Source organism: Heterodontus francisci, chromosome 4 (genome assembly GCF_036365525.1).
Source record: "Heterodontus francisci isolate sHetFra1 chromosome 4, sHetFra1.hap1, whole genome shotgun sequence".
Taxonomy (NCBI): domain Eukaryota; kingdom Metazoa; phylum Chordata; class Chondrichthyes; order Heterodontiformes; family Heterodontidae; genus Heterodontus; species Heterodontus francisci.
Window position 1 is genome coordinate 175,518,551 of NC_090374.1, and position 239,477 is coordinate 175,758,027.

General features: G+C 43.9%; 2 protein-coding genes across 7 annotated transcripts; one reads left to right on the forward strand and one right to left on the reverse strand.

Moving 5' to 3' along the window:
• The first annotated feature begins 466 nt into the window (after window positions 1-466).
• On the forward strand, window positions 467-40,383 carry gda (guanine deaminase). 4 transcript variants are annotated; one of them, XM_068030598.1, is made up of 14 exons: window positions 468-682; window positions 7,958-8,046; window positions 9,202-9,376; window positions 13,778-13,865; window positions 22,372-22,477; window positions 25,101-25,128; window positions 27,137-27,244; window positions 28,356-28,463; window positions 29,449-29,546; window positions 31,668-31,735; window positions 33,487-33,633; window positions 36,976-37,094; window positions 37,199-37,226; window positions 39,034-40,383. In XM_068030598.1, exons 1-14 carry the CDS (start codon window positions 551-553, stop codon window positions 39,099-39,101), a joined length of 1,362 nt encoding a protein of 453 aa, XP_067886699.1. In that variant the 5' UTR covers window positions 468-550; the 3' UTR covers window positions 39,102-40,383. The 4 variants fall into 4 exon arrangements, with proteins under 4 accessions (XP_067886700.1, XP_067886699.1, XP_067886702.1 ...); XM_068030599.1 differs by lacking the exon at window positions 33,487-33,633 and having other exon boundaries at window positions 467-682; XM_068030600.1 differs by lacking the exon at window positions 7,958-8,046 and having other exon boundaries at window positions 582-682.
• Window positions 40,384-54,638: 14,255 nt separating this feature from the next.
• On the reverse strand, window positions 54,639-231,541 carry LOC137369417 (coronin-2A-like). 3 transcript variants are annotated; one of them, XM_068030602.1, is made up of 13 exons: window positions 231,105-231,541; window positions 214,744-214,813; window positions 88,235-88,435; window positions 83,571-83,687; window positions 77,875-78,024; window positions 75,535-75,714; window positions 73,063-73,179; window positions 70,561-70,665; window positions 68,847-68,943; window positions 66,652-66,764; window positions 65,806-65,896; window positions 56,316-56,551; window positions 54,639-54,807 (listed from the first exon to the last, which is right to left on the reverse strand). In XM_068030602.1, the coding sequence occupies exons 2-13, from the start codon at window positions 214,747-214,749 to the stop codon at window positions 54,676-54,678; spliced, it is 1,545 nt and encodes a 514-aa protein (XP_067886703.1). In that variant the 5' UTR covers window positions 214,750-214,813; window positions 231,105-231,541; the 3' UTR covers window positions 54,639-54,675. The 3 variants fall into 3 exon arrangements, with proteins under 3 accessions (XP_067886703.1, XP_067886704.1, XP_067886705.1); XM_068030603.1 differs by lacking the exon at window positions 214,744-214,813; XM_068030604.1 differs by lacking the exons at window positions 214,744-214,813; window positions 231,105-231,541 and adding an exon at window positions 101,052-101,234.
• Window positions 231,542-239,477: the final 7,936 nt, after the last annotated feature.

Below are 239,477 nucleotides of genomic sequence, written 5' to 3' on the forward strand. Positions count from 1 at the left end.
GGAAAAAAGACAGAAGTGTACGGAGAGAGCCAACTGTGTAACAGCCCCGACAACCAATTTTATCTGCAGTACCTGTGGAAGAGTCTGTCACTCTAGAATTAGTCTTTATAGCCACTCCAGGCGCTGCTTCACAAACCATTGACCACCTCCAGGCGCTTACCCATTGTCTCTCGAGACAAGGAGGCCAAAGAAGAAGTCTAGAGTGTGTTGATTGCTCATTATTCTACTATTAACACTCTCTCTGGAGTGTGTGATGAACACTAGCAACAAATTTCTTATTAAAATTTCTAAATTTATTTTGTTTATTTGTAATGGTTTAGTTCTGTATTAGTTGTGTCTTCTAAAAACGGGGGCACTTTTTGTTTGATGATTCCAGGGCAAACCCAATGTACCCTTATTGGTTTATTTTAGAGAAGAAATACGCCTCTGCTAGATTAATACGCCCTAAACTAAACGTTCTCAGTTTAGGAGAGGAAGCAAAAGTGGTACGGTTCAGTATCTTCACGCCCCCTCTCGGAATCTAGCACCAGTTCGCCTTTCAGTTCGAACCATGGCTGCCAAAGCTCGGTGTTCGCAAAACGACCGTCTCCAAGTTTTCAAGGGGACTTTTATCCACTCCACTGACAGTTTCCCATTGGAAATTCTGGACCCTTCTCTCCTGGGAGTAAATGAGAAGGGAAAGGTGAGGATTTTGTTTCAAATTTCTTGTAAAAAAAAGTTTTTTGTGGGGAGGGGTGCGCAATTGGATGTTAAAAGGGATTTTTAAGAGGTGTCCAATGGTGCTACAATTATATATTTGTTAATAAAACCTCTGCGGGATATTTGTGCAAATAACACATTTCCAGTCACAGGTCCAAATGTCAACGCCAGTTGATCACTCGATAAGTATCCTGTCGTTTGCAAAAGGACCAACACTAGAGTTGTGTTGTATGCAGATCTGCGTTACATTAACAATTATCAGAGCAATGTAGGACAGGTGTCTAACTTAACGAAGCAAGATAATCAACCTGCGTGCAAACTGTAGCTTGGGGAATTATCTTTAGTGCATTCTCTTATCATTGTAATGAAACCCGTCTCTGTACAGATTTACAGTATGTCCCAGTTCTTTTTTCAGAAGAAACCAGGGTCCATAGTTCAGGGCATAACTTGATTTGCTTTCTTTCAGATCTTATTCCCATCCTGTTCTGTTTCAAAGAAGTAAGAATTGGGATCAATATCCTGGCAAGGAACAAGGCAAATTTTCAAACTTCTTGCCACAATTCCTCATTAAGCACAAGCTTAGGTCTAGCAGAGAATTGTAGAATGCTACTCTGCTTCCCTTTCCACAGATGCTGCCAGACCTCCTGAGTGGTTCCAGCATTTCTTGTTTTTAATTGTTGAATGATACAGCCCATCATATCTATGCCAGCTCTTTGGTAGAGCTGTCCAATTTATCCCACTCCCCTGCCCTTTTCCCACAGCCCTGCAAATTTTTTCCAATTTCCTTCTGCAAGTTACGACTGAATCTGCTTCCACCCACCCCACCCTTTCAAGCAATGCATTCCAAATCGCAACAACGCACTACATAAATTTTCTTCATGGCACTTCTGGTACTTTTGTCAATTATTTTAAATCCGTGTTCTCTGGTTACCAACCTTCCTACCACTGGAAACAGTTTCTCCTTATTTACCCTCCCAAAACTCCTCATGATTTTGAACACCTCTCTTAAATCTTCTGATAACCTGTTGTACTTGAAAGAGAATATGAGTTTGGCTCACAGATTGTCTTATGTCCCCCAATTTGGATTGAATATGAGTTTATCTTTCCAAATCAACAAGATAACCACAGCCTACATTGTAAATTACATTTACAAGATGGCTCCTGGGCTGTAAATTCCCTAGGAAGCTCCCTTGCTGTTCAACTCTATCCTTGGCCATCTGCTCCCATTCTTAGTGTTTTCTCCCCCAATCTACCCTCTTAAACTGTTTAAACTCCCCTGGCTCTTTAAATCAGTTCATTTTAGCCCTAACTAAAAGCGAACAGATAGTTCATGTTACCTGGGCCCACTGCCCTCCCCCAGCCACACCTGCTCTTTGTTTTCTCAACAAAATTGATCCGGACGAAACTGCAAAGTGCAGCTGGTGATACTTTGATCTCCAATCCTGCTGTCTTCACCGTCCAGAGTGTCCGCGGCCACGGCGTGTGATAAGTCCATTGAAGAGAAGCAGCAGCAGCGGGACCCTAGGGAAGCCTTGCGAAAAGGTGCCCCGAACACCCAAAAATCCACGAATGGCTCCTCGGCCGCAACTTCAAAGCGTCCGCGGGAGATGGCTCGGAGAGCATCTGCACCACACTGTCGGCAATGCTGGTACCGGCGCACGAGGATGTCGCTCACCTCCCGAAGGACGCGGACGAGATTTCCAGGCGTCAATGGTGGGAACTGAGGAAATGGCTTATTACCTGCACCCGCTTTCCCCCCCCTTCCCCTCCCCTCCCCCCCTTCCCCTTCCTTCCCCTCCCCCCCTTCCCCTTCCCTGCTCCACTCTCTCAGCTCCCCCCCTTCCCCGTCCCAGCTCCCCCTCGCACCCCCTCCTCCCACTGGCATCATCCTACACCTGTGTAGGGGCCCTAACAACCCCACTGCCTTGTGGACGTCTCGGGAGAGACCAAGGCTAAGGGAGTAAACCCTAACAGAAAATCCGGAGCGGAACCCCGTAGGCGGTCATGTCACCTTTGGCATGTTTCCGGCAGTTCCTGCAGCCATACCGGTGCCAAACGTCGTGCTCTGCACTCCTTTGGACCCCAGCAGAAAGGCCGAGAGGGGGGTTTTGACGATTGGGCAACTCTCAACCTCCATAAATTCGCCCAGGCATGCGCCATGGAGAGGTCACTCCATAGTTGCCTCACAGCGACCAAAACAACACGGAAGGCACCAGTTACGGGTTATAAGTCCAGCTAAATTGGCGTAGAAACTGGGCGCCACGGGTTGCCTTTGTCGGTGGGAGAGGTCATCGCACCTCACTGGACAGCTACCGCCCGCCTCAAACCGGGCAGCCCCCGGTCAATAAGGTTCTGTCCCGCCACAGTCTACCTGCTTCAATGGGTGCTTGGTGCTCAGGGTCATTGCCCGAAAGGTGGACTGAAACACCGCACGAAACAACACGAAAAAAGGAAAGAAGGTACCAGCCCTTCGCTTTGCAAGCTGGAACATCAGAACTATGTGTCCTGGCCTATCGGAAGACCTTACACAAATCAACGATTCTCGGAAGACCGCCATCATCAACAAATAGCTCAGTAGACTCAATTGTAGACATTGCAGCACTTCAGGAGACACGCCTCCCCATGAGTGGATCTCTAGCAGAGCAAGACTACACCTTCTTCTGGCAGGGCAGGGATCCTGAAGAACCAAGACAGCATGGAGTGGGCTTTGCCATCAGAAACTCCTTGCTCAGCATGATAGAGCCTCCCTCAAATGGCTCGGAACGCATACTGTCCATCCGACTGCTCACCACCTCTGGTCCAGTACACCTACTCAGCATCTATGCTCCAACACTCTGCTCCCCACCTGAAGCTAAAGATCAGTTCTATGAGGAACTCCATAACATCATTAGCAGCATCCCCAACACCGAACACCTATTCCTGCTGAGGGACTTTAATGCCAGGGTTGGGGCCGACCATGACTCATGGCCCTCCTGCCTTGGGCGCTATGGCGTTGGAAGGATGAATGAGAACGGGCAGAGACTGCTTGAGTTGTGTACCTATCATAACCTCTGCATCACCAACTCGTTCTTTCACACTAAACCCTGTCACCAGGTTTCATGGAGGCACCCAAGATCGCGTCATTGGCACCAGCTAGACCTCATCGTCACAAGGCGAGCCTCCTTAAACAGTGTTCAAATCACACGCAGCTTCCACAGTGCGGACTGCGACACTGACCACTCCCTGGTGTGCAGCAAGGTTAGACTCAGACCAAAGAAGTTGCATCATTCCAAGCAGAAGGGCCACCCGCGCATCAACACAAGCAGAATTTCTCATCCACAGCTGTTACAAAAATTTCTAAATTCACTTGTAACAGCCCTTCAAAACACTCCCACAGGGGATGCTGAGACCAAGTGGGCCCACATCAGAGATGCCATCTATGAGTCAGCTATGACCACCTATGGCAAAAGTGCGAAGAGAAATGCAGACTGGTTTCAATCTCAGAATGAAGAGCTGGAACCTGTCATAGCCGCGAAGCGCATTGCACTGTTGAACTACAAAAAAGCCCCCAGCGAGTTAACATCTGTAGCACTTAAAGCAGCCAGAAGCACTGCACAAAGAACAGCCAGGCACTGCGCAAACGACTACTGGCAACACCTATGCAGTCATATTCAGCTGGCCTCAGACACTGGAAACATCAGAGGAATGTATGATGGCATTAAGAGAGCTTTTGGGCCAACCATCAAGAAGATCGCCCCCCTCAAATCTAAATCAGAGGACACAATCACTGACCAACGCAAACAAATGGACCGCTGGGTTGAGCACTACCTAGAACTGTACTCCAGGGAAAATGTTGTCACTGAGACCGCTCTCAATGCAGCCCAGTCTCTGCCAGTCATGGATGAGCTGGACATACAGCCAACAAAATCGGAACTCAGTGATGCCATTGATTCTCTAGCCAGCGGAAAAGCCCCTGGGAAGGACAGCATTACCCCTGAAATAATCAAGAGTGCCAAGCCTGCTATACTCTCAGCACTACATGAACTGCTATGCCTGTGCTGGGACAAGGGAGCAGTACCTCAGGACATGCGTGATGCCAATATCATCACCCTCTATAAAAACAAAGGTGACAGCTGTGACTGCAACAACTACTGTAGAATCTCCCTGCTCAGCATAGTGGGGAAAGTCTTTGCTCGAGTCACTCTAAACAGTCTCCAGAAGCTGGCCGAGCGTGTCTACCCTGAGACACAGTGTGGCTTTCGTGCAGAGAGATCGACCGTTGACATGCTGTTCTCCCTTTGTCAGATACAGGAGAAATGCCGCGACCAACAGACGCCCCTCTACATTGCTTTCATTGATCTCACCAAAGCCTTTGACCTCGTCAGCAGACGTGGTCTCTTCAGACTACTAGAAAAGAAAAGATTGGATGTCCACCAAAGCTACTAAGTATCATCACCTCATTCCATGACAATATGAAAGGCACAATTCAACATGGTGGCTCCTCATCAGACCCCTTTCCTATCCTGAGTGGCGTGAAACAGGGCTGTGTTCTCGCACCCACACTTTTTGGGATTTTCTTCTCCCTGCTGCTTTCACATGCGTTCAAGTCTTCTGAAGAAGGAATTTTCCTCCACACAAGGTCAGGGGGCAGGTTGTTCAACCTTGCCCGTCTAAGAGCGAAGTCCAAAGTATGGAAAGTCCTCATCAGGGAACTCCTCTTTGCTGACGATGCTGCTTTAACATTTCACACTGAAGAGTGCATGCAGAGTCTCATCGACAGGTTTGCGGCTGCCTGCAACGAATTTGGCCTAACCATCAGCTCAAGAAAACGAACATCATGGGGCAGGACGTCAGAAATGCTCCATCCATCAATATTGGCGACCACGCTCTGGAAGTGGTTCAAGAGTTCACCTACCTAGGATCAACTATCACCAGTAACCTGTCTCTAGATGCAGAAATCAACAAGCGCATGGGAAAGGCTTCCATTGCTATGTCCAGACTGGCCAAGAGAGTGTGGGAAAATGGCACACTGACACGGAACACAAAAGTCCGAGTGTATCAAGCCTGTGTCCTCAGTACCTTGCTCTATGGCAGCGAGGCCTGGACAACGTATGTCAGCCAAGAGCGACGTCTCAATTCATTCCATCTTTGCTGCCTCCGGAGAATACTTGGCATCAGGTGGCAGGACCGTACCTCCAACACAGAAGTCCTCGAGGCGGCCAACATCCCCAGCTTATACACACTACTGAGTCAGCGGCGCTTGAGATGGCTTGGCCACGTGAGCCACATGGAAGATGGCAGGATCCCCAAAGACACATTGTACAGCGAGCTCGCCACTGGTATCATACCCACCGGCCGTCCATGTCTCCGCTTTAAAGACGTCTGCAAACGCGACATGATGTCCTGTGACATTGATCACAAGTCGTGGGAGTCAGTTGCCAGCGTTCGCCAGAGCTGGCGGGCAGCCATAAAGGCGGGGCTAAAGTGTGGCGAGTCGAAGAGACTTAGCAGTTGGCATGAATAAAGACAGAGACGCAAGGGAAGAGCCAACTGTGTAACAGCCCCGACAAACAAATTTTTCTGCAGCACCTGTGGAAGAGCCTGTCACTCTAGAATTGGTCTTTATAGCCACTCCAGGCGCTGCTCCACACACCACTGACCACCTCCAGGCGCTTACCCATTGTCTCTCGAGATAAGGAGGCCAAAGAAGAAACTGAGTGAACCCTTCTTTCCAAATTATCGATGTAAATGTTAACTACATTCAAGTGGTTGTTTGCAGCACTTTACATGAGTGGGCACATGAAACATGCCATATTTCAAATAATGTCTTTAATTTTTAGAACATATTCTAAATGCTAACAGGTGCTGCCTCCTTTTATTTGTTTAGGTACTGACAACTCGAAAGCAATGATTGCTGATATGAACAATTAGATAGCAACCTGTGAAAGGATTGCATTGAGGTTAACATTGGGGTGGAATTTTTAATACAATCTATGAATTTAAAAAGTTTTCAGAGATATAGAGTCATTTACAGCACAGAAGGAGGTCATTTCAGCCCATCAAGTTTATTCTGGCTCTCCACTAAGCGTTCCATATGAGCAAAAGAAGGAAATATCTGAATAAAGTAGAGATTGTTATATATTTTTTAGCCTGAATTGTAAAAAGCTACAACATTGATAGTTGGACTTGACAAACTGGACACCAATGAATTTGCACCCAGGGAAGTTTCAATTGTTAAGGTGACATGCAGTAATATCCAAATATCAGAATGCAAATGATAGTGGATGTGATGGTATCGACTTATAACATGCACTACATTAGATGGGAAGATTTTTTTATTCTTTCATGGGATATACGTATCGCTGGCTAGGCCAGCATTTGTTGCCCATCCTTAATTGCCCTTGAGAAGGTAGTGGTGAGCTGCCTTCTTGAAGCGCTGCAGTCCATCTGGTTTAGCTACACCCACCTTGCTGTTAGGGAGCGAGTTCCAGGTTTTGACCCAGCGACTGTGTTTTGGGATAAGTGGATGTGGGATGTGATTTTTTTTTAAATCAGAAGGTCATAGGTTCAACTCCCACTGCAGAAACCTGAACACCTAATCCAGCCTAATGCACCAGCACAGCACTCGGGGAACGCTGTCTGAGGTGCTGTCTTTCAGATGAGATATCAAGCCGAGGCCTCGTCTGCCCTCTCGGGTTCAGGTTTAAAAAAAAAATTCCTATGGCACTGTGTTCTCCCCAGTGTCCTGGTCATTCTTTATCCATCAACCAACATCACTGCAAAAAAAAAGATTATCTGGTCATTTATCACATTGCCGTTTGTGGGATCTTGCTGTGCACAAATAGTCTTCCACAATTCCTTATCTAATCCTCCTATCTAATGACTGCACTTCAAAAGCACTTAATTGGCTGTAAAGAACATTGGGACATCATGAGGTCATGAAGGGCGCCACAGACATGCCAGCCTTTCTATCTATCTATCTATTGTTTTTCTAAAGAAGCTCCCTAGAATACCACTAGTTTTGCTGTCAAACACAACTCATTCACCTGATGCCAATGAAGTGGACCTTTAAAATACATGCAGGTTTGGGCACTAGGTTGTGTGGATGAATCTTTCTGCATTCCCAGCTTCCAATCACAAAGATATCTTGGGGGAGAAAATATCAGCATTTATCTCATGGTGCCGTTTTTGCCTCTCCAGCCAGTGGAAACTCAGTATTCCTAGGAGGGAGAGGTTTTTAATCCAAATGAAGTAAGCCAAATTTCTTATTTCCTTGTAGATTGTTTTCATTGAAGCTGCTGGTAAAGAAGAGGAGTTATCCCAAACGTGGCATTTCAAGAAAGAGAACATCAGAGTGCTTCGTCCAAAGTTAGTGAGCATTGTATGTTATCAAGCAAGGTCCTCAGTCATTGGCCATGTAATGCAGGAAGTCATGGAGTGTGGGGAGTGAAAATCTTGGGAAATGCTCTTGAGATTGTCCAATAACCAATGATGTAACAATGCATTTGTAAGATCAGTTCCTCAATATTCCTATGTTAATGTGTTTCTGGTTTGCGACTCCAGTTTCCTAATATTGTACCATATTCGTATTGTGCCATTTTCTTGTTCACTGCTGAACCTGTGCACATCTGCTCGCAGGGCTTTCCTGTTTTGCTTTTCAGTTCAGTATAATGCTTTCCTCAGACATGACTGAGGATGGTGAGCAGGTAGAAAAGGCTCTAATGTTGGAAGGAGCCCTCTGAGAGATGCTCAATGTCCTATGGCAACAGCCACTTTATAAGGCTTTGTGAAGTAATTATGTTGAAACAGAATGCTTTCCAAGTGGAATGTAGTGGCAAGCTTCTTGATCACAAGTGAAACATGTTTTTGGGTAAGTGCCATGATACCACCTTGATCCCTCCATGGCCTCACTCTTCCCTATCTCTGTAACTACCTTCAGCCCCACAACCCTCTGAGATCTCTGTGCTCCTCTGATTCTGGCCTCTTGAGCATCCCTGATTGTCATCATTAATAAATCCAATTGGGAATTCAGGATAAATCTCTTGACACAGAGAGTGCTGAGAATAGGGAACTCACTATCACAGGGAGTGGTTGAGGTGAACAGTATAGATGCATTTAAGGGGAAGCTACATAAACACATAAAGGTGAAAGGAATAGAAGGATATGTTGATGGGGTGTGATGAAGAGGAGAGGGAGGAGGCTCATAGGGAGCCTAAATGCCAGCAAGAATCAGTTGGACCAAATAGCCTGTTACTGTGCTGTAAAATTCACTATAATCCTATCTAATCCCAGTGAACCTTGAAATCATCAGAAATTTGTGGCACAGTTGTTGACTTTTGTCCTGCCTGAACCAAGGAATTTTGGGGCCTGTGATTCTTTGTTAATTTGATGGCCCCTTATTTTACTTTTCTATTGTTGATTGCTCATTCGTTGTTGGTTTAAAACCAATCATTTCTGTTGTCTGCAAGTTTCTGATAAAGGATAGAGACTCAGTATTAACTATCTGTATTCTTTTCAATTCAGGGAAGAATTCTTTATTCCAGGACTGATTGACACGCATATCCATGCATCTCAATATCCCAACATGGGATCTTGCCTGGACCTACCACTTCTTCAATGGTTAGTCAAATATACATTCCCTGTTGAAGCCAAATTCAAAGACCTGAAGTTTGCAGAGGATACCTACACCAAAGTAGTGGTATGTACAACATGATAAAGTACTTCAATTACTTCATTACCCTATTTCTTTCACAAATATGGTAGGAGGTGCTTGTGGATTAAAACCCTATCCTACCTCCCAGGCAACAAGTGCTGTTTGGAAACAATTGTTTGTGTTGTGACTTGCTGTGCCCTCTTACAGATATTTTTGCAGGAATTCTAAAAATAATTAATGCTGTGCTCTTCAGGTCAGCAAACCCAGCTTCAGATTGGATCGGTACTTCAACCTTTGATTCTCCAGCAATAATTCAATTCACTCAACTGAGCTTAGTTGGCTTACAATCTTCTTGCAAGGCATCAAAGATTTATCTAATCTTACTGCTACCATCAAATATTGTGGGCCATTCATATCTCGGATCTCTCTTTGGCCTCCTTATCTCGAGAGACAATGGATACGCGCCTGGAGGTGGTCAGTGGTTTGCGAAGCAGCGCCTGGAGTGGCTATAAAGACCAATTCTAGAGTGACAGACTCTTCCACAGGTGCTGCAGAAAAATTTGTTTGTCGGGGCTGTTACACAGTTGGCTCTCCCCTTGCGCCTCTGTCTTTTTTCCTGCCAACTACTAAGTCTCTTCGACTCGCCACACTTTAACCCCGCCTTTATGGCTGCCCGCCAGCTCTGGCGAACGCTGGCAACTGACTCCCACGACTTGTGATCAATGTCACAGGATTTCATGTCGCGTTTGCAGACGTCTTTAAAGCGGAGACATGGACGGCCGGTGGGTCTGATACCAGTGGCGAGCTCGCTGTACAATGTGTCTTTGGGGATCCTGCCATCTTCCATGCGGCTCACGTGGCCAAGCCATCTCAAGCACCGCTGACTCAGTAGTGTGTATAAGCTGGGGATGTTGGCCTCCTCGAGGACTTCTGTGTTGGAGATACGGTCCTGCCACCTGATGCCAAGTATTCTCCGGCAGCGAAGATGGAATGAATTGAGACGTCGCTCTTGGCTGACATACGTTGTCCAGGCCTCGCTGCCATAGCGCAAGGTACTGAGGACACAGGCCTGATACACTCGGACTTTTGTGTTCCGTGTCAGTGCGCCATTTTCCCACACTCTCTTGGCCAGTCTGGACATAGCAGTGGAAGCCTTTCCCATGCGCTTGTTGATTTCTGCATCTAGAGACAGGTTACTGGTGATAGTTGAGCCTAGGTAGGTGAACTCTTGAACCACTTCCAGAGTGTGGTCGCCAATATTGATGGATGGAGAATTTCTGACGTCCTGCCCCATGATGTTCGTTTTCTTGAGGCTGATGGTTAGGCCAAATTCATTGCAGGCAGCCGCAAACCTGTCGATGAGACTGTGCAGGCACTCTTCAGTGTGAGATGTTAAAGCAGCATCGTAAGCAAAGAGGAGTTCCCTGATGAGGGCTTTCCGTACTTTGGTCTTCGCTCTTAGACGGGCAAGGTTGAACAACCTGCCCCCTGATCTTGTGTGGAGGAAAATTCCTTCTTCCGAGGACTTGAACGCATGTGAAAGCAGCTGGGAGAAGAAAATCCCCAAAAGTGTGGGTGCGAGAACACAGCCCCGTTTCACGCCACTCAGGATAGGAAAGGTAACAGAGCACTGCAAGTGATATCCCAATATTTATCAAGGAACTAGATGAACCGTTATCCCCTTCACCTTATCTCCCTGTCAAGGAACCTTCTAGGGTTTACTGCCTACACCTAGGAGTAAATGATGCCCATGTTTCCCTCAGCAAATTATCTCATATCACCTAATACTGATCGAATTTCACATTTATCTTACCTGTTCTGATGAAAGGTCACAGACCTGGAATGTTAACTCTGCTTCTCTCTCCACAGATGCTGCCAGACCTTCTGAGTATTTCCAGCACTTTGTTTTTATTTTATCTTACCAAACTTCAGTCAGGGCACCGATGAACTGCTGAATTAATACATTTAAAAATCTTTCATTACTTTCGATGGAATGGATAAACATTTGAAGCTAAGGAAGGTATAAGGTTAAAAGGAAAAGAGCAAAACAATGGGACAGTTTTGGATTTCATTAGCAAGGAGCCAGCAGCGACAAAATAGGGCCAAATATCTCCTCGATGCTGGAATCTTATTTGGTTCTATGCAAGAAAGAAGGTGCATTGATATGGCACCTTTCACAACCTGAGGATGTTGCAAGGTATCTTGCAGCCAATGAAGTACTTTTGAAAAGTCGTCACTGTGGTAATGTAGGAAACACAGCAGCCAGCTTGCACACAGCAAGATCCCACAGACAGCAATCTGATAATGACCAGACAATCTGTCTTTAATAATATTGGCCAGAACAACAAGGAGACCACCCCTGCTCCTCTTTGAAATAATGCAAAGAGATCATTTGCATCCACCTGAGAGGTGGGCAGAGCTTTGATTTAAAATTCTAAAAGACTTCACTCCAACAACACAGCACTGGGGTGTCAGTCTTGATTCTAAGCTTAAGTCTCTGGAGTGAGACTTGAACCCAAGTCCTTCTAACTCAGAGACACAAGCTTTATCCACTAAGCTGCAGCTGACACTTTAAGAATGGGACTGTTGGAAACAGCTCATGGGGTTTATTTGATGGTGATTTTTACTTGCAGAAGATTGACTCACCGAAACCTTGATGTATTTGTCACTTTGCAAATCTATTTATTTTTTATTTTATTTTATTCAGAGATACAGCACTGAAACAGGCCCTTCGGCCCACCGAGTCTGTGCCAACCATCAGCCACCCATTTATACTAATCCTACACTAATCCCATATCCCTACCACATCCCCACCTTCCCTATATTTCCCTCCCACCTACCTATACTAGGGGCAATTTATAATGGCCAATTTACCTATCAACCTGCAAGTCTTTGACTGTGGGAGGAAACCGGAGCACCCGGAGAAAACCCACGCGGTCACAGGGAGAATTTGCAAACTCCGCACAGGCAGTACCCAGAATTGAACCCAGGTCGCTAGAGCTGTGAGGCTGCAGTGCTAACCACTGCGATACTGTACCAAAATCATTTGGTAATCTTATGGAAATTGGTCCTGCATATCAAAGGGTGCCATGATTTGCTTGTAAAATTGTAGGCAGTCACTTTCAGTACTGTTGTCCACCCACCACTGGTTAGTTTTCAAAGCAGCATCTGTGAGAATGATAGGGAAATAAGTTTAAATTTGATATAGATGCAAAGGGGATCTTGAGGTACAGATTCACAAATCACTAAAAGTAACAACAAATGTTAACACAGTAAGAAAAAAATGTGCCAACAAAGGACTAGGATACATTTCTAGAGGAATAGAATTGAAAAGCAGAGAAGTTATGTTAAACTTGTATTGAACACTGGTTACACCAAATTTGAAGTACTGTGGATAGTTCTGGTCTCCATATTATAAAAAAGGATGTCGAGGCACTGGTGATGGTGCCAAGAAAAGATTATACTGGATCTGAGAGGTTATAACTATTAGAAAAGATTGAACAGACTGGGGCTCCTTTCTCTTTAAGAAGAGAAGACTGAGGAGTGACCAGATAGAAGTCTTTAAAATAATAAAGTGGATGGATAGGGTCAATGTAGAGAAATACCACTTTAGGGAAAGTCTAAAACTTGGGGCTATAAATGTAAGATAGTCACTAATAAAGCCAATAGGGAATAGAGGAGAAACTTCTTCACCCAGAGAGTGGTGAGAATGTGGAACACACTACCACAGGGAGTAGTTGAGGTGAATAGTATAGATACATTTAAGGAGAAGCTAGATAATCACATGAGGGACAAAGGAATAGAAGGATACGCTGATAGACTTGACTATTCCAAAGCACTGCTGTTTGGTCTCCCACTTTCTACCCTCCACAAACTTGAGGTCATGCAAAACTCAGCTACCATGTCTTAACTCTCACCAAGTCCCATTCACCTATCACCCCTGTGCTCACTGACCTACATTGACTCCTAGAGAAGCAACATCTTGATTTTAAAATTTGCATCCTTTTTTTTCGAATCCCTCATCTAATTCTGGCTTCTTGTGCATTCCTGAATTTATTCCCTCCACCATTCATGGCCTTGCCTTCCACAGCCTGGGCCCTCTCTACACCTCTCCACTTTTCTATCTCACTCTCCTCCTTTAAGGCACTCCTTAAACCTACATCATTGACCAAGCTTTTGGTCATCTGACCTCATATCTTTGTGAGGCTCAGTGTCGAATTTTGTAAAGCTCCTGTGAAGAGCCTTGGGATGTTTTGTTACATTAAAGGCACTACATAAATATAAGTTGTGATTGTAAATTCTTTGTAAAAACAGGTTCTCTACCTTCTTAATGATGCGTTGTTACATGGAGCAGGGAAATCTTAAAGAGAAAAAGGAATAAATGCTTTTTTTAAAAAAAGAAAAGAATGGGACTTTCTCAATACTGATGGCTTCATTATTTGACAGAAAAGAACACTGAGAAATGGCACCACCACTGCGTGTTATTTTGCAACCATTCACACGGAATCAACTTTAAAGCTTTGTGACATCATAGGTAAGAAGTTTAGCCAAATTTAGTTGTTAATGTCAGAGAAAGAAGCCACTTCAACACAGTGGATCTCTATGCAAGTGAATGGTTGAGAGGGGTGGGGTGGTTTCTGTTTGCCCAACACCCTGTTTATTCTGGTAGGCAAATAAAATGAAACATCCTGCGCATTGGCTGCCCAGCATCTGCCCCAACTCAATTTTCAAAGGCTGCATATAGTGCTGCCACAAGTCCCAGCCAGAATGGAGATGATTGGGTAATTCCCCCTCCTGATCACTGCTATAAGTGACTGGGATTGATTTTATAATTTATAATTGATAATTTGTATTATGTAACTATCTTCCACTTTTACTGGAGTAATAATCAATTTGGATTAGCTAACTGTCCTCCACTGACTGCATTTTACTGGAGAAATAAATCTGCTTTTATCAGGAAACTGTGCTGTAGTACATAGAGGCTCTGTTTAAATAGATTCAGTTTGCCATTTGCTCTTTAACTCGCCTCTGTCTAAGTAGAAACTGTTTGCTGTGAGTCCTGCTCCAAGTCTAACCCGCCTCCAACTCATTGGCTGAACGGAGTGTCAATACTCACTCTCTGATATTTGAATGGGTCTCAAAATAAGTCACCAGTACTCCCAACTGAAAGAGGCAGGAATCCTATTTTAATAATTGACCGTAGCAGTTAGATACAATAAGTGGCTTGCTAGGCCATTTCAGAGGGCATGTAAGAGTCAACCACATTGCTGTGGGTCTGGAGTCACATGTAGGCCAGACCAGGGAAGGACAGCAGATTTCCTTCCCTAAAGGACATTAGTGTCCTTCCCTAAAGGACATTTTATTAATTGAACTCAAATTCCACCTTCTACCATGGTGGGATTCAAACCCATATCCCTAGAGAAATACACTGGATTTCTAGTCCAGTGACAATACCACTACACCACCCCTGACTACTTGCAAACTAAATATCGTAAGTAGCATGTGATAGAGCTAAGCGATCCCATAACCAACAGATCAGATCTAAGCTCTGCAGTCCTGCCACATACTGAATGGTGGTGGATAATTAAACAACTAACTGGAGGAGGTGACTCCACAAATATCCCCATCCTCAATGATGGGGAAAGATAAGGCTGAAGCATTTGCAGCAGTCTTCAGCCAGAAGTGCTGAGTTGATGATCCATCACGGCCTCCTGCCAAAGCCCCAGCATCACAGATGCCAGTCTTCAGCTCATTCGATTCACCCTACGTGATATCAAGAAATGACTGAAGGCACTGGATACTGCAAAGGCTATGGGCCCTGACAACTTTCCGGCAATAGTACTGAAGACCTGTGCTCCCAAACTTGTCGCGCCCCTAGCCAAGCTGTTCCAGTACAACTACAAAACTGGCATCTACCCGGCAATGTGGAAAATTGCCCAGGTATGTCCTGTACACAAAAAGCAGGACAAGTCCAACCCAGCCAATTACCACCCCATCAGTCTACTCTCAATCGTCAGTAAAGTGATGGAAGGTGTCGCCGACAGTGCTATCAAGCAGCACTTGCTTAGCAATAACCTGCTCACTGACGCCCAGTTTGGGTTCCGCCAGGGCCACTCAGCTCCTGACCTCATTGCAGCCTTGGCTCAAACATGGACAAAAGACCTGAACTCAAGAGGTGAGGTGAGAGTGACTGCCCTTGACATCAAGGCAGTATTTGACCGAGTATGGCATCAAGGAGCCCTAGCAAAACTGAAGGCAATGGGAATCGATGAAAACTCTCCGCTGGTTGGAATCATAGCTAGCGCAAAGGAAGATGGTTGTGGTTGTTGGAGGTCAATCATCTCAGCTCCAGGACATCACTGCAGGAGTTCCTCAGGGTAGTGTCCTCGGCCCAACCATCTTCAGCTGTTTCATCAATCACCTTCCTTCAATCATAAGGTCAGAAGTGGGGATGTTCATTGATGATTGCACAATGTTCAGCACCATTCATGACTCCTCAGATACTGAAGTAGTCCATGTAGAAATGCAGCAAGACCGGACAATTTCCAGGTTTGGGCTGAAAAGTGGCAAGTAACATATGTGCCACACAAGTGCCAGGCAATGACCATCTCAAACAAGAGAAAATCTCACCATCTTCCCTTGACAGTCAATGGCATTACCATCACTGAATCCCCCACTATCAACATCCTGGGGTTACCATTGACCAGAAACTGAACTGGAGTAGCCCTATAAATATTGTGGCTACAAGAGCAGGTCAGAGGCTAGGAATCCTGCGGCGAGTAACTCACCTCCTGACTCCCCAAAGCCTGTCCACCATCTACAAGGCACAAGTCAGGAGTGTGATGGAATACTCTCCATTTGCCTGGATGGGTGCAGCTCCAACAACACTCAAGAAGCTCGACATCATCCAGGACAAAGCAGCCCACTTGATTGGAACTCCATCCACAAACATTCAGTCCCTTCACCACCGACGCACAGTGGCAGCAGTGTGTACCATCTACAAGTTGCACTGCAGCAATGCACCAAGGCTCCTTAGACAGCACCTTCCAAACTTGTGACCTCTACCACCTCGAAGGACAAGGGCAGCAGCTGCATGGGAACACCAAGTTCCCCTCCAAGTCACACACCATCCTGACTTGGAACTATATTGCCATTCCTTCACTGTCGCTGGCTCAAAATCCTGGAACTTCCTTCCTAACAGCACTATAGGTGTACCTACTCCACATGGACTGCAGCGGTTCAAGAAGGCAGCTCACCACCACCTTCTCAAGGGCAATTAGGGATGGGCAATAAATGCTGGCCTGGCCAGCGACGCCCACATCCCAGGAACGAATAAAAAAGAAAACTAAATCAGAGTCCTACACTTATTATTGAACCTGGCATGATTTCCATGGGCCAGTAGCTGAGGGACTACTGCAGGCTTTTCCAAGAGCAGGAGTAATCCCTCTGCACATCTCATGCCCCCACTGAGGCTGTTGGTTGGTGTGGGAAGCAGCCAATTTTCCACTCTCTGCATCCAGCAAGCTGCCTCTGAGCTTGCAGCTTGCCAGCTACCTGCTAATGCGGCCCTGCCACGAAGATGTTTTGGGGTTTTTTGGTGTGGCAGTCAAGCGGGAAGCATACTCACAATAATTACTAGCCCTCCTGATTAATGCATCAGATAAAGCATTACCCTTAGGCACAACTCCTCAGCAAAACCGACGCTGAGTGAAGTGCTCTCTGGGTGCATTTTACAAATAGTGTCCCTAGCGGAAACTCCAGGCCTTGATTTTTTTTTTAAAACCATGACGAGGTAATTTTTATCAATAGAACATAGAACATATAGCACAGTACAGGCCCTTCGACCCACGATGTTGTGCCGAACCTCTAACCTACTCTAGGATCAAGCTCTTCATACCCTTCATACTACTATCATCCATGTACCTATCCAAGAGTCGCTTAAATGTCCATAATGTATCTGCTTCTACGACCACCGCTGGCAGTGCATTCCACGCACCCACCACTCTCTGTGTAAAGAACCTACCTCTGACATCTCCCCAAAACCTTCCTCCAATCACCTTAAAATTATGCCCCCTGGTGATAGCCCTTTCCACCCTGGGAAAAAGTCTCTGGCTATCCACTCTATCTGTGCCTCTCATCATCTTGTACCCCTCTATCAAGTCACCTCTCATCCTTCTATGCTCCAATGAGAAAAGCCCTAGCTCCCTCAACCTTTCTTCGTAAGACCAGTCCAGGCAGCATCCTGGTAAATCTCCTCTGCACCCTCTCTAAAGCTTCCACATCCTTCCTATAATGAGGCGACCAGAACTGAACACAATATTCCAAGTGTGGTCTAACCAGGGCTTTATAGAGCTGCAGCATAACCTCGCGGCTTTTAAACTCAATCCCCCTGCTAATGAAAGCCAACACACCATACGCCTTCTTAACAACCCTATCAACTTGGGTGGCAACTTTGAGCGATCTATGGACATGGACCCCAAGATCCCTCTGTTCCTCCACACTACCAAGAATCCTGTCTTTAAGCCTGTATTCTGCATTCAAATTCGACCTTCCAAAATGAATCACTTCACACTTTTCCAGGTTGAACTCCATCTGCCACTTCTCAGCCCAGCTCTGCATCCTGTCAATGTCCCGTTGCAACCTACAACAGCCTTCCACACTATCCACAACTCCAGCAACCTTCGTGTCATCGGCAAACTTGCTAACCCAGCCTTCCACTTCCTCATCCAAGTCATTTATAAAAATCACAAAGAGCAGAGGTCCCAGAACAGATCCCTGCGGAACACCACTGGTCACCAAGCTCCAGGCTGAATACTTTCCATCTACTACCACCCTCTTCTATGGGCCAGCCAATTCTGTATCCAGACAGCCAACTTTCCCTGTATCCCATGCCTCCTTACTTTCTGAATGAGCCTACCATGGGGAACCTTATCAAACGCCTTGCTAAAATCCATATACACCACATCCACTGCTCTTCCTTCATCAACATGTTTTGTCACATCTTCAAACAATTCAATAAGGCTTGTGAGGCATGACCTGCCCCTCACAAAGCCATGCTGACTGTCTCTAATCAAACTACGCTTTTCCAAATAATCATAAATCCTGTCTCTCAGAATCCTCTCCAATAATTTGCCCACTACTGACGTAAGACTGACTGGTCTATAATTCCCAGGGTTATCCCTATTCCCTTTCTTGAACAAGGGAACAACATTTGCCACCCTCCAATCATCTGGTACTACTCCAGTGGACAGTGAGGACGCAAAGATCATCGCCAAAGGCGCAGCAATCTCTTCCCTCGTTTCCCATAATATCCTTGGGTATATCCCGTCTGGCCCCGGGGACTTATCTGTCCTCATGTCTTTCAAAATTTCCAGCACATCCTCCCTCTTAACATCAACCTGTTCGAGCATATCAGTCTTTTTCACGCTGTCCTCACAAACGACCAGGTCCCTCTCACTAGTGAATACTGAAGCAAAGTATTCATTTAGGACCTCCCCTACCTCCTCCGACTCCAGGCACATGTTCCCTCCACTATCCCTGATCGGCCCTACCCTCACTCTGGCCATCCTCTTGTTCCTCACATAAGTGTAGAACGCCTTGGGATTTTCCTCAATCCTACCCGCTAAGACTTTTTCATGTCCCCCTTTTAGCTCTCCTAAGTCCATTCTTCAGTTCCTTCCTGGCTACCTTGTAACCCTCTAGAGCCCTGTCTGATCCTTGCTTCCTCAACCTTAAGTAAGCTTCCTTCTTCCTCTTGACTAGCTGTTCCACATCTCTTGTCATCCACGGTTCCTTCACCCTACCATCCCTTCCTTGCCTCATCGGGACACACCTATCCAGCAGTCGCAGCAAGTGCTCCCTAAACAACCTCCACATTTCTGTCGTGCATTTCCCTGAGAACATCTGTTCCCAATTTATGCTCCCCAGTTCCTGCCTAATAGCATTGTAATTTCCCCTCCCCCAATTAAATATTTTCCCATCCCGTCTGCTCCTGTCCCTCTCCATGACTATAGTAAAGGTCAGGGAGTTGTGATCACTATCACCGAAATGCTGTTCCACCGAGAGATCTGCCACCTGGCGTGGTTCGTTGCCAAGCACCAAATCCAACATAGCCTCCCCTCTAGTCGGCCTATCTACATATTGAGTCAGGAAACCATCCTGGACACATCTGACAAAAACTGCTCCATCCAAACTATTTGCACTAAGGAGGTTCCAATCAATATTAGGGAAGTTGAAGTCACCCATGACAACAACCCTGTTATTTCTGCACCTTTCCAAAATCTGCCTCCCAATCTGTTCCTCCATGTCTCTGTTGCTATTGGGGGGTCTATAGAAAACTCCCAATAAAGTGACTGCTCCTTTCCTGTTTCTGACTTCCACCCATAATGACTCAGTAGACAAACCCTCCTCGACGACCTCCCTTTCTGCCGCTGTGATACTATCCCTGATTAGCAATGCCACTCCCCCACCTCTTTTACCTCCCTCCCTATTCCTTTTGAAACATCTAAACCCCGGAACATCCAACATCCATTCCTGCCCCTGTTGATTAAGACTAATCAATCTCTCCAAGGTACTATTCATGAATAAGACTTAAAATAAAACCTATACCTCTCTTTTCCTATAAGTAATTCACTACTTGTCTCACACTCCCCCATTATTTCCCTCTCTCTCTTTGTTGTTTATTCTTTCTGTCCAATTTATCTCTTATCTCTGGCTCCTAAACTCTTCCATTGTTGTGCTTGCATCTGTGTCTCACTCATTTCCTTTTCCTCTCTCTCCTTTGGTCTGTATATATCTCAGATTTTCTTTCTGTCCAGGTTGCTGTATGGTTTTTTTCTCCCTTTTTGATTGTCTCCTACTCTGTATTGAAAACTATCCAATTCCCTCTCTCTCTAGTTTTCTTTTGCTGTCTTACCCCTTTTTTTCCTTTCGCTTCCTATAGTAATCTGGAGGTAGACCTGAGTTTCTGATTGCTGCAGAAACAATCTCATTGTTATCTCAAAGTGAGTGTTGATACCACTGTGTTACCCAAAAAGTTGGGAGTGAAGTGGGATTCGCAGAAAACAGAGTAGATTTTACAGAAAACTGGGTCTGTTTTACAGGACAAAAAAAGGCTATTTACTCAGCAAACAGAATCTATTTAAAAAGAGTCTTTACAAACTACAGCAAACAGAACTCGTGATTGAAACTACAGCAAAGTGTCCTGATCAAAACAGAATTATTTCTCCAAAGGCAGTGTGTGGAGGATAGTTACATAATACAAATTATGTGTGTACAATTAATTCCAGTCACTTACTGCAGTACAGTCTCCCGGTGTGACTGACGGGGTAAATTGCCCCATTAGCGCCCCATTCTGGCCAAGACTTATGCTGTCACCATACACAGCCAATGCATATAAAGTTCTTTTCTGATACAAGAACAATCTTCAAACTCTCTTCAGCAACAAACACAGAAACAATTCAGTTAAATTATGGATTATGAGATTGCTTCCATCACTATCCCAGTGGCAATTCCACCTCCCATACTGGATGAGAGAGAAGTTAGATGTGGAGAAAGCAGATCCTTCTGAGAGTCCCATCAAGATACTGAGAATCCTCTGGATACTGAATTCCTTCATGAAGCTTTAACCAAAGATTTCAAACAAGTTACCTTAAATTGAGAAAAATTAATTAGTGTGAATAAAGATATAATTAACATTCAAAGTACTTGCTCTGCTTCAAAATAAAGACATTTCCAAACTCCTTAGGCTGAATTTTCGGGCCTCACCAAGGTGGGGAACCGAGGCGGACGGGCCCCAAAAATACTGACGCCGGCTGGTTTCCTGATCCTGTTCCCAGTGTCAACCATTCTTGCTGAGGTGGGGTCGGGGCCAGCAGTGCTACCCACCTCCATGAGTCAGGTAACCAATTAGGCTCATTAAGAGCTTTGTTAAGGGCACTGAAAGGAGGCCGACTGGGATTTTCCAGTCAACCTCTCATTTCCCATTGCGATGGTGGGACTGCTTAGCAGAGGGATTCCCCTCCACTCCCACCACCCCCACCCCCACCCCCCCCACTCCCCCGCCACCAACTGTGGTGTCCTGACTGATCTTTCTGTTTTTTTACATTAAATTTAAAAAGGATAGTGAGAGGGGCCCTCCATCTTGAAGCACCCTCTCAGTTGCTTAACCTTTACTGCAGTCTGTTGCTGCTCTCAAGCTGGTAGGCCTCTGATTTGCCCTCCAGCTTTGAGGGCCAGCCTGCTGCCCTAAATTGGTGATTTTGATTTTTTATTGCGACTATTTGATGTTGCCAATATCAGAAGTAATAAGAAAGAATGACCTACATTTATATAGTGCCTTTCACGGTGTCCCAGAATGCTCTAAAGCCAATGAAGTACTTTTGAAGTGCAATCACTGTTTTAGTTTATGAAACACCAATGTGTACATAGCAAGCTCCCTCAAGCAGCAATGTGATAATGACCAGATAATTTGTTTTGGTGATGCAAGTTGAGGGATGAATGTTGGCCAGGACGCCAGGGAAAACTCCCCTGCTCTTCTTCAAAATAATGCCATGGGATTTTTTTTAATGTCCACCCAAGAAGGCAGACAGGGCCTCAGTTTAACACCTCGTCCAAAAGATGGCGCATCTGACAACAACACTGGGAGGGTCAATCTAGATTTTGTGCTCGAGTCTTGGAGTGGGGCTTGAATTCTAAACCTCCTGACTCAGAGATCAGAGTGCTATCCACTGAGTCATCATTGGCAGTAGTCATAATTATGAAACTAATAATTTAGCTGAAAATTAATATATATAAACAATTCAACTGATAAATTAATTGAAATACATGTATTTATATAATTGAATCAATCTGTTTAAAAGTTAACCACCTTTCTCTGCCTTCATGCACAGAAGCCCACAATGGTTTATTCAACAGAATCTTTTTACTGTTAACCAGAGCGAAACACAAATGACTGCATTAAGCTGCAACAAAATGACAGACATTTCTGCTCAATACAAAGCTTTGAATTACAGTTGTGTATTTCTTGTTCTTTTGTGCAGATAAATTGGGTCAGCGTGCTTTTGTAGGTAAAGTTTGTATGGACTTGAATGACCTATTTCCTACGTATAAAGAAACATTGTCCGAAGCTGTGAGTGAGACAGAAAGGTAAAGCTCTCTCTAGGAATCGTTCTGTGTTGTCGAGTTCTGCAAGTTTCAAACAGGCAGTCATTTGTTTTTGCTTCCATTGACTAAATTGCCTACCATAGTAACCACTCCAATGACGGTTCCAAACTGTACTTGCTTGGCTACATCATAATGGCCCAATTCTTGCTGGAGTGGGGCATCAGGCAACATACATCATTAGTTAGATTCCTTCCCACACCCTTCAGCTCGAAAATTCTCAGAGCTATAACTTGCTGTGAGTGTGAGCGCGGTGAGGGCAATGGGGCATCTGGGACCTCAGTGAATGATGGGACCAACAGTCTATCTCCTTAACCAATGAGAATTAAATATTGAGAAAGAAACAGAGGAACAACAGAGAAAGAAATCGGGTGAATTAGAGTCAAATCAGTTACAGAAAAAGAAATAGGGAGAGGGAAAGAAAGATTGGATGACGAGAGAGAAAGAACAGAGACAGAATGAAAAAGTAAGGGAATAGTTTTAAAAATTAAAAGTTGGTACTTTTTAAATCTCTAACAACAATTTACTACATTCAGGAATTAGATTGGACAGTCTAAATTGTCCTGTTTCTGGGCCAGAGAGGTTGGTTGGCATTGCAGTAACAATTATCACATTTTTGAAACAAAAAGAAATACTTGCATTTATATAGCACCTTTGATGACCACAGGACATCCCAAAGTGCTTTACAGCCAATGAGGTACTTCTGAAGTGTGGTCACTGTTGTAATGTAGGACATGATGCTGTTCGTGTGAAGCAATCGATGGAGTGGAGTATATCAACCAGCAAGTTCTGGAGATTCACAATTCTTCATCCCCTGAACTCACTGGGCGATTTGTTCATTAATAATTGCCTGCGTCATTAACACAACTGTTATGCTGTGGCAAGGCACTGGATAATAGATAATAAGTAATTGGATAATAAGACCTTCAATATAACTAAGAGATTTGTAGAGGCATTGCTTACTGTTAAGATGTCTGAAAACCATGATATTGAAAGTCAGGTCCGGATTATTAGAATTACCACTGCATCCTTCATTTTTGTCTTCTGTAACACTCTGGGTATTAGAGGACTTGTAGAGACTGTTACGACCAAGGCGGAAGCAATGCACTGTCAATTCAGTCCTGTCACTCCACAGGTCTCAGCATATTATTAATGTTTTCCCAACCAGCGGAAAACAGCCAAATTAAACACTCTACTAACTCCCAGAATAAAACAGACCAAACGAAGTATCATTAGACAACAACAAATTAACTATTTGTTAAAAACTAAATCTTAAATACTATTAAGATAAAGCTATGTCTACCTCTAACTCTCCCATTCACACACATACACTCAAAAATGAACGTTTAACTGGTTTTAAAAAAAAATGATGTTTTAAAAGATTAGCTGTTTCTTGATAGTAAATAAATAACTGGGTTATAAGTCTTTGTGGGTTACGTTCCTGATGGGTGAGGTATCCTAGGGTAAAAATAACCAAATGCCACTCAAAGTCTCCATGTGGATTTGATGAAACAATCCTTCAGTAGATAGGCAATCAAAACACTTCGGCTGCAGCAGTCATCAAACAGTTCTTTAAACAAGGAGTACAGCAATGGGTCCACTTGGTTTTTAAACCGGCAGTCTCTCAGTCTCAAAACTTTACTCCAGCAATACGAATGTTCTCTTCAAAAGGAATTTTTTTTCTCCTTGAGCAATTAACTCAGCCTGTGGCTCATTGTAGAATTTCTCCTGAGAGAATTCTCTTCTTTCAAGGCAAGCACGCTTTGCTGATGTCTCTCAATACTGGTTTTAGCTGTTTTTTACACACAGTTAAATTGAAACATTATACCATGTGACCTCTCACTTTCCTGCTGTTGCCTAGAAATTAGGTGTAGCTGGCACACTGTGCCTCTTAGATTTTAAAGGCACACTTTTTTAAACAGAGTCTTAAAGGCACACTGTTTTTAATCTGAGGAGAAAATAAACGCAGTTCCGTGACAAGACAAACATACATGAATTCAGAACATCTAGCTACTTGTTCCAGATTCCTGAGCAACACACTGGAGTTGCCGATTGTTAATATAAGTAATCTCCAGGTAATGCAACAACAACAACAGCCATTTATATAGCGCCTTTGACATAGTGAAACATCCCAAGGAGTGTTATCAAACAAAAACTTGACACTGAGCCACATAATGAGATATTAGGACACATGACCAAAAGTTGAGGTAGGTTTTTAGGAATGATGCAAATGAGGAAAGAGAGGCAAAGAGGTTTAGGGAGGGAATTCTGGCGATTAGGGCATCGGCAGATCATAAATCATCCATTTGTATGGGTGTATTTCTGACACATTCATTCGTAGCATAAACACTAAGCTCATGGGTAAGCTATTCAATACTGATATTGCCCCATTCACAGCACACTTATTCCAATGGAGGAGGGGTCTGGAATTTATTGCTGACCATTATTCATCTGCTAAGTTCAGTAATCAATGGCTCCCTATTGGATATCCTCTTGTGCCTTGGGAAACATTTCACATGTTGTAATTGGTACAGGATGCCCAAAGTATATCTTACATAAGACACAGCGACACAAGGTACTGGCGTTGAATTGTTGTTACTGTCCACAGATTTGTTGCTGAACTGACCAAGCGGAAGGTAAGACAGACACTTTTAGACTAAGCTATTTAAAATATCTGGGTAATAAGAAATGTTAACATACATTTTTAAGTTGATGTATATACCATAGAGTCAAAGCAGAATATTGTGGATGCTGGAAATCTGAAAAAGAAACAGATAATGCTGGAAATGCGGGTCAGACAGCATCTGTGGAGAGAGAAACAGAGTTAATGGGTGAAATCTTACCATGAATACTTTGAAATGTTTCTGCCCTCGGGACCAAAAGCCGGTCCCGAGGCCACTGGTGTCAGGTGGCCGCATGGCATCGCGATCTTACTCGAGATGGAAAAGTAAGGATGGCAGGTTCCTGAAGCAGGAGGCCTAGTCAGAGTGCCTGCAGCTCTAGACAGCGGACAGCCCCACGGGGAGAGGTGGGCACTGCTATGCCATGTAGAGGAGTGTGAGGGCGCAACAAAATGGAGGCGCTCTCTGAAGCCTTCAGAAAACTTTAAACTGAAGTATGGCCACAGCTGGCTGGCCGTCATTGTGGAGGTGAATCCCCTCTACAGGATTGCTTGTGGTCGCAGCTGTGGTCTTCTAATCCCAGAAACCCCATGATGGGGGTAGGGGGGATTTAGAGATGTCAATGTCCCCCCGGCCCACTGTCAGGAGGCCACCTTCAGGTACCTGCCCAGACTCGGACTCGTGGGGGTGGGGGGGGGGTGGTGAGGTGGGGGTGGTTTGGGAGCTGTCCCATGTTGGGAAGATCCCAGCGGCAGCAGGAATTTGCCACCAATTGGTTGCTTAATTGGGCTAATTGGCTAGCCCCTGCTGCTTGGCAGGTAGCCACTGCTGCAATGACCCTGCCTCTGGCAAGATCGATCAGAGACAGAAATGATTGGGGAGCTGAGACAAGCTATTTTCAAATTTTGCTCCCAGTCCCCATTTTTCAGACAGCAGGTGCTGTGAATGGTTCTGCTGCTGCCATTTACACCTCCTCTAGCCCCATCGTTTGTTCCTTTACTTATCCCATTAACATCTCCTTTTGCCTCACACCATCATCCCTTTTGTCATTTTGTCTTTCCTGCCTTCCTTCCTATCAGAGACATTCCCTTTTGTTCTATCCAAATTATTGTTCGCACATAGCACGTTTATTCAGCGTTTCAAAATCTTATCTTCAACAGAGATTATACTCACATGCCCACGTCAGCTAGGTTACTTAGGTTCATCCAAGAGTCGGAACGGAGCAGATGATCAGTCCTCCTCTTCCGATTCTCCAAGTAGTTGATCAGACTACTTAGACCTGAATTAGCTAGCCAGCACATCAGAGCACGCTTTCTTATACCCTGTTCCGTGCATGCTGCCTGCATGATCAGCTCGAGATGGGCTGGACCTGACTACCCGATGTACAGTGATTGGTCAGTAAGTTGTTGCCAACGCCGCAGGTGCACTACGTCAACCACAGTCAGTCAGCCTTTCACCGATTTTGACATCTTTTTGGTAGCTTCATCCCTCAAGTTTCGACCACATTGCATAGCTAGTTCTCTGTTCTCCAGCCCTTGTTTGATAACAAGGCATTACTTCACTTCACCGACCCCCAGACTCCAAGCAACCAGCCCACATGGCACGTCTGTTACAACTTGGCAATAGCTTTAGACATGTCTTAATGACCACCTTGCAGGTTTCACCACAGTCACTTCCCCTTTAGCACTTCCGTTACACCACATTGCTGTCTCATCACATCCCTACTTCCCTGCTGTGGATTTGTTTACCACTTTTAGCCGCACACGTTACTTTCCCCACTTACCAGGTCACGTACAGTTTGCGGGTTGGTTGGTGGTCGCCTACAATGAAGAGTCATCGACCTGAAACGTCAACTCTGTTTCCCTTGCCACAGATGCTGCCTGACCTGCTGAGTGTTTCCAGCCTTTTCTGTTTTGATTATAATAGAGAATGTATTTCAAATGTATAGGAGATGATACACTGTTTCAATGTGTTAGCAGTGTAGAAATGGTTACATTTACTGATTTTTATTTTCTGTTTCCAGTACCCTCTGGTGAAACCCATTGTGACTCCTCGTTTTGTGCCTAGCTGCTCCTCTGAATTACTGCAACAGTTGGGGTCATTTGCGAACAGTAACAACTTGCATATTCAGGTAGTGCACGTGTTAATTTTAGGGAGAATTTAAAGTCCTCTGGAATGCTGTTGGTGTCTTTTTTTTTGACAACAAATATGAATAGTTTCAACAACCAATTTGAGTATCTGCACGATTGAAGTACACGTTCCTGATTTTCAGGTTTACACAACAGTTTGTAGCTGATTCGTGTTTAAATGTAAAGTGTTAAAAACATTCAGTATTAATAGCTATGATATTATACAGACCCTTCCACGTAAAATGTCCACATTTGAAATGGGCAGTTTATACAATGATAGAATCATTGAATAATACAGCATAGAAGGAGGCCATTTGGCCCATCATGTTTGTGCCAGCTCTTTTGAAAAGCAATCCAGTTAGTCCCACTCTCCTGCTCTTTCCCCACATACCTGCAACTTTTTCCTGTTTCATATATTTATCCAATTCCATTTTGAAGGCTACTATTGAATGTGTCCACGGCCCTATTAGGCAGTGCATTCCAGTTCCTAACCATTCATTGCGTTGGAATGTTTATTCTCATGCCTTCAATCTGTGCCATCTGGTTATTGACTGTTCAGCCACTGGAAATAGAATAACTAAAGAGAAACTATCTAAACCCTTCATGATTTTAAATATGATTTTGTACTGGCCCAAACACAATGATCGTCAGTCATGTCAATTTGCATTCATGTCAATTTCAAAGTTGCTGGTTACAGCATGCTAAATTCTCTGTTAATTTCAGTCAGAAACAGCCAGTGAGTTGTAGGGACTTTGTTCTATATCTCTGCAAACTAAGTAGTTATGTTTAGCATCAAACATGTAGGAGCAACAAATATTGCTAATAGGTGAAGAGATTGCTTACTTCCACCTCCATAATATTGCCTGTCTCTGCCCCGCCTCATCTCATCATCTGCTGAAATCCTTATCTATGCTTTTGTTACCTTGTTATCTCTGCTGTCCGACCTCCTGCTTGTTACCTTCCATAACCTTGAGCTCATCCAAAACTCTTGCCCATATCCTAACTCTCACCAAGTCCCATCATCCCTGTGCTCGCTGACCTACATTGGCTTTTGGTCCAGCAACACCTCAATTTGTTGTCAAGAGACAAATAGGCTTTTTTTCATATAAACAGAGTCACATTAGTGAGTCTCACGCTGAGCTGGACGTTGTGAAGGAAATATTTCCGAAATGCAAGGATTATTCTGACGTTTACGACAAACATGGCCTCCTGACTGATAAGGTTAGTGCTCGATGCACAGTTTTTTCTTATGAAATATTATTTTTAAAAAGCGATTTCTGAAAATCTGTTTTCCTTCCTTCGTGTGATTCTTGATTCTTGATAAGCAAGGGGGTGGAAGGTTATCTGAGGTGGAAATGTAGAGTAATCAGTTCAGCCATGAACTTATTGAATGGCGGAGCAGGCTCGAAGGGCCGAGTGGCCTACTCATGCTCCTAATTCGTATGTTCGTATGTGTGCAATCCCAGCCTGCACATCTGATGGGACTCTGGCAATAGGCCCGACAATTAGGCCAGAAAACAGACATGGCCGTTTCCAGCCATTTCTGCTGCTTGGGTAAAATAAAAGCAAAATACTACAGATGCTGGAATCTGTAATAAAAACAGAAAGTGCTGGAAATACTCAGCAGTTCAGGCAGCATCTGTGGAGAGAGAAGCAGGGTTAGAGTTTCAGGTCTGTGATCTTTCATCAGAGGTCATTATGATATTGGTGTTTATGGGAGCTTGCTGTGCACAATTTGGCTGCTGCATTTCCTACATAACAGCTGTGACTATAGTTCAAAAGTACTTCATTGGCTGTAAAGTGCTTGGGGACATCCTGAGGTTGTGAAAGGTGCCATAGAAATGCAAGTCTTTATTTTTTCTTTCATTTGGGCACTGGCCTCGAGTGGCGAAGAGGGGACTCGCTGTGGGTCCGCCCGCAGGGTAGGTGAGCTGTTGGCTGGGTGTATTACACAGCCACCCCTCAAACTGCAGGAAATCTTGATGAGCAGAAAAAAAGGCCTTGTCAGAAGCTACCCCAGAATGCAGTGTTGAAACAGAGAAATTGTGTCCTAATCCTTTTCATCACTCTCTCTTCTCTCTCTCTCTCTGTGAGTCTCTCTGTTCTTTTATTTACTCTTTCATCTGGATATCTCCCACTGCCTCTGAAGGCATTTTAAATGAGCCTTTCATCATGAACATTTTGTATCAAATAATATTTTTTACAGACAATCATGGCACATGGAGTATACCTCTCTGATGAGGAGCTGAAACTCTTCCACAAAAAAGGAGCAGCCATCTCCCACTGTCCAAATTCAAATATCTCGTAAGTATGCGATGACTGAAAGAAACATATGCCGGCCAAAAATCTGCTCTTCATTCCCACTGTAAGTCTTGGCTCAGTGGTCCCACTCCAGAGGCTTGAGCACAAAATCCAGGTCAACACTTCCAGTGCAGTACTGAGGGAGTGCTGCACTGCCAGAGGTGCCGTCATTCAAATGAGACACAAATCAAGGCACCTTCTGCCCTCTCAGGTGGATATAAATGATCCCATGGCCACTATTCAAAGAAGAGCAGGGGGTTCGTCCCGGTGTCCTGGTCAATATTTATCCCTCGACTAACATCACTAAAACAGATTATCTAGTCATTATCACATTCTGTTTGTGGGATCTTGCAGTGTACAAATTTCATGCCGCATTTCCTACATTACAGCAGTAATTGCACTTCTAAAGTACTTCATTGGTTGTAAAGTACTTTGGGATGTCCTGAGCTTGTGAAAAGTGATATATAAACACAAGATCTTTCTTTTAGTGGCAGAGAAGCTAAGAATTGGACTTGAATAGGCCGGGTCCCAGCATTCCCTGTTTGTTTCCATGGGCCTTTGTTTGAAGTGGAACCTCTACATAGTGGCTGGAGTCAGGGGTACTTGGCTGGTGTAGGGGTCTCTGGGACCAGGAATTTCCATCGTCCCCTGTCTGGGACTGTACCTGCCTGACCCCACCCACACCTCCTGATAGGGATGGAGGCCTGGATCCTCGAAGGTTTTAAAACTTTTTGGCAACTTTTTGATTCCTTCTTCCATAGAATTACATAGAAGTTTTCATCACAGAAACAGGCCATTTGGCCCAAGTCTATGCCGGTAGTTATTGTCCACACGAGCCTTTTCCCACCCTACTTCATCTCACCCTATCAGCATATCCTTCTATTCCTTTCTCCCAAATGTGGTAGCGAGTTTCATTTTCTCACCACTCACTGGGTAAAGAGATTTCTCCTGAATTCCCTATTAGGTTTATTGGTGACTCTCTAGCATTGCGATTAAATATACTTTAACCTTTGGACAGACCATAGTGATGCCTGTTTGCACAGGTGGAATTCTGGATCCAGAGTAAAAGTGGGACATATGTGAAATTGCTGAACAGAGGCATTTGCCCAAACTGAGTGTCTAAAGATGATTTAGTACAGTCCAGGGATAGTGAGGGAATGTTGTGAAGTGCAGTTTTTGATCATGATGAAATGTGTACACTTTAAAACTGTGGCTCCAACTTTCGCTGGACATGGGAATTTGGTGCAGCCTCCAGCAGCTGGTGAGTTTCCAAGGTAGGTGAGTGCAACTTTCCATTACTTCAGCTTGAATTATTAACTAATTGACTAATTAAAAAATGAGGTTGTACAGAGATGGCAGGGCCGGTGGTGCTGCAATTGCAGCATGTGGGAATCCGTGGAATGCACTGCAATCCTGGACAACAATGTCTACAGTAAGTGTCTACAGCTTGCAAAACTTCAGCTCAGAATTGTTGACTGGAGACTGAGTTGCAGGCATTGTGGAACATCAGGGAGGGGGAGAGTTATCTGGACACTTTGTTCCTATGATGAGGGGCTGGTAAATTGGGCCTATATTCTCTGGAGTTTAGAAGAATGAGAGATGATCTAATTGAGACATACAAGATTCTGAAAGGGCTTGATAGGGTAGAAGCTGAGAGATTGTTCCTGCTGGTCAGGGAATCTAGAACATGGGGACACAGTCTCAGGATAAGGGGTCAATCATTCAGGACTGAGATGAGGAGTTACTTCACTCAAAGGGTTGTGAATCTTTGGAATTCTCTACCCCAGAGGGTTGTGGGTGCTCCATTGTTGAACACATTTAAGGCTGGGATAGATAGATTTTTGGTCTCTCAGGGAATCGAGAGATATGGGGAGCAGGCAAGAAAGTGGAATTGAAGCCCAAGATCAGCCATGATTGCATTGTATGTTGGAGCAGACTCGATAGGCCATATGGTCTACTTCTGCTTCTATTTCTTGTGTTCTTGTGATTAGCGCTGACTAGCAGAAGCCCCTGGTGCTGATGTGAAGCTTGCAGTCAAGTTCCATGTGTCATAAGAACCAGTGCAAAAGCCGAACTTATTCATCAGGGACATGGAGACATCATTTCTCTTTTTTTATGTTTTAGACTTTGCAGTGGCTTATTTGACATCCGAAATGCTTTGAATCATAAAGTAAACGTAGGACTAGGAACTGGTAGGTAAAAACTCTTGTGTCTTTGTCTGATTCTTGCTTCTTCATAAAGTCGGCTGGGATTCTACTTCTTCATTTTCTGCCTTCTATTTTTTCTTGCCTGCTCTTGCCCATTAGCAGCCTTGGGGCTTCAAGTATTCACCACACATTGGCCCAGAATTTAACCGGAGCCCTCCTAGTACACAGTAGCTTTACTGTAAGTGCCCCCCTGAAAATAAGCCCCAGCTGTCTGAAAGACAGAATCTGAAGCTTGCTCTAGTCCATTCCCCAGGAGCTCCTGGGCAGCAGTCTGTGTACCTGGTGAGAAACAGGACCCAATTTGTCTTTGGACCCTGTACCATAGCCAGTTCTTGTATCATCGCCCTCCCACTATCTCCCGTGGATGATTATCTCTGGGCTAGTGTGTGGGATAGGGAAGCCGGGCGGTGAAGGGGATGACATTGAGGGAGAGTGAAGGGGTGCTGATGGTACACAGAGCATGAATAGTTACTCTCATTGATGAGGACAGAGTGATGGACATGAGCTTCAGAAGTATACCTCCCAGGTGTAAGCGAACAGCTGATACTACATCAACAAGTTACAATTTTACAGCGTCTTTAACATTGAAAAACATCCTAAGGTGCTTCACAGGAGCAGCTATCAAACAAAGTTTCTCACTGAGCCACATAAGGAGATATCAGGACAGATGACCAAAAGCTTGGTCAAAGAGGTTGGTTTTTCAGGACGTTTTAAAAGAGGAGAGAGAGAGAGACAGAGAGGTTTAGGGAGGGAGTTTCAGAATTTAGTGCCCAGTCAGCTCAAGGCATGGCCACCAGCGATGCTGTGATGAAAATTGGAGATGGGGAAGAGGCCATAATTCAAGGAGCACAGCGATCTTGGAGGATTGTATGGGCTGGAGAAGATTCCATTGGCAAGAAAATTGGATATTCCTCTCAAGAGAAACCACATCACTGGCCTGCTGCGCTTACAAGAATCCCCTGCCATATGAAAAGCTGCTGCAGCCCTTTAAAGCTGTGCTCCTGGCCCACCAATCAACATGGTAATGAGCTCACCCCATGAACTTCAGGAGGGTCAACAGTGGAAACCCCGATGTCTTGCAGCATGAATAGTCCTATGGATTTTCAACACTGTTACTGTTATCTTTTAATGTCCAGCTACAACCGGATAAAGAAACTTGCCAAATCTAACTGCAAGAAAATGCATGGGTGCCTGTCCCTTTAATCGCCTATTGTTGAAGTTACATTATATGTATTACAATGATTACAGAAAGGAGAGTTTACTTTCTTAGATGGGATTTGATAGTGTCCAACAAGATTTCCATTTAAAAGTTCTGTTGGAAGGTTTTCCCATGCAATAAAATTTAAAGGAGAACTTTTTCCATCTGTTCTTAATATTCTTGGGTTTCCTTAGGGCTGGAATTTGTCACACCAGTGGGGCTTCCGGCGCTGGGCTGGAAAGGCGAGGGGAACCCCGCCTTGGCCTTTCGAAGCCCCCCTCCAGCACAATCTCAAGTGCCCGCGCCCAGATCCCCGTCCCTTTAATGACGGGATCTCACCTCCCACGAGAGCTATCAGCCAATCAGAGGGCCAGCAGCTGAATAGCATCGGCTTACTTTCATACCCATTTTACCTCTCTCGCCCACCCAGGTCATGCCAGTTTGATCTGTGTTGCTTTTAGTCGAAATATTAAAGGTATTCCCCCCAGAGTCGATCAGCAATTCTTTCAGGTGTATGATAGCCGAGTATCTGTTTTAGATGTTTCAGGTGGCTACTCTCCTTCTGTGCTTAATGCTGTGCGAGCAGCAATGGACGTAACCAAAATACTGAGCTTAAAAGCTTCAGATAATGAAAGCCTTTCATACGAGGAGATATTTAGAGTTGCAACCCTTGGTGGCAGTCAAGGTAGGAAACCATTCATAAGCATCATAAACTCTTTCTGTAATTTACCACAGTATACTAAAATTATAATAGAATTACATTGTATTTACAGCACAGAAAAGGCCATTCGGCCCAACTGATCTATACTGGTTTATACAGTACTCAAGCCTTCTCCCACCTTACTTCACCTCACCCTATCAACATCCTTTCTCCCTTGTGTTTTTCTAGCTTCCCCTTAAATGTATCTTCTCTATTCACCTCAGCTACTCCCTGTGGTAGTGAGTTCCACGTTCTCACCACTCTCTGAGTAAAGAGGTTTCTCCTGAATTCCCTATTGGATTTATTAGTAACTATCTTATATTGATGGTCCCTAGTGTTAGACTCCCCCACAAGTGGACACATCTTCTCTACCCTATCAAAACCCTTCAACACTTTAAAGACCTCTATCAGATCGTCCTCAGCCTTTTTCCAAGAGATAAAAGGTAACATTTCTCTTCTTTGGTTTACACATGAAAGTTAATGAATGATGAAATATTGAGTGCAGAGCCATAAAGGCGGGGCTAAAGTGTGGCGAGTCGAAGAGACTTAGCAGTTGGCAGGAAAAAAGACAAAAGCGCAAGGAGAGAGCCAACTGTGTAACAGCCCCAACAAACAAATTTTTCTGCAGCACCTGTAGAAGAGCCTGTCAAACTAGAATTGGCCTTTATAGCCACTCCAGGCGCTGCTCTACACACCACTGACCACCTCCAGGCGCTTACCCATTGTCTCTCGAGATAAGGAGGCCAAAGAAGAAAGTTGGATATCAGGGTTAGTCATTGTATGGTCTTTATTGCCACTATGCTGATTCCTTGACCTTTGATCTCCAAGTTTGAGTGACAGGGTGTGGCAGCCAGCACTCATCGAGCAAAACAAATATGACAAAGAGCAATAACTGCACGTCACACATATAGAGCCCAACAACACAATCAGATATCCTGTGTGCCCTTGCACATTATTGCTGCGTTCTCCCATAATAACGTTGCCCTCCCCCTATGATAAGAGCCAAACTCCAGCATCCACCCACTCCTCCCCAGTGTGCTCCTCTAATCAGCCTGATAATGTCCTCGCACCTCCCAGTTTGAGAACCTTTGGTCTAGTCTCAAATACAACCTGGGAATACTCACCTTTCGTGCTTCATCTTGTTCAAGGAGCAGTCAGTGTTTCCTATATTCTGAGCATTGCATCTTTTGATTCTAGAATCATAGAATAGTCTTAAATGAATATTTCTCATCCGTATTTACCGTGGAGAAGATCATGGAAGATAATGAGTTCAAGGGAGGGAACACCGATATCCTGGAGCATATAAACATTACAAAGGGGGCAGTGTTGGAGGTTTTGAAGCTTATTAAGGTGGATAAATCCCCAGAGCCAGACCAGGTGTATCCTAGGATGCTATGGGGAGCAAGGGAGGAGATTGCTGGGGCCCTGGAAGAGATTTTTGTATCATTGTTAGCCATGGGTGAGGTACTGGAAGACTGGAGGATAGCTAATGTTGTGCCTTTATTTAAGAAGGGCAGCAGGGATAAGCCAGGGAACTACAGGCCGATGAGCCTTACATCAGTGGTGGGAAAGTTATTGGAAGGGATTCTGAGAGTCAGGATTTATATACATCTGGAAAGGCAAGGTCTGATTAGGGATAGTCAGCATGGCTTTGTGTGTGGGAAATCATGTCTCACGAATTTGATTGAGTTTTTCAAGGAGGTGACCAAGAGGATTGACGAGGGCAGGGCGATGGACGTTGTCTATGTGGACTTTAGTAAGGCCTTTGACAAGGTCCCTCATGATAGGCTGGTCCAGAAGGTTAAAACACATGGGATCCAGGGTGAGCTAGCCAATTGGATACAAAATTGGCTTGGTGATAGGAGGCAGAGGGTGGTAGTGGAGGGTTGTTTTTCAGATTGGAGGCCGGTGACCAGTGGTGTGCCAGAGGGATCGGTGCTGGGCCCTCTGTTGTTTGTCATATATATTAATGACTTGGATGTGAATGTAAGGGGCATGATTAGTAAGTTTGCAGATGACACCAAAATTGGTGGTATAGTGGACAGTGAAGAAGGTTGTCTAAGGTTACAACAGGATATAGATCAACTGGGAAAGTGGGCAAGGGATTGGCAAATGGAATTTAACGCAGACAAGTGTGAATTGATGCATTTTGGGAAGTTAAACCAGGGCAGAACATATACAGTGAATGGCAGGGCCCTGGGAAGTGTTGTTGAGCAGAGAGACCTTGGGGTGCAAGTACATAGTTCCCTGAAAGTGGCAACACAGGTAGACAGGGTGGTGAAGAAGGCATATGGCATGCTTGCCTTCATCGCCCGAGGCATTGAGTACAAGAGTTGGGACGTCATGTTACAGTTGTACATAACGTTGGTTAGGCCGCATTTGGAGTACTGTGTGCAGTTCTGGTCGCCACACTACAGGAAAGATGTGATTAAACTAGAGAGGGTGCAGAAAAGATTCACAAGGATGTTACCTGGTTTGAAGGGCTTGAGTTATAAAGAGAGATTGGATAGGCTGGGTCTGTTTTCCCTGGAGCGAAGGAGGCTGAGAGGGGACATGATAGAGGTATATAAAATTATGAGAGGCATAGATAGGGTAGATAGCCAGAGTCTGTTTCCCATGGTAGGGGTGACTAAAACTAGAGGGCACAGATTTAAGTGAGAGGGAGGAGGTTTAAAGGGGATCAAAGGGGTAAATGTTTCACACAAAGAATAGTGGGTATCTGGAATGAGCTGCCTGAGGAGGTGGTGGAGGCAGGAACAGTAGCGACATTTAAGAGGCATCTGGACAGGTACTTGAATGAGCAAGGCATAGAGGGATATGGAATTAATGCAGGCAGGTGGGATTAGTATAGATAGGCATTATGGTCGGCATGGACGCGGTGGGCCGAAGGGCCTGTTTCTATGCTGTACCACTCTATGACTCTAATACTACAGCACAGAAGGAGGACTTTTGGCCCATGAAGCCTGCAAGCCAGTTCGTCCCTGTTCTTTCCTCCTATCCCTGCAACTTTTTTTCTTTCAAGTATTTTGAAGGCTACTATTGAATCTGTATCCACAACCCTATCAGGCAGTGTATTCCAAATCCTAACCACTCATTACATTTCTCATCTCCCAACTGGTTCTTTTGTCAATCACCTTAAATCTGTGTCCTCTGACTACTGACCATTCAGCTATTGGAAACAGTTCATCCTTATTTACTCCACCTAAACCCTTCATGATTTTAAGCACCTCTAACAAATCTCCTCTTAGCTTTCTCTGTGCCTAGGAGAACAATCCCAGCTTTTCCAGTCTATCCGTACTTTATAAAGAATTATTTTACCTTCTGCAGCTTTGGGCCTTGACAAACTGACAGGAAACTTTGAGGTGGGGAAGGACTTTGACGCTGTTCTTGTCAACACCAATGTCCCAAATAATCCTTTTGAAGTGTTCCCGAATGACACTCTACAGGTAATTATTCTCTGCACTGGTTTCCAAACAGAAATTGGAAAGCATGCTTTCAGTTTCTTCTTTGTTCCTAAAAGTCACTGAAATTCTCCCTTCTCATTTTCCAGGATATTTTCCAGAAGTTCCTGTTCTTAGGTGAGTTCAAAATTGTATTCAACTCTCACAAAAATCCTCAGCAGCTTCAAAATATTGGCCACATGTTGATGTTCTGATATGCTACACTATGGAGCAACTCCCATATGGAGAGTTCCTACTCTCAGTTGTTTGATCAGAGATGACCATTGAGGATAGGTGTTGATTAGGAAGGACCAAACTGATACCGTTGAACTCCATGAATTGTAGAAGTGACATGTTGATCATTTTAGTTTTCAGTTATTAGTGAGTGCATTCACTTGAATTGCTAATGGTAACTTTAGTGTTTTTTACTGTCAGTTTGTGATTTTGGGTATGTGTTTAGCACAGCAGTAAATGCAGAATTCTAGAGAACTACAAATACCAGAAACTTCAAACTCCAACTTGGCCAGTTATTAGGAGGCAGCTCTAATTTTCTGGTATTTTAAACAGATGTTAAACTGAGTCCCCATCTGCTCTCTCAACTAGACAAAAAAGATCCCATGAAATTTTTTTAAAGAGCAGGGTAGGTAATTCTCGGTGCCCTGGCCCAATATCTTTCCCTCAACCGACAACACTAAACAGATTATCGGGTCATTATCACGTTGCTGTTTGTGGGAGCTTGCTGTGTGCTAATTGGCTGCTGCATTTCCTATATTACAACAGTGACAACACTTTTAAAGTACTTCATTGGCTGTGAAGCGTTTTGGGACATCCTGAGGTTGTGAAAGGCGCTATAGAAATGCGGGGCAGGATTTTCTTCTGCCCTTGGAGATGGGAACGGAGGCAGGGGTTTCACACAAAATGGCATGGGGTAATGTTAGGAGTCATACCCGATGTTGTCCTGGTCCCATGCCAATTTGTCCGGGGCGGAGAAGGCCGACGACAGCCTTTCCCCCAGGCCAATTGAGGCCATTTAAGGGCAGCTTCCCACTTCTGCTCCAATTTTTTTGAAGTCGAAGGGGCTTGCTACCACTGTCCTCTGTCAACTGAGTGAGAGGCACTGTTAACCAGGTGATCTCAGTGTTCATCGCCATGTCCTGTATCAGATGCATGTTCTGCAGGTTTTTCTCAAAAGTTTTCGGTAAATTCTCTATCTGAAAATGCAACAACACAGCAATAGCTTGCATTTATGTAGCACCTTCAATGTAGTAAAACATCTTCACAAGAGTGATAATCAAACAAAATTTGACACCCAGCCACATCATGAGATATTAGGACATGTGACCAAAAACTTGATCAAAGTGTTCGGCTTTAGGGAGCATTTTACAAGAGGCAAGAGAAGTAGAGAGGGGAAGATGTTTAAGGAGGAAATTCCAGAGCTTAGGGCCCAGGCAGCTAAAGGCACGGCTACCAAAGGTGGAGCAATTAAAATTGGGAATGCTCAAGAGGTCAGAATTGGAGGAGCGCAGGGAGGTTTTAGGGCTGCTGGTGGTTAAAGAAATAGGGAGGGGCAAGGCCACGGAGGAATTTGAAACAAAGATGAGAATTTTAGAAATTGAGGTGTTGCTTGACTGGGAGCCAATGTAAGTCAGCGAGAACAGGGATGCTGGGTGAAAGGGTCTTGGTGTGAGTTAAGATGTGGGCAACAGAGCCTTACATGAGCTTAGGTTCATGGAGGGTGGAAGATGGTGGCACTCTAAATAAATCCCCTTAGGTGCTTCAAGAAACTAGAAAAGAGATCTCTTAAGCACTTGACAATCAATAAGTGGGTATCGATGAAAACTGGGCAGGTGCTACAGATTGGAAATGGGCTTAAAGAGAGAGGATTTCTTTTTAATATAGCAGAACACAAATTTATTTTATTCCTTTAACATTGATGTTGTTTCAGGAGATGACCGGAACATGGTAGAGGTATATGTGGCTGGCAAGCAAGTGATACCTTTCCCAAAATCCTAGAACAACAATGGCACCTAAATCTGGTGCACCAAGACACAGTTAATACCTAATATTTTCAATGATAGGAAACATCTGTTATAAAAGCATTTCTGCTTGCTGGCTCTGTTATAGCTATTCTACTGCTGCTTCTGCTGCTTTTTTTTTGCTATAAGGGTAAGGCTTTATATGGTAAATCCTATGAATTAATGATGTCCACACAGAGCTCTATACAATGATTGTACACACCCACAATTTGAGTTTGGAGGTCACCGAGCTCAATAATGTTGTCCATAAATCTATCCTCCTGTTTCTCCCAAGTTATTTTTCTCTCTTTTTCTACTCCAATTTGGTCTCCCTGATTGTGCCGTACCTACAGGGGATCCTCCCAGGCACCTGCCAGCATTGTTTTTCGAAACTAGCTATTAGACGGCATTTGAGAGACAACACTCCTGAGCCAATCCTGCTCCAAAACCATGCACACTCCAGTCAAGGTTGACAGATGGTGATCGGGAGTAAGAGGAGTCTGACATTCCCTAATCTAGGGCTGATGGACCCCATCATAGTGCCCTTACCACTGGCCTGGGTAAGATGAGCTGATTCAGAACAGATGGTGATAGCTCAGCCACTCACAGAATCATAGAATGATACAGCACAGAATGAGGCCATTTGGCCCATCGTGCCTGCCCTGGCTCTTTGATAGAGCTATCCAATTAAACCCACTCCACTGCCATTTCCCTATAGCCCAGCAATTTTTCCTCTTCAAATATTTATCCAATTCTCTTTTGAAAGTTACTATTGAATCTGCTTCCACCTCCCTTTCAGGGAGCACATTCCAGATCACAACAATTCATTGTGTGAACAAAAATCTCCGCATTACCTTCCCATTTCCCCCACAGTGGCAACGCCTCTACCAATCAGAATCTATTTGCCAACCAATCCGCACTCTCTTCTCAAACAGTATAAATTTGTTGTTTTGCCTTACAATGGTATTCTTGATGAGTGCAAGACAAAAAGCTTCAATAAAATGTCTCTTTTCAGTATGGGTCAGTTAACTACTTTGAATTACACTAAGTCTGTAATGTTTGATTGTGAAAGTGTTCTATGTTATATATATTACAGTTCTTTAGATGCTTTGTATGCTGTTCTGTTTCAAATAAGTGTCAATAGTTTAATAGCCAATTACTGGTTTCAACTGCTGGCTAAATAAATATTATTGTTACTATTCTTTATATACAATAAATTACAATAGATTGCAAAATAGTTGACCCAATCGATGGTGCAGCCTCAAGAATAAATATGTTTTCAGTCAGATTATCTTTTTATAGTTATGGTTTTCTGTACACATCTAATATAATGAATAAGACTTACATGTCCTTCACCAGAACTCACTTTACGTTATTTAGCCAGGTGACCTGATAGACGCCTTTAAAATTACAAAGGGGATGGACAGGTTAGACGTGGAGAAGAAGACCTAAACTAGGGGTCATCAATATAAGACATGCAGTCACTAAAAAGTCCAAAAAGGAATTCAGGAGAAACTTCTTTATCTAGAGAATAGTGAGAATATGGAACCCACTGCAACATAGAGTAGTTGAGGTGAATAGTACAGATACAATTAAGGGGAAGCTGGATAAGAACATGACGGAGAAAGGTATAGAAGGATATGTTGATCGGGTGAGAGAAGACGCATGTGGATCATTCGAACCAGCATGGGCCAATATGAGTGTGGGTGTCTGTCTGAATGACTTAAATTGACTGACCCAGACATTGTGGGGCTGCCAAGGCTTTTTGGGCCCCAAGATTCTAATTTTCAAATGTTGATCCCAATGCCAGTCAGGCAGTGTCATTTTTATTAATGGTGCTGACGCACATTTCTTGCTTTGGTTCCTGACAGGAATTTTCAGCAAATGAAGATCAATGCACAGGCACAACGGAATCGGATCTTTGTGTTCAAAATATTTTAAAACCCTATAATGTTTGAAGTACAAGCTTTACTATAGAAAGTTAGTTCTTCATTTTCAGAGTAGGAAATAGCTGAACAAGCTAAATCTTTAACAAGGAGTCACACTGGGGTTTTTTTCCATTCAGAGAGCTTTCAATTTATTTTAATGAGGTCTACAAAATCCATTTAAACATCTTTGGAATCTTTGCAATTCTCTACCCCAGAGGGCTGTGGAAGCTCAGGCATTGAGTCATTGACAGATTTCTAAATACAAATTATATAACGGGATATGAGGATAGTGTGGGAAAAAGTCTTTGGAGTGGATGATCAGCCATGTCGTATTGAATGGCAGGGAAGGCTCGATGGGCTGAATGACCTCCTCCAGCTTCTTTGTTCCTATGTTCCTATATTAATGCTTCTATCGCACAGTGATAGAAATTGTCTATCACACATTAAGGGGTCGCATATATGATGTGCCATAGCCCAAAAATGCCTGCTTATCCCAAAGAAAGACTGCTGTTTACATAGTGTCTTTCATGACACTGCAAAGTGCTTTACCACTAACAAAGTACTTTTGAAGTGTTCTAATTTGGGAAATGCAGCATCCAATTTGGACACAGCAAGCTCCCACAAACAGCAATGTGATAATAACCAGATAATCTGTTGATTGAGGGATAAATATTGGCCAGGACACCAGGGAGACCTCCCCTGGTCTTCTACGAAACAGAGCCATGAGATCTTTTAATCCAACTGAAAATATACAGTGCATCGGTTTAGCATTTCATCTGAAAGACAACACCTCCGACACTGCAGCACCTCCCTCAGTACTGCACTGGAGCATCAGCCTGGATTTTTGTGTTCAATTCTCTAGCATGGAATTGATACCCACAGCCCTCTGACTCAGAGGTGAGAATGCTCCCCACTGAGCCATAGTTGACAAATATTAACAGCTTCATGATAAAGCAACAAAATAAATTCAATGATGCGAATTATCTCAAATATGATGAAATAGTTAGAACTAATGAACAACAGGCAACTATCACAAAACCAAGCGATTAAATCTTCCAAGAACAACTTGCATTTATGTAGCGCCTGTACCATAGTAACATGTACTAAGGTGCTTCACAGAGGTATAATCATCTAACAATATATGAGAAGCCAAAGAAGATGTTAGGAAGGGTTTGGTCAAAGAGGTGTGTGTTAATGAGGATCTGAAAGGAGCAAAGGAAGGTGGAGCAGGGGAGAGGTTTAGGGAGGTACCAGAAGCACGAGATGGCTGAAGGTATGAACGCCAATGGTGAAGCAAAGGTCCAGACTCAGAGGAACACAGAGTTCTTCGGGAGGTTGTAGCTGGTTAGACCTTTATCACTTGCCTACTATAGTTCAACGGTGGATAACCGGATTGACTTAAGTCCAAGGGCCATATTTGTTACAGTGATTTTCGCATAAATTTAAACACATTACAAAATATTTTATCTTCCTTTATGGGGAGAAAGTCTGGCAATAACATTACTTATCACTCTTTTCATCATGATATGTGACTGAATGTGATTGGATGTGATTACACTGGAGAGGGTGCAGAGGAGATTCACAAGGATGTTGCCTGGGCTGGAGCATTTCAGCTATGAAGAGAGACTGGATAAGCTGGGGTTGTTTTCCTTAGAGCAGAGAAGGCTGAGGGGGGATATGATTGAAGTGTACAAAATTATGAGGGTCATAGATTGGGTAGATAGGAAGAAACTTTTTCCCTTAGCGGACGTGTCAATAACCAGGGGACATAGATTTAAGGTAAGGAGCAGGAAGTTTAGAGGGGATTTGAGGAAAATTCTTTTCACCCAGAGGGTGGTTGGAATCTGGAATACACTGCCTGAAGCGTTGGTAGAGGCAGGAACCTTCACAACATTTATGAAGTATTTAGATGAGCACTTGAAACATCATAGCATACAAGGCTATGGGTAAAGTGCTGGAAAATGGGATTAGAATAGATAGGCTTGATGGCCGGCATGGACAGGGTGGGCCGAAGGGCCTGTTTCTGTGCTGTATAACTCTATGACTCTAATGAACACTCACGTCCAGTATAAATTAAGCAATTACATTCCTTGGAAATATATTGTCGTTCCTTCATCATCGCTGGGTCAAAATCCTGGAACTCCCTCTCTAACAGCACTGTGGGTGTACCTACACTGCACAGCTGGCAGCAGTTCAAGAAGGCAACTCACCACCACCATCTCAAGGGAAAATTAGGGATGCGCAATAAATGTTGGCCTTGCCAGTGATGCTTACATCCTGGCAAGAACGAATATAAAAAATTCCTACATGTAGAACACTAGCTGTTGTGGGATTTTGGGGGAAGCAGTGTGGGATCTAGTGATGTTCTTAAAGGCAAGCAGAATTAATTTGAAATATGTGCCACAACTTTCTCTGCATTCATTCCAAGTAACAAAGGCGTTATAAAAACACACAAACAACCTATTAGGTTTCACAATTAACTCCATGTTTTTCTTTACCAAACACACAGAAAATACCTAAAGTTTATTTATGGTTCTGTGGTATACAGGTCTGAAAGGGTTAATGTTGAGAGAGTGTAAAGATACCTCCAACCATGGTGATGTAAGAGATCACATGTGAGAGAGACTTGAAGATAGATGCAGCATGGCTTTGGAGACTCACACAGACAGGTGTGAATCTGTACATCGTTATAATGTTCCAATTACTCCAGACTAAGGACTCTCTCTAAACTAGACTAACTAAGCATATTAAGGTGGCAGCATATCAAACAAACATAATACATGATGATCAGCATCAACAATGGTGGTTCTTACCAAACTACAGAAGAAGAATTTGAAGAAATTTGGAAGAAGGCTGACCTGGAAAAAATACCAGAACTGCAAAACTTGAGAAGAGGCTGTGGAAAAGCTTCAGATATGGAGAATTGGGGAATTGGCTGGTAGAAATCCAGTCCAGCGATCGCAGGCTTCGCATTGGAGAACCGAGCAACAATCAAGGACCTACTGAGCAACCCTGACGGCACGAGGCAGGCAGCAGCGGGAAAGTCCTCAGCGAGGGCTGATCCGAGGTCAGTGGTGATCAGAGCGAAGAGAGAATAAAAATAAACAACAAGGCTGCACTATTCAATTCTCTATGAGCAGGGAGTTAAAGTAGGAAAGCAGTAACGCTATAAAATTGAGTTTAATACAAGGAGCAAATTAATCCTACGTCTAGCAGCAAAATTTCAAAGGCAGGAATGTTGGCCATAGAGTCAGTGCGGGGTTGAGAAAACGTGAGAAACTTCTGATACTGGAGGGAAAAACCCAAAAGTAAAACAAAATTGAAGCTGTGGAGCTTAAATTCACAATACCAGAGAGGTTTGGACGCACAGTGGTGCAGTGGTTAACACCGCATCCTCACAGCTCCAGTGACCCGGGTTCAAATCCGGGTACTGCCTGTGTGGAGTTTGCAAGTTCTCCCTGTGTCTGTGTAGGTTTCCCAAGGATGCTCTGGTTTCCTCCCACATGCCAAAGACCTGCAGGTTGATAGGTAAATTGGCCATTAGCAATTGCCCCTAGTATAGGTAGGTGGTAGGGAAATATAGGGACAGGTGGGGATGTGGTAGGAATATGGAATTAGTGTAGCATTAGTATAAATGGGTGGTTGATGGTTGGCACAGACTCGGTGTGCCGAAGGGCCTGTTTCAGTGCTGTATCTCTAAATCAAACCAGAGTGACATCTGCCAAATTCAGTGAAGTTTTCAAAGCTTTTTATTCCTTTTTCAACTTGTGGAGCAATAAGATTTTAGAAAAAGCAAGATACAACAGAAGGGTCCAAAAACCAAGTGAAACAGTTGATGTTTTTATCAATGACCTTTACAGACCATCTGAGGGATGTGAATATGGAGATCTTAAAGCAGAATTAATAACAGACTGCACTGCAGTCGGTATTGCTGATGAATCCCTATCAGATTTATTGCAGTGTAAAGAAGAGCTCACCCTGGACAAAGCTATTCAGCTGGTGAGACAAGCAGAGAGCCGGAAGAACAACAGGGCAATCCTGAGAGGTGAAGAAAGACCTTGGTTCAGGAAACCTCCAGGAACCGTACAGTTCCTTAACCAGAGGCTGTAAAAGAAGTACCAGAAAAGAAGGTACACTGGGGGGAAAGCGAAAGATGCCATTAATCCCTGCCAGTGATGTCACACCAAAAGCATCCACAGGCGCGAACAGTGTCCTGCAAATGAAGCAGAATGTTTCCACTGTAAGAAGATAGGACATTTTGGTAAAATGTGCCAAAGTAAAATCTTGACTCCCACAAATTCAAAAGAAAAAGCATTCAAGCATAGAGTGGTTAACAAAGTTAAACAACCTCCTTCAGGAGAGCAACCAAAACTTTCTTGTTGCGATCAACGATCCTAATCAGGCATTTTGATCTGCAGATATAGTTGTTAAGAAACATATCACTAATTTTAAACTGAATACCGCAGCAGGTGTATCAACCTTATTAGACAAAGAGCTGTGGTTATCAACACATTACCTGCAACCAACAGAAACTCAGTTACATGACTCAGGAGGGGTTGACTCGAAGTCAAGAGAAAGTTACAGGTAACATTCCAGTACAAGGGAAAGCAAATATTAGAAACATTGTATGTTCTAAGGAATTAGGAATTCTCTCTCTTAAGTAGAAGAGCTTGTATTGACCTTCATCTTATAAAGAAAGTGGAAGAAGTTAAGCAACAAGAATCCAGGTGTCAGTTCCAAGAGGAATTCCCGAAATTGTTTACTGGTCTAGGGACACTGAAGACCACATATAAGTATTACTTTGTGAAAAGATGCTTAACCAGTTTGTCTTTTCACGCCTAGGAAGAATCCACACCCACTAATGGAGCAAGTCCAACATCAGTTAGAAGACATGACCAGGATGGGAGTCATTTCTCCTGTTACTGAACCTACAGAGCGGTGTTCGGGAATGGTTTCAGTTCCTAAACCTAAAGGTGATCTTAGCATTTGTGTAAACTTAATAAAGTTGTGGCACAGGAAGTTCATCTGACATCCTCAGTGGATGAAAGTTTGGCAAAGTTATCCAAAAGTATCGGCCTGACGAAACTTGATGCAAATACTGGCTTTTGGAAAAATCAGTTGGATAAAAAGTCAAGGACAACCTCCATTAATCAATTTGGAAGATTTTTGTTTTAACCGTCTACCATTTGGTATCACACCAGCACCGGAAATATTCCAAAGAATTATGTGGAATATTCTACAGGGCCTTGAAGGTTTAATATTCCATATGGATGACATCTTTGTTCACAGTGAGTCCAATAAAGAACATAACATGAGGGTTAGAGCAGTTTTGAATCATCTGCAGGATGAAGGCCTAACACTTAATGAGAAGTTTGAGTTTTCAAAAACATCCATTCATTTTTTAGGACACATTGTCAGCTGTAGTGGCATAATGACAGCCCCGCAAAAGACGAGAGCCATTAGCAAATTTCCACTTCCTATTTCAGAGCAACAAATTCGTCATGTGCAGATGCAATATGAAGAATGCATCTTTATCCTCCAATATTGCAGGCAAGGGTGGCCACAACAGAGTCCCAAGGGTAAGAGGATGAAAATCTTCTTCAAACAGAAGACACCTTACCATAGTGGATGATGTGCTGATATATGGTGAGAAACTGGTGATTCCAGAATCACTCTGGGTAGAGATCTTGGAGAAAATACACCAGGGTCATATGGGCATAACTAAATGTAGAGCAGAGGCTCAGGCATCCGTGTGGTGGTCAAGAATATCGAAAGATATAGAAGAAATGATTCCAAATTGCCACATATGTGCAGTTCACAGACAAGATCAGAGAGAACCTCTTATCTCGACCCAATTCCCATCTGGCGATGGATCTTTTCATCTTTGATGGAAAATCCTATCTGATTGTATTTGATTACTTTTCAAGGTGGATTGCGGTTAAATGTATGTCCACAACAACAACTGAAGCAGTCATTAGAGTGTTACAAGAAATCTTCACAACACATGGTTTACCTGATCAGATAGTATCTGATAATGGACCACAATTTGCAAACGATTACTTCATGCACTTTGCAGAAAACTGTGAATTTGTACATCTAACAAGTTCCCCAGGTATCCACAATCTAATGCAGAAGCTGAGCGAGAAGTCAGAACTATTAAAGCACTGTTAAAGAAAAATCAAAATTTTCAAACAGCACTTCTGATCTACAGAATTACTCCATTGTTATGCAGATCAGCACCATCCAAACTGTTAATGGGAAGGAAACTTAGAACGCAACTTCCAATCTTACCCAAGAAATTACTTCCAGGGATACAAATTCAGGATTATCACAGAGTTCAAGAAAGAGAAATGTCTTACTGAAAGCAACAAGACCATAATTATAACCTTTTCTGAGTCCCGAACTCACCCCCAGGGGAAACACTCACTGGGCTAGAGTTTCACGTGGGGTGGGGGGAAGGGGGCACCCCTTAATTGGCCTGAAGACAGGTTTAGTGGCCAATTAGCAGCTGCATGGGTGGGAATGGAGTTGGGACTTTTCATATGTGGGCCCGATTTATACTGCCCATCACAGCAGTTACCGTGGCTGCTGTTTCACTGCTGTACCTTCTCTTTGCAAAATCATAGATTCAGAGAAATTCGAAATGTCTCAGGAGAGCCAGAGGCCTGGAACCTGGTGCAGGGCAGCCCCTTGATTCACTGATTCAGACAGGGAGTTCCTCCTGGCAGCTGTAAAGGAGAGGAGAAAGGTCCTCTTACCTCTTACGGAGGGTGGCAGGAGAATGCCAGCCACTCAGACTAAACAGCCCTAGAAGGAGATAGCTGACACAGTCAGCAGAAGGAGTCTGGTGCACAGACACTGGATTCAGTGTAGGAAGAGGTTTAACGGCCTAATACACTCTGGCAAGGTGAGTGCTACCCCGACCTTCAGGACAGGCCTCTGGGTATTCACCCTCCAGCAGACACAGTAGCTGAAGAGCTTCAGGGTCCATGCTGCCCCTGAACAGGGGAGGGGTGTGTGTTCAGAGCACTTACTGACCCCTCAGAATGACTCAGAGCCATCATGCTGCTGAGGACTTGCCAGCACTGAGACATGCAGCTTCTAATGAATAGGAGCAGCTTGCATTGGCCATTGAGGACAGCTGTGTCTTATATCACTCTTTTTTCCTTGCAGGAGAAAGAGGCTCATAATACCTGTGAGAGGGCCCAGACGGGAGGAGGGATTCCCTACCCTTCATCTTATTACCGTCATGGAGGAGGGAGCCACAGATATCGCAGTGTTGCGGACCAGGAGGAAGTCGGGCCCCTCGTCTCTCTCCTCTATACTCCTGATACCCAGAGCTCTGCCCTTCTTGCGGAGGGCGTTTCTCTTCATTGCCACTGGACCCAAGATCTGAGAGTCGTGCTCCCACTGCCAGCTGCTGCCTTCCTTGTGCTCAGGTGATTTCCCCCCCCCCCCCCCCCACCCCACCAGTTGTGTTTGGCAGCCTTGCCTCCTCCTCATATGCCCCCACAATGCTAGGAGGGTGGCAATTCCTGCACTGCCCGAGTGCTTACTGCGCACTCTCCCCACAACCTGCGCTGACCCGATAGCACCTGTTTCCAATGGGTGAGTCCCGCTCTGTGCCATTCACCCTTTCTTGGGGCCCATCTAATTCCCTGGGGCAGCCATGACAGGCTCCTCGCTCTTTGTGTGCCTTCATTCAGCTGGTCTGCCCGAGACACCACATGCAGCCCATTTGCCCCCGTCAAAATCAGAACATAATCCTTAATGAGCTCTTTAACAATTTTAGTTGGCTTTGGTAATGGATCGGGTGAGATCTCGGAGCCTCCCTATCCCCACCCTGGTGAAACTAGCTGGCGCCGAGAAACCGGCAAGTGTCCGACGTTGCTATTTTCCGTCCTTGCCCACCGCTGTTCCCGCCCCCAGTGGGACCTGAAAATTCAGCCCAATATCTCAAAATCCTAAATTTATTGTCTTAGGGTAGTATTTTTCTTGAAGCAGTTCTTAAATTAAGATCTACATAAAAGGAAAAGGGAAAAAAAGCAAAATAAACCCTAATTAACAATCTTCATGTTCTGAACTTGAGAAGACAAATGGTTTTGTAGTTAAGTCCATACAGTATTATTCCTGATACAAGCTTGCAAAAAAGCAAGGAAATATCATCAGGAGGAAATAAGACCCTTTTTATTAACAATTTCTCAGAATACCAAAATAAAGCAAAGTTTGAACAGAATATACATCTGCAATATATAATTACAATGTACAGGGGCTTGATATTAAATATTATGTGCAGCTAACCCAATGATATGACAGTACATAGGATTACAGTAGATGAAGAACTAGTATTGGCATGGACCAAATGGCCTCCTGCTCTGTAAATTTTTAGGATTACCTACCAACACAGCACCAACCAGCTACCTGAAGAGCTAAGGAGTTACCCAACAGGTACCCAGTCAAATTCTGTCACATTTGCCAATACTTCACTTTCAACTCTGACCAACAGTTGAGATTTTAAAAAGCACTCTTATGGGATGAACAGTCTTCATTGTAAGGAAACAACATATCTGTCTTTGACATCAAAAACTTGCCCTAGCAAAATAAATTTATATTGCTGAAAATAGAGACATGTTATTGAAGCTTTTCATATAAAATTGTTGTTTTTCCCTTACATTGGTATTCTTGCAGATTGACCTGATGAGTACAAGATGGAAAAGCTTCGACAATATGTCTCTGTTTTCAGCAATACTCAAGTTTTTTTACTACCGAACGACTATTTATATATGTATATCAAGCCAGTGGGACTAACAGAGTACTCGGTATATTTTGCTATTGGGAAGAGCCTGTAGGTTGGAAATGCTGTACAGAGGTGGAATTGATGTCAGACATTAACGTTACTGTACTAGAGTAAGATTGCCCCAAAAGACTGCAAAACTACCTTTATAAGGACACCAAACTAAAGTGGAATGTGTTTTTAAAATACACCTTTTTGGGCTGTATTTGCCCCTGGGCCCAGATTTTCCTGGTGCCTTGCACTATTGTAAGGGCACATCAAAGTCTTAGGGCCCAATCTACAGCACAATAATCCCAGGAAATTATGATGTAAGTGACTTAGGCCATTGCTTACGCCATTCCACAATTTCCCATGAGTTTCAGGCTCCTCGCCACCCAAAGAAAGTGAACAGTTAATTATAGTAGTTCTACCCCACCGCCCCACGTTGAAATTAATGGCTGTCGCAATGTTGCTGAATGAACGCTGCTTTCATGGGCGTCATCACTTAAGATCATCAAAGAATGGCACTACTTACTGCTCTGCTCTGTGACAGTTTGTTTACAATGTATTGGGAGTTGTTGTATTACTATGGAACTCTTTCTGCACACTAGTTCCAAGGCTAGGTGAAAGATGGCGTTGGAACATTTCCCCTGTTTGATTTGAAGAATCAGACAGCATAGAAGGAGGCCATTCTGCCCATTGTGCCTGTGCTGGTTCTTTGAAAGAGCTAGCCAATTAGCTCCACTCACCTGCCCTTTCCCCCATTGCCCTGCCAATTCTTCCCCTTCAAGTACTTTTCCAACCACAGGAAACAGTTTCACTTTATTTACTCTATCAAAACCCTTTCATAATTTTGAAATTAAATCTCCCCTTAACCTTCTCATGTTCTAAGGGTTTTAGATGGCAACTTCTGATCCTACAATTCACTTACAGTTCATCAATAATAAAAGTAATATTTCCAACAGAATCAGCTTAATTACTCTTTGTAAAATATTCAGTGATTTGTCAGTTGCATTAATTTATATTGCTACACTAAACTTATTGTAAATGAAGTGACAGAGACAACCAGTATATATTGATGAAATGTCCAAACACTGAGACATTCATTGAGTGTGGCACTGCATATTTTATCAGGAACCATGTTTTATTAAATCCTAAATAGATTACTAGATACAGAATGGATCAGTTCTAACTGTTACACAGAGATAGTTTCCTTTTAGGATGCTGGTTCGGGAGAGAATACTGAAACTTCCAGAGGCTAGCCCTTTCCCTTTGCTGCAGAGATCTCCATTGGTTGTGCTGCTTTCGGTTGATCACTGTGCCCTGCTGTGGGATATTCTAATTAGACAGGCAGGAAAATACAGAGCAGGTTAACAGTGGTGAGATCAGCGCCCAAAATGGCAGAATTTACCTTGTATATATAGATTGCCAATCTCACCGTTGCAGGAAAATCAGGGTCAATACATATGATCAATAGCAGTGACGGTAATGGGCTTCCTTATTAAAACAGAGACGGACAAACCTGCTTGCTGCATTTAAAAAGGGGACTGTCTGCATGAACATGTGTTTGTAAAATGGACTGGTTGAGGCGAATAGCAGAGATGCATTTAAGCGGAAGCTAGGTAAACACGAGGGAGAAAGGACTTAAGGATATGCTGATAGGGTGAGATGAAGCAGGGTGGAAGGAGGCTTGTGTGGAGCAAAAACTCTGGCTGGCATGGCCCAGAATGTCCTGTTTCTGTGTTGTAAATTCTGTGTAAAATCCTTTCTTGTCTAGTTTGTGGAAGCAAGACTTGGCAGCGTCACCTGATATCTGTACAGTGAAAGCAAGTGGCAGAATGATGGATTGCAATCTGAATTATACCATCCCATTACACCATGGAGCAACTTTTTAACTCTGCAAAAGTCAAGGTCAAAAATATAACCCCTTGTGTTTGTGAAACAAGAACATTTGGCAAAGATTTTTTCAAAATGGCATTGTCCTTTTAAAGGTACTTCAAAATGGATGATCCCCGGAAAAACAAACAAAATAAGCTAATGAAAATCAATCGAGAGAATTGACACACCATTTACCAGAAAAAAGTTTTTGCATGGTTTGATAATATAAACAGATGACTATCTTTAGCAGCAGTTGATAACTTTGTTCCATGTTACCGACCATGTTACCTTGATCTTAAAATTTCCATCCTTATTTTCAAATCCCTGCATGACCCCACCCCCCTATCTCTGTGACCTCCTGCAGCCCCACAACCCTCTGAGATCTCTGCACTCATCTAATCCTGGTCACTTGAGCAACCCCAGTTTTAATCACTCCACCACTGGTGTCCATTCCTTCATCTGCCTGGGCCCTAAGTCCTGGAATTCCCTCCCTAAATCCCTCCGCCTCGCTACCTCTCTTCTTTCTTTTAAGATGCTCCTTAAAACCTACCTCTTTGACCAAGTTATTGGCCATTTGTCCTAATATTGCCTTTATGTGGCTCGGTGTCTAATTTTGCTTTATAACGTTCCTGTGAAGCACCATGGGATGTTTTATTGTGTTAAAGGTGCTATATTAATTTAAGTTCTTGTTGTTCTCTGAGTTGACTTTGAACACAAAACATTTGCAGAAATACTTTTATAAAGCAGTTCCATTAATCAAGGTCCTGCTTTTTGGTAAGGGATAATATTAAAGGCCACTAAACACCAAGTTGCTTTGAATCAACTGATTTTAATGTAGGAAAATTTGCCATAGTTTTGTTGATTTTGCTGTTTAATTCATTAAATGATATGATGGCAGTGTGTTTAATCTATTTACATCAAAGCATAAAACTCCAATCCACCAGTCATTAAAATGTGCTGACGGAAAGAGATATGAGTACTTCTCATTCCATTGAGGTGGATAAATCTTTTTAAAAAAAGCTACTTGATAAACTAAAATCAACAAGCATGGTTTACATTAATAGGCTTTTATCTTCTATGCGTGTATCAAAATGTGAAAAATTCAAAAAACTTACAGCGAGACAAAAACTGGTCAGCAAACAAGAGGCAATTATAGCAGTTTGTTTGAATATATGAGCAACATCAACCCTGTTCAGAAACAGATTCATAACAGTTTCATTTACACAACTTCACAGCAAATGATTCAGAAAACCTTGTTCAAATTATATTCAAAGATCATCCTCTTTTGAACAATTCATGCTACAAGCCTATAAAATCAAAAGGCACAAAATGGGACAATTTCAATTGCACCCAAGGATTTTTTTGAACAAGATTTTTTTTTTAAATGATAGTAATCGATGAAAAAGATACAAAGGTAATTCTGTGGGGATCTCTTGATTCGAAACGTTTAACTTGTTCACTCTCTCCACAGATGCTGCCTGACCTGCTGAGTGTCTTCCAGCATTTTCAGTTTTTTATTTCAAGATTTCCAGCATCCGCGGTATTTTGCTGCTGTTGGAAGGTGATTCTGGATGGGTGCTGCTGGAACTGTTGGCTGATTAAGGAGGTGATTAAAAAGTGTGACCAGGACACTGGTTAACAGCCAAATAAACCTCGACCATTGATCAAGTGCAACACACAGAGAACCAGGATGGTATGTGCCAGCTCTTTTTTCCCCTGCAATCAAGTGGCAGCTGCACCATTAAATGCTGCTCTCTTCTTCTGAGATTGAGAAACTGCTCATCTAATTTTAAAATTGTTTTATTGACAGCGAGTAGCTGAAACCGATGCATGTTATTTCACAATGCATTACAAGAGATGGAAAAGCAACAATGCATGTGTTCCACATGGGATGATGAGTCAATTGGAAATTATCAGATTTTTTTTTTTTAATTTAAAAACTAAAAGGTTCCATGTCTCAGCTATTTCAGAAATCTAGAGCTAGTTGGTATTCCTGAGGCAGCATTACAAACTCGCTGTAAAGCCTTTTTTTCCCAATTAGGTATGAAATCCCTTGTAGCTTTCCCCGAAAGCCTTTCTAGAGGGTGAAAAGGGAGTTTAAAAACTTGTTTTTCTTAAAAAAGCTTGCTTTATTGATATTTCCTTTAATTATAACCAAGTAATCTTGAACATGATAAAAAGGCTGAGGCATGTTCACATAATGCTCACTATTTCCAGCTGTCAGGTTCATTTAAAATATGCCTTTCAAAATGCTACATGTCTCTGGCAACCATATGCACATCTCATCAACAGTGCGAAAGAACAGGTTCTAAAGAACCTCTCCCATGCAACTCTGGTGATACAAGCAAAAGCAAAATTAGTTCAAATTATTAATAAATGTTTTCACCTGAGGACAGACGATGTGCAAAATATTTCAGACTGAAAGCTGCCAAGTTAATCTTCCAGTTAATATAACTCCTGATTTCCTTTTTAAAAATAAAAGCAAATCAATTCATTTTTATATCTAAAAAGGCTGACTGATTTCCATGGAAGCAATTTGTTTGTTTAATCCAACTCAACCATTTGACCATCCTGGCTCCTTGTCATTTCCCCTCCCTTCATGGCAGCCCCAACAGATGTGTGAATCAGCATCTGGATGGTGACCATTAAAGTTTAAAAGGGCGCTTAGATTTTGGCCACACATAAAATCTACAGTGACCACCGGAGTAAAGGAGACACAATGAGATTATAAAGCTCTGAACTGCAGATTATATAAAGCCACTGTATGGTTAAAAAAAATTATACATCATATAAAGAGATAAATAAAAAAACAAAAACTGTGCACTCTGTACAACACGTACAGTTTTACAAATTAAACTTTTTTTCTCAATAAAAAATATAATTATATTCAAGTAGGTTGCAGTTCTCAGGGTAGCCTTGCTCTAACAGCGAGCTGCATTTCCATAGTCTTTCTCTCTTTCCCCACCCACGCCCCCCCACCCCACATTTCCTCTTCAGTAACGAATGGAACTGAAACGTATATTTTTAATTTCCAGCTCCAGCTGTTTCACTCGGATTTCCTTCTGCATCACCTGCTCCCGTAGCCTCCGAATCTCCTCTTGTTGTCGGTAAAACATCTGTAGAAGCTGGTTGGAGGAAATCAGAAATCATTTTTACAAGATGTCTAAAGGGAAAAGCTTTTTGTTTTGATTAAATGTTTGAAGTATTACCCCAAACAGCCTGTATTGGTTGAACCAAGTTATAACTATTTGCAAAATTGAAGCCCGTTGAATTAAAGGGGCAGTGGCAGTGTGGATACGGAATTGTCTAAAGGACAGAAAGTGAGGGTAGTAGTGAATGGTTGTTTTTCAGACTGAAGGGAAATATACAGTGGGTGTTCCCAGGGCTCAGTATTAAGACTGTTATTCTTTTCATATATATTAATGATATGGACTTGGGGATAACAAGGCATAATTTGAAAGTTGGCAGATGACAGATAATGGAATTGTAGTAAACATTGAGGAGGATAGTAACAGACCAGGAGATCATAGACTGGTGAAATGGGCAGACACATGGCAGATGAAGTTTAATGCAGAGAAGTGTAAAATGATGCATTTTGGAAGGCAGACTGAGTGAGGAGAGGTAATTTGAGCTAAATAATACAATTTTAAAAGGATGCAGGAACAGAGATGCCTGGGATGGTTCAGATACATAATTCCATGAAGCTGGCAGGATCTTGGGCTTTATCAATAGAGGCATAGAGTACAAAAGCAAATAAGTCATGCTAAACCTTCATAAAACACTGATTAGGGCTCAGTTGGAGTACTGTGGCCAGTTCTGGGGATCACACTTTGGTAAGAATGTCAATATAGAGGGTGCAGAGGAGGTTTATTGGAATGGTACTAGTGATGAAGGACTTCAGTTACATGGAAAAACTGGAGAAATAGAAAAGGGTAAACAGAGATTTAATAGAGGTGTGCAAAATGTGAGTGGTTTTGATAGAGTAAACAAGGAGAAACTATTTCCAGTGGAAGGCGGGTCTGTAACCACAGGATGCAAATTTAAAGTAATTGGCAGAAGGACCAGAGGGGGAGATGAGGAAAAAAAAATTAGACAGTGGGTTACGATGATCTGGAATACTGTGCCTGAAAGGGCAATGGAAGCAGATTCAATAGTAACTTTAAAAAGATAATTGTCTAAATTGGAAAACATTTGCAAGGCCATGGGGGAAAAGGGGTGGGTGGGTGAGACTAATTGGATAGCTCTTTCAAAGAGCCAGTACAGGTATGATGGATTAAATGGCATCCTCCTGTGCTGTTTCATTCTATGATTAAAAAAACTGATCTGCAGCCTCCTCAGTGGGCCAGATCAGGTATCGTGGTGGTTGTGAGGGAGGGGCAGGGTCAGAGGGAAGAGTAGGGTATAGGTAGTCAATGGGGCTGGAATAGTCCAACCTGATCAGGAGGAGAAAGAGACAAGGACACTCTCACAAACTAGGGAAAGGATTGTAAATGTCTGAAGGCACAGTCCAGCATGGCTGAGAAAAAGAATGTTTTATGTAGGCTGATTCAGGGATAATGTAGCATGTGTGGTAGCATAGGGATTAATAGTCCAGTGTTAACAATCAGGAAAAATGGCTGCTATTGCATCATACCTCATTCTCTGTTTTGGGAACTGGACACTCTGATAAATCATAACCATTTGTTATGAGGCTCTTTTTCTGCTCTTGTACTTTCTCTGTGATCCTTTGTTCCTGTGTTTCCAAAAATGCATTCACCTCCACTTGTTCTTTCTTAGCGTGACCAGGTGGGTCCTGTAGCTCATTCCTCTTTCTCAGTGGGGACGTCTGCAGGGCATTACAACCAGGCTTTAAGGAGATGAATATGGGATCTGAAACAGTAAAAGAGGAAAAATGTGACTGAAACCAAAGGAAATCCCATTAATAAGTTAGCATGACGAATTATGAGCAAAGCTGCTGAGATGAAGAAAACTGCTGTGTGTGTGTGTGTGTGTGTGTGTGTGTGTGTGTGTGTGTGTGGTATCAACTATTGCTCAGAGGGTACCACTTGTGCCTCGGAATTAGAAAGTCATAAGCTCAAGTTCCATTTGAGGGACTTGAGCCCAAAATCTAGACTGAGACTCCCAGTGCCAACACTGAGGAAGTGCAGTGCTGTCTTTCAGATTAAATGTTAAGCCGCGGCCCTGTAACAGACCCCGCCGCGGCCCTGTAACAGACCCCGCCGCGGCCCTGTAACAGACCCCGCCGCGGCCCTGTAACAGACCCCGCCGAGGCCCTGTAACAGACCCCGCCGCGGCCCTGTAACAGACCCCGCCGCGGCCCTGTAACAGACCCCGCCGCGGCCCTGTAACAGACCCTGGCGCTATTCTGAAGAAGAGCAAAGGAGTTCTCCCTGGTGTCCTAGGCTAATATTCATCCTTCAAGCAACATTACTAAAAATTTGTGGGATCTTGCTGTGTGCAAATTGGCTGCTGTGCTTCCTACAACAGTGGCTACACTTCAAAAGTGCTTTCCTTTTGTTTCCCTCTTTATTTTATTTTCACCCTGATATCCGATTCTTGCTCTACCTAATTTTGTAAACCACATTCATACATTGAAGCAGATGGCACAATTTACAAATTTTGTTCTGGGTATCTCACAGTAACTCATTATTTCGCCTGTATTGAGTGATTTTCACTGGTGTTGAGATATGGCAGTACACTGACTGACATAAAAAAGGAGGCAAAACCAACCCAAACCAATTCTACTGACAACACTTGTTAGTCATTCAATGCCTCGCTCCGGATTAGTTCACACTCTGCTTCAGACCGCCCAAGATATCCACCAAAGAAAAAGACTTGCATTTATATAGCGCCTTTCACAACTGCAGGACATCCCAAAGCACTTTACCGCCAATCAAGTACTTTGTGAAGTGTAACCACTGTTATAATGTAGGAAACACTGCAGCCAATTTTTGTGCACAGCAACCTCCCACAAACAGCAATGTGATAATGACCAGATTATCTGTTTTTTGTGATGTTGATTGAGGAATAAATATTGGCTCAAGACACTGGAGAAAACTCCCCTGCTCTTCTTTCAATAGCGGCATGGGTTCTTACGCATCCACTTGAGACTGCAGATGGGGCCTCGGTTTGACATCTCATCTGAGAGGCGGCACCCCTGACAGTGCAGCATTCCTTCAGTACTGCACTGGAGTGTCAGCCTGGAGTGGAACTTGAACCCACAACCTTCTGACTCCAAAGGTGTAAACACGGTCAAACATTCACTAGGGATCGTCAGGAATTGGGAACTCTGCCATTCTCTTATGTGAGGGAGACGAGGATGCCAAGCGCCCCCTATTAACCACAGCAGCTGGACTAAGCTGTGAGAGGCTGGCCGACACACCTGTAACAATGCATTAGCAGCACAATCATCAACTGAGACTGGGGTCAGTTTGACAACACCCAGTAGGCTAACCAGACTAGCAGCTGACTGAGATTAGTATGTTCGGTAGAGTGAGGGTCGACAGCAGTGTCACTAGCTGCAATCAACAAGACCAATCTTTGGCCTATTACAAACATAGCCAGAATGTTGTGTCTTAGCCAGCTCATCACACTTAGTGTGAAGGCTGCAGACAACGGGCTGGAATTTACCAGACTCCCGACGTTGGGCTCTGTGGCCGTGATTGTTCCGACAGTGGCCCGCCATGGAGTCCGACGCCAGGAGAGCTGGGCCCAATCTTCCTGACAGCGGTGAGGCTCTGTGGTGCCCCCGCACCCCCAGCGCCGCTGGGTGACAGGACCCGGCTTTGCATATTGAAATGAGCACTATGAATACATTTAAATAAACATAACACCCATCTTATGGCCCATCGCGATCTTCAGTGCGGTGGCCAGCATTCCTGCGCCATCACTTCCCGGCTGGGGAAATCAGGCCTGACACTGGTTTGGGGTCGGGGGGCTGGGGGGGGACGGGGTCAAATAATGGTCATGAGTGTAGGGGATGGTGGGAATGGGTGAACTGTGAACTTCGTACAGTTTGTTGGGGCAAGGTCATATTTGTAAGATAGGCATTTTGGGCCAGGAAGGGCAGACACTCAATTTTATTGTTATTGGGGGGGGGGGGGGGGGTGGGAAAGGGGCAATAGAATTTTGTTTGCAACAGTAGATGGGTGGGGGGGGGGGGGGGGTGACTCTTTTAAGATTTATATCTACCAGCAAAGCTGGTTGCCCTTTAAAAACGGTGCCAGCACCAGTGCACAGGCAGCTGACACCATTGCCGGCGTCGGACAGCCCGCCACTCCCACATGATTGGCGGGGGGGGGGGGGGGGGGGGGTGCAGCGGGCCGACCTGTGTATTTAAATGAGCCAAGAGTAGCGGGTGACTCTTAAAATCCTGCCCCACATCTGAGTGAAGCTTGTAAACGAGTTGTTGAGGTAAATAGGATAGACACATTTAAGCGGAAGCTAGATAAGCACATGAGGGAGAAAAGAATAGAAGGATTTTTTAAAAAATCGTTCATGGGATGTGGGCGACGCTGGCCTGGCCAGCACTTATTGCCCTTGAGAAGGTGGTGGTGAGCTGCCTTCTTGAACCGCTGCAGTCCATGTGGGGTAGGTATACCCACAGTGCTATTAGGAAGGGAGTTCCAGGATTTTGACCCAGCAACAGTGAAGGAATGGCAATATAGTTCCAAGTCAGGATGGTGTGAGACTTGTGGGGGAACCCACACATGGTGGTGTTCTGCATCTGCTGCCCTTGTCCCTCTAGGCGGTAGAGGTCTCAGGTTTGGAAGGTGCTGTCGAAGGAGCCTTGGTGAGTTGCTGCAGTGCACCTTGTAGATGGTACACACTGTTGCCACTGTGTGTCGGTGGTGGATGGAGTGAATGTTTGTAGATGGGGTGCCAATCAAGTGGGCTGCTTTGTCCTGGATGGTTTCGAGCTTCTTGAGTGTTGTTGGAGCTGCACCCATCCAGGCAAGTGGAGAGTATTCCATCACACTCCTGACTTATGCCTTGTAGATAGTGGACAGGCTTTGGGGAGTTAGGAGGTGAGTTACTCACCGCAGGATTCCTAGCCTCTGACCTATGCTTGGAGACACAGCATTTATGTGGCAGGTCCAGTTTAGTTTCTGCACAATGGTAACCCCCTAGGATGTTGATAGTGGGGGATTCAGCAATGGTAATGCCATTGAATGTCAAGGAGAGATGGTTAGATTCTCTCTTGTTTGAGATGGTCATTGCCTGGCATTTGTGTGGCACAAATGTTATTTGCCACTTATTGGCCCAAGCCTGGATATTGTCCAGGTCTTGCTGCATTTCGACAAGGGCTGCTTCAGTATCTGTGGAGTTGTGAATGGTGCTGAACATTGTGCAATCATCAGCGAACATCCCTACCTCTGACCTCATGATGGAGGGAAAATCATTGATGCAGCAGCTGAAGATGGTTGGGCCTAGGACACTACCCTGAGGAACTCCTGCAGTGATGTCCTGGGACTGAGATGATTGACCTCCAACAACCACAACCATCTTCCTTTGTGCTAGGTATGACTCCAACCAGCGGAGAGGTTTCCCCCTGATTCCCATTGACTCCAGTTTTGCTGGGGTACTTGATGCTATACTTGGTCAAATACTGTCTTGATGTCAAGGGCAGTCACTCTCACCTCACCTCTGGAGTTCAGCTCTTTTGCCCATGTTTGGATCAAGCTTGTAATGAGGTCTGTGTTGTGTTATCACTTTAAAAGTGATGTCCCTTTAAGGACTCAGTATGCTAATGAGTAAGTACCAGGATGTAGTCATGTGACTAGAAGCCACAGTCACTCTGCACTTTAACACCCTGGACAAAGGTTCTGTATATAGTTTGCTCTGCATTGTACATACTAGTTTAGCTGGTTGGTAGAGATCTTAAAGGAATTGGAATCCACGCACCTCATTGTGCTTGAGATAACACAAAGAACCTAACACAAAGAATCGCTCTACACCTCCATCCCCCACCAGGATGGTTTGAGGGCTCTCCGCTTCTTCCTGGGACAGAGGCCCAACCACTCCCCATTCACCACCACCCTCCTCCGCCTGGCTGAACTTGTTCTCACAATGAACAACTTCTCCTTCAACTCCACGCACTTTCTTCAAGTAAAAGGTGTCGCTATGGCTACCCGCATGGGTCCTAGTTATGCCTGTCTTTTTGTGGGATATGTCGAGCATTCTTTGTTCCAGTCCTACTCAGGCCTCCTCCCCCAACTCTTTTTCCGGTACATTGATGACTGTATCGGTGCAGTTTCCTGCTCCCGCCCCGAACTGGAAAACTTCATCAACTTTGCTTCCAATTTCCACCCTTCTCTCACCTTTACATGGTCCATCTCTGACACTTCCCTTCCCTTCCTCGACTTCTCTGTCTCCATCTCTGGGGATAGGTTGTCTACTAATATCCATTATAAGCCCACCGACTCCCACAGCTACCTCAACTACACTTCTTCACACCTTACCTCCTGTAAGGACTCCATTCCATTCTCCCAGTTTCTCCGTCTCCGACACATCTGCTCTGATGATGCTACCTTCCATGACGGTGCTTCTGATATGACCTCCTTTTTCCTCAACCGAGGATTTCCCCCACTGTGGTTGACAGGGCCCTCAACCGTGTCCGGCCCATTCCCCGCACCTTTACCCTCACCCCTTCCCCTCCCTCCTAAAACCGTGACAGGGTTCCCCTTGTCCTCACTTTCCACCCCATCAGCCTCCATATCCAAAGGATCATTCTCCGCCATTTCCACCACCTCCAGCGTGATGCCACTAACAGTCGCATCTTCCCCTCCCTTCCCCTGTCAGCATTCCGAAGGGATTGTTCCCTCTGCGACACCCTGGTCCATTCCTCCATTACCCCAACCACCTCGTCCCCGTCCCATGGCACCTTCCCCTGCAATCGCAGGAGGTGTAATACCTGCCCATTTACCTCCTCTCTCCTCACAATCCCAGGCTCCAAACGCTCCTTTCAGGTGAAGCAGCAATTTACTTGTACTTCTTTCAATGTAGTATACTGTATTCGCTGCTCACAGTGTGGTCTCCTCTACATTGGGGAGACCAAGCGCAGACTGGGTGACCGCTTTGCGGAACATCTCCGCTCAGTCCGCAAGCAGGACCCTGAGCTTCCGGTTGCTTGCCATTTCAACACTCCCCCCTGCTCTCATGCTCACATCTCTGTCCTGGGATTGCTGCAGTGGTCCAGTGAACATCAACGCAAGCTCGAGGAACAGCATCTCATCTACCAATTAGGCACACTACAGCCTGCCGGACTGAACATTGAGTTCAATAATTTCAGAGCATGACAGCCCCCTATTTTACTTTCATTTTTAGTTATTTTTTCTTCTTTTTTTTTTACATTCTTTTTTACATTTTTTACAATCTTTTTTTTGCATTTATTTCATTTCATCTTAGTTTGTTCAGTTTGCTTACCCACTGTTTTTTCTTCAGGTTTGGACTTGCTGCTGTTCAATATTCAGTGCATTAACACCTAATCTGTACTAATGCTTTGTCTTTCAACACACCATTAACATATTGTTTGCCTTTGCTCCATGACCTTTTGGTCAGCTATGTGGCTTGGTCCAATCTACACCTCCTTTGTTATCTCTTGCCCCACCCCCACCTCACTTGCTTATAACCTGTGACTTTTCTATTATTTGTCAGTTCCGAAGAAGGGTCACTGACCCGAAACGTTAACTCTGCTTCTCTTTTCACAGATGCTGCCAGACCTGCTGAGTGGTTCCAGCATTTCTTGTTTTTATAACAAAGAACCTCATGACAGTCAGGTGCTGAGTGGCCCTGGCGGAACCCAAACTGAGCATCAGTGAGCAGGTTATTGCTGAGCAAGTGCTGCTTGATAGCACTGTCAACGACCCCTTCCATCACTTTGCTGATGATCGAGAGTAGACCAATATGGCGGTAATTGGTTGGGTTGGATTTGTCCTGCTTTTTGTGTACAGGACATACTTGGACAATTTTCCACATTGCCAGGTAGATGTCAGTGTTGTAGCTGTAGTGGAACAGCTTGGCAAGGGGTGTGACTCGTTCTGAAGCACAAGTCTTCAGTACTATTGCCAGAATGTTATCAGGGTCCGTAGCCTTTGCAGTATCCAGTGCCTTCAGCCATTTCTTGATATCGCATGGAGTGAATCGGATTGGCTGAAGACTGGTATCTGTGATGCTGGGGACCTCAGGAGGAGGCCAAGATGGATCATACACTTGGCACTTCTGGCTGAAGGTGGATGCAAATGCTTCAGCCTTGTCTTTTGCACTAATGTGCTGGGCTCCCCCATCATTGAGGATGGGGATATTTGTGGAGCCTCTTCCTCCTGTAGTTATTTAATTGTCCACCACCATTCACGACAGGAGGTGGCAGGACTGCAGAGCCTAGATCTGATCCATTGGTTATGGGATCACTTAGCTCTGTCTATTGCATGTTGCTTCCGCTGTTTGGCATGCAAGTAGTCCTGTGTTGTAGCTTCACCAGGCTGACACCTCATTTTTTGCTATGCCGGGTGCTGCTCCTGGCATGCCCTCCTGCACTCTTCACTGAACCAGGGTAGGTTCCCCCGGCTTGATGGTAATGGTAGAGTGGGGGTTATGCTGGGCCATGAGGTTACAGATTGTGGTTGAATACAATTCTGCTGCTGCTGATGGCCCACAGCACCTCATGGATGCCCAGTTTTGAGTTGCTAGATCTGTTTGAAATCCAACCCATTTAGCACGGTGGTACCCTCAATGTGAAGACAGGACTTCATCTCCACAAGGACTGTGAGGTAGTCACTCCTACCAATACTGTGATGGACAGATAGATTGGTGAGGACAAGGTCAAGTAGGTTTTTTCCTCTTGGTGGATCCCTCAACACCTGCCGCAGAACCAGTCTAGTAGCTATGTCCTTTATGACTTAGCCAGCTCGGTCAGTAGTGGTGCTGCTGAATCACTCTGGGTGATGGACATTGAAGTCCCCCACTCAGATTACATTCTGTGCCCTTGCTACCCTCAGTGCTTCTTCCAATTAGTGTTCAACATGGAAAAGCACTGATTCATCAACTGAGGGAGGGTGGTAGGTGGTCATCAGCAGGAGGTTTCCTTGCCCATGTTTGTCCTGATGCCATGAGACTTCATAGAGTTCAGAGATAATGTTCAGGACTCCCAGGGCAACTCCCTCCCGACTGTTTACCATTGTGTCGCCACCTCTGATGGGTCTGTCCTGCCGGTGGGACCGGACATACCCAGGAATGGTGATGTCAGGGACATTGTCTGAAAGGTATAATTCCGTGAGTATGACTAAGTCAGGCTATTGCTTGACTAGTCTGTGGGACAGCTCTCCCAATTTTGGCACAAACTGCCAGTGGAGGACTTTGCAGGGTCGGCAGGGCTGGGTTTTCCATTGTCGTTTCCAGTGCCTAGGTCGAAGCTGAGTGGTCTGTCTGGTTTCATTCCTTTTCTTACGTTTTGTAGCATTTTAATATAACTGAGTGGCTTGCTAGGCCATTTCAGAGGGCATGTAAGAGTAAACCATATTGCTGTCGGTCTGGAGTCACATGTAGGCCAGACCGCGTAAGCATGGCAGATTTGCTTCTGTAAAGGACACTAGTGAACCAGATGTTTTTATGACAATTGACAATAGTTTTATGGTCACCATTAGACTAGCTTTTGATTCCAGATTTTATTAATTGAATTCAAATTTCACCACCTGCCGTGGTGGGATTCGAACCGATATCCTCAGAGCATTAGCCTAGGCATCCGGAATACTAGTCCAGGGACATTTTTTCTGAGCCCCAAAGCGATCTTCCAGTCTTTTGTGGTGCAAGTTTAGGGAGGCGGGATCCCTGTCCCTTTAAACACTTAATAGGAACAGAAATCTGTCCCCAAGAGCTACTGGCCAATCACAGGGTCGGCAGCTGAGCAGTATTGGCAGCCCCACCGGGAGCGGTGGCTGCAGCTGGTACTGCAGAGTCCTTGGACCCAGGCCCAGAACTGGAACCCCGGACCTCAGGTAAGTGAGGCAGGGTTGCTGATGCCAGTCTGGAAGGCCCCGGCGAGTGGGGGTGGTCTTGTGGTCTAGGGAAAGGGGGGTCCTGGAGGGGAAATTGGCTCCCGGTGAGGTTCCTCTGTAGGCCACAAATTGCCCAAGAAGGACAGACCCCTCCCCCAGCAGGGAGTGCACCTCGTTTTCCAAAATGTCCTCTCCACACAGCGGAGGGCCCCCAATTGCTGGTAAGATCCCGGTACAGTAACAGCTTTTCATAGTCGCACAGAAAAGGGAAGATGGAGGGATTGAGTAGACTAGGCCTATATTCCCTGGAGTATAAAAGAATGAGGCGTGATCAAATTGAAACATATAAAATTCTTATGTGGCTTGACAGGGTAGATGCTCAGAAAATGGTTCCCCTGGCTGGGGAATCTAAACAAGTGGTCACAGACTCAGACTAAGGAGTCAGCTATTTAGGATTGAGATGAGGAGAAATTTCTTCAGTCAAAGAGTTGTGAATCTTTGGAATTCTGTACCCCAGAGAACTGTGGCTGCTCAGTCGTTGAGTCTCTTCAAGGCAGAGGTCGATAGATTTTTGGATACTAAGGGAATTAAGGGATATGAGGATAGTGCGGGAAGGTGGAGTTGAGAAAGAAGTTTAGTCATGATCTTGTTGAATGGTGGAGCAGGCTCGAAGAATGAAATAGGCTACTCCAGCTCCTATTTTTTTATGTTCTTATGGAAAGATTTTATAAATTTACACAGACATATTGGGGGTAACTCGAAGCTAATTCTCTGGGTGGGAGCCCACAGGATCGGGTGGAACAGTGGGTTTACACCCCACATAATATCGTTCTCCATTGTCTTTAATGGAGAATAATATCGGGCAGGTTATAAAACTAGCATTCCACCTTATCAGAGGGGTTTCATGCCCAGAGAGGTCGATTAAAATTACTCCCATTGTCTCTCTACAATCACATGCACAAGTGATATCAAAATCCATTTTATTTAAGACAGCTAGATTGTTAATGCAATCTTGGCCTAAACCAGAAAAACACATCCTTTAACAAGAACCAACATCCCATAAAGGAACAAGGACATAAATCAAAGGGTTTCCAGTTGAGTTTATACAAGTGCAACATGTCTAAGACTAACCTTTATTGACTCCATTTAGCCATTCTTGTGCAGTCAATGCTGGCAGTGCTCCCACTGTCATTGGATAGATATCTTCCTGGTATGCTTCAGACTGCAAGATACACGGGATACAGAGTGATCTTATTGGCTGCATGATGCATCAGCGTCTTTTACCCACATAACAACTGCATGAACTTTTAGGCTTCATTAGTAAACCATACTTTTCAAGTACTTTTCCCCACTACCACCCTCCGAAGACTTGAGCGCATCCAAAACTCTATATCCTAACTCGCACCAAGTCCCGTTCACCCATTCATCACTGTGTTCACTGAACTACATTGGCACCTGGTCTGGCAATGCCTTGATTTTAAAATTCCCATCCTTGTTTTCAAATTCCTCCATAGCCTAGTTCCTACTCTTCCTCTGTAACTTCCTTCAGCCCTGCAAACCTTCAAGATATCTGCACTCCCCCAGTTCCAGCTTCTTGAGCATCCCGACTTCATTTCCTCCACCATTGGTGACCATGCCTTCAGCTTCCTGAGCCGTGAGCTCTGGAATTCCCTCCCTAAACCTCTCTGCTTCTCTACCTCTCCTCCTTTAAGATGCTCCTAAAAACCTAAGTCTTTGACCAAGCATCTGTCACCTGTCCTAATGTCTCCTTATATGGCTCGGTGTCAAATTGTGTTTGATAACAGTCCTATGAAGCACCTTGGGAGATTTGGGAGAATGGAATATGCTGATAGGATGAGACAAAGAGGGGTGGGAGGAGGCTCATGTGGAGCATAAACACCAGCACAGACCAGTAGGGCTGAATGGTCTGTTCCTGTTATGTACAATGCTGTATTATTCTATGTTTTCTTCTCTTACCCGTCGAGGTACAATCATCGAGATAGGCTCAATAAGGCTCTTGATTGTCACTAATTTGTAGAACCTGAAGACTTCACATGTAGAGACATCCAGGCCCCTCTTTGGCATGATACCTGCAAATTAAAAAATTATAACAAATTTATACCCAATGTCTTGTAGCTTTTAAAGCCCAGCCTTCTGCTACTGCATTTCCCCTCCAGCTAAGGAGGTTAGTGATGGGGGTTATACTCCTTCTTGCCCAGTTAGTAAGTGTTCAGCAGGCTGTGCAGATCCAAACAATATTGTCACTATCACTCCATAATATTGTCTCTCTCTGCCCTTGCCTTGACTCATCTCCTGCTGAAACCCTCATCCATGCCTTTGTTATCTCCAGAGTTGACAATTCCAATGCTCTCCTGGCATGGCTTCCCAATTTTCATCCTCCGTAAACTTGAGCTCATCCAGAGCTCTGCTGCCCATATCCGAACTGGCACCCAAACCCGGTTCTCCCACTGACCTACGCTGGTTCCCAGTCTGACAACAGTGCAAACTTAAAATTTTCATTCTGGTGTTCAAATCCCTTCATGGCCTCGCCCCTCCCAATCACTGTAACCTCCTCCAGCCCACAAGCCTCTGAGTCTCACATTTCTCCAATTCTGACCTCTTGCCCATCCCCAATTTTAATCGTTCTGCCATTGGCAGCTGTGCCTTCAACTGCTTAGGTCATAAGCTTTGGAATTCCCACCCAAAACCTCTCTGTCTCTCTCTCTCCTCCTTTAAGATATTCCTTAAAACCTACATGTTTGAGCAAGCTTTTGGTCACCTGTCCTAATATCTCCCTATGTGGTTTGTTGCAAATTTTACTTAACACCCATGTGAATTTCACCAGGTCATTTTATTATGTAAAAGGTGCTATGTAAACGCAAGTTGTTTTTGGCAGTATATTTATTGTGTTGGCACAAAAATAATAAAACTAAAAAGCCCACATAAGCCAATAAGCTTCTTGAGAGATTCTGTTAATTTATCTCTTGAATTTGGAGATAACCGTGTAACAAACAATACTGCAGCTAATATTTAACAGGAGCAGTTATCACTTTGGGAAGAAGGAGGAGAAAAGCCGGGGCCCTTGGCGGGGTGAGGGGGGAGGTGCAATTACAATTACAGAGGAGGTATGATCCCAATTTCACATGAAAACAAGTTATTTCCAAAATCCCAACCTGCTAGGCCGGTAATTGTCTTAGTTTCAGTCACATTGTGGATACACATGAATGATTCAGTTTTTAAAAAAACTAATCTTCCATGTGCAAATACTGACATTTGCTCTTGCTGGAGGTCACCGCATAATAAATAAAGTTCAGTGTGATAAAAGACTATTCAGCCAACAGGTAAAGTCCATGCAGGGTCAATGTCTGACTATTCCATCATATATTATACATTAGCAAGGTGCCTAGGCCTTAGAGAGGGTACAGAGGAAATTTAGCACAATGGTACCAGGGATAAGGTATTTCAGTTATGTGGAGAGACTAGAGATGCTGGGATTGTTCGCCTTACACAAGAGAAGGTGAAGCAGAGATTACTTAATATAGATGTTCAAAATTACGAATGGTTTTGATAAGAATAAATGAGGAGAAACTGTTTCCATTGGCAGCAGCAACAGTAACCAGAGGATACAGATTTAAAATAATTAGCTAAAGAACCAGAGGGAAGATGAGGAGATTGGGGAGATTTTATTTTTTAACACAATGTGTTATGATGATCTGGAATGCACTGTCTAATACGGCATTGGAAGTAGACTCAATAGTAACTTTCAAAAGGGAATAGGATAAATGGTTAAAAAGGAAAAAATTTGCAGGGCTATGAGGAAAGAGCAGAGGAGTGGCACTGATTGGATAGCTCTTTCAAAGAGCTGGCACAGGCACGATGGGCCAAAAGGCCTCCCTCTGTGTCAAATCATTCTATAATCCTCACACTCAACAGCGCTTGCCAAAACCCTACATTAAGGAATAATAAATTCCTTCTTCTTCCATGAAAAAAACAAGCAATGTTGTTAATATCTCTATAACCCTTATTAGCACCATTGCCCCCTCACTCGACCTGGTTAAGTAACTACACCGCAGACAATAAATGCTGCATATTTTTTTAGAATTTTTTTTTTTAAAGAAACTATATTGCATTCTTAACAGTTAAAAAAAATACTACATATCACTTGAACATACCCATTCCTTTCTGAGGTAATGTTGAGCGAAAATCCATCAAGAAGTGCAGGTAAGGTTTCTCAGAGCTCAGTTCATAGTATCTGATGTTCCCTTCACCCTATGAATGTGCAAGAATTAAAGTAGATAACAGGGTGCAGTCACTGCAACTTCCAATGCAGAAAGTGCACCAACTAACTGTAATCTCGAATGGATAATAATATTGTGAATACAATCATTCCTTTTAAGCAGGATGTACACGAGGTGTCAGCCTTGACACAGTGGTATTATTCTCACGTTAGGTTGTGTCAGTAGGTTTTGTATTCAAGCCCAGTTGCAGGACCTAAGCAGATAATCTATCTCGACACTATTGGAGGTACTGTCTTTCGGATAACACTTAAAACCGAGGCCACTATCTACCCTCTTGGGTGAGACATGGGGAGAAGCTGGATAAGCACATGAAGTGTTGTGGGGGAAGAGATGGTGTGGGACAGACTGGATAGACCAGCTGGTCTTCTCCTGTCCATCAGTTTCATATGTTGATAAAGGATAGGGGGAGTAAGCAGAAGAATAGGATTAGACTAAGTGGTTCGTGTAGGTTTACACACCAGCACAAGATTGATGACTTGTTTCTACAATCTGAATGAGTGGTACAATTCTGGAGTCAGTCAGTCATCACTCTGGGAACCTCTGTGTAGCTCAGGGTCATCACGCTGAAATTAGAAAACGCTTACATGGGATGGGTGGTAAAAGTTTGGAACTCCCTTCCACAAATGGGCAGTAGATGCTGGGTCAATTGTTAATCTTAAACCGGAGATTGATAAATTTTTGTTAGGCAAAGGTATTAAGGGATATAGGGCAAAGGCGGATATATGGAGTTAGGTCACAGATCAGCCATGATCACATTGAATGGTGCAACAGGCTCAAGGATTTCCTCGTATCCCTTGTTCCTATGTAACCATCTTTTACACAATGAGACTAATATTAAGATAACACCAGGCAGCAACGTTTTAGACTCTGATGCCTATTCTAGCAAAATTTGTAACATACTTTGCTGTATTTAATTAGTTTTTCACCCCACAGGACAGGGGAAAATTTGTTACCGTTGTATTGCACATTTCCTCATGAATGGAACGGACATAACGCCAATAGCAGCTGCACTTACACAGGCACAGTGGAACATAATTTACCTGTAACACATGTAAGGGTGTGGATAGAGATAAAATGGGAAGGGAATGGGCAACTTAGAAATAACTTCAGTTTAAAATTCCCTCAGGGTAATTTTGATACTGGGCAATTCTGTAAAATGTGTGAGATCGCATCAGCCTCCTCTCCCCCGTTAGGAACGATTAGAAACTTGGCCAAGGTGGAATGAATTGATTTTTAACGTTAGCAATTTCAGTAGAGGCAAATTACCTGCTGCCATTCTGAATGGAGTTGGTTTTGACAATCAACACACAAAGACCATGGAAATTATCACCTTCATTACCGAGCCTAAAATCTGGTGGTGTGGGTCGTTTGCATGCTGCAGAACACCCTCTCTCTCTCTCTCTTCATCCCCCTCACTGCCACCCTCAATTTGAATGGGATGACAATCAGCCAGATTCTCCATTAGGTCGGCAATCTGCTTCACCAGATTATTTACCAGGGGGCTATAAGTAAATGAACTTCCCCTGTGTCTGCTTGGCACTTCTTTAGCTGAAAATATATCTTCAATAATTGAGATCACAGATCTTACCTTTCCTGCCAAGTAAAGCATGCATGTGTCAGGATCGTAGAACGGAAAAAGCACTCCCAAGGACCCATCCAGATCCTCTTCCCGTAAAGGCACAGATAGGTCATCCTGATTATTATAAAAAAAAGAAAGGGTGCTCATCAATGCAATGGGTCAAAAGTGTAAATGATGGGTACCATGCAAAGGGCAGGACATCATCACATGGCTCCAGGTATCAGCCCTGGCTCAGTTAGTAGCATTCTTGCTTCTGAGTCAGAGGGTTGTGGGTTCAAGCTCCACTCCAGGGCCTTAGCACAAAAGTTTAGGTCAACACTCACAATGCCAGTACTGAGGGAGTGCTGAACTAATGAAGGTGCTGTCTTTCAGATGAGACATTAAAGCAGTGCTCCAGCTATCCTCTCAGTGAGATATAAACAGTCCCATGGCACTATTTCAAAGAATAATACCATTGCTGAATCCCCCATCAATATCCTGGGGGTTACCATTGACCAGAAACTAAACTGGACCAACCATTTAAATATTGTGGCTACAAGAGAAGGACAGAGGCTGGGAATTCTGCAGTAAGTAACTCACTCCTGACTCCCCAAAGCCTACCTACAAAGTGCAAGTCAGGAGTGTGATTGAATACTCTCCACTTGCCTGGATGAGTGCCGTCGAGGAGAAAGCAGCCTGCTTGATCAGCACCCCATTCACCATCTTAAACATTCACTACTGGCACACTGTTGCAGCAAGGCTCCTTTGACAGCACCTTCCAAACCAGCAATCTCTACAGCAGATGCATGGGAACACCACCATCAGCAAGTTCCCCTTTAAGTCACACACCGTCCTGACTTCACCCTTCCTTCACTGTTGCTGGGTCAGAAACCTGGAACTCCCTCCCTAATCAGCGCTGTGGGCTCACCACCTTCTCAAGGGCAATTAGGAAAGGGCAATAAATGCCAGCCTCACCAGTGATGCCCACATCCCATGAACAAATTTTTAAAAATCTGTCCCTTTTATTCCACGAGCTATAACTTTGCTCACAAATCTGTTGTGCAGCACTTTATCAAGTGCTTTTTGGGTCTGTGTACACAACATCAACAACATTACCCTGATTAACCTTCTCGGTTACCTCATCAAAAAACTCCAGCAAGTTAAACAAGGTACGGTAGTATACCAATTTTGTTACTGGACTAGTAATCCAGAGGCCTGGATTCCAGAGATTCTGAAGCCTTATAACTAAATAGAGCTAGATTGTTTGTGTTGGTCATTGGCAGAAGATACTTTAAGATGATCATGAATTTTTTTTTTAAGGGAGATTAGAAAAAGTAGGACATTGAATTTTCTATCAGAAACTGTTTTGGAAGCTGTTGATATGAAAAAAAAAGGAATCGAGCAATTTCAGACTGCAGTCTGTAGGGGGCAGTGTAGTTCCACTGACCTCTGACACCGTCAATTAGCATGCGAGATTGGACAGCATGTTAGATCAATAAAACGTACACTTTAGGCATTTTGACGTCATATGGAAAAGCCTGCTGCTTACAATTTGCTTCTGCAATCTTTTAAGCACAAGTAGAAAATCATTTTCCTTCTTTCCTTTAGGAATACATTAAACTGAGACCCTGGCTGCCCTCTTGGATTGACACCACACAGACTGCAGCGGTTCAAGAAGGCAGCTCACCACCACCGTCAAAAATAACCATCAGGGACAGGCAATGAACACTGGCCTTGCCAGCAACCGTGTGAATGAAAAAACAAAAAAAATTTTAAAACTCACAGTTACTATTTCAAAGAACAGGGGTGTTCTCCCCGGTGTCCTGGTCAATATTTATCCCTCAATGAGCATTAAAACAATGGAATATCTGGTCATTCTTCTACACAGGAAAAACACTTAGGTCCTAGAGGTCCGCATGGAATTTCAGATCCACGAGCCTTAGGCACTATGGCTAAAATTTAGCACCCTAAGTCTGCGCCTGCCTTCACTTTTAACAGTGGGAGAGCTATTGAAACATTTAAATAAATGATGATTCATAATGCTCAGACATACTTTTCTGAATTGCAAGGCTCGGTGATATTATGTTATGGGTTTTTGCCCACATCCTGACCTTTCACAGTCTCTCAAGAATTAAGTGCAGCTACTCGCCAAGGCTCCTTCAACCGCACCTCCCAGACCTGCGACCTCTACCACCTAGAAGGACAAAAACAGCAGATACATGGGAACACCACCACCTGCAAGTTCCCCTCCAAGTCACACACCATCCTGACTTGGAAATATATCAGTCGTTCCTTCACTGTTGTTGGGTCAAAATCCTGGAACTCCCTCTTGAATAGCACTGCGTGTGTAACTATAACACATGCGTCAGTTCAAGAAAGCGGCTCACCACCACCTTCTCAAGGGCAGTTAGTGATGAGCAATGGGCCGAATGGCCTCCTTCTGTGCTGTATCCATTCCACGGTTCTACAAGACTCCATCATAAGACTCCTAACTTGTTTGGTGCCTCTATAAAAACATCCACCTTCATTTACCTGGTCCCAGAGTACAATTTGTCGATTGTTCCATTTGGAGTAGCCAGAAGACATCACCATCTTTAAGTTGCCGAGGTACAGAACCTTATTGGTCTTGTGGGACTTGGAGTTGGATTCCTGCAAATCATCAGCGTACACTCAGTGAAGGGAGCAACAGCTAGATGTGTGATCAAACCGATGAAAAGTGCAGTAGAGCAGCAATGAACCATCAGCAAATATAGAACATGGGCTGCTTTAATTATCTTAATCACCTCACATTTTAATGACTGGATTAAATCTGTAAAGTCCAATGAGTTTTATATACAGACACATCTACTGTTTTTGCGGGGTGCATTTAAATAACACATAAGGTACCTGAAGAAAAAAGTTGCCATCCCCCATTCCCCAATGCAGCTTAACTCGGTAGTAGCTGATTTTATACAGATTTAGTCACACTTTCCCCTGAAAATGTTCTGAGAAAATTTTCAAAATATTCAAAAACATAAAAATAAGATTGTACAATTTGATTTTAAAATTCATATCTTTGTTTTCAAATCCCACCATGGCCTCACCCTTCCCTTTCAGTATTTCTTCAACTTTGGCCTCTTTAACATAGCATAACATCTGAAGGCATTTCGCAGGTGTGATTATCAAATTAAATTTGACACCGAGCCACTTAAGGAGATATTAGGACAGGCGACCAAAAGCTTGGTCAAAAAGGTAGATTTTAAAGAGCATCTTAAAGGAGAAGAGAGAGAGAGGTGGAGAGGTTTATGGAGGGAATTCCAGAGTTTAGGACCTAAACAGCTAAAGACATGGCAGTCAATGGTGCAGCGATGGAAATCGGGGATGCACAAGAGGCCAGAATTAGAGGAGCGCAGAGATCTTGGACAGTTGTAAGGCTGGAGGAGGTTACAGAGATAGAGAAGGGTGAGGCCATGGAGGGAACTGAAACCAAGCTCATATTCGGTAGTGGTAATCACTGCATCACCCAACAGGACTGCTGCAAAGTCTCCAGAAATTAAATATTAATCTCCTGGACTCTGGCAGCGAGCAAGAGGTAAATCATAAGGGTGTTAAAAATAACTGAGTTTTTATTTCTTTTCTTTTCATTGAACACTTTTGTGTATTAGTTATAGACGTATTGGAGGTGGGGAGAAAGAAGTTATTTGGCGAACACTCTTGGGACACATCCAACAAAAGTTGGTAACCCCCAAGTCATTAGCACAAATTCACATTTGTAGCAACAGGTAGACACAACGACCAAGATGCAGGGAATGTCAGGAATGGCATACTGACATACACGAGGGACACAGTGCTGATCCTGAGAGATTGATGATACTACTGGGGCATGCCACAAAATGCCACACTCCAGTGAATTCTGGGCTATTATCTGTATTCGTGACATTGGGCTTTGTTACAGGTTTTCAAAAATCTTAATAAAAAATACAATAACTGCCAAATGCAAAGAAGTTGTCTTTCACCGTGCTTCGCTTGTCCAGACCCCAAATGACAGGTTATCAAAAACTGTCAGGCAACAGACGTTTAATTCCATTAGCACCAAACCACATTCACCCAACCCAGAGTTTGCTTCCCCCTAAATTTACCTGACTTTTTTTTTTACACAAGGAAATCACAATGTTTTATGAAAGGCAATGATATTTCAGAGACTGCTCTGGTAACTGTTGTCATTGCTATTAATCATTTCCTAAATACCACAAATTGTGAAGTCAAAGTTTTGAACTCATCGCTGTAAAAACAAGTTTAAAGAGCAGTGAAACTTTTTTGATCTTCCTTTCCCTGCCATCTCATATCGTCATTTCGCCGCAGGCTCCAGGACATTGACATCAGTTGCTGACCAAAATTAAAAAGCAATCACCATAACCAAGAGGTCATTTGCAAATATTTTTCTCCCGATTTAAGTTACTGCTTTTATATAAACGAGGAAACAGTAAATGGATTGTAAGCACATCCATGCATCAATTTAGGCACTTATGGAGTATACCTTCATAGACTAATCTGGTTCCACTCCAGAGACTTGAGCACAAAAGTCTAGGTTGACATTCCCAGTGTAGTATTGAGGGAGTGCTACACTGTCAGAGGTGCCGTCTTTTGGATGAAACATTAAACGGAGGCCCGAGAGGATGGCGTTAAAAAATCCCATGTCAATATTCGAAAAAAAAACAGGGGAGTTCTCCCCGGTGTCCTGGCCAATATTTATCCCTCAATGCAACATCACTAAAAAAAGGTTATCTCGTCATTATCACATGGCTGTTTGTGGGATCTTGCTGTGTGAAAATTGGCTGCTGTGTTTCCTACATTACAGCAGCGTCTACACTTCAAAAAGTACTTCATTGACTATAAAGTACTTAGTGATGCCCTGAGTTTGTGAAAGGCACTATATAAATGCACATTCTTTCTTTCTGTATTTCCAATTGGCATGCCAGAAACAGCAGTTCCTTCTGACAGAGCAACCCTGTTCTCTGTTCTTACCTGTAAAACCCTTCCTGTGTGACTATCAAGGATTCGCATCTTCTTATCTTTGCAGGATGTCACTAAGCGGCTGCCGTCAGTGTTGAAGGACATGGAGAGAATTACATCTTTGTGACAGTCCAGGATTTTCACTGGGTTCCTAATCAGTTGCTCTCCTGAATTCAAGTTCCAGACCATAATCTGTAAAAATGGAGAAAAAGAAAATCTGATGGGCAGGTGCATTTAATAAAGCCACTATTACTTCTTCTGAGAACTTCTAGTTAAGTTCAATTTGAATAATAGAACGGTTACAACACAGATGGAGGCCATTCAGCCTGTCATGTCCATGCCAGCTCTCTGCAACAGCAACCCAGCGAGTCCCACACTAACGCCCTTTCCTTGTCGATCTGCAAAATCTTTCCTTTCAGGTGCTTATGCAATACCCTTTTGAAAGCCACGATTGAATCTGCCTCCGCCACACTCTCAGGCAGTACACTCCAGATCCTAACCACTTACTTCATAAAAATACTTTCCCCCACGTCATCTCTGGTTCTTTAGCTATTCAATTTAAATCGGTGTCCTCTGGTTCTCAACCCTTCTGCCAATGGAAACACTTTCTCCCTATTTACTCTGTCCAGTCCCCTCATGATTTTGAATGCCTCTATCAAATCTCCTCTAAACTTTCCCATCTCCAAAGAGAACAACCCCAGCTTCTCCAAATTATTCACATAACTGAAATCCCTCAACACTGGAACCATTCTTGTAAATCTTTTCTGCACCCTCTCCAATGCCTTCACATCCTTCTGAAAGTGATCCTGAGAATGCCCTGGAATAGTCAGCTCAGAAAACTCGGCTACCACTTCTCTCATTACACAAATGCTCCCTCTACTGTCCAATCCATAAAACACATTAAACATTTCCTGGAACAAAAACATTAAATTAATGCAGACAGATGGAGTCAGAGAGGTTGAGACAAGGAGAGAGACAGGGACAGAGTAACTGGAGTGTGATGGAATACTCTCCACTTGCCTGGATGGGTATAGCTCCAGCAACACTCAAGAAGCTTGACACCATCCAGGACAAAGCAGCCTGCTTGATTGGCACCCCATACCCCACTTTCAACATTCACTCCCTCCACCACTGGCGCACAATGGCAGCAGTGTGTATCATCTACAAGATGCACTGTCGAAACTCATCAAGGCTCCTTTTATAGCACCTTCCAAACTCGCAAACTCTACTACCTAGAAGGACAGGGACAGCAGATGCATGGGAACACCACCACCTGCAAGTTCCCCTCCAAGCCGCACACCATCCTGACTTGGAACTATTGCAATTCTTCGCTGTCGCTAGGTAAAATCCTGGAACTCCCTTCCTAACAGCACTATTAGTGCACCCCTGGGACTGGAGCAGTTCAAGAAGGCAGCTTACCACCACCTTCTCAAGGGCTATTAGGAATGGGCAATAAATGCTGTCCTAGCCAGCGATGCCCACATCCATGAAGGAATCAAAAAGAGAGTCAAAGAGAGAGAGACAGAGATAGCTAGAGACAGAAATAAAGAGAGATAGGTAGAGACAGAAATAGAGAGAGATAGGTAGAGACAGAGACAGAGAGACAAAGGAACACAGAGAAAGGTTTTGATAAATGCAAGGACTGACCAATCTGAAACTTCCAAATAATTCATCCCTTGCCTCCCAAGCAAAAAAAATGAAAAAGAAAACAGGACCAAACAGGGGTTTCTAAATCAATCCAACTTTGATCTCTCCTGCATTTCCATGTAACGGAAACTTGTAACTGGTGGAATACCTTCCTCCAAGGAGAAAAACCTCACTGAATATATGAATTTCTGCAAATGGTGGACATGTAAACCCAGCATACATCCTGTCCCATTTAGTTATCTTACAACTAAGCATCATGACCGTTAATGCTTCCCGTCCACAAGCACCACATTTTAGATCAGGTTGTCCAACATACAGCCCGCGGGAAAGAACCCAGCCTGCTAAAGGTTTCCATCCGGCCCACCAATCTGTCCATGGCTCAGCTCTGATTGACGGCTCCCTGCACATCAGACAGACGGGGTAGGCAGGACCTGTGTCTGAAGGTAAGGGACCCCTGTCTGTGATTGGTCACTCTCTGTGACTGACAAGGGCTGCCTGGGCAGCATTAGCGCTGATTGGTGGAATGCGACGCAGTCACCCTGGGATCAGCGACCCTGCTGCTTTCGCGTGGTTTATTAAATGTCCTGTATCCTGCACACTGGACAGGTTCCCAACTCCACTAGCCCCAACTTAAATAAAATAGAGATTAGTTTTACATATCTAGTTTGTGAATTACAGCCTAGATTAGATAACTGCTTTCCTTACCCTGTAATCGTATCCAGCGCTGAACAAAATATCTTTCGCTGTCGGATGCCATTCTAGGAGTCCCACTCGTCGCGAGTGAGCTTGAAGGTCCAGCTTTGAATTAGTTATGTTTTTTAAGACTCCATATTTAGGAATGTCCCATATTTTAATCTGTCCAAAAAAGTTTTTAAAAATTCCATTAAAATTCATTCGTAAATTTCAGCTCTCAAGAGTTTTGTCCATTCCTCAGAGGCTTGTTGAGAGGAGTTACAAGGGTTTTCTTGTTCGCCCAACTAATGGTCCAGAGTTTACTGTCAGAGTAAGAGAGAGGCTAATGGCGCTCGCTGTTATTTTTCTGCAAATGGTAAGCAACTTCAGGTGAGAGGCTGATGTGCGGTTAAATGTCGATATCCGAAAGCTACAGTTTCGCAGTTAGCTTTGCGAAAATGCAATCTCACTGTCTTGTCTCATGCATCAAATGACATGAACTTGCTATATTTGCACTGTAGATACAAACTAAACTCATCACAGAGAATTAATTCTTGTCCATTCCAGTCTAAGTACCCTTTTAACAATGTGACAAGTGTAAATTACTATCCAAACCACCTCTCTGGCACTGAAAATCTATTTTTACAAGTATGTAGTCTCACTCTTTCAGCTTTTAATTGTTGTTGGAGATATCAAAAATGTAAAAATTTTAAATGTTACTTTTCTTTTCTATCTCTTTCTCTTATCCTTCTTTCGCTCTCTTTATGTCTCTTTCTGTGCCTAATTTGACATTGAATTCACCCACTCTAATTTACACTTTCTTAGTCTGTTAGTTGCCTTGCTACTGCAAAATATGGTCCATGAAGTGCATATTGACTATTGAAACCTCATATAGACTCAGCCTGATATTGGAACTCTGGTCTGTGCTGTTAGCTGATCGTAATCATCTTCAGCATTGGATTCTGTGACTGGCATAATTTCAGTAATAATTTTGCAAAGCAGAGGAGTAGGCTCTTTCTCTTCTCTGTGGTAATTGAACCTCACAGATAGGCATTCCCAAACAAAAGTATGACAGTCAGTGATTTCTATCTGCCAATATACATATACAAAATTAATTCTCACTTGGAGAAGCAGGGGTCAATAAGGGATGACTACCATGGATTAGTTAAGGGAAAATGTCTGACTAATCTGATTGACTTCTTTGATGAAGTAATAGTAGGGATTTATTTATTTATTTAGAGTAACAGGTCCTTCGGCCCACCGAGTCTGTGCCGACCATCAACCACCCATTTATACTAATCCTACACTAATCCCATATCCCTACCACATCCCCACCTTCCCTATATTTCCCTACCACCTACCTATACTAGGGGCAATTTATAATGGCCAATTTACCTATCGACCTGCAAGTCTTTGGCTGTGGGAGGAAACCGGAGCACCCGGCGAAAACCCACACGGTCACAGGGAGAACTTGCAAACTCCACACAAGCAGTACCCGGAATCGAACACGGGTCGCTGGAGCTGTGAGGCTGCGGTGCTAACCACTGCGCTACTGTGCCGCCCTTGATGAGGGAAGTGTAGTAGATGTTTTATATATGGACTTTTAAAAGGCATTTGATAAAATATCACAAAACAGACATACCCGGAAAATAAAAGTGCCTGGTACTAAAGGGATGGTTGTTACTTGGGTACAAAATTGGCTAAGGGATTGGAGAAAGAAAATAGTTATAACAGATGTTTTTCTTACTGGAGAGAAGTGCGCAGTTGGGTCCCCCATGGGTCGGCATTAGGACCATTTCATTTCTTGTTATATAAATGGCCTAGATTTGGGTAAGGGGTGGAGGGGGATACCATTTCAAAGTTTGTGGATGATACAAAACTTGACAACTTAGTAAATAGCCGGCAGGCTAGTAACAGACTTCAGGAGGTCACAGCCAGACTGGAGAAATGGGCAGACAAATGGCAGATGCAATTTAATGTGGATATATGTGAAGTGATGCACTTTGGGAGAAACAACATGGAGAGGCAGCATAATCTAAATGGTACTATTTTGAGGGGGCACAAGAGCAAAGCATCTGGGCGTGCATATTCACAAATCTTTGAAGGTTAGAGGGCATGTTGATAAGCCAGTTAAGAAAGCGTATGGGATACTTGACTTTGTAAACAGAGGTATTGAATACAAAAACAAAGAAGTCAAGCTAAACCTTTACATATCTCTGATTAGGTCTAAGCTGGAGTATTGTGTACAATACTGGGCACCATATCTTAGGAACAATGTTATGAGAAATGCCAAGTACTTTTCTCTTTGCAAGGTTTGATAAGGGATTATCTAAATATGCATCCCAGGGCTCAGTTCCAAAAGATTCTGAAAGCAAATAGGAATTTAGAACATATTGAAAATATATTTTTACTTATTTACAATATCTACGTTAGTTAAATACTTTCAGTCTGGAGTCACACATAGGCGCAGACGAGGTGAGGACAGCAGATTTCCTTCCCTAAAAAAAGGTCATTAGTGAAACAGTTGGCTCTTTACAGCAATCTGATAGTTTCATGGTCGCCATCAATGCCCCTTCTAAATTTATTTTCAGTGTGCGCCCTGCTCATTTGAAGGTCTGCCACCTTAGATTGTTTTTGCATGGCTGCACATGCGCAGTATCTTAAAGAGGACAATTTGTGAGCAGCCTGTGCACAACTTATAGGAATGTTGGTCACCATTATTAATACTAGCTTTTGATTCCAGTTTTATTTAATGAATTGAATTTAAATTCCACAACAGACACAGTTGGATTTGATCTCACTCACATCTTCTGGATTATTTGTCCAGACCTCTGGTCTCGTCCAGTAACATAATCACAATACTACCATATCTGCCGTATTCTAAAGAAGAGTGAAAAATTAATGTTTTCTAGTTCCACTGGCCTGATTTGAGTTTAAAATAATATTCTGGGTTCACCTCATCTATGGAATATAATACTTTATATAGCTCAACAAACACTTGAATTTGTACAGCGACTTTAACACTGGGCTGGAGTTTACTAGCACCTAGACGTCATGACCGTAAAATGCTAGCAGGAGCCCACCACAATGCCGAGAAGGCCCCGCCGGATATTACCAGTGGTGGTGAGGCCTTGGTTGAGGGTCAAAGATACTGAAGTTCGGGGGGGGGGGGGGGGCGAAGTTCATAATTTCAAAAGTGTTTTTCTGGGAGGATAGGTCAATTTATGTATTGAGTACTCAGTTTGGGGGGGGAGGGGGGGGATGGGAGAGGGGATTCAAAAGTTAAATTAAACTTTTATTGAAATATTTATCAAACCAGCACCTTTAAATAATATAAACTCTCATAAAGGCCTTGCAGCCCTTTAAAAATGGCGCCGGCGCCTGCACGGTGGCACCACACGCCGTTGCCGGGGACACGGCGGCTGCCCCCTCTACATCATCAGGGGCGGCCCCTCCGCCACCTCCATTTAAAATGAGCCCTGGGGCGGCCGCACACTGCAGGCAGGCTGCCGACTTCAAAGCGCGCCACCGCGATGTGCGGGGCACAAATAAAATTCAGACCACTGTAAAATGTCCCAAGATGCTTCACAGGAGCGGTTAACAAACAAAATCTGGCACTGAGCCACACAAGACGATATTAGGGCAGGTGCCCAAAAGCTTGGAGAAAGAGGTAGGTTTTAAGGAGCATGTTAAAGGAGGAGAGAGAGGCAGACAGGTTTAGACAGGGAATTCCAGAGCTTAGGGCCCAGGCAGCTGGAGGCAGATCACCAGTGGTGGAGTGATGTAAATTGGGGATGTGCAAGAGGCCGGAATTGGAGGAGCGCAGAGATCTCGGAAGGCTACAACATAAGAATATAAGAAAGAAATAGCAGCAGGAGTAGGCCATTTGGTCATTTGAGCCTGCTCCACCATTCAATAAGATCATGGCTGATCTTCTACCTCAACTCCACCTTCCCACACTCTCCCCATATCCCTTAGCATCCCAAAATCTATTGATTTCTGAATTGAATATACTCAACGACTGAGCATCCACAGCTCTTTGGCGTAAAGAATTCCAAAGATTTACAACGTTCTAACTGAAGAAATTTCTACTCAGCTCAGTCCTAAATGGCTGGCCCCTTATTCTGAAACCGTGACCCCTAGTTCTATGCTTCCCAGCCAGGAGAAACATCCTCCAAGCATCTACTCCATCAAGCCCTGGAAGAATGTTATATGTTTTAATGAGATCATCTCTCATTCTTCTAAACTCCAGGGAATATAGGCTGAACCTACTCAATCTCTCCTCATAGGACAAACCCCTCATCCCAGAAATCAGTCTAGCGAACCTTTATTGCACACCCTCTAAGGAAAGTATTTCCTTCCTTAGGTAAGGAGGCCAAAACTGCACACAGTACTCCAGGCGTGTTTCATCAAGTCTCTATATAATTGCAATAAGACTTCTTTACTCTTATAGTCCTATCCCTTAGTAAAAAAGGCTAACGTATCATTTGTTTTCGTAATCACTTGCTACACCTGCATGTTAATTTTCCAAGATTTGGGTACAAGGACACCAAGGTCCCTCTGAATACCAACATTTCCCAGTCTCGTACCTTTTTAAAAGTATTCTGCTTTTCTATTTTTTCTGCCAAAGTGGATAACTTCACATTTCTCCACGTTATATTCAATCTGCCATGTTCTTACCCACCCACTTAACCTGTCTATAGCCCTTAGCAGACTCTTTGCGTCTTCCTCACAGCTTACTTTTCCACATAGCTTTGTGCTGTCAGCAAAGTTGAATACCTTGCATCAGATCTCCTCATCTAAGTCATTAATATAGATTGTACATAGCTGAGGCTCAAGCACTGATCCTTGTGGTACCCCACTATTTACAGCCTGCCAACCCGAAAATGACCCATTTACTCCCACTGTCTATTCTCTGTCCGTTAACCAATCCTCAATCTATGGTAATATATTGACCTCAATTCCATGAGCCCTACGTTTGTGCAATAATCTCTAGTCAAATGCTTTTTGAAAATCCCAATACACTACATCCACAGGTTCTCCCTAACCAGCCTGCTAGTTATGCCTCAAAAATAACTCTAACAGATTTGTCAAACACAATTTCCCCAAGGTTGTAGAGCTGGAACAGATTACAGAGATAGAGAGGGAAGAGGCCAGAAAGGGATTTGAAAACAAGGATGAGAATTTTAAAATTGAGGCATTTCCGGAACAGGAGCCAATGTAGGTCAATGTGCACAGGGATGATGGGTGAACGGGACGATGCGAGTATGGATACAGGCAATGGAGCTGTGAATGAGTTGAAGTTTACAAGGGATGGAAAGCTGTCCAGGGGAGCATTGGAATAGTCGAATGTAGAGGTAACAAGGATGACGGTTTTAACAGATAAACTGGACAGGAACGGAGACAGACGATGTTACTGCACTGCCGTTGCCTCTTAATATCTCCTTTATAGACTTTAAGGCTTCAACTGCTCTAATATTTCCTTAATCCCCTTCGTACTTCACCATATTCTTGTTGCTCTTCTCTACACCTTTGCCAATGCATGTGATGTCCCACATTATAGTGGGTTTCCGGTGGATTTCACTTTAGTGAGACTTTCATGTGGAACTTTGTCAAAAAGCCTTCTGGAAGTCCAAGTAAATATCAAAAATGGCTCCACTGTTGATTTTATTGGTTATCTTTCCCCGCCAGGCAAAAATAGAAGGAAATATGAGGAACTAATGGCTTACTGTGCAATCTTCAGAGCTGGAAGCAATGATGTAATCGTCAAATGGACTCCATTTGATGTCCAGCACATTTGCTTTGTGACCACAGACCTTTGGCTGAAGTGGATCAAATTTTCCTGTCTATTAACAGAAAAATGTTCATGTTAAAATATTTGACATTCAAAACCCTGCAAAGTACAGAGGGACAATAAATGGTCAAATCAAACCACCTTAACAAGGTTATGATGCGTCATCACTTGGAAACATGGACAAAAGGGCAGAAATAAACTGGTCATGGAACATTACAGGAAACTTCAGAGCAGTAGGATTTGGTATAGTGACTTGCTCACAGCCTCCACTAATAACAGCCTAAAATGCTTTTATTAAAGTAAACACAAATTCAATACTGGGTCAATGTAAGGCTGTCTCTAATGCAGATTATAAGGTTGAATTCTCTTCCTGTTGACACCAAAAATATATAATAATTAGGTAATTTGCATCCATTTCTGATGTTCACATCAAGGTCACGAACTCCGTTGGAACATTAAAGAAAACGAGTTTCTAAAGTGTAAACACAACCCCAGACTAACATGGAGAGAAAGATGTGCATTTATATAGAACCTTTTATGACCTCAGAACAACTCAAAGCACTTTATAGTCAATGAAGCACTTTTGAAGTATGGTCCCTGTTGTAATGTAGGAAATGCAGCAGCCAGTTTGTGTACAGCAAGATCCCACAAACAGCAATGAGATAATGAGCAGAGTATCTGATTTCTGATAAATATTGGTCAGGGCTCCTGCGAGAACTCCCCTGCTCTTCTTTGAAATAGTATTCATGGGTTCTCCCATGTCCACCTAAACAGGGCCTTGGTTTAGCATCTCATCCAAATGACAGCACTGCCAACAGTGTTGCAGTCGCACAGTACTACACTGGGACTGTCAACCTGGATTAAGTAGTTATGTTACTGGAGTGGGACTTGAACACATGGCTTTCTGAGTCAGCAGCAGGATTGCTACCACTGAGCCGTTGGACAAGTTTGCCTTTGCACCTCCCCACCCCTCCACATTGACTTGAATTTTGCTAGGACTCCTTTGCTTCATACTCAGTCAAATGCTGCCTTGATGTCGAGGGAAGCTCCTCTCACCTCTTCTCTTGCTGATTGTACTGGAAGCCCTCATCATTGACACTAATCTCCAGAAGCAGAGTTTCCACCAAATGAAGGTTGAAAAGACCATGCAGATCTTTGTGTGCTGAAGCGCATGTCAGAATTTAAAAAATAAAAAAATTTTAATGTTGGAAATACTCATCAGGTCAGGCAGCATCTGTGGAGAGAAAAACAGACTTAAGGTTTCAGGTCGATGACCTTCCGTTCCACATTAATGCCAGGCAATGACTGTGCAGCAAGAGAAAGACCAACCATTTCCCCTTGACCTTCCAATGGCCCCACCAATGCTGCATCTACCACCTTGTGGTCACCACGAAGTTTTGATGAAAGACTATCGACCTGAAACGTTAACACTGGGCAGGAATTTCACTCCCCCTTGACCGATAAGGGCGTTTTCGGAGGTGGGCAGGTAGGAAAATCTGTGCCATTGGCCTGTGTGCCAGTTTGCTGGTATCATCCCGCCCCTAGGCCATTTTCCCAGAGGCGGATGGAGGTTGTCAAGGCCAGCCACCTCTAAGCTGTGGGTAGCCCATTGAGGGGGCTTAAAGGTCAAATTAGGCCTATCATCAGAGGCCGACTGGACTTGGGGACTAGGCCAGCCGCCTGGAAGCTACCTCCAGGAGGCAGACCGGGGGAGCAAGGTGGGGGCAGCACTCCAGGAAGGCTTTGAGGCCCTGCCTGCCTGGCCACGGCTGCAGCTGACCTGGCAGTTGAGGGCATTTTTTTTTTAATTTAGAGAGATTTAAAAAGTAGGAGAGAGGGCACCATCTTTCTCCCTTACCTGAACTGCAAGCTTCATCTATTAGCCCTCCAGCTTCGAGAGCCTATCCACCATCTTTAATTGGATGGTGAGCCTGCCCATTGGCCACTAATTGGCCAATTCAGGGAAAATCACTGCCAGGGTGACTGTTTCCCTCACAGTGTGGTGTTGTGACTCCCATTTCTCCCTGATTTCAGGGTCCCAATCCAAAACCAAAAATCCTGCCCTCTGTTTCTCTCTCCACAGATGCTGCCTGACCTGCTGTGTATTTCCAGCATCTAGTGTTCTTATTTCAGATGCCCAGCATTCGCAGTATTTTGTTTTTTTTAAATCAGAATTTAAGAAGTAATCGGAGTCCCTTCCCTGCTTCACTGCATTATCTAGGCGTCCAATGTCTGTTTCTATATCTGTGGAAATTATTATCAGTAGTCATTTCTTGTGATCAACTAGAAGAAAGCAATTAATTGTTGACAGGAAATCTATAGATTTTGTCCTCAGTAACTACCTAAAGTAGATCTTGGAGGTCAAAGCATCAGAAAATATGAAACAGAACATCGAATGGAAACATAAAGACTTCAATTCCAATCAATCAGTGCAGTGGGGGCTGTTGGGCCATGGTGGGGGTGGGTGGGAATGGGGCCTCCGTGGGGCACAGGGTGCCTGATCAGGAGAGCACCCCCTCCCTCCAGCCTGCAAGAAGGCCGCAAACTGGGGACCTCAGTTAATTGGCCAGTTAAGGGCCTCGATTGGGCTGGGGCGGGCGGGCCCTTCCATGCCACTGCTGCCCCTGGTAAAATTGCAGCAGCGGCAGGAAGGCAGCGGGAACGGCACCACCCCTGCCTCCCACTCAATTTTATGAGCCCCTCCCCCCCACACCCCACACCCCCCGGCAACCAGCCCGCTCCTGTGGGAGGCTGTAAAATTCCGGCCTCAATGTCTTGTGTACGAAAGGTTGCTCGTCCGATTTATTTTTCCCCACTGACTTCAATGGTGAAGAAAATCCAAGTATGCAGAAAACCAGCGACCAATTCACTGTGAGCCCAATTGACACTACTTTCAAAAACAATGTCACACCCTTCACCCACTTCTGTAACAAGACATATGGCTGTCTTTCAAAAATTTCAAGTGATCCATTTAACTGCAGACTGTGGAAGAAATATCCAGATTGACGTACATCAGCATTAATTGCAGTCATGCTGATAACTAACCCACAGATCAAAATGATTAGAGACTTAGAAGTGATTCATTTTGGTAGGAAGAATGAGGAGAGGCAATATAAATTAGAGGGTATTATTCTAAAGGGGGTGCAGGAGCAAAGGGACCTGGGGGTATATGTGCACAAATCATTGAAGGTTGCATTCAAGGGTTCTGATGAAAGGTCACAGACCTGAAACGTTAACTCTGCTTCTTGTTCCACAGATGCTGCCAATGCTGCTGAGTATTTCCAGCACTTTCTTTTTATTATCATTGAAGGTTGCAGGGCAACTTGAGAAATCAGTTGATAAAGCACATGGGATCCTGGGATTTATAGCTAGGGGCATAGTTTACAAATACAAGGAAGCTATGATAAACCTGTAAAAAAACACTGGCTCGGCCTCAAACTGGAGCTTTGTGTCCAGTTCTGGGCACCAAACCTTAGGAAGGATGTTAAGGCATTCGAGAGGGTACAGAAAAGATTCACAAGAATGGTTTCAGGAATGAAGAACTTCAGTTAGGTGGATAAGTTGGAGCAGTTGGGCCTGTTCACCTTGAAGAAGAGAAGATTAAGAGGAGATTTGATCAAGATGTTCAAAATCATGAGGGGTCTGCACAGAGAAGATGGGGAAAAACTGTTCCCATTGGCCAAAGAACACCAATTAAAAGTGAACGGCAAAAGAACCCGAGGTGACACGGGAAAAAACATTTTTATGCAGTGAGTGGTTCAGATCTGGAATGCACTGCCTGAGAGTGTGGTGGAGGCTGATTCGATCGAGGCCTTCAGAAGGGAATTGGACAATTATCCAAAGAGAAAAAATTTGCAGGACTACTGGGAAAAGGCTCTTGCAGAGAGCTGGCATGATACAATGGGCTGAATGGCCTCCTTCTGTGCTGTAACCATTCTGTGATTCTATGAGAAGGCTGAGGGGTGACCTGTTAGGTGTTTTTAAAATAATGAAAGGGTTTGATAGGGTAAATATGGAGAAAATGTTTGCACTTGTGTGGGGAGACCAAAACTAAGGGCCATAAATATAAGATAATCACTAATAAATCTAATTGGAAATTCAGTAGAAACTTCTTTACCCAGACAGTGCCGAGTATGTGGAACTGGCTACCATAGGGAGTGGTTGAAGTGAACAGTGTAGTTGCGTTTAGGCAGAATCTAGGTAAATACATGCAGGAGAAAGGAAGAGTAAGATATGTTGTGTGGATGAGAGGAAGAGGGGTGGGAAGAGGCTCGTGTGGACTCTGGCAATGGACCTGTTGGGCGAAATGGCCTGTTTCTATGGTGTAAACTCAACATAAACATAAATTAACAAAAGGAGTTGTAGAAAGGTGGACGATAGTGCCTTTGTTTGGACTTCACGGCCTACAGAGCATATTTTCTTTTTGCGAATGGAGAATTCATCTCACGTAGAAAAGAGATCACTTAGTAAATAGCGGAGAGACAACACGGCAAGTGAGCAAAACAGCAATGCTTACTGGAACTCGGGTGTCAAGCGATCGGTGATTAATCAACCGTAAATATGGCTTTCATTTTCACGCCAAAAGTTTGTAGTTCATACCTGACCAATGGGTATGACATAGAAAGCTCCGCCTCCTGCACACTCAGTCACAACAGCGATGAACTTTGGATTCACTGAACAGAAATAGTTGTCTTGAACACTCCTGGTGATGGAAATCCCATCATAGCAATTCTCCTTCGTGGCGGGCTTGCCATACACGTGACGGAACTTTGAGCTGCGATACAGAGGCCGCCATGACATCTGTGAGGACAAAAATAAACTTGCATTACCAAAACAGAATAACTGTGACAATCTGCATTTATATAGCGCCCTCAATGTAGTAAAAATTTCTAAAGGCGCTTCACAGGAGTGTTATCAGACAAAACGTAACAGTGAGCCACATAAGGTGATATTAGGACAGGTGACCAAAAGCTTGGTCAAAGTGATAGGTTTTAAGGAGAGTTTTAAAAGGAGAGTGAGTTGAGAGGTTAGGCGAAGAAATTCCAGAGCTTAGTGCCTAGACAGCTAAAGGCACTGACACCTATTGTGAAGCAATGCAAATCAAAGAACAAAAATCAGGGATGTGTATAATAGTTTTCTTTGCGTATTTTGCTAAATTCCCCAGGTCATCTTCAATCAGATGTGTATGGTCAATAGCTCCCTCCTAGTAGTTGAATGGGTACCATAACTTGCTTTAAGAAGCGTCGGGAAACTAAAGGAAAATGTAAGTCCTTCAGGATTCCTACTTCCTAATCCTGTGTCCTGACTGTATATGCAAAATTACATGCTTTTCAATCAGCCCTCTTCAATTTGATATTCTTTCATCCAGCGCCCTTGTTTATTTGATCGGTGGTTGCAATATATTTTGCCTTGCGCTTCTACCCCTGACATGAGGAAGAAAATGTCGGTCTTAACGTACACTCTTGTGAAAACAACAGAGTGAATTCAAGACAAAGGCAACTCCTACAGCCAGCAAAAGTGCTCCAATGTAAATAAATTGATTCTGTTTCAAATTATAACATTTCCACATTATTGCTTTTTACTCAAGTTGTAACTAAGCCAGGGCATTTGGGATTCTTTTAAAGGAAATTGGACTGGAAATTATTTAATGTCGGCAGTAATGCACAAGTTAAACTGTCTTCAGCGAGGCCTATATCAAAAAACCTCAGCTTCAATGTTTCAAAAAAGAGGGCTAGCCTGACCAGATGTAAAATTCTAAGTCTTGAGCTAATAACTGATCACCAGAGAGCGAGGGAAATTGTCCCACACTTACTGCTGCCTAGGTATTTTATAAAGGGGTAATATTTATTACCTAAAACATTTGTATTTTCTACAAGGTTGACAAGGTCAAAATTTCTTCTTGAGGCATCAGAAGCCAAGTACAGCACAGAAACAGAGGAACCATTCAGCCCCTCGAATCTGTTCCACCATTCTATTAGATCATGATTGATCTGTACTGCAACACCATTTACCCGCCTTTGTTCCATATCCCTTGACACACTTACCCAACAAAATAAATCTATTGATCTCAGTCTTGAAAATTTTAATTGACCCCGAGCATTTATAGCCTTTTGGAGAAACAGAATTCCAGATTTCCACTAACCTTTGTTTGAGAAAAGTACTTCCTGACTTCACTGCTAAATGGTTTAGCTCTCATTTAATTATACCCCTTGTTCTGGATTCCTCCACCAGAGGACACAATTTCTCTGATTCTACGCTATTCATTTATAAATACCTTGATTATGATCACCCAAAAATCTTATAAACTCAAGGGAATACAAGTCAAGTTTAAGCAACCTGCCTTCCTAATTAAGCCTTGGTACCATTCAGGTGAGTGACAAGGCAAATATATCTTTCTATCTACCCTATCAACTCCTTTAATCATCTTAAACACCTCAATTTAATCCCCCTTTAATCTTCTGTACTCAAGGAAATACAAGCCTAGACTATGCAATCAACTTTGTAATTTAACCATTTTTCGGTGTCTAAAACTGAACGCAGTGCTCCAGATGGAACCTGACCAAGGCTCTGTACAACTGAGGCATCACTTCCTCACTTTTGAATTTCAATGATCTTGAGACAAAGTCCATCAGCCTTTTTGATTGAAATCTACTGCACAACACAAAACACAATGATTTGTGTACATGGATAACCAAACCCCTTCGATCCTCTGCAGCTCCTTATTCCTCGCCATTAAGAAAATATTCCAATTTGTCTTTCTCAGATTCAAAGTAAATAATCTCAGACTTTCCCACATTAAAGTCCATCTGCCACTATTCTTCCCACTCACTCCATCTCTCAATGTCCCTTTGTAAGTTTCTGCTGCTGACCACTGTGCCTCATCATTTAGCTGCAAATTTAAATATACAATTCTCTATTCCTTCATCTAAGTCATTGTTAAATATGGTAGAAAGCTGAGGCCCCTGTACAGACTCCTGGGGAACACCACTCAGTGAATGAACACTATATCCCTGCTCTCTGTCAATAGACAGGAAACTTGAATGGGGTGTCCACCAGATAGCAGGCCCCCACCAAAAGCTAACATCAAACACCTGGAGTGGGGCTTGAACCCATAAGCGTCTGACTCAAGAGGCAGGAGTGCTACCAACTAAACCAAGACAAACATGCTTAAGCACTCTGCTTTAATTACTCATTATTCCTACCATGGGAGGACTGCCATTTTGAGTCTTCTGTTTTGTCAAGCTCGCGGCCACTTTAGGTCAATCTTGCAAGGCACCAGCATCTGTGCACATGAAGGGAGCAGTTGTGCGATGTACCTAAGCAGGCCTGCGTAACACCTTCAGAGTAGAAAGCACTAAAGGATGGATCTCCATAGGGAAAGTGAATAATTAAAGCCAAGTAGGAAATATCGGTAATGGAGGACTTACTGCCATAGAGTGCGAGAATGTGGATTCAATTCTCCCATTGATCTGAGCTCAGCAGTGGAAATTCTGCAGAAGCTGCATCATTATATGAACCCATGAATAGGAAGAAAGACTGAGCAGGTCAGAAGGAGGCCATTCCGCCCATCATATCTGCGCTGGCTCTTGGATAGAGCTATCCAATTAGTCCCACTTTCCCTCCAGCTCTTTCCCTATATCCCTGCCACTTTTTCTCCTTCAAGTATTTATCCAAATTTGCTTTTGAAAGTTACTGTCGAATCTGCTTCCACCTCCCTTTCAGGCAGCGCATTCCAAAGTCACATTGAATCACTGATTTTCACTTCTATTACTTTAACAGAAGTTCATAACATTTTCACATTTGGTAATTTTCAAACTGGATTGAACATGTAAAGGCCAGCTTGGCTCAGTTGAAAGCGCTCTGGCCCAAGTCAGGACATTGAGCATTGAAGCCCAGCTACGGATTGCAGTTTGTAATGTAGGCCAACTGTTCACTGAGGGAGCAGTGTCCTGTAAAAGGTGCCATCTGGTAGGTGAGGCATTAAACCAAAGGCACCTGGCTTGGGTGAACGTACAAGATTCCATGGCAAGGAACTCTCCTGGTGTCCTCCTAGCCAACATTGCTCCCTGCAGTAACATTACCAAGACAGATCACGTGGTCATTCATTGCATTGTTTGTGGGATCTTCTTGTACACAAATTGCATGCCACATTTGCCTGTGGATTCAAGACCCACAGTGACTGGTTTGAGACTGAAGTCTTACAGCAATTGTATATAATTGCATTTATCTAGCGCCTTTCAGGACCTCAGCATATCCCAAAATGCTTCACAGTCAATGTAGCACTTTTGAAGTCTAATTACTGTTGTAATGTAGGAAATGCAGCAGCCAATCATCCCAAAGTCTAATGAACGAAGTCTCACTTCGGAGTGAGATAAGGAGAAATTTCTTCCCTCAAAGTGTTGTTGTTCTTTGGAATTCTCCACCCCAGAGGGCTGTGGATGCTCAATCATTGAATATATTGAGATCTATTGATTTTTGGACTCTCAGGGAATGCGGGATATGGGAATAGTTTGGGAAGGTGCAGTTGAGGTGGAAGATCGGTCATGATCTGTGCAGCAGGCTCGAAGGGCTGAATAGCCTACTCCTGCTGTTATTCCTTATGTTCTTACGGTTGTCAAACACTTTGGGGCATCTTCAAGACGTAATAAGATGCTAGATGAATGTTAGTTCATAGAATAGTACAGTACAGAAGGAGGCCATTCGGCCATCAAGACTGCACCAGTTTTTTTGAAGAACAATCCAGTTTCCCCCACTCCCCAGCTCTTTCCCCATATCCCTGCACTTTTTTCTTTTTTGCTTTAGCTCCAAACCAACACCAACTAAACACAAGACAATTGCCTGAAATGGTGTTGGAAGTAGATTCTATAGTTACATTCACAAAAGAACTGGATACAGACTCGAAAAGGCAAAATTTGCAGGGCTATAGGCAACAAACAGGGGAAGTGCGACTAATTGGAAAGCTCTATCAAAGAGCTAGCATAGGCACAATGGGCTGAAAGTCCTCCTTCTGTGCTGTATCATTCTATGATTCTATAACAACAAATTGTCTCACTTGAATAACGAACGATGAAGTTATACTTTATAATAAGGTAAAGTGGAAATTGCAATATTGCTTTATAAATGCGAAATAGCCTAGAAAATCTAAACAACATGTGACAGTTCCTTTGCGTAATTGCATTGTGAACATGACTGTTCTTGACCTTTCTGAGTGGTATCAGAATTTGTTACAGTGTAGCATGTCAGTTGAAAACAAGTAACTAACTTATGTTCCATCCTCCTAATGGCACGTCTTTCATACCTTTTTACACTTCTGAGTTTGCTCTGAATTGGAAGTCTGAGACGGGACACAGAGTCATTGTTAAAATGCCTCAATAAATGTATCAATGGCCGTGACCTCTGGTCTTAAACAAACTATTGTTTACAAGGAATTGCACTAAGATTTTGGGAGAAGCTGCAAATGGTGAAAAAAGATTTGCATTTATATAGCACCCTTCACAACCTCAGGACATCCCAAAGCACTTCAGGGTTAATCAAGTACTTGTGAAGTGTAGTCACTGTTGTAATGTAGAAATGCAGCAGCCAATTTGCACACAGCAAGCTCCCACCAACGGCAATATGATAATAACCAGATTATCTGTTTTAGTGATGTTGGTTGAGGGACAAATGTTGCGCAGGACACTGGGGAGAACTTTCCTGCTCTTCTTCAAAATAGTGCCATGGGATCTTTACATCCACCCAAGAGGGCAGACGGGGCCTCTGTTTAAAATCTCAACAGAAAGATGGCACCTCTGACAGTGCAGCACTCCCTCAGTACTGCCTTGGGAGCATCAACCTAGGTTTTTGGAGATGATGGTCTTCGCTGTCTTAACAACTCTGAAGGATAACAACATTAATTATGATCTCGATATGTTGCTGTCATATATAGTACTCATATAGATGAAATGTCACAATATCCACACAGTTGCATTCAGTCTGTATCAGAGCTGGCACTGTGAGGTCGAAAGAATCACAAAGCAATTTTTTTTCTGTTTGTATACCAAGCAGCATGATTAAAACCCGATTAGGAGTCAGCCATGGGCATCACTCTCACCTCTGAGTTAGGCGGTCACGGGTTCACGTCCCACTGCAGTGACTTCAGCATGTAATCCACTCCCGGAGCAGTACTGAGGGAGATGAGACGTTAAAACCAAGGCCTCGACAAGTTCTCCCCAGTATCCTGGGCCAATATTTATCCTTCCAACATCAGATTAGTTGGTAGTTATCACACTGCTGTTTGTGGGATCTTCCTGTGCTCAAATTGGTTGGCACGTTTCCTACATTGCAACAGTGACTACACTTCATAACCTGGCTGTAAAGCACTTTAGGACGTCATGAGGTTGTGAAAGGCACTATATAAATGCATGTTCTTTCTTTCCTTCACAAGGTTCAGGACCTGGCAAAGACCAGCAGTCTGTATATATCCTTCTTGAAAAGGCTTTCACCCCCAACATCCATCATTATCCATGGTAATGGCAACAGGTCATCATTGTCAAGGGGTTGGCTCCCGTACCACTGAGCATCGGAGGCAGTGTTGCACTATAACAAGTGTTTTCAAATCTCTCCATGGCCTCGCCCCTCCCTATCTCTGCAGCTTGCTCCAGCCCTACAACCCTCTGATATCTCTGCGCTCCTCCAATTCTGGTCTCTTGCACATTCCCAATTTTCATCGCCCCACTATTGGCAGCCACGCCCACATCTGCCTGGGTCCTAAGCTATGGAATTCACTCCCTAAACCTCATAGCCTCTCTACATCTCTCTCCTCCTTTAAAACGCTCCTTAGAACCAACTTCTTTGACCAAGCTTTTGGTCACCTGTTCTAATATCCCCTTATGTGGCTTGGTGTCAAATTTTCTTTGATAATCATTTCTGCGAAGCACCTTGGGGCCTTTTTACTATGTTAAAGATGCTATATAAATGCAAGTTGTTGTCATTAGATGCTGAAGATTTATCAGCTAAAAGAAGCTTTTATCCCCCTGTGGAATGTGTTTGACTCAAATTATAGGTCATTCACTGGCCATGGACTATTTGTTGTCCATTTTGAAATGGTGCAATAGAACTGAGGAAAAAAAATGCATTTGTTATAAAAAAAGGGCTTGGCCTCATGACGAAAACTTTTGGCAAACCTCTTATTGTTCGGGAAAGGAGAACAGTTAAGAGCCTTGTACTGGTCTTATCACAATGTGGTCACACACGGCAACACAATGATGCATTTTGATGAAACTGGCACCACTCCACTGCTTACAAGTGAAAGTTTGCCAAATGCTTCATGAAAAATAAGGCCCGTTAAAGAGTTAAAATAAAAATTATGTTTCATCCAGTTGCCGGACAAGAGACATGTTGTGTTGAGAAAGAGAGAAAGAAAGGGAGGGAAAGGGTGAGAAAGGGAGAGAGAGAAAGACAGGGAGAGAAATGTAGCAAGAGACAGAGAGAAAATGAGAGGAAAAGAATTGGAGAGGAATCGAGAAAATAGAAACTAGAAAGTGGAATCAAGAAAGAGGGAACAAGAAAGTGGGAGCAAGAGAGAAAAAGCAAGGGAGAGAGAAAGAAAAGAACTTGCATTTATATAGCATCTTTCACAATCTCAGCACCTATCAATGTGCTTTACAGCCAACAAAGTACTTTTTGAAATGTTGTAACTGTTGTAATGTAGAAAACATGGCAGCCAATTTGCACACAGCAAGCTCCCACAAACAGTAATGAGATAATGACCAGATAAATCTCTTTCAGGTGCAGTGTGTGGGATAAATATTGGCCCAGGATACTGAGACAACTCCTCCGCTCTTTGAAATAAATGAATGATATTGAAATAGATGAAGAATAAGTGGAAAGACAGTGACCACACTTCAAAAGTACTTCATTGGCTGTAAAGCGCTTTAGGGGGTTCTAAATTTGCAGAAAGCGCTATATAAGTGCAAGCTCAATGTGGCGTACACACATGCACACCCCAGACCCGCGCATCAGCAGATGCGCATGTTCCCTGAAGTATTTAGTTCAGCTACTGCAATAGGCTAACTGGCCTATAGTTTCCTTCTTTCTGCCTCTCCCCCAAGAAGTGGGGGGGGAGGCAGAAAACAGGTAACTATAAATCAGTTGGCTTGACATTTGTCATGGGGAAAGTGTTAGAATCGATCATTAAGGAGGCTATAGCTGGGCACTTTGAAAAACTCAAGGTAATCAGAATAGTTAGCATGGTTTTGTGAAAGGGAAATCATGTTTAACCAAATTTATTGGAGTTCTTTGAAGGAGTAACATATGCTGTGGATTAAGGGGAGCCCGTTGACGTACTGTACTTGAATTTCCAGAAGGCATTTAACAAGATGCCACATAAAAGGTTATTGCACAAAGTAGGAGCTCATGGTGTAGGAAGTAACATATTAGCATGGATAGAAGATTGGCTGGCTGGTAGAAAACAGAGTTAATGCATAAATGGGTCCTTTTCTGATTGGAAGGATGTGACGAGTGGAGTCCTGCAGGGGTCTGTGCTGGGCCACAACATTTTACAATTTATATCAATGATTTAGATGAGGGAAGTGATGGCATCGAAGCTAAATTTGCAGATGACACAAAAATAGGTAGGAAAGTATGTTGTGAAGAGGACATAAGGAGGTTGCAGATCAATATAGATCGGTTGAGTGAGTGGGAAAAAATCTGGCAGATGGAGTATAATGTGGGAAAATGTGAAGTTATTCACTTTGGCAGGAAGAATAAAAAAGCAGAGTATTTCTTAAATGGAGAACGACTGCAGAATTCCATGGTGCAGAGGGATCTAGGTGTTCTAGTGCATTAGTCAGAAAAAGTTAGCATGCAGGGTGCAGCAAGTAATAAAGAAGGCTAATGGAATGATATCCTTTATTAAAAGAGGAATTGAAAATAAAAGTAAGGATGTTATACTTCAGTTATACAGGGCATTGGTGAGACCACATCTCGAATACTGTGTGCAGTTTTGGTCTCCTTATTTAAGGAAAGATGTGAATGCGTTGGAGGCGGTTCAGAAGAGGTTTGCTAGATTGAAAACTGGAATGAGCGAGTTGTCCTATGAGGAAAGGTTGGTCAGACTTGTTTTCGCTGGAGTTTAGAAGAATGAGGGGAGACTTGATTGAAGTATATAAGATCCTGAACTGATTTGTTTCGTCTTGTGGGTGAGTCCAGAACTTGGGAGCACTGTTTGAAAATTAGGGGTCGCCCTTTTAGGACAGAAACAAGGAGAAATGTTTTCTCTCAGTTGGTTGTGCGACTTTGGAATTCTCTGCCTCAGAAGGTGGTGGAGGCGGGGACATTGAATATTTTTAAGGTGGAGGTCAATAGATTCTTGTTAGGCAAGATGATCGGAGGTGGATGGGAGTGTGGAATTTGAGACAGAAACAGATCAGCCATGATCTTACTGAATGGCAGAGCAGGCTCGATGGGCCGAATGGCCTACTTCTGCTCCTAATTCATATGGTCTTATGGGCTTAAGCTCACCATATAACTGGTCTTGTCCCCACTGAACATAGTTCAGCCAATATGAACAACAAAATCTAAAACAACGTGAATGGGTTGCTCCAAACCTGCAACCTGTCCTGTCCCCGAATGCTGACAATGCTCCTCTCATATTACTCAGTGAAACCACCAGCAAATTCTATTACAAACACCTAAAGCAAAACCAAGTTATCACTCTGATAGGGCAGAAGCAATTACTTTGAATCCAATTGTATGCAAGCACATAAAGCTCATAATTGAGCCAGCTGATGTCAAACCATGACAATAATACTTGTGCATGATTTGTCCAATTTCTTAAAAATATTGACTTAATGCAATGGTACATTAAGCCTATGAAACACTGGTATATTTGCACAAATAATGCCACTTGAACATGAGAAATATAAACTTGTTTTCATCTCGATATAAAGTTCGCTTTATTCTATTGCTTCACTATATCGGAATGACTTAACCTAGTCACCTCTGTGCATTTCCATGAAAGCTTACGTTAACAGTATTTTGCTCCCATTGACAAAAAAAACCTTTGAATTAGACGTATTACTTAAATTATCTCCTTCATTTTTATGCAATGTTCTTTTGACTTGCACTTGTTCTGCACGCATTTCATCAGCCGGGAGGAAACTTCACAGCCAATGAAGTGGCTTTTTCTTTGAAGTGTAGTCACTGTTGTAATGTAAGGTAACAAATATGGTGGCCAATTTACATACAGCAAGCTCCCACAAACAAGAACATGATCGATGGTCAGACAATGGTGTTTTTATACTGCCCATTTCAGAGTGTTCCTGTCTAAAGAAAGACGAACTTTCATTTATATAATGCCTTTCATGCCCTTGAGATATTCCAAAATGCTTTACAGTCAATGAGGTACTTTTTGAAGTGTAGCTGTTGTGATGTAAGAAACACAGCAGCCAATTTGCACACAGGAAGCTCTCAAAACAGCAATAAGATGATGACCAAATAATCTACTTTTAATGATGTTAGTTGAGGCATAAATATTGGCCAGGACACCAGGGAGAATTCCCCCTGCTCTTTGAATGGTTCCATGGAGTCACTTACATCCGCATGAGAGGGCATCTGACAATGTAGCAATCCTTCAGTATTGGACTGGGAGTGCAATCCTAGATCTTGTGTTCAAGTCACTGGAGTGAACCCATGACCTACCAACACTGGAGCAACAGCACTACCCGCTAAGTCACAGCTAACACCAAAAAGGAAGCTGTCTCATGTTCAATAGGTTGTCAAAAAGAAAGCATGCTTCATGCATTGGGTCTACAGACATGCATGGCTCCACTGATCAGTGCATGGATCTAAACTGCTAGACGTGGCACAAACATGAAGGACGGTCCCTACATTGGCATTATAACAGGCTCCCTTAAACTGGCAAAACATTTGCACAATGGGGCGGCACAGTGGCGCAGTGGTTAGCACCGCAGCCTCACAGCTCCAGCGACCCAGGTTCAATTCTGGGTACTGCCTGTGTGGAGTTTGCAAGTTCTCCCTGTGTCTGCGTGGGTTTCCTCCGGGTGCTCCGGTTTCCTCCCACATGCCAAAGACTTGTAGGTTGATAGGTAAATTGGCCATTATAAATTGCCCCTAGTATAGGTAGGTGGTAGGGAAATATAGGGACAGGTGGGGGTGTGGTAGGAATATGGAATTAGTAGGATTAGTATAAATGGGTGGTTGATGGTCGGCACAGACTCGGTGGGCCGAAGGGCCTGTTTCAGTGCTGTATCTCTAAACTAAACTAAACTAAACTCCATTTTTGTGTGGTTATGAAGTTGCTAAATGTCCAAACATTGGGGCAATAAAGCTATGCACTGCAGGGAAAACTGTGGATCTCCCCTGCTTTTTTATTTATTCATTAATGGAATGTGGACCTCGCTGGCAAGGCCAGCATTTATTGCCCAACCCTGATTTCCCTTGCGAAGGCAGTGGTGAGCTGCCTTCTTGAACTGCTGCAATCCTTGTGGTGTCAGTACACCCACAGTGCTGTTAGGTAGGTTGTTCCAGTATTTTGATCCAGTGACAATGAAGGAACAGTGAAATATTACTTGAAAATCCTGGTGTTCCCACGCGCCCTTGTCTTCTAGGTGGTAGAGGTCATGGGTTTGGAAGGTACTGTCAAAGCAGCTTTGGCAAATTAATGTAATGCATCTTGCCACAGTGTGCCAGTGGTGGAGGGAGTGAATGTTTAAGATGGTGGATGGGCTGCTGCTCAAATGTGCTGCTTTGTCCTGGAAGGTGCTGAACTTAAAGGATCAGTCCGTGTCTTTTTTTAAATCACAGACTTTGGCATTTTTGGCAACAAAATAGTATTAGCTCTGGCAGTCAGACAATTATTTGGCATTTCAATTTGTAATTAGATCAGTTTAATTTTTTAAGAACACACTCACACCAGAAGGAGGTGACATAAATTGAAGAATGTGGCATCTGTCACAAAATTGCACTAAATACATAAAAGAATGTGGCTTTGATAATGAGCAAGATAAATTATCAAATGAATTTTGCTCCTTTTAGCCCTGAGATGTAATTTGCACTTCAAACACATTAACTTTAATTACCACATATTACATCTAATCAACTCTCACTTATGGTTTCTAACAATTTAACTACTACTTGTCAGCTTTAAAGTGCATCTAATCTAATCAAAAAATGACATTAATAAGGAAACAGATGGACTAAAATCTGACAAAAATATATTTTTCAAACTTACTAATGTGTTTTTTTTAAAGCTCTGAAGGAGTCACTGTGGTTTCACACTTAATTTTCTCTGGAAGTCTGATGTAAAATACAAAGTGACACAAGTCCTTAAGAATTAGTGGAGGCATATTTCGCCAGAATATGGGAGTGAAGGGAGGCTCTCTCATTGTACGGTACTAGAGGAAAAGGTAGCAGGCAGCCGGCAGTGTGCTTCCCCGACAATGCAAATTCCTGATCATAGCCAGGGCATCACAAGAGGAAAACTCCAAGTGTACATCAACCACAATAATTTGCATTTTTATAGCACCTTTGACATAGCAAAAACATCCCAAGTGCTTCACAGGAGCGTTATCAGATGAAATTTGACACAAACCACATGAGGGACAAATAGGTCAGGTGGCCAAAAGCTTGGTCAAAGAGGTAAGTTGTAAGGAGCGGCTTAAAGAATGAGAGAGTTGATCACAAGGGGGAGGGGAAGAGAAGCATAGTAAATCCTAGTCCTTTCCTCTCCTCCCCACTCCTTTCCCTGTCTTGGTACTGATTTAAAACCTGTTAGCATTTTCCAGTTCTGAGGAAGGGTCATACAGACCTAAAACGTGAACTCGGTTTCTCTCTCTCTCCTCGCAAAGGCTGCCTGACCTGCTGGGCATTCCCAGCAGTTTCTGTTTTATTATGTCACATAGTCAGACAATCATTTGCACATTTCCAAGCAGGCAGCATTGATACAGACCGGGAGACCAGCTCACCTGCAACCCCTCTCAGCAAGGGAATGTTGAAAGGAAGGAGGTAGGTCCAAAAAGGGCAGTTTCATTAAGGGGCAAGTAAAACTGGCGGGGAACAAAAATAAACCTTTCTGGGACCAGGGTTCAAGAATCAAAAAGTTTTGCCTATTTTCTTAATGTATAATTTGAGAAACTGTAAGTAACCGAATTAAACAGAATGACCACTAGGAGGGGTGTCGGTTCAAGACAAAGGTGATTTCAGATAAGCATAGTTTGCAAATGTTGGACATGGGAGGGTAGAAAGAACACAAAACTGCAACACCAACTCTGGTGTAATCCCAGAGGGGGGAGAAAGCCTTTGAATGTTTAACAAAAGCAGAGAACAAAGACTCCACTAACTCTGGAGATGCAACTCAAAAATTCAAACCGTGAAGACAGGAGAGACAATCGCACAACATGGTTTGAGAGGTACTTACCCTTTCTACTTTACTGATCAAGAATTTAAAAATAAAACATAAATTCAGATGAAATATTCATCAAAGGCGCAGCTCCTTTTTCACCGTGCTCCCCTCCCACAGTCGGGAGTCATTGCTGGTGTTTCTTCCCCAACACAATCCATTCAGCAAAGCAGCTCACACAAGGCGAGCGTGAAGCCTTGTCTGTGTTCCGACAGGGTGGAGTCCTGAACTCTCGTCATTCAGGTGAACAAAGTCACGAAGTTTTAGGCTGAACTCTTATCTGCCTGAAGGGGGAAATGTGCTCTGTGTATCTCTCCTTCCACCCACCCCTTTTTGGAGTTACCAGTTCTCTAAAACATCTGGTCTCGAGGACTCCCCAGGCGCTGATGCTTATGGCAGCGAACATCAGCTCCTTAACGCCAAAATACATTTTACAGTCAACACCACGCAAATCAGGTTTACTTGGGTGATCAAGGTTTCTCATTTCTCATCAGTTTAAAACATAAAAACATAGGAAATAGTAGCTGGAGTAGGCCATTCAGCCCTTCGAGAATGCTCTGCCATTTAATAAGATCACGGCTGATCATCCAGCTCAACTCCACCTTCCTGTACTATCCCTATATCCCTCAGTACACAAAATCTATCCATCTGATTCATACAAAAGTTCAAATCATGTGACAAACCAGCAAGCACAAGATTTCAACAGCAATGCACCATGCTCAAACATGCCACAAGGCAAAATCAATGCAAAGAAAAAACATTTTGCAAGTTAAATGGTATTAAAGTTATTTCACAATGAGCTGGAAATAATAAACAATATAAGCCATGTAAACAGATACACCTCCAGCAGTGGTGCATTACCTTTGCTCCCTTAGCAGTGTGAAAGCAGCAAAGATCACTTGTACCAGAGGCTTCAGCACAAATTCCAGGCTGACACTCCCAGTGCAGTACTGAGGGAGTGCTGCACTATCGGAGGTGCCATCTTTCAGGTCAGACGTAGAACCAAGGCTCTGTCTTGCCCTCTCTGGTGAATATAAAAGATCCTATTTCAAACAGCAGGGGAGTTAGTTTTAGTTATACAGCACTGAAACAGGCCCTTCGGCCCACCGAGTCTGTGCCGACCATCAACCACCCATATATACTAATCCTACACTAATCCCATATTCCTACCACATCCCCACCTGTCCCTATATTTCCCTACCACCTACCTATACTAGGGGCAATTTATAATGGCCAATTTACCTACCAACCTGCAAGTCTTTTGGCTTGTGGGAGGAATCCGGAGCACCCGGAGAAAACCCACGCAGACACAGGGAGAACTTGCAAACTCCACACAGGCAGTACCCAGAATTGAACCCGGGTCGCTGGAGCTGTGAAGCTGCAGTGCTAACCACTGCGCCACTGCTCCCTGGTGTCCTGGCCAATATTTATCCCTCAACCAACTCCACAAAAATATTATCTGATCATTATCACATTGCTGTTTGTGGAGTCTTGCTGTGCAAAGATTGGCTGCTGTGTTTCCAACCTTACAACAGTGAATATGATTCAAAAGTACTTAATTGGAGGTAAAACACATTGGAACATGCTGAGATGTTGAAAGGTGCTATACAAATGCAAGTCTTTCTATCAAATAAATAATAACAGCCACTAACAGGGAGTTCAAGTCAAAGATCTTCAGACAATGAAGAGTTTTCAATTAGGTTATGGTAATTAAAGGGTAGCCACTCACAGCCCACTTTCTCTTCACCTGGGAACCTGGACACGTTCACAGGTCACAAAGCTGAAAGTTGTCAAATTTAGGACTCAGTGTTGTTGCTTCTCACTCTCAGTGTTGTTCAATGAGAGAAAGCAAGTGAACTCTATTAGTAACCCTTGTGTACACTGTAGCCAAGTACTGTTGTTATGACTGAGGCGGGAGAAGTGCACTGTTAATTCAGTCCCGCTTCTTCACAGGTCACAGCATATCAATTAATTTCCCACTTACCAAAAATTTCCATACTCTATTTGGCCCCAAGGGTAAATCACACCAATCAGGTTTCTTTAATCAACGACAAAATTAACTATTTCTTAATAAATTAAGTCTTAACCATTAATGAGATAAATCTATATACAAAAAACTCCTTATTTCCCTAGCCCTCATGCACGCACACATACATTTTTTTAAAACTGGTTAACTGGAGGAAAAGGATTTTGGTTCACAGCTGTTTCATAGTAATAGAAGGAATAATAAAATAATTTAGTTTGTCACGTTCTGGTAGGAAGTTCTTCGGTTTGGTGAGATGTCCCAGGGTTGAATAGTCAGATGCCACTCGAAGTCTCTCCAGGTGAGGTTGACGAACAGTCTGTGATGGGTAGGCATTCAAGGCAATTTAACTGCAGCAGGCTTCACCTAGGTCTTTCATCAGGGGTGTAGCAACAGGTCTGCTTAGGTCTTACAGCAGCGGTATAGTAGTGGAAGATTTCTTCAGATTCCAGGATTTCTTAAAACACAGGAGGCAGCAAGAACCACACTGGATGCAGGGGTTCTTCAGAAACAAGAGGTAACAGGAATCTGCCACCTTTCAAACACAGGGTTTCTTCTCAAGAGATGCAGATACAGAGACAGGCAGGTCAAAGCCAAATTTCAAATGCCTTCTTTTTGTCCAGCTCACTGTTTTTTTTTAAAAAGGTCCAAACTGAAAACAACCTTCCTGAATAGGTCACATGTCCAGACATAGAGTCTCCCTTGTCATTCAAAGTGTTGCTCTGGGGAGGTCAAACTCCTTGCTGGTTTCCTTGAAATTGTCTGCTTTCCTGTCCTTGTCCAAGTTCAGCTTCCTTTCAAAACATCCAAAAAATGTCATCTATTTGCAGGTGCCTCAATGTCCACAGAATTCTAAGCTTTTAATACAAAAACAAAAACCTTGTAACACTGTGTATGAACCAGAAATAGCCACACTCAACTTGTTGATGTCCAACTGCACGCTGCAATGTGATGTAACACAATAAACCTCAAGTTGACCCCAGCAACCAGCCTGCCTGTGCTGCCACACATCACCCTCCTAACCATTCAAAGTGGTGTCGAAACCCTCCGGAAAGCCCAGTGAATCGAAGAACATGACCCATCCACCAGGACCTCAACAATGTCCCTCAGCACCACTTCAAGTCACATAAGCCCTTTTGGACCCACACATTTAACCTACAACACTGCGACTTCAACCCTAATGAATCTTCGAAATCCGAATGGAGTGCAAGCCCCGATACTGAAGATCCCTGTCTTCAAGCTTCTGCAAAGTTCATGAGCCATCCTAAACCACATCCACAAAAACTGTGAATTGCAGATACTTGATGCACAAAACTAAAAACACTCCAATGTATGACTAACCACTCGATGCCCCAGTCACAAATATGAAGAAGGCATCACAGCAACACACTGTGCTACACCTGCCACAGTTATCTGGCTTAACCATCTGAATGTAAGATTAGAGTTGTTGCTCTACATCTACATCAGCCAGAACAAAGAAGATTAAAAGGCAAGGTAATCCAAGAATCTATTGAGCCAATGAAAATGCTGTATTAGAATTAGACAACCTATGGTTTCATGGAACTGCTGTGACTAAATTCCCCATTTCAGCATTCGCTGCACTCGCATTTAGTAATTAACCAGCTGATGGACCTGAACCAGAGGCTCACTGGGTGGGAAATGATTACCCCTGAAGCACACTTCCAACACTTTGTGCTATTACATGTTTCTGGAAATAGCCCTCAATAAATAAGTTCATAAATTGCACTGCTCTGGAGGGACCAAGTTTGCAGTTGGTAGAAAACGTTTAGATATGAAAAGAAAATGTTTGAGGAATAAAATGAGATGCAGGAAGAGAGGATGGTTATCGAGCACCTTATAAGGTACAAAAGCCCTTCCTGGTGACCAATATTAGGAAGAGGCTCTTCATGAGGAAATGCTTAGCAACTTTGCTTTCTAGTTAAGGGGGGGTTTGGCAGTGGCGAAGACCTCAGTACCATTTTCATCACAAGGATGTCGTATCTCCCAAGGAATTTAACAATGTATGCCGACTGGATCATGTGACTGTAGGCAAATTTTTTTAAAATGTCTTGTTGAACACCTTTCCAAGCTGAGATATCAGAGGGTGACTACAGCAAAGGAACACAGATGTGGAGGTTAGGCCCTAAGCTCTGGAATTCCCTCCCTAAACCCCTCTGCCTCTCTATTGCTCTCTCCTCCTTTAAGATGGGCCGAAGGGCCTGTTTCAGTGCTGTATCTCTCTATGACTCTAAGATGCTCCTTAAAACCTGTCTCTTTGATCCATATTTTAGTCACCTGTTCTAATATCTCCTTATGTAGCTCTGTGTCAAATTTTGTTTGATAATTGCTCCAGTGAAGCATCTTGGGACATTTCACTCTTTTAAAGGTGCTATGTAAATGCAAGGTGATGCTATTGTTGAGGGCAGGCTTTCTTTTTAAGCGATTGCAGTTTGTCTTTGTGATTGAAGAGCTTTGCCAGAAGATGCCTCATTTCCCAATTATAAAAAATTCTATATGCTTTAAAAGTCTTCCACACCAAAACAGACCTATTACTTTGTAATTACTTGCCCCACAAATACATAAGGGCATAAGAACAGAATGAGGCCATTCAGCCCCTCGAGCCTGTTCTGCCATTCAATGAGATCATGGCTGATCTGTGACCTAACTCCATATACCCACCTTTGCCCCATATCCCTTAATACCTTTAGCTGAGAAAAATCTATCAATCTCAGGTTTAAAATTAACTATTGATTCTTCCTACCTGCACAAGCCTCCTCAAAATCTCAGTCTTCCATCACATCTTCAGTCACCTCCCCTAATGCTTCTTCGACTGATAGGGTTAGATGAAGAAGGGTGGGAGGAGGCTTGAGTGGAGCATAAACACCAGCATGGACCAGTAAGCCAAATGGCCTGTTTCTGCTCTGTAGACTCTATGTAATTCTATGTGAATGTGTTCATAACGGCAGTTCCTAGGTGAGTATCTCGTGTCAAAACCAACCAAATCAGAGGGGGATGGGAGCTTGGAGTGAATGTAGCAAGACTTCCCTACTTTTATACTCAATCCCCTTTGCAATAAATGCCAACATTCCATTTGCCTTCCTAATTACTTGCTGTACCTGCATGCTAACCTTTTGTGATTCATGTACAACAGGGTTGTCCAACATACAGCCCACGGGCCAAGATCTGGCCTGCCAAAGGTTGCCATCCAGCCCACAGATGTACCAGGCAGTTCCTCATCCTTGCCAGGGGTCTGTGAATAGTGATGAGAAATTCCCCATTGTCAGACCAGCTGTTAAAAAAAAAAAAATCTCAAGTCAGTTTCAGTGCTGACAGCTGCTGTATCGGGAACAGCGGTTTCTGAACTTTAGACAGATTCGGGGTTTTCCAGCGAGTTCTGACTTTTTTTTTTAAATGGCTGCCGGAAGACCCCGAATCTGTCTAAAGTTCAGAAACCGCTGTTCCCAATACAGCAGCTTTTCAGCTGTGAAACTGACTTGCGATCTTTTAAAAAAAACTGACCAACCATCTACTGTCAAAGAGAGAGCGGGGGACAGAGAGAGAAAGTGGGGGGGGGGGGGGGGGGGGGAGGCAGGGGACAACACAGAGAGGGGGGAACACAGGGAGAGAGAGGGAGAGAGTGATCAAGATCACTTCTGACAGAATGACATCTATCTGGAATATTCCACATTGCTACATCAAGTATGTGGGCAAACATTGACTACTTGTGCAAGCAAAACAATGCCAGGTATCTCACTAAGTCAGTGTCCAACATAGTGAAGAGAAAGTAAGTCAATAAATTAGGATTCTCATTTAAAGCTTCTTCACAAAAATATACATTTGTTGTTGATGAAAGGTCACTGACCTGAAACGTTAACTTTGCTTCTCTCTCCACAGATGCTGCCAGACCTGCTGAGTATTTCCATCACTATTTTGTTTTTATTTTACATTTATTGTTGGTTTGATTAATAGTAAGATAAACTTTTAATGCCTTTATCTTTCTGAAATTGTCTCACCGGCCCCCCATGTAAGACAAAAATTGTAATGTAGCCCCCCATGCGAAAAGGTTGGACAACCCTGATGTACAAGGACACCCAGATCCCTCTGTACCCCGCAACATTCTGCAGTCTCTCCATGTAAATAATTTTCTATTTTTCCTGCCAAAGTGGGCAACCTCACATGCTCCCACATTATACTCCATCTGCCAAATTTTTGCGCACTTAACCGATCTCTATCTCTTTGCAGATACTTTGGGCTACATTTGATTCTCAAAACTGGGGTCCCAGTGGCGGGCTGGAAGGAAGGAGGGACTCTGCCTCGGCCTTCAGTCAGAACCTAAAGCCATTGCATGGCGGCCTGGTAATTAACTGCCCACCATCAGGGATGCTGTCCCTTTAAGGTTTGAGCTCCTGCCTCCAAGAGCTGCCAACCAATTGGAGAGCCGGCATCTCTGCAGTACGAGCAGTACCACTGGGAGCAGTGGTGACTGCCAGTACTGCAGGAGGCCCTGCAGCATCGAGATGTCCGGAACCCCGGGAAAGATGAGTGGAGTCGGAGTCGTCAGGGCCATTCAGGCAGGCCCCGGCGACGGGGTAGGGGGGTGGGCAGGTGTCTTCCCGGGAGGGCGGGGGGCTGACGATTGCTGCTGGGGGCTCCTCTGCGAGCCCTGGATTTCCCCCAAAGGGACCCCAACCTCACTAGGAGGCTGCCAGGCTTTACCTGATGGTGTCTGCACACGGTGGTAGGCCCCTCTGCCTTCCACTAAATTGAGGTGGAGACGGGAAGAGGCCCTTAAGTGGCCTTTTATTTTATTTTTATTTATTCAGAGATACAGCACTGAAACAGGCCCTTCGGCCCACCGAGTCTGTGCCGACCATCAACCACCCATTTATACTAATCCTACATTAATCGCATATTCCTACCACATCCCCACAATTCCCCTACCACCTACCTATACTAGGGGCAATTTACAATGGCCAATTTACCTATCAACCTGCAAGTCTTTGGCTGTGGGAGGAAACCGGAGCACCCGGAGAAAACCCACGCAGTCACAGGGAGAACTTGCAAACTCCGCACAGGCAGTACCCAGAACTGAACGCAGGTCGCTGGAGCTGTGAGGCTGCAGTGCTAACCACTGCGCCACTGTGCTGCCCAATGTGGCACCTTATCAAAAATCTTTTGGAAATGCAAATACACTGCAGCTGCTGATTCCCCTTTATCCACCCTGCTTGTTACATCCATAAAGAACACGAATAAATGTCAAACACGATTTCCCTTCCATAAAACCATGTTGACTGCCTGATTGTGTTATGATTTTCTAAATGTCCTGCTACTACTTCCTTAATAATGAATTCCAGCATTTTCCCAATGACAGATGTACGGTTAACTGGCCTATATAGTTTCCTGCTTTTTGTCTTCCTCCTTTCTTGAATAGGGGTGTTACATTGCAGCTTTCCAATCTACTTTCCAGAACCTCAGGAATTTTGGAAGAATACAACCAATGCATCCACTATCTCTGCAGCCACAAAAACCTCTCAAGTCAAAAGAATAATTAAAAATGTCTCTATCAACTTGCATTTTGCAGCTTTAAGTTGCTTCTGCAGCTGTTACAGGCATATACCTTAAAATCAGTCAACACATGTGGAAAAATAGCAGAACGTCAAGCTGTCAAATCGAGCTACTGTGTATGGAACAGTCTCAGCAGTGAACAGTTCGTAATAAAGAAAGAAAATGGTTAATCTATCTGATTAATGATGTGTTCTAAAGTTAATACAATAACCTGTCTTGGACAAGTAAAGACAAGGGTGCAAATCAATTTTCTGCTACTCTAAAACACTTCAGCAGTCTGTATTGTAGACACCAAGTTCTACCTTAACTTGTGTAATTCGGTGGGGAACTGCACTTCAGCTCAGAGGCATGGATTGCTGTGCCATTGTCCTGTTAGCAAAGACATTTTTGATAAATGGTCAGAGAGGGAGGGCTGGGGAATACTGGAAATATTTCATTGAGGTAATGACAGGAGTACAATATGCGAGACAGTTACATGTTGTACCACCATTTCCTTGTTCTAAGGCTGAGCAAATTGTGACTTCATGTTGGTTCCTGTTGCAACAAGTTTTCAACTCAACTGAATAAAACACAACCATTTTTTCTTGAAAACACTTGCGCAAGAGAACATAAAAGGGAATTTTGTGTATTCCAGTAAAAAGCAGCACCTCTCCATTCCCCCTCCCCTCCCAAGATTAATTGGTCATTTTTTTGAAAGCATGAAAAGGCGAACCCTGTTATTCTGGATTTGTACATTAATCTCAGAGAAAACATGTTGAATGCTGAAAATTGGAAACCAAATCAGAAAATGCTGGCAATGCACAACAGATGCGTCAATATTTGAATGAGAAAACCAGGCTAGCACTCAGGTATGGGCCCTCATTAGTTCTATCCAGCTCTGTGTTTTAAAGATTACCGATTTTGATTTTGTTTCCTGAAGAAAATCCTTTCAACTAAGGCTGGATTATACAGCACTCAGTTTGGACAAGATTTTAACTCATTCAAAACCCACCCATTTACATAGTTAAAATTGGGCCCTTTATACTCAGAGGGATTCACACTTTTTAATTATATATAAATACACATTTATTATGTACAGGCATGTATGGCAGGAAACCAAAAGACACATTAAAATAATTGGCAGAAGAACCAGGGTCGAAATATAGAGAAACTTTTTTACGCAGCGAGTTGCTAGGATCTGGAATGCGCTGCCTGAAAGGGCGGTGGAAGCAGATTCAATCGTAACTTTCGAAAGGGAATGGGATAAATTCTTGAAAAGGAAAAAAATGTGCAGTGCTACGGGGAAAGAGCAGAGGATTAATTGGATAGCTCTTTCAAAGAGCTGGCACAGGCACGATGTGTTTAATAGCCTCCTTCTGTGCTGGAACTCGATACACCTGATGATCACATTGTACTCAGGAGTCAATTGACGATACTGTGTTACGCTGCTAATCCGGGGCTGAATTTTTCCAGCTCGTGTTTTCAGCGGCGAGCTTCAAAAATGGCGGGGTGCACACGCGAGAGTTACTCAGCGGAGCTGCTGCGATATTTAGCACGGCGGCTCAATTAAACGGCCGGGGTGGACCACCCCTCCCGATGATGTAGAGGGGGCGGGTGCTCCGTCTCCGGCAATGGTATCCGGTGCCACTGCGCAGGCGCCGACGCCATTTCTAAAGGGCTTCAAGCCCTTGCAAGTAATTTAAATTTCTAAAGTGATAGGAACTGTAAAATAAAAAGGAAAAACTTGATAGAAGTTTCAATACCCTCTCCCACCACCCCCCCCCCCCCACAATGACAAAACAACTGACTTGCCCTCCCCACCCCCCACAAAAAAGACTTACCTTGCAGTCCAGACCTCTCCCCTCCCAAAATTTACACACTTTGAACCTTACCCCTTCCCACCACCCCCCAGACCAATTAAAATGGTTTCACCCTGCTCCCCACCCCCCCCCACCACCCTGAAAACGTACTTCCTCCCGCCTCCCCACCAGTGTCCCACATCGGATCTCTGGACGGAGATCTGAAGGTGCGGGAGTCCCAGCAACCGGCCAGAAAATGGCAGCTGCACGGCCAACGGGAGCAGGTAGGTAATTAATTCGTTAATTTAAATATTTAAATCCTGCTCCCGTTGTCGAGCAGCAGAGGGGCTGCCGCAAGGCCTCTCTGCTGCTGGTAATATGGGACTGGCCCTTCCTGGCGTCGAGGCCTGTGGCAGGCCTCTCCCAGAGGCATTTTCTGGGCCCCCCACCACGACTCCCGATGTCAGGGGGCCATAAAATTCACCCTTTTCATTAGATGTGCTTCAGGACCACTTTGCGTCAAAGTCATCATATAACTACAGTCCAAATTACCACATGTAGATATAAGCCTTTCATTCGAGTTGGGAACTGCTATTTACAATAGTTTCAGATTCAGACTATCAGGCAATCAAATAGTCTTCACACATTTGTGATTGTACAAGATAGGTCTCATGTTCTATGCACAAGTTTGGTCTCTGTTTGGCCCCCATGTTAGTGACTGTTGGATGTTTGAGGACAAATACATTTGGTGCTCAGGGATTGCAAACAATCAGGTGTTAAGTGTGAGTGCAAGATTTACAAAAGGAACTGTGTACACTTAAAACAAAGCTTTAAAGATTGTATTCAGCACTGAATCAGGCTTCTAAAAAATCTCTTGAAGACAAACTAAATAGGTGCAAACTTCAAGTGCAGCAGTATCCTGTCTCCGACGTTTTATCATGACTTGCAATATGAACTCTCTTTAACAGATCATAATCACTGTCCCGTTTTTTGCTGTTGCCATTTACACCTCCTCTAGACCCATCTTTTGTTTCTTTACTTGTCCCATTACCATCTCCTTTTGCCTCGCACCATCATCCCTTTTGTCATTTAATCTCATCTGCCTTCCATCCCATCACAGAACTTCCCTTTTTTTCTCCCTCACCCCTCCCCTTCCCCGCATCTGCACTTGCTTTGAAACGGTTAACATTTTCTGTCACACTTTATGAACAACACCCCTTCTGTTACAAATTTTTGGACCCTCTTGACTTTCTGCAGAAGCAGATCTGCATGGCTTATTAAATACCCTTAATCAGGTCCTCTCATGAATACTCAATGGTATGTTAGCCTTTATTACAAAGTATAGAGTATAAAAGTAAAGAAGTCATACTGCAATTATATAGCACCTTGGAGAGATCACACCTGGAGTACTATGTACAGTTTTGGTCTCCTAACGAAGGATATACTTGTCTCAAAAGGAGTCCAGTAAAGGTTCACTAGATTGATTCCTGATTGTCCTATGAGGAGAAATTGAGTAAACTAGGCTGATGTTCACCAGAGTTTCAAAGAATCAGAGGTGATCTCATTGCAACATAAAATTCCTAAGAGGCTTCACAGGGTAGATGCTGAGAGGCTATTTTCCCTGGATTGGGATTCTAGAACACAGGGTCATAGTCTCATAATATGTGATCGGCCACTTTGAACTGAAATGAGTTGAAATTTCTTCACTCAAAGTGGAACAGAAATGTATCGTCTGGTATCACCTCCCCATTCATCTGAATGGAATATCTCAGTGCGAGCTTCAAATGATTCTTTTCAAACTTGAATGTATGAACTGTGATATTATGTAAAGCTAATCAAACTGTTCAGTGAATCCAGCCATTTAAAATCAATCTTTCTGCAATAGTAAGTGCAACTAATTTGACGACTATTTCGCAAGTAATATTTTACGTCCGAACCGACACCTGTTATTGCATATAACGTGTAGATTAATTTTAATTGAGTAATGGGGTTTGAAACCAATGAGTATAATTTATGAAAAATAGCTCACACATGTTAATAAATAGTGAGCAAAGACATTCATTCAACACACAAGAGTCATTAATAAGTAGACGTGAGGAGTTCACAAATTCATCTGCTCTAATGTTACATACAGAATTAACAGGCACAAAAATCCCTGCATGGACTCACCCTTCCCTATCTCTGTAACCATCTTCAGCCCTACAACCCTCAGATATCTGCACTCATCTAATTCTGGCCTCTTGAGAATCCCTGATTTTAATCGCTCCACCCTTGTTGGCTGTGCCTTCAGCTGCCTGGGCCCCACGCTCTGAAGTTCCCTCTCTAAACATCTCCACCTCTCTACCTCTCCCCCTATAAGACGGTCCTTAAAACCTAGTTCTTTGACCAAGCTTTTGGTCACCTGTCCTAATATCTCCTTATGTGACTCAGTGTCAAATTTTGTTTGATAATCACTTCTGTAAAGTGTCTTGGGATGTTTTACTATTTTAAAGACGCTATACAAATACAAGCTTTTGTTGAAAGAATTTTTTGCCAGTAAATAGCCACAGAAATAATGTTCTGCAATGTCAACAAATACAAAATACAAATCAGAACTCGGATAGCTGATGGGCAAGAACCTGGTGACTGCGCAGAGCCTAGCTTGAAAGTTTATATTTTAAATCATCACCTGCAAGATCGAGTTGAAGGATGCAGGAAAAAGTCTAACTAACAGGACACACCATGAGATGCTCCACTCTAGCAAGATCTGGCCCACATCACAAAGTTTTACTTGTTCCGTAATTGACCAACAATGCAGTAGACTAGTATAATGGAAAAATTGTCATGTATCGTGTTTTCTGGCAATCTCTTGGACGATAGCTAGTGCTGCATGGTGTCGGTTGTGGCTCAGTTGATAGCACTCTTGCTTTTAAATCAGAAGGTTTCAGGTTCAAGTCCCACTCTAGGGGCTGAGTACAAAAATAAAGACTGACATTCTGGTGTGGTACTGAGTAAGAACTGCACTGCTGGAGGTGCTGTTTGTTACAAGATATTAAATTGAAGCCCTGACTGCTCTCTAAGCTGAACAAATCGCGCCACTATTTCAAAGAGCAGGAGAGTTTGTCCTGGACAATGTTTACTCTCAATCAACATCAGAAAAACAGATCACATTGCTGTTTGTGCGAGCTTGCTGTGTGCAGGCTGGTGCATTTTGCTACATTACAACAACAACTATACTTCAAAGTACTTCATTGACTGTAAAGTGCTTTGGGATGTCATGTGGTTGCAAAAGGTACTACATAAATGTAAGTCTTGCTTTTTTTTCCATGTTTGAAGGATATCCAGAAATGGTCCACAATTGTTCTTTCACATCAACTGTCTAATTATTTTAGTCCACAGTAAAAAGTGTTGATTGTTTATGCGGTAGTCTAGTATAATGGAGAAATTGTTATGTATCTTGCTTTCTGGAATGCGTTGCCTGAAAAGGATGGTGGAAGAAAATTCAGTAGTAACTGCTTATGTGTTATATCCAACACAACTCTGTGGAACAAAAACAGAAAATGCTGGAAATACTCAGCAAGTCAGGCAGCATCTGTGGAGAGACCTGAAACCAGTTCTGAAGGAGGGTCACTGACCTGAAATGTTAACTCTGCTTCTATCTCCACAGATGCTGCCTGACCTGCTGAGTATTTCCAGCATTTCTTGTTTTTATTAAGGTGATATTAGGACAGGTGACCAAAAGTTGCTCAAAGGGTAGGTTTTAAGGAGCATCTCAAAGGAGGAGAGAGGGGTAGAGAGGCGGAACGGTTTAGGGAAGGAATTTCAGAGTTTAGAGCCCAGGCAGCTGAAGGCACAGCCGTCAATGGTAGAGGAATTTAAAATCACAGATGCAAAAGAAAGTTCATAGGGTTGTAGGGCTGGAGGGAGGTTACAAAGATAAGGATGGTCAGTGCCATGGAAGGATTTGAAAAAAAAGGATGAGAATTTAAAATGTTCAGATCCAGGGAGGCCTGCATCTGCGAGATGGCTCCCGACAATTGTGCTTTTAAATCCGGTTTCTGTAGACCGGGAACAGGCTTATACACCCAGGTAAAATTTAGAAGAGCAATATAAAAGTGTCTATATTCTCCAATGTTTCATCTCTAAATATATCCATTCCAAACATATGTCCAGACACTCGAATCAACATTCTGCCCGGATTTACACTCACCCGACATGTTCAGCATGGTATTTACAAGTATTAATACAACGTTTTCCATCTTGAAACATCTTAAAAAACACTTTACACTTTTTGAAAAGCAGTGACTTAGTATATTAGATTTAGCAAATAATCATTTCCACACCATCAACATCCCACAAACGGCAAAAAGATAAATAATCAGTTATTCTACTTCTGATGGAAGTTGGGGGAAGGAGGAACCTTTAACCACGACACTCAGAGAATTTCCAACTCGTCTTTCGATAGACGGGATCTCAGCTTAATATCTAATCCAAAAAGGACAGTACTTCCAAACAATGCAGCCCTCTGTCAGTACATATTGGAGTATTGACCTCCCCTGGATTATCTGCTAGAACCCTGATGCTCAAATCCACAGTTTTCAGACCCAGAAAGAGTGCTATCAAAACTGAGCCAATCTATGAGCAATCCTTCTTCTACCATGTCTCAGTGGATAGCACCTCTTGCCTCAGAGTCAGAAGGTCATGGTTCAAGTCCCACTCCAGAGACATCAGCACAAAACCTGGATTAACACCTCCAGTGCAGTACTGAGGGAATGCTGTGCTGTCGAAGGTGCCATTTTTTGATAAGATGTTAAAGGGAGGCCCCATCTGCCCTCGTCTGGATGTGAGAGATCCCACAGCCACTATGTAAAGAAGAGCAGGGAAGTTCTCCCTGGTGTCCTGGCCAATATTTATCCCTCAACCAACATCATGATTAAAAACAAATTATCTGGTCATTATCTCTTTGCTGTTTGTAGGATCTTGCCGTGTGCAAATTAGCTGCCACATTTCCTACATTACAAAAAAGACTACACTTCAAAAAGTACTTCATTGGGTGCAAAGCGCTTTGGGATATTCCTGATGTCGTGAAAGGTGCTATATAAATGCAAGTCTTTCTTTCTATTGATATATTTAACAAAAGAAATTCTGAGTCATCTCATTCAACACTGCTACGATCTGGATGTCACCAATACGTTATGGTTGGGAGGTGTTTATCTTCTTAAATATATAAGAATAAGTGCATGGGTGGATTGTTTAAAGCAGTAACTGACAGAGGGAAGAACGATCTCCCTAACCACTGGCCAGACATAACTAAGGTGGTGAATAGGCAACCAAGCTGCTCCCGACCATTAGCAATGCTGCCTTAGACAAACAACTGCTAACTCTAAGATCAATGGTGCTTGTTATACCAAAGCCAAATTATTCGTTAAGCAAATCCGTAATCTGCTGCTCAGTTTAATGCACACTGTTAATGTGAGCTAAAACCTAGGGATTGGCATTTACATGTGTTCACAATGTAACTGGATTATGTTCACAGCTCCTTATTGCTGGTGATGTTTGATTTGCTTTTTCTTGCTAAATCTAAAGATTAAGTGCAATTCATACAACAATCACCAATCAGAGGTATGGTGCCTCAGTCCCAGGCACAATGACTGAGGTCTGCATTAAAGGGATGTACAGAGAACTTGGATTTCTAGAACACCTTTCATGACCCCAGGACATCCCAAAGTGCAAGTGGGGTCACCGTTGTAAAGTCGAGAAGTGTCACAACCAAATTGCGCACAGCAAACTCCCACAAAGAGTTTAGATGATTAGTGTTTGCTTTCGAAGAAGTGATGTTGGCTGAGGAATAAATGTTGGTCAGGACACTAGGAGAACTCCTCTAATCTTTGAATTGTGCCATTAGACTTTTTATGTTCATCTGAACAGACAAAGACTTGGTTTAAAGTCCACCAGAAAGACAGGTGCAATGCAACAACAACTTTCATTTATATGGCACCTTTAAAGTAGTAAAATGTCCCACGACGCTTCACAGGAGCTTTATCAAGCTAAGATTGACATCAAGCCATATAAGGTTAGTCACTGAGGTAAGTTTTAAGGAAAATCTTCGAGGAGGAGAGTGAAATAGAGAGGTGGAGGTTTAGGGAGGGAATTCCAGACATTACAGCCCAGGCAGTTAAATGCACAGCTACCAATGGTGGAGTGATTACAATCAGGGATGCACAAGAGACCAGAATTGGAGCAGCTCAGAGATCTTAGAGGGTTTAGGACAGGAGGGGGGCCAGGCCATGTAACATACTGAAACTGCATCCTAGATTTTGTGTTCAACTCTCCGGAGTAGAGCTTGAACCTCTGACCTTGAAAAGTGAGAGTGCGACCCACTTAGCAGATGAAAGGATTGGGCAGCCTCTGAGTTACAGGGTGCTCTGACTTACTAAAGTGACATCAGGAGTAAAGAAAAGATAAAAGTTGCTGCTTATATTATCACATTTTGATTGATAACAGCTCCTGTGAAACCCCTTGGGACATTTTTACTAGTTTGAAGGGGCCATTTAAATGCAAGTTGTTGTTGTTCAAGGAAAACACACACACACCTGCCTACCTCTATATTAGTTAGGATTCTTATAATAATAAATACTGGGAGAATCCCACTTCCAGTTGCATATATACCATAATTTACTGGCACACTGTCAGCAGAGATAAAATTTGTGTGCATTAGGTAAAAGGGGAAGGAAATCGTGGCTCCTCACTGGAAACTTGGTGCTGGCCATAACAGCATAAGCACCATATAAACACCTCCAGGTCCACGTCATGACATACCAGGGCAATAGTTTGTTGGAGCAGTAACTTGTTGTTCTGCCTGTCCATCTGTCCAAAAGATATTACTTACCCAGTCATGAGTTACTCTCCTACATCACTCCCTTACGCTTTACAACTGACTGACAGGGACTGGCTTAGTATTCTCAGGAATAACAGCATAGATGCCTTTAAGGGGAAGCAAGATAAGTAAATGAGGGAGAAAGGAATAGAAGGTTATGTTGATAGGGTGAAATGAGGTAGAGTGAGGAGGTTGGAGTGGAGCATTAATGCTGGCATGGACCTGCTGGCCGAATGGCCTTTTGCTGTGCTGTGAATACAACAGACACAATTTCTACTTGAGGTCAGCTTAATGCTTGAAGACAGGTCAAGGGGGAGTTTCTCATGCATTATTTTATGAAAGAAAGGAATTGGCAAGTACACCTTATGCTCAGTGTTCACGGATGTGTGATTTCTACTGAAGAATAAAAAGTCTGAGTAGTGTGTACAGTGTCAAAGTACAAATACAATGACTGGTTCAGCGAGAGAGGCTACGAAAAGAAACCTGCAGCTTGGCATTCCAGAAGTGGATTTTTCATCTTCGGCCAATCTTTTTGGGGAAGTTTTACAACTCAAAAAGCTCCACTTCAAAGCAAGTCTCTGGTCAAAGGAGGCTGATCTTCAAACAATACACTTGCAACCTTCGCTCAACTGAAAATGACCCAAGTTCGCAGAGGCCAGCTTCCTTTGTCATTAGCATGAAATGATATTCATGTAATCAGATACAGAGACCCATATGCCACAGAAAAGGCTGGCAAGCCACAATTACATGCTTGTTCACGCTGCTACTGTAATCCTAATTTGCATCTGTCGTGGCCTGTAGAACTTTAGTGGTAGAATGATCACAATTTCAGAAATTCAGAAGTAGTGGCCTTCACCCACCAAAAGGCCCTTTAAAATCCAGCACCATTTTGTGTTGTTGTAAGCTTTATAACCAGATTTTTGCTAATAGATCCGTGAATGCCCATTAAACCTTAACCCTCTGTGCCAGTAAGCTCACCTCAAGAAAGAGGAGAGAGATAACTAGGAGATGGGGGAACTGGAGGAAGAAATCAACAGGGTTACAACATGTAAAGAAAGCAATATTGCATTTATATAGCGCCTTTCACGATCTTAGGATGTCCCAATTCGCTTTACAGAAGTACATTTGAGGTGTTGTCACTGTTGTAAGAAAGGTGCCAGAAACAGCAATGTGATAATGACCAGATAATCCTTTAAATATTGATTGAGGGATAAATATTGGCCAGGGCACCAAGGATAACTGCTGTTCTTCGATATAGTGCCATACAATCTTTTATGTCCACCTGAGAGAGCACGTGAGGCCTCGCTGCAATTTCAAAGGGGAGCAGGAGAGTGATCCCTAGTGTCCTGACCAATACTCATCCCTCAATCAATTTAATAGATTATCTGGTCATTAGCCATTGTCACGTTGCTGTATGTGGGAGCTTGCTGTGCAAAATTTGGCTGCCACATTTCCTGTATTACAGCAGTGACTACACATCAAAAAGTACTTCATCAGTTCTAGTGCTTAGATATTAAATGCACTCGTTCCAGGCTCTGCAAGAAATTAACACAACTAAGCCAGTTTAAACTCCAAAAATAGTTTGCAGAACCACAATGGATGCTTTCAATTTTCTGTAGTTCAAAGTTTTATCCCCCAACTTGCACATTCATCCCAAATATAAATCTTCACTCAGTATGATTACCTCCAGCATAGCTACAACAGCGCAAAGCACGTACACACACACAGATTTAGGATGCAGATAATGAAAATGTGTTGCAACTAAAACTCTTCACACAATGTGACTGCTCCATTCCCTTTCAGTTCCTTTGCCAGCTTCGAAATAAAAATCTTTCTCTAGCCCAAGTGTTACAGCAACATAGGAACAGGAGGAGGCCATTCAGCCCCTCGAGCCTGTTCTGTCATTCAATTAGATCATGATCTGCATCTCAACTCCATTTACCCGCCTTGGTTCCATAACCCTTAATATCCTTACCGAACAAAAATCTATCAATCTCAGCCTCAACAGCTTTTTAGGGGAGAGAATTCCAGATTTCCACTACCCTTTGTGTGAAGAAGTGCTTCCTGACATCACCCCTGAATGGCCTTAGATCTAATTTTAAGGTTATGCCCCCTTGTTCTGGATTCCCCAACCCAGAGGAAATAGTTTCTTTCTATTGACCCTATCAAATCCTTTAATCATCTTCAACACCTTAATTAGATCACTCCTTGATCGTGTAAACTCGGAATACAGGTCTGGCCTAAACTGCCCTCATATTTTGACTCTTTTAGCCCTGCTATTATTCAGGTGAATCTGCACTGCACCCTCTCCAAGGCCAATACATCTTTCCCAAGGTGTGATGCCCAGAATTTGAAGTCAGTCCTCCAGATGGGGATCTAACCAGAGCTTTGTGCAGCTGTAACATAACTTTGAGTGCTCATGACTGTTCAGTGTTGTTCAGTGCTCTGACTGGAGCCTTGATTTTACCTTGTAGTTTTGAGGTCACTTTTGGTGAGATGACAGCTTTATATTCCACATCGAGTTATGATCCTACAGCACAAAAACAGACCATTCAGTCTAACTGCTCTATGTCAGCATTTATGCCCCACACGAGCCTCCTCCCATCCTATTTACTTCATCTCCCCCATCAGTATAACCCTCTATTCCGTCCTCCCTCATGTTCTTATCTAGCTTCCCCTTAAATACATCTATGCTATTTATCTCAACCACTCCATTTGGTAGCGAGTTCCACATCCTTACCACTCTCAGTAAATAAGTTTCTCATGAATTTCTTATCGGATTTATTAGTGACTATCTTATATTTATGGCCGTTAGTTTTGGATTCACCCGACAAGTGGAAACATCATCTCTATGTCAACTCTATCAAACCCCTTCATAATTTTTAAGACCTCTATCAGGTCACCCCTCACTCTTCTCTTTTCTAGAGAAAAGAGCCCCAGCCAGTTCAGTCTATCCTGATGCATATAACCTGAGTTCTGGGGTCATCCTCCTTTGCGCCTCCTTACATCTATATGAATTTTGGGGAAACTTTGGAAAGGCCCAGGGGAGCTAAGCAACTGAAAAAAAAACCATTAGCCAAAAAAATATATAGTTATTGGCAATGTTGGTTTCTTAAAGAAATTTTGAGTTCCTGACCCAACCAAACATCAGCCAAGTAATTAATAATTCATCGCCCTTTCTGACCACAGTACTTTTTAAAATTGTATCAGTGGCGTTGCTCACATTGCATTGCATTTCAGGCCTATGTTTGAGTTGTGCTGTACTTCAAAAAGAAAAATTTATATAGCACCTTTCATGACTTCAGGATATCCAAAAAGTGCTTTCCCCTATGCAGTGCAGTCATTGTTGTAACGTAGGAAACACAACAACCAGTTTGCATACAGCAAGATTCCAAAAATAGTGAGATAAATGACTAGCTCACGTTTTTCACTTACGTTGGTTAAGGGATAAATATTAGGCAAGGACGCCAGGGTCAACTCCTCTGTTCTTTGAGACCATGGTCATGGGAACTTTTACGTCCACCTGAGAGGGCGGACAGGGCCTTTATTTAATGTTTCATGCAACCGACAGCACTTCCAACAGTGCAGCACTCCCTCAGTACTGCACCAAGAATGACAGCCTAGATTTTGTGCTCAAGTCACTGTAGTGGGACTTGAACCCACAACTTTCCTGACGTAGAGTCAAAAATACTTCGAACTGAGCCATCCCCACTTCAGAAGTAGGGTTGGAAACAAGGTGACCTTACAGGTATTGTCTCCGCAGCCACCAAGCCCCACCAGAAGGAATGGTTTCTCCACGTGTTTCACTGCACACTCAAGTTGCCGAGACAGGCCAAAAGCAATACAGTTTTCAGATTAATAAAAGCAAAATACTGCAGATGCTGGAAATCTATAATAAAAACAAGAAATGCTGGAAGTACTCAGCAGGTCTGGCAGCATCTGTGGAGAGAGAAGAGTTAACTTGTCCAAGTTCACAGACCTGAAACGTTAACTCTGCTTCTCTCTCCACAGATGCTGCCAGACCTGCTGAGTATTTCCAGCATTTCTTGTTTTTATTACAGTTTTCAGATTACTGGTCTGTCCCAATTTCCCCCAACAGTCACAGAAGGCATAGTCTGCAGAAACAAAAGTCCTATCAAACAACTGCACTCGTGTAAACTACTGCACCACACAATTGTCTCTTCATTGTTGCTGCTGATATGCAATCTACTCCACTACATGGGTAGCTCCAGGATATTACACAGGAAAAGAAGGAGGCCATTCAGCCCCTCAAGCTTCTTCCACCATTCAATTAGATCATAGCTGATCTGCACCTCAACTCCATTTACCTGCTGGTTACATATTCCTTAATACCTTCACCCAAAAAACTATCTACCTCAACTGACCTAGCTTTTGGGGGAGAGGTTGCGGGAATCCACTGTTTGAAGCAGCTTTGTAGAACAAAATTAAGGATCAGCATTTTCAGAGGGCATTAAAAGTAAAAAAAATGAACTGTCACACTCCCTTCACAAAAGGATATGATAAAGTCCCTCAATGATCTAGAGTCATTATAATGCAGCCTTCTAATCAGTGCTTCAGCAAACAGTTGTTATAGTAACCATATTTTATGATTCAATATCATTTCAGTGCTAGGCTAGTGAATATATCTCATCTAAATAAACATGCATTAAGCCAGTGATGGTTAGTAACTAGAATTACTTCATACTTTCACAGTGCTGGGAAGCTCAATCGACAATTTCTATCATCAGATCATTTTCCTAATTATTTTTCACTTATGAAAGCTGGGACATATGAGTCCCAGCTGATGCTGAACTTGGGCAGGGCTGGGCAGGATAGGTGGTCTCCTCTTTGCTTACTGGGAACCAGTTGGAGGCAAGTCATCCGGAAGTGTCTTTCCCCAGCCAAGAGGCAAGATGGGACAGGTCCCCAGCAAGAAATCTATTTCAAAATAACAATCCGATTTTCCTTTGGAGAGGCAAGGATATGCAGGGAATACTCGAGACTGAAATTATTGTTTGCTCCATTTGTCAGTGGGTCCACTGGTTTTTATATACATGCAACCAAATAACCACTTTGCATGTATTCACTCAGATAGTGTCAGCTGGCTATTCAACAACAAAGACTTGCATTTATATAGCATCTTTCACAATCTCAGGATGTCCCAAAGCACTTTACACCAAATGAAGTACCTTTGAAGTGTAGTCACTATTGTAATGTAGGAAACGAAGCAGCCAATCTGTACACAGCAAGCTCCCACAAATGTGATAATGACCAGATAATCAGTTTTATATAGTGATGTTGGTTGAGAGATAAATATTGGCCAGGACACCAGGAAAACTCCCCTGCTTTTCTTCAATATAGTGCAATGGGATTGTTTATGTTTGCCTGGGAGGACAGACAGGACCTCAGTTTATCATCTCATCTGAAAGACAGCACCTCAGGGACAGTACAGCACTGGAAGAATCCACCTGGATTTTGTGTTCAATCTCTGGAGTAGTAGTTGAACCCCTAACCTTCCAACTCTAAGGCAAGTGTGCCAACCACTGAGCCACAACAGACACCCATGAACAGTACTCGCTGTGCAAAAATGTTTTTCCTCATGTCACCTCTGGTGCTTTTGCCAATCACCTTAAATTGGTGTCCTCTGGTTCTCGATCCGTCTGCCAAGGTGAACAGTTTCTCCCCATCTACTCTGTCCAGACCCCTCATAATTTTGATCATGATTATCAAGGGGACTCATAACAGCTCTAGTTTTGAATCGTTCTCCCCATTTTTCTTCAGTTTCTCTCTCTCCCTTCCCTTCCTGGTTGCTTGATTTCCCTTCTCACTCTACTTCCATCTCTGCTTTCTGTCTATCTTGAGGCTGCTTCATGAATACTCAGTGACAGTACGGTACTGAGCTCGACTATTGGCAACATCAACTTGCATTTATATAGCGCCTTTAATGTAATAAAAAGCCACAAGGTGCTTCAAAGGAGCGTTATCAAAACAAATTTGACACCGAGGTACATCGAGATTTTAGGACAGGTGACCAAAGGCTTGCTCAAAGAGGTAGCTTTTAAGGAACGTCTTGAAGGAGGAAAGAGGGGTAGAGGAGAGGTTAATGTAATGCTATCTTTTCATTAATGTTCTACTTCAGTTTTGAAAAACTTTGCATGCAACTTTAGGTGTCCTGTGTGTTAGGCCCCTCATCTGATGTGCTTGCCTTCTGATTTTATACACTTTAATTTCAACTTTTGAGTTTTTCCAAAATAAATACTTACATCAACTCTGAGCCTGAGCGTTATCTTGTCAAATGATATGATTTACTTTCAGGTGAACCACTCCACTTTAGCTGCCGTAAGCAATTCCTTATCTGTTACCAGCTCAGAAACAGATCACGCAGCTGTGGGTGACTACAGCACTTCTGATACTGCACAGAACCAGAGGTGGCATAAAGAAACAATTTTTTGTACACAGCGAGTTGTTGTGATCTGGAATGCGCTGCCTGAAAGAGCGGTGGAAGCAGATTCAATAGTAACTTTCAAAAGGGAATTGAATAATTTCATGAAAGGGAAAAAACATGCAGGGCTGTAGGAAAAGAGCAGAGTGGGCCTAATTGGATAGCTCTACCAGAGAGCTGCACAGGCACGATGGGCCGAATGGCTGCTGTCTGTGCTGTATAATTCTATGATTCTATTTTGCACAATTGGTACATTGTGTTCCGACACATTGAGTTATCAAAGGTCAGTTCCAATCGATGGCTGCCGTCTTACACAGCCTGACACAGAAGGGTATCATGCCTCATTATATGCATTGTGATTTTATTAGAAAAAGTAAAGGCTCAGTATCTGGTCCCTATTCATTTGAAGAGCCCCGCACAAGAGTTGTTAATAAGAGAAGTGTTTACAGAGCTTTCTTAAATTAACAGTTATGCTGCCAATTGGCAGCAGAATTTCAAAGAGAGTGACTGATAATACTGTGTTGCAACTTTAAAACCAGTTTTGGTTTGACACCATGTGTAGTGCATCTCCCAAGCAGTGGCAAGCATAATTGAAGATGTGCCAAAGGGGCCCTTTGAACCTCCTAGATATTTGAGAAACTTACACAAGGGTTATTTCAAATATTTTGAGTGAATGCTCCTGCTTGCACGCTCAAAATAGTTAATTGTACAGGAGTTCTGTGCCTATAGATAAGTGACCACGCACTGAACCCTCTCTTGGTATTGAGACTCAGAACCAGGCAGTTTAAGAAATGTCCAATTGATTCTGAAGTTGTCAGTCTCAGATGGATGGTAGCTATAGTATAAACACAGAACCAGAAAGAAGGAACTGCATTTATATAGTGCCTTTTATGGCCTCAAGAGGTCCCAAAGTGCTTTACAGCCAAAGAAGCACTTTTGAAATGCAGTCACTGTTGTAACGTAGGAAACGAGGCAGCCAATTTGCGCACAACTCCCACAAATGTCAATGAGATAATGAACAGATCATAGAAACATAGAAAATAGGAGCAGGAGTAGGCCATTTGGCCCTTCAAACCTGCTCCGCCATTCATTATGATCGTGGCTGATCATCCAACTCATTAACCTGTTCCCGCTTTCGCCCCATATCCTTTGAACCCTTTAAACCCAAGAGCTATATCTAACTCCTTCTTGAAAACATACAATGTTTTGTCCAAAACGCTCTCTTTCGTAGCAAATTTCACAGGTTCACCACTCTCTGGGTGAAGAAATCTCTTCTCATCTCAGTCCTGAATGGTTTACCCCGTTTCCTTAGACTATGACCCCTGGTTCTGGACTCCCCCACCATCGGGAACATCCTTCCTGCATCTACCCTGTCAAGTCCTGTTAGAATTTTATAGGTTTCTATGAGATCCCCCCTCACTTTTCTGAACTCCAGCGAATATAATCCTAACCTACTCAATCTCTCCTCATACATCAGTCCTGCCATCCCAGGAATCAGTCCGGTAAACCTTCGTTGCACTCCCTCTATAGCAAGAACATCCTTCCTCAGATAAGGAGACCAAAACTGCACACAATATTCCAAGTGTGGCCTCACCAAGGCCCTATATAATTGCAGCAAGACATCCCTGCTCCTGTACTCGAATCCGCTCGCTATGAAGGCCAACATACCATTTGCCTTTTTTACCACCTGTTGGACCTGCATGCTTACCTTCAGCGACTGGTGTACGAGAACACCCAGGTCTCGCTGCATATTCCCCTCTCTCAGTTTATAGCCATTCAGATAATAATCTGCCTACCTGTTTTTGCTACCAAAGTGGATAACCTCACATTTATCCACATTATACTGCATCTGCCATGCATTAGCCCACTCAATCAACTTGTCCAAATCACCCTGAAGCCTCTCTGCATCCTCCTCACAACTCACCCTCCCACCCAGTTTTGTGTCATCTGCAAATTTGGAGATATTACATTTAGTTCCCTCATCTAAATTAATATATATTGTGAATAGCTGGGGACCTAGCACTGATCCCTGCGGTACCCCACTAGTCACTGCCTGCCATTCAGAAAAAGACCTGTTTATTCCTACTCTGTTTCCTGTCTGCCAACCAATCTTCTATCCATAGCAATACACTACCCCCAATCCCATGTGCTTTAATTTTACACGCTAATCTCTTATGTGGGACTTTGTTGAAAGCCTTCTGAAAGTCCAAATAAACCACATCCACTGGTTCCCCCTCATCAACTCTACTAGTTACATCCTCAAAGAATTCTAGTAGATTTGTCAAGCATGATTTCCCTTTCGTAAATCCATGCTGACTCTGCCCGATTCTACCACTGTTCTCCAAGTGCTCTGCTATAAAATCTTTGATAATGGACTCTAGAATTTCCCCACTACCGACGTCAGGCTGACTGGTCTAGAATTCCCTAGTTTCTCTCTACCTCCCTTTTTAAATAGTGGGGTTACATTAGCTACCCTCCAATCTGTAGGAACTGTTCCAGAGTCTATAGAATCTTGGAAGGTGACCACCAATGCATCCACTATTTCTAGGGTCACTTCCTTAAGTACATTGGGATGTAGATTATCAGGCCCTGGGGATTTATCAGTCTTCAATCCCATCAATTTCCCCAACACCATTTCTCTACTCATACTGATTTCCTTCAGTTCCTCTCTCTCACTAAACCCTGTGTTCCCCAACATTTCTGGTATGATATTTGTGTCCTCCTTTGTGAAGACAGAACCAAGTATGCATTTAGTTGGTCAGCCATTTCTCTGTTCCCCATAATAAATTCCCCTGTTTCTGACTGTAAGGGACCTACATTTGTCTTCACTAATCTTTTTCTCTTCACATACCTATAGAAACTTTTACAGTCAGTTTTTATGTTCCCTGTAAGCTTGCTCTCGTACTCTATTTTCCCCTTCTTAATCAATCCCTTGGTCCTCCTTTGCCGAATTCTAAACTGCTCCCAACCCTCAGGTCTGTTGTTTTTTCTGGCAAATTTATATGCCTCTTCCTTGAATCTAAAGCTATCTCTAATTTCTCTTGTAAGCCATGGTTTGGCTACCTTTCCCATTTTACTTTTGCGCCAGACAGGAATAACAATTGTTGCAGTTCATCCATGCACTCTTTGAATGTTTGCCATTGCCTATCCACTGTTATCCCTTTAAGTAACGTTTCCCAACCCATCATAGCCAACTCGCGCCTCATACCTTCGTAGGTTCCTTTACTAAGATTCAGGACCCTAGTCTCAGAATCAACTATGTTACTCTCCATCTTGATGAAGAATTCTATCATATTATGGTCGCTCATCCCCAAGGGGTCTCGCATAGTTTTAGTGATGTTGGTTGAGGGATAAATATTGGCCCAGGACACTGGTGTGAACTCCCCTGCTCTTCTTCGAAATAATGACTATAGGATCTTTCACATCCACCTGAGTGTGCAGGTGCGGCCTCGGTTTGGCACTTCATCTGAAAGGCGGCACCGCTGACTGTGCAGCACTCCGAGTATCATGCTGGATTTTCTACTAATGGAGTGGGATTTGATTCCACAACCTTCTGACTCAAAGACAAGTATGCTACCCACTGAGGGACAGCCAACGCCAGAAAATTATTGCAAGCAAGGGGGGTGAACTTGGTCTATGCCAGCATCACGAAATACAAACTCGTAGCAAATTGGCAGAAGAGTTTTCACCGTGCCTGATCTTCTTTCCACTCAAGTTCACAGAACGATAGTTTAGACTTCCTGTTGTGTTAGTGCTTTAACTGCTTGAGTACTAGGTAACACACTGCTGAATATGTAAATAGTTCAGTATACATCATCACAGGAAGTGATGCAGGCCAACATGTAATACATTAGTTGGAGCAGTGTTGGTCAACAATTAGCACCTGTATCTCAGAGCTCTCCTGTAATTCTGTTATTTTGTAATAAAGAACCCTTCATTCAACTTATCATTCATCCTCAGAGTGTTTGGTATGTTTGTGTTGAGAATTCAGTAACACACTATGGTGGCAGTGGAACACAATAGAGTAGCAGTGATATAGAGGTGCCCAAGATGCTGGCAACCGTGTTTGACACGGCGACAACCAGAGCAACATCCTGGACAGCGGCCTGGACAGCTGAGTATTTCCAGCACGTTCTGTTTTTAGCCAAAGAAACTATTGAACAGTTTGTCAGTAGGTGTCAGGAAAAAGAGAAAGATTGTGATTTCTCAGGTACAGAACTCTCCGAGAGGATAATGAAGCTGGTAATCACATCAGCTCCAATGGAGGTATTCCAAACGGATCTGCTTGATAAGAAAAAAAGGATACAACACTGACAGTCTCCTAAAAGATGGTAGAAAATATGAAGCTATAGCTGTGAGCGGGCAATACATACCAAGCGCTTGGTTCAAGTGATGTAGCCAAGGCACTTTGATGGGGCAAGGCATACAATAAGTGTGGTCTCATGTATCAGCCACATAACTGTCCTGCATTCAGAGATACTTGCAAGGCATGTGGTCTCAAGGAACACTGGACAAGACTACGTAGAAAATCTGGCAGTGAAGAAGCAATCAGAAGCCACAGCAAACCACAGCTCAATAAGAAACAGACACTGCCTAGTGGCAAGAACAAAAAAAAGAGATCACCAAATATCAGTTTAAGCACAGGTATGCCCATGATGTAGGCAAAGCTTAGACAGCAAAGATGGCACTGAGAGTGAACAGCACATGGATGCAATCACACAACTGGAAGCCTTCACTACAGTCGAAATCATATGTCCTGACAGAAATGGCAAACACAAGATACGACTGAAGGTAGATACTAGGGCGAGTGCCAATATTTTGCCACTGCAGATTCTCAAGGAGACGTACCTAGCAAAGTGGGAGTCTATGTTACAGCCAAAAAGAGCTAGACTCACTGCATACAATGGTTAACCAATCCACTGCATGGGAGTGTTGATGTTAAAGTGCAGATATGGAAGTTCTGCATGGTCACCACAAGCCTTCTATGTTGTTGACACCAATGGTTCATCGGTAGCAGGACTGTCAGCATGTAATGAACTCCAGATTGTGACAATTCACGAGATCAGTAAAGTACCAATGCTAGGTAGTCAAGGCAATTGTCACCCCATTGAGTCCATTCAAATTTGCAACAGAAATACCGGATAGATTTGACACCATGGGTAGTTTTATAGGAGATACTGTTCTTCATCTGAAAGATGATGCAGTTCTCTCCATAGATCCACCACAGAACTGCAATGACCACATAAAGAAAAAGCTAAAGGTTGAGCTCGCCACAATGGAACAATAAGGAATTATTTTCCATGTTCAGCAACACAATGATTGGTGTAGCTCTATAATCACTGTAATCAAGAATGACGGTACCATTAGTGTCTCTCTGGATCTCAGAAAATTGAACCGAGCACTCAAAAGATGTCCTCACAAAAGTCCTACTTTAGAAGAGCTCAACCCAAGGTTTGCAAGAGCCAAGCTTTTCTTGAAGTTGGACGCAAAACATGAATACTGGTCAGTCTACCTTTCTGAAGATTCACAGGAACTAACAACTTTCAAAACACCATTTGGGAGGTATTAATTTTTATGGTTACCATTTGGTCTGTCAGTGTTGAAACCTGTTCCAACAGCATATGGATCACATCACTGAGAGTGTTCTTGGATGTGTTTGCATTGCAGATGACATAGCAGTCATGGAAAGTACTAAGGAAGAGCATGACAAGAGTCCTCACATTTTAATGGAGATGGTTAGAAGAGAAGGTCTTGTGTTTAATAGCAAAAAATGTGCTATCAATGTGAGCCATATTAACTTTTACAGGTCAATCTACTCTGACACTATAATATGACTGGATCCCAGAAAATTGAGGATATACAATCAATGCCTACTTGTCAAGACAAGGAAGATTTAAAGAGATGTTTGGGTCTGTTTAACTTTTTCAAACCATATATCTCAAATTTCTGTGAGAAAGCATCATTACTGTGTGAACTTCTCAAGGAAGATACGCCTTTCTTGTGGCATGAAGATCATCATGCATTTGATTTGTTAAAAGTCACTTTCTGCTGAAGCATGTTTGCAATATTACGACCCAAGGAAAGAAACTACACTTGAAGTAGATGCTTCACAAAAGGGTCTTGGAGCATCATGTCTATTAAAGAAGGTAGACCAATTGCGTTTGGTTCCAAAAGTTTGTCAATCACTCAGGTGAACTATTCAAACATAGAACAAGAAGCACCGTCATTAGTATTCGGTATCACCAGATTTCATATATATCTATTTGGCAAACACTTTGTTGGTGAGACTGATCATAAGCCGTTGGCAATGATTTGGCAAAACTACTCACTAATGTGCCACCTCGATTCCAAATGCTATTAATTAAAGTACAGGGGTACGATGAGGTTCAATAGAAACCTGACAATTTCATGGTTACATGTGACACCTTGAGCAGGTTACGCAACTCCAAGAAACAAGAAGATATAGAGCTAGGGGCTGGATTTTACCGGGCCCCCAACATCAGGCTCCGTGGTGGTGGTTGGTTGTTTGGGGTGGGGGGGGGGGGGGGGAAGAGAGCCGGAAGATGGTTCCAGCAGAGGCCCAAGGTCAGATTTAAAAGATAAGTGTTTTGGTGGGGGAAGGGCAAGTAGTTAATGTAATTGTTATGGGGGGGAGGGGGGGGAAAGGGGCGTTACAATTTTATTTGGTAGATTTTGTGAGGGATACCACTTTAAAATTTAAAATTGACTGGCAGGGCTGGCTGACGTTTAAAAATGGCGCCAGCTCCTGCGCAAAGGCAGCTGACGCCATTGCCGGCGTTGGACAGCCCGCGCCCTCCACGTGACTGGAGGGGGGGTGCAGGCCTCACCGGCTATTTAAATGAGCCACTGCACGGGAGATCATAGTGGCTGTGCAGCGTGCAGCCCACACATGCGGGTCCAAGTAGATGAATTAGATATGGCACCAGAAGATGTGTACAATATTGACTTAATGCGATTGGGACAGAAGAAACATGAAGAGCTCCAAGAAGAGACTTCCAGAGATCTTGTCCTAAGGGTATTATGGCAGCTCATTATCAGTGGATGGGGATGGCCAGATACAATACAAGAGGTTCCCACAGATCTCAGAACCTTTTGGCCATATCATGATGAATGAGGGATATCTAATGGTGTCATTTTTAAAGGTAGACAGGTGTGGATACCCGAAACACTTCGTCATGATATCCTTGCACAATTACATCAAGGTCAAATGGGCATTGAAAAGTCAAGACGATTTGCACGCGAGATAGTTTATTGATGACGTAGAGTGAGCAGTAAGGATATGCGATGCATGTCAAGAGCATCAACTGAGCCAACACAGAGTCCCTTCATCCTCATGATGTTCCGTCACAGCCATGGTCACAAATAGCTACTGACTTATTTACCGTCAAAAGTGATGACTTTCTACCCATCACCGATTACGTCTTCAAATTTCCTATCATTCACCAACTGAGAGATACATGAAGTGCATCAGTAGTAAACACGATGAGTGCAATTTTCAGTCTTTTTGGTTCCCCTGGAGGAGACACTGTTGGATAAGCCATTTCAAGATATTCACAAAGTGGGCTGTTAATCATGTTACATCATCTCCACATTATCCAATGTCAAATGGACTGGCAGAAAGGAAGGTGTGGACGATAAAGTCATTAATCCTGAATTGTAAGGAGACCAATCAAGACAAACAAATAGCAATGTTGCATCTATGAGCATCACCCCTAAATACAGGATTACCAACCCCAGCAGAGATCATGTTCGGAAGGCAAGTCAGGATAACGTTTGTGAATCATTACCTGATCAGATCATTGTCAATCCAAGATAAATTATTGGCAAGACAAGAGAAAATGAAAATCACAAATGACAAAAATGTAGGTGTGGAGTTGCCTCCTCTGCAGATTGGTCAAAAGTGATCCACTCGCAAGAAAAGACATGGTTCCCTGCGGAAATGTCAAAGGTCTATAATGAGCCATGGTTATACGAGGTAACCACCCTGTTTGGAGTGATGTTGAAAAGGAATAGATGTCAGCTGAGAGAGTTATCCAACATCATCATACCTAACACTCCTATAGCATCAAGAACACATTCACATTCAAGTTCTAAGTATGGAGTTAAGAAAAACGACACGTATAACACTCAAGTACAAGATAATGGTCAGTCTGAACCTATGGGTCAAGAGAAAAGAATTGGCAATTCCAGATATCAGCAATGTTTCACAGTTAGCAGATCAGGGAGATTCAGCAGACTATATGTACGTTTTGGAGACACTTGATTAATGAATGCGAGAGTCAATACATGTGCAAACATCGTTCACAATTATTCTATTTCATTATGTACATAGCTTATAACTTATGTAAATTTCAATTTAAGGAAAGGGGGATGTTGTGGTATTGCTTGAACTGCTTGAGTACTACTTAACATACTACTGAATATGTAAATAGTTCAGTATACATCATCACAGGAAGTGGAGCAAGCCAACATGTGATACATTCGTTGGAGCGTGTTTGTCAACAGTCAGCACATATATCTCAGAGCTCTCCTGTAAGTCTGTTATTTTGAACCTTTCATTCAACTTACCATTCATCCTCAGAGCATTTGGTAGGTTTGTGTTGAGAACTCAATAACACAATATTTCCTAATCTCACTGCCACTTTCACTTGGTTTGAAATTTAAAAAAAAATTTTAATTTCCAAAATATACTTTATTCATAAAAATCTGTAAAAATTACATTCCCAAACAGTTTAAAACAGCATCAAGTCAAAAAATACAAACAGTGCAAAGGTGATCAGTTTCCTTCTATACAATCATGAGTTGCCTCACAACTCTTCCATTTCATTGTCATGCCAGATACATTTTTACATTTACAGCACACAAAATTTTCCCGATACAGTTCGAAGGGTTTCCCATGGATCCAGCCCCTCAGTTCAGCTTGGTGGGGGGACCCTACACTGTGGTCTTTCCCCATTGAGCCTTTGCTGCGGCTGCCCCAAGCTTTAGTGTGTCCCTCAGCACGTAGTCCTGGACCTTGGAATGTGCCAGTCTGCAACATTCGGCGGTGGACAACTCTTTGCACTGGAAGACCAGCAAGTTTCGGGCAGACCAAAGGGCGTCTTTCACCGAATTGATAGTCCTCCAGCAGCAGTTGATGTTTGTCTCGGTGTGTGTCCCTGGGAACAGCCCGGAGAGCACAGACTCCTGTGTTAGAGCTGCTTGGGATGAACCTCGACAAAAACCACTGCATCTCTTTCCACACCTGCTTTGCAAAGACACATTCCAGGAGGAGGTGGGCAACCGTCTCTTCCCCACCACAGCCACCGCGGGGGCATTGTGCGGAGGGGGCAAGACTTCGGGCGTGCATGAAGGATCTGACGGAGAGGGCCCTTCTCACCACCAGCCAAGCTACATCTTGGTGCTTGTTTGAAAGTTCTGGCGATGAGGCATTCCGCCAAATGACTTTGACGGTCTGCTCGGGCAACCATCCGACAGGATCCACCGTCTCCTTTTCCCGTAGGGCCTTGAGGACTTTCCGTGCAGACCACTGCCTGATGGACCGGTGGTCAAAGATGTTTTCCCGCAGAAACTACTCCACGAAGGATAGGTGGTACGGCACGGTCCAACTGCATGGAGCGTTCCGCGGCAATGTGACCAGGCCCATCCTTCGCAACACCGGGACAGATAGAACCTCAGCACGTAGTGACACTTGGAGTTTGCGTACTGGGGATCTACACACAGCTTGATGTAGCCGCACACGAAGGTGGTCATCAGGATGAGGGCCACGTTGGGTACATTTTTCCCGCCCTTATCCAGAGATTTGAACATCGTGTCCCTCCGGACCCGGTCCATTTTACATCCCCAGATGAAGCGGAAAATGGCTCGGGTGACTGCCACAGCGCCGGTGTGGGGTATGGGCCAGACCTGCGCCACGTACAGCAACAACGTGAGCGCCTCGCACCTGATGACCAGGTTCTTATCCACAATGGAGAGAGATCGCTGTCCCCACATGCCCAACTTTTGTCGTACCTTGGCTACTCGCTCCTCCCAGGTTTTGGTGCACGCCCCGGCCCTTTCGAACCATATCCCCAGCACCTTCAGGTAATCTGACCTGACGGTGAAGGGGACAAAGGATCGGTCAGCCCAGTTCCCAAAGAACATGGCCTCGCTCTTGCCGTGGTTAACTTTGGCTCCCGAGGCCAGTTCGAACTGGTCGCAGATGCTCATCAGTCTGCGCACAGACAGCGGGTCTGAGCAGAAGACGGCGACGTCATCCATGGACAGGGAGGTTTTCACCTGAGTGCCTCCGCTGCCTGGGATTGTCACCCCTCTTATGCTCGCGTCCTTCCTAATAGACTCATCAAAGGGTTCAATACAGCAAACAAACAAGGGAGAGAGGATAGCCCTGTCTGACTTCAGATTGGATCGGGAAACTTTCCGATTCCCGCCCATTGATTGAGACTGCGCTACTGATGTTTGTGTAGAGCAGTTTGATCCAATTGCAGATTCCCTCCCCTAACCCCATTTTGGAAAGCACGTCCATCATGTAGGTGTGCGATATCCTGTCAAAAGCCTTCTCCTGGTCCAGGCTGATGAGGCAGGTGTCCACCCTCCTGTCCCGTACATAGGCGATCGTATCCCTGAGTAGCGCGAGACTATCAGAGATCTTCCTGCCGGGTACAGTACAAGTCTGATTGGGGTGGATCACCAACTCCAGAGCAGACTTGACTCGACTGGCTATGACTTTGGACAGAATCTTGTAGTCAACATTAAGCAGTGAGATGGGCCGCCAATTTCTGATTTCTTCCCTCTCCCCCTTCCGCTTGTAAATGAGGGTGATGATGCCTTTCCTCATGGATTCTGACATGCTGCCGGCCAGGAGCATACTCTCGTATACTTCCAGCAGGTCCGGGCCGACCCAGTCCCACAGGGCCGAGTACAACTCGACCGGTAAGCCGTCGCTTCTGGGAGTTTTACTCGTCTCGAAGGACTCGACGGCCTTTGTCAGCTCGTCCAGAGTTAGCAGCTTGTCCAGTCTCTCCCTCCTGCTGTCATCTAAGACCTCTGTGATAGATGACAGGAAGGACTGGGAGGCTGTGCTGTCTGTGGGCTTCGTGTCATACAGCCCAGCATAAAAGGATTTGCTGATCTTTAGTATGTCGGACTGCGAAGACGTTACCGAGCCATCTTCTTCCTTCAGGCTGCTGATAACAGAGCTCTCTCTGTGTACCTTTTGGAAGAAGTAACACGAGCACGTCTCATCCTGCTCAATGGAGCGGACTCAGGACCGGAAGATGATCTTGGAGGCCTCCCTGGCAAAGAGCGAGGCCTGCTGGCTCTTCACCTCTTGGAGGTCCTCCTTGACCTCGACCCCCATTGACTGCAACCGGAGCAGATTTTGCATACTTTTCCGGAGTCGGGACATTTCCCTCTGTCTCTCTCTCGCCCTCTGAACACCTTTGTGGAGGAAGAATCTCTTGATGTTCTCCTTAATCGCTTCCCACCAGTGAACTGGAGACTCAAAGAGGGGTTTCACGGTCCTCCAACCATTGTAATCCCTTTTGAGTTCCTCAACGTTCTCTGGGGTCAGCAGTGTAGCATTGAGCTTCCACATCCCTCTGCCAACCCGCTGGTCGTCCTGTAAGTGACAGTCGGCCAGTAAGGGCAGTGGTCGGAGAAGAACACCGGCTTGACGTCGGTGGATCTGACTGTGACAGCACGGGACACAAACAGGAAGTCAATCCTGGAACAGGCAGACCCGTCCGATCTTGACCATGTGTATCTGCGCTGCGCTCCGTCTGCAGGTTTGCTGAAGACGTCGCGCAGTTTGGCATCTTTAACTGTTTCTATGAGGAATCTGGACGTAGCGTCCAATTTGCTGTCGTCACTGCCGGATCGTCCAGCCGCATCGATGATGCAGTTGAAGTCACCGCCTAGGATGACCGGCCTGGACGTCGCCAGCAGCAGTGGGAGCTGCTGGAAGACGGTCAGCCGCTCGCTGCGTTGTACCGGGGCGTACACGTTGATCAACCGGAGCGGAGCGTTGTTGTACATTACGTCTGCTACGAGGAGGCGACCGCCCACCACCTCCTTAACTTCGGAGATGGTGAAGTTACCTCCCCGCAGCAGAATACCCAGGCCGGAGGAACGGCAATCATTACCCCCCGACCAGATCGTTGGCCCATGGGACCACCATCGCGACCACTGCCTGTAGGTGCTGAGGTGTGGTATTCCACACTCCTGCAGAAACAGTAGGTCAGCTTTGATCTTGGCGAGGTAATCCAAGGTTGAAACACATCGCGTAGTAGATTTAATGCTACGCACATTAATGGAAGCAATCCTTACACCCATTTTTTAAAAATTAGTTGTTGTTTCCCATATCATTTGTCCTTGCTAGTCCCAGTCCTTCGGGATGTTCCTGCATACCCATCGTGTGCGCAAGCAGTTTCACGTTGGTTGGGCTCAGAAACCCCTCCTGGTTTTTCATGCAGGGGTTGTTCCGCTGGGGTGACATCGGGGGGGTCTTGTAGGCAGAGAGGATTGGGTTGTCCTCAGCTGCTTCCATTTGTTCCTCCTCGAAAACATCACTGCTCCCAGCTTCCCGGAGCTGAGGTGCGCCAGACGTGTCTTTGCTCTCGGTGTCCCGGAGCTGGGATGCGCTGGCCATGTCGTTCGGTGTGCAGCTTTGGGGTTGGGCCCATCACAGCTTCCCGTGCCCGGGGGCTGGGATGCTTTATCTTCCATCTCCTTGGAGTTCTGCCGCCTCTTTTGAAGGGGCCGTCGTTCCAGCATTTCCCCGTCCAGTGAAGAGGAGCTGTTGCAGTCTGATTCAGAAGGTAGCCTCCTCTTCCCCTGGTTTGGGTGGTGGCCTGTTCCGCTTTTGGATGTTTTTTCTTTGTGGTTTTCCTTTGTACCACTTGCCACTGTCCTGTTTGTCCATCTGCTGCCTCCTCCTCCATTGATTCTGTCTGTGGAGGAAGGGTTTCCAGGTGCTGGGTAGGTGCTGGGTCACTGGTTTCAGCTGCCTCCCCTTTCTTCTCCTTCTCAGGTTGAAGTTCCTCACTGCGGAGAAGGTTGCTGGACTCCTTTCGAACACCGGACGACTTCGTCGAACCTTCTCCCGGCCTCTCCTTGGACCTTGCCGCCTAAGCATAACTGAGGTAGCGTTTGGGGCAGGTTTTGTAGAGATGGCCTGCCGCACCGCACAAGTTGCAACACTTAAGTCTGTTTACAGTCCTTGGTCTGATGGCCTTCCTCCTAGCAGTTCTTGCAAACAACTGTGCTGCAGTTGGCTGCCACGTGACCAGATTTGCCACAGGTGCGGCAAACTCTGGGCTGCCCAGCGTAGACCAAGAAGCCTGGACTTCCCCCGATAGCGAAGCTGGAGGGAGGGTGGATGATGGCTCCACTGGGATCGACCTTCAAGGTCACCTTGACCTGCCGCTTGCTGGTACAAATCCCAAAGGGGTCCTTGACATCAGTGCTGCTGCCGGCCACCTCGACGTACCTGGCGAGAAAGGTGAGTACATCCACCACCGGAACATGGGGGTTGTAGAGGTGAATCGTCACCACCCGGTCCCGTTGTGACAGAAGCGTGAAGAGCGGCTCCGCTGTGAGGATCGACAGTGGCGCCCGGTCCCATTTCTCCTTGAACGCCTTCAGGAACTTGATGCATCCCGCCACGTTCCGGAACGTCACGTCGAAGTATCCACTGCTGGGGAAATCCTGCAGGCAGAAGACGTCCGTAGCTTGAAATCCACAGCACTCGAGGAGGATACTCTTGATGAAGAAGGTGCGATCGACCGGTACAATTAAAAATTGTTATTTTTTATTTCCAAAATATACTTTATTCATAAAAATCTGTAAAAATTACATTCCCAAACAGTTTAAAACAGCATCAAGTCAAAGAATACAGACAGTGCAAAGGTGATCAGTTACCTTCTATGCTAACATGAGTTGCCTCACAACCCTTCCATTTCATTGTCATGCCAGATACATTTTTACATTTACAGCACACAAAATTTCTCCGATACAGTTCGAGGGGTTTCCCATGGATCCAGCCCCTCAGTTCAGCTTGGTGGGGGGACCTTACACTGTGGTCTTTCCCCATTGAGCCCTTGCTGCGGCTGCCCCAAGCTTTAGTGCGTCCCTCAGCACGTAGTCCTGGACCTTGGAATGTGCCAGTCTGCAACATTCAGTGGTGGACAACTCTTTGCGCTGGAAGACCAGCAAGTTTCGGGCAGACCAAAGGGCGTCTTTCACCAAATTGATAGTCCTCCAGCAGCAGTTGATGTTTGTCTCGGTGTGCGTCCCTGGGAACAGCCCGTTGTTGGCGTGTCGGCAATATTGTCCAAGTCAATGGAAAGTTAAAAACTGGCAGAGTGAAAAATCCTCTGCTGATTCGCTACAAGCCCACTTTATACTGCTTGCGTCAACCAATTTCACCCCCAAGAAGTTTAAAATTACTGTGCGCATAGGGAGCTGTCTGTTGGGTAAGTACAACATGAACTTTATGTTTAAGAGAGCTAGTTGACTCATACATGAAGATTTGTCATGTGGGAAAACAGAGACTGGACTGGCTCACATGGAAGTTATGAATAATTATAACCTCATGTCTTACTGACATGGATTCGGTCATGTATGTTTGGCACTTACTTTCTTCTGTTTCATCATGAGCAGAGGAGAATGAGTCTGTTTTGCTTCAGTTATAATCCCAGAACCCTTATTACTTGCGAATCTTGAAAGGGCTTGAAACTAGACTAATTACTATGTATAATTTGAAGGAACTCACGTCCGGTTTCAGCAAAAGCTTAACAAGTATTATTTCTTGAATCTGTATAGAAAAACTCCCTGTAAAATGGATTTCACAAAAAATGACAGGGAGAGAAAAATCAATCAACACAATGACAATAACTTGCCGATATTAAAGAAAGACTTGCATTGCTATAGCGCCTTTCACAACCACAGAATGCCCCAAACCATTTTTCAGCCCATTAAGTACTTTTGAAGCGTGGTCACTGCTGTAACGGAGGAAACACAGCGCCAATATGTGCACAGCAAGCTCCCACAAACAGCCATATGCTAATCTGTTTTTAGTGATGTTGATTGAAGGATAAATATTAGGCAGGACATAGGGGAGACCTCTCCTCCTCTTCTTTGAAATAATGCCACATGATCTTTATGTGCACCAACAGCAGCAGACAGGGCCTCGGTTTATGTTGGGAGTGTAGTTTTCCGAGGTCTCTGGTAACTGTAGTTTGACCAGAAAAATGGTGAACATCTCTGGTTGCAGTAAGGTTAAAGTAATGTTCTGTTGGAGATACTGGGGAGAATATACTCCTCCCACCCAAATAACCTTCTCCGTCAATGCAGTTGAGGTTAATGCTGTCACCGTGGCTCAGTGGGTAGCACTGCTGAGTCAAAAGGTCGTGGATTTGAGTCCCACTCCAGAGTCTTGAGCACATAATCTATGCTGGCACTCCCAGTCCCAGTACTGAGGGAGTGCTGCACTGTCTCAGTGGTGCCGTCTTTCGAATGGGACATTAAACCGAGGTTCTGCCTCCCTTCTCTGGTGGATGTGAAGATCCCAAGGCACTATTTGAAAAGAAGAGCAGGGGAGTTCTCCCTATTGTTCTGGCTGATATTCATCCTTCAATTAACATAAAGGAAAAAAACAAATTATCTGATCATTATCAGGTTGCCATTTGTGGAATCTTGCTGTGCAAAAATTGGCTGATGCATTTCCTGCGTTATGACAGTGACTACACTTCTGAAATAATTCTTTGACAGCAAAGTGCTTCGAGTCATCCTGAGGTCATGAAAGGTGCTATAGAAATGAAAGTCTTTCTTTTCTACTTGATATAAAATGTTTCGGTTTCCTTCACCTTTAAGCCCTTGTGCTATATCAGTTAACTTCTTCTTTGTCCAATAAACATATTTTAAATCATCTCAGAAGGTATTGGATGGTCAAGAAAAAAAAAAAATCGGCTTACGTTTTGCATAAACTTTGTAACTAGCCACATTTTGCAAAAGGGACCTGGAGCCCAAAGGAAACTGAATTAAAGGGCAAATGGTTTTACCAAAACTATGAAACAAACTTTCAGAGCACGCTGTTTACAGTTCTTGTACTCTAGGTGATTCTCCCTGTCACAATCTTCTCCTGGATTGCCACAAAGTGCAGCAAAAAACACATTAAACTTAGAGGGCTATCGACTGCAAAGGCATAACAAATCTCATAGCAAGTTGAGGAAAGGAATGCAACAAACAGTCATTCAACACAATCAGCCCAAGGATTTTTGAATACTTCTGATTCCAGAGCGCTATCTTGGGCAGGTTGAAAGACAACCCAAAAAAAAAAAATCACAGTACTTGGGTGGGTCTAAGTCGGCTGATGTTGGCCAGGAAGGAGCCTCCAGCCATATCGTATCACATATCATTGATAACAGTTTCACCCTCAGTGTGCATTTGATACTTGTGTCTATGACAACTGAATACACAAAACAGTGAGTAACACGGCATTTTTTTTTGCTTGAATTGTAATCTTTTTGGCCCAACAAATTCAAACAACTTGGACAATTGCCAGACTAAGCCTGGCTTACTTTGCTTTTACATGGGGTTTTTTTTTGGCATATCTTCTCTGTACCCTTTTCACTTAAAGAATTTGATCTCCACTGTAATGCACTGTCCATTCCTGAAGGCACAGTCTCGTGAATGTGGGTCTTTCCCTTAGCCAAGTGGATGTTGTTTATACAGAAACCTATACGACAGGCTTGTCAGCGAGCTGTCTGGCATTCGAGAGCAAACCCTTCCTCGCCCGCAATCCAGATGCTTTCATTTTCTAGAAGAGATTAATGGACAGTGGACCAATATTCTCCTTCTGTAACCTGCAGAAAGATATATTGGCCTTGGATAGAGTACAGCACAGATTTCCTAGAATACTGCCAGGGATTGAAGAGTTGAATTATGAAGCCAGGTTGCATAATCGTGGCTTGTATTCCCTTGAGTTTAGATGGTTGAAGGGTGATCCAATCGAGGCATTGAAAATAATGTAGATATGAAGACACTATCTGCTCTGGTGGAGGAATCCAGAATAAAGCAGGTATTAAGGAAGTTATGATAAACCTGCATAAAACACTAGTTTGGCCTCAACTAGAATATTGTGTCCAGCTCTGGCCATTACACTTTAGGAAGGATGTGAAGGCATTTGAGAGGATGCAGAAAGAGTCACGAGAATGGTTCCAGGGATGAGAAACTTCAGTTACGTGGATAGATTGGAGAAGCTGAGGCTGTTCTCCTTGGAGGAGAGAAGGCTGAGGGGAGGTTTGATAGAGGTGTTCAAAATCATGAGGGGTCTGGACAGAGTAGATAGAGAGAAACTGTTCCCATTGGTGGAAGGATCAAGAACCAGAGGACAGCGATTTAAGGTGAATGGCAAAAGAACCAAAGGCGACATGAGGAAAAACTTTTTTATGCAGCGAGTGGTTAGGATCTGGAATGCGCTGCCTGACAGTGTGGTGAAGGCAGACTCAATTGTGGCTTTCAAAAGACAATTGGATAATTATCTGAAGAGAAAAATATTTGCAGGGCTACGGAAAAAGGCAGGTGCGTGAGACTAGGTAAGTTGCTCTTGCATAGAGCCAGCATGGGCACGACGGGCCGAATGGCTTCTTCAGTACTGTAACAATTCTATGATTTTAAACATTAGAGCTTGGTCATTCAGGAGTGAAATTCTGAGGCGCTTATGTACACTTACACTTCTAAAGTACTTCATTGGCTGTGGCACCCTGTGGCATGAAAGGTGCTATATAAATGCAAGTCTTTTTCTTTCACAAAGGGTAGTGAAAATCTGGAACTCTGTCCTGAAGAAGGTGGTGGATGCTCAGGGGAGTGGGGGGGGGGGCAGGGGGGGTCAATTAAAACACTCAGTTCGACAGCTTTTTGTTGGGTAAGGGAATCAAGAGGTGAACAAAAAAGAAAGGCCTGCATTTCTATAGCGCCTTTCGCAACCACAGGACGTCCCAAAGTGCTTCACACCCATCGAAGTACTTTATGAAGTGTAGTCACTGTTGTAATATAGGAAACATGACGACCAATTTGGGCACAGCAAGCTTCCAAGATATGGAACCAAGGCAAGTAAATGGAGTTGAGGTACAAAGCCACCATGATCTAATTGAATGGCAGAATGGCCTGAGGGGTTGAATGGCCTCTTCCCCTTGGCTGGGGCAATGAGGCCAGCTATGAAATGCCAGCTGAGTTCAGCAATGTCAGGACAAAATGGTGTTCCAGCCTTTTTGGCCCAACAAGTCCGTTACTAGCTATGTTTACATAACAACTTGCATTTATATAGCACCTTTCACATAGTAAAAGGGTCCAAGACGCTTCACAGGAACAATTACCAAACAAAATTTGACACTGAGCCACACAAGCAGATATTAGGGCAGATTTTAAGGAGTGTCTTAAAGGAGGAAAGAGAAATGGAGAGGTTTAGGGAGGGAATTTCAGAGCTTAGGGCCTAGGCAACTGAAAGGGTGATGAAACTTAGCTACATTATAAGTGAGATTCCAAGAGATTAACACCTTGTAAGTCAGCTCCACTGGTTTCTCCAGTGTCCTTGCCCAGTTGGGAGAATCACAGACCCTCAAAAGGTTTGGTGTGGGGGCAACCACTGGGGTTTATCTTTGTGAACTGGCTCACAGATCCGAGAACCTGAATTGAAAGGGTGCTGATACACACAAAAAAAAGCTATTGCATTTTTCCAACTGAACAGTACGAGATTTGGCCCATCCCACTTTGATGATCACATCACGCCACATGACAAATTGCAACTTCCTGCACCATGCGTCAACCTGTCATTACATCACCCATCATGCCAAATAGAGTCCAGAACGTGCCAGCATATCACAGTCGCCTGGAATCAATACACAGGCACAGCACAGAAAGTCACTGGAACTTGATAGGTTTTAGAGGCTGTTATTTCTGTCTGTGAGCTGTCACCACTGTCACCACTTTCAACAGTAGACTCTTCAAAGCTCATAAGCCCAAAATGAATTCCAAGGCATTTTTGCCATCTGTTTATCTAAAAGCATACAGATTAATACAACACTTGATAAACTAACCACAGATTCTAATGTGGAATCTCAGCATTCGTGTTTTGAACCATTGAAAAATAGGTCATTTAGTGCACTGACTTTTTACGTATTCAGTCACTTTTTCCAAAGAATTTGTAAAACACGACTTCCATTTAACAAATCCATACTCTGTGTCCTTGATTAACCCATGCACTTCTAAGGGCTAAATTTCTAGAGGGCACAGATTTAAGATAATTGGCAAAAGAACCAGGAGGTGGAGTTGAGGAGAATTTAGTTTTACAGGTGTAATGAAATAAAAACAGAAATTGCTGGAAATACTCAGCAGTTTCTCTGTCTCCGACACATCTGCTCTGATGATGCATCGTTCAACAACAGCGCTTCTGACACGTCTTCCTTTTTCCTCAACCAAGGATTCCCCGCACGGTGGTTGACAGGGCCCTCAGCTGTGTCTGACCCATTTCCCGCACTTCTGCCCTCACCCCCTCCCCTCCCTCCCAGAACTGCGACAGGGTTCCCCTTGTCCTCACTTTCAAACCACCAGCCTCCACATCCAAAGGATCATCCACCACCATTTCCGCCACCTCCAGTGTGATGCCACTACCAAACGCATCTTCCCTTCCCTGTCAGCATTCCAAAGGGATCATGTCATCCACAACACCCTGTTGCACACCTCCATCACCCGACACCTCGGCCCCTTCCCACAGCAACTTCTCATGCAATTGGAGGTGGTGTAGTGGTGCAGTGGTTAGCACCACAGCCTCACAGCTCCAGCGACCTGGGTTCGGTTCTGGGTACTGCCCGTGTGGAGTTTGAAAGTTCTCCCTGTGACTGTGTGGGTTTCCGCCAGGTGCTCTGGTTTCCTCCCACAGCCAAAGACTTGCAGTTGATCGGTCAATTGGCCATTGTAAATTGCCCCTAGTGTAGGTAGGTGGTAGGAGAATGGTGGGGATGTGGTAGGGAATATGGGATTAATGGAGGATTAGTATAAATGGGTAGTTGTTGGTTGGCACAGCCTCAGTAGGCCAAAGGACCTCTTTCAGTGCTGTATGACTATGACCTGTCCTTTTACCTCCTCTCTCCTCACCATCCAAGGCCCCAAACGGTCCTTCCAGGTGAAGCAGCAATTTCCTTATACTTCTTTCAATTTAGTATACTGTATTCGCTGCTCACAATGCGGTCTCCTCTACATTGGGGAGACCAAACTTAGATTGGGTGACTGCTTTGCAGAACACCTCCACTCATGAGGCATGACCCTGAGCTCCCAGTTGTTTGCCATTTCAATATCACCCCCCCGCCCCCCCCCCCCCCCCGCTCTCATGCCAACATTTCTGTCCTTGGCCTGTTGCAGTGTTCCAGTGAACATCAAGGCAAGCTCAAGGAGCAGCACCTCATCTTTCGATTAGGCACGCTACAGCCTTGCGGACTCAACATTAAGTTCAACAATTTCAGAGCATAACTGGCCTTTTTTTATTTGTTCTTTCTTTTTAAATTATTTCATTTTTTTAACCATGTGCCTGTTTTTCAAGTTGTACTTTTGGTCAGAGCTGCTCATTATTCTGCAATTAACACTCTCTGGACTAATGCTTTGTCTTTCACCACAACCATTAACATGCTCTTTGCCTTTTGTCGCATGACATCTTTGTTATTTAATCTATCACACCTTCCCTTTTGTTCTCTTCCACCCCACGACCTGCGTTAACTTGCTTAAAACCTAATACTTTTCTTACCTTTGCTGGTTCTGATGAAAGGTCACAGACCTGAAGCATAAACTCTGCTTCTCTCTCCACAGATGTTGCCAGACCTGCTGAGTATTTCTAGCACTTTCTGTTTTTATTTCAGATTTCCAGCATCTGCAATATTTTGCTTTTATTTTACTCTTCATTCCCTGATTGGTTTAATTCTTCGCCATGACATGGCCTTTATTCCCGTGGCCAATACTTTAATAACCAACAAACCAAAGAGTTCAAAGAAAGTTTGAAAGAAATACAATGCCCCAGTGGTTTTTCCCCCAATGGGATCCTGGAGATTAATTCCTGGAGACTCCAGGGCAACCCTGAAGCTGAAAGATGGGAAAGAACCAGTTTAACCAAGAAAGAAAAAAAATCATCACAGGAATGTTGAAGCAAACCCTGCAGTTGTTCCAAGTTGAGAGATTCCTAGCAATCCAGTCGTGCAATGCAATCCCCAGCCAAGGAACATTTTAGATGGTGACTGGATTAAACAAGTCTTCTCTCAAAAGTCATCAGCTTCAGAATCCTAAAATGGACAACATGGGATTTCCAAGTTTCTGCAAAACATTTACCTCCCACGACCTTTACAGCTAAAATCATGCTATATTATTATTGAGAGATGCACCACAAAGGGTGGTAGAAGTTTGGAACTCTCTTGCACAAAAGGCAATTGACGTTAGATTAATTGTTAACTTTTAATCAGAGATTGATAAATTTTTATTATTAAAAAGGCCTGAAGGGACATTGAGCAAAGGAGTTGGGTCACAGATCAACCATGATCTCATTGAACAGTGGAACAGACTCAACTGGCTAAATGGCCTTCTTCTGTTCCTATGTATTTTTCTGCCAGTGACATTTGTTATTTTCTCCAATCTGTTATTTTGTGGAAGTGCAGATCTATTACTGTAAGATTGAAATCAAATCATTGATTTCAAAAAAGTCTACAAGTCAGTGGCTGGATACACAATATAAACAGAAAACGCTGTGAATGCTGAATGGGTCAGTCAGCACCTCTGGAGAGAGAAACAGAGTTAACATTTCAGGTCGACGACCTTCCATCAGGACTGGAAAAAGTTAGAGATGTAGCAAGTGCAGAGGCAGGAAAAGTGGGGGAGAGGAGGATAGAACAAAAGGGAAGGTGGAAGGCAGAAAAGATTAAATGACAAAAGGGATGATGATGCAAGGCAAAAGGAGATGGAAATGGGACAAGTAAAGATGGGTCTAGAGGAGGTGTGACTGGGAATAGCAGTACCTGATGTCTGAGAATATGGGCAGTGGTTATGATCTGAAATTGTTGAACTCAATGTTGAGTCCGGAAGGTGTAAAGTGGATTGAAAATCTAGAATCGCACTCAGATCACTTTAATCAATAATTAAAGTGAAGAAATTTATTAACCTAGATGCCTAAATTCAATGACACAATAATTCCAGATAAAGGGAGGTACTTGCTTAACAGGTAAACCAGCCAGAAAACCATGTGTATACTCTTCAATCAATAACCCATTTGATTTCAGCAAACCAAGGCTACTTACAGAAGGTAAAGTGAGGAGAGGATTTCCTTGGATGCATTGCTTACAGAACCCTAGCCTACCGCAGCAAAAGGCAGACATCTCAGAAGAGAAGTGAATGGTTGGGGGGATTTCATGAGAAAAAGCCCAAAATTTTACAAAGTATTTAAAGAATAGAAACAGGCCATTCGGCCCTACAGGTCTGTACCAGTGTTTATGATCCACATGAGCCTCACCTCAACCACTCCATGTGGTAGCAAATTCTACATTCTCACCACTCCCTGGAAAAAGAGGTTTCTCCTGAATTCCCTATTGGATTTGTTAGTGACTTTCTTATATTGATGACTCCTAGTTTTGGAGCCCCCAGAAGTGGAAAATTTCCTCGACACCAACGCTATCAAAGCTCTTCATATTTTTAAAAGATCTCAGTCCTCTCCTTCCTAGAGGAAAGTGCCCGAGCCTTTTCAATCTTTCCTGATAGTTATAACCACTCAATTCCGGTTTCATCTTTGTAAATCTTTTTTGCAGCTTCTCCAGTGCCTCCATATCCTTTTTATAATAATGAGACCAGAACTGTTCATAGTACTCCAAGTGTTGTCTAACCAAAGTTTATCAAAACTGCAATACCTCATAAATTCAAATCGTAATGTGATTGCTTCTGCAGTTAACGTCACCATTTTGGAGGCAGGATTTGAGAATGGATTTTTTTTTTAAATTATGCTTTCATAGGGTGTGGACCAGCATTTATTGCCCATCCATAATTACCCTCGAGAAGGTGATGGTGAGCTATCTTTTTGAATACAACTGAGTGGCTTGCTGGGCCATTACAGAGGGCAATTAAGAATCAACCACATTGCTGTGGGTCTGGAATCACATATGGGTTAACACTTGGTAAGGATGATTTCCTTCCCTAAAGGCTGTTAGTAGAACAGATGGGTTTTACAACAATCCAATAGCTTCTTGACCACCATTACTGAGACTAGCTTTTTTTAAATCCCAGATTTATTTTATTAATTGAATTTAAATTCCCCAGGTGCTATGGTGGGATTTGACCTCCTGGTTACTAGTCCAGTAACAACAATACATTCGTATCCTTAAAATGTGTGGCCTGATATGTATAATCCAGAGAAACTCCGCTCTGGTTGATCTGGCTGCCAAGAACCTGCAGTGAGCACAAAATGCTCAACATACTATGCTTCTCTCAGCAAGCGAAAAATATCCTTGGAACGAAATGAGAAAGCAATACACAATATTTTAGAAATTGAAGTCTGCGTTAGCTGCAATAAAAAGCTTGGTTCTAACTGATGTGCCTCCAATATAAAGCTACAACATTAATTTTCTTTTTTATGAACGTCAGCATCTGTCGCCACTGTGCTCACACAATTGCCAATTTTTAATTATGTTTTCTACTTCTAACTCGCACATCATAAATTTACTATTTTACTGAGATATTGAGAGGTCATACTTGATAAAGGTGTTATGCAAATATTAACCGAAATGCAAACCAAACTCATTTTTATTGAAAATAAAAAGTGCTTTCTTCTTGCACACGTACAATTTTCATTCCATGTATGCAGTCGCACCACATTCACAAAGACTTTCCCTAGGGCACGGACAATGAACCAAAAAGAAATCCAGCCAAGCATGGAATATACGCGGCTTGCCGGTTTCAATGGTCCACCTTCATTAACATGAAAGTAATCAGCACCAACCGAAACTACCACATTTTTAATTACTGTTACGTGGGGGTTATTATCACAATCGACGGCCTCAAGACAGCTGAGCTACTGCACCGAGACACCTGTAAAACACGGAGCCCATCTGCGCATTCAGTGCATGGGTATTGTGGAACCCTGTTTCGATATGTAACCGCAGATTGCAGGGAGTGGCTGGGGTGGGGGAGGTCTGCTTTTTAAAGTGGTACTACCTTTACTGTGAGACATGGCGAATCATCAACAACCACAACGCACATTCCAATAGCGCCTTCAATGTTGAAAAAACATCCGAGAGGTGCTTCACACAGGCAGAAGGAGAATATGAACACCAAGTCAATGAAGGAGTCATAGGAAGGGTGACCAAAAGCATGGTCAAATCAGTAACTTGAACAACAACTTGCATTTATATAGCACCTTTAAATTAAAACATCCCAAGGTGCTTCACAGGAGCAATTGTCAAACACAAAATTTGGCAGTGAGCCACACAAGGAGATATTAGGATAGGTGATTACAGAGGTAGATTTCAAGGTGCATCATAAAGGAGGTAGTCAGGCAGACGGGTTCAGGGACAGAATTCTGGAGCTTGGGCCCAGGCAGCTGAAGCCACGGCCGCCAATGGTGGAATGATTAAAACTGGGGCTGCTCATGAGACCAAATTTGGAGCAACGCAGAGATCTCGGAGTGTAGTGGGGCTGGAGGAGACTACAGAGAGTGTGAGGGACAAGTCCATGGAGGGATTTGAACACAAGGATGAGAATTTTAAAATCAAAAATTTGCTGGACCGAGAGCCAATGTAAGTCAGTAGGCACAGGGATGATGGGTGAATGGGACTTGGTGCAAGTTAGGTCACAGGCAGCAGAGTTTTGGAATGATCTCAAGTTTATGGAGGGTAGAAGGTGGCAGGTTGGCTGGGAGAGCATTGGAATTGTCAAATCTGGAGGTAACAGGGCATGGTTGAGGGTTTCAGCAGCAGATGAGCTGAGGCAAGGGTGGAGATGGGTGATAAAGTGGTGGAAGTAAGCGGTCTTGCCAGTGGAGGGGTTATGGGGTCAGAAACTGCTCATTGCCAACATGTTGAACTAGTTGAACAGAGTGGGATCGGTATCTTTAAGCAGACACAATATCAGTCTCCTTGTTGGTTGATAGTTTGAATGATGGCGACACATTGCAGTATTCTATTCAACATCAATCTACATATGACATGGAGCCAATGCTCATTGAAAAGGAATCACTGTGTTGAACACTATTGTTAACGATGTGATTTAGTGTTTCCTTCTTTGGATAACTTATCAAAGCAAATGAAAGCATACCTCCCAGGATTAGCACTTTAAGACCATACCAGTTTGTATGAACTGAGCTGGTGAATGTTAGTGAGCTGTACAACTAGGGGATGCATCACAGCAGAGTCCAATCATATGCTGGTCTGACAGTCAGAGATGTGCCCTTTGTGGCAAGATTCACTAGATCTCGAGTGGTGGCTAATTGCTCCACTGTCTAGGGCTAGAAACAGAGGCCAAGTTAGTGCCCCAAACTGTTTACTAGCTGAAATGTTAATTGGTTATAAAAACCAGTGCCTGCTCTGTATTGAAAATGGTAGCAGGGTTACAGTGCATTGAGGAAAGCAAAAAATAAATCACTTTGATGTTACCTAATTTAGGGTTGTCTGCTGTGGTTGAGTGGGTAGCACTCTTGTATCTGAGTCAGAAAGTTATGGATTCAAATCCTGCTCCAGGGACTTCGGTATTCCCAATCCAGGCTAATGCTGCCAATGCAGCACTGAAGGAGATGTTGTCTTTTTGATGAGACATTAATCCAAGGCCCTGTCTATTCTTTGAGGTGGAGGTAAAAGATCCCAAGGCCACTATTTTGTAGAAGAGCAGGGAAGTTCTCCCCAGTGTCCTGGGCCCATATTTATACCTCAACCAACATCACCAAAAACAGTTTATCTTGTTATCGCATTGCTGTTTGTTGGAGCTTGCGTTTCCTACATCACAACAGTGACTACACTTCAAACGTATCTCATTGGCTGTAAAGCTTTGGGATGTACTGAGGTCATGAAAGGTGCTATAAAAATGCAAGTCTTTTTTTTCTTGCCCTTTCAACCAGTCATGAAATGAGTGCATCACAGCCATCTGTAGGCTGCACTTGATAGAGATAAAGCACACTGTGTTTGGGGTAGGTGGAAGGAAAGGCGGGCTGGAAATGAGAAAGACAGTTTCCAATAGGCCACCAGAAATTTGGAAGAAATTGAGGCCTTCCTCTGGATCTTACTCAGATTTGTCTTCTGCTGGGTTTAGTTTTCTGTAGCTCTTTAGCAAATAGTTATGAAAACGTTTCTTCATTGTAGTGTGCCTTAAACCTCTAATCCTTCCTACCCTCATTACAGATATATAAAATAAAAAGACTCATGGATCACATTTTCCTACTCTATGTATGTCCCAGAAATTGGATATATAAACCGTAGGGAACAATCTTTCTTTGACCTCGATTATTAAGGAGAGGGGGGTCGGGGAGAGAAGATAACAGATGGCAGCTCGTGAAAACTTAGCAGCACTCAAATTATTTGAAAGTGGAAGTAACCATTAGCCTAGCAAATTAGTGGGATTATGTTTCTTGTGAACTATTAAGGCCATTACTTACAATCCATGGATTCACTTAACAGCTCCTCTACTTTATTATCAGACAGACATAAACTTAGGTAGGCTTTAACTTGAAGTTGTATGGTCTGTTTATTGAATCCTGCTAGTACACATCCTTGCTATTAAGTCAATCCACCTCAACAGCTGATTACAGCCTGGCCTGACTCTGGGAAGCCCTGTTATTCTGTCCAACCCTAAAGTGAACCTCAAACAGCACATCCTATCCATCCTAAGTGCTTATTTCCATCTCTGCAATATCGCTCGTCTCACCCTTACCTCAGCTCCACTGCCTCCCTTAACCCGTTGATGCCACATCAATTTCATGAATGTCCTCATCACTGTCCTCCCATTCTCCATCCTCCAGGAATCACGTTGATTCAAAACCTATTCATGTATATTTCGTCCTGCATTGAGTCCTGCTCCTGGATAAGGAACTCATCAGTTTTAAAATGCTCATCCTTGTTCCCCGCCATAGCCTCTCCCCCTCCTTTTCCCTGTAATCACCTCCAGTCCTAAAATCCTCAGAGGTATCTGAGCTCTGAACATCCCTCTTGAACATCCCTGATTCTCATCACTTCACTATTGGCGGCCGTGCCTTCAGCTGCCTGGGCCCTAAGCTCTGAACTTCCCTCTCTAAGCCTCTCCACCTCTCTCTCCTCCTTTAAGATGCTCTTTAACCAAGCTCTTGGTTACCTGTCCTGATATCTCCTTATGTGGCTCAGTGTCAAATTTTGTCACATAAATTGCTCCTGTGAAGCACCTTGGGTGGTTTGTTACATTAAAGGTGCTATAGCAATGCAAGTTGATGTTATTAACCTTTGCTACCAAAAGTTGTTGACTCCCATTGAGAATTTGTGGGCAGGCAAGGTTACAACCTGGTGGTGTCATAGATAGTGAGGAGGAAAGCCTTAGATTACAGGACGATATAGTTGGGCTGGTAAGAAGGGCAGAGCAGTGGCAAATGGAATTTAATCCTGAGAAGTGTGAGGTGATGCATTTTGGGAGGACTAGCAAGGCAAGGGAATATACAATGGATGGTAGGACCCTAGGAAGTACAAAGGGTCAGAGGAAACTTGTTGTACTTGTCCATAGATCACTGATCACCTTCCGGGAGCAGAGCGGAGAGAAGCGGAGCTGTGGGGAGAACACCGAGCAACAGAAGAGGATAAATAGAGCCCGAGGATCACGGCCTAGGCACTTAGCTTCTGGGAGCAGAGAGCAGTCCAGGCGCGCCAGAGTTTTTGACAAAAAGAAGAAAAAAAAGTTAACACAGGAAAGCTGCAAGGTGATTGGTTGGTGAGTGACTGTTGTTAGGGAATAACTCTAAAAAGCTGGGTAAGTAACTAAAAGTAAAGAGAAAGGTCTACAGTTTTTTTTTAGGGAATCAAGATCCCGAGTGTAAATAATCTAATTTTTGGGTAATTTAAGAGGATAAATTAAGGGTAAGTTATGGCAGGGCAGCTCAGCAATGTGGAGTGCTCCTCCTGTGCAATGTGGGAAGTCAGGGACATTTCCAGTGTTTAGGGCGAATACGCGTGCAGGAAGTGTCTCCAGCTGTAGCTACTCGAAATCCGCTTTTTGGATCTGGAGCAGCAGCTGGAGACACTGTGGAGTATCCGCAAGGCTGAGATCATCGTGGATAGCACGTACAGGGAGGTGGGCACACTGCAGGTAAAGACTGCTCAGGCAGAAAGGGAATGGGTGACCGCCAGGCAGTGTAGAAGAACTAGGCAGGTAGTGCAGGAGTCCCCTCGATCCATCTCCCTATCTAACAGATTTTCCGCTTTGGATATTGTTGAGGGAGATAGCTTCTCAGGGGAATGCAGCAAGAGCCAAGTCTGTGGCACCACGGGTGGCTCAGCTGCATAGCAGGGGAGGAAAAATAGAGTGGGAGAGCTATAGTGATAGGGGATTCTATCACAAGGGGTACAGATAGGCGTTTCTGTGGCCGCAAACATGACTCCAGGATGGTACGTTGCCTCCCTGGTGCTGGGATCAAGGATGTCATGGAGCAGCTGCAAGACATTCTGAAGGGGGAGGGTGAACAGTCAGAGGTCATGGTACACATTGGTACCAACGACATAGATAGAAAGAGGGATGAGGTCCTGCAACAAGAATTTAGGGAGCTAGGTAGCAGATTAAAAAGCAGGACCTCTAAAGTTGTAATCTCCGGATTACTCCCAGTGCCACGTGCCATTGAGTATAGGAATAGGAGGATAGAGCAGATGAATGTTTGGCTGAGGAGATGGTGCAGGAGGGAGGGCTTTAGTTTCCTGGATCACTGGGTTTGTTTCTGGCGAAGGCGGGACCTGTACAAGGTGGATGGGTTGCACCTGAATCGGAACAGGACCAACATCCTTGCTGGAAGGTTTGCTAGTGCTGTTGCAGGGGGGTTAAACTAATTTCGCAGTGGGATGGGATACAGAGCGGAGGTACAGTAGGGGATGATGCACAAATATAGAAGAGAAACGGAGTCAGTCTGGAAGGCAGAGCAAATATAGACCTGTTAAGGCACAAGTTAAAAATGCAAGGCTGGATTGCATCTATTTTAACGCAAGGCATCTTACTATTAAGGCAGATGAATTGACGGCATTGATTAACACATGGGATTATGATATCATTGCTATCACAGAGATATGATTGAAGGAGGGGTAGGACTGACAGCTCAATATTCCAGGGTATAGAATCTTCAGGCATGACAGGGGAGGGGGTAAAAGAGAAGGTGGCATTACACTGTTGATCAAGGAATCAATTACTGCAGTAAGGAGGGATGATATCTTAGAAGGTTCCTCAAATGAGGCCATATGGGTAGAACTTAAAAACAAAAAGGGGCAATTACTTGGCTGGGAGTGTACTACAGGCCTCCAAACAGTCAGGAAGAGATAGAGGAGCAGATATGTAGGCAAATCTCAAAGAGGTGTAAAAATAATAGGGTACTAATAGTAGGGGATTTCAACTTCCCCAATATCAACTGGGATAGTCTTAGTGCAAAAGGCTTAAAGAGGGCGGAATTCTTAAAATGTATACAGGAGAGCTTTTTGAGCCAGCACGTAGAAAGTCCGACAAGAGAAGGGGCGATACTGGACCTAATCCTAGAGAATGAAGCCGGACAAGTGGTAGAAGTGTCAGTGGGGGAGCATTTCGGGGATAACTCTAAGATTTAAGGTGGTGATGGAAAGGACAAAGATGGACCGGAAATAAAGGTACTGAATTGGGGGAAGGCTGATTTCAATATGATAAAACAGGATCTGGCCAAAGTGGACTGGGAGCAGCTACTTGTAGGAAAGTCTACATCAGACCGGTGGGAGTCATTCAAAGAGGAAATAGTGAGAGTTCAGAGCCAACATGTTCCCGTTAAGGTGAAGGGTAGGACCAACAAGTCCAGAGAACCCTGGATGTCAAGGGATATAGAGGATTGAATAAGGAAAAAAAAAAAGGAGGCTTATGGCAGATTCAGAGCGCTGAAAACAGTGGAGGCACTAGTGGAGTATAGAAAGTGTAGGGGGGGGGGGGTGGTACATTAAAAAGTAATTAGGAGAGCGAAGAGGGGGCATGAAAAAACACTGGCGGGCAAGATAAAGGAAAATCCTAAGGCGTTTTATGTATATTAAGGGCAAGAGGATAATCAGGGAAAGAGTAGGGCCCATTAGGGACCAAAGTGGCAATCTGTGTGTGGAGCATAGGTGAGGTTTTAAATTATTACTTTTCATCTGCGTTCACTATGGAGAAGGACGATGTAGGTGTCGAGATTAGGGAGGGGGGATTGTGATATACTTTAAAATATTAGCATTGAAAGGGAGGAAATATTAGCTGTTTTAGCAGGCTTAAAAATGGATAAATCCCCAGGCCGAGATGAGATGTATCCCAGGCTGTTATGTGAGGCAAGGGAGGAGATAACAGGGGCTCTGACACAAATTTTCAAATCCTCTCTGACAACAGGAGAGGTGCCAGGGGATTGGAGGACAGCGAATGTGGTACCATTATACAAGAAGGGTAGCAGGGATAAATCAGCTAATTACAGGCTAACATCAGTAGTAGGGAAACCATTCAGAAAAATTCTGAGGGACAGGATTAATCTCCACTTGGAGAAGCAGGGATTAATCAGGGATAGTCAGCATGGGTTTGTCAGGGGGAGATCGTGTCTGACTAACGTGATTGAATTTTTCAAGGCAGTCACTAGGTGTGTAGATGAGGGTAAAGCAGTTGATGTAATCTACATGGACTTCAGTAAGGCTTTTGATAAGGTCCCGCATGGGAGATTGGTTAAGAAGGTAAGAGCCCATGGGATCCAGGGCAATTTGGCAAATTGGATCCAAAATTGGCTTTGTGGCAGGAGGCAGAGGCTTGTTTTAGCGATTGGAAGCCTGTGACCAGTGGTGTACCACAGGGATCAGTGCTGGGACCCTTGCTGTTTGTAGTGTACATTAATAATTTAGACGTGAATACAGGAAGTATGATCAGTAAGTTCGCAGATGACACAAAAATTGGTGAGGAGTAAAGCTTTAGATTACAGGACGATATAGATGGGCTGGTAAGATGCGGCAGAGACGTGGCAAATGGAATTTAATCCTGAGAAGTGTGAGTTGATGCATTTTGGGAAGACTAACAAGGCAAGGGAATATGCAATGGATGGTAGGACCCTAGGAAGTACAGAGAGACCTTGGTGTACTTGTCCACTGAAGACAGCAGCACAGGTAGATAAGGTGGTTAGGCATATGGGACATTTGCCTTTATTAGCCGAGGCATAGAATATCGGGGCAGGGAGGTTATGATGGAGCTACATAAAATGCTAGTTAGGCCACAGCTGGAATACTGTGTACAGTTCTGGGCACCACACTATAGGAAGGATGCGAATGCACTGGAGAGGGTGCACAGGAGATTCACCAGGATGTTGCCTGGACTGGAGCATTTCAGCTATGAAGAGAGACTGAAAAGGCTAGGGTTGTTTTCCTTACAGCAGAGAAGGCTGAGGGGGCACCTGATTGAGGTATACAAAATTATGAGGGGCATTGATAGGATAGATAGGAAGAAACTTTTTCCCTTAGCAGAGGGGTCAATAACCAGGGGGCATAGATTTAAGGCAAGGGGCAGGAGGTTTAGAGGGGATTTGAGGAAAAAAATTTTCACCCAGAGGGTGGTTGGAATCTGGAACACACTGCCTGAAGGGGTGGTAGAGGCAGGAACCCTCACAACATTTAAGAAGTATTTAGATGAGCACTTGAAACGCCATAGCACACAAGGCTACGGGCCAACTGCTGGAAAATGAGATTAGAATAGATAGGTGCTTGATGGCCAGCACGGACACGATGGGCCGAAGGGCCTGTTTCTGTGCTGTATGACTCGATGACAACAAAGTGTTGACAAAAAAAAATTCTTTATCATCCAAGTTGGGAAGTTAGAACCAAACAGCAAGACAGAATGTAAGATTGATCATGTCCTCACCTGTCTCTGTATATCAACACTTCTGAGCTTGAGTTACTGAGTAGCAGTCAAAAGCCAAGAATCCGGTTGATTGATTTTCCTTCCCCATCCTACGGTAACCAAGCTAGTCATAGTGCGACTACTGCTGCAGGTACCAATCAACTTACTCAAAATCGAAGATAACCCTGTTCTGGATGGCTCAATATTTCACAAGAGAGTACATTTGAATTAAGTGTTAGCCCGGGCTCAGTGAGTAGCACTCTTGGCTTTTACGACAGAGGATTGTGGGTTCATGGCCTACTTTAGGATCTGGAGCACAAAAAAAAGCTAAGTAGACACTCCCAGTACAGTACTGTCATTACACAGTTTCCTCATTTACAACATGCAAGGATCTCATGGAGAGGAATAGTGAGTACTGTTCCACTTCAGATGAATTAAACAGGATTTTAAGGCTGTGGAACCTTAATAAGTTTATAAATGTTAAACCGGGAGCTCGTCTGCCCTTTTGGGTGGATGTAAAAAAAAAATCCCATGGCCATTATTTTGAAGAAGAGCAGGGGAGTTCTCCCCAGTGTCCTGGCCAATATTTATCTCTCAACCAACATCACAAAAAACAGATGATCTGATCATTATCACATTGCTGTTTGTGGGATCTTGCTGTGCACAATAGGTGTGTTACTTACATTACAACAACAACTACATTTGATATGTACTTCATTGGCTCTGAAGCGCTTTGGGACGTCCTGAGGTGGTGGAAGGTGCTATAAGAAATGCAAGTTTTTATTTGGTGCCTGTGAATTTGCAAGTATCAGCAAGCAAATTGGATACTGCAATCTACAAATTAATTAAACAAAACCCTATAATACATGAAAGAAAAAATACTCCTTTAATCTTTATGAAATGATTTATTAATTTTTATATTAAATTACTAAATGGGGAAACCCATCCCTGATCCATTTGCTCCTATCTCCCTTCAGGTCATGCTGGATGACAGATGAGTTGGTGCGTTAATTGCAACTGTCACATCATACAACGCACCACTTGTGAAACTGGGTTAGGCTTCAGATGGGTGGGGATGTGTGAGTCATGGAATGATACAGTAACGAAGGAGGCCATTCCATCCATCCATCTCCTTCCAGTGCCAAATCTTTGTGGAGATGGCGCAGGAAGAGGACACGGATGATGTGTTCTATATCCAGCATCAGGGGACCACCAACCGAGTCTTCTGGACATCAGACAGCTTGCAGTGTCACACCAGTAAGGAAGTGGGACACATACAAAACACTGCCCCGCCTCCCGGGCAACCTGGCAGTTGAGACTGGTGCTGCCACCCTTACCTGCCACCATTCCCTCATCTGACCCCTTGGGCATGCAGTCAGCGTCAGTGGCCAACGTCGCCATGGCCGCTGGTGGGGAGGGGGGATGTTCACGCAGAAGGAAGGTACAGCAAAAAAACAAGCACCATGAGTGATCCCCTGCCTGCATGTGCTCTTGCACGTGTCCCATGAGCAACTGTGACTTTGGTGGAACTTTTACATTCCACGGTCACACACAGGTGCGGGTGCAAGGGAGAGACCCTGCCTGCCACACTTAATTGACAGGGAACCTGTCTCCATACCAATTAAGGGGGTGCCTCCATGAAAATCTCAATTAGTGACTGTTACCGCCCCCCCCCTCCCCCGGCTGTAGATTCGGGAACCGGAAACAGTCCTCACCCCTATTTCTGGCCTCTGGAGGGAAATTGCAGCCCCAAGGAGTGAACAATTCACATCCAGAGTTTATTGGTTCAGCATCCACTATATGACACTGAACAGCACCCTCTCCATTTTCAAGTATTTGTACATTCTGGAATCCTTATTTATGCCATTGTTACCTCCAGATTGGACTATACCAACACTCTCCTGGCCAGCCTCCCACATTCTACTCTCCATAAACTTGAGGTCGTCCAAAACTCAGCTGCCCATGTCTTAACTTGCACCAATTCCCATTCACCCATTGCCCCCATGCTCACTGACCTACATTGGCTCCCAGTTAAGCAACACCTCTATTTTAAATTCTCATCCTGGTTTTCAAATTCCTTCATGGCCTCCGATCTCTGTAACCTACTCCAGCCCAACAACCCTCCAAAGATCTCTGCACCCTGTGACCTCAGCTACCAAGGCCCCAAGGTCTAGAATTCCCTCCCTAACCTCTGTCTCCTCCTGTAAGACACCCCTTAAAACCAACCTCTTTGACCAAGCTTTTGGTCATCTGACCGAATATCACATTATGTCGCTTGGAGTCAAATTTAACATAGAAACATGGAAAATTTATGGCACTGAAGGAGGCCATTTGGCCCATCATGTCTGTGCTGGCTGAAACAGAACCAACCTGTCTAATCCCACTTTCCAGCTCTTGGTCCAGAGCCCTGTAGGTTGCAGCTCCTCAAGTGCATATCTAACGGTTTTTAAATATGATGAGGGCTTCTGCTACCCTTTCAGGCAGTGAGTTCCAGACTAAAGCCTTGCTCAGGTATAAAATTAAAACCCGACCCGGGCCCGAGTCCTTTAATTTTTATAAATGCCCGACCCGACCCAAACCCGACACATGTAGTCAGGTTTGGTCAGGTAGCCAGGCTTTACTGCAGAGTGCGGAGACTGGACTGCACGTTTCCCGCCTTGACGTTCTGAATGTTCATTTGAAGATTACTTCCCAGAGCAAGGCAGCACTGTCCACATCCAGCCCGACCCGACCTGAGCCCGAATGCTGGACCTGGAAGAGACCCGACCCGACCTGAACCTAATACTTGTCGTCGGGTCTCGCTGGGTTCAGGTCGGGTAGCCATGCTTTATTCCAGACCCACACCACCCTCTGTGAAAAAATTACTCCCCAACTTCCCCTCTAATCCTTCTACCAATTACTTTAAACATGCCCCCTGGTTATTGACCTCTTTGCTATGAAGTGCCTTGTGGCAGCTTATTACGTTAAAGGTGCTATATAAATACAAGTTGTTGTTGTATTTATGCACAATAGTTACAGGTAATACTCTAAATATTGCTTGAATGTTCTGTTGCTTTCTTGTGAGAGAGTGTTCCTCAATTACCTAATTTAAAAGGCTGTACAAGTGTCAGCTCTGTGGTAGCCTCATTATCTCAGAGTCAGAAGTCACAAGTTCAAGTGACACTCCAGGGACTAAAACCTGGCTTGGGTATAAAATTAAAACCCGACCCAGGCCCAACCCAACAACAGCCAACCCAGACCCTACCCGAGTCCTTTAATTTTTTTTAAATACCCGACCCGACCCGAACCGAACCCAACACATGTATTCGGGTTTGGTCAGGTAGCCAGACTTTAGAGCAGTGATCGAGTACAGGTGCCAGTTGTTGATGTACCCGTGTTCAATTAACATCATAAAGTTTAAAAAAAAAACAAACACTGATTTCAAACAGGCGAAGGTGCCACGACCCTGAGTTACGGGAAAAAAAGTATCCACTTCAGGAAATCATGCAATGTAACAAATAAGCTTCTGAACTGTATCAAGTTCTGATGTCATTAACAAAAGAAAATCTCTGTGGAGAACTCAGGTTGGGAAGTTTAATCTTCCTATTTCCAGATAATTTTAAATCCTTGGGCCATGTATAGATTAAAGCAAGAGCTCAGTTGATGTTTCTGTACTTACTGCAGTTACTGGTACTTTGTCAGTTTCTCTCGGACTTGATAGATTTCAGAGTGTAAGAGGTTGGGTTAATTTCACTCCGTTGCTTTATGTCGGAACTTGTAGCTGTTTCTTTCCCCTCTTTCCCCCCTCCCACTTCTCACCTCTGATTTCTGCTTGTCCTGATCTGGACCCGGAAGAGAGAGACCCGACCTGGACCCGACACATGTTGTCGGGTCCCGTTGGGTTAAGGTCGGGTAGCCATGCTCTACCAGGGACTGAATGCATAACCCAGGCTGACACTGAGGTGAGTCCTTCTCTTTTGGAGTGGCCGTTTTTCAGATGAGACCTTCAACCCTCAACCAACACCACCAATAGGCAGATAATCTACTTTGCTGCTTGTAGGATCTTGCTGATTACAAATTGGCTGTGAATTTTGCCCACAGCACAATAGGGAGTACACTTCAAACATAACTCATTTGATGTGAAGTAATTTGGGCCATAATGAGGTTATGAAATGCATTTATATATCATCCTTTCTCAGGTCATTGTCAAATCTGAAGTACAAACAACAAAATAACTTGTACTTACATATCGCCATTAAAATAGTAAAACATCCTGAGGCACTTCACGGGAACATTTTCACACAAGATTTGACACCATGCCATATAATGAAGTATTAGGACAGGTAACCAAAAGCTTGATCAAAGTCATAGGCTTTAAGGAGTATCTCAAAGAAGGAATGAGATGTTTAGGGAGGAATTCCAGAGCATAGGGCCTAGGCAGCTGAAGGCCCAGTCGCCAATGGTGGAGTGAAGGAAATCAGGGATGCATAAGAAACTAGAATTAGAGAGCAGAGGGGCTGAATTTTTGGGCCCCGTCGATATCAGGAATGGAGGCACACAGGGCCCGAAAATTATGAGGCAGTCTAGCGTGCTAGCTTCCCGACCCCCTTCCCAAAATCGGGCATTTTGACCAACACGGATTCAGAGCCCGGGAAGGCTGCTCACCTCAAATGAGGCAGGCAGGCAGGCAATTAGACTCATGGAGACCCTTGTTGAACAGGGATTAAGGAGGCCAACTGGGATTTTCCAGTCAACCTCCAGTTTCCTGACACGACAAGGGGCAGACCAACTGCGTGAAGGTGGACACCTAGTGGTAGGCTGGAGTTCCAGTGCTCCTGGCAGGCCAACAAGCCCTCCCTGACTACCTGGGTGGGGGTACAGCCAAAGGCCACCCTGTTTTGGGGCTCCCCACCCCCACACACAGTGATGGCCTGGTTGCTTTTTCCATTTCTAAAGGAAGTTTTTTAAAAATGGCTATGAGGGAACCTTCTTGTTTTGGCGCCTTCCCAGTTACTTACCTCGTACTGCAGCTGGGTGCTTCTCTGAAGCTGGAAGGCCTCTGATTGGCCCTCTAGTTTCGAGAGCCTGCCCACTGCCCTTAATTGGACAAGGAACCAGTCACCATGCCAATTAAATCTAACCCACGTGAAAATCTTAACTTTAAATCAGTTTCCCACCAAAAGGCACATTCGGGACCCGATAAAAATCCCAAAGCCTGTTTCCCATCTCCATGGAGAAAATTCAACCTGAGGTCTCAGAAGGTTTTAGGTCTGGAGGAGCTTGCTGAGATAAGGAAGGGCAATGCCTGGAGGGATTTGAACACAAGGATGAGAATTTTAAAATCAGGGAGCCCAGGGTGAATAGGACAGGTACGAGTTTTGATATGTATCTACCAGCCCCATTCCATTTTGCTGGCCATGTTTCTAACATTGTAACCAAACAGTTTGCAAACACAAACTTATAGGAGTTTTAGGAGGCAGAGAGAAAATTGACAGGAATCAATACAATCCCTGGGCAAGAATTTTGAAAAAAAAACTCTTGCCACTTAACCTATTTTAGAAATTTCTAATCCTCAATGTATCATACAGACTAAAATAACACAGGAAAACGATTGCCACTCTTATCAGGAATTCACCTTTGCACCATTTTTCAATTAATCGAAAACCTGGAATATGGGTAGGGCAAAATTGTTGGACTGTACGTTGAAATCAAAATCGCAAATTATTACAGACATTGGTCATTTATATTACAAGCAAGTTCCAATCTAATGGACTTATGTTAATATCTACTGAAGAGACCATTCAGTACATTTGTATAACTCAAGCTTGGGGTTTATAAGCAGGAGAGGCAACAGGATAAAGAGTGCCAAAGCCATCTCTCCTTTATGACAGCTCACGGAGGCCATTTAAACCGCATGGAAAGAAAAGGTTAATACAGTTTGCATTGTATGATTGCCTTTAAGAGTGATGTTCCTTTAAGATCTTACCATGCTAATGAGCTAAGTGCCAGGATGCAGTCATGTGACTCTGAGCCAGAGTCACTCTGCTACTGTAACACCTAGAGGCAAGTTCCGTAAATAGTTAGCTCTGTACTGCATATAATATTTAGCTGTTTAATAAACCTGTTTGAAATCTTCAATCAATTGGACTCAACACATCTCATTTATGTTGTAACAGACAACATGAAAGAACTCACTATATGGTGGCAGCTGTGGTGAGAAGACAAAGTCTAAATTGAAGACCACAGGGAAAACAGCTTTAAAAACTACCTTCATACGACTAAGAGAGAAAGTTAAAAAAAAACTAAACTGGCCCAAACAGGGAAAGAAGAAAACACTTACTTCAAGCTATAAAAGACAGAGCAATGAACGACAGGCTGCAAATCAATCATTGTAATCGGATGAGACATTGTCCCGATGATCCAGGAATCCCCATTGAAAAAAAGCTTTGAGGTGCTTGCAAAGTTGATTTTTTTTTTTTAAAAGGCTTAGTAAAAGAAAAAAGCTGGAAAAACCCAATCCCTATATCAGGCTGATCGATTGTTTTCAAAGGCTCGCCTAGGCTGATTGAAGTCGGCGCCATTACAGGATGCACCCAACAGCAAAAAGCATGGGAATTCTCCATTCACGCAGCTCACAGCTAGAGCTTAAAAAAGATCAAACCACTTGAATGTGAAGAGCTTTCATTCACTCCGCCAAAGTTTTAAAAAAACCATGAAACTACTCAAGTGTGCAGATTGGCCTATTGAACAGCTATATAAACAAACTCGAGCAGAAAAACAAAAAGCACTTGAAATGCCAATTGCACAGCTTGATAAAAAGTCAAGCACTGCTAAACCTCTGCTCCTGTCAATCAAAGCAGCCAAGAAAGATTTTTTTTAAAGGGGAAACATTATGAACTCATAGAATAAGTCTTAAACAAGTTTTAAGCAACATAACAGCAGGAAGATGGATACCAAATTTCCCAGCACGAACTGGAAAGTCATGGCTATCCAATCCGAGTTCCAACTTTTCTAACACTGAATGCAGTTATGCTTTACAGACCAAGTAATTACAGAACCAGAAAAACAGGCTGTAAAAATATGAAAAGCAGTTGGAAATGAAGGATTACACTGCATCAATACCTCAAGCTTATCTGACAAGGATCAGAAATATCCCCCAAAGATATGGAAAGTGCTGGAAGATCAGCTCAGATTAAGAGTGAATTTTAGAATTCACCACGTGGAATTTATTTCCTACAGGCAGCAGCCACAGGAATCAATAGACCAGTTCATCAATAGATGCCATAGTAAGGGCAACAAATGTGTTTTTTTTCAGATGCTGAGCTGTCAGGCCAAATAATGGAGCTGGTGATTGTACCAACACCATTGAAGTGTTTCAGAAAGACCTCTTGGATAAAAGAAAGGTCACAGCATTGATGCACTGCTGGAAGATGGCAAGAAGTATGAAGCCATTGTAGCTGGCCAAAAGCATCTGCAAGCACTAGGTGAAACCAAAAGTACTGGCACAGTAACCAGGTTGAAAAGAGCAAGCAAGCTGTGTGTTAAGTGTGGTCTGTCCCACCCATCGCTAAGCTGTCCTGCATTTCAATACAAAAGGACACTGGGCTCGCCTATGCAAGAAATCTGGCTCCAAAGCCGTGGCCAGAAGTCACGGCAGGACACAGTGTCATGCAGGCCCCCAACTGCCAAGAATGAGGCGCAGTGGTTAGCACCGCAGCCTCACAGCTCCAGCGACCCGGGTTCAATTCTGGGTACTGCCTGTGTGGAGTTTGCAAGTTCTCCCTGTGTCTGCGTGGGTTTTCTCCGGGTGCTCCAGTTTCCTCCCACAAGCCAAAAGACTTGCAGGTTGGTAGGTAAATTGGCCATTATAAATTGCCCCTAGTATAGGTAGGTGGTTGGGAAATATATAGGGACAGGTGGGGATGTGGTAGGAATATGGGATTAGTGTAGGATTAGTATAAATGGGTGGTTGATGGTCGGCACAGACTCGATGGGCCGAAGGGCCTGTTTCAGTGCTGTATCTCTAAACTAAACTAAAAATTTCACCTTTCTTCTTTAAACCGAAGAAAGCCTGTTTGTACTTGTTTCTTTGCCTTATAATTGGAAGGCAGTGAACAAGGATTCACCAAGGGTAAGCTAAAAACAGTGTGTTTAAGAATAAAACCCTGTTACAGTAAGACCAGGTGAAGGCTGAAAGGAAACAATAGACCTCTTTCTCACCTAATCGTAACAACAGGCAAACAGAAGACAGGGCAACAGCAGCTAGGAATGGGCCAGTGACCTGTGCAAACGCAAGCTGATACATGAGGTCCACAGCGAAGCAGACCTGAGACAAGACTCAGAGAGAAGTAGTTCTCAGACAGAAGATGAACAGGCAAACCACATTGTGAACTTGACACATCATGTTGATGAAATCAAATAACAGGAAGCTTTCAGCACTATTAACATCATGTGCCCAAAGAAAGCTGGCAAACATACACTCAGGGTCAAGATTGACACCAGCGCTAGTGCAAATGTCCTACCAGTCTGAATTCTCAAAGCAATGTACCAGAGTCATTGGAAAACAATGATACAACCAACAACTGCCAAATTATCTGCATATAATAGGTCACCCATTCCTTGCAGTGGCACAGTAACAATGCAATGCAGCTATGGCATGTCAGCATGGAAACCACAAACATTCTACCTAATAGACACGAGAGGACCAGCAGTGGCAGGACTACGTGTGTGTAAGGATCTCAACATCATAACTATCCATGACAGCATTCCCAAGGGGAAATCTCCAAGGGCTGGAACCCGCTTGCAGACTCCGGCCAGCATCAAACGGTGCAGTCTGGAAACCCAGCAACTGTACAACTATGCCACGCCTTCACTTCTGCTCTCTAGAGAAATGCCAGCACCACAATGAGCCAGAACGGTCAGGTACCACCATGAGGCGAAGCACTCCTCCCCCAACAAGTCCTCGACCTTGAACCCAAGACCTTCAAGACACGGAGGATGAGGAGAGGCAAAGGACATGCAATGTCCTGAGGAGGCAGAGGAAGAATGAGTTGAAGCATTGTCTGTTGGCTCTTCGCTTTAAGGTGCCGGAACTTTCCAAAAATGACAAGGCCTCAAAAGTGGTCATCTTGAGAAAAGCAACAATATTAGCAGGCTAAAGGCAGAGCAACTGAATCTGAATGCAGAGAGGGAGAAACCTCAGAAAAAACAGCAACAGATGAGACGCAGATTCCCTGAGCAAGAGTTGTCAAACCATTAAGACGATATACGAACTTTTGAGCCTCTATGCTTATAAATTTTATAATCTATATTCCATGTAAATAATTTTGATGTTATCTAATGTTATATGTTTTTACTTTTAGTATACGAGACTTATCTTAGGAAAAAAGGGGGATGTTGTGTGATTGCCTTTAAGAGTGATGTCTCTTTAAGATCTTAGTATGCTAATAAGCTAAGTACCAGGATGCAGTCATGTGACTCGGAGCCAGAATCGCACTGCTACTGTAACACCTTGAGGCAAGTTCCATAAATAAATAGTTAGCTCTGTACTGTACATAATATTTAGTTGTTTAATAAACTTGTTTGAGATCTTCAACCAATTGGACTCCTCGCATTTCATTTATTGTCGCAGCAGACAACATGAAAGAACTCATTACAGTTTGCCGGCCCACAACCAGTGCCATCGAACCCACTAGTGGAAAATTTACCCATGGATCAATCTCACCCTAACCCCAGCCGTTGTTTGTTAAGTTGCAGAACAGAATCAGAAAAGATCATGCTCATCATAGGAGGAGCTGGCTCTGGGTTGAGTACCTGCAAACTGGACTAAATTGTACACGGTTATGCTTAAACTCTGAACATGCATGCCCTATCTCCAGATGATTTGTTCTGAACATGTCTACATTTCCAGTACTACCAGCCAAAAGTTTATATGAGATCGTTTGGGCAGTGGTTAATTTGTACCAAGACAGATTACCATGCTAGGTGTAGACATGATGGGGAAATAGCAAAAAAACAAAAACAGTTATTATGCTTCACAGTATAATTGGCTCCCCGTTGTTTAACTAGCAGTATGCAAAATATAATCAGCATTGTAGATGTCTGTATTGAAAATTGTTCTGAGTGTTTCCATTTTTTTGTTAAATTTTGGGAATTTGCATTTTAAAACTGAAAAGGATTCCATAGATACTGGAACTTTGGATTTTCTTTTTAAATAAAAGGAGGTCACCAGAAGGTTTGGACTGAGTTTAAACTGTAAACAGTTACTGGATGGCACCTGTTTACAAATAATCTAGCAGGGGTTGGATTTGATTTGGGGAGATGTTTTCAAAGAAGTGACAAGCCAAGATTTATGTACGTTAGGAGACTTGACTTCTGGAATGTCTTTAGTTTTAATTTGATCTGTTAAAAAAAAAAATCCAGTTGCTTCTTGCCTGCCTGGAGAAGACAGCTCACCTCTCTCTCTTGAAAAGAAATCCTGTATTTCCAGTGTGTCAGATTCCTATTTCCTCCTATATTTGAAGAAACCCTGCATGTTTGAAGAAACCTTTGCATATCGAATGTGTGGGAACCTGCATTCCTGCTGTAAGACCTATTTGGAGCATCTGTAGCTACATCTCTTGGAAAGCCTACCCAAACTGATCAACATTGTCTGGAAAGAACTGTTCGAGGAAGATCCTATTGACAGCCGTCGACACATTTGGGGATGCCAAACCAAAACAAAGGACATCTTTCCATACCTTCTTTTCAGCCCAAGTGTTTTTTTTATTCCTTCTATTTGTTTGTAACAACTGTAAACAAAAATCCCTTGTTTTCCCCCCCCGGTTAACCAGTGGGTATGTATACATGTGTGTGAGAGGGCTAGAATAAATAACAGGCTTTAATAATTCAATTTGTGTGTATGTTTTACTTCATTATTGGTTAGGACCTTGTTTACAATAAGCTGTAAATTTTGTTGTTTATTAAAGTAACCTGGTTGCTGTGTTTCATTCTCGGAAAAATAGAGTACATGATTGACTGTATCGGTAGGTGGGAAAATTGAAATATATGATGTGACCTGGGGAGAAGTGGGATTAGAATAAACAGTGCACTCTCCCACCTCGGGATACTGATGTACTGATAGAGTCATAGATAGGCATCTAATTTTGAGATCATAACAAGCTCAAACCTATGGGTCTGTCTTGTATCCGTCACAGATATATGGTCTCATACTATTTCACTTTCCACTGCTAATTTTCTTCCAGTTCTTCAGAGCAGACATGTCTACACAGCCAGGTAGATGAATGCCACAGTACCTCAGCACCCACATGTAAAGTTCAAACATTAATATCCCAATATCTCACTGTTTAAACTACCAGACACTGCGTTAGGATACCTCCACCAAAGAAGTAACTACCTCCTGTCTCATTAAATTCAAAATAGGACAAACCAGTTGAAAACAAAAGATAGGAGGAAGGAAAAAGGAGGTGGAGGAAGAGGAGAAGGAAGTGTAAGAAGCAATAGAGGAGGTGGATGAGGAAGGAATGGACGGAGGAAAAGGAGGGAGAGGAGGATGGAGAAGAGGAGGCATGGGAGAGAAAGAGGAAGGAGGAGAGGAAGAGGAGGTGGGGGAAGAGGTGATGCAACCAAAAGATGAGAAATCACATTCACCACAGGAATCAACTCCTCTGTTGTCTTACAGACCATCTGCAATCAGTACTTCATTTCACTTATCTTATATTTTTAAAATATGCAAGCAGCTGCTTCACCAGGAACAAACAAATGGCTTGTGGTGAACAATGTAGTAGAAATGTGGGAGACGTAAAATTACTTAAATGCCAGTCCTGATATATTACATAGAATTTACAGCACTGAAACAGGTCACTCAGCCTAATTGGTCCGTAACAGTGTTTATGCTCCACATGAGTCTCCTCCAACTCTACTTCATCGTACCCCATCAACATATCCTTTTATTCTTTTCTCCCTCTCATGTGTTTATTTAGCTTGTCCTTAAAAGCATCTATTCCATTTGACTCAACTAATCCTTGTGGTAGAGAATTTCATATTCCCAACACTCTATGGATAAGGCAGTTTCTCCTTAATTCTTTATTGGATTTATTGGTGACTATCGTATATTTACACCTCCTAGTTGGGTCTCTCCCAGAACTGGAACTATCTTTTTCTATGTCTTTCTATGACTACCCTATCAAACATCTTTCATAATCGTACCAAGAGGGATTCATCTGCTCGTCTATTTGTGACTCCAGTCTCTGGAGTGCAGTTTGAACCTACAATCATCTAACTGGGTGGACATGAAGTACTACCACTGAGCCACGGCTGACACAAGTCATACAAATCATTTCTTCCAGTTAAATCCTAGATACCCAACATCAGTATTTTTCGTGGAGATCACCTGAGATCCGACTTGAATGCCAGCGGAAGATTGGTGGAAAGGTAGGTGTAACCATCTGTTTATACAGTCTCACTGGGGCTTACACCACAGAGTTATACCAGGAAATTGGGAAACTCTTCAAAACAAATACCTCCCTCAAGCGTGCTCTGGTCAGGTTTAATAGCGTTGAATTAATTTATCGCCTTCATAAAATGTTAAATGAAGTTCCCTTCATTCTTTTATTGCTTTCATTTTCCATGTGAAAACCTGATGTGACTAATGCTGTGACACAGTTCAAGGCTTTGTTTGCATTCAGTACAATCTCAACTTGTACTATGAACAGTGGGGACTTTGTTACCTGGTTGTATCATGGTCTTAGGGAGGGGCCTGACCAACCCTTTCACCAGAATACTTCAACACAACTTCCAAATAAAAACATCCTACTGACCCACGACCTCTAGCAACTAGGAGGACAAGGGCAGCAAATGCATGGGAACACCACCACCTGCAAGTTCTCCACAAAGTCACACACCATCCTGACTTGGAACTATATCGCCGTTCCTTCACTGTCGCTGGGTCAAAATCCTGGAACTCCCTTCCTAACAACACTGTGGTTGTACCTACCCCACATGGACTGCAGCGGTTCAAGAAGGCATCTCACCACCATCTTCTCAAGGGCAATTAGGCATGGGTAATAAATGCTGGCCTGGCCAGCGATGCCCACATCCCATGAATGAATTTTTAAAAAGATGTACGGTGGTGAAAACATAACCTTCATGGGACATACACAATATTTATTTAGACTGAAACAGCACAGGAGGCGGACATTTGGTCCATCGTGTCTGTGCCAGCTTTTTGAACGAGCTATCCAATACCCATAGCCCTGCCATTTTCTTTTACTTTTGAAAGTTAATGAATCTGCTGGCATTGATTGCCTTTTCATTCAATGCACTCCAGATCATAACAACTTGCGGTGTAAAATAATTCTCCTTATCTCCTCTCTGGTTCTTTTGCCAATTAGCTTAAATTTATGTTACCAATTCTACTGCCAGTGGAAAGAGTTTCTTTTTATTTACCCTTCTCAAAACCCTAGTTAATTTAACACTACAAGAAAATGATGGAATAAAAAGGTCAAAATAGAAGGGGTCTGATTTGGAGCTTGAACGTTGCAACAGAGGGCACGACATTAAATGTTATCAAATCTTGAAACTGAGGCCGGTTTAGTTCATAAAGTCATCTGAATCCAGGCCCGTGTTTGAGCTTTGCAGATCCCAATCAAAACAGTCGGTAAGATTCAATCCTGCATTTCTCAGCACTGGCTCCTACCACTACTGTGCCCTTGTGGTTTGATTTCATATCTTCTGCTGTTCACATCATGTATTGACATTGGCTCAGGCAGAATTAATCCAAAGGTAATTTTTACATTGTCATCAGTCGAGATCAGATTGCAGTATATACCAATTCCCGTGTGCATGTTTTTGTTGAAAAGATGTAGCTGAGTTGGTGGAGGTTGTGATGCAATGAAACAGACCGAGACTTTTAGAAGATCTATCACAAGAGATTTGTGGCCAAGGTGAAAATTTATGCCTTGGATGTTTTTCTACATCAATGCCAGCTGCTGTGGTTGTTGAGTTACTAGGAAATTATTGACAAGATTATAAAGGGTAGTTATAAATGAAATTACTCAATGATTATTGCCCATTTAGGAGACGATTGATCACTGTAAAAACACTGTATTTTTCCTAAGAATCTAACACAAAAATATTTCTGAAGATGAACAGCTGAAGATAAACACTTTACCCAAAACTCTTGCATCACTCTAGCTAATTGCTTCACGTTGATACACATAATCAAATGAAAAGGAACAAGCTTTAAGATTGCTGTTGTGCAGACTGATTAATATCATTACTTTTTCCAATTAACATGGGGATTGCAAAGTTACTGAATGACTTTTCCTTTGGGCTCCTCATCTCGAGAGACAATGGGTAAGCGCCTGGAGGTGGTCAGTGGTGTGTGGAGCAGCGCCTCGAGTGGCTATAAAGGCCAATTCTAGAGTGACAGGCTCTTCCACAGGTGATGCAGAAAAATTTGTTTGTCGGGGCTGTTACACAGTTGGCTCTCCCCTTGCGCTTCTGTCTTTTTTCCTGCCAAATGCGAAGTCTCTTCGACTCGCCACACTTTAGCCCCGCCTTTGTGACTGCCCGCCAGCTCTGGCGAACACTGGAAACTGACTCCCACGACTTGTGATCAATGTCACAGGACTTCATGTCGCGTTTGCAGACGTCTTTAAAGCGGAGTCATGGACGGCCGATGGGTCTGATACCAGTGGCGAGCTCGCTGTACAATGTGTCTTTGGGGATCCTGCCATCTTCCATGCGGCTCACATGGCCAAGCCATCTCAAGCGCCGCTGACTCAGTAGTGTGTATAAGCTGGGGATGTTGGCCGCCTCGAGGACTTCTGTGTTGGCGATACGGTCCTGCCACCTGATGCCAAGGATTCTCCAGAGCAGCGAAGATGGAATGAATTGAGACGTCGCTCTTGGCTGACATACATTGTCCAGGCCTCGCTGCCATAGAGCAAGGTACTGAGGACACAGGCTTGATACACTCGGACTTTTGTGTTCCGTGTCAGTGCGCCATTTTCCCACACTCTCTTGGCCAGTCTGGACATAGCAGTGGAAGCCTTTCCCATGCGCTGGTTGATTTCTGCATCTAGAGACAGGTTACTGGTGATAGTTGAGCCTAGGTAGGTGAACTCTTGAACCACTTCCAGAGCGTGGTCGCCAATATTGATGGATGGAGCATTTCTGACGTCCTGTCCCATGATCGTTTTCTTGAGCTGATGGTTAGGCCAAATTCATTGCAGGCAGCCGCAAACCTGTCGACGAGACTCTGCAGGCACTCTTCAGTGTGAGATGTTAAAGCAGCATCGTCAGCAAAGAGGAGTTCCCTGATGAGGACTTTCCATACTTTGGACTTCGCTCTTAGACGGGCAAGGTTGAACAACCTGCCCCCTGATCTTGTGTGGAGGAAAATTCCTTCTTCTGAAGACTTGAACGCATGTGAGAGCAGCAGGGAGAAGAAAATCCCAAAGAGTGTGGATGCGAGAACACAGCCCTGTTTCACACCACTCAGGATAGGAAAGGGGTCTGATGAGGTGCCGCCATGTTGAATTGTGCCTTTCATATTGTCATGGAATGAGGTGATGATACTTAGTAGCTTTGGTGGACATCCAATCTTTTCTAGTAGTTTGAAGAGACCACATCTGCTGACGAGGTCAAAGGTTTGGTGAGATCAATGAAAGCAACGTAGAGGGGCATCTGTTGTTCACGGCATTTCTCCTGTATCTGACGAAGGGAGAACAGCATGTCAACGGTCGATCTCTCTGCACGAAAGCCACACTGTGCCTCAGGGTAGACGCGCTCGGTCAGCTTCTGGAGCCTGTTTAGAGCGACTCGAGCAAAGACTTTCCCCACTATGCTGAGCAGGGAGATTCCACGGTAGTTGTTGCAGTCACCGCGGTCACCTTTGTTTTTACAGAGGGTGATGATATTGGCATCGCGCATGTCCTGAGGTACTGCTCCCTCGTCCCAGCACAGGCATAGCAGTTCATGTAGTGCTGAGAGTATAGCAGGCTTGGCACTCTTGATTATTTCAGGGGTAATGCTGTCCTTCCCAGGGGCTTTTCCACTGGCTAGAGAATCAATGACATCACTGAGTTCCGATTTTGTTGGCTGTATGTCCAGCTCATCCATGACTGGTAGAGGCTGGGCTGCCTTGAGGGCAGTCTCAGTGACAACATTCTCCCTGGAGTACAGTTCTAGGTAGTGCTCAACCCAGCGGTCCATTTGTTTGCGTTGGTCAGTGATTATGTCCCCTGATTTAGTTTTGAGGGGGGCGATCTTGTTGATGGTTAGCCCAAAAGCTCTCTTAATGCCATCATACATTCCTCTGATGTTTCCGGTGTCTGAGGCCAGCTGAATATGACTGCATAGGTGTTGCCAGTAGTCGTTTGCACAGCGCCTGGCTGTTCTTTGTGCAGTGCTTCTGGCTGCTTTAAGTGCCACGGATGTTAACTCACTGGGGGCTTTCTTGTAGTTCAACAGTGCAGTGCGCTTAGCGGCTATGACAGATTCCAGCTCTTCATTATGAGATTGAAACCAGTCTGCATTTCTCTTCGCACGTTTGCCATAGGTGGTCAAAGCTGACTCATAGATGGCGTCTCTGATGTGGGCCCACTTGGTATCAGCATCCCCTGTGGGAGTGTTTTGAAGGGCTGTTACAAAAATTTCTAAATTCACTTGTAACAGCTGTGGATGAGAAATTCTGCTCGTGTTGATGCGCGGGTGGCCCTTCTGCTTAGAATGATGCAACTTCTTTGGTCTGAGTCTAACCTTGCTGCACACCAGGGAGTGGTCGGTGTCGCAGTCCGCACTGTGGAAGCTGCGTGTGATTTGAACGCTGTTTAAGGAGGCTCGCCTTGTGCCAATGAGGTCTAGCTGGTGCCAACGACGTGATCTTGGGTGCCTCCATGAAACCTGGTGACAGGGCTTAGTGTGAAAGAACGAGTTGGTGATGCAGAGGTTATGATAGGTACACAACTCAAGCAGTCTCTGCCCATTCTCATTCATCCTTCCAACGCCATAGCGCCCAAGGCAGGAGGGCCATGAGTCATGGTCGGCCCCAACCCTGGCATTAAAGTCCCCCTGTAGGAATCGGTGTTCGGTGTTGGGGATGCTGCTAATGATGTTATGGAGTTGCTCGTAGAACTGGTCTTTAGCTTTAGGTGGGGAGCAGAGTGTTGGAGCGTGGATGCTGAGTAGGTGTACTGGACCAGAGGTGGTGAACAGTCGGATGGACAGTATGTGTTCCGAGCCATTTGAGGGAGGCTCTATCATGCTGAGCAAGGGGTTTCTGATGGCGGAGCCCATTCCATGCTGTCTTCACCGTCCAAAGTGTCCGCGGCCACGGCGTGCGGTAAGTCCATTGAAGAGAAGAAGGAGCAGTGGGTCCCTAGGGAAGCCTTGTGAAAAGGTGCCCCGAACACCCAAGAATCCACGAATGGCTCCTCGGCCGCAACTTCAAAGCGTCCGCGGGAGATGGCTCGGAGAGAATCAGCAGCGCACTGTCAGCAATGCTGGTACCGGCGCACGAGGATGTCGCTCACCTCCCGAAGGACGCGGAGGAGATTTCCAGGCGTCGATGGTGGGAACTGAGGAAATGGCTTATTACCTGCATCCCCTTTCCCCCCACTTCCCCTCCCCTCCCCTTCCTTCCCCTCCCCCCTTCCCCTTCCCTGCTCCACTCTCCCAGCTCACAACCCCCCCCGCACCATCTTCCCCCTGCACCCCCCCACCCCCTTACAGCCCCCTTCCCAGCTCCCCCACGCACCCCCTTCCCTGCACCTCTCCCCCTTGCACCCCCTCCTCCCACCGGCATCATCCTACACCTGTATAGGGGCCCTAACAACCCCACTGCCTTGTGGACGTCTCGGGAGAGACCAAGGCTAAGGGAGCAAACCCTAACCGAAAATCCGGAGCGGAACTCTGTAGGCGGTCATGTGTCACCTTTGGCATGTTTCCGGCAGTTCCTGCAGCCATACCGGTGCCAAACGTCGTGCTCTGCATTCCTTTGGACCCCACCAGAAAGGCAGAGAGGGGGGTTTTGACGATTGGGCAACTCTCAACCTCCACACATTCGCCCAGGCATGCACCATGGAGAGGTCACTCCATTGTTGCCTCACAGCGACTGAAACAACACGGAAGGTAGCAGTTACGGGTTATAAGTCCAGATAAATTGGCATAGAGATTGGGCGCCACGGGTTGCCTTTCTCGGTGGGAGAGGTCATCGCACCTCACTGGACAGTTGCCACCCGCCTCAAACCGGGCAGCCCCCGGTCAATAAGGTTCTGTCCCGCCACTGTCCACCTGCTTCAATGGGTGCTTGGAGCTCAGGGTCATTGCCCAAAAGGTGGACTGCAACACCGCACCAAACAACATGAAAAAAGGAAAGAAGGTACCAGCCCTTCACTTTGCAAGCTGGAACATCAGAACTGTGTGTCCTGGCCTGTCGGAAGACCTTCCACAAATCAACGATTCTCAGAAGACCGTCATTATTAACAACGAGCTCAGTAGACTCAATGTAGACATTGCAGCACTGCACGAGACACGCCTCCCCGCGAGTGGATCTCTAGCAGAGCAAGACTACACCTTCTTCTGGCAGGGCAGGGATCCTGAAGAACCAAATGACAAAAGAACACAAGAACCTGAATGACTACCCCGAAATCATCAGCATGATGTCCAACTAAGTGAACAGACATTACCCAGGAGTTTGGTCACAAATAGTCAGACCTGAATATATACTGTACAATTTTGAGAAAACAAAAACACACCAGAAGGCAATCTAGCTACAATGAATATTCTTGATTCTTTACTTTTGGAAAAAAAATCCAGAGGTTAAGTTAAATGCTGAAACTGTACAATCAGCGTCCTGAACATACAATTTCCATGAAATAAAACCTACATTTAAATGCATCCAAGTGTGAAAATTACGGGTCAATAATACTGCCCCCTCCCCCCACACATCTGGAGATAGCAACCAACCAGGAATGATGTTACAATCAGTGCTGGGAGCACTATGTGACTGCTTTATAACTGGACAAAACATTTCATCTTATTTTGAGATTCCAAAACCACGTTCTTTAACAATGCCCATGTTGGAGGAGGCCGCCGCCCCCCCCCCCCCCCCCCACCCCAATTTCCTCAGCTGATTGATACTGATGTAGATCATCGGCAGCAGAAGAGGCAAAAATTTAGTCTAGCCTCAAAAGCAAATGGTGAAAACTCGGTTTGACTGCCCAGTTTGTTTCATAATCAAGACTGGGGAAAAATAAAACTTGAAAAAGGGAAGTAACTTTACAAGGGAATGTGATTAGTGAAACACTGGCCCTGAAAATTTCTTCACTTTGCACAAAAAATATATTGTGTTCTGCATTTCCTAAAGTTCTCATTAAGAGAGAAGTCAAGAACCACCGTCTATGCGAAAATCAGTGCTTTGAGGAAGTTGCAACGCAAGTTTTCTAGCAGTTTAAAAATGATTGAAAAAGAAACTTAATGGCAAAAATGCTCCTGATTTTGTTAACGTGTTAAGTCCCTTCAAGTTTCATGTAACAACTTGCATTTAAGTAGCACCTTTAAGAAAGAAGAAAGACTTGCATTTATCTAATGCCTATCACAATTTCAGGATGTCCTAAAGTGCATCATCGCCAATGAAGCACTTTTTGAAGTACTTTTGTAATGTAGGAAAGTAGTGGACACTCCAAACCAAAGCTTCCTGAAAGATAATAAAACATTTTGTTTGTAGATTGTAATTTGTTAGAATAGTTTGCCAATGACAGTAAGTTTCTATTTTGATGGCCTCTTTTGACTAGCTGTGAAAGGTGGATTTCGACGCTTGAACATAGTAGTGAGCAGGTCCCAGACTGTCTTGAAGTGATAGGTTTTGACCAAACTTTTAAAGGCAAGGAGAGAAGTTGTTAAGTGGAGGTAAAGTCTGCTTGGCTGCATTCCAGGTGGGTTTATCATGTGATGTTTGCAAGTGTTATTGCACTGCTCAGCATGTCTGTTACTGCCCAGCTGGCCTGCTTACCGAGCAGGTGTGAACATCTCCCGTGGATATCATTCCCGCTCACAAGGATTCTGGGACTGTTTGCAAACTTTTCAGAAGGCATGCAGGCTAATGCAAAGAAAATGCACAGGAGGGTCCAACCTGACCCCTCCCCTGACACTTCCTTAGCTTGAGATGTGGAAGATGAATAGTTCACATTGATGGAAGCAAGAAACTCTGTACACAAAACAACCTTTTAATCACCAGCACCTTCAACTGTAACTCTACAGCGAATACTAAGTGAGCACATCAAGTTATAACCACACATTCGTCCAAACTCCTCTTTAACCAACCCTTAAAAAGCAATATTAAACAAATCTGAAGCTTCTCATAGATAAAACTTCTATAGATGTCATAAATATAGGATAGTCACTAATAAGCCCAATAGGGAATTCAGGAGAAACTGCTTTCCCCAGAGAGTGGTAAGAATGTGGAACTCACTACCACAAGGAGTGGTTGAGACCAATAGCAGAGATGCATTTAAAGGGGAAGCTGAATAAGTACATCAGGGAGACAGGAATAGAAGGATATGCTGATAGGTTGAGGTGAAGTTGTTGTGTGTTGTTGTTGTCTTTTGTAGCATAGCTGGGACGTTCTGGAGAAAGTCTCAGATTCAGGATAAGGTCAACTAAGAACTCTATTATTTACATAATACTATATACACTCTCATCAAGCCTCCTAAACTAGCATCCTTCGTGTTGCTACCTCTTCTTCTCCCAAGTCTAAACACAGGTGACTGTTACATCTTCACACTTACAGTAGGAGGTGTCACTCGCACCGTCTTCAGCATTAACTCGTTACATCCTTATACTACATCTGCCCCCAAGTCTTTATCTAACATTTTCTCAAACATATTTACTTACTTTACTTACCTATTACCCTCTCTCCCTTCAAGTCTCTGACCTCACAGATTTAGTCGGTTAGGAGGTTTGACAACTCTCCCCAATCTGATTGAAGTCTGACTGCGATGATCAGTAGTCTTCCTTGTAAATCTGGATTGCTGACTTTGTTGATCTTTATTACGGATTGTAGCATGCTGTTTGGTTGTGGTTTGTTCATCTTCCTCTGGGTCTTCCAAATGAATGATTGGCTGTTGCTTTTGGGGAATAGGGATAATATTTCCCTATTTTTTCATATGTTTCCTTCAGTTGTGTGTATCACATATGATCACTGGTAGTTCTCATGTCTGTGGATTACTGTACCTTCCCTTTCTAGGTCACATATCCGAACTCTTTGACCGTTAATCAATTTGGGTAAGTTTCTGGCTTGAAATCTTCTATTATAATTTCAGGTTTGTTACTTTCTACAAGAGTTTTCCCTGTCTTGGACTTCCTCGTAATCCTGGACATTCAATCCTAGAAGCAATGGTCTCTATGTCCTTAGATATTCCAGGCCACCATACTGAAGATTGTGCCCTCGCTCACACTAGGTTATTCCCAAATGGTCTTGGTATAGATGAACTAAGATCTCTGATCTCAGTGAACTAGGAATGACTAGTCGGTTATTGTAAACTAACAAGTTATCGATAACAGTAAAGTATTTCCTATACTCATAGAATGTTTTCATTGTTCTCCCACCTGGATGTTGTTGTGGCCGCCCTTGTGTGCAATACTATACTGCCTTATGCGAATGCATTCTTCATTGCATTTTTGGGCATGATGTATTTCTTGCAACTTCTGTGAGCTTGCTGGCCAATTTTGTGCTGTATGTTGCGAATATGATTCTATCTCGCATACACAATTCACATGTTGCGTTAGATGGTCTACTGTCGCCCTTGATAGCGGATCAGCTGGCATTTGCAACTTTCCTTGGACATATGTATACCTCTCATGTATACCTCATCAACCTTAGACAAAATCTTGCTATTCGTGGAGGCATTTTGCATAGGAACATTGGAGCAGGAGTAGATCATTCAGCCCGTTGAACCAGCTCTGCCATTCAGTTAGATCATGGTTGATCATCTACCTCAACGCCACTTTCCTGTGTTATGCCCATATACCTTGATGTCAATAGTATCCAAATATCTATTGAATCCTGTCTTGAACATGCTCAACGATTGAGCTTCCACAGCCCTCTGGGGTAGAGAATTCTACAGATTCACCATCCTGAATGACGAAATTCATCCTCATCTCAGTCTTAAATGGCCTACCCCTTATGTCCCCTGGTTCTAGACTCACCAGCCAGGGGAAACATCCTATCGACATCCACCCTGTCACGCCCGGTAAGAATCTTGTATGTTTCAATGAGGTCACCTCTCCTTCTTCAAAACTCCAGAGAATACAGGCCCAGTTTCCTCAATCTCTCCTCATCAGATAATCCTGCCATCCCAGGGATTAGTCTGGTGAACCTCCTTTACACTCCCTCTATGGCAAGTACATCTTTCCTTAGATGAGGAGACCCATCTCTTTTTCATCTAACAAAGATACCCAAAGGTTTATGATCTGTCTCAATGATGACACTCAATCCAACTACGTAGTCAGAAATTTTTTTTTAACATGCCCATGTGATGGCTAGCATTTCTTTTTCTATTACCGCATACTACATCTCGGTGTCTGACAAAGCTCTAGATGTGTAGAATATTGGTCTACGAGAACCATCAGGTTGCTCCTTAAAAAGGACTGCCCCTAACCCAGTTGAGGAGGCGTCTGCTGCTATCGTTGCAGGTAGCATAGGATTGTAGTGTGCCAAGATGTCCAGTGATATAAGCATCTCTTTGATCCTCCAGAATGCTTGTTCTTGGTGGGAATTCCAAAACCGTGCTTGTTTTTTTTAAAAGGTTGTCTCAGCAGTTCAGTTATCTGTGAAAAGTGAGGTAGAAACTTTGCTAATTGATTTACCATTCCCAGGAATCTTTGAAGCTGTTGAATGGTAGTAGGAGGAGGAAATTCTGTAATGGTCCGTGTCGTCTATGGATGTAATCATACCTTCACTGCTTACTATGTGTCCCAAGGAATGAATTGAGTTTTTGGAAAATTCACACTTCTTGTCCAGAATTAGTCCTGCTTCTTGAAGTCACTGTAGATTCGCTCGGACTCTTTGCTGGGTTCCTCTACTAGCCGCCCATGTATCAGGATGTCATCCATATGACAAATGACTCCTTTGAGCCCTCCTAAGATGTTGGACATAGACCTTTGAAAGAACTGTGGTGCAGACGTTAATCCAAATGGAGCCTATTGAAACATAACCTCCAAAAAGGTGTTATAAATGTAGTCAATAATCTTGAAGTCTCATCTAAGGTTACCTGCCAAAACCCACTATTAGTATCGAGTTTTGTAAACCGGACGCTCAGAAAGTTTCCCTAAGCTGTCATCAACTGTGGACATTGGGTGAATCTTACACGCGACTGAACTGTTGAGCTGTGTTAAATCCACACAAATACAAAAGATATGAGGGCATTGGAGAAAAGATTCACAAGAATGGTTCCAGGGATGAGGAATTTCAGTTATGATGATAGATTGGAGAAGTTAGGACTGTTTTCCTTGGAGAAGAGAAGGCTGAGAGGTGATTTGATAGAGGTATTCAAAATCATGAGGGGTCTGGTCAAAGTAGATAGAAAGAAACTGTTCCCACTCGTGAAAGGATCGAGAACGAGAGGGCACAGATTTAAAATGCCAGTGTGGACATGATGGGCCGAATGGCCTCCTTCTGCACTAACGATTCTGTGAAATACGCAGAATTCCATTTTGTTTTGCAACAGGAACCATGGCCGAATACCACTCCAATGGTTGTGTTACAGGAGAAATAACCTCCCACTCTTTCAATGCATCTTGAACTTGGTTTAATAATGGATGAGGTATCTTTCTGGGTGTAAAGATACACACTGGCCTGGCCCCTTCGTTAAGTGTGATTCTATATTCCGTCTCGAGTCTCCGAGTCCTGTGAACAGCTTCGGGTTTTCTGCTTGAAAACGAGCGTTTACCTGTGTTTGCTTGACTTTGTCAATCTTCTTGATCAGTTGCAGGTCTAAGCATGCTTTTCTACGCAGTAAGGAAAATTCTTGATTATGCAAGACATATAAGGTTTCCATAATTTGTCTCCCTCTATGTTGGAGAGTTGTTTGAAGTTCACCTTTTACTTTCAGTTGTGTCCTGCCTGGACCATGCAACTGTGTATCCGTCAGTTGGAGGCAATGTCTCATCAGCCATGGCTCTTGATCTGACAGAATTGCATCCAGTTTAAAATTCATAAGGTATCCATTTATGTAGATGTCCGCCATCAAAAATCCTTGGTTTGGGTCATTAATTTCCCCTAGGAAATCTCCTGGTGCTTAGACTTCTGGATATTGATGCAATTGATTCACTGCTCTTTGCGTCTCACCAACTGCCCGCCATGTCTATGGCTGCGGAGCAGCTCTCGAGTTGGTTGCAGTTCCCCGACTAGATCTGCTCTTCTCCTGGCGCTACTTCTTGAGGTAAGGAGATCTTCAAATTTTCCTGGTCGATTTAAACTGGTGCCACCATATTGTGTTGTTGTATTTTATTGCGTAGCTGAGGCATTCTGGAGAAAGTCTCAGACTCAGGAGGTCAACTAAGAATTCTATTATTTACATAATACTATGTACACTCTCATCAAGCCTCCTAGGCTGGCATCTTTTGTGCTGCTACCTCTTCTTCCAAGCCTAACCTCATGTGACTGCTACATCTTCACTCTTACAGTGGGAGGGGTTCCCCTCTCTGTCTTCAGCATTAACCCTTTACATCCTTTTACCACATAAGTAGGATGGGAGGAAGTTCCTGTTGAGCATAAATGATGCATGGACCAGCTGGGCTGAATGGCCTGTTTCTGTACTGTAAAATTCTACATATACATCCAACTGTAGAAATAAAAACAAGAAATGCGGGCAATACTCCGCAGGTCTGGCAGCATCTGTGGAGAGAGAAACAAACCTTGTTTCTCTCTCCACAGATGCTGCCAGACCTGCGGAGTATTGCCCGCATTTCTTGTTTTTATTTCAGATTTCCAGCATCTGCAGTATTTTGTTTTTATCCAACTGTAGAAACCCACCTTTCACAGGGAGAAAAAAGAAGTCCATCAAAATTGAAATTTGCTATCGTTGGCAAACTATTCGAACAAATCACAATCCACAAATAAAAACTTTATTATCTTTCAGGAAGGTTTGTTTTTTCTATCTTGTTGGGTAGATTTTCAAGAAGTTTTTCAGCCAATAGGTGAAAGAGCTAATCTGCATATTATCAAAATACAACACAACTATTGGCTATTACACCATCATTTACCCTGTAGCAGGTCACAGTTACATGCGGTCTACAGGACAGAAACAGGCCATTCAGCCCAACTGGCCTATGCCAGCATATATGCTCCATAAGAGCCTCCTGCCATCCCACTTCATTGACGCTATGAGGTCATAATTAACAACAAGAAAACAATTTAGGAAAGCAGTTCATTCGAAGGATTATCGGGGCATGCAATGGCATGAGCCCACTTCCCACATTTTCTCCCGGGTTGCCCGGAAAGTTCACCTTCAGTTCCGGGAGACTCCCGGACATTTCAAGAGGGTTGCAAACCCACGTGGGGGGTATTTAGGGAGGGAGTTTCACAGAGTAATACTGAGGCACAAGAAAGCACAGCCAGAGCGGGATTGAGAGTGGATGCACAGGAAGCCAAAGTAAGATGACCAAAGGATGTAGCTTGGGACTGGGGCTGCCAACACTCCAGGATTGCCCCGGAGTCTCCAGGAATTAAGGACTCATCTCGAGGACACTGTTTGCAAGCAAAGCCCAGGAGTAAAAAGTTAGGGACATTAAAAGTTATATTTTTCTTCCATTTTTATTGAACATTTTGTATATTAGTTCTAAAAATATTGGTGATGGTGTTATGCTCACATGAAGTCCAACATTTGAAAATACAAGAACTCAAACTGAAGAGTTATAAAAATGTACTTTTCTTTTAAAAAAAGTGTACAATGTGCTGGAAAAATGGCTGCCGAAGGTCAAACTGTACATTCAAACTGTCTTCCTGTCTGGTAAGAACAAAAGGATACATTCAAAGCTAAGAGGTGTCAATCACACTCAACCTGAACCCATCAAGAGACATTTTTGAATTGAATGGGTTCTTCTGAAACAAAGGAAGTGTGAAGTAGCCACATCCTGGGCCATTGTCGGTCACCACAGGGAAGAAGATCTATGTCTCCCAACAGAGGCAAGATGTGAGAGACTTTTAGCTTAAAAAAGTAGCTCTCTGGAGAGAAAGGGAGAGACCCAGGTCAAACATCATGAAAGGCTGTCCAGCAAAGAGCTGCCAAAAGCAAAAGGAAGTGTACTGCTGTGAATTCTACACCAACTTGTGCAGCAGCAAACTGAAAGTGATCTACTGTCTCTAGATTGAAGATCCAGCTACCAAAGACATCTAAAAAACCCAGACCTACAACTTTAAAGGAGAAATTGTCCTCCGAGAAGATTCAACAGGTTACCATGAACTCCGAAAACCTACCACACTTCAAACTCCTTACCTCTTTTACTCTCTATCTCTGCTTTTGTGTGTGTGCGTGAGTGAATGCATGGGTGTGTGTAGTTGCAACCATTTCGGAAGTGAATATTGCTCAATAAATAGTTAATCTTCTGTTTTAAACCCGCAAGAAAACCTGTCGCTATCTGCTTATAAAACTGCTCATCAAACACAAAGGATTAAAACCCAAGTAACAAAAACATTTGTTGTGGTCAATTGGGAGTTGAATAGTGGGGACCACCCACAGCCCTCTCCACGTGGCCATAACAATGGGAAAAAAGACTGAGCAAAAAGTCAAGTATCATCCAATTAGGCAACAATGTGTTCACTTTCTGGTGCGGGAAGGTGGTGCACTACGAGATTGAGCACGTCAGGTAAGCAAGGGTGCTAGCATGGGGACATCGTGGTTGGACGCCAGAGGTTATGTGAAGAAACCTTGAAAGAATATGTGCAAGCAGCATTGGCAACCCTACCTAGGTACATAGGGCTACAGGATGATAATGGCGGGGGCGAGGCAGCATAGAGATTTATAAAACAACAAATAGAATTTTGAATTCAACCTGCTGAGGCACAGGAAAACAATGGCATTTAGTAAGGACATCAGTGACATTGAGCAGGACTGGATGTGGCTGGTAGAGTTTGTATCGAGTGGAGCTCAGTGTATTAACAAAGAGGCGTCGAAGAAATCATTTGGAGAAAACAAGAAAAAAGCACAACTAACGGTTTCAGCTACAGAGAAAGCGATGAAAAATGGTGAAGGAAAAACAAAGCAATGGATGGATGCAACATCTTGTTCTACTGCCACTTTGACATAGTGAAATGTCCCACAGTGCTTCACTGGAGTGATTATCAAACACAAATCTGACGCTTAGACACATAAGGCGATATTCGGACAGATTAGGTTCTAACATGTATATTAAATGAGGAGAGAGAGAGGCTGAGAGGTCTAGGAAAGGAATTCCAGAACTTAATTCCAAGGCAGCTGAAGGCACAGACATCAATGGTGGTTCAATGAAAATCTGACAATGTACAAGAGGCCAGAATTGGGGGCGCACAGAGATCTTGGAGGGTTGTGGGGCTTGTGGAGGTTGCAGAGATAGGAAGGGTGTGAGGGCCATGGAATAGGAAGTCTTAGTGATTGGTAGATGGGGTTGATGTTTAGTTCTGGGGCAAATAGGACATCAAGGTTGCCCACCATCTGAATCAGCCAGAATGATCTACTGGGTGAAAGGTTGTTGGAGTCAAGAAGAAGGTCGAGTTATTGGCAAGAGCCAAGTGGGATGGTTTTGGTGTGAGTTGTAACTAGACATTAAAAACCACATGAACTTCAGCACATAAGAAATAAAAGCAGGAGTAGGTCATACAGCACCTCAAGCTGGCTCCGCCGTTCAATAAGATCCTACCTGACCTTCTACCTCAAATCAACTATCCAGCTGATCCACAAATCCCTCACTTCCCTTAGTGTCCAAAACTCTACCGATCTCAGTCTTCAATATAATCAATGACTGAAAATCCACAGCTGTCTGAGGTAGGGAATCCCAAAGATTCACAACCCTCTAAGTGAAAAAAATTCTCAATTCATTCTTAAATGGCCGGCTCGGGTCTGCAAATCAAACTCGACCCGAACCCGACAGAACCACATCCGACCTGAGCCCGACCTGGCCCGACTGCTTCCATTTTCTCCCGCGCCCGACCCGACCATCAGTTAACCTCGCTTCCATTTTTCACTTTGTTGCTTATCTGCACAAGCTTTAAAAAACTGTAACTAAACAACCTTTCAAGTCCAAAAAGTACATTAACATTGGAGCCACTTACTGGAGGCAGTGATAGAGTGTGTCCAACCCGGTCCGACCCGACCCGAGCCCAAATGCCGGACCCGGAAGAGCGAAACCCGCCACATGTCGTCGGGTCCCTTCGGGTTCGGGTCGGGAAGCCATGCTCTACCAATTCCTTATCCTGAGACTGTGACCCCTAGTTCTAGACACTCCAGCCAGAGGAATCAGCCTCTCAGCATCTACCTTGTCAAGCCCTCTCAGAATTTTATACATTTCAGTGAGATCACCTCTCATTCTTCTAAACTCCAGATTCTCCATGCAAAGGCAATATAACTTTTAAGTAGGATTTTGTTTGGAGGGGAGGGAATGTTTTTGTTAAATGAAGAAACTGCGGGACTCTTGCAGCTTTGCACTGGCCGTTTGTTCAGAAAATATTGATATAATTCCAGCCGCTGGGTCCCTCTCCACATTTATGCTGGCAACTCCCCTGTTTGTTTAACAATCAGAGTGAAATGATCTACAGCAGTTGAAATTATGAGCTTGGTTCGTTAAGCTGAGAGGAGGAGAATCACAGAACCTTACAGCATAGAAGACCATTTGGCCCACTGTACCTGTGGCAGTTCTTTGTAAGGGCTATCCAATCAGCCCCACTTGCCTGCAATTTCATACACTGCAACAGGAGCTGCACTTCAAAAAGTACGTCATTGGCTGTTAAGTATTTTTGGATGTCCTGAGGCTGTGAAAGGCACTATATAAATACAAGTTCTTTCTTTCTATCCCCATAGCCCTACAATTCTTCTTCCTTTCCAAGTATATATCCAATTCTTTATTGAGTCTGCTTCCACAATCCTTTCAGGCAATGCATTCTAGATAATAACTCATTGCGTAAAAACATTACAAACAAGTTTCTAAAAGGGTTTCACTGGACTGCTTCAACAGGGGCATCAGAAAGCAAATACTAAACAACACCATGTTAAGTAGCTCTTTCTTTTTTTTAAATCACAAACTCCCGACAAGTTCCTGGTGGAACAGGCTGCTGGGGCTGAATGGTCTACTGCCATTTCTATGTTCCCAAGTCAGTAACTTTTAATTTTAGACTAAAAACAGAGATTTTAAAAGGAAAATGGAACCACAATAAAATACTAAATTGAGGAAATCTTCATATTACAAGGTTTCTTAGGTGTCAAAATATGAGCTGTTTCTTCTTAGAAATTGCAATCTAATTAGAGTCAAAAGGTTAGGAACTTTATATGAGAATTAGAGAATAAAAGAACACCATCTGCAAATATCTTTTTTCCAGAGCGTATAGCCTGCTGGCACGTGCAAATGTCCCAGACCGGCTAACAGTGCATTAGCGCAGAGAACCAGAATGCATGTCAGAGGTCACAGATCTTTGCACTTCATAAAAAGCACAAAAAGAACTAATCAGGTTCTTGGGCACTTGACAACACAGGACATTCACCATTTGTCATACTGATTTTACATTCAGACCTGGAGACTTGGGACAGGATTTTCCCTGTGGGTTTCTGAACCCCACGTTAGGCTCAAATGGGGGTCACTGTGTGGGGAACAGTCACTCAGCTGTGATTTTCCCCAAACTGGCCAACTAGTGGACAGAGGACAGACTCACCTAGAGGAGGCCCTCCAGCTTGAAAGCAGCAGCTGGATGCCATGGTAGGCCCTCTGCAACTTTTGCAAGTTTAAAATAAAAAAGGGCCTTTGCAGCCAGGCCACCACTGTGCAGGGGGAGGTGGTGTCCCCTCCACAGGGTAGCCTGCAGCTGCTACAGAACTCAGACAGGCAGGGAGGGCCTCTAAGCCACCCTAGAGCACTGGCCCTAGAGGTCTGCCTCCGGGAGGCTGCCTCCAGGCAGCTAAAATGTCCCCCACCACCTGTTGGGACCTGGAGGCCGATTGGAAAATCCCAGTCAGCCTCCTTCAGTTGGTCTTAAGTGGCTCTTAAGTATCTTAATCGGCTACCCGCTGCATGCAGGCAGGTAGCCCTGCCACTCTCCCCTGCCCCCATCCCTCCTGCCTCTGTTTGTGGCCCTGGTGAGGGCTTAAAAATCCTGCCTTTGGTGCCAGTAGGAAGCTCACAGTCATTAAAGCAATGACCATTGCAAATGAGCTTTTGCCATTTCATCCCTCTCTTCCTCCATCACCCCAACAATTTGAATAACATACGGAATATGTTACTTCAATGATAGCAGCCAAGAAAGACCAGCCACATTAGTGCCTAGAATACATGCCTTCTTCAGCACATTAGTTCTGAATTTGCTGGAGTGGGGCATTTCGTGATATACTCTGTTAGTTCGACTTTTTTCTGCACCCTTCAGCTCAAAACAACCTTGCCCACAAGGTTGCTGGAAGTGTGAGGGCAACAGGGCATCTGGGATGATGGGACCCACAGTCTATCTCCTTAACCAATGAGATTTAAGGATTGAGAAAGAAATAGAGGAACGAGGGAGAAGGAAATAGGGTGAATTAGAGTCAAATCAGGTCCAGCAAGAGAAATAGAGAGGGGCATAGCGCCCTGCGGGTTTCTTCAATGATATCAATGAGGAATGAGGAGCTGCACCAAACAAATTTCTCCCCCGTTATGTTTCAAAATTTAACATTTTTAAACACTCCATCAACAATTCACAACCTGCAGGAATGAGACTCCACACTTACAATTGTTCACTTTCTGGGCAAGTGACGTTAATTAGCAGCCACTCATGATTATCAGGTTGTTAAAAGAGTATTTGCACTATTAATTACTAGACTTAACTTCTGCGGCGAGGTTAATGGGTAAATAATGCCCAGATGCAGCAACTTCAAGAATCTCATGGGGAAGTTGAGGGCAAGATGCCATTTCCGTGAATCTAACAGAGCAGTGTAAACCATTCAGATACTTGTGGCGATTCAGGTGAATCTCTCCCTCGCAGCAAGTTGTTGGACGATTTGCACATTAATAACGGCGATCGTCGTTCTGATTTTTTCAGCACATTCTGGTCCATTATCTCACACTCTTCTTCTAGAACTTCTGGGGCACATATGCAATGATAGTATCAAGTCAGTGCAAAAGACTATGTACAGTTACTGATTCCAAAGCCACCCCATGAATGGCAGCTGCAGTGCTGTGCAGAGATGTTATTGTGATTTCCATCCATCATGGAATGTCAACACTCCACGTAATCCAATGGGAATCAGGAAGTCATGACTTATATCTACAGCACATGTACTAGTACAAGTCTAAACTGCTTCACATTAGTAACCAACATGATACAAATAAATAAATTAAGTGTACACATTCACCCAAGGCTATTTGTAAGCATCGTTTCTCTATAAAACTCAGACCACAACCTTTATACAGCAAAAAAAACAGAGGTGGAGTTGAGGAGAATTAGTTTTTACAGAGAGTTATTGTGAGCTGGAACGCTCTGTCTGAAAGGGCAGTGGAAGCAGATTCAAAAGTAACTTGACATGGTAAAACGCCCCAAGGTGCTTCACTGGAATGTTATCAAACCAAATCTGACACCCGAGCAACATAAGGAGATATTAGGACAGCTGACCAAAAGCTTGATCAAAGAGATCAGTCTTAAGGAGTGTCTTAAAGTAGGGGCGTGAGATAGAGGCACAGTGGTTTAGGGAGGGATTTCCAGAGTTTAGGGTCCAGGCAGCTGAAGGCATGGCCGCCAATGGTGGAGTGAAGAAAATTGGGGAATACATAAGAGGCCAGAATTGGAGGAGCACAGAGATCTTGGAAGGTTGTGGGGTTGGAGGAGGTTGCACAGATATTGAGGGGCAAAGCCGTAGAAGGATTTGAACACAAGGAACAAGAATTTTAAAATGATGGTATTGCTGGACCGAGAGCCAACATTTGTTAGCGAACACAGGGGGTGATGAGTGAACGGGACTTGGTATAAGTTTGTATATGGGTAGCAGAGTTTTGGAATGAGCTAAAGCCAATGCCAGGAGAGCATTGGAATAGTTGTGTCTGGAGGTATCAAAGGTATGCATGAGATAAATGCAGATGCAGCCCAGGAGAGTACACTTGGGAACATAAGCAATGGTGAGCCAAGTTCTGCAGAAAACTAGCGCGATTGGATGCACCTAACATAACCTGGTTGCCGTGAGTGAACTAATATTATTCTATCGATTTCGTTCATGCTGGCCTGGCTAGCATAACCAAAGTATTGAAACAGCCTAATCTTACCTGCTGTGAAACTCCCACCAGTCCCATACAGCAATAATGTGAAGCAAAGGTCAACACATTTGACCAGATGCTTTGGGATTTATCCATATGCTTTGGGACTGTACTTAACTGCAATATGGATCATTCATTTCTAACCAGTTTCCATCAAATACTCTGCACTCCCCATTTCCTCATACACAGTGCTGTGATAGAGTCCACCATAGCATCTAGATGAACATTTTAACAGCAAAGAAGGACTTTTATTTGGCATTGTGAACCACATGCTAGGCTACGATGCAAGAACAGTACTATTGTTCCTCATCAAGGCAATGTATTCAGCAATTCAAAAAGAAAGAGCGAAAGAACTTGCATTTTTCTAGCACCTTTCACAACCTCAGGACGTCCTAAAGCGCTTTACAACCAATTAAGTACTTCTGCCATGTAATCACTGTTGTAATGTAAAATAGCACCAAAACTCTGCAATCTGTAGTTTTTTTTTTAAGAATCATACAGCACAGAAGGAGGCCATTCGGCCCATTGTGCCTGTGGCAGCTCTTTGAAAGAGCTATCCAATTAATCCCACTCCCCCTTGCACTTTCCCCATACCCCTGTACTTAACTGCACCTCCCCCAACCCCCTCCGCACCATACAATTAAGTGAGTGCATCAGCTGGGGCAGAGGTAGGAATCTCAATTGGCCTCAGCACCCGAGTTAGGAAAGGCAAGGTTGCCCATGGTTTCCTGCTCCTGACTACCTGTTACAGCAACTTGCATTTATATAGCGCCTTTAACATAATGAAATGTCCCAGGAGTGATTATCAACAAAATTTGACACCGAGCCACTTAAGGAGATATTGGGACAGATGGCCAAAAGCATGGTCAAAGAAGTAGTTTTTAAGGAGTATCTTAAAGGTGGAGAGAACAGTAGAGAGAGGGAGAGATTTAGAGAGAGAATTCCAGAGCTATGGGACTAGGCATCTGAAGGCACGGTCTCTCCAATGGAGGAGCAATTAAAATCGGGGATGCTCAAGAGGCACAGAGATCTCAAAGGGTTGTGGAGCTGGAGGGGGTTACAGAGGAAGGGAGGGTTCAGGCCATGGACGGATTTGAAAACATGGATGAGAATTTTTAATTCAAACCCATGCTGGACTTGGAGCTAATGTAGATCAGTGAGCACAGGGGTGATGGGTACAGGGTGCATGGTGCCAGTCAGTACATAGCAGCAGAGTTTGTTAGATGTATCTTGTTTCTGCGCATGAAATGAGGGCTGTGAGTGTTGCTACAGTTGAATAGTCTGCTCATACCACTAAGGATCACACATGAGATATGACTACTTGGGTTAAGATTGCAGGGTGAGGACCTACACCTGAGCAATAAGTCAGTCTCTTCAGGAAAGCAAGGAGGTGAAGGCAGGAGATAGCCTAGAATTTTACAGCATAGAAACCATTCGGCCCAACTGGTCTGTACTGTTGTTTATGCTTCACTTGAGCCTCATCCCACCCTACTTCATCTCACCCTATTAGCAGATCCTTCTAGTCCTTTCTCCCTCATGTGTTTTATCTAGCTTCCAATTAATTGCATCTTTCCTATTCACCTCAACTACTCCAACTGATCCACATAGCAAAGAAAGAAGAGAGAAAATGGAGTTAAGACATAATTAAATAAATCTTTCCTTCCATCTGTCAATAAGAAGCAATTAGCTGCTGAGAACCAACTGGGCAGCAATTTCCTGATGGTTAAATGCAAGAGAATCTCCAGATAAAACTGGTTTTGTAAAGATCGTGGGCGTGATCTCGGAGATCAGTGCTACTTTGAAAGCTGCACATAACCATTCCCAAAGTGTTATACAATCATAAGCAATCTGACTCTTTAAATCTCAAATACAACAGACTAGATGCTTATTGCATCTTCCCAGATCCTGTGTGTAAGCTCCCCATCCTCGATAGATGAGCCTGCTGTTTTGAGGAGGGGGCGCATGTGGGCCAGAACCATTTTGCCTTAATGAGATTTTTCTGCAAAATTGCGCAGTGAAAGAAAATTGCTTCCAAGTTTTAAAAAAAATCTCTGCACTCTGCACTACAGAATGTTACAAACTCTTCTAAAACCTGTAGCTAGTTTGTAAATCTTCAAAGGTTGCACACTGGAGCAAATCATGCATTCATTTATTGTCTCCCATTCGCTCCCCAGAATAAATAAATAAACATATCTATATCTGCTTTTATGTCCACATACATTTCGATATATAAATTCTCCCTCACACATTCACTTTGCTGACTGAAAGCAGAGACAATCCACAAATACTATCCAATCTGGAATTTGGTAGACCTACCAGAAAAGCAGAAGAGTCCAGCTCCATGCCCTTCCTAACCCCAAACCCTGACCCCCACAGAACAACAGGAGGCAGATAAATCTCCAGTTTTAAAGGACGACCAAAACATGAAGGTCATCAGAATTTACTCTGTGGGCCGTGAGTGTTACACACATTTCAAACAGAAGTGCATAGGTCAGACTTGGAAAACCCGGATATGTCAAAAAATGATGTAGATAAATGAAGTGGTAAAGGAGCAATTAGTTAAAAACAACTGAAAACATAGGCAAATAGCTTCATAACTCTCTTCTCTTTGTGTGGCAGGTCAACTGAGAGCTGTAAAAAAACCATCCAAGATTTATTCGACAATGACATGCGTATTGCTGGGTAAAGAAAGTCACCATAGTTGCAACAAATGTTGTCTCCCTTGAATCCTGTTTGTCCCTTGCACAGTGTAGAATGTGGCAGAGTATGTATTAGAATTCATTATCCACAGCTCCATCTGCACTGCACCACACACACACACACAGTAGCGTGGAGGCAAGGATTCATATGCAAGCAGCAACAACAATGCAATTGGAGTCCCAATCAACTCCAAGTTAATTGCTTGAAGCAGCAAATGGATTGTAAACAGATTACCCGTAAAAGGATTGGAAATCAACAGAGGCTGATCCCACCAGCAATACTGCCTCAGAGTTCCATTGTGCATCATTGCAATGCCCTCTCACACTGTGGAGAAAAGGTTTGCTTTGTGTGGATTTATCGAATAAAACTGGTCAAAAAATAATCACAATGCTTCAATGAATTATCAGGTGCTGAATCAAACACCAGTTTTTAACTAGTATATAAGTGAAGCCAAATTGCAACACTCCTGAGATTAAGGTCAGTTACACAATGGCTAAATCTTCATTTTTAATTCAGCATCTGACTAGCCACTGTAATGTAACAAAGATTTAAAATTACACTAAGTATGTTTTTTTCTATTAAACAAAAAATACAATCATACAGCACAGATGATGATCGTTTGGTCCATTGTGAATGTGCCAGCTCTTTGAAGGAGCTATCCAATTAGTCCCATTCCCCCACTCGTTCAACTGTAGCCTTGCAAATTTTTCCTTTCCACATATTTATCCAATTCCCTCTTGAATCTGCTTTCACCACCTTTTCAGGCAGCGCATTCCAATTAAAAATAGAATTTAATTGCAAAAAAGCAGATTAAAACAGATTTTCTAATAGAGCAGTGCTAACTTTTTAATATTGACACTAATAGTTTTCCTTCTAATAAATGAATACCTGTGACAAAATACTGGCATTCGAGGCTTTCTCGCCTCAACACCCTAGCACAATTTACTCTGTCCACACTTTTTTTTTGCTCTAGCCATAGACCCAAAGGAAGCTCTCCCCATTAGAGAGACACAATTGGTCATGTATAGCTTGAGGGTCACCACTCCTCAAGCATGGGGCAGGGCAAGGCAAGCCTCCATGAACTACCCAAGCCAGTATGGGGATTAAACCCATGCTGTTGCCGTCTTTCCTATATCTCACTCTAGCTGTCTAGCCCACTGAGCTAACATGATATAGACCATACTATCTGGGGTTTACGGCACTGAGAGACGTTGATTTACTATACTGTTTCATGTGCACATTCCAGAGATGAAACGCATAGCTAGAGTTCCCTGCTGGAACAGTAGAATGCTCTTATGATGAATCATTATGCACAGCCAGTGCTCAGCTCAACATTGACTTTAGGTGGTGGTAAAGGGAGATAGAGAAGGTCAGCATTATCAGACACCACCAACCTGACCATCGTAGCCATTTGAGAATGAACACATGATGCATCCAAGATTCTGACTGGCGATAACCCCTATCTATAGATTCCCATAGGGAGATCAAGAGAAGAAAACACCCACACATCAATCTAATTTCTGACTTTATAAACATCAAGACATTTAGCAATAGATCTTGAACATAATAATTCTCAAGAGCCTCCTCTGGAGTATTATTTTAAACAAGGAGGGAGAGAAAGGAATGTGACACACAGGCACGGAGTGTTGGAGCAGTGTTTTTGAAGTGGAAAATGGTGCCAGGTTTGGCATGCAAGTTTTATTTTCCCCCCTTCACCCTCACCCGAACCTCCACTGTCTGATTTGAGCCACACCAGGTTGGGAAGAACTGGGGACAGGAAACTTTCTACTGAGGGAAGGAAAATTAAGATGGCAACAAACAATGGCAAGAGGAGTGGGAATAATTGGATAGCTCTTTCAAAGAGCCGGGACAGGCATGATGGGTCGAATGGCCTCCTTCTATGCTGCATGATCCTAAGATTCTAATTGCCCAAAGTTTGCAGTGGCAGAAGTCTGAATGAATGCCACCTACCCACCATCTCAGTGGCGGAGGCACAAGACCCAGGCAGAATGTAGAAACACTGGTGTGAATATTGAGGGCACATGTTTTTTATGGAAAGCTAGACCCCCGAAGGGAAAAGTAACAGTAAAAAAGGAATTAAAGAAATACCTTGTATTTGCATAGCGCCTGTGGTAACCTCAGGATGTCGCAAAGTGCTTTACAGCCAATTATGTAATTTTGAAGTGTAGTCATTGTTGTAATGTAAGAAACAAAGCAGCCAATTTACACACAGCAAGCTCCCACAAACAGCAGTGATAATAATCAGATAATCTGTTTTCTTAAGTGTTGATTGAGGGATAGATATTAGCTAGAACACCAGGAGCATGTCCCTGGTCTTTCTTTCACTCGTAGCAATGGGATAATTTTCCTGTTCACCTGAGACAACAAACATCTCCTAGGATTTAATACCTTATTTGAAAGGCAGCACCTCCAACAGAGCAGCACTCCCTCAGTACTACACTGGAGTATGAGCCTAAATTTTGTGCTCAAGAGCTTGAACCCATGACCCTTTGACTGCAAGGTGAGAGCGCTCCCTGCTAAGCCATTTAAGAAATGTAGGTACACCTTACAAATCCTTCACACTCAGAGCCAGAACTCAGTACTTTTATGTACCTTGGCAATTTAAGTTCAGTGCATGCACATGGAACATAAAGAGAGGTGTCTGCTCTGAATATTTGGTTCATTTGATATTACTTAAAAAAAGCACTTTACTTTGCAAAGTGTTGAGGTTACTGGTTCCCTAGCTACACTGTATGAATACAATGGAAATTGTTTCAATAATAGCATCCAAAAGTGAATTGGATAAATATTTGAAGGGGAAAAAAATTGCAGGGATATGGGGAAAGAGCTGGGGGGAGTGGGAGTAACTGGGTTGCTCTTCGAAAGACCCAGCACAGACTCGATGGGCCAAATGGCCTCCTTCTGTGCTGTACTATTCTATGATCCTAACTAAAGCCAGGCTACCCGACCGAACCCAACTAGACCCGACTACATGTCGGATTTGGGTCGGGTCAATATTCCGAGTCCAGCATTCGGGGTCGGGTCAGGCTGGACACTGCCGCTTCCGGGAACTCACGGGATCAGACTCACCCATGATTCTCCATAACTCCAGCTGCAGGAATATTCTGCTACCGGAACGGATGAAAAGGATCACAAGTATTATCATTTGGACAAGGTAGAGCATAATAACATGTTTGATATCATTAAATTTATTGCGATATTCGGGTCGGGTCGGGTTGGGCACAAAAAAATTAAAGGACTCGGGCCCGGGTCAGGTTCGGGTTGGCTGTGGTCGGGTCTGGTTTCAATTTTATACCTGAGCAGGCCTTTAATTCTAACACTTTACTGGGAAGCAGAGTTGTCACAGTGGATAGGCACATAGGAAATAGTAGCAGGAGTAGGCCATTCGGCCCCTCAAGCCTGCTCCACCATTCAACTGGATCATGGCTGATCTTCTACCTCAACGCCATTTCCCCGCACTATCCCCATATCCCTTGATAGCTTTAATATCTAGAAATCTATCTTGAACATACTCAATGCCAGAGTCTCCACTGCCCTCTGGGGTAGAGAATTCCAAGGATTCACCACCCTCTGAGTGAAGAAATTCCTCCTCATCTCAGTCCTAAATGGCCTACCTCTTATTGACCCTCCAACCAGGGGAAACACCCTTCCTGCGCCAACCTTGTCGAGCCCTGTAAGAATTTTGTATGCATCAAACACCTCTTATTCTTCGAAACACTAAAGAATACAGGCCCAGTCTCCTCAACCTCTCCTTATAGGACAATCCTGCCATCCCAGGAATCAGTCCGGTGAACCTTCATTGCACTCCCTCTATGACAAGTATATCCTTCCTTAGGTAAGGAAACCAAGAGTGTCCACAATACCCCAGGTGCGGTCTCACCAAGGCTCTATACAATTGAAGCAAGACTTCTTGACTCCTGTACTCAAATCCTCTTGCAATAAAGGCCCACATAGCATTTGCCTTCCTAATTGCTTGCTGCACCTGCATGTCAGCTTTCAGTAACTTATGATCAAGGACACCCAGGTGCCTTTGGATATCAACACTTCCTAATCTCTCACCATTTAAGAAATATTCTGCATTTGCTTTTCCTACCAAAGTGAATAACTTCACATTTTTCCACATTATATCCCATCTGCTATGTTCTTGCCCATTCATTTAGCCTGTCTAAATCCCCTTGAATCCCCTTTGCATCCTGCTCACAACTCACATTACCATCTAGTTTTGTGTCATCAGCAAACATGGAAATATTACATTTGGCCCCCACATCCAAATCATTAAAAAGATTTTGAACAGCTGGGGCCCAAGCACTGATCCTTGCGGTACCCCACTGGTCACAGTCTGCCAACCTGAGAATGAGCCATTTATTCCTACTCTGTTTTCTGTCCGTTAACCAATTCTCAATCCATGCCAGTACATTATCCCCGATCCCATGTGCTCTAATTTTATTTACTAACCTCTTATCAAAAGCCTTCTGAAAATCCAAATACACCACATCACTGGTGCCCCCTTATTTACTCTGCTAGTTACATCCTCAAAAACTCCCAACAGGTTTGTCAAACATGATTTCCCTTTCATAAATCCATGTTGACTCTGCCAAATCCTACCATTATTTTCTAAGTGTCCAGTTATCATATCCTTTATAATAGATTCTCGCATTTTCCCTACTACTGATGTCAAGCTAACAGGTCTGTAGTTCCCCGTTTTCTCTCTCCCTCCTTTCTTAAATAATGGGGTGACATTTGTTACCTTTCATCTTCAGAAACCGTTCCAGAATCTATAGAATTTTGGAAGATGATTACCAATGCATTCACTATCTCTAGAGCCACCTCTTTCAACACTCTGGGATGTAGATCATCAGGTCCAGGGGATTCGTCAACTTCCAGTCCCATTAATTTCTCCAGTACTACTTTTTTACTAATATTATTTTCTTTCAGTTCCTCATCCTTGCTAGTCCCTTGATTCTCTAGTATTTCTGGGAGGTTTTTTTGCATCTTCCGTGAAGACAGACACAGAGTGGAATTTTATGCTCTTCCCCCACGGCGGGTTTGGAGGCGGAGAGAGCATAAAATCCCACTGGGTGGGGGGGGGGGGGGGGGGGGGGGGGGGGAAGGGGGGCCCCCGCTGCCATCCTGCGTTCGCTGAAATTTAGTCCGCAGCGGGAAGGCCTGTGAACAGCCTTCCTGCCCTGCTGCCAATTTAGGCCCTTATCTGGGTAATCATCCCCTAATTAAGGGCCTCTTCCAGCCCCAGCTGCAATTAACTCTGATTAACCTCTGATTGGCCAGCAGCTCTGTAAAGCCAGGACTTCCGGCGACGGTGTCCTGAATCTTACAGAAGGTCTGCCACTGACCAGTTGCGTCTGATTCACACTAAATTTGGCTGGCCTTCCATACAAGAGCTGAAGTGGGGATCTTGGCATCGGTTTCCCCTACGTCAAGACCCCCACTGCCAGCACAAAACTCCACCCAAAATATTTGTCTATTTTCTCTGCCAGTTCCTTATTCCCCATTATAAATTCCCCTGTCTCTGCCTGTAATGGGCCTACATTTATCTTTGCTAATCTTTTCCTTTTTACATATCTATAGAAGCTTTTACTGTCCTTTTTTATGTTTCTTGCTAGTTTATTTTCATATTCTATTTCCTCTTTTTTTTTTAAATCAATCAGTTTCTTGGTCCTCCTTTGCTGAATTCTAAAATGCTCCCAATCCCCAGGCTTACGACTCCTTTTGGCAATTTTATAAGCCTCTTCCTTTGATCTAATACGATCTTTAACCTCTCTTGTTAGTCATGGTTGGATCACATATCCTGATGTCTTTTTATGCCTCAAAGGAACCTAAATTTGTTGCAAGCTGAAAGGATCCATATTACCTTACTGTTGAGCCCCACCTTTTAACAACCGTAAAGCACCAAGTATGTACTTGGCAAACCACACAGAAACTCTTTTGTCTACTATCTGACTCTTTGTTTTGTTTGTTGCACAATTGCCTGTAAGAACATGCTAAACTCTATGTTCAGTGCGGCAATAATTTCAGAGCATGACAGCCCCCCATTTTACTTTCATTTTTAGTTATTTTTTCTTCCTTTTTTTTTACATTCTTTTACATTTTTTACAATCTTTTTTTTTTGCATTTATTTCATTTCATCTTAGTTTGTTCAGTTTGCTTACCCACTGGTTTTTTTTCAGGTTTGCACTTGCTGCTGTTCAATATTCAGTGTATTAATACCTAATCTGTACTAATGCTTTGTCTTTCAACACACCATTAACATATTGTTTGCCTTTGCTCCGTGACCTTTTGGTCAGCTATGTGGCCTGGCCCAATCTAGACCTCCTTTGTTATCTCTTGCCCCACCCCACCTCACTTGCTTATAACCTGTGACTTTTCTAATATTTGTCAGTTCCGATGAAGGGTCACTGACCCGAAACGTTAACTCTGCTTCTCTTTCCACAGATGCTGCCAGACCTGCTGAGTGGTTCCAGCATTTCTTGTTTTTATTTCAGATTTCCAGCATCTGCAGTATTTTGCTTTTATTTTTATATTACCAGGACCTGGAATACACCCAAGCACAGCAAAATTGTCACAGTAATAATCAATGCGGAAGAGCCAATCAACAGATACACACTATACTGACACAGGTGTAGGGGAGAGTTCCAAGGGTGAATATTACTGCACCTTATTAGCATCCACAGGCTGAGTTTCGACAGTTTTGTCAGTTGGCGATAATGGAAAAAAGCAAAGAAATTCTCCATTTGGATTCAGAGGTGACAAAAACAACTTGCATTTATACAGCACCTTTCAGCATCGCATGACATCCCAAAGCACTTTACAGCCAATGAAGTACTTTTGAATCATAGTCACTGTTGTAATGTAGGAAGCACAGCCGCAAATTTGCACACAGCAGGATCCCACAAATAGCAATGTGATCATCTGTTTTAGTGATGTTGGTTGAGGAACATAGGAACAGGAGTAGGCCGCCTTGCCGTGGGGTCAGCAACTTGCGGCTGCAGGGCCGCGTGCGACTCTTTAACAGCTCATTTGCGGCTCCCAACCTTTTCCAGTTGGATCGCATTTACTGAAAAATTCCTAAAATAAAGTCATGAAAAGTAAGAGCTGTGTTTTTATTGTGGGGATAAAAGGCTAATAATTATGCTGCACTTTGTGGTTTCAAATGATTATTTTAACAAAAGGCATCATCATGCTCTAAATAAACCTGTTCAAATAGCATGGCTGCACCACAATTAAAGATAATGCCTTCGGTTCGAGAAACAGCTTTTATGGTTATGACCTTTATTGTTTCTAATATAGCTGAGAAAATAAATTATTCTGAATGTGCGATTAGAAGCTTTTTTTATCACGAGAATCAATAGCCGAAAGGTTGTCTTAATTCTATGCATCTTATGTTAAATTTGTTTCAAAGATTTTACTAACATAATTATGGAACAAAATTCCTTTTATCACAAGATCTGTTACAAAAACATAAAGACAAAAAACATTCTCAGTTTTATACATAAATCTCATTAATTTTTTATTCAAAGTAGAGACATGCTGTTTTTCCATTAAATTGATATGGTTCACCATTTTTGCAATTCCTTTTCGAACATTCTTATACATAATTCATGCAAATTGGCGCATAAAACCTGAACTTGCATATATTGGAGTTACAAAGAGAAAAAATCAGGAAAAGACACGAAAAAAGTCAAAAAAGTGGTAATTCAGTCAGTTATTTTTTTTTTAAATTCTATTGATACATAAAATAGATGTATTAAATTTATGTATTATAGATGCAAAATATGCATTCTACCAAAGACACTTGGCAATTTACCATATATTTGGTGTAGAAATGCCAAATTTTCAACTTGAAGTTTCCAATTGTTTTTATTTTAGGCAATTTTTTTCAAAAAAAGCTCTTCAGGTAAAAAAGTGTTGCCAGCCACTGAGCCAGCTGCTTGAGCTTTTTCTGAGGGATAGCAGGGAGAACATCTCTGCTCCTCTTTAAAATAGTGCCATGGGATCTTTTATGTCCACCTGCAAGGGCAGATAGGGCCTCAGTTTAACATCTAATCATAACAATGGCACCTCTGACAGTGCAGCACTCCCTCAGTGTGGGAGTGTTGCACCAGAGATATCAATGTAGATTGCATGTTCAGGTCTCTGGAGTGGGACTTAAACCCACAACCTCCTGGCTCAGAGGTGAAAGTGCTACCAACGGAGCCACAGCTGGCACCTATCAGGAAAATCGAACAGGTTGGGGCTTGTTTCTGTACAAAAGAAAAAGGAGGCTGACCTGGTAGAGGGTTTTTAAATTATGAAGGGGTTGGATAGTACAGACATAGCGAAGATGATTGCACTTCTGGCAGAGTCCAAAACTATGGATCATAAATACAAGATAGTCATTAATAAATCCAATAGACAATTCAGGAGAAATGTCTTTTCCCCAAAGAATGGTTTGAATGTGGAACCTGACTGCCAAATGGAGTAGCTGAGGCAAATAACAAACATGCGTTTAAGGGGAAGCTAGCTAAACACATGAGGGAGAAAAGAATAGAAGGATATGGTGATCGGGTGACATGAACAGGGGTGGGAGGAGGTTCGTGTGGATCATAAACACCGGCATGAATCAGTTGGGCCAAATGGCCTGTTTCTGTGCTGTAAATTCAGCGTAGTGACCCCAATTTGAAAGCTCACATTGATATCGGATGAGGGTGGGATAGGGCCCAGTCTGATTCCTCCCTTTTCCTCTTTTCCCATCCGATTGAATTGTCCATCACTTATTGGGCTGGATTTAAATGATCACGCCACTGGGTGTGGCGGTGGGTATGCAAAACGGCGGCACTCCTGCTTGTCCCGTGATCGACTGCACCGCCGTGATTACACGGCCATCAGCCATTTTGCATAACGGAAATGGCTGTTAAATCCCGCCCCTAATCACGTGGCGGGGCGGAAATGGAGATGGCGTTCATGGCGTCACTTGATGTAGGACTAGGTGCTGGCACTATCTGTAAAAGCCTGCCAGCCCTGCATTCATTCTCTCCCTGCATTCTATAGAAGCTCACTGAAGCAACACTTCTTTGCTCTTCTGAAAAGTTAAAACTCAGCAGGCCGCTCTCGCTGCCCCCCCCCCACCCCCACCCCGGGCATCCTTCTGATCATGTCAGAGGTCCGAGCAATGTCGGCTCCATGGTTCAGTGACGCCTTCCTGCTTAACTTCCTCCAGGCTGCAGGAGAAAGGTGGGAGGTCCTTTTCCCCAGGTGATGGCATGAAGAGTTCCTCCCACCTGACCAAGTAAGCCTGGATGGAGATCGCAGAGGGGGTTAGCAGCCATGGGGGTCACCTGACGAAACTGGGTCCAGTGTAGAAAGAGGATCAATGACCTCCTGCGTTCTGCAAAGGTAAGTGGCACGTTCCAAAATTGCTTGGTGGGATCGGATTGTCACTACACGGTAGGCCCCATGGATGCCACTGCCATTTCAAAGACAGGGAGGTCATAGCAGATTGATGGCAGATGACTGGCTGCACATGTGAATCAAGTCTCCCTCCTTAATACCTCAGAGCAAGTTAAACCCATGACAGGTTGGGTCAGTATGAGGGACTAACATGTCCCAGGTGTTGATGAAGGGCCCTGTTAGTAGAACCGTGATGTTGACGTTTGGCAACGTTCAATATCTGCATCCTTGCTCTTTAAGAAGGCGGCCCATAACAGGAGGGAGGCGGCCATGAATGGTGGCGGAGCGCTCGACCTATGTCCTTTAAGTCACATTGGAGAGGAGGCACTGAAACGAGCCGGGAGCCAAAGAGGATGTGCCATCTCAGACGTGGAGCTCAGGGTCACAGCGCAAGAGAGTGATTATTGCCAATCAGATAAAAGTGCAATAGTCATGGTGCATTAGCTCTGGCATGTTGTCCTTAAATGGGATATGTGTAGCCTAACACACACATATATTGTTTGCGTTGTATCTTGCAGGTTGCCATTTGCAGAAGACCACAGACCCCGAGAGACTGACAACATTCTCTGAGGACAAGGAGCACTCAGAAGTTGCATCGCCCTATGACTCTCCTGCACCTTCCACCAGCGCAGATACTTTCACCTTGGTGGGAATCCGCTCGGCTGTAGAATCAGGGTCACAAGCTGGTGAGAGCAACATACGTGCCCGAGCAGCTGGCCGAGGCTGAGACAGCTGAGGTCTCTGATAGTCGGAGGACAGTGGGTGCCCAGGCCCAAGCTGAGCCCCAGGCAGATGATGAGCCTCTGGTTTCAGCAGCACAGGGCATGATGGAGTTTCAGGAACGGGTAGAGCAACATCTGGCGGGGACGCCAGAGGCCATGCATAGCCTTGAGCGGACAGTGGGGGTGTCCATCCACGCCATGACTGCTGCCATGTCCCAGGCATATGAATGCATGCCTTCATCCATCGAGAGGTTAGCGGCCCTCTTGGAGAGCCACATTCTACAGATGTGCCATGACCTGCAAACCCTCGCCTGGTCATGACATCGTATCAGAAGTGACAGAGCGAGTGAAGGATCAGGAGGCCAGAGAATGTTCCAGCTCCTAGTCCTTCTCTGGTGAGCAGGGAGGTTCCAAGGAGCCTTAAGAGGGTGGAGGAGAGGATGCACTCCACATCTCAGGTGTCCCCTCAGGGCAATTTGAGTCTGGACACCAGCTCCTCATCCCTCCACCAGTGCGCCAAGCTAAGCTCCAGTAGCCACGATATCGGAGGACAATCCTGCACTGGTACAGGAAGCCTTCAGGCAGCTGGGGCCCTCCAGGCCTCAGACAGCCAAAGGATGCCTGCCAAAGTCATTCCAAGGCAAGGGGCATCATGATCAGCAGCCTGCCTCCAGTGCAGCTGCTGTGGCAGGGGATGTACCACGCAGGAGCACACACAAACATATAGAAAAGACACCTTGACAAATATGGGTATTCACGGGTGAAATAGATATCTCATGTTTAATGTAATTAAAAGTTCATTGATGCAAATCCTCAGCCTTCATTGATGGATAACCGCATTCCACCATGGCGTGATTGTGACTCCTGCACTCCCCTCAAACACCTTACTACATCGACAAAGTGACCACTGACATTAACATGGCAATGAGCATGATCGTTTCATTGCTCGAATGATGTCACATGAGCACTGGCTGAATTGGATGTTGCCATTCATGCTGGAGGGCAAGATAGTGCAGAGGCAGAAAACTTGATTCCACATGCATGAGGATGCCTTTTGGTCAGAAGTATATTTATTGTAAGTCATGGATTTCAGAAACACTCCATTATAAGGCTCTGCCTTGCCTCCTTTGCACTCTGCTCAAGATGTCTGCCCTTCATCACTCTGCTAGGATCTTCCATGGCTGCTTGGCCTTGTGTGCCCTCTGTGTCCTCTTTGTCAGAGGAAGTCTCATACTCCCACGTCTTCCAGTTGCAAGGCTTGCCCCGTAGTGCTATGTTATGTAGAACGCAGCAGACCATAATGATGCACACAACCTTTGTTGGGGAATACTGACATTCTCTACCAGGTCTATCGAAGCAGCAGAACTGCATCTTCAGCATACCAATCAATGGCCTGCTCGATGGTCGCTTTGGTGGAGCTGTGGCAGGTGTTGTAACGCTCTTCCGCATCATTACTGGGGTTCCTGACAGGTGTCAGAAGCTTTGTCCTCAATGGGTAGCCCTTATTCCCAAGAATCCACCCCTGAAGGCAAATGGGGAGGAGTGAAAAGATGTGGCACCTGAAGTGTGAATGAGTCGTGGCAGTTTCCCAGGAAGCAGGCACACACTTGTAGGAAACGCTTTCTGTGGACACATACAAGATGTACATTAATGGAATGAAAGCCCTTCCTGTTGATGAAGGCAGCTGGTTGATCCGTGGGAACCTTGATGGCCACATGCGTGCAGTCGATCGCACCTTGGACCTGTGGGAATCCCGCAATGACCCCAAGTCCAATGGCCCTCTCGGCCTGACTCTCAGGGTCTGTACTGTCGCACACAGAGTCGCCGGCCCTCCTGAACAGAGCGTTGGTCACCTCCTTGATGCGGGGTGCACTGCGGATTGAGAGACCCCACACATGTCCCGGGTGGATCCTTGGAATGATCCAGAGGCATAAAAGTTTAGGACCACAGTAATCCTCAGTGCCACAGGCATAGGGTGACCACCAAAAGCCATTGGTCGCAAATTGTCACTGAGCAGTGTGCAGAGATCTGTGATGGCCTCTCTGGACAGCCGCAGTCTTCTCCGGCAGTTCCGGTCAGGTATCTGCAGGTATGTCAGGTTAGTTCTATATACTCACTGCTGTATCTGTGTTCTTCGTTGCGCTCTCGGCTGCTGCTGCTCACGTCTGGGAGGCTCCTCTTGTGCCGCAGCTGCCTCTTGGTACTGACTCTGGCAGATTCACCTCAGCAAAGCACCTGGATCCACAAAAATAGGGTGAATCATACCCATCTCTATCAGCCTTGGACCTTTGGTTTCCTTCAAAAGGTTAAGTTTATCTATCTGGGCAAAGAGATGTTTTAAGTTTGGTTACGGGAAGCCTACATTAGCTCCATTCTGTGGAATGATGTTGAACCCTCAACATTTCAAAAAGTATGAGCCATCATGAGAAAACCAACAACACTTCAATGCCCTGCACTGTCCTTCAGAGAAACAACCACCTCTACAATTACTGAGTTCTCCCAACCCCCTTCTCACATACAATGCAGTTGCCGAGTTCTCCCTACCCGCCACAGACAAACCACTTGCAGAGTTCTTCCAACTCCCCCTCACAATGCTGTTGCCGAGTTCTCCCAACAAACCACTTACCCTGGATAACAGCGGTGAGTCACCGTGGACTCTCGTCTCAGTGCCGCCAGCTTTTTAAAGACACGAAACTGAAGACACGAGTGCCGCACGTCCAACACAAGATTGCAAACGCCTGGTAAGATCGCTATAAATTACATTCGGATGTATGCTAAAGAGTGTTTAACATATGTCAATGCCAATGCCTGGCACAGCGGTGCAGAAGTGCCGTCACTGCATTTCGCCACTTCCAATAGAATCGGAATGAAGCATTACGGTGTCGAATTCCGTGGCAGACTACTCCATGCCGATTCTCCGCCTCTCCCATCTAAAAAGCCGCCTTCCAGAGGAGCATTAATTTCAGCCGATTGTCTCGTTTAACACAGGAACAATCGTTACTGGAGGACAGCCAATGCCGCTGGAGCTGTACACTAACGGGTATGAAGATCACTGGCACAAGAGCAGAGAAAGAGTTAAATCATAGAATGGTTACAACACAGAAGGAAGCCATTCAGCCCATCATGTCCTTGCAGGCTCTCTAAGAGCTACTCAGCTAGTGCCACTCCCCTGTCTTTTCCCCATAGCCCTGCAACTGGTGCAGAGTACATGACACCACTTGAAGGCAAGTACAGCAGTCTTCATGGCCTTAAAAAGGAGAAAATGAGAGAGTGTGTTTTTCTACCCACACTGTTAATAATTTTCGAGCACAGCAAGATAATTATCGCTTCAAATTGCCCCTGGTAATATTTTTCCGATATTGCTCACACACTGGCGGGAGCACACGGTAGCTTCCGTTGTGTGCGAGACTGGCTAAGCTAATTCGCTTGCGCCCACCACACCTGGGAACTCCCACAGCCTCTTCACACTCTTGAAGCAAAAATAGTATTGCGTCGTCACCAGTACACTGCACACCCAAGAGATTAATATAAATCAGAGACACAAGCATGTAAAATGGACCAGAAATTTCAGCTGTTTTATTTATCAGAAGGCTATAAACAGTCAGTGAAAATACTGCTTGTGTAACCATTTAGCCTACATCTGTTTTATTTGAATGCTGTAGAGTTACCCCCAATGTCACAAAACAATGATCAATTTCTGACAGCTTCCCCCTTCTACAAAGTAATGATCTGATTCAAAGACGCTACATCATGCACGAGTTCAAATATAATTAAAGCAGCATATTAGTGTCAGCTCAGTTGGTAGTACACTTGCCTCTGAGTCAGAAGGCTGTGGGTTTAATTCCCATTCCAGAGACTTGAAAAATTTAAGCTGATATTCCCAGCCTAGCACTGAGGGAGTCTTATAATGCTCTTTTCGTCTATATTTGAAATACTCTTTCAGGTTTATTTTTCTCTCCTCATCAATTCCTTCATTTAAACAATCTCCAATCTGGCCACACCAAACATTAAATTAATCGCCGCTCCGCCAGATGCGGGCCCATTCTCCTGCAATCCCCATCCCAAAATTGAATCCCATTCCGACTCTTCGGCACAGCCCCTCCCCCCAACCCCCACCAACCCAGCAAGAAAACCTCATGCCACTGTTGTACATAGTGCTTGAAATCATTTCACTGCAGCCAGAAGATCAGTAAGTGGGACAGGGTCTCGTCCTGTGCCCCATACACTGGGCGGGTTGCCACCTTCACTCGTCTCATCTTACACAAGACGGTCATGATAAATATCTGGCTGTGGGCCAATTTAAAATCCAGTTCTATGCACTCTTGACACTAAATTTACTAACATTCCAAATCCGGTTAAAGTCTAACTATGGGTGCTTACTCCTGACCAGCAGGTGTTGTAAATCTCCTTCCTGAATATCTGATAAAAACCTCAAGTAATGCAATTTTTGAAATGGACAAACTCATCACCTTTCTCTAACTCTAAGCTGGGAAAAACAGGATACATTGTAATTCAACAAAAGACTTGCATTTCTGTAGTGCCTTTCATGACCTGAGGACGTCCCAGAGTGCTTTACAACCAATGAAGTACTTTTGAAGTGTAGTCGCTATTGCAATGTAGGTAACGCGACAGCCAATTTGCACACAGCAAACTCCCACAAACAGTAATGTGATAATGACCAGATAATCTGTTTTTGCGATGTTGATTGAGCGATAAATATTGACCAGGACACCCGGGAGAACTCCCTGCTCTTCTTTGAAATCATGGTCATGGGATCTTATACATCTAGCTGAGAGGGCAGACAGAATCTCAGTTTAATATCTCATCCAAAAAACGGCACCTCTGACAGTGCAGCACTCCTCAATACGTTGTTTTCTGTTTGCATTTCTGTTTGCAATCACGTGTTACTGATTGTGTCGAGTTGCTAGGGTTTCAGCTCGGGTGGCATTCTGACTGTTACAATTGGACTTAATGCTCTCACTGTGCTACAGAGGGCAAAGTTAGCCTGGGCTTCCTGCTGCCAATGGCTACCCACTGCAAATTGGTTGGGACAGGATCGGGTTTGTGCTCTGATACTCCTGCCACTCAAAGGCCTGCCAAGATTTCCTATCCAGTTGCACAATGAGTAATGGGTGATTGGGCACAGTACCAGAGAGTAACTGGCACCCATCATCAAGGAATCACAGGTTCAGGAGAAAGGGAGGGAAGGAAATTGAAGGAGAGCAGTGAAGGGCCAGTGTAAGAGGATACTTCAAAACTACATTACAGTTAGAACCGTGGAATCATAGAATGATAGAGCAGAGAAGGAGGCCATTCAGTCCATCCCACCTCTGCTGGCTCTTTGAAAGAGCTATCCAATTGCTCCAACTCTCCCTGCTCTTTCCCCATAGCCTTGCAAATATTTCCATTTCAAGTATTCATCCAATTCCCTTTTTGAAAGTTACTATTGACCAACCTTTCAGGCAGTGCATTCCAGTTCATAAGTTAACAATTAATCAATTCCCATTACTTCTCTGTGGAAATCACAAATATCTTTTCCCTGCTGTTTAAAATAAGGTGGGTGGTAGCTGAATTATTGAGATCTCAATGTTCTGAATTGGCAGTATATTAAGCATTTGAATTAACAAAAAAGGGAGACATTATATTGTTTATGCAAACTTATTGAAACATTTAAAACTTTGAAAACTAAAACTTGCACATTTAAGTAAGAAAACTCTAATTTTATCTTTACTTTCTGGCATCTAGCACTTAAAGTCAGCTTGGGAATATCTGCATTTGCCAGAGTTGTATTAAAAACTGTATTCCTCAAACAGAGTCTTATCAGTGAAATCTTTATGTTTCACATTAAATGCTCATCAACTATTGAGCGCGTAGTAATCTTGCTGTGTACGTGCCCCCCCCCCACCCCACCACCAACTGAATTATGCTTGAGCCAGGCATTTGCTTCAATATGACAGAAATATGGCTGGGGTGGAGGCGGGGGGGAGCAGGATGATTAAGTTGGGAGGGGACTTTTAAAAAAATGTGATCAAGTGAATCTTGTACACCCAACTATAGATTTGCCTTTTTGTTTGCAACATAGTCAATTGGAAAAAAGATGAAATTATCTTTTAAAGGTATAATTGAGCCTGGCTCAGAGCCTTGCTTCATTTTTAGTGTGTCCCATAGCGTGTTCCATGCATATTATAGTGCATTCAATCTATCTAGTCTCTCCCAGGGTCAAAGATTACCCATTCAGCTGTCACTAACTAATACCATAGCAACACACGGTCCAGGCAAGTAATTATTTAACAGAATTTTTTTTTAAATTGTGTAATTCAACACCTATTTGCTCAATATTAATGAACCCCTATTTACTGAGCTGTATCTATACAAGTTAATTAAAAATCTTGTACATGCATACACTCCCAGTTTAATTTTTTAAAAACTTCCTCGTCGTACTTTTAATCTCAACACTTCATCTTGCCATGGTTGACTTGAATTTTATAACTGGGATTTTTCCAATATAAACAGCTTTTGTCGTGCTCCTGTTGTAGCCTCAGGTGGGTCATCTGCTACTGAAACTTCAATGCATCCATAATTCTGCTGCCCTTATCCTAACTCACACCAAGTCCCAGTCACTCATCAACCCTGTGTTCACTGACCTACATTAGCTCACGATTAAGCAACTCCCTCTATGGCCTTGCCCCTCCCTATCTCCGTAACCTCCTCCAGCCCTAATGTCCTCTGAGATCCCTGCACTCCTCTAAATCTGGCCACTTGTGCATCCTCGATTTTAATCACTTTACCATTGGCAGCTGTGCTTTCAGCTGCCAAGGCCCTAAGCTCTGGAATTCCCTCCATAAACCTCACCACCTGTCTACCTCGTTCCTCCTTTAAGACGCTCCTGAAGACCTACCTATGCTCTAATATCCCATTATGTGGCCTCAGTATCAAATTTTGTTCAGATAATCGCTCCGGTGAAGCGATTTGGGACATTTTACTTCATTAATGGTGCTATAGCCTCTTGCATGTCCCTGATTTTAATTGCTCTGTGGAAAAAAGGCATTGAAGAGGAAGTGGAAGAGCAGCCATGTTCATATTGAATGGAGGGGCAGGCTCGATGGACTGAATGGCCTACTCCTGCTCCTATGTTCCTATTTAATTGTGAGTTGTTTTTGGTGGTGATGGGTCTACAAAGGGATTTACAATTTTCTACAGCTGAATTCTCTCCGCCATCTTGCTTTTTGCATTCTTCCAGACAAGTGTTTGTGCTTTCCAAACTTTTTTTTTTTTCTTAAGTAGTCTCCCACTGCTATAGCTGGCTCGCTGGTGCCAACATGATTCACCCTTTATGGCAGTAGATCCATCGGACTCCCCAGTAACTCCATAGCGTAAGAGTAAATATTACTGGCAAGCATTTGCTTACCCGGCTGTTTCTAAAAAACAATTTATTTCAGCAGTGATGAAGGGAGAGGGCCTTGTGCTACTTGGTCAGTGCACTGATGGATCCATTAAACTTGCTGAGATTAAAGCCCTTGAACTGTTCAAGAGGTAGTTAAACTGTGAGCCCAAATCTGGAGGAAGTATCACGAGTTGTCTTATTGCCAATTTCCTCCCATTTCCATTGAAATTCTCTTTCAAGAACATTTACATGTTGACTAGTTTAGGGAATCAGGGAACTACGTCTGAGTTGTGGTTCTGTCAATCACACTCTTTACCTCTAAGTCAGAAGGTTGTGGGTTCAAGTCCCACTCCAGAGCTGGAGTACAAAAGTCTAGGCTGACGCATTTAGTGCAGCACTGAGTGAGGACTGCATTGTCAGTGGTGCTGTCTTTCAGATGTTGTTTTAAACGGAGGCTATGTCCATCCCCAAATGGGTGTAAAAGATTCAGTAACACCAGATCAAAGATGTGCAGGGAAATTGCCCCTGTTGTCCTGGCAACCTTTATCCCTCAAATCAACATCTCCAAAAACAGTTGATCTGGTCATTATCTGTCTGTGGGAGCTTCTTGTGTGCAAATTGGCTGCTATGTTACCTACAGTGCTACACTTCAAAATTACTTCATTGGATGAAAAACGTTTTGGGACGTCCTGAGGTCACGAACATGCAAGTCTTTTTTTTTCTTTCTCAATACAGGCACCAGCTGCTTGAACTGTCCAAAATATTTAATCTGATTAATACAGTTTAATTGGCACTTTTGCAACTGACACCAATAGTGATTGCAGTCAGTGCCACTCGCCCGATATAAGCTGCTGTCCACAGGATCAATGGGATGGTGTAAGTGATGGGGACTGTACATGTATTTTTCAGTTTTTCCATTCTTGCCTCCTATCCGCCTTTTTCCACACCATCAGGCAATTTTTTGATGGTCGATCAGCATTCTCCAATCTCACCACTGTACTAAGATCTTGCTCTATCCCACTTTCCCGCTCCTCTGTGATAAAAAAGAAAGTTGCTCAAGACTTCCCAAAGCACTTTACAGCCAATAAATTACTTCTGAAGTGTAATCGTTGTGGCAATGCAGGAAACATGGGAGCCAATTTGCACACACATTCTAGGCATAAGTCAGGAGTGTGATGGAATACTCTGCACTTGCCTGGATGGGTGCAGCTCCAACAACACTCAAGGAGCTCAACACCATCCAGAACAAAGCAGCCCGCTTGACTGGCACCCTATCCACCACCTTCAACATTCACTCCCTTCACCACTGACACGCAGTTGTATGGGATGTGGGCATCACATGTAGGCAAGTATTTGTTGCCCATCCCTAATTACCCTTGAATTGAGTGGCTTGCTGGGCCATTTCAGAGGGCATTTAAGGGTCTGGAGTCACATGTAGGCCAGACCAGGTAAGGACCGCAAGTTTCCTTCCCTAAAGGACATTAGTGAACCAGATGGGTTTTTACAACAATCAGCAATGGTTTCATGGACACCATTAGACTGGCTTTTAATTCCAGATTTATTAATTGAATTCAATTCCACTATCTGCTCTGGTGGGATTTGAACCCCAGCCCCCAGATCAATAGCCTCATCCCTGGAGTACTAGTCCAGTGACATTACTACTACATCACCACCTCCCCTTGGAAATATATCATTGTTCCTTCACTGTCGCTGGGTCAAAAATCTGGAACTCTCTCCCGAAGAGCACAGTGGGTGTATCTACACTACATGGACTGCAGTAGTTCAAGAAGGCAGCTCACCACCACCTTCTCATGGACAATTAGGGATGGGCAAAAAATACTGGCCTAGCCAGCGTCGCCCACATCCCAATATGATTTTTTTTTAAATTGTACTTGTACTCCACTTTTTCTATTCCCCCTGTTCAGCTGCTTTTTCCTCCATAGCTATTACTTTTTTCTCCTTTTTTTAAATCCCTCCTAAAACACTTGGACACTTGTGACCAGCAACATTGTTGACATTTATAGTAAAAATTGTTCATTGAGGATTGATTTTTTTTTCCCACTCACTGGGAAGGTTAAAGAGAATTTCAGTTTATTTTTATCCAAGTGATTTAATCCTGGAAGATGAAGGTGACTTATCGAGCTCGTCCTGTTTGGCAATTGCCCATGATCTTCTAACACAACTACGGGATCTCATTCCTTTCATTTGGAACCTAACTCTAAGGTGGTGGGCGGGCTGGATGGTGCCCTGGGAGGTGCTGATCATGTTAAATTTGTGAACTGACAACTTGTATAATCTGTGTACATAAAACAAATGCAACAAGGTTCATGCCGCATTCACAAAAAGAAAAAGACTTGCATTTATATAGCACATTTCCTGACCTCAGGACGCCGCAAAGCACTTTACAGTCAATAAAGTACTTCTGAAGTGTTGCCACTGCTGCGATGTAGGATAAGCAGCAGCTAATTTGCGCATAGCAAGCTCCCACAAACTGCAATGTGATAATGACCAGGTAATCTGTTTTTATCATGATGTTGATTGAGGGATACATATCATCCAAGACACCAGGGAGAACTCCCCTGCTCTTTTTCGAATAATGTTGTGGGATCTTTTGCATCCACCGGAGAGAGCAGATGGGGCCTTATTTTAACATCTCATTCAAAAGACAGCAGCTCTGACAATGTAGCACTCCACCAGAAGTGGGAGCGTCAACCTGTCCCCGATCATGGACCCCTTGGCAAGGGGCAAGGAAGAGACCAAAATAAAAACAGAAAATGCTGAAAATATTCAGGTCAGGCAGTATCTGTGGGGAGAGAAACAGAGTTAATGTTTCACATCGATGACCTTTCATCTGATGGTAACTCCTACTGATGCTGCCTGACCTGAATATTTTCAGCATTTTCTCCTTTTATTTCAGATTTCCAGCATCCGTGGTCTTTTGCTTTGGTTTAAAAGGAGGATTGAAGGTAATTTAACCATTTTAAAACCATCATTGTTAAAGAGTATCAGGAGGGATAAGGCTGTCAGTAACATTTATGCAACGTCTTAGGATCACGTTCTGATAAAGCGTCACACAAATGTAGAATAATAGCGGAATACATTAGCACATTTGTAGTCTATTAACAAATTTAGATAAACAGGTTCATGTCTCCATTAACCAGCAGACAAGGGAATGCTGTATAATTGCAGTATGCATTGATCTGTTATGGCCAACAATCATATCTAGACAATATTGTTCTATTGGATTCACGAATTTACATGGTCGAGGTGTTTAGAATGATGATGAAATTCAATAAGGAAAATGCAGAGAAATTGTGTCCTCAAGCCAGGGAATCCAGAACAAGAGGGAAATAGAAATTAGAGATAGGCCATTTAAGAGCAAAATTAAAGCACTTTTTCACATAAAGGGTAGAGGAAATCTGGATCTCTGACCATCCCCCTCTTCCCTCAACCACCCCCCCCCCCCCCCCCACCCACCCAGGCAGCTATGGATACTGTGGGGGTGGGATGGGAGGGCTCAGTCAAAAATTTCAAGACTGAGATTGATAGCTTTTTTTGTTAGGTAGGATATTGAGGGATAGAACCAACACAGTAAATGGAGTTGAGGAACAGATCAGGAATGAAGTAACTGAATGTCTTGAGAGGCAGAATGGCCTCTTCCTGTTGTTATGTTTCCTAAGATTTGCAAAAGACAGCACACAACAAAAGGAGAGAGGGAACGCAACAGAGAGGGTGAGAGATTCGACTAAGCTTTTAGTCACCATTCCAATACTAAACTTCAGTTCACAATTGATTTTGGCAGATATTGCTACAGGTTCTATACAAATTAGAAGTTATTGTTGCTCATCATGTGCAATGTAACTAGCTTTCACAACCACTCCTTTTAAAAGAACACAGGGCCAGATTTTGCTCAAACAAAGTGTCTAACAGAGTCTGCCATTAGTTAGGCCTGCCCCGGCACCCTTCGCACAGAAGCATGAGCTGATAGCAGTGCAGCGAATGCAACAGGGCATCTGGGGCCAGCAACTGGGCATCTCCCTAACAATCGCAGAATAATACAGTGCAGAAGAGGCCCTTCGGCCCATCGAGTCTGCACCGATGCATTAAAGACACCCGACCTGTCTACCTAATCCCATTTGCCAGCACTTGGCCCATAGCCTTCAATGTTATGACATGCCAAGTGCTCATCCAGGTACTTTTTAAAGGATGTGAGGCAACCCGCCTCTACCACCCTCCCATTCAGTGCATTCCAGACCGTCACCACCCTCTGGGTAAAAAAGTTCTTCCTCAAATCCCCCTTAAACCTCCCGCCCCTCACCTTAAACTTGTGACCCCTTGTAACTGACCCTTCAACTAAGGGGAACAGCTGCTCCCTATCTACCCTGTCCATGCCCCTCATAATCTTGTACACCTCGATCAGGTCACCCCTCAGTCTTCTCTGCTCCAGCGAAAACAACCCAACCCTATCCAACCTCTCTTTATAGCTTAAATGTTCTTTCCCAGGCAACATCCCGGTGAATCGCCTCTGCACCCCCTCCAATGCAATCACATCCTTCCTATAATGTGGCGACCAGAATTACACACAGTACTCCAGCTGTGGCCTTACCAAAGTTCTATACAACTCCAACATGACCTCCCTGCTTTTGAAATCTATGCCTCGATTGATAAAGGCAAGTGTCCCATATGCCTTTTTCACCACCCTATTAACCTGCCCTTCTGCCTTCAGAGATCTATGGACAAACACACCAAGGTCCCTTTGTTCCTCGGAACTTCCCAGTGTCAGGCCATTCATTGAATACTTCCGTGTCACATTACTCCTTCCAAAGTGTATCACCTCACACTTTTCAGCGTTAAATTCCATCTGCCACTTCTCTGCCCATTTGACCATCCCGTCTATATCTTCCTGTAACCCAAGACACTCAACCTCACTGTTAACCACTCGGCCAATCTTTGTGTCATCCGCGGACTTACTGATCCTACCCCCATAGTCATCTATGTCGTTTATATAAATGACAAATAGGGGACCCAGCACAGATCCCTGTGGTACGCCACTGGACACTGGCTTCCAGTCACTAAAACAGTCGTCTGTCATCACTCTCTGTCTCCTACAGCTAAGCCAATTTTGAATCCACCTTATCAAGTTACCTTGTATCCCATGTGCATTTGCTTTCTTGATAAGTCTCCCATGTGGGACCTTGTCAAAGGCTTTGCTGAAATCTATGTAAACTACATCAACTGCACTACCCTCATCTACACACCTGGTCACATGCTCAAAAAATTCAATCAAATTTGTTAGGCATGACCTCCCTCTGACAAAGCCATGCTGACTATTCCTAATCAAATTTTGCCTCTCCAAGTGGAGATAGATTCTCTCCTTCAGAATTTTCTCCAATAGTTTCCCTACCACTGACGTGTCACTCACTGGTCTGTAGTTCGCTGGCTTATCTCAACAACCTTTCTTAAATAGTGGGACAATGAGATTGAAGGATTGAGAAATAAACACAGGAAAGACTGAGAAGGAGGGTGAATTAAAGGGGGTGAATTCAATGTCAAATCAGATACAGAAAGAGAAATAAAAGGGAGAGAAACTGGAAGAGTGAGAATAAGAGATCGAAAGGAAAAGAAAGAAAAAAAAATTTAAAAAGTCAAGATGTGACATTGTTAAAATCTCCCTGGAAAATTTCCTGAAGGGATGAGACTTCACACTTGTAATTGTTAATTTTCGGTGCCAGAGAGATTGATTGGCAGCAATTAACACTTAGCATGTTGTTATTAAAACTCTTACGTGGATAATGACTACACTTAACTAGAGTTTAATGAGCAATTAAAGGGCAAATACAGTCAGTTCCTAAAAAAATTGGGGAGGCTTAGTGCAAGATGCCGTTTTCATGAAGCTAACAGTGGAGCAGTATAAATCGAACAGCAACTTTTCAGGGTCCACACTCAACTCCCGCATCTGCTCCTCGCCTGAAACTTCTGTACCATTTATGAGCGCCATTAGCCCTGCCTTTAACTTGCCAGAAAAATTCTGGCCCATCACTCCCCTCCAATTACCTATAATAGTATTAATTAACCTGCCTTTTACAAGAAAAACCTACATTAAGATGACCTTTTTTAAGCTTCATTAATCACACTGGTTGTTTGATTTTCATGATTTGCCACCACCAAGTAAATTATTAATAAAAGTCAAGCATGAAATTAGTGAGGAAACTTCCGGAGTTATAAGCAATTACCTTCATCACTTTTTGTCTCGTAGTCCAACACAGTAGATTCTTAAAAAGTTACTTGTTAACATAATAGCTTCTATTAAATTAGGACGACAAAAAAGATGAATTTTATGGATTAAAGACTCATTCCACAATTAAAATGTTTTTCACAAGTTATATATATTAATAATAATAACAATCTTATACTAGTACTGAAATCTTTCAAGATTCGCGACTTGTTCCAGTAAGCCTAAAAGCATTAATATAATGTGCTGGAACACCAACTGTTGGCCCCTCAGAGGGCAGGATTTTCTTGCAGGCTTCAGGACCCTGTCATCAGGGGTCAGAAGCCGGGACTCTGGGGAAACAGTCACTCACCTGTGATTTTTCCCGAATTAGCCAAGTAATTAATGAATTAATTAAAGGCCTGGAGACCACCCCCAGGCAGCTAAACTGTCCCCCACCATCAGTGGGGACCAACAGGAAAATTGAATTGGCTACCTGCTGCTAGGCCTCACCCTCATCCCCACCATCCTGCCTCCGAGAAAATGGCCCGCAGATGGCATGGAACCGGGGAACAGTCATGCAGTCTGGTGGCGTGAAATTCCATGCCCACCCTCCTCCATTCCCACCCCTCAAGGGGCTGATGGCCTCCTCCTGCTCCAATGTTCCTATCTCACTAACCTGGGTATAAAACGTGTTCCCAAATCCCCAGCAAAGATGCCCTTCAGCTTGATGACACAAAAAGTCCGCAAAAGAATTGACTAGGTTTTTGAATTCTGTTAATCTTATAATCCCCAAGTACATATACGATGAAAATTAAAGAAAGCATGTCCAAACAAAGTTACATAATACAATGCCTTATTCCACTGGAAAACCCTGCAATCATTTGACACGTAATAGGAGCACTCTCTCGGTCCCTCCACCATCTCTAAGTTGTCAGACTGCTTGTCCGACATCCAGTATTAGATGAATAGAAATTTCCTCCAGTTAAACATTGGAAAGACTGAAGCCTTTGTCTTCAGTCCCTGCCATAAAACCCCATTCCCTAGCTACCGACTCCATCCCTTTCCCCGGCAAATGTTTGAGTCAGAACCAGACTGTTCGCAAACTTGGTGTCATGTTTGCCCCCAAGATGAGCTTCTGACCACATATCTGTGCCATCACTAAGACCTCTTATTTCCACCTCTAACATCATCTGATTCTGCGTTAGCATCAAACCACTTCCACATCCTTAATATTGCTCCACCGTTGCTGGCCATGCCTTCAGTTGCCTGGGCTCTAGGCTCTAGAATTTACTCCCTAAACCTCTTCGCCTTTCCACCTCACTTTCCTCCTTTAAGACACTCTTTTATAACTACCTCTTTGACCAAGCTTTTGGACACCTACCCTAATATCTTCTTATGTGACTCAGTGTCAAATTTTGTTTTATAATGCCCCGTGAGGCACCTTAAAATGTTCTATTACGTCAAAGGCACTATATAAATACAAAATGTTGTTGTTGTTGTCACTTTAGAAAGGGAGACTGACATACAAACATACGAATTAAGAGCAAGAATAGGCCAATCGGCCCCTTGAACCTGCTCTGCCGTTCAATCAGATCATGGATGATCTGATTGTAACCTTGAGTCCAGGCTCCACATTCCTGCCTACCCCAATAACGTTTCACCCCCTTGTTTATCATCAATCTATCTACCTCTGCCTTAAAAATGTTTAGAGACTCTGAATCCACTGCCTTTTGAGGAAAGAATTTCAAAGACTCATGACCCTCAGAGAAAAAATTTCTCCCCATCTCTGTGCTAAATGGGCAACCCCTTATTTTTAAATAGTGACCCCTAGTTCTAGATTCTCCCATAAGGGGAAACATCCTTTCCACATCCACCCTGTCAAGACCCCTCAGGATCTTGTATGTTTCAATCAAGTCGCCTCTTACTCTTCTAATTTCCAGCAGCTACAAGCCTAGCCTGTCCAACCTTTCCTCATTAGTGCAGTAAATCTTCTCTGAACGGCTTCCAAAGCATTTACATCCTTCCTTAAATAAGGAGACCAGTACAGTATACAGTACTCCAGATGTGATCTCACCAATGCCCTGTATAACTGAAGCATAACCTCCCTACTTTTGTATTCAATTCCCCTCGCAATAAATGATAACATTCTATTAGCTTTCCTAATTACTTGCTGTACCTGCATATTAAGCTTTTGTGATTCATGCACCAGGACACCCAGATCCCTCTGCATCTCAGAGCTCTGCAATCACTCATGATTTAGATAATATGCTTCTTTGTTATTCTTCCTGCCACAATGGACAATTTCTCATTTTCCCACATTATACTCCATTTGCCAGATCTTTGCCCACTCATTTAACCTATCTATATCCCTTTGTAGCCTCCTTATGTCTTCTTCACAACTTACCTTCCTACCTAGCTTTGAGTCATCAGCAAATTTAGAACCATACCTTCGGTCCCTTCATCCAAGTCATTTATATAAATTGTAAAAGTTGATGTACCAGCACTGATCCCTGAAGCACACCACTCGTTACATCTTGCCAACCAGAAAATTACCCATTTATGCCTACTCTGTTTCCTGTTAGCTAGCCAATCTTCTATCCATGCCAATGTTACCCCCTACACAATGAGCTTTTATTTTCCACAATAACCTTTGATGTGGATCCTTATCAATTGCCTTCTGGAAATCTAAGAATAGGACATCCACCGGTTCCCCATTATCCAAAGCACAGGTTACTTCTTCAAAAAACTTCAATAAATTGGTGAAACATGATTTCTCTTTCACAAAACCACGTTGACTCTGCCTGATTACCTTGAATTTTTCTAAGTGCCTTGCTATAACATCTTTATTAATAGCTTCCAACATTTTCCCTAAGACAGATGTTAAGCTAACTGGCCTGTAGTTTCCTGTTTTCTGTCTCCCTTTTTGAATAAAGGGGTTACATTCACTATTTTCCAATCTAATGGAACCTTCCCCGAATCTAGGGAATTTGGAAAATTAAAACTAAGGCATCAAATATCTCACTAGCCACTTCTTTTAACATCCTAGGATGAAGTCCATCAGGACCTGGGGACTTGTCAGCCCGCAGCTCCAACTATTTGCTCAGTACCATTTCCCAGATGATTGTAATTTTCTTGAGCTCCTTCCATTTCTTGATTTATAGCTATTTCTGGGATGTTATTTGTATCCTCTATAGTGAAGACCGATGCAAAATTACTGTTCAATTCATCTACCATCTCCTTATTTTACCTTATAAATTCCCCAGACTCACTTTCGATAGGACCAATGCTCACTTTGTTAATGCTTTTCTTTTTAAAATATCTATAGAAACTCTTACTATCTGTTTTTATATTTCTAGCTAGCTTTCTCTTGTACTCTAATTTTTTCTTCCTATTAATCTTTTAGTCATTCTTTGCTGGTCTTTATATTCTGTCCAATTGTCTGACCTGCCTCCCAGCTTTGCGCAGTTGTATGTTTTTTGTTTAAGTTTGATACTACTTTTAACTTTTTTTAGTTAACCACGGATAGTGGGTCCTCCCCTTGGAATTTTTCATTCTCGTTGGAATGCATCTATTCTGTGTATTCTGAAATATCCCCTTAAATGTCTGCATCTCTATTGACCTATCCCTTAACCTGCTTTGCCAGTTCACTTTTAGCTTGCTCTACTTTCATGCCCTTATAATTGCCCTTATTTATGTTTAAAATACTAGTCTTGGACCCACTCTTCTCTCCCTCAAACTGAATGTACTTGTCTTTATGGTAGTTCCTTTCATGATCTTAGGACGTGACAAAGCTAATGAAGTGCTTTTTGAAGTGTAGTCACAGTTGTAATGTAGGAAGCATAGTAGCCAATTCACCCACAGCAAGGCCCCAAAAACAGGAATGTGATATGACCAGATAATCTATTTTTGTGGTGTTGGTTGAGGGATCAATATTTGCCAGGACATTGGGGAGAACTTCCTGCTCTTGGAAATAATGCCACATGATCTTTTATGTCCACCTACAAGGGCAGGTATAAAAGGAAACACACACATTCACAATAGCACTCACATTGTTGAGCAGACAGCATAAAGCTGATTTGTTGGTGCACCCCATTAAACGTCTAAGAACCTACAGAGAATACAAATATAAGCACCCTTTTAATGATGTGATAGTTGTTAATGATGGCCAATCAACCTCTCTGCCATGAAAAATTATCTATTACAAGTGTAGAGAATCATTCCCTCTGGTTTTGAAATTTTCGGGGCGACTTTAAAAATGTCACATTTTGAATTTGAAATGTTTTTCTTACTTTTCCTTTCTGTCTCTTTTTTCTCTCTCCCTTAATCCAATCTTCCTTTCTCTCTCTATGTACCTAATTTGACATTGAATTCACTCCCTTTTAGGTCACCCTTCATTTCAGTCCTTGCACTGGTTATGTCTCAATCCTTCAGTCTGATTGGTTAAGGAGATACCCTGTTGGTTGACTGGTTCATTGTGGTCCCAGATGCCCAGTTGCCCTCACTGCGCTGTTATCAGCTTGCACTTTTAGCGGGCAATATTGTTTTTGAACTAAAGGGTCAGGGCCAAGTCTAACTAATGGCAGACCCTGTTAGACACTGCATTACAGCAAATTCTGGCTCCGTGGGTTCTATTCCAGAAAGCCAGTTGGTGAAGGATAGTACTGGAGCCAATCTTTACTTCATCTAACATTTATTTACAGAGTGAAACATTACAAGCATACATCTCCTAACTCAACTTCATCACAGTTGTAGTGTCTCTTTACATGTGCTCAAGTGAAACCCTAATTAATGCCCTCCACCTGCATATAATTAAATGCCCATGCTCGACCCAACCAGACAATTAACACTATGTCCTTTAAAAAGGAGTTTAACCGGTTGGTAATATGGATTTGCCAGTTATATTGCACATGATACTATCAGAACAATAATTGGTATTTATATTACACCTTCAGCATAATCCGACAAAAATAAATGGCCATATTGGAATGGTGACTAAAAGCTTGATCAAATCTTTCTTTCTTGGTCCTTCATTTCTCTTCTTGTCCCTCAAATCTTAGACTGGATACATAGGATAAGCAGTAGGCCATTCAAACCCCTCGAGCCTGTTCTGACATTCAATTCTGCTGCAAAATCATAGTGGCATTAAAGAAACATTATGTGCCTTTTAACATTGTCTTTGAATGGTTTTTAGTTATTAAAATGTTGGAAATGGGAAAAACAGATTGCTGGTTAAGCATGGCTACCCAACCCGAACCTGACCAGACCAGACGACATGTGCCGAGTTCGGGTCGGGTCGAGTCCCTCTTCCGGGTCCGGCATTCGAGCTTGGGTCGGGCTGGACGCAGACACAGTGCTGCCTTGCTCAGGGAGGGAACTTCTGCACAATTCTGCAGGAATAGCCTGCTGCCAGAATGGAGGATCACAACATTTGGACAAGGTATGCTTGATATAATTAGCTTTATTATGGTAGTCGGGTTGGGTCGGGCATGGGAATAAAAATCAAAGGACTCGGGCCCAGGTTGGGTTCGGGTTGGATGTGGTCGGGTCAGGGCTGGGTCGGGTTTCAATTTCATACCCGAGCAGGCCTTTAATTGTTTGTGCTACACTGTTGGAAATGCCATCTTTCAGATGAGACATTAAATTGTGGCCTCATCTGCCCTCTTGGGTGGATGTTAAAGATCCCACAGTAAAAGAAGAATAGGGGAGTTTTCCCCTGTATCCTGACGAATATTTATCCCTCAATCAACATCAGTAAACTGGTTATCTGATCATTTTCACGTTGCTGCTTGTGGGAGCTTGCTGTGCACAAATTGGCTGATACATTTCCGACATTGCAACAGTGACTACACTTCAAAAAGTACTTCATTGGCTGTAAAGCGCTTTGGGGCATCCTGAGGTCGTGAAAGACGCTATAGAAATGCAAGTCTTTCTTTCACACATAACTCACTTATACCCAAAATTGCACAACCTTTTAAGCCACATAATTATGGGTGTATCTGGGCCCAAATGCAGAGGTAAGGCTCTAGGTTTTGTCACAAGGACACCATACACTGACTCCCAATATGAACAGGCTGAAAGACAAAAGACAGACACGCCAATATATCAACTGCTTTACTTCATAATAAAGTCTGATGGAATACTCTCCACTTGCCTGGATAAGTGCAGCTCCAACAACACTCAAGAAGCTCAACACCATCAAGGACAAAACTGCCCGCTTGATTGACACCCCAACCACCACTTTAAATATTCACTCCCTCCACCACCGACGCACAATGGCAGCAATGTGTACCATCTACAAGATGCATTGCAGCAACTCACCAAGGCTCCTTCGACAGCACCTTCTAAACCAGTGACCTCTACAACCTAGAATGCATAGATCACCACCTGCAAGTTCCCCTCCAAGTCACACACCATCCTAACTTGGAACTATATCACCATTCCTTCACAATCACCGGGTCAAAATCCTGAAACTCCCTTCCTAACAGCACTGTGGGCGTACCTGCATCCCAAGGACTGCAGCAGTTCAAGAAGGCAGCTCACCACCACCTTCTCAAGTGCAATTAGGGATGGGCAATAAATGCTAGTCTCAGCCAGCAACTCCCACATCCCATGAAATTTTTTTTAAAACATTGAAATCTATAAGAAAGTAAAGGATGTGCAATTATATTTCATGGATTGCAACATAGTCTTGCAGCTCCGAGTCCTTAAGGTTCACTTTGAGTTGTGTTACAATAAATTACTGTCTTAGAACAGACTCCCATCCATAGGCACTGCTTGGCGATAAAGGATCAAAGCCCCAGCTAGTTTGTCTTCTTTCATGCTGGTTGTCAGATGATACAATGATAACGGATTTGCTGACTAATCTTAGCAATGAGTCTCTAGCAATTAGTCTACAACAGACCCAGACATGAGACAAACTTTCCTTCTTATTATTTTGCCCACTTGTCTCATCCGTATATTAACAGTTCAAAGACATCGAAATGGTTTTGCGCTTCATAGCTTCATTACAGTGTGTTAAGTAAAATATGATAATTATCCTCTACCTACAGTTCAGACAGCTGATTAAAAGTCATTGCTGCATCCTTTGGGAGTTTCGGGACAGCCTCGGTTCCTGAAATAGCCAAGTACTGTCTACTCTGCAAACCTGACTGCTCGCTATGGGGGTTTAGCCCCACAACAGAGGTTGTATCCACACAGCACAACAGCAACAATGACATTGCAATATACCTTTAAGTTGGCAAGGGAGACATTTTAGTTTCAGGATCCAGCTCTTTTAATTGGTACCAATTTTGCTAATGATTGGTCTCAACAACAACAGCTTGCATTTATATAGCGCCTTTAACAGAGTAAAATGTCCCAAGATGCTTCACAGGAGCGATCAACAAAATTTGACACTGAGCCACACAAGGAGATATTAGGTCAGATGACCGAAAGCTTGGTCAAAGAGGTATGTTTTAAGGAGTGTCTTAAAGGAGGAGAGAGAGATGGAGAGATCTAAGAAGGGAATTCCAGAGTTTAGTGTCTAGGCAGCTAAAGACACAGCTAACAATGGTCTGAGATAGGAACATAGGAGCAGAAGTAGGCCATTCAGCCCATCGAGCCTGCCTTTCAATATGATCGTGGCTGATCTTCCACTTCCACTTCAATGCCTTTTTCCCACAGAGCAATTAAAATCAGGGACATGCCAGAGGCCATAATTGGAGGAGCACAGAGATCGGAGAGAGTTGTGAAGCTGGAGGAGATTACAGATATAGGGAGGGGCGAGGCCATGGAGGGATTTGAAAACAAGAATGAGAATTTTTAAAATCGAGGCATCTCCAAGAATATTGTCCAAAACTAATCCATTACGTCTAATGTAGTTTATCTTAAGGTGGGATATTGTTTAACTTCAAATTGTAGTACATGAGGGGAGAGAGGCATTGGGTGATGCAGTGACTTCATCCCTGGAATTTATGCTTAAAGCAAGCCAAGCCTACTGGGATGAAAATGTCCCCCCCCCCCCACCCCACTGCCTTGCATAAGAACATAGGAAATAGGAACAGGATTAGATCATTCTGCCCTTCGAGCCTGCTCTGCCATTCAATGAGATCATGGCTGATCTTCTACTTTAACACCATTTTCTTGCACTATCCCCATAACCTTTGATGTTTTTCATATGTAGAAATCTATCGATCTCAGTCTTGAACATACTCAACAACTGAGCCTGCACAGCCCTCTGGGGCAGAGAATTCCAAGACTCACCACCCTCCCTCTCACCCCTAACCTGTGAGTCAGAAGTTGTCGGTCCAAATCATACTCCAGGGAAGGGAGTACATAATCTAAGCTGACACTTCCATTGGAGTACTGAGGGAGAGCAGCACCACCAGAAGTGCTGTCTTCCAGATGAGACATTAAACCGAGGCCCCAGTCCATCCACTCGGGTGGATGCAAAAGACCCAGAGTCACTATTTCAAAGAAGAGCAGGGGAGTTCTTCCTGGTGTCCTGGCCAATATTTATCCCTCAATCAACATCAGTAAAACAGACGATCTGGTCATTATCACATTGCTGTTTGTGGGAGCTTGCTCTGTGCAAATTGGCTGCCTCATTTCTACGTTACAACAATGGCTACACTTCAAAAGTACTTAATTGGCAGTAAAACATTTTGCGACATCCTGAGGTTGTGAAAGGTGCTATAGAAATGCAAGTTGTTCGCTTTGCGGTAAAAACTACAACAATAAAAAACAACACAGCCCCTCATGGGAATCAGACTCTCTGTAACTGGAATTTCCTTAACAATGACATTTGTTAAATCAATGCGTACAAAATTGGCCGAAGCCTAAAATTGAAAAGAACGTGAAAAAATGATTTGAATGCCGCATTTAATAATTTTCCTCCAAGGGCGTTAAATAAGCTTGTTCATAGTTGCTTTCATCTCCCGATGCAAGGGATAAGAGATTATCACAATCAAATAGCACTACCAAAAGTAGTGATCTGCATTCATCTGATGGCAGTAAAGACACAGGTCTCTGCAGGTGCTGTCAGTACTCACAGTTTCCTGATCATCCTTGTAAATGGGATGGCCTGGTTCAGTGTGTCAGTGTGCCAAAAGCACAATGTGGGGAAGAAGGGGGGGGGGACGCAACTGGATTCAGAATCAGAGTTCCAGCCAGCCCCATCCACAGCCCACAAATTCAGCTGTGTCTGAAGGCACCTATGCATGCTCAGAACCAAGTGTTCTCAATTCAAAGCCCAGTTTAGGAGGAGTTGGTGCCACTTTACCAAGCAAAAGTATAAAAAAGATTTGCATTTAGAGTCAGAGTTTTACAGCACAGAAACAGGCCCTTCGGCCCAACTCGCCTGCGCCGACCATCATTTACATTTATATATTGTTGTCAGCCATGGCTCAGTTGGAAGTCAGATGATTATGTGTTCAAGTTCTAGAACATAGAACAGTACAGCACAGGCCCTTCGGCCCACGATGTTGTGCCAAACCTTTAACCTACTCTAAGATCAAACTAACTACCTACCCTTCATTCTACTATCATCCATGTACCTATCCAAGAGTCGCTTAAATGTCCCTAATGTATCTGCTTCTGCTACTACCACCGTTGGCAGCGCATTCCACGCACCCACCACTCTGTGTAAAGAACCTACCTCTGACATCTCCCCGAAACCTTCCTCCAATCACCTTAAAATTATGCCCCCTGGTGATCGCCCTTTCCACCCTGGGAAAAAGTCTCTGACTATCCACTCTATCTATGCCTCTCATCATCTTGTACCCCTCTATCAAGTCACCTCTCATCCTTCTTCGCTCCAATGAGAAAAGCCCTAGCTCCCTCAATCTTTCTTCATAGGACATGCCCTCCAGTCCAGGCAGCATCCTGGTAAATCTCCTCTGCACCCTCTCTAAAGCTTCCACATCCTTCCTATAATGAGGCGACCAGAGCTGAACACAATATTCCAAGTGTGGTCGAACCAGGGCCTTATAGAGCTGCAGCATAACCTCGCGGTTCTTAAACTCAATCCCCTTGTTAATGAAAGCCAACACACCATACGCCTTAACAACCCTATCAACTTGGGTGGCAACTTTGAGCGATCTATGGACATGGACCCCAAGATCCCTCTGTTCCTCCACACTACCAAGAATCCTGTCTTTAAGCCTGTACTCCGCATTCAAATTCGACCTTCCAAAATGAATCACTTCAGACTTTTCCAGGTTGAACTCCATCTGCCACTTCTCAGCCCAGCTCTGCATCCCGTCAATGTCCCGTTGCAACCTACAACAGCCTTCCACACTATCCACAACTCCAGCAACCTTCGTGTCATCGGCAAACTTGCTAACCCAGCCTTCCACTTCCTCATCCAAGTCATTTATAAAAATCACAAAGAGCAGAAGTCCCAGAACAGATCCTTGTGGAACACCACTGGTCACCGAGCTCCATGCTGAATACTTTCCATCTACTACCACCCTCTGACTTCTATGGGCCAGCCAATTTTGTATCCAGACAGCCAACTTTCCCTGAATCCCATGCCTCCTTACTTTCTGAATGAGCCTACCATGGGGAACCTTATCAAACGCCTTGCTAAAATCCATATACACCACATCCACTGCTCTTCCTTCATCAACGTGTTTTGTCACATCTTCAAAGAATTCAATAAGGCTTGTGAGGCATGACCTGCCCCTCACAAAGCCATGCTGACTGTCTCTAATCAAACCATGCTTTTCCAAATAATCATAAATCCTGTCTCTCAGAATCCTCTCCAATAATTTGCCCACTACCGACGTAAGACTGACTGGTCTATAATTCCCAGGGTTATCCCTATTCCCTTTCTTGAACAAGGGAACAACATTTGCCACCCTCCAATCATCTGGTACTACTCCAGTGGACAGTGAAGACACAACGATCATTGCCAAAGGCCCAGCAATCTCTTCCCTCGCTTCCCGTAATATCCTTGGGTATATCCCGTCTGGCCCCGGGGACTTATCTGTCCTCATATCATTCAAAATTTCCAGCACATCCTCCCTCTTAACCTCAACCTGTTCCGAGCATATCAGCCTGTTCCACGCTGTCCTCACAAACGACCAGATCCCTCTCACTAGTGAATACTGAAGCAAAGTACTCATTTAGGACCTCCCCTACCTCCTCCGACTCCAGACACGTTCCCTCCACTATCCCTGATCAGCCCTACCTTCACTCTGGCCATCCTCTTGTTCCTCACATAAGTGTAGGACGCCTTGGGATTTTCCTTAATCCGACCCGCCAAGACTTTTTCACGTCCCCTTCTAGCTCTCCTAAGTCCATTCTTCAGTTCCTTCCTGGCTACCTTGTCACCCTCTAGAGCCCTGTCTGATCCTTGCTTCCTCAACCTTAAGTAAGCTTCCTTCTTCCTCTTGACTAGCTGTTCCACATCTCTTGTCATCCAAGGTTCCTTCACCCTACCATCCCTTCCTTGCCTCATCGGGACAAACCTATCCAGCAGTCGCAGCAAGTGCTCCCTAAACAACCTCCACATTTCTGTCGTGCATTTCCCTGAGAACATCTGTTCCCAATTTATGCTCCCCAGTTCCTGCCAAATAGCATTGTAATTTCCCCTCCCCCAATTAAATATTTTCCCATCCCGTCTGCTCCTGTCCCTCTCCATGACTATAGTAAAGGTCAGGGAGTTGTGATCACTATCACCGAAATGTTCTCCCACCGAGAGATCTGCCACCTGGCCTGGTTCGTTGCCAAGCACCAAGTCCAACATAGCCTCCCCTCTAGTCGGCCTATCTACATATTGAGTCAGGAAACCTTCCTGGACACACCTGACAAAAACTGCTCCATCCAAACTATTTGCACTAAGGAGGTTCCAATCAATATTAGGGAAGTTGAGGTCACCCATGACAACAACCCTGTTACTTCTGCACCTTTCCAAAATCTGCCTCCCAATCTGTTCCTCCATGTCTCTGTTGCTATTGGGGGGTCTATAGAAAACTCCCAACAAAGTGACTGCTCCTTTCCTGTTTCTGACTTCCAACCATAATGATTCAGTAGACAAACCCTCCTCGATGACCTCCCTTTCTGCAGCTGTGATACTATCCCTGATTAGCAATGCCACTCCCCCACCTCTTTTACCTCCCTCCCTATTCCTTTTGAAACATCTAAACCCCAGAACATCCAACATCCATTCCTGCCCCTGTGATATCCACGTCTCCGTAATGGCCACAACATCGTAGCTCCAAGTACTGATCCATGCTCTAAGTTCATCACCCTTATTCCTGACACTTCTTGCGTTAAAATAGACACACTTCAACCCATCATACTGGCTGCAACTTTGCCCTGTCAACTGTCTAACCTTCCTCACAGACTCTCTGCACTCGGTATCTGCCTGTTCAACAGCTACCCCATCCACTGATCCGTGGCTCCGGTTCCCATCCCCCTGCCAAACTAGTTTAAACCCTCTAGCTCCTGCCCAGGATATTGGTACCCCTCCAGTTCAGGTGCAACCCGTCCTTCTTGTACAGGTCCCACCTTCCCCAGAAGGTATCCCAATGATCCACATATCTGAATCCCTCCCTCCTACACCAGTTCTGTAGCCACATGTTCAGCTGCACTCGCTCCCTGTTTCTAGCCTCACTAGCACGTGGCACCGGTATCAATCCTGAGATTACTACTCTGCTCGTCCTGCCTTTTAGCTTCCAACCTAACTCCCTATATTCGCTTTTCAGGTCCTCATCCCTTTTCCTAGCTATGTCATTGGTACCGATATATACCACGACCTCTGGCTGCTTCCCCTCCCCCTTAAGAATCCTGTGGACTCGATCCGAGACATCCCTGACTCTGGCACCCGGGAGGCAACATACCATCCGGGAGTCTCGTTCGCAACCACAGAATCTCCTGTCTGTTCCTCTAACCACTGAATCTCCTATCACTATCGCTCTCCTATTCTCCCCCCTTCCCTTCTGAGCCACTGAGCCAGGCTCAGTGCCAGAGACCTGGCCGCTGTGGCTTTCCTCTGGTAGGTCGTCCCCCACAACCGTATCCAAAACGGTATACGTATTATTGAGGGGAACGGCCACAGGGGATCCCTGCACTGTGCACCTATTCCCTTTCCCTCCCCTGACGGTCACCCAGCTACCTTTATCTGAAGTGCACTGATCCAGGCTGATACTCCCAGTGCAGTACTGAGGAAGCTCTGCACTGTCAGAGGTGCCGTCTTTTGGGTGAGATGTTAAACTGAGCCCCATCTGCCCTCTCGGGTGGTCTTTAAAGATCCTGTGGCACTGGTTTGAAGAAGAGCAGGAGAGCTCTCCCCCCCCGGTGTCCTGGCCAGTATTTATCACCCAATAAACATCACAAAAATAGGTTATTGAGTCATTGGGCTGAATTTTACTAGCCCCTCAATGCCGTGAGTCACGGCAGGTAGGGGGGGGGGGGGGGGCAATAAAATTCTGTGGGGAGAGGCCCGCCCCGACCCCCGGTGTCAGGCAAGGCCTGCCGCATATTACCGGCCACGGAGGGACCTCGGCGGTGGTGGGGACTTCATCTAAATATTTAAATTAACATAAATAAGATGCAAATGACCCTGCCTGCTGGCGGCAGCTGTCCCAACTTGCACGCCACAGGACGTCTGAGGCAAGAAACTGGTGGGGAGGGGGTGGGAGTAAAATTTTCAGGGCGGGTGGGGTGGGGAAACGGGGAAAACAATTTTTATCGGCTGTCGGGATGGTGAGAAGGTTGGGGGGCGAAGCTCGGGTTGGGAATAAAATAAGTTCTGTTACTATAGGGCAATGAACAAGACCATTGAGGGGGTTGGGAAAGGGCCTCCATCTCCTAAGTATTTATTTCAAAAAAATTAATTCTAATACACCTTTGAAAATGTAAATCTTTGCTAAGGACTTGAAGCCCTTTAAAAATGGCGCCAGCGCCTGCGCGGTGGTGCCAGACGCCGTTGCTGAGGATGCAGCGGCCGCCAGCTCAACATCATCGGGGTGGCCGCTCCACCCCCTCTCTTTAAATGAGCCCCCACGTGTAATATCACGCGGGTTCGGCGCCTGCAGTTCCGTATCGGAAGGCTGCTGCTTTCACAGCGCGCCACACTCTGCGGCGGCTCGCTAACATTCAGCCCATTATTACATTGCTATTTGTGGGAGTTTGTGCAAATTGCCCCATTTCATACATTACAACGGTGACTACACTTCAAAAAAGCACTTCATTAGCTGTAAAGTGTTTTGAGATATCTGGTGCTTGTGAAAGGCGCTATATAAATGCACGTCTGTCTTTTTTATATAAAACCTTTCATGATCTCGGGATGTCCCAAAGCAGTCCACAACCAACGAAGTACTTTTGAAGTGTAGTCACTGTTGTAATGTAGGAAGTACAACAACCAATTTGTGCACACCAAGCTCCCACAAACATTGATTGAGGGATAAATATTGGCCAGGACGCTGGTTAGAACTCCCCTGCTTTTCTTCAAAATGTTTCATGGGATCTTTTATATCCACCTGAGAGAGCAGACAGGAACCTCAGTTTAATGTCTCATCTGAAAAATAGCACCTCCAAAAATGCAGCACTCCATCAGCACTGCATTGGGAGTATCGAAATGGATTTTGCGCTCAAGTCTCTGGAGTGGGACTTGAACCCACAACCTTCTGGCTTCAAGGCAAGAGTGTCACCCACTGAGACATGGCTTGTGGGGTAGGGGTGGCTGGGGGGGGGGGGGGGGGGGCGGGTGGTGGAAGGAGTGAAGGAAGACAATTAAGGGGTTGGTGAGAAGGGAGACACCCTCTTGGGGGAAGAAGCATTGATACTTCCATTACATCCAAGCTAAAATTAAAAACACAGTCAGGCCACATTTTGTATTCACATTCTTTGAAATGGAAGCAAAGAAGGTGGGGCCTAGGATTTGCAGTACTGGACATTCAGGGGTTAATACTGCAGCGACACTGTTCTGCAATTGGATTTTAGATGGTTTCTTACACCGATTTAGACAGAGCTTTACAACTGAGAAAGTCTTTGGCTTTTCACTCTGGGTATTGTGGGGAAATCTCACACAAGTATAACGAGGAGAGGACATGATTAGATCCAATTCACTTTTGGTCAAATATGCAGTACCCAAATATTTTTACCAAAGTTTCCTGGCCAGTGTTCTTCAGTCTCTGACCCTTTCTGAGAGTTCAGCTCCACAGAGGTCACTGTCCCATACTTTACATTTTATCCTCAACACAGGTGTTAATGCATGTTTCCCATCTATGCAACTGTGAGTGCATCACAGCTGAGCACAATACTATTCTTGTCCACACACTTCCTGCGGAAGTGTCCAGTTTGTAATCAGGTCTAGAAACCGTGGTGATTTTTAATCCCCCAAATGCAGGAATGTGGCTTCCCCACCACCAACCTGACCCAGAATGGAAAATGCAGCAAAGGCAACAACTTGCATTTATATAGCGCCTTTAGCACAGTGAAAACATTCCAAGGCGCTTTATAGGAGTGTTAGCAGACAAAATTTGACACCAAGCTACGCGAGGACAGGTGATCAAAAGCTTGGTCAATGAGGCAGGTTTTAAGGAGTGTCTTAAAAAGAGGAGAGAGTAGGTGGAGAGGCAGAGAGGTCTAGGGAGGGAATGCCAGAGCTTAGAGCCTAGACAATTAAAGGCACGGCTGCCAATGATGGTGTGAAAGGAATGGGGGAGGCACAAGAAGTCAGAATTGAAGGAACACTGAGATTTAGGAGGGGTGGAGGGCTAGAGGAGGTTTACAGAGATAGGGATGGGATGATATTGTTGGCCTGTGGGGCTTAGCAAAGCATTGGGACAAATTTCTCAACCAACAGAGGAACCAGAGCTTAGATGTTCTCCATTGACTACTACTTGTTGAATCAGGAATCTCAAATTTACCAAAACAACACATGCAGGTGCAACACTTTACCTGATGGAGGAGAGTTTAGGAAACAAGCCCAAAATGAACACCTTTCAAAAAAAAAGGACAGGTGGAACAGATTAGTAAACAGACAAAAAGAAATCCCACAACCACTTCACTGCACAGAATCCAATCAAAAGGATTTGCCCTTTTACATAAAAGAGTGAACAGTTGTTGGGAGCTGGTGCCCAATTGCGAGACATCCCCTTACTCCTCAGAGGCTGAAATGAGGAACTGGTTTTCAGCAGATGCTATATTGCCCTCTCCTTATGCTTCTTTAAGCCTTAATTTTTTTTTAATGCTGGTGTTCTGATCAAAGTGCAATGAGGAAGAGGAGGAAAGATTAATTTGCGTTATTATACCAACAAAAGACAGTAATTCCTTTGAACAGTATTTTTATATTTTAAAAAGGCACCTTAAGTGAAAGGTAACAGAAACACAGAGGACAGGTGAGATGTCTCTGATTACACTACATGGCCATGTTTTTTTTCTGCTTCTTACCTTGCAGGCACTCCTTCGGGTTAGATACAGTCAGGTAAAGAGGCACCAGCTCAGGTTTCCCACTCCCTTTCTCTTGTTCTCTGAAAAATATTGTTCCAGTGCCTCGGTGTTCCCGCAGCGTCCCGGTGGTGACTTTAAAGCCTGCAGCCGTGAGCCTCTCCCAGGGTCCAATGTTCATTCATAAAACATGCCGACAGCTCCAGGCAGGAAACAAGCGAAGAGAAAAAAAACCAGAGGAGGTGAAAGAGAGAGAGATTTAAAGGGAGGAAGGACACGTACAAAGAGAGAGAGATACATACACAGCACTGCAACCAGAGTTGAGAGGGCAGCAGATGATAATGAGAATGACCCTCCTCTCTTTGTGCAGACTAGATTTGAGTGAGTTGAGAGAGGGAGGAAAGCAGCCTCCTTGCAGCAGTGAGATTTACCAAGGCGGAGTCTCTCTCTCTCTCTCACACACACACAGAGCAGCTGCAGTATTCAGAGCTTGTTTATATACACACACGTAACAGAAGCAATGCAGGGTTTGACAAATTTCCCGCGTCTGAGGCTTTTTAAAAATGTGTTAAATCTTTTTTATATCTATAAATCTGTACACTTAACGCAAAATAACATCTTGCGGAACACACGCCTTCAGCGAATAAGAATTCAGCCTTGCACCATCATCCCTTTTGTCATCTAATCAGCCCTGCCCTCCACCATCTCAGAGACCTTCCTCCTTTATGTAATCCACAATTACTTTTAAGCCGCTCATTGCCCGACATTTCAGGGACTTTTACAGCACAGAAAGAGATTATTCGGTCCATGCTGGTGTTTATCCTCCACACAAGCCTCCTCCCATCCCCTCTTCATCTCACCCTATCGCCCAAGACCCCACCGGGATGTCAAAGGTTGACTGATTGATTGAGACTTTCAGCAGATTCCTTATGTTTTGTGTACACACCAGGCCAGGAAACTAGAAAAAGCTGACCTAAAATGTTTATTTTTGACAAAGTAGAATTGAACCCAAAGGGAGAATGACATTGGGAGGCTGTAATGCACAAGCCTGTATTGACAAAACAAGCATCCTGCTGTTCCAAAATTAGTAATCTTATTGATAAATTTCTTAAGGGGCTTGATGGGGTAGATGCTGGGAGGATGCTTCCCCCTGCTGTGGAATCGAAGACACCGGGACACTGTCTCAGAATAAGGGGTTCACCATTTAAGACTCAGATGAGGAGAAATTACGTCACTCAAAGAGTTGTGAATCTTTGGAATTCTCTATCCCAGAGAGCTCATTTCCCAGCATTAACTGGAGGGCCATTGATATCCTATCTGTGTTCAAACTTTTCAAACTTACGTTTCACAGTAGAGGCCTACTCAGGTCGGGAAAAAGGAACCCGACCCTAACCGGACCGAACCACAACGGACCCGAGCCTGACCGCCCGGCCCGAGTCCCTCCGATTTAGCCCGGGCCCACCCGACCCGAACCCACCCCGACTTGACCCGACCCGAGCCCGACCTGACCATTCCTTTACTTACCTTCCTGACACCAAACCTGCAGGAAGCTGCAGCGATTGCGTGATGACGCTCACTGCGCAGACTCCGTTTCATCCCGGACTCACAGCTCAGGTAAGTTTTTAAAATTTCAATACTTACTAGCAGAGCACTTACTGTGTGTGTCCGGCCCGACCCGACCCGACTCGACATGGACTCGGCCCGACCGGACCCAAGCCTGAAAGCCGGACCCTGAAGATGGGCCCGACCCGACCCGAACCCGACACGTGGTCGGGTTCCATCGGGCTCAGGTCGGGTAGCAGGCCTCTATTTTACAGACCATGTAATTGTAGAACCAGAAAAGCAGGCTGTGAAAATTCTGATAGCAGTTGGAAATGAGGGATTAAACAGAATCAATATCTCTGGTTTATCTGAAGAGGACCAGAAAGATCCCACAAAGATATAGAAAGTGCTAGATGATCAGCTCCGATTGAGAGTGAATTTTTGAATTCACCGCCTGCAATTGATGTTCTACAGGCAACAGCCACAGGAATCAATAGACGAGTTCATCAGTAGATGCCGTAGTAAGGGCAACGAATGCGATTTTTCAGAAGCTGAGCTGCCAGACCGAATAATGGAGCTGGTGATTGTATCAACACCCATTGAAGCGTTTCCTCTTGAGGAAAAAGAAAGGCATTGATGCACTGCTGGAAAATGGCAGCAAATATGAAGCCATTGTAGCTGGACAACAGCACCTGCAAGCACCAGGTGCAGCCAACAGTATCAGCATGCTAACCAAGTCGAAAAGAGCAAGCAAGCTGTGTGGTAAATGTGGTTGGTCCCACTCACCGTGAGGTTATCCTGCATTTCAAGACCTGTGCAAGGCGTGCAGTGCAAAAGGACACTGGGCCCGCCTATGCAAGAAATCTGGCTCCAAAGACGCAGCCAGATGTCACAGTAGGATGCAAGCAAACAGAAGACAGGCACAGCAACAGGGCAACAGTAGCAATGAGGATGCCAGAGACCTGCACAAATGCAAGCCAATACACAAAGTCCACAGACCTGAGACAAGACTCAGAGAGAAGCAATTCTCAGTCAAAAGACCAGCAGGCATTTCACATTGTGAATCTGACACATCATGTTGATGAAGTCAAACAGTTGGAAGCTTTTGCCACTATTAACATCTGTGTCTAAAGAAAGCTGACAAACATATACTCAGGGTTAAGATTGACACCAGCACTAGTGCAAATATCCATATGTACCGGAGTCATTGGAAATCAATGATACGACCAACAACTGCAAAGTTATCTGCTTACAATGGGCCACCCATCCCTTGCAGTGACACACTAACAATACATTGCAGCTATGGCAAGTCGGCATGGAAACCACAAATATTCTACTTGGTAGACACGAGCGGACCAGCAGTGGCAGGACTAGGTAGAAACTTCTGAAAGAACAGCAACAGCTGAGACCCAAATTCCCCAAGCAAGAGTTTTGAAACCACCGAGATGATATATGGACTTTAAAGCCTCTGCATTTGTAAATTTCACAATATCTATCCTTGTACCTGTAAATTCTATAATCTATATCCCATATAACTAGTTTTGATGTTATCTAATTTTGTGAATTTTTACTTTTAGCATTTTTTGGAAAGAAAGGGGATGTTGTATGATTGCCTTTAAGAGTGATGTCCCTTTAAGATCTTAGTATGTTAATAAGCTAAGTACCAGAACATAGTCATGTGACTCAAAGTCAGAGTCACTCTGCAACTGGAACACCCAAGGTAAGGTTCTGTAAATAGTTAGCTCTGTATTGTGCATGAGTTTACTGTAATAAATCTGTATGAGATCTTCAACCAACTGCATCTCATTAATGTTGCATCAGACAACATTAAGAACTCATTACAATAAATTGAAGCTGGGATGATGCTTCCCTTGGCAATGGAATCTAGAACACTGGGTCACTGTCTCAGAATAAGGGGTTCACCATTTAAGAGTCAGATGAGGAGAAACTACATCACTCAAAGAGTTATGAATCTTAGGAATTCTCTATCCCAGAGAGCTGTGGATGCTCAGTCGTTGACTATACTCAAGACCAGGGTTGTCTAACCTTTTCAAGTGGGGGACCACATTACAATTTTTGACTTACGTAGGGAGCTGGTGAGACAATTTCAGAAAGAAAAAGGCATTAAAAATTTAACTTACTATTAATCAAAACAACGTCAAATGTGCACTTTTGTGAAGAAGCTTTAAATGAGATCAATTTATTGACTTACCTTCTCGTCACTATGGTGGACACTGATTTAATGAGATACCTGGCATTTCTTTTTGCTTGCACAAGTCGTCAATGTTTTCCCACACACTTGTAGTGATGTGAAGTATTCCAGATGTCTATCTGTCAGGAGTGATTGCGATCACTCTCTCTCCCTCTCTCTCTCTCTCCCTGTGTCCCCCCTCTCTATGTTCCCCCCTCTCTGCGTTGTTCCATTCCTCTCTGTGTCATCCAGCATCCTCAGTCTCTGTGGCCTCCCCTCTCTCTGTCCACCCCTTTCTCTCTCTGTCCCCCCTTTCTCTCTCTGTCCCACACTCTTTCTCTGCCCCTCTCTTTGCCCTCTCTCTCTCTCTGAATCCTTTCTCTCTCTGCCCATCTCTCTAACTGCTCCCTCTCTCTCTCTGCCCCTTTCTCTTTCTGTCCCTCTCGCTCTCTCTGCCCCTCTTTCTCTATTTCTCTCTCTGTACTCTCTCTCTGCCCCCTCTCTCTCTGTCCCCCCATTCTCTATCTCCCTCACTCTCTCTGTTTCCTCCTCTCATTCTCTCTCTGTTGCTCCACCTCCTCAACTCTCCCCCCATCTCTCTCTCTCTCTCTCTCTGACAGTTGCAGGGAGTGGGAACGCTCAGCACAGCAGCTTTGTGGTTGGTCCATTGTTTTTTCAAATCACAAGTCAGTTTCACAGCTGACAGGTGCTGACATCAGGAACAGCTGTTTCCCAACTTCGGACAGATTTGGTGTTTTCCGACGGGCTTTTAAAAAATGTTGGAACCAGCCAGAAAACCCCAAATCTGTCTGAAGTTAGGAAACCACTGTTCCCAATGTCAGCACCTGTCAGCTGTGAAAATGACAGCATGATTTTTTTTTTAAAAAGCCAGTCTGAAAGAAGAAGAGAATGGAAAATTTCTCATCTCTGAAATACATTCCCGGAAGGATGGAAACCTTTGGCGGGTCGGATCCTGGCCTGCAGGCCGTGTATTGGACAACCCTGTTCAAGACAGAGAGCGATAGATTTTTGGATACTAAGGGAATTAAGCTATATGGGGACAGTGTGGGAAGGTGGAGTTCAGGTAGAAGATCAGCCATGATCTTATTGAATGGTAGCAGACTCGAAGGGCCGAATGGCCTATTTCTGTTCCTATTTCTTATGTTTTTGTATGGGATATAAGTAAAACAAATTAAAACAAGCTGAGAAATAAAAATAAAATACTGCAGATGCTGGAAACCTGAAATAAAAACAGAAAGTGATGGAAATGCTCAGCAGGTCTGGCAGCATCTGTGGAGAGAGAAGCAGAGTTAACGTTTCAGGTCAGTGACCCTTCATCAGAACTGGCAGAGGCTATAAATGTAATAGGTTTTAAGCAAGTAAAGCGGGGGTGGGACCAGAGATAACAAAAGAGAAGGTGTTGATAGGACAGGGTCACAGAGAGTAACTGACCAGAAGGTCATGGAGCAAAGGCAAACAGTATGTTAATGGTGTGTTGAAAGACAAAGCGTTAGAGCAGAGAGGGTGTTAATTGACAGAAAACTGAACAGCCTGGCCCCAAGCACAAACATGAAAAAAAGTGGGTGGGCACAGTAGAAACAAACCAAACAAACTAAAATAAAATAAACACATAAAAAAGAAAAAAGAACTAAAAATAAAAATAAAAAGGGGGGCCCGTCATGCTCTGAAATGATTGAATTCAATGTTCAGTCCGGCAGGCTGTAGTGTGCCTAATCGATAAATGAGATGCTGTTCCTCGAGCTTGCGTTGATGTTCACTGGAACACTGCAGCAATCCCAGGACAGAGATGTGAGCATGAGAGCAGGGGGGAGTGTTGAAATGGCAAGTAACCGGAACCTCAGGGTCCTGCTTTCGGACTGAGCGGAGGTGTTCTGCAAAGCGGTCACCCAGTCTGTGTTTGGTCTCCCCAGTGCAGAAGGGACCACACTGTGAGCAGCAAATACAGTATACTAAATTGAAAGAAGTACAAGTAAATCGCTGTTTAACCTGAATGGAGTGTTTTGGGCCTTGGATAATGAGGAGAGGAAGTAAATGGGCAGGTATTACACCTCCTGCGATTGCAGGGGAAGGTGCCATGGGAAGGGGACAAGGTGGTGGGGGTAATGGAGGAGTGGACCAGGGTGGCACGGAGGGAATGATCCCTTCGGAATGCTGACAGGGGATGGGAGGGGAAGATGCGTTTGGTAGTGGCATCACGCTGGAGGTGGCGGAAATGGCAGAGAATGATCCTTTGGATGTAGAGACTGGTGGGGTGGAAAGTGAGGACAAGGGGAACCCTGTCGCAGTTCTGGGCAGGAGGGGAAGGGGTGAGGGTAGAGGTGTGTAAAATGGGCCAGACACAATTGAGGGCCCTGTCAACCACCATGGGGGGGTGGGGGGCAGTCCTCAGTTAAGGAAAAAGGAAGAGATATCAGAAGCGCTGTCATGGAAGGTTGCATCATCAGAGCAGATGCGTTGGAGATGGAGAAACTGGGAGAATGGAATGGAGTCCTTACAGGAGGTAGGGTGTGAAGAAGTGTAGTCGAGGTAGCTGTGGGAGTCGGTGGGCTTATAATGAATATTAATAGACAGTCTATCCCCAGAGATGGAGACAGGGAAGTCGAGGAAGGGAAGGGAAGTGTCGGATATGGACAATGTGAAGGTGAGAGAAGGGTGGAAATTAGAAGCAAAGTTGATAAAGTTTTCCAGTTCTGGCGGGAGCAGGAAACGGCACCAATACAGTCATCAATGTACCGGAGAAAGAGTTGGGGAGGGGGCCTGAGTAGGATCGGAACAAGGAATGTTCGACATATCCCACAAAAAGACAGGCATAACTAGGACCCATGCGGGTACCCATAGCAACACCTTTTACTTGAAGGAAGTGCGTGGAGTTGAAGGAGAAGTTGTTCAATGTGAGAACAAGTTCAGCCAGGTGGAGATTGCCAATGCAGTACTGAGGGTGTGCTGCACTGTCAGAGGTGCCATCTTTCAGATGAGATGGTAAACCAAGGCCCTGTTTGCCCTATCAAAGATCCCCTAGCCACTATTTCGAAAAGCATGGGTGTCCTGACCAACATCATTAAAACAATTTATCTGGTCATTATCACAATGCTGTTCATGGGCGTTTACTGTGTGCAAATTGGCTGCTGTGTTTCCTATATTACAACAGTAACTACACTTCAAAAATTGGATGTTAGCACTTGGGGATGTCCTGAGGTTGTGAAAGGCACGATATAAACGCAAGTTATTCCTTTGTCACTCCTCAATATCTCATATAGGTGGCCATTCTTCCTGTTTGGGTATTTATTTGTGACATCAAAACTGAGCTCAATACCTTCCACCACTTACCATGAAGAGTTTCTGGGCAATAGATCAGGAACCCTAGCTAACCTTTTCTTCTTCCTAGTCCGGAGACACTGAAGCCAAATCCAGCAAACCCCATAACTACTCCTGTTTTGTCAGATGGTAAAACATGAAGAGTTGGATTCCTCTCTCACAGGAATATCTCAATGCACTTTGCAGGTCGTGAATTGTTTTGAACCACAACAGCTACTCTTGTGCAGGCAGACATGCAGCAAGGTCAGCACAAATGGTACCCGAGAACTTCTGTTTGGCTCAGTACCAAACCACAAGGTGCATTTATCCATTGCTGCCTTCTGATGTTCTTAATATCAGAAGTTACGTGACAGCAACACTTGTATTTATATAGCGCCTTTAAGGTAATTAAACATGGCAAGGTGTTTCAAAGGAGCGTTATGAAAAAAAATTAGATACTGAGCCACATAAGGAGCTATTAGGGCAGATGGCCAAAAGCTTGATCGTAGAAGTAGGTTTTAAGGAGCGTCTTAAAGGAGGAGCGAGAGGTAGAGAGGCGGAGATAGAGAAGGGGACGGGCGAGGCCATGAAGGATGTGAAAACAATGAAGAGAATTTTAAAATAGAGACATTGCTTAACTGGGAGCCAATGTAGATCAGCAAGCAGAGTTATAGATGACCTCAAGTTTAGGGAGAGCAGAATGTAGAGACCAGCCAGGAGTGCATTGGAATAGTCAAGTCTCGAGATAATGAAGGCATGGATGAGGGTTTCAGCAGCAGTTGAGCTGAGATAGGGGTGAAGTCGGGCAATGCTGTGAAGGTGGAAATCGGCAGTCTTAGTGACGGTGTGGATATGTGGTCAGAAGCTCATCTCGGAGTCAAATATGACACCAAGATTGTGAACAGTCTGGTTTAGCCTCAGACAGTTGCCAGGGAGGGGAATGGAGTTGGTAGCTAGGGAATGAAATCTGTAGCAGGCCTGAAGACAATGGCTTTGGTCTTTCAAAAATTTAATTGGAGGAAGTTTCTGCTCATTCAGTACTGGATGTCAGGCAAGCAGCCTGATAATTTAGAGGCAGCGGAGGAGTTGAGAGAGGTGATGGTGAGGTAGAGCTGGTTGTCGGCAGCGTACATGTGAGGACTGACGATGTGTTTTCGGATGATGTCGCTGAGGGGCAGTATGCAAATAAAAAATAGGAGGGGGCCAAGGATAGATCCTTGGGGAATACCAGCGGTAACGGTGCAGGAACAGGAAGAGAAGCAATTGCAAATGATACTCTGGCTATGATTAGATAGATAAGATTGGAGTCAGGAGAGTGAATCCCACCC

Bases quoted from the DNA above. Each gene is read 5' to 3' on its own strand.
- gda (XM_068030598.1), top strand. From the start codon at position 551: ATGGCTGCCAAAGCTCGGTGTTCGCAAAACGACCGTCTCCAAGTTTTC. The intron at 8,047-9,201 runs GTTAGTGAGCAT...TTTTCAATTCAG, and splicing joins ATCAGAGTGCTTCGTCCAAA to GGAAGAATTCTTTATTCCAG. The intron at 37,227-39,033 runs GTGAGTTCAAAA...ATGTTGTTTCAG, and splicing joins CCAGAAGTTCCTGTTCTTAG to GAGATGACCGGAACATGGTA.
- LOC137369417 (XM_068030602.1), bottom strand. The intron at 68,944-70,560 runs GTAAGATCTGTG...GCACATTCATAG, and splicing joins TGCTTTACTTGGCAGGAAAG to GGTGAAGGGAACATCAGATA. The intron at 66,765-68,846 runs GTATGTTCAAGT...TTTAATTTGCAG, and splicing joins ATTACCTCAGAAAGGAATGG to GTATCATGCCAAAGAGGGGC.